This window comes from Pangasianodon hypophthalmus, chromosome 18 (genome assembly GCF_027358585.1).
Source record: "Pangasianodon hypophthalmus isolate fPanHyp1 chromosome 18, fPanHyp1.pri, whole genome shotgun sequence".
In the NCBI taxonomy this organism is placed as follows: domain Eukaryota; kingdom Metazoa; phylum Chordata; class Actinopteri; order Siluriformes; family Pangasiidae; genus Pangasianodon; species Pangasianodon hypophthalmus.
In genome coordinates this window covers 14,776,472-14,980,800 of record NC_069727.1, presented here as the reverse complement: position 1 = coordinate 14,980,800, position 204,329 = coordinate 14,776,472, and the positions used below count along the sequence as shown (strand labels likewise).

The 204,329-nt window shown below is 38.6% G+C and overlaps 3 protein-coding genes across 10 annotated transcripts; 1 reads left to right on the top strand and 2 right to left on the bottom strand.

The window, feature by feature from the left end:
* Positions 1-3,358: 3,358 nt before the first annotated feature.
* nup50 (nucleoporin 50) lies at positions 3,359-17,466 on the bottom strand. Of its 2 annotated transcripts, XM_053241837.1 has the most exons (9): positions 17,300-17,466; positions 16,328-16,403; positions 16,177-16,212; positions 11,822-11,905; positions 10,772-10,970; positions 7,408-8,043; positions 5,725-5,812; positions 5,494-5,612; positions 3,359-4,283 (listed from the first exon to the last, which is right to left on the bottom strand). In XM_053241837.1, exons 2-9 carry the CDS (start codon positions 16,394-16,396, stop codon positions 4,084-4,086), a joined length of 1,431 nt encoding a protein of 476 aa, XP_053097812.1. In that variant the 5' UTR covers positions 16,397-16,403; positions 17,300-17,466; the 3' UTR covers positions 3,359-4,083. The 2 variants fall into 2 exon arrangements, with proteins under 2 accessions (XP_053097812.1, XP_034169153.2); XM_034313262.2 differs by lacking the exon at positions 16,177-16,212 and having other exon boundaries at positions 17,300-17,464.
* A 14,709-nt stretch (positions 17,467-32,175) lies between these two features.
* Positions 32,176-101,419, top strand: phf21b (PHD finger protein 21B). 5 transcript variants are annotated; one of them, XM_053241637.1, is made up of 14 exons: positions 32,176-32,703; positions 33,603-33,668; positions 79,634-79,864; positions 89,530-89,622; positions 91,994-92,320; positions 93,215-93,349; positions 93,717-93,768; positions 93,863-93,936; positions 94,933-94,987; positions 95,818-95,840; positions 97,439-97,597; positions 97,717-97,783; positions 97,873-97,976; positions 98,496-101,419. In XM_053241637.1, exons 1-14 carry the CDS (start codon positions 32,650-32,652, stop codon positions 98,769-98,771), a joined length of 1,716 nt encoding a protein of 571 aa, XP_053097612.1. In that variant the 5' UTR covers positions 32,176-32,649; the 3' UTR covers positions 98,772-101,419. The 5 variants fall into 5 exon arrangements, with proteins under 5 accessions (XP_053097612.1, XP_026778759.1, XP_026778756.1 ...); XM_026922955.3 differs by having other exon boundaries at positions 32,178-32,703; positions 79,631-79,864; XM_053241638.1 differs by lacking the exon at positions 32,176-32,703 and adding an exon at positions 32,766-33,268.
* A 171-nt stretch (positions 101,420-101,590) lies between these two features.
* LOC113531959 (rho GTPase-activating protein 8) lies at positions 101,591-124,344 on the bottom strand. 3 transcript variants are annotated; one of them, XM_053241639.1, is made up of 14 exons: positions 123,972-124,344; positions 119,833-120,232; positions 117,834-117,912; positions 115,531-115,656; positions 112,743-112,830; positions 112,499-112,630; positions 112,126-112,212; positions 111,938-112,036; positions 109,590-109,700; positions 108,008-108,081; positions 107,667-107,744; positions 106,020-106,148; positions 105,422-105,525; positions 101,591-103,033 (listed from the first exon to the last, which is right to left on the bottom strand). In XM_053241639.1, the coding sequence occupies exons 3-14, from the start codon at positions 117,871-117,873 to the stop codon at positions 102,836-102,838; spliced, it is 1,266 nt and encodes a 421-aa protein (XP_053097614.1). In that variant the 5' UTR covers positions 117,874-117,912; positions 119,833-120,232; positions 123,972-124,344; the 3' UTR covers positions 101,591-102,835. The 3 variants fall into 3 exon arrangements, with proteins under 3 accessions (XP_053097614.1, XP_053097615.1, XP_026778760.3); XM_053241640.1 differs by having other exon boundaries at positions 119,839-120,232; XM_026922959.3 differs by lacking the exon at positions 119,833-120,232 and having other exon boundaries at positions 123,972-124,342.
* Positions 124,345-204,329: the final 79,985 nt, after the last annotated feature.

Below are 204,329 nucleotides of genomic sequence, written 5' to 3'. Positions count from 1 at the left end.
ACGTTTGCCTCGCACCTGCAGGGTTGGGGGTTTGATTCCTGCCTCCACCCTGCGTGTGTGGAGTTTGCATGTCGTCCCCGTGCCTCAGGGGTTTCCTCTGGGTTCTCCGGTTTCCTCTCCTAGTCCAAAGACATGTGCTGTAGGCTGACTGGAATCTCTAAATTGTCTGGAGTGAGTGAATGAGTGTGTGATTGTGCCCTGTGATGGGTTGGCACCCTGTCCAGTGTGTCCCTCCCTTGTGCCCTGAGTGCCCTGGGATAGACTCCAGGCTCCCCATGACCCTGTGTAGGATAAGCAGTACGCAGGATGGATGGATATATTTACTAAACCATTCCAAAAAAAAAACAAACAAAAAAAACACATAAATAAATGTTCCTTGCTGTGCTGTTAACATGGGAAAGTATTGGTATAAAAAGCATCTGATTTTAAATGGCTTTTATCACTTAAATAGCAGAAAAACATAGAAATTGCTGTCAGCGGTAATTGAACAAAGACTGATAGAGATGAGAGTATAAAAACTACTGCAACATTCATTTGGGAATATTTGTAGTTTAAAAGGTAAGACCATGTAAATTTAATTTTAACAGTACTAATCATCAAGGCCTTTGATTTGTAGAATGTAATTCCAGGGAAAGTGGTATATTTAAGGACCCACAGACAGTCTGCTAAGTTTGGAATAGGCAAATGATAAAATTTCCCATAGTTCCATAGTTTATTAGCAAGGACTTTTAACTCTTTAAACACTCCAAATAAAGGAAGCTTGTGTTTTAGCCTTATAAAATGACTGATCATTTTGACTGATATGGGTGTTTAGTGTGCTTGTTTTACCATTTCACAATGATCTGAATATTTGCGCATCCCAAAAACAATTTATGCCTAAGACTCCCCCCTTCTTCAGTGGATAATCCCAGCTGGAAACTGTAGATTTGTACCTAAGAACTGCTTCTGTAATCATAAAGACTTTCTTATGTTTATCCCAGGACTCATTCACAATATGCTCAATACAGCACAATATGCTGAACATCCTTTCAACACACTTAATACTGTTTCACTCAAGTATAGTTCACTCCAGTTGTGGAAGAGTAATGATTTATAATCGCATTATCCACCTTCATCCAGAAGATGATGGGTTCCCTTTGGAGTCTGGTTCTTCTCAAGGTTTCTTCCTCATGTCATCTCAGAGAGTTTTGTCCTTGCCATTGTTGCTTCTGTCTTAAATCTACATCAGGAATTCAAAGCGCTATACAGATAAAATGGAATTGATCTTTCTGCTGTGATGCCTTTGGGAAAGACCAATACATACAGCCTCAGCTATCTCACGCTGTACTCTTACTGCGTGACTGAGCCCTCAGTGAGCCAACAGTGCTGTCATAACTCATGAATCATGGGATCCTGCACTTCCCAGAAGGTAAACTGGAGTCCAGCATGGAGAGAACCAGTGTGTGTCAGGCTAGATCTTGACTAGATTTTTAGATAGATCATGTTAAAAAGAAAAATCTGACAATATACAGTATAAATGCAGCACCAAGAGTCACAAGGATAATTGGTTTCAGCTGCATATAGTGCTCCGTCTTTGTACCATGATACATTTGAGTTTTATTTACTCTTTTACCAGTGATTTATCACATTTTTAGGCTTACCAGCTCTGACACACCTAATTTAGCTCATGTACATCCTGATAATAAAGTGATAGTATAGTAAGATGTAGACGAAGTCCATGAATCCTGGCTGTAAGCCGTATGTGAGTGAGGCTTATATCTGTCTCTGCGCACCAGCAATGGGACCGAATATCATCTGTCCTTGTCTCATACCCAGACAGTCATTCATTTACTATACCAATATGATTCATATATTTCCTTTTAAATAACGACTCATTCTGTTATTTAATGACAAGTGCATGAATCGTGCACAATGCTAAACCGGTAGCTGTAAGCATCCCCTTCTTGTTAGCTTCATTAGTCATCATTAAAACAGTCCACTTTGCACTCCAGTGAAACTCTAAAGACGCAACTTTAGACACAAACATTTCCTGACTAATTGACTATATTTGCAGTAAGTGGAAAGTGTGTTAATTTCATTTGGCTGACAAGCAGTGTATCTGCAGTCAGAATTATCTGTTAGAATTAGGACAATTTTTTAATAGGTGTGAAACACCAAGCAACACCAAGCAACACCAAGCAACACCAAGCAATTAATTTTGCTATGGAGTTCCTTATTAGTGATCTGCTTTCATAAGTGGACCTTTTTAATGATGAGTATCTGTATCATAGATGGATCTTCAGTGGCTGAGTTCAGAGGTTCCCTGCATGCAAATTAGCACATATTAAAGTACAGCAGCCTCCTTAGGCTTTTTAAATATTGTATTTTAAGACCTTATGAGAATACATAAGCTACACAATATGAGTTAATAAAAAAAAGAAACAACAAATAAGTTTTTTTTTTAAAAATCCAGTCATTATTAAGTCTTGGCAAAAGTCAGGATCATTCATCATCAGCTCAGGCTTTTTTTTGCCTATGTTAAAAAAACTCTATTGGATTTACCAGTAAATTAATTACAGTAATTTATTTAAATCTTTGTGCATTATAATTCATGTACATACAGTAAACTGAACCACTAATCCAAGTACATCCGAGTAATCCTACTTGAAACTATGATTATTTATTCAAGGTTGCACTTTTTCAGTAAAACTTGGAGAACAATTTATTGCATTTTGCTGCTTAAGGCATTTAGTGGTTATTTCTGGTGTATAAAATAGAGATGCCAACATGGAGCCTGGCTGAAGTACCATACAGCCTCGTCAGTACAGTTTTCCAATCCTTAGGCATAAAGTAAGCAAGCACACATTAGCTCTCTAAAAAGTGTACACAAATGTAACTAATACTAATTGTTGAAACACGTTGCAGTTACTGATACATTACTGGTACACAGTTTCTATTTCAGAGGGTGCTGTGAGTTTTGTGTCATATCACATTTTTTAAAATGACAGCAACAAGCTATTGGTGCACAGCAACACAACTTTATGTGACAAGGAAAGCTTTTTCAGCTTGATTTATTTGCCAATTAACAAAGCTACAAAATGTATTTGGTGCTGTTAAATGCATGCCTTGTGTTCTAAGGCGTTACAAAGGTCACTTAGAAAAATTAAAAAAAAAAACAACCAATTAAAACCATAAAAACAACTTTAACCAAGATCCACTTAAGACAGATGCACTAGGAAGATCATTTACTTGCAGTCTTAATAATGCTGTAGATGTTGTTTTGCTGTTTATGGAGGGAAGTTTACAGGACTCATTTACACAAAGCACTCTACAGGAGCAGAGAACTCGTTCAGAATAAATATCAATTACAGCAAACACCTTGAGCAAAACATAAAAACAAATACTTTATTCAGGCCTCAAACAAGCTAAAACATTAACATCTAGTTGCCTGCATGCCTCCGATCAAATAATTGGCAAAAAATACTTAAAATTTTAAGAAAATAAAGGTTTCTTTGTAGTTTATAAATTTCCCATACACGTTTATTCTCTTTCTGGGAAGAAGAGGCATGAAGCCAGTCAAATACTTTTTAATTCCTCCCTAAATTAACTTCCTTTTTTATCAGGAAGGTCCAAGTACAAAGCTGAACTCGAATTCATATTTTAAATCTAATTAATTTAATCTGCACACATTCATAGATGAGTAAAAAGAGTTCCTCAGCTTCACCCTTATCTGTTTAATAATAGCAGCAAAATGAAAACCTGACGGAATGTTGAGAATGCAGGCTTTCGACAGCCCGTATCTTCACTTTACTTTAGGGTGTAACCAGTATGAACTGTTTAAATTCAAAAACAACCATCAAATTCAACCAGCATTTATACAAAGGATTTCACAGTATCTGAACCGATTTGTTGCCAATGCTCACAAAGGGTGTGTGCTGGCATGCAGGTCAAGACTGCTCAAATGGACAAGAATAAGCATGAGTCAGGTGTGTGTGATGTCATACAGCCGTGCAAACCACATTCAGGCAAAACAGGACATGTACGTTATCGGGAGTGGGTGTGTGTGTGTGTGTGGGGGGAATTCTGTTACAGGGAGGAGGGAGCTCACGCTTTCTTCTCCTGCAGAAGTTTGTGCAGTTCATCAGCATCCTCTGCCGTTTTAACACGGATCAGCATCGGTACAGGAGTGCTGGGGTTCTTGTCGTCCACTGGGGGATTTGGCACACACACCACCATGACGTTGTTTTTCCCTGTCCGTGAGCACGGCATGGAGGAGTGAACCATGATATTCAGCAGGATGTTACCTAGAGAGAAATATATTTTGGTCAGTTAAACATGAGAAAGATGACGTTCGTTAAAGCATCCCAGTTTTAGATAATCACTGCTAGTTTTACATAATCATTGACTGTTTTTTTTTTTTTTGTTTTTTTTTATTATTATTTTTATTTATTCTCAGTGCAACAGGCATACAGTATGTGCAAGGCTTATTTTTGCAATCTATTTTTAGTAACTGTCTTGTTAATTAAAACAATCAAAAACAAATCTGAAACAATGTTTTGTTTTTGATATTTTCTTCACCTATGGGATCTAAATAAAATTCCACCAACTTGTCTTCATACAAAAATCTTTTTTTTTTTAAGCTACACACAGGGAGAGCCCTTTTCCTACATCACATTAAACAAGTATAATTTGGCCAATGAATGTGTTTCAGTAGACTAAAGCTGGATAACTAAACTCTTAAACACTCGTTTTAAATCCAAAGGCACCTGAGGGGGAAACATTAATTTTTTTGCCCCTTAATAAATGAATACATTGAAGTAATACTCATACTGTGAAATTCTGCCAGCCTTAATGCCTGTCATTTTGTACTGAATATTCCACTTAGTCATTAAATTGGTAGGAAATTGGTAGGAAAGGTCATATATCTGGGAATAATTAGTTTTTAATGAAGGCTAGGCTATGCTGTACGATGAGACTCATGTTCTGGCAGTTTCTAACATCCCTAGCAAGCTGTGCATTTTATTGGTTAAAATCTTTGGTTAATAGTTGGCCAGAATTTCTTAATAAGAAAGAAATATTTGGGTAATAAGAATCTCTGAAGTTGTCTGCTAGAAGAGAAAAGGGAGACATGAAATCCAAAAATGACTGTATTTCTTTTAATGTCCACCAGGGGGGAATGATTTTCTCTTACTGTCCCTGAATACTAGGCAAATACTATAATATAATATAAATAATGTTTAGCCTTCTTACTGCGTCACTTCCTTTTTAAGAGCGGTCTCATGTCTCATGTCTCACATCACTTAATCTGTAACTCTCAGTCTGACCTACTCCAAAGACATGAGAGAAACTGCTACAGAAAATACAGCCATTATCTATTAACTTTAGCTTCATGGAGAAAAAAAGTACTGGGACTATTTTTATCTTGGATGTGAGGAAACTGTTTCAACACCATTATTCTAGTGCTTAAAATAAAGAAGAGGATTTCATGTTTCTTTGACCAGTAGTGTGCTTTACCCAGGTTTGTGTCCGCGCGGATCAGGAGCTGCAGCTTGCCCTCGGAAACCAGTTTCAAATGCAGCGTACCGACCCCTTTCTCCTTGAACTCGTTTTCCTTTTTATAGAACAATTTGCACCTGTGACATGTAGACAAAGAGTAAATATTATAGCAATATAACGTGTAAAAAAACAAACAAAATTCATTCTGAATGATGCATTAAAAAGAGAGGGAAGTGAATTTTAGGCTACTTTTTAGAGTAGAAGGCATCTTTCTCCTTGATTTCTCTGACTACAGGTACTGGTGGCTCGTCTGATTCTTCATCTGCTCCATTCTCATCTGCCAGGGAGAAGGACAAGAAAAATATAAAACACTACACAATGAAGAGCAGAGTATTCATTCTACTGGATTTTTCTTGGTATGCCTGCATTAATTTAGCAAAACCTAATATTGTCCTAGGAGATATAATTTGCCTTTGATGAAGTGCCTATTATTATTAAAGCTTAATTCTCTGCCATAGGGGCACTGACAGCCATCTCAGCAAAAACAGAATTAATGATTAATAAGAAACCCCGTTCAATTTAACCCTTAACGATTTACTTCATTGTTGGTTAATATTTCCATGTCGGCAATATTTTCATATTATTAATGGAATAAAATAGCTGAAAATAATCAGTGAAACATACGTAAAGTGATCCGCTGTTAGGGATGCACCAGTCCCTTTTTTGCATCACAGCTCTGGTTCTGAGTTCTCAGCTTGGTATTGTTCACATACTGACTGCAAGATTATTCATCATCTACAGATTAGTGATCAGTGACAAATTAAAGGAAGAAACCAGCAGTTACTGTCTTAGTAAGTTGTTGGACCACCACAATAGCTTCAATAAGCCTTGGCACTGACTCCACCAGCCTCTGGTGCTGCACTGGCGGGATAAACACCATTCTTCCAAAAGATATTCCCTCAGTTAGTGTACCGAGGTCTAATACATCAGCCCAAGATCTCGCATAAGTGTTCAATTAGGTTGAGATCTGGTGACCGTGAAGGCTATAGGATATGATCTACATCATTTTAACTCTCATCAAACCATTCAGTGAGCCCTTGTGCCTTGTGGATGGAGGTGGGGTCACCCTGGACGAGACCACTCCCATCAGGACAAAAATGTTTCATCACAGGATAAAGACGATCTATCAGGATAACTTTGTACTGATTTGTAGTCACTCTTCCCTCTAAGGGGAAGCAACTATACCACTCGTTCCCCACTCGTTCATGTGCAAGATCCTTTACGTCGTCAATTTCACACATGTTCATGGCACAAACAGTATATCAGATATAAATATACAGCAAATCTGATCCAAAACCAATCCAGGATTTCAGGCAAATATCGTCCCGATATCACTACCAAAACTCAGTATCGGATCTCCTTCCGCTGTGCCACTGATATATAAATCTGACACTTTATAAACATTTTGTTCCCTGAAATTAGAACATGTTTTATCAGCAGTTTTAAGTTGGTCTGGTTTTAAAGTTATCACGATAATCTAAAATACTGAGAGAGAAGTAGCAAAGATGTACATAGAAATATTTAAATAATCTAAGTTTGAGAAGAATTTAAAAGGTCAACTGTATTCATAGGATTTCTGGTTAAATAAAATTAAAAGCAATCGTTCTTAATGTTGCCTAACGAAAAACAGAACAGCATGTGCCGATTTACTCCACGCCATGTGATAATGCAAATAAATAAATTTACAAATCTGTTGCAAAACGGATGTGTTTTCCTGAACATCTTCACACAGCTTCAATATAAATCTTTACTATAAAATCAAGAATGTGTCAGGGCTTTGTCCAACAAGCACAATATATTTCATTTCACTGCCAGCTGGCATTGTACAGTTTTGCCCAGCACCTGAAGGACCCCATTTGTCAAAGTGTGTACCTGCTGCCTGGCTGTTGCTGGCTGCCTCAGTCTTGGCTGCAGTGAAAGAGAAGGTGCCTGGAGAAGTGCCGGTGCTCGCCGCACCGAACAGAGACGTGGTGGACGTGGAGGTGGAGGTGGAAGAAAACGAAAACCCAGAAGCCCCTGCGGACTTGAGAGAGCTCAGCACGGAGCTGTCCACCTTCTGGCCAAAATTGAAAGTAACGCCTGCAGGAATGGAGCTTTTCTCAGGAGCGGCACTGTCCTTGTTCTTGGTGAAGGAGAACAAAGCAGGAGCAGCCGGTGTAACGTTACTGCTGGAGGAGGACGATGGTGTGTTTGTGGTGGTGTTTGCCTGTTTCCCCGGCTGCTGCTCCTCCCCTGCTGCTGCGCCGCTGCCGTACTTGCTCTCGATGGTGGCCAGGTGCCGCTCGTAGTCGCGGAAGATGGGGTTGAGGTCGCACAGCGGGTTGTCGTTCACATGCTTGGTGATCCAGTCACGCACGGAGCAGTTGAGAGCTGTGAGCTGCCGGTTGTACTCCTTACTGCTGCTGCCTCCTCCAGAGATCGCGGGCAGGCTGGGGGCGGAGCCGTTGGCCATGATGTCACCACTGTCTAAGGAGGAGGAGGAGGTTGGGCCATTGGATGATGAGGAGCCTGAGGGAAGAGGAGGGACAGTCAGTGTGAGTGCACTCAGTAGTGGTGATGCATTTACAGCCGGCTGGAGAACGAGGAGGGGGGCAGAAGGAGGGCGTAGGAGTAAATGCTGGTCCTATCTTGTCTCTCTCTGGACATGTTAAGCTACTGCCCCAGCAAGAAAAAGGCTTTTTATGAAAATCAGCCCACAGTGCGCCACTCAGCTCAGCGTAACAGCAGCCTGTGCGCACATTCCAACTGCTCCTTCAGCTCCATTAGCCTTAAATGCTCTTCCCTTAATTAGGACAGATTTCCAGATTAGGACAGAGATATTCACTTCTCTAAACAACTTTCTCAGCAACACTTTCGGAATAATTCAGACAAAAAGTGGTTTGTTAAATAACAAACAATACAAGGAGTGATTTTTTTTTTTTTTTTTTTGCCATATGATTCAATGATATTTGAAGACATTCTCACAATGTGTAGGTCTGTCACGATAATTACGTTATCGACTTATTGTACGATATATAGACATGACCTCGATCATTTTTGCTGACCTCAATATTGCCTATTGGATTTACATAAGAATGAATGTCTCCAACATTTTAGCCATTTGCGCTGCTTCTGTCCTCTCACGTGCTCTAGGGCTGTCAATTTAAAATGTATCGAACTTTGGATATTCAACAAATTTAAGATAAAAATGCACATTCGAATGCAAAGACTGTGTGCATTCGAATTTAAGATGTGTGGCAATCACTAGCACCGATTTTAATTAAAACATACTGTTGAAAAAAATGACATGCAAGATATTAACAATGCGCTAACGAAGAAGAAGAAAAATCTAGAAAGAATAGTTCTAGTGTTTCAAATAATCCAGTCATAGTCAGTAATGTCAGGGATTGAGCTGCTTAAGCTGCGTGAGCTGAAGCTGAACAGTGAATGAACATCAGTAAACTGAAGCACTTTACTAGCGGCTTAATTAACTCACCAAAAGCATCCTATAATATAACGCATAAATGTAATATTACAGCTTACTTCTGCACAAAATAACGCAAATGCACAAGTGAACTTGAACGTAAGTAACGCGCTAGGTAGAATGGTAAGCCACATTGTGAATACGCTTTTTCCGTAACAACGCACTACAACATGCACAGTGAAGAACTAAAGCGTATTACAACAGTGTACTCATTGTCGTGTTATTTCAGGAGGTCAGGTTTCCACAACAAGGGCAGTTTTTACATGTTTTTTGATATATGTTTAATATATAAAATGTGTGAATATTTGGTTTAATTTTTGCAACTAAAATGCCGTTGATTAATATTCAATGTAAAATTGACTAAAATTAATAAATATGATGAAATATTGATTAAATTTAAATAATATTTTCGTTAGAAGACAAAACTATGACTAAAAACAGTGTGAAAATTAACACTGGAACTGGTCTGAGAGCCTAAGTTAAATCTTTTGATTTTATAATTTTACAATTTTATGTACTTTAGTTTAAAAATAAATGCAAATAAACAATATAACACAGCGCTGTTCGGGTTGTATTTATTCGTTGCGCCCTCTTGTGGACAGTTCACTGCTCTTTGAACGAGTGTACCTGCATTATTATGCTATTATAATATCACTATATAAGTGGCATAAAATGGTTTTAAAATGACAATAATATCGTTTATCGCAGTTATTTCTGAGACGATATATCGTCCAAAAAAAGTAGCTATCGTGACACAACTAACAATGTGTCACAATATTTAGTTTTGTTGAGGAAGTTCCAAAATGGTTATACACAACAAGGGTTAAAAAATTAATAATTAATTATACTTAATAATTAAATAATTATTTATACTAATTCTATGATTACAACACCAATGAACATTGCTAATTCACCACTTTCCATCATAACTGCATAATCAACTAACAGTCAGTTAACTACTTGTTTCTCTACAGTTTTAATTCATTTAAATCTTCATTTTTCTGGTCAGTCTGTGTTTAGATTCACACAGACTTGATCACAGTCATATTTTAGTAGTTAAGAAATTAAGTAGTTAAGTGACTGGGAAAAAAAATTATATATATATATATATATATATATATATATATATATATATATATATATATATATATATATATATATATATATATACACACATATATATATACACATACGCTGCCTTAAATGTCATCAAAGCTCCTGGTCAGATGTTATGCATTAGAACAAAAGTGTTATTCGTCTTTGTAATATTTTGCTACCTCCGAAAAAAAAAAAGGAAATTTAAAAATCTCCACAGGTTTCTTTCGTGTTCTCATTTATTCAGGTTTTTTCCCCGACCCACAACTCTTTTGGGAAAAACCTGCTGGTAACAGAACATTCCTTCTGTTTAATCCCAGATGTGGTCATATTATTCATGTAATTAATGAAATTCACCAGATTTGCTCTTTAACTCTGTGCCTCGCTAGGAAGAAATGTAGTTAAACAGATTTGCTCCCGAAGGTGCTACGACCTTTCTGCTGCCAAATCACAAATGTTATTCTAATGGAAATACAAGGCACTGTAGAAAGCACATGTAATGAACAGGAAGTGGTTTGGGATTCCTGTGATTAGTTACGGTGTAAATGATATCATATCCTCATATTATACAACTCAAATTAATACTGAGTTTTCTCTAATTAAACTCTCATCATCTCTTTCTTAACAAAGGTGCAAGTTTTTCCACCATTCAAACAAAACACACCCCACATGCCTCACCGGTGTTCGCCTTGGCCGTGGCAGGGGAGGTGAAACTCCCAAAGGTTGGGGTGACAGATGCAGCACTGCCATTGGTCAAAGAAGAGAGGGGTTTAAATCCAGCTCCGTTCCCAAATGCGGAGAACGTTCCTCCAGCCGCCGGAGCCGATGGGGTCAGAGAGAAACCCTTAAAGCTTTTAAAAGCTCCTCCAGTCTCTCCCTGAGGCAAAAGCACAAAAAATCATTCATAATTAATATTCCAGCCCCATGCCCTGAATGAACTAATCCCATACTTCAGCTCTAAACTTATCACATACAATACTGTGTGAAAGTCTTAGGCACCCTTTTTTATTTTTAGTACAAACTTCGTTATAGATTTTTATTTTATGACTTCTACATTATTGATTCAGTACAAAAACATTTTAGATTCCAAACGTTAGTTTTCCAGCACAAAATTAAATGTTACAGAAAAAATAAGAAGCGAGTCGACAGTCAAAGTCTCCAGAAGAACTGTGGCTGCTTCTGCAAGATGCTCAGTAACACTTCCAGCTCATTTCCTTATAAAGCTGCACACACTGCACCTGAGACTTTTTTTTTTTTTTTTTTAAAGCGAAGGATCGTCACACCAAATATTGACTTTGTTTCATTTATTACTGTTTACTGCTCTTTATAGTATTTTTTTTAAAATGTAGAAACATTTAATTTCATTAATTTTGAAGGCATCTTTGCTCTACAGCAATTCTTTGCATGTGCCTAAGACTTTTGCACAGCACTGTACACTAACACGGCCTTCAGAACGCTGATACAATATTCTTTACCTGTTTAAATAAAAAACATTATTCATTACTGAAATTAACTAAACATTACTGAATGCACATAAGAAAAAAAAATCAGTGCCTCCAGTATTCTGGAAGAAGAGAGCTTGAGGTTTGTGCTTGACCCGCCCTTAGTGTACAAAATCACTGCTGCACGTTATCTTTAGATAATAGTTGAATAATAAACCAGGAAATAAAGATATACGACAGCGGCACAGATTCTGAGACAGTCTCAGAAACACAGCAGCTTGATTACCTCCGTGCCAAGATTTCGACGTTTGGCTTTCTTAATGGCCCGGTTTTTCATCACTTCCTCACTCGCAACTGAAAACATTCCTGCCTAATGGAGAGAATTACAGAGTTAAATGTGGACACTGCAAATGTTTTTGTTACACAACAAAATAGTTATCATCTCATAGAGCTGGGTAATATGGGGGGGAAAAAAATAATATGATGATAATTAGAGAAAAAAATGTTTATAAACTTGCTGTAATACTCAAAACTGCTTTTATAGAAGAGGAATTTGTCGTGGTCGGTGCTGACACGTTAAACATATTACATAAAAACACGCAGAGGGATTAAACAGCAGCAGCCTGTTCAGTTAGCAGTGAATCTGTCTGGCTTCACTTCTGTTCTGTACATAGCTCTAGTTAAACCTCCTGAAGGTGCAGTAAGCTCCACCTAATCCCCGTTTTCACTGACGGCTGCTTTAAAGCAACCATGATTGTTTCTACCCCAAAGCTTTGCTCTGATTGGCACTGGGCAAGTGTGAAAACGAGGGACACACTGCAGTGCAGCTGCAATGAAACCAGTGAAAATGTAGAAATTTCAGAAATTCATTTCCATAACTGTCAGTTTGTTTATCTGCCAGCGCTAACATTTTTGATTATCAAAGTCAGACATTGCAGTTGCAGATGTTTATTACGACAGTAATGTGACACCGAGCACTTGTGACACAGCTACAGGTGAACATGTGACTAAAATAATCCAGACTAGTGGTAAAAGCACAATCCATAAAATCGTAGGTGTGGAGCTTGCAGTTGTGCATGCTGGCGATCGGTCAAAGCTTTAAAGCATGACCAACCCTCTAAACAAGGATTTCCTGTATTTTTCTAACAAGTGATTGTAAAGGTTTGTGGGAAGCATGATGATGATGATGATTAATCGAGTACGAAAATGATAAAAAGGTCTTCTGTAAATGCTTGGACTGGCACATGGCAATGGCATGAAAGTCTGTAAACATAAAACAGTGCTTTGTGCTTTGTGTTTAAAAAATACAGTAATGTGATGTTTAAAAACTACAGAAACATCACATTCACGTAGAAAAGCATGAGGATAAACAACACAACCTCAGTCTCCTCTCCTACGTCTTATTTTTGCTCTGTTGCTGTAATTTCGCTGCATGCTGAAATCATAATGGTCACAAAATTTGCATAACTTCTGGTATTTACATAATGATCATGGTCTCTGTAGTGCAGTGGAAATTCAAAAGAGAAACTAGCTCAGGAAGCGTGTGTTTCTCACTCAGAATGTTATTATACAAATAATTATCCACAAGCAACCTTACAGAAGCAAATAGAGAGAAATATTTTTTGGTTATTTTCACAGCATAAATACTCAACAGAGAAAATGAGCAAGTTGTGCTGAACTCGATGAAAATTAACGTCAGAATGTACTCGATTGTTCCGTAACGCCACATGTGCTGTCTCTCTTCTCTGCTCTTTGTTGTTGCTCTGCGTGTGTAAGCTTATTTCATCAGGCTGATAAACTTTATTTGAATGTATACAGTGGTAATGCATGTTTATAACCATCTGAAGGTCCAATACTAACAATTTGCACAATATATTTACTCACTTATAGTAAGAAAGCACCTAAATGAAGCTCCAGACTCCAATAAATAAATGAACGAATGACTGCTGTGAGCTGAATGTAAAGTCTGATCTGCAACAAACGATTCTTTTCAGAATCAAATAATCTGCTGACTTTATTTTTTTAATACAAAGCTAATCTAGAGATTATTTCCTGCTTCCATAACAAAAAAAAAAAAAAAAAACAACTATTACTGCAAGCAAGGAATTAGACAATTTAAAAATGAAGGACATAAGAACATTTAAGATTCAATACGATCTTGTTTTTCTGTTTCTTTATCTAAACTGCACTAGATCAGTAGCCTAGACATGTTAATTCATTACTAATCTAGACTAACCAAACAATCCCATTAAACCATAAAGGCTCTACGCAAGTGTTTCATTTTAAATAGTTCAAGATTGTAGAGTAAAGAGAAAAAGTACACGGTTGACATGACTGCTATTTAACAATAACAATCCTTCATTTATTTTCCAGAAGAGAGCTCAATATTTATTTATTTATTTAAAATTAAAAATGGGTCTCACTTTCATGCGTCGAGTTAAAGTTCACCTCAATTTTCCTTTTTCCGTATTCGGCTCTAATGCTTCTGGCTTGTTATACTTTTCAAATTTGCACATAACATACCTGTACATACAAAATTGTCTATATTTGTATATTATTCTTTTTATTGTCTGTGTCTTGTCACTGTCATTCTGTTGCACTGTGGAGCTTCTGTCACTAAAACAAATTCCTCGTATGTGTAAACATACCTGGCAATAAAGCTCATTTTGATTCTGATTCTGATAATGTGAGCACGCAGCCTGTGTGTTGGAAGTTAAATCAGTCTGTTTCTTGAGACTTTTAAAAGGGAGAAATGTATTTTTACATTATTTATTAATGTATTTCTTTATATTAGTCTTGCGTGCAGCACCGTAAGGTACAAAAGCAAAAACAAGCAGCTCTGCCCAAAGGTTTCCGTCGTGTAGGACTGTCTACACAAAAATAAAGAGCTGTGTGGTTTTATATTATAAGGTGCTTTTGTTGTTAGTTAAGTAGATGATGCATCATGTACATTTCTGGGCAAAATAAAAGGTCCAAGCCCAAAACGGCCAAATATTAAGCTTTTAATGGTCTTAACAACAAACCACTGGTCGTGAAATTAGCAAGAATTAAACAAATACTGTAGATCTTTCCCAGCTCTATCAATCCTGGTTCCATTTATGGGCTTGAAAACCAAAGCGTTCCCAAACTTTTGATTTCATGTTAGCTGGCGTCTTGCAGATTTCCGGCTCTCCGTTAGCCTCCGTGGCAGCACGTCACCTGCGCAACTCTCTCACGCGCCGCTTTAGCTAATAAACTGGTTCGAGTCTGAGAGCAATGATGTAATAAACTGCGCCTGCCATTCGCACCGGTTCACTAAGATAACCTTACGTGAAATATTGTAAACTACATAAAATAATGGCTGTGCATTCGATTTTTAGCATTTTAAATCGATAATCGACCGACACTAACGATTATTGAATCAAAAATCATACCTCAGGATCGATGCATATGGATCGGCAGGATTAGTAATCGATGCATCGAGAGAACAAATGAATCGTAACACCTCTATGATTTTAACTTTGCATACAAGAAGACTATAGAAGTGAATTTCCCTGTTTCTAGCTTTTCCCCCAAACAAACGGTTCACTGCAGCAAAAGGAAACGAGCAAATGGAGGCACAGGAGCTCTCAGGAGTGCATCTGTTTCATTCGTGCTCATTTTCTGACCAATGATTTGTAGTTAAGACCATTAAAAGCTTCATATTTGGCCCGGGACTGTATGAAAATCCACGTTGAGGAATTTCCATAATTGACGCAACCTAGTTGATTTTGTTTTAATTGTAACTAAGTGCACTTTTACTGCACAAAAAGATTACAGCTCCAATTCTGGAAGGATTCAGAGTAAACTTACGGAAAACTATTAGCAAAATAAATTTAACAAACAAACAAACAAACAAACAAATAGTTTTAAGGCGTTCTGCATGTGCAGCAGCTTCACAAAAAGTTTTATATTAAAATAAATAAATTAAATAAAATTTAAAGCCGTCCTCCTGCCTCTACCTGATCTCTAAAACTGTACATTTATGAGGGTCTGATTTTCACTCATCTCTCACAGCGGCTACGTTTACAAACTCCGTTTAAGCTCTATCCTCGGGTTACAGCCATATTCCGAATACGATGTTTATATGTGTACAGGCATCGGAATATTCCCGTATACACGGATATTGTAAGTAAGCCTGAGTCGCCGTTCCTAAACACCTAGCCTACAGCTAAACATCTGTTAGCACTCACAATTCCTTGCAGACTGAGCAAGCACATGTATCTCCTTTCAGTGGATTTTCTGAATAAGGTGTTTACATGCGACAAATTTCCGATTAAAACAGGTATAATCCAGGGATGGGAATCGGAATTTGTAGAATCTGAATATTGTCTTAATCCGAATCAGGCAGTCGGATTGCGGCGTTTACATGCATGACTGAATACTAACTAGAAAATCGCCAAATTCTGATTAATATCGTAATATTAGATCATATTTAGTAATATTGACTACTACTAATTATAAGAGTGATATTTATATGCGAGATGGATGTAAACGTAGCCACTGTGGGATTTACTTTAAGGCTTTATTTAAGTGCGTTTGTGTCACGCAGACCAACACAAAGACGTTCTGACAGCATGGGAATGAAATAAGCTCCGCCCCCCGTCACAGTGCGTCACTCACATCGAAGGTCAACGACCGACGTTCATAGAACTCGTGCTGTCAGAAATGATCAAAAACAAGAGATCATGTTTTTTTTTTTTCCTTCATTTTTCATGAAATTCACTGGAGCACTAAAACTCCTACACACGGCTCATGTTTTAAGTCGTCTTACCTCTTCTCCTTCATCTTCCTGATCCCAGTTCCTGTCTGTGAGCTCTTTCTCAGCAATCCGCTTTGCCATCACAGATCTTCTCAGAGATGAATTAAAAAAAAAAAAAAACAGAAAGAAAGAAAGAAAGAAAGCAATACCGGGTTAGATTTAACCAACACTTAAAAACAAAACACTGTGTTCAAGCAATCTCAGAAACTGCACTGATAGATGATGATGACTTTATGGTGCTTGTAAGTTTGTCACGTGACTTCAGGGTAAAGGAAATGGTGCTGACACTGAGATCAATCTGAGGAGAAATGACTGTAATTCAGAAAATATCAACTCCTGCGGCTTCAGGAACGAAATAAAATAAAACGACGCCTTAAATTGTTAGTCTGCACAGAGATAATGTGAAACTAAACTCAGGACTAAAAGCAGTAAATGCAATTTATTAAAAAGTTTTGGGGTTTTTTTGGTTTGTTTGATTGTTTTTAACAACTGGATGAATTGGTTTCTGCACTCCAAGCCTCAGGCTGGGCAAAATAATCCTCAGTTTGTGCATTAAAGACTACTCTATAATCACACACATGTGTTAATTCCTGATTAGTTAGTTGTGTTGTTACCTACAGCACACCGCCTCTGGAGTGTGACGTCATTTACTTCCGCGAGCAGACTTTACCGCTATCTCACCGACACTTTAGCATGCTAGCTAACTAAGCTAATCTTACAAACCTGGTAATCTGTGAGGCTTATTCTGTATTTATGCCGGAAATAAAATGTCTAGTTTCGTGCTGCGTGGGACGTCTGGACCGACTGTGTGTTTTAATTTAGGAGAAAATATAAAATTAAATGCCACCGGTCCAGCTCTCTGACTAGCATGTTAGCATATTAGCATGTTAGCTGTTAGCCTGCGAAATACTACAACAACAGTAGCCTTAGTAACAAGTCAAAATATTTTATCTGTAAACACGAAACATATAGTCAAATACACACCTTGTTTTTGACAAGCCACGAGAATGTTAACAAATAGTCCTGTAGTTTATAACCGGGCGACTAAGTTGTGGTATTACAGCTCTTAAAACAACCGGCAGTTTCCACGACCACACGCCACCATTTTAGAAAAACGGGATATTCGCGCGTCGTGGAGGAAAAGTACGCATGCGCAAAGAAGACGCACTGACGCTGGGAAATGTAGTTCCAGACACTAATCAGGCGGCTGGCGGCCTACATTCAATATGGCGGCAGATTTTTTTTTCTGTTTTTTTTTTTTAACAAATGAAACTGATTTCAAGCAACTGTCACTAGAAATATTAAATAATTTAACTTCGCACTCAAAAAAATCGACTTTAGTTTCCATTTATGTTTATCCACATCATAATTAATAAGTTTGTTTTTAAAAATATCTGTAAAAATGTTTTTGGGATACATTTTCATCTTCACAGGATACATCAACCATTTCATATCATGCCTGGTTAAAATGCATGTGCTGTAGATCAGCTATTGGGAAATATTTCTAACATGACTTAATGTGATACTTGTACTCTGTTTTTGTTTTGATCACACAAATTTGACAAAATGTCTTCCAAATAACAGGATAAAATAAATAACAATTTAAAAAGTTAGGGAGAGAGACTACAGGTACTTCAATAAATCTTACACTAATAAAAGATGTCAAGGCTCAACAGAAATGTTTATATAAGCATTATTGTCCAATTGTGACTGCTCGCATCGAACTGCAAACCATAACTGCCAGTGTTGAAACACATAAAATCACATTGTATTTTATTTGTTTATTTATTTATTTATTTTTCATTTTTAAAACCAAGAATTATTTGTATTCAGGAAATTTTACATGTCTGTTCTTATTCCTATTTAGGACGATACTACAGATGAATTTCTGAAAGTACTGATCATTGTTGGATTTATTTTCCACTCAGAATTAAAGTACCATACTGAACTTTTCCTTCACTGGAGTGCTACCACCAAGGATGCATGATACTTTTAGTATGTATGTACTTAGTATATATATATTTTACCTGGGAATGTGCATGTGGTGTACTTTTACTTAGCTTCTACACTAGTGGTTCTCAAGGTCCAATTTTGTAACCTTAAATAAATGTAATTTTTAAAAAGTTTTAAATACAAAAATACCTAAGTAAGAACACTTGTAGTGTCTCTTTGAGATGACTTTACTGTACAGTCCTTTAAAAAAAAACTCATCAAAAATTTATCATTTTACAAGCAGAGCCAGTCTAAAAACACTCCAGCCCACTGCACATCCGTTTAAAACACACAGCATGTACAGAATCAAACATATTCAGTGGCAAACCCACGCTGGAGGACTGAGCAATCTGGACATAGGCAGCAGATATAGACTCATTTTTTTTCCAGCCTGTTTGTGGGGCTTCACTTCATCTCTGGGCTGCACTGATTCAGAAGCACTTTTGGGGATCTCATGGAAAAGGCCACAGTGTTGAAGAACAGATGGCTGTGTTCCAAACGTTCAGGATCCCTCATTGCTGTGCCAACTCAGGAACAGGTGCTGTAGAAAGTAGGAAGTGAGCTCCGGGCCGTGGACGACCACAGGAGAGGTCTGACCAGCTGGCTAGGAATGTGCACGGAGGACAGCGAGAGGAGGATCAAGTCTTCCATTAGGTACAAAAGAAAGAGAAAGTAATGAAAAGTCAACATGGACACACAGGAGTAGGAGTATTTTATTTTCTGTCACATATTAAGACTGAAGTAAGGATGTTAGCATTTAAAATGAACACTGATGTACAAATCACAGTATAAATAGTGATTAATAGCACCATGAAACCATGCATATGTGTACATAAAGTTTTTTTTTTCTTGTTTCCTCAGAAGAGATGGAATATACTGGTGCACACTGCATGTATTGTAATCGTAATCTCAATGTTTTAGTTTCCTCCATTAATTAAACCTAATCAAGTACAATAATAGTATAATAATAATAATAATAATAATAGACAAGACTAGCTTCTTGTCTATGTTAGCTAGTGGTTTTTATTCACTTTAGTGTATTACATAACAACCTAATTTATAACCTAGTATATAAAATATATATATATATATGAATTATATATTATATATATATATATATATATGAATTATATATTAGGTTGCTATTTGGTTCTTGTAATGACATTATTACTTAGTTCCCATTCTGAAAAGTCACAGGACCTTCACATGTGAATAATCACATGTTTTTAGACATGTCACATTCACACTTGGTTCACATATTTTCCACATTCAAAGAATATGGTTTTATTTTTTCCACATGTGATTTTCTCACATGATTCACATGCAAATTCTTCACTTGTAGGGCATGTGGTGTTATCATTATTGTTCATTTGATAATTTCAGGGCATGACATGATAACATGATCACATATTACTCATATAATCACATGTGAAAGACATGATCATGTGTGAAATGTAAGGGTATTTCCATAAGGGTTTTTTTTTTTATTACTTTTGAGCCTGTGAGCCTTTGAGCCTGGAGGGAGTATGTGAAAAATGGCTGTAATTTCTAAAAGGTTAATGTAATATTTTTGTTAAACCTCTTGAATTAAAGATGAAAGTCTACACTTGAATCACATCTTGATTGCTTCATTTCAAATCCATTGTGGTGGAGTACAGAGTAAAATTACAAAAAATTGTCCAAATACTCATGGACCTGACTGTATATATATATATATATATATATATATATATATATATATATATATATATATATATATATATATATGTATATATAAAACAAATTAACACTTTTTAGCAAAATGTATCTGTATCTCATATTTTAAAAACACTACTATCAGTTATAAATGTCGCTTTTTGCTGATGTAGGTGATATTCGCCCTAGTGATTTTTCCCATTGTGTATACTGCACTCAATTGCAGCAACGGACGCTGAGGTGTATAAAAGAGAGCAGACGAGCAAAATGGAGACTATTTCAACAAAGTGGTAAAATGGAGGCCTCACTCCATTCACACAGAGGACAACACAGCTGGACTCCTGAATAATTATTAAGAATAGGAGGATGATTAAAAAAAAACATGGGCTTTGAGCAGGTTCTAATGGAGGCTCTCTTTCAGCTTACACACAATTACACATGAGCCAGAGCCGTAATGTTCTTTACATGTAAGGAGATTGATTTCAGATATTTTGCCCAAAACTCCACTATAGATGTCGTCTACAGACTCATCCTGTCTCACTGGTGCTATTGATCACTATTTTTACATGAGTGATTATTTGAACAGGCTCACTTTTCTTATAGTTCAAATCAGTCAACTATGTCAGCTCCTCTTATGACTGAAAATGAAATCATTTTGAACTCCTCTGTACCCATGGCTGCACCACAGCCCTTTTCAGCATCCTTCGCCTTCACTTGAAATTGGAGCAACGTCTTCATCCTTGTTAGTTTTTTTTTTCTTTAATTAAATCATGGAGCCATGATTATAATTTTTCTGCCTGTATTTCTAATTGCGGATCTGCTCACAAGACATGCTTAAATGTCAATCAGGCACCACAGATAAGTGAAACCCTAATTAGGCACAATTAGTTAACTGTCATTTGGAGTAATTACAGGAGTGAATGGACAAATTAAGAGGAAATTTAATTGGCCGCTCTTAATGGAGCAAAATGTATGTTATCTGTCTGCAGGCACTTTGGCACGGCACTGGAAATGTTTCAGTTTGTTCGTCATATTAAGTATCAATATTAAAAACGTTCTATAAATATGGTTATTCCTTTCTATTCATATTCAAAGGAGGAAAATGTGTAGATCAGCCTGTATGACCATTTTCATACTCCTTGAAACTTTTTCATAAGGTGACTAATGAGAAGTACAATAATTTCAGTGAAAATGAAAATCTATTATAATGTATTGTATAGGATGCAGAATGGGAGCCAGAAGTTTGTGTAGTAATTTAGGCTAGGGTCTGTATGCTAATCAGATATACAGTATGTAAATCTATACACTCCACACAGAAAAATAAAAATATCTCTGAGCTTAATAGTGCCATAACAGTGCAAAAGTTTACACACACAAATTGAAAATGCCAAAAAAAGTTTTATTTATAGCAATAAAACATATAATGTGTTAGGTTTCACAAAATAAATGGCCAAATATTCGATATCAAGATATTAAGAGTAAAAACATTGAAATGATATTAATTTTCACCTGCCTTTAGAAGCAATACTGCCTTCTGCAGTATTCTGTACTTCTGAATCTTTTCATCTGTAATATTTTATTTCCCAGTGCTTTTTGATGTAACTGTTATAACCGTGCCAAATATTCAAACTCTGCCTTGTTCCAATCTTGTGTGAGACAGGAAGGGCTACTTTTTTCATATTTTTATTCATTTTGCCTTTTATCTTGGTTTGATAGCTTGTTGCAGGTTATTCACACACATTTCATTATTAGTAGATTTGAATTCTATTCTAAAATAGAGTTTAAAGTTTTTCCATAGGTGGAGGGAAACATTTCCAATCAACTAATTTACTTGTCTAAATTTTCTTCTGCTTTCAAGGTTATCTCTGTTTATTGAAGATAAATCAGGAGCTCTGATTGATTTTGTGCTAATTTTTGTTTCATGGGCTAATATCCCCTATCCATGAGTGTGCTTATGGAGATACTACTCTAATCAGTCAAGACTGGGATGAATCTGGAAACAGGTTGTTCTCATAAATGCACAAATGCAGTCAGTCAAAAATCAGTCAAATGCCTTCTAGTGGCTGCTTTTGGTACTAAAAAGGCTAAAATGGATCAGCCTATTCATCTGAATTTCCTCTAACACACAAAGTAACAGATAATCATGCGCAGTCAGTGCACTGATCTGAAATATCTCAAAAAGTTTTTTGATAACAACTTATTAAAAACCGTGTTTAGATCAAATGCAGTTTGAGTCCACAGGTTTCAGTCTGAAATTATTTTAATTAAATCATTTAATTATGTCAATTAATAATCCATATATATTAAAATCCCCCAAGTCCTGGTGGCAAAGCATTGCATTAAAGCTATTACACAGGCTGGTACAAGTGTTTGAGTTTAATGCATTAAATGAATTAAAGACTTTTTCTGTCTCTAAAACAGATTAAAGATTTTATTCAGCAATGTTAATATTGATATGGTTGATATTGATATTGATATATATTGAATATTGACTAAAATCTCACACCTAATGTTACCTTTACAAGCAGGATGTTGACATCTTTGGTATAACAAGTGGTGCTTTTAAGTCTTAAAGGAACTATTTGTCATTTCTAGAGCCCTCTACTGTCTGCAATTGCAATTAACATAATGACAAGATTTCAACCTTTCCCAAACAACCCCATCACATCTGCTCATTTTGAGGAAAATTCTGGGCAACTGTGTTCTGACTGAGGAGGAAAAAAATTTACGAGTTTAAAAAAAGTAAAAAGTAGCTGAAATGACGAAACTAGCAAGATCTGCTGCTTGGAAATATTACAAATATTGTTTTCTTTTAAATTATAGTATTATTTTAGGTCTAGAAACAAAGTGCACATTCAAAGCATGCCTGACTCAAAAAGGTGTTTTTTTTTCTCCCCCTTTAAAAAAGAAACATTTTTCATAATACAGGAAAACTGATTTGGGGCGTGTTATGTATGAGTCAGTGAGTGATGTCACTAAGTAAGCTTTGAATGGTTCGAGATTAGAGAATGCCAACATTTAGCAATCTAACATGTTTGCTAAGCCAGCTGGCTAGCTAGCTAACATAGCTGATGTTAGTGATGAAGTAAATAGGACAATGCAAATCTAGATTCCAGTATTGAAATCCATTTCTATGCAAGCGAGATAGCAGCCAACATCTGCAGAGCATGAACAAAATGTCTCCACAATGTTTTGAGTCACTATGAATTCAATTGCTCTTAATATCTTAATATGCGTGTGATTTCAGTTCCTGAAATGTTTTATTCCTCTTATACCACAGCAAAGGTTACAATTTTTATGTATTAAAGAACATCATGTCATACTTTTTATCTGTTTACAGTAACATATAATGTTGTGAAACATCTGTGAAAGAAAGTAGTTTGTCACTTACATTATAACACCTATGAACAGTAATTCCTTCAACAGATTCTCATTTTTCTCCCTCTTGAAGCTAATAAGACAGAAAAAAACACTTATCTTGTTACTGAGAAACCGCAAAGTCCAAGTTTCCTATTTTGGAAAGTTATAGCTTTACCTCTGACTGTCCTCTGAAGTCCTGACACACCTGAGACTCCTTCCAAATAAACATATTCCCAGAGAAAACTTCACCAAATCAATGATTACTTACATTTTTGCAATCTGTTTATGTGAAGCGTCCACCATACAAGTCCCTGTATAAGCTGTTACTATAGAAACAATAATGTATTAGAACAAGTGCATTAATATAAACCTTGCAGTAGGAACTACTGTCAGAGCTGCTGTTATAGAGAATTAATCAACACTCATTCAACAGCGCCGTGGTGAAATAGCAATTAGCTAATCTTAGCTAGTGATATTAGGCTATTGGGGATAGCAGGAAGGCATGGTGTGTTTCAGAATTATATATTCATGTATATTTGTGTGTATTCGTGTATATCCTGGCATTACGAATGTGGATAAAGGGTTAGAGAGGTTTCTAGTGCACTGTAGTAGTTTTTTTGGACAATATAAATCTATATTTTTTGTTCAGAGTATTTGTAATAATAAAGTGTTCTAAAATGAAATGGCATGAAGGTTCTGCTGTGTTAACTTTCACTAGTTACATGTCTGCTTCTGCAATTAAAATTGCTTTCATACTTGTAGCAAAATGCATGACCCACTTATTGGACCTGTTTTTACTATTATGACTGTAGACACTGCAGTTAGACCAAGGTTAATATTTCAATAATTAGACATAAATGCGCTATTCTGCACAATCTACAGTTCTAGGGTTTTTTTTTTTATTCCATAAATATTTCATCCTCTGGAATCTACTAAACCTGATCTCAGATCCTGACTTGACAGCAGTCCCTGGAGTGTTGCCTGTTCCCTGAACATCCTCCTCATCTACTGATGACTAATGCCTCACGAGCCTGATGGCCTATAAACGAGTGTTTGTTTGTTCTTCCACTTGAGTAGGCAAAATGGTAATCATGCAACTGTGCCGAGCAGAGAGTTCATCTTCATGATAAGGAATTAATTCACTCCTTTGTGTGTGTGGGATAAAGCAGTGGCACCATTTCCAGCTAAGTAAAAGCCGAAATGAACAGAAGCGTGAGCAGCATCAGCGTTCAGAATCGAATTCACTTTTTTGGAGATAGTCTTTGAATTATTCTAATGATTTGATTGATCTGAAAGAAGATAAATATGCAGGGCTTCTGAATAGTGTAACAGCAAAAGCTTTCACTCTATCTTAAGGGACTATGCAAGTTTAAATAATGACAGTGCTACAGCCAGCGTGGCAAGGAAGCCAAGAGAGCAGAATTGGCTTTCGTGCTCTCTGGGTGGGAAGGATGGTGTTACTCTCTCACTTGTCAGTCATAGTGACACTTGCCAATCACAGGTGTCTGTGAGCTCATGTAGGCGGAAGAGGGCAGGTATCGCTTTCATCAGAGTGTGTTGCACTTCCCTGTCTGGCTTCATGTGTCTCCAAGGAAGCACATGTTAGGTTTCGCCACTCCCTGGTTGGATCTCAGAAATAAACGTACCAAACTGTACCATTCCTTCTCACTGGGTTTTTACCATTTTTTTCTACCTTTAAAAATAATTTAAGGTACTTAATTGGGCATATTATACCTTAAAGGTACAATGAATGCATCTTCTTAGGTAATAGATACACAGTACAGGTCCAAAGCATGTACCCGTGAAGGTACCGCCCCAGTTACAGTTACAGTACTGTTTGGTACCTTTCTTTCTGACAGTGTAGGAGGGAAAACTAGAGGGTGGGAATTGGCAGATGAGCAATTTGGGTGAAAACGGGGTAAAACTAATTTATAATTTATAATGCCATACTATTGACTTTTTTTTTGTTTCTCCTTTCAAAATCGTCTCAGCCTGGGTACCAAGGTGAGCCGAAATAAAAAGTTGCATTCTTACTTCAAAAACTAAATAAACAAAATCTGAGCGGAATGTAATAGAAATCTGAAGTGAATATAATAGCTGAAATAGCTTTCTGACTACTAAGAAGCTCTGATTGCCTTGAATAAAAGTAAAGAAAGCTCAAGCTCATACAGCACATGACCTTTCATTATGGCACACAGTGATACTGACTTTACATGTTCATGTGAGTAATGTTTACAGTCAGTTCTGAGTGCCTATTGATATTGAAAGCAGCGTAATGTATTTTCATTAACGCAGAGTGAGGCTTGCTTGGCTCATGTACCTCGGGCTTTGTGCAATATTCCATGCCAATGCTTTTATTCACTGAGGCAACTAAAATGACATAGCACCACTTTAGTGATTGAGCACCTCTAGTTATAGGATTCAAGGCACTGTATTACCATCTGAAGTGATCTTATATTTGAGCTGCACACAGAGTTAATCCACAGCGTGTATTTACTGCATCTTGTGCACAAAATGACCACATAACAAGAGGCTTTTTTTTTTTAACGACTCGGCCAGTGAAACACTGTCCTTCTTCAAATTAAAGCCAATATTTTTGCTTGAGTTGAGATTACTACTGAGGCTATGTTTCATAATCATTTGGCTCTGAGGCTTAGTACTCCACTTATCTCCATTTATTACAGTAAGTGCATGACTGTAAACGCTCGTAGACATACAGCATGCCAGAAGCTTGGGTTAGGTTTTATAGACAGTGAAAAACTGATACTTTAGATTCGGTATCTGAGCCAGGCATTTTGGACCTGTAACAATTAAACCCACTAGGTCACATGAACTGGGTTTGATGTTTATTAATCTTAGGAACAGACTAAAAGTTGTATTTCACTTTTTTTCCACCTATACAACAGAGGGAGCTCCACAAAATACATCACACCACCTCATTCTGTGTCCAAATGTCCATCACAGTTGAAGAGAAATGACAGAGAAACAAAATAAGTATGATTATGAAACTTGGCTTTGGTGAGTGTAACCTTAATGTATGTGTTTCATAACATTTCCTTCTGTGCTTTAAAAGGTGGGGCAGCAGCTCTGAAGTCAGAACACATTTTACTATATTTAGTGACATTTTCCTCTTCTCAAGTATTAAAAAAAAAGTAAGTCGGGATGGACAAATCCTAAATTTATTAGCTATCTCACTGGGTAAATCAAAACCCCAGTGAGCTTGCCAAGTCTTACGTTTTGCTAGCCCAGAAGCCTACTTAACTAATCTAACTTCCAATTATGACGGTCTACTTATTTGTTCAAATTTGTTAATACTGATTATGTGAAGAGACAGATTCCTGGGGTGGGGATGATTCTGGCTAGGCGTAGTACTTCTATTAATTGTTGTTCAGCATTCCATTAGCTTCTTGTTGGTGGTTCTTAAAAAAAAGTTTGTAATCTGATTTTATCTAGTGAAAAATAACTTCTACCAATGTCCAGAATCCATCCTTAATTGATGTGTGTAGTGTAGTAGTGGTAGTAGTGTATGTTAGTATAACTATATAACCGTATATAGTATAATCCTCCATGGAACATGATCCAACTTGAATGTCCATCCAATCATCCATCCATCCATCCATCCATTCTCTGTACCGCTTATCCTACACAGGGTTGCGGGGAACCTGGAGCCTTTCCCAGGGGACTTGGGGCACAAGGCAGGGGACCAACCCATCGAGGGGCACCAACTTGAATGTATTACGTATAAACATTCATATTCAGAAAAAAAATGCTTTGTGAAAGTTAATAATTTATTTAACTTTCTTTTGTCAGTTGAGTGGAGAAAAGATACTAGTATCCACTTTCTTAAAATTCTGCTATCTAATCATGGATTACACCGACTAAATAGGATACAACATTTTCCCAAATGAACTGGACTGTTTTCATTAAATTTCTTGTGTAAATGCTCCTGCAGATGATTTACGAATCAATTTGTTTGTATCAAGCATGACAAATGAGGCCCAGTGTGCATGTGTCCTGGGTTGTGGATTTGGAATTAACACTTAATGAAGAGCTGTATTGATTTGGATTTTGAGTTTCAAAATAGCTACATCCAGCTAACCTTCACCAAAATCACTGACTATCTTTATACATGGTCCTTACACAATCCTTGGCTTGGTCAAACTCTTGTGGACTGGTATGTCTGAGAATTACTGTGCTCTCTTTTTGTTGATCCAGCATGTCCAGGACATATAAAAGACTGGCGCGAATGGTGTCTGGTAAGAAGGAGGCCTGCTGTTAACACCTCACCAAAGCACGCTAGTTTGTCTATCTATTTATAAAAGCAGGTTTCACTGCAAAATTTTGAGAAGTTAACGAATGGCGGGGTTTATAGTGGGTCCCAATACCTCTCTTCCTCACACCTCCCCTCCTCTCTCTCTCTCTTGTTCTTTTTTTGTCTCTGCTGTTTTCCACTTGGCTAGCTGACATGCTTACTCATCCAGCAGCCTGGAGGAAGCAGAAAGCTTGGCAGATTATAATGTACGCTAAGCACAGCCCAGGGCGCCTTAGCCACGCTCGCCATGGATGATGCGTACAGTAACAGCAGAGCACAAGTGACAGAGACTGCTCTATTCCAGGAAACAGTGTTATTCGCTCAATCAGCCATTAGACTCAGAGGAAAGGCATCTGAAAAGATTCAGCAGCAGAATTTCCTACAAAACTTATGTTATACCAAAGTCTACTACAAAGAAATATATGTACTAATACTTATGTAGAATGGAAATGGCTGCAGCAATAACTTTAACAATGTTGAGATTATTGACTTTGTAATATATTGTGATTGAATAAGATACTGAGAGGAGCTATTGATTAATAGTGTATTAAAGTCTGGTGTTGTTGCTACACAGTGAGTAGAAATAAGATGTAATCCCAAGGATTTGTGTTTAAGAGTGGATGGTAAGAAAGACTTATTTGTCATTCATATATTTAAATTTTTAAATGTCATAAGTAATTGGTATCTTTTAGAGATGTCCTGACTTACAAGGCCAGTCAAAGACCAAGCTTTTCGAAGGTCACTGTGTCCCTGAGGTAATAGACCTACATATTGTTACTCCAGTATGGGGAACATTAGTTGTATGAATAAAGAGTGGAGTCTTGGACCTTACATACTATAGATCTGTGTATTTTGTTAAGCATTTGAGAGAAAAGCCTTGAGCCAAACAGCATTTGTTGCATTGCTCGATATTTTAGACATATTTCTCAGTTGGTTTGTTATCCAAGATAATATGGCTATACATTTGTGGGTTTATGTAAACAGCACTTTCTTTCAGGTTGAATTTGTAGATTTTTAACCTTATGCCTTCAACATTTTTGGTTTCAAGAAAAAAACTCAAAAGGTTCAGCTTACCAACATTAAATCATTATAAAGGTTGATGTAAAAAAAGAGAAAGTGTTATAATTTTTGACTGAACTAGGGAGCAAATTAATTTGATTTATTGCCATATCAGGACTTACCCCACACAGGAAGGCTGATTAAATTCCTGCTTAATTTATCATACCGGGTTTAAAGAATGACCCACAGTGATATAGGTCACCTGATTCAAGTTTTATCCCTTTTGCAACCCAGAAATAAAATTATCCCCCATGAGATAAAGGCCTTACTGTAAATGGTGAGATAATATAGCAGAAGGAAGTCAACTTTTTTTCTGTGATCCCCCATGAGATAATGGCCTTATAGTAGGCATGTTGCAAAAAAAAAAAAAAAAAAGCTGCTCATCTGCTCAGAGGAGCTCGAGAGTTTCGCTGCTGAGCCGTGAAATGAAAGTAGCAGCTGATGTAGCAGCAAAGCAGCAACAGAAAAGCAGGCCTCCCTGTGCAGGTTGGGGGTGGAAGTTTGTCTGACACTGACGAGTCATGGCTTCCTTTCCAAAGCCTCTGCAATATTTTGCCTGCCTGGATTCTGTGTTGATTGCAATATATATATATATATATATATATATATATATATATATATATATATATATATATATATATATATATATATATATATGTATCAGTATATATATAAAATCAATCAGTGTTATTTTACCTGCAAAAGATTACTACAGTAAGATCAGTAACATCAGGAACTGCTTTCAGGAGCTGTCCATGGTGCTGAAACTTGTTCTCTGCTGTATTGCAATGGTTCTCAAAGTTGGGTCCATGAAGCACAGCCAAAGGGTTGTACACACATTATTAAAGTTATTAAGCCTATAAATAATGTCAATTGGAATCTAATGACAATATTAATAAAAATGGGGTTCCATGTCTGGAAAGTTCAGAAATTGAAAAGAAGAAGAAGGAAAAACCCTGGCTCACAGTTAAATAATATGCCTATCTTTTTTTTTTAAGCTTGTTTGGGAGATATATCTGTACTGAGATGACTAAAGGAGTCCCTGACTGTAAAAGGTTTGAGAATCCCTGATTTATTGAATCTCTAACATACAATGCTCTAGTACCATGGTTCTCAAAGTGGTGCTTCCCAGAGGTCCAATATGTATAGTCAGGGGGTGACACACCATCATAACCCCAGTTATTATATTTATGAGTAAAGAGATCTAAGAAATAGCCAACATAATATTATACACATTTAAATAATAAGCCTAGATTTGAATGAGTTTATTTGATATATAGGTTTATAAAATAAATCTGTAATTTTTTTGCACAGTTAAAGACTGTTAAAAAGTTTGAGAAACCCCTGTTCTAGTAAACTCCTGTGTGTTATAGCATTTATATTCTAAGTTTTGTGTAATTATTCTGGAGAAAGCAGTGTTGAAGGAGGACATACAGTGCTGAATAAACTCTTCCGGTGTTTATTTGTGTCCAGTCAAACGTACATAATTACAGCAGGTGTCTCTTCAACTCTGGAGGCTTTTGTTAGAAAACACTGCTTCGTATCAAGTTCCTATTTGGCCAGCCCGGTGCAGAGGAGCTGATTGGTTCTCATCAGAGCCGGTCTGTTGACGTCACGTCCCTACGGCACATTCTGATTGGCTGGAGCACTCGACCACGCCGACTGGAGGCGGGCGGAAGGCGGAAGTGGGAGGAGTGAGACAGGAGTGTGCAGTGTGCCAGAATAGTACACCTTGTAACTTAGAAAGCAAAATATAGACCCATATACAGACCATGCTGCTTTTTTTAACGGAGCTATGCTTTCTTCAGTGCATCATATGTAACTTCTCATGGCACATTTTACTCAGTTTTGGGAATTATTATTATTATTATTATTATTATTATTATTATTATTAGTGTTGTTGTTGTTATATGATGATGATAATGATGTCATTCCACTCTTCTTTGTTATGTGTCATAAAGGTGTTGATACATATTAAGTAATACATATATCATTCAGATGGAATCATTAATATAAACATTATAATTCTAACATCATATTTCAGTGTTATTCACGTAGCCTAGAATGATATTGCAGTAAAAGATCTTATGAATCTCAGAGTCAATCTCATTGTTCCCAAGACAATGAAAAGACACATAATGTTAAAACATGTTCAGATGTAACAACACCACATAGAAGGAAAAAATGAGAAAGTTTTAGTGACGACATACGGTTGTATAAATAGTGCTCATCCCCCAGAACTGTGATGTAACTGAGTGCTAGTAAAGTTAAGGCACAGTGGTGCATATATTTGCATCTTAATAAGTGAAGGAGGGGGTGGTGTTAATTTCGGTTGGAGGTGGGGAACACTGAGGACAAAAGTGATGAACAGCCCCAAGGACAGTGGGCTGTAGGGAGGGAGGGGGGTCTCCCCGCAAACCTAATCCCGCTCAGAAAGGCCATTGTGTGTCACTTAATGCCCATATTGATGTCTGATGCCTAGCTTATTCACTCAGACCACTTTTGCTTGACGTGTATTAGCTGGTGGAATGATAACGCTACTTAAGCAGATGGAAACCCAAATCAAAATGCACAAAAGGATAAGGCGGTGTATCTTTTCCATGTCAGTGCAGAAAGTAAGTTTTGTTAATCAAAACAGAAATAAATAATACCTCAGTACCTGAAAGGCACAGAAAGGCAAACTTTAAGAATATACTGCAATGTAAACACATCATGAACATGACATGAAAAATGAAATAGTTCCTTATGAGTTGTCCTTGCAACATTATTTATTTTCTGTGGTTCGCCTGGAATGTATGCTAGTGTGTGAGTGTGTGTGTGTGTGTGTGTGTGAGAGTGTGTATGGGGGTGGGGGGGGGGAGTAATTTTTTATGTCCCCACAAAGATAGGAATGTTTGACAGGTTTGACCTTGTGGGGACATTTGGGTGGTCCCTAAATGTCGGTAAACTTCTACACACCAAGATTTTATTTTAAAAAACAAAGAAACAAAAACAGAACAAAAACAAACAAACTAAAAGATCCAAAAGGTTCATAGCATTAATGAACTGCATTAATAATTACAACAATGGACGATCCTTACAAGGATTGTAAGACAAACCTGTGTGTGTGTCTGTGTGTATTTGTGTGTATATGTATATATTGGGGGGGGGTCATGTTTTTTTATGTCCCCACAAAGATAGGAATATTTGACAGGTTTGACCTTGTGGGGACATTTGGGTGGTCCCAATGAGGTAAACTTCTACACACCAAGATTTTCTTAAAAAAAAAAAAAACCAAAGAAACAAAAACAAACAAACTAAAAGATCCCAAAGGTTCATCAAGTGCATTAATAATTCTAGCAGTGTAAGATCCAGACAAACCTGTGTGTATATGTGAGTGTGTGTGTGTGTGTGTGTGTGTGTGTGAGTGTGTGTGTGTGAGACAGAGGAGGGGGGAGAGAGTTCCGCTCTTCTTTCACTGCTCCATCCGGGAACTTCGGAATTAGCATTGACAACCGAAGCGCAACTTTTTTTCCCCAGGCAAAGTGAAATCCAGCCGCGGACTCGGACAAAAATATAGTCCCCCGGATTTCAGTTCTAAATTAGCGAAAGAAAAAACATACCGACAAAACCTATCTCAGGCGAGTTGAAGTTATCTCTGCCGGAGTGTTTGTGTCCGAGTGGCGCCGTGTGTGTGAGAGTGTATATGTGTGTGTGTGTGTGTGTGTGTTTGGAGCACTTTGTGTAGTGGCGTGAAGTGAGCGATGAGTCTTGTTGCCCAGTAAAGAAGCGAGAACTTGCTTTTGGCAGCGCGAGGAGTTCTTCTTTCTTTCCTGCTCTTCATGTCGCTTTTTTACCCCTAAAACACCTCCAGCTCGGTGCAAACAAACTTCTCAACGCGTCGAAAGTGGAAGAAAAGTGATTTTGAAGTCGGAAGATGGAGCTACAAGGCCTTCAAGAGGCGTTGAAAGTGGAAATCCAATGTCATCAGGTACTGAAACATCGCAGTGTGTGTGTCAGTGTGTATTAGTGTGTATTAGTGTTAGTGTGTTAGTTATTCATTCCGCCCTCACTAGCTTTCCTGACCGAGTGTTCAGCTGAATTAAGCGAGTGTAGGATAACATTTTAGTGAAATAAATAAGAAAACAAGTGGTGCTAACATCCCACTTCATGGTGTCTGGTGTCGCTATAAGCATGTAGTTCGACTTGAGGTTGTTAATGTACTTTTTTAGGAGACTTATTTGCTTCAAAACAACAGCCGTTTGGAGTAGTTAGCTCTTATGCTAACTGTTAGTCTAATAATGCGGTGTTTGTGTGTGTGTGTGTGTGTGTGTGTGTGTAGCCAGATCAGCACGAGACTTGAATATTTATGAGGAGCGAGAGTCACTGTGTGTGTGTGTGTGTGTGTGTGTGTGTGTGTGTGTGTGACGCGGCTAACGGCTTTGTTCCTCTCTGACACACTGTAACTTCACACACTTTTTATTTTTGCTTCCTCCATCTTTGTTTCCTTTTCTCCGGTTTAGAAACTAGTTGCACAGATGAAGCGAGAGCTGCAGGTAAAGCTATAAACGTCCACAGCTTTGAGTCGTTGTGTGGATAAAAGAGAGCAGGCAGGAGAGTGTGTGTGTGTGTGTGTGTGTGAGTGTGTGAGTTAAACTTTATCGCCGTTAAAATCTCGCCTTGTTTGCGTTAGCCTTTAGCTCATGTACAGTTTTAAAGCTTGTCCAGTTTAACGGTTTTCTCTCTCTCTCTCTCTCTCTCTCTCTCTGTGTCTCTTTTCGTCCTCAGTGGGACTTTCTTTTCTGGAGAAAAAAAAACAACAAAACATCACGCTAATGTAATATCAGTGTAACTTTTTGCTATTTTTTTTGTCACTGTGTTCAATTGTAGGACGGAGAGCTTAAGAAACAGCTAGAGGAAAGGCAGAGCAGAGTTACAGCCCTAAGCGAAAAACAAGTAAGAAACCCATGATTCCTCTTTTCCTCCATAGTTTTCAGTGATTGTCCTTCATGTCGCGACCAAACTCGGGCATGTGCTGGCGGTTTGTTCAGCCCAGAGCCTGGAGAAGTGTGTCAGAAGTGCCTGTGGTGGTGTGTAGAGAGAGGACAGGCTGGCAGAAGAGAGGTGTCTGAGCTCCTTCAGGTGCTTGAGAGCGAAATTTAGCGTCCATTTTGAGCAGCTCGACATGTTTCTTGTTTCCTACTAGTTTGCTTGAAAGGGCGCTTTTTAAGTCTCAAACACAGACTTTTTGACACACACACATTTCCCCTGAAAGTGTTACAAATCAAACAATGTGTCAAAGATGAAGTTTAGACATCCTAAATGCACTTACTGGATACTTTTATTGTTATTATTGTTATTATTATTGCTGTTATTTCTCCTCCTTGGTCACATGACGACGTGGTAGCGTTTGATTCGAGCTCGACTTTCACTTTTCTTTCTTTCTTTCTTTTTTTTTCTTTACAATTTCATTACAATCAAACAGAGCAGTGAGTCATAAGACATTTATAACCGCGGATTTGTTTTGATGTGGAGCTGTTTTTTTGCTGTCTAGTGGAGCTGTTCGGCCCTGAAAGCAGGAGCTCTGTTTCAGCACCACGAACAGATGCTATGCTATGCTATGCTATGCTAGCTCTTTAACACTAAGTCTCCATCCTCCCTCTGCTTTTAGAAAGTTAACCTTGTCCTTCCTTAACAAGCTGATAAAGTTACACACAAACCTCCAGTCGCACGCGTTTAATGGTGTGTGTGTGAGAGTGTGTGTGAGTGTGTGAGAGTGTGTGTGAAGCGTTTTCTTTCCCCACTAACTTTAATCGATCATGTTTCCTCCGGAATGCAGTTTTTCAGCACTTGGAACAGCGCCTCGTCTTTTTTATTTATTTATTTCTTTCTTTCTCTCCTCCTCCTTCATCCTCTGCAACATTTAATCGTGTTTCAGACACCAAACTCAACCCATCATTAATGAAAAACCCTGGAATCCGTGTGTGTGTGTAGGTTGTAGATGTGTGTGAGGTGTTTTTGGTGGCTGTTTGCAGTCCTGCTTTTCTCCAGCGTTTCAGTTTGATAGTGGAAGCTTCCATTTTGTGAGAGAAGAGGGGAGGAGGAGGTGGTGGTGTTGGTTTTCTTCCTAACATGGAGCAAAAAAAAAAAAAAAAAAGAAAGTCTGCAGCAGAGAGTTTGTCAGTGAGGGGGGATGGGGGTCTCATTCATACCCAACATTACCATTTTGATGGCTTTGATGCTGTTTTTGGAGGAGGAGGAGGAGGAGGAGGAGGGGGAAGGGCGCTAAAGGAAAAGAGAAAGAGAGAGAGAGAGATGGAGAGAAAAGGCGAGTCAGCACAGCGCGAGAGCTTTTATCGGCTCTCCCATTTTTACAACACAGGAAGGAAGTTGTTTTCGACCGTGGAGTGTTACTATGGCTACGTTCTGAAAGTGCACACTACTGCCCTAAGTAGTGTGTCCGTGCTATTGTGCTCTACTGTTTTGACGTACTGTTTAGTACGCTAGCGTGAATGCAGTCATTATTCCCTACCATTATTTTCCTATCGTCTCTAAGAATAGTTACAGACTCTGGAGCATGAAGAGTCAATATCAGATCTCGAGAGTACGTGGAATACTCGTATAAGTGTCATTTTTGTCAAGGTCACGAGTCATTTTACAAGACACTGACTAGTTTGTTCTTTTATTTTTATCTGCTCTATAAGTATTAATTAAGCATAATGACTAGCGTCCTCGGGGTTTTGTACGTTTAGTTAGAACAACATTCTACAGGCTGTGTGAAAAGTCAGGAACCGTCGGGAACACGTCGAGCAAATACGTCAATCCGAATACTTTGAACAAAATCCGCAAAATGATTAAATGATTATATATACACCTGAGAAAATGGGTCGAGGGTAAGAGTGAACAGGTAGGGTAGTGTAAATAATCAACACAAAATGAAGGGTAGTATGTAGTTTTAAAACTCTAAATTAATTCAGAAAGAACTCTGATGTTTATATTCATCAGTTGCTCACAAGTTCCTGGTTACACAACTGCACTTTTCTGACCATGTAGTACAGTTATAGAAGGGAAATTATTTACAATCGCACTATCACTAATCAGATGAGCATGGGTTCCCTTTTGAATTTGGTTTCTCTCAGGTTTCTTCCTCATATCGTCTCAGGAAGTGTTTTCTTGCCACCGTCGCCTCTGGCTCGCTCATTAATGATGAATTTATACATTTAAAATTTATGTCCGGTGTAGTGGTGAAAACATGTTTCAAATTTCCACTTTTGTCCCTTGCTTCTTGGCCACTATGGGAGGTGTTGATGCACTAATCCGACGCGTGCAATGTAGCATGAATAGATCCGGAAAGGCTTGTTGAGGTTCCAAACAATAACTGAAGTTTATTAAACCAAAATTAACTTGAATTGCAACTTAAAACAAACAAACTACTTAAAAGCTAATTGCAGACTTTTTGCACCATCCCATCTTAGCTCCATGCGCGCGGTCGAAAGACTGTATGCTCTCGCACCAGCGCCCCTTTCCTGTCAGGGGTGGCATATCCTTTTAAACATTTTTCCCCTCACACCTATAGAGGGCACACACTCAGAGAAATAAACAACATTAACAATATAGCAGCAAACTAATATTTAAATGAACAGATAGAAAAATTAAATAAGATAGTAAGCATGGCTCCTACATGCGGAGTTTGTATATTTCTGTAAAACCGCTTTGTGACAATGTCTATTGTTAAAAGCGCTATACAAATAAAATTAAATTGAATTTTACTCTCATTGGTTTCTGACTTTTCGAACACTCTGTAAAATATTCTATATATATATATATATATATAAATCCAGAAAAGTAGTTTTACCACAAGTGTGAGTATAAGAAAATACCAAAGGTAGACTTATTATTTTTAAAACTTAATAATGTTTGTCCATCTTTCTCTTTTAGTCTTTAATCTGTTATTCTTCCCCCTTCTTAATCTCTTGTACTTTATTATCATTATTATTATTATTATTATTATTATTGTTATTACTACTACTTCAGCATGATTTTATTTTACTTATTGGCCTTTTTTTTTTTTTTTTAACGATACCTCAATACAGCACTTTTGTGAACGTAAACATTTGTATTTAAATGTGCGATATAAATAGATTTGACTTGCCTTGTCTAAATGCACAGCGATATAGTGGCTCTAAGCATCGCGAACAGACCTGGCATCAATAGTGAAGAAACAACCAGTAAAAATGGACATGAAATATAAATATGCATTAAGTAACATGTTGACTAGTAAATTATGTACTTGTGTATGTAGTATAGTATTATAAAAGAACACTAATATTACTACTTAACACCTACCTATTAAATACTTCACCTTGAAACATTTAGATCAGTGGTGCTTACCCAAACAGTTTGAGAGCGTAACTATTTTACATACAGCAGGTTGCCTTTAATTTCAGATTCACTCCCAAAATGAAATGCAGTCAGCAGAAAAAAGGCTGATTCTCTAAACAACTGCTAATACCTGTGTGTGTGTGTGTGTGTGTGTGTGTACATGTGCATGCAAATGTTCCAGTCTGTTAACTGAAGGGAAAGGACTGCTATATCTGGAGTCATGTAGATGTAGCGTCACTTTTTATAATATTAAAGGGTAATTTCAGAGACTGGAAATCATTTGCTGATTAAATAATAATTCATACGGATTAATTGTTAAGACATTGTGACCCTGACCAGGATAAAGTGGTTCCTGAAGATGAATGAGTGAATGAATAATTGTCAGAATTTCCTGCTTACTTACGTGAGAAGCAAAACTTGTGTTCATGCTTTTCTTTCTGTTTCAAGAGTATATTTTGGCAAACTAGCAACAAATGTAGGTGCATTATGACTTGTCTTTCATGGAGACCTAAGTGCCTGGCACAGTTTCTTGAATAAATATAGACAATCTTCATTTTTTTAATAAAATAAAAAATCAGATATTACAATCAGAGTCAAGGTTCTTATTTCACCTTGTTCATCTCAGCTCAAAACAAGTCACTGATTCATAATTCAGAACCAAAAAGATCCCATTGCCTCTATCTCGTATTTATACTTTCACCTGTGCACACCCACACACCTATTAGGATTGTACGTACTGATCATCACTGAGATGAGGATAAGATTAAATAAGTGTTACAGTTGTGTTGCACTAAGACATAAAAAGGTAGCCTGGAGTCACGGGGAAGCAGCACGATTAAATAGTGAACAGAGCACGAAGGTTAAAATGTGGAATTCTTGCAGTTTGTTGCATCAGAGAAATAAAGTTCCCAGCAGTGTTGAACTCAGATGGATTTCATTCACGTCTTCCCTTCACTTTTTTACTCTTTGGACTACAAGAGTTTGGCTGTGAAGCTGCAACTCGAGTCCCCGTTGAGAATTGCGTTGTGTTTTTGAGTACTGTATTTCAGATTTGGAGCAATGTTATTTTAATTAATAAGAGATGTTGCCTTATATAAATAAGTCTTTACTTGGTAATGCGAGGACAGCTGCTCATATGGTGGTCTTGCTTTTCAAGTTTCACTGTTTGCTTGTATTTTGCACAGTATTTGTTGAGTCACTATTGCAGAACTGAACAAAGCAATCAGGGAATGTGTGTGAGAGCATCGATGGGAAGCGTAGCAAGAAAGTAAAAGACAAATAAAAGCAAATTAGGACAGAGTAGAATAGGGAGGGGGGGCAGTTTAAAGTTTAACGTACAAGATAAACAGGAAATAAAACGCAGTAATGCCGAACATCCTTTCAACACAACTTTGAATTGTAGAAGAGGATTGATTTATAATCTGGTGTCACACAGAAGACAGTGGATTCACTTTTGAGGCTGGTTCTTCTTAAGGTTTCTTTCTCATGGAGTTTTTCCCTTGTTTGTCACCTCTGGCTTGCTCATTAGGATGAAACTGAATTCATGAAAATACACTATATACTGTATATAGGCTATTAAATATCATAGAGATGTGCATTCAAGGGAATGCACAAACACAGCAGTTGGTGTATATGTTTTTGCATAAAAGCAATTCAGCATCCTGTCAACAGTCATTTGTGTAGATCACATGATCTAAGTGGAAGGCGGCCTGGTGCACGCAAGCACGTGATTGGCTGCTCTGACAGATTTGGTCAGATTTGGGTCCAGGGGTGAGCAGGGTTGAATCCTAGTATTAGGGACCAATATTAGTGACGTTGGTTCCTCTTGCCAAATCCAGACTACAGCAATCAAACGTGGCTGATTGTGGCCGTTTTGCACAATACTGTGTTAACTCATGAGGCTGTGTCTGAGGGCTTCAGCCTCTAAAGCAATCCAGTGACAATATTAGGGACGTTTAGATACTCATAGTCACCATATTATTGTTAAAATGAGGTGGTAATTATATTATTTGTCAGCATTTTTTTTCATCTTTGCTTTTCATCAGGCTTTGGTCATGGATTTAACACAGACCTCAGAATAAGATAATTTACTAAATTTCCACTTCTAGTTCAACTCTTTCAAATTCAGATAAGAGGCAGGGCGTTTTGGAAGGCTGTTCCTAGGTTAGTAGTTTGGGGAGGGGCGGATTGGAGCGAGCACGGAGAATAATATGGTCCCCAGTCCTGTGGGAGCTGAGAGTCCCTTCCAGATGCTGTATGTGAGTGGCAGCTTGGGCTGGGTGAAAGGTTACAGGAATCAGGCAGCGTCGGCAAACACTAACGCGTCTCTCTCAAGCTACCTTTTCAGAGTAGGGATGGAGGAGGTGTTTGGGGGTCTGAGACAAAGTTTACTGTTTGGTCTAGTGGCCTGTTTAATTGAGTAGAAGCATGTTATTATGACAGCGTTATGCTTACAATGGTGAGAAACAGAAAAATCTGGACATCTTTAGTACATCCTAGATATAACAGCATTTTAAATGTACTGTGAAGAATTGTTATTAGAGCTCAATAGCTTGTTTTGCTGTTCTGATCTGTCAGTGTAAATTTGGCTAGATAATTGGATGCTGTACAAGTTAGAGAGACTCGCAGCAAAAAAGTGCCCTTTTAAACTCCGTCCTTGTCTGTCTTCATCTGCTGTAATGGAATTATGGGTGGAAGTGGTCCACTACATGTAGACACTATGTAATAAAATAATTCTGTGGTTCACAAAATGTCAGGATGCTACACTTTGCAATGAACTTTCTCTTTTTCAACCCTAAAACACCTCATTAGAAGGCATTTGTATTTTTCTTCATGTTAGAGCCGTGTCAGAGGTCTTTCTGGAGTATGGATGTTAAAGCCACAACACCATCCTCTCAGCCTCATGTTTTGAACACAAATGCACAGAATCTGCATCTGAATTATGCTTTCTATACATACTATGAACTGCAGCTTAATTATTGATGGCCTTAGACAGTCTTTCTTCGTGTTTTGGACTCTGGAGCAAAAGAAAGCTGATACAATGCATGATTCATCATAAGAGTGTGTATGCTAGAAAACTCCAAAGCAAGTAAACACGTGTGAATGTGTGTTGCATTGTGAGTCCACATCTGCAGCTTTTCAAAGGTTAGTAAGTTGCCTTGAACAGCACAAGAAGTTTTTACAAGCACATGAATGTTCAAGAGTTTCATTAAAACACAAGCAAGCGAAAGCTCAGGCCTGGTTTAATCTCAGACGAATGTGTGTGTTAGGCTTGGGGATTTAGATATGAGTTTGAATCCGTGCTGAGGGAGGCATGAACCAGTAAAGGGCATCCAAATGTCACCCTGAGAGATGTAGTGTGGTGGATGGTGGAAGGCTCTTCCTGAACTCTCCCAGGTCTATAAATCTGAGTGCTTTTTGTTCCCAAGCACTCCCGGCCATGCCGATCCCATTTTTGTCTGCCGTTTTTTCTTTAATCACTGTGCTGGGAAGGCCATGTGAAACAGTTCCTGAGCTTAATTAAGAGAGCCGTGTGAGAGCTTTGCCATTACTACTTCCAGAGAGGAAGAGAGAGAGAGAGAGAGAGAGAGAGAGAGAAATAGAGAAAGGGAGGGTTGGATGCTAGATGGAAGGGTGGTGTTATGTTTCTGTCCAACATTGTCCTCTGCTTTCTTCACGCGCTGTAGGCTACAAATCTGTCCATATTGGTACATTAGAAAGCAGCAGTCATTAGCAGGGCTATAAAGACACTTTCAGGATGTCTTCAGTGCCACAGAAAGGTCACTGCAGTCACAAAACGAAAGACACATACACAGAGTTTTGGCAGAGATGTTGCCAGAACCTGATGTGTTGAAGAGCTGTGTTTTTCTCGGTTTTAAGGAGCTAATTATGGAACAGTGTCGTAAACACGTTGCGAAGCACCTGTTCTTACCACAGTGTTCTTTTTCTAATGACGACAGATCTGCTCTCTTCTTTTCCTCTCTGAGCTGCCAAGCGCCTGGTTATTATTGTGCAGCAGGCATTTCTAAGGAGTCATATTAAAAGTGCTGATGTGGCTTTGCTGGCAAGCCAATAGAGGGAGAGAAAGGCTACAGTGAATTAACCCACGTCTACTGCCATGCCAGCCTAAATGCTCTTTCTCCCGTTCTCTTTTTCTCTCTGTCTGTGCAAGCCATGCGTACAGGAATTTATATCTGTTAAGATACCGTTTAAAACTCATGGCACTCCGCTGATAAATCATATTCACAGCAGTGTGAGCCTTAGATAACCTGTGCTGCAGATTGCTAATGTTAACAGCTTGTTAGTTTCTCTCATAAACAGGATTGAAGAAGGCATACAGCTGCGAGTCAGGGTGACTGATGACAGACGTAGTCCCAACTCATAATCAGTACTTGTTCTTCCATCAAAGAACATGATTAGGCCAGGGGAAGCACTGCTCTTTATTAGTACCATAGCCTTATGTGTTAAGCGGCGGTCACGCTAGACTTTTCAGTTCCAGTGACTTCCATTCATACGTATGCGAAACGCAGAAATTTCGCATTTCGCTGCGTTCAAGAGTTCAAGTTTGAAATTTGACCTGCAAATTCGTATCGCATGAAGACGTGTGACCAATGGAAGATCGACATGTCACGGCGTGACCTTTTCAGAAAATCCAAGATGGAGGAAGCACTGATTATAGCGGTGTTGCACCATCCCTGTTTATACAACACAGCTTTGAAAGAATATACAATCAACATCAGAAGAGAAGCACGTCGGAATCCATGATGTGTGGATAAAAAAAAACAAAACAAAAACGATGCCTTGGCCCGTGATGTCATATCCGGTTGCCGCCCATATTCACAGCAATGTCCTGAAAGTCTATATGGAGTCTTTATATGGAAGGCCATGTGTGTAGTTGAATGGGCACGGTCTGTCAGTTTGCTTCCACACAGCTCCTGGTTTCTGCAGCTTGAAATCCGACATTAATCATCATCATTACCTGACGACAGGGCTTTAAGAGAAAGACAAGAAACATAGATGACAAGCTCTAGTAGCTTAAAGCTATCAATTCCTGGAAATAAACAGCAACCAAATTAAAATTTAACTCCGAGTGCTTGCCAGCGCTGCTCTTCAGCTCAGTTCCACCCGATAACTTTTCATTACTTCTACTTGATCTCGTGTCTTGGGCGTGTTTCTACCGTTTAAATTCCCAATATCGAGCGTTTTTAGAAAAAAAGATTAAACTGATATTTAGATAGACTAACACATGTTTATGTCTCATAAGACTACTTTTAGAAGTCACTCTAAACTTTCTATAACATACTTTGCATGATTCTGATGCATAATTCTGATTCTGAAACAGGTGGAAGCTGGAAGTAAAAACTGTTATATATAAAATCTGTTGTGAAATATAAAAACCTATAAAAATATGAAATATAAAAGCAGGTTACCAGGAAATGGTGCATGTGTGTGTGTGTGTGTCTGGAGGTGTGTCTAATTTGCATATTTATAGAATCTGGATTTCTTGATAAAGGTAAACATTCAGGCACTTCCTGTGCACTTTCCTGCTGTTTAATGACATTTGTAGAGCCGCTGTGTCGAGCACTTTATTATTTACTGCAAAAAATATGGGCTACTGAACAGTTTCTTTAGGTGCCATCAGTGATACTGTTTCGTTGTCAAAGCTAATGTTTATTGCAAACATCCTGTCTGGCTAATAAGACTGCAAAGCATTAGTCTTTATTGCTCATTTGTAAAGTTTTAATAGTCGCACAAATTCATACATAGAGGATATTAGCGCATGAGAGGACTTTAACTAATGTTTAGCGTCGCACTGTGATCACATTAACATTACAATATGTCATTTAGAAAACATTTTCTCTCCAATGCCTTAATAGCTTGGAGCTGAAATGGCTGTTTGGTGTAGGGCTGTGCTCCAGATCGGAGCTGAGAGGACATTTTGAAACCGAGAGGACATTTCTGCAGTTTAGACTTCTGACTCTCGTTCTCCCAGTGGGGACACACGTAACACACTGAAGCACAGCAAGACGCAGTGATGTGAAGTTCATGTCCCGGGAAACAGCGAGACGGCGAGGCTAACGTTCTTAATATTAAGATGATCTGGGCTTGGACTAGATTGTATCTTCTGTCATCATGGAAATAAAAGAGGAAAATCATAGAGAAGTGTGTTCAGCAGTGTTCAAACAAGTAGAGGAGTATTAAAAACCAACTCAAGCTGAGCATTAGTGCAAAACAAACCATCTAGAAAGAACAGCTGTCGCTCGCAATGACTAGACATCTGCGGTTTGCTTGTTATATACAATGTTACATCCGAATCCAATATGATTTCAAATTCCTCATGTTTATGAGGGAAAAATCATACAGATCAGTTAAATTTCTATGGACCATATTAGTGTGCAGAAAGAGAGCTACGATATGATCTTGATAAAGGTCTGATGTTAAAGCAGTAGACTGTTTCAGACTGCACATAATGAAATGTTTTAGCTGTATAGAGGCTGTGTGATTAGCATAATCTTTTTAAAATATTTCCTTTTTCTGCCTTAAGTTATCAAGCAAGCGAGGTAAGCACACCCTTCAAACAATTCAGATATTTCTGCACTCACTTTAGACTAGAAACTATCCTCTAGAGGGACAAAAAAGGGCTTTGATTTTCATATTCAAAAGGCTTTGGAAATTGCCATAATAATTTCAAATTTGTCCCGGAGTACATTCTACTTTATATTTGTCTTTCATTTGAAGCTGAACATTGAAGCTTGAGTAAACACTCAAAAGTAGGCTACAAATATGATGTGTTCTCAGCAGTCATCTGGGGTAGAATATATCTCGTTTTAACCGACATTTTTAGACTTCATAGCTCTTTTCCTTAAAAAAAAAAACATTACAGATATCCACCTGCATGAATTTCTGAGCCTGTATGATCAATTTATTGGCAAAATTGATATTTGCAAAAGATCCTCCACATTTAATTAAGTAGCAGTATCCTATGGCAACAGCGGCTGATATTAAGCTTAAAGTTCACACGTTCCCTCATGACACATTCACCAGAGAGCTGAACTGGAGCTGCTGTGGAGTGTTACTGAACACTTACAGTCTCAATGCTGCACTTAAATCATAGCCAAATTCTGAAATGCTGATTTGGTGCAGTGTAGAGCAATAAAGATCCCTGGACTGAAGTCAACCAATCCTAAGAGTCTGTTAAGGTGTTATGGTTGAATGGGTTAACATATTATAGTAATTACCAAGGCTGACGGGAACAAAAGATTGGTGACCAGAGACTCCATGGAGAACAGGCTCATTCAGAAGCCTGGTTTTAATGAACTTACTCGAGCCTCTTTTTCTTACCCCGAGTCTCGTAGCAACGAATTCTCTCACAGCGGGTGCCACACACACAAAGCAAGTCAGTCACTCTTTTAGTTATTTTCAACAGCATAAACTCTGTTCTGCCTTTCTCTCCTCCAATTTACCATGCCATCAGCAGAATGACTGAGTTCAGCTGAATCGATGAATACCGTTTTTCTTTTCAAGGCTTTATGTGGTATTAGCACATTTTTTTGCCAGCACAGACCGCTCCTGTATGCAGATATGGTCAGGAGTAAAGGAGATATACAAGCGAGGCGCTTGCATAACGATAGCTTTATCAGTCACTGAGCAGAAACACACAAGCCTTGGTGTAAATCCCAAACTTCACAACACAGCAGCAAGGAAAGCAAGCAAACGCACGCACACACACACACACACACACACACACACACACACACACACACACAAAAGCATTTCAAAGACAAGACTCATCTTCTGTACTGTTACCAAAGCAGTGCCCGAGCACTTAAATCTGTGTTGTTTTTAGATGAGAATCAGGGGCCGCTCTGATCACCTGCCAGTAAAGGCCACAGCGGACGGATTACGGCGACCATATTGACTTCTCCTTGATCGTATTTTGGTGCCTCGCACTGAGCTGATAACCCAGTGCTGCTGCAGCCCACTGACCGGGAGAGACCAACAGGATTCCTGCGGTCAGCAGATTAGCCCCTGACATGAGCACTGAGCACTCTCGCACCGTCAGCACGCCAACACATTTTATCATCAAACACAGAGCTCTCGCTTCCTCATCTCTCTCACTCTGTTCTCTTGCAATTTCTTATTTGTTCCTGAGATTGTGACAGTAATGAAGGCAACATCATTCATAGGAACACTGCCTTCTTAAAAACAACACAAAACTAGACTTTCAGACCTTCACCAGTTTTGACTTAATCCTTAAAACAAATTTATCTAAGGATGACTTTTCTCTCTGATTAGCTATTCATTTCTTCTTCTCTTCCCTGACTACCGTTTGAATTCCTCCTTAATGGGATGGAAGGAGATCTCACATATTTCATATTTCTGTCACAGGGAGAGAATGGGGCCTTGTACGTTGCGGCGTCTGTGTGTGAGACATGTTTAATTAAAGGGTTCTGTTAGAAGCACCACAGATCTGATTGAATTAGACAGGATCTCAAGGCAAAGCTTGCTGTGCTGGTACCCTACTTCACCTGCTGATGTCGGACAGTACTGCACTGAGCTCAGCAGATTGTGGCCTGAAAAGGACATGCTGTACTACTGTAGCACATGTAACACCATGACAAGAGCCATCAGAGCCGACACAGCATTATCATATGTGAAAGAAATGTGCCAGTGACTTTATAATACGTACAACTGTCTGTTCATTCTTTGAGACCCACGAGGATATATTTATGGATGCTAATTTGATTCTGTTCTTCTTACTTTTCACCGAGAGACGGTAGTGTTTATATTCTTTAATTTAGCCGACACAGAGAAACACAAAAGCTTTCATCAGAGTGAAATGGGGTAATTTTGTAGCTCTGTGAACCATCTGAAATCGAAAATTGATTTAAGGCCAACGCCTGAATCAACACTCGATTGTTTGAGCCCTTGTATGACGGTGGCTTTCTTTGCTGGGCGGAGAGTAACAAGGTAACAAGATTAGATCACGTTAGTTGACCTATAGGATTACTTTATTAGAGCAGGCCAACACTTTCAAAGATGACTTCATCTGTCTGTCGGCTATTCCCTCACTCTTTCTCTTTCACTTCACTCCCAAAAGGGAGCCTCTTTTTTCTCCTCTCTATCCCCTCCTCTCTTTCTCTCTGAGGACCAGAAGGGTAGGAATCCATTTCTTGCACAATTGAATTGAAAAATAATCATGAGTGGAATGGCCACGCTTTGCTGGAATATCATGATCTGCAGAGAGTATGGCAACGAGGCAGAAGGACGACGTTCAGAAAAAAAGAAACAATTACGGCAGAAGAGAGAAACCCTGACGCTGTAATTAAAAGAAGCACTGCCTGTCTGCCCTCCGAGTGAGGGCTTAATATCTTCATGCTAAACTAAGTAATGACTGTCAGGATCTGGCCTGACTGGTACGCAGGGAAATTTCAAAATCAGCACTTTTGATGTATCCTGACCCATGAGAACTTGACCTGTGCTGGTGTTAATGGAATATGAAGTAAGCTATTACACTTCCAAAACGTCCATTTGTTATGAGTTATGGCCGTCCGACAGGCACATCTGGTCTTGTCAAATATACATTCTGCATCTCAACAAATGATTTGGTCAGTTGATCACAGTTGTTGCCTCTCTGAAGTAAATTAGGCATACTTTAACCACCAGTGAGAGAGTGGAGTGCTTTAATGCCATTCAAGTGTAGATTTATTTACTGCCAGTCTCTTTTTCTCTCTCTCTCTCTCTCTCTCTCTCTCTCTTTTCTCTTTTTCTCTTTCTCTCTATCTCTGTCTGTACTTCCTCCCTTTTGGAGTGTGTGGGTGAGGAAGTGGTTGTCAAGGATTTTTTTCCTCCGCCACAAACAATAGATTTGCTCTGCTATACAGACATCAGCAGAAGAATGAAATGTGTATTTCATTTCTTTCATTTACCAAAATGAGAGATAAGACAGCAACAGAAAGATATCTTACTCAGGTTAATGGTGTATTACTCGTATTTCGAGCTTTGGTTAATAAGGGTCTAAATTTGGGCCAGGGTTTACGTTCCGATAACAGAAACTCGAACACTTCATTATGTTTTTATCTAACTAGATTTAAGCTTTGTAGTGACTCTCATCTGGATGTTGACTGCTTGGAATGATGTTAGCTAAGAGAGTTGGGGGGTTTGTCATGTTCCAGGCATGCATCTTATTTGCATTAACTTCTAAGACTTTATTTTACTTGTCTTACGAAGGCTGAGAACAGAAAGTAGCATCTTCTATGCGCTTAACCGGAGAGTGACTTCAAAGCTCCTTTAAAAATTGATTGGATTTGCTGGTGCCTTTTTTTTGCAAGATGTTTTTTTCAGACACAAATACAAAGTTTGTGCTCCACATGAACACGGCCTGTAGTGTGTGTGAGGCAGCCTGGCGTCTCTTATTAGGTCACCTGCACCTGCCGTCTCATCTCGGAGTGGATACGATAAGGTGCAGAAGGTACAGCATGAAACACTGCGATTCCTGCAAAAGCAGTATTATAGTACTGTAATTCCACACTTGTGCAGGCATTTAACCACTACATCTATTCCCCTAAAGCTACATAATACTTTTTGCTTTGGTCTCTGAGGTCTTTTTTTCTCCAAAAGAGCTGATTCAACCTCTACCACACTCACTTAGTGTGGAATATCGTGGTTGTTCCGAGGAAACTATTGCTGAGAAGGTTTATTAGGTAGCAATGTGATAAGCTCAGGGGTATCATTCTAGCATCTTTCCTCAGATTCAAGTCCCTCTTACTGTGGTCATTTAGTGCATTGCCACAACCTCCAACTCAATCATTTACCCAATCTTCCTCAGTCTCACTGTGCTAAACTGCACTGCAGTTGAATTGGCTGAATCTTGGCTTTCACTGTCCAGTCTATATAATGAGCTTTTCAAGCCTTAGCTCTTCAGAGTTATCTTACTGTGCTTTTTAAACAGCGCTTTAGTATAGATATTAACCAGAATTGTGATTCCCTGGAAGACAGAAATATCTAAATGGAACTAGAGCTGGGAACTAACTCTGTGCTGCGTCCATGGGCTATTTCAGCCTAAGGCTATCATCATAAAGGAAAGCTTTATCGTGATACAAATCAATCTCCCAGCACTACATATGATATATGAAGGAAATATATCAACATCATCTAACTGTGCAAATAAGCTTAATGTTTATGGATAATTAACACTGTAGAATTTAAAAGCAATATGATTGGAGACTAATAGGTAGGCTGAAGAAGGTCTGTGTAGGCACACTAAGAACTTAGATGGACTTGGACACAATAGTTGTCCGTTAGAAAGTTAAATGAAAGCACTTTTACAGAAACCTAGTTTTTAATCCTTCAAAGAAGAAAACCTGTCCCTAATGAAAAGCAGAGGGTGCTTTTCTTACAGCACCAGCACTACAGTGGCCTTGTTTACCAAGAGGTCCAGAGGGATTCGTCCTGATTTACCAAGAGCTCTGAATGAAACATGCACTGCCATCAAGATGAGACCATGGCAAAGCACACAAAGCGGACACAGGAGGACAAGCTCATCCCATGATGCTCTGATTATTTATATCCTGAGGTATAACATGTTGGAGACAAAGAGTTCCTGGTTGTGGCCAAAACAACGTCCTGTCTTGCCAGGCTGTTACATCACAGCAGCCGGTGCCAAATGAAGCTGCCTCCCATAGAGCCTGGGTTCAGGAAGCATACACAACACATTTGGTCAATGGAAAAAAAATGGCAACAGGTTGTCAGTGGGTGAAGAGCAGCCAGATTTTAACCATGATGAATGCTTTTATGTTATATTACATGAACAGGCATGACGTTGCTACATTAAGTTAACTTGAGGAATGTGGGTGTTTCTTCTTAAACATTTAGCTTTTGTGCATTATTGGTTTCTGCCATTCAGGGGTGTTGGGCAGACTAGTGATTTTGATGTGGGATCTATGATATTTGTGGCCTGAAGGAGGTGTTGGTGGGGATCAGGTCTCCGTTAAGCTCTGATGAGCTGTCAGGACTGCGCCTCTGTTCATCTAATCCTAGCATCCCTCTGCCATCTGATTTTCCTCCCCGATCTCTCCCATCGCTCAAGGCATCGCTGCTTTAATGCAGATAATGCTTTTCTAGTTTTGCGCCAAAATATAATCTTTTAAAATCCTTCTTAATCAGAGCTACAGTGACATAAACAGTGCCTTGGAAAATGGCCTAGGAAAGACTACATAAGAGCTCAGAATAAAGTGGAAAGGAATTAGTTTGCGTAGCAACATATAATTTCACCAGACTTTGTATGCTGTCGTAATGCCGTTTATTTCTGGGCAGGATGTGATAAGGTGTCACACAATTATCGCTGTCAGTGACACGTACAGAACATGTATCAGGATAGGACGTCTGCACAGCTGTTAGAGGGCACATAGCAAACCATGCCGTGAAATATTTTCAATCTTTCAGATAATGTTCTGTTACCTGATCACTTAGTGGCTTTGACTTTAGATTTAACTGGAATATCGTGTATTAATCTCAGGTCTGTGGACAAGCCTTGTTTAGCTTTATCATCATGTTTAACTTTCATTATAATACTCATTTAATGTGTACTGTATCAATACTGTATCAAATAGGGCTGCAACAGGTATTTGATAAAATCACAATGATAAATCTAAATGAAATTCAATAATCAAATGCTTTGCCAGCTATTTTTTTATTATCGATTATTTGGTCTGTGTTATGAGGCATGCTGTGGCACACACTATGCCACTTTATTTGAGGCCACAATTAATGAAACTATTTGAATCAGGTAGCTTACTTATGTAGTAAGTACTATATTACTTATAAAGTTAGTTACTTACTTATATGAGTACTTATAAAAACTCCACACCCAGTAGCACACAATTTGTATTTCTAACATATGTTGTGTTTTGGTTCACATCAAATGTGCTGGGAGTTGATCCAGAAAAGAGTTGATTCACCGACACCAGACATTGAAACTAAGCTTTGGAGTCAATTCCACACACCAAGAATGATTCACCTCGGCAAGCAAAATGAATTTTGGATCCAAGTGCTTCTCTTAGGGAGACAGCCAGTGGCTATTTATCTTTATTTTGAGTTTGACTCGTCGCAACTGAACAAAATGCAGGTCCCAGTGATTGAGACCATCCGTTGGTCACACTGATATATCTTTGCAAAAATAGTGTGTGGAATCAGTAAACTTAGAGTGACCTGTTATTTAATTAAGCCTAGTTATGAGTTCTGTAGTAATAGTTCATTGAAATGCTGGATAGAAATATTTATAAATAAATATTCCTTGGTATTTGGTATATTTTTCAAAAAATCCAGCTATTCAGTTAATTACTATACAGTTACAATCTGAAAAATAATCAATGGAATCGTTCTAATTCACGACAAAGATTTGCGAACAAGACACAAAGACATTTGTTGCTACCGTTCCTGAAACAATCTGTGGTAAGCAGAAATCTCATGGCCAACATGAAGCCAGTATTCCTTTGATGTAGATTTCATAGTAAGATGGAGAAGCCTCCAGAAAGATTGGACCACACCCACCATCAGCCAGCACTACACTTGACTTCATAGGGAACATCAAAGGCACAAACATCTATGTCCTAGTGCAGAAATCAGAACTTTGATGTTTAGGTTGGAGACGCAGCTCTAACGGTTCTTCACTATAGTACACGCAGGGAAACGTAAACTTCTTTGAAGGCTTCATGATTTTTTTTTTTGTAGATTTATGCTTAGACACCTGGTGTGCATTCGCTGGGATGAAGTAATGAGGCGCAAGAAGAACCAATAATAACAGAGTGCCTCAGACTGAACGTCTCGCCCTTTTCCACAAAGCTATGCACGGATACACGAATGAGGACGAGCCCGAAAAGCACAAAATGAAAAATTCTTTCTTTGTCCTTCACACAGATGAGATTAAGTCAGAGAAGCCAGTAAGATGGCAGAAAAGGCCAGGAAGATTTTTAGGCAGCAGAAAAACACACAAGGTTGATTATTACTTTGAGGAACAGTTTGATATGCACATACCATTTGCCATTTTAAAATGTCACTAGGTAAAAGTTTAATGGCCAGGAGGGCTGCAGCTTATTAGCATGCTCTTTCTCTAATTCTACACGGATAATCAAATCTGAGGCTAATTCTATAGCAGTGCTCAAACACAATTAATCTTATAATAATGTTCTTGAGCACTGAGGTACTTCTGTCGTAAACACACTGATTGCTCAACGTACAAGCGTGAATTCAGAACTTTAGCTTATTATTTCTCTATATGACTCATTAACAGCATGCTAGATGTGAGTATAATCACTGACTCACTATTCTCAGAATATGTGTTTCTTTCTTTTTATTCATCATTGTTCACATCAGAGTTAATGTGACTTCACTGGGTTACTGTGAGTCACATGGTGGTGGCAGAAAAGAAAGTGTGGAAAGAGCATTTTTGATTTCTAAGATTAGAGGTAATGCATTGGGTGTAAATAGCTTGGCTATCAAACAGTGTACGTAAGCAAGGAAGATAATTAGCCAAGCCCGTGTTTGGAGGAGAGGCGGTAAAAATGAGGGGGAAGAGCTGGGATGCAGGTGGGGCAATAGATGCAATTTCATTTGGAACTTTCCAAGGAATCTCCCTACACTGCTGGAACGGAAATAACTTACAATCCGACAAAACCCCCTGATACTCCCATGGCTTTCCGTGCACCCACACCATCTCATAATATTACAGTATAAATACTTTAGCTTTTAGTGAATACAGTGATTTAGCCCTCTAGCAGCACACAGTCTTGAGATCACGGTACTTTTTTGTTGTAAGAGAAATGCAGATGTTTTTTTTTTAGTGCAAAAAAATGAACAGCTATATGACATATGTTAAAGTGAAACCATGTGAGCAAACACAGATTTAGTTGGAGCCATGTTTGGAGCGTGGACCTGAGCATGCTCCTCTCCTATTTCTCAGGGTTTCCCAACTAAATTTGAGGTTCTGGTTAGTTCTGAAAAGCATCATAATTAGACTTTTTTTTTTGTTGTTGTTGTAACAGAAATGCACATGTTTTTATTAGTGCAGAAAATGAACAGCTGTATGACATGTTACAGTGAAACCAGCTGAGTGCACACAGATTTAGTTGGAGCCATGTTTGGAGCGTGTGGACCGTGACCTGGCGCTATAGGGCGCACTTATGCTGCTTGGCTACCAGACCTGCTTTCTCTTTCCACGCTGCAGCTTAGCAGCCAGAAGATGGCATGGTTCGTATGCAGTCTCCTAGAACAGGAGAGGAGGCAGCCGTGCTATTAATAGGCATGCTATGGTTCAGCTTTAACCTCAGCGAGAGAGAGAGAGTGTCACTGTAAATAAACTGCCACTCCAATGTGCGCTTTAACATCTCTGCTGCTTTTTTCAGATCAGAGAGAATAAAATGTATTATTATTTTATTTTTACGCCTAACGAGCCTGTCCATGTTACACAGAGGATTATGGCGCACAGGAAGGTGACCTTTGTGCTTAAAATCAGCCTTCATTTTGACACACCCATCAAACCCAATTAGATGGACTTTAATTGAAGAAACACTTAAATAAATCGGAACAGCACAATGTATCATACATTATCAACATACAGCACCATTCCAGCAAACAGATAAACCAGGAAGCAATCTTTGTTTAGTGTTACAGTGTTGGTAGCATTAGCAAGTTTGGCAAGCTTATATTTTTTTTAAACAGATCCAGACTGCCCAGGGCTCTTGTCAGGGATGTTTTACGTAAAGAGTTTTTGTGTGAGTGCGCTCAGGTGGTTAGCTTAGGATTGCTCCTCGATGGGAATGTGGCCTGACGTGGAGGGGCTGGATGGAGAGCATCAGAGGAGACAAGCTCAAGAAAAACAAGAACCGGAATAGTTATTTAAAACCCATCGAATTCTTTCTGCTGCACAGTCAGTCTGGAATCTCACTAGCTTTTGAGAACTTGACAAGTACATTTCAAAACCTGACAGCTATTCATAAAACACTGCACACTCACTGAGCACGATTTTGCTGTATTTTGAAATATTATGAATATAAAATAAAACACGAGTAAATCATACATTTACATGGACATTCATCGAGTGTTGCTAGTGAAACACCAGACAGAATCTGGGAAAAACTTCAGAGGAAAAAACCCTCAGAACTAAATGCACTCTTAAATCAACCATCAGCAGTGAATAATTTTTGATTAATAATGCATGAGAGATGACCGTCTTGAGATATTCATCTCTATATTGCAATAACGCTTCATCCAGATTTACAGGAAGGGAGCAAGGGGGTGTCAGAAACTGAAAGGGGAAGTGATAGTTTTCATTAGTGCCGGCTGCATTGCTCTCTGTGGACTTGAGCATGCTCCTCTCCTATTTCTCTTACGCATCCAGCTGCACCGGTGCTCAGGGTTTCCCAGCTAAGGTTAAGGTTCTGGTTCGTTCTGAAAAGCATCATAATTAGACACATTTAACTCACCGGACGCTGCTGTTGATGTGAACAACTCTTTGTTTTTACAAACAAGCAAAGTCGTGTCTGCTGACACTTTCCCACAAACACAAGTTTCATATTTTAACATTACAAAAAAGTGATATGAGTCATGACATGTAGATAAACTAATACTACTTTTACATCAATGAAAAAGGATAGTTGGTGAGTTGTATGTGTTTTGGTTATTCCCCGTGTGACAGTATATGTTTTTATACAGAAGGCAAGGTTGGGTCTCGTTATACATTACTATGAACAAAGTATTCAAATTATGAGACGACATAGACCAGGATAATAAAATACTTAATTCACAGCCAAGTTTAGTCTTCCTTCACTCAAGTCTGGCAGCTGTTCTCTTTCATATGCGACCAAAATGTTTTCTCCTCTCTGTTACTTTGTGCCATATTTCAACATAATATTTTGTGATGAGTGGCACAATACGAATGACTTTTTAACAAAATACACAGTATTTCCACAGATTCTTTTCCCACATTTTCTCCCCAATTTGGTCAACTGCCCATTCCCACCCACCTGCCAGCTCTCCCCATCATACGACAGCTAGCAAACGGGGAGGATGGAGGCTAAAGCATGCTTCCTCCAAGACGCATGAGGCCAGCCAACTGCCTCTTTTGAACTGCTGCTATAGACTCAGAGAAAAGCACTATCTGCCCTCTTCTGCATACCTTAGCTCAGACACCCAACACTGCCTAGTGTCTCTGTGATTGACAGGAGAGAGAGTAGGTGTACAGAGGCCTAAATATTTTTGGCTGCTACCATTTCTTACTGGCAAGGAGGCAAGGAGACGAGGAGCGTACCTGTTTCGATAAATATGAATTCACATCACCTTTTGAGCCCAAAAATCTCAGGGGAAAAGGGCAGTGTGTAATGTTACTGTCCTTTTCATGAAAGTCCGCTGGTCAACTCTGTGTTGCCTGGGAATGGAAAATGGTTTCAGGAAATCGATTTGTTCATGATATAGATGTGACATTACGATGTACTATGCGTAATACTGATATGTTTGGTCTTAAAAAGATCCACTGAAAGTACACATATGTGTTTTGTTTAACCTTCCACTGAAGATACCTGAAGGATGATGGAAGGGGTGGAGTTAAGGCAGAGAAAGATGGAGAGAGAGAGGCCGTCCTTGCACCGTCACTCAGGCACACGGGCACTAACAAAGCATCCCACTTCATAATGAATGGCCCTCTAATTTGTTTTCCTGACAAGGTCACTGTGAGTGATGGGTGAAAGGTATTTACTTTGCCCACACTGACACAGAGAGAGAGTGAAGAGAAAGATGAAAGAATGAAAAAATAAGCAGAACAAAATGTAAAAGCGCATATTCATGCCCTTGTCCTCTTTAGAAACTCACTATTGGTGTGGCACTGTGCCGACGTCCTTGTCCTGGTCAGCTGCAATGTTTAAAACATCGGCTTTATGCAGCAAGGCCACTTTTGTGGTCTTGCATTTTGAGCCGGGTTTAAACAGCCAGGCAGGCAGGCAGGCAGGCGTGGCCTCTCTGGCTGTAGCGGTTTACTCAGATCTGTTAAGTGGATGGCTAGTCAAATCACGATGGCTGAGAGAAATTATTTGCTTATTCAAAGTAGCATATAAACTCAGGGCAGCATTCTGTAGTACTTATTTAGCAATTCATTCCTGGTATGTCGTATTGTACTAAGGTCACGTCCAGGTCATCTGCGATGGTTAAAATAGGTCCCTCAGGATTCCTTTGGCTTTTGATTTAGAGTGCAGCAATTATTTTTATATCCTACATTAAGATTTAGGATGGCAGGGTGATGCAGTGGGTAGCGCTGCTGCCTTACAGCTCCAAGGTCCCCTGAGCTCTACCATCCCATCCACAGTGTATTCCCACCTCGCTTCCGGTATTCCCGGCATAGACTCCAGATCCTGACCAGGATAAAGCAGGTACTGAAGAATAATGAATGAATACATGAAGTTTTTTCCCCCAGTATGATCGCTTGATGCTTCGAAAGCATATTATTTTCAGATGTTTTCATTCATCCTGCAAAACATGTAATGTATTTCCATTAGAGCCGATTATGTTCATAATATTTACATGTTCATAATATTAATATAAATGTTCATAATATTTACATATTTCAAGGCAAAACCCCACAATTTAATGTTTCATAATACATGGTCTATATCAAGTCATGTTTCTAAACACGCTTTATAAAAAAGAGTTTGGAATAGACATCTGGCTGTGGAAATCTAAAATGGGCTAATCAACATCTGAGTGCAATTTTGAAAGCATTTTGACATCCCTAGAGACATAAAGATTTAATGTTTATATTTTTCAGTCACAAGAAATGAACAAGACAAAAAATTAATGAGAATTGTCCAAGTATGAAAGTATTAATTGTTTTTACCATCGCTACTGGATGTATGAGAGCAGCTCAGCTTTTGAACATGTTCTCTTCTTCTTTTCCAATCCTAAAGTAATGCTAGTACTGTACACAAGTCCATAAGGTCAGAACAACACAAACACCTGAATAATATAAGATTCAGTACCTGCTTGAGGACAGGAAGCTCAGTGCTTTTTCAGGGTTATACATAGAGATGTTGTTTTCCCTGGCAGAGGTGACTAGCTGATTATGACTACAAGTAGCACCTCAGCGTCAAGATGGAGGTCAAATTCAAAACAGTTTCCAAAATTATGCACACACTCCCTCTCTTTCATTCAAAGAACAGGATAGCAGGCCTAAAAACTGGAGTGCATGCGGTGGAATGAAGAGATTTGCTGCTGCTGATGGCCGACTTAGCTCAGCAGTGGCAGCCCGCAGATGTCTAGGGCCTGGCATTAGCATTCATTTGAATTACATGTGTGTAAAAACAGCTAACTGGCAAGGTGCAGTGTGAGTTAGTCCAAAAGCTCCTGCTTACTGAGTAGCCTTCTGACACGTGCCGCAATGTTACACATGGGCTCCACGCATACGCAGTGTAATGACGCATGTGAGAACGCAAGTGCAATGTGAGAAGCAGTGTTGTTAGCCTGTAAATTCTGTTCATGACTCCTTTTTAAAATTTTACTTAAATGTGTAACTGGAAGTGTTAAACTTGATTTCAGCTTCTCTAATGAACAGTCTTTTCTAAAAAATCTGATTTATGTTATAGAGATTATGTACAGATCATTTTCACTTGAGAGTAACTCAATTAAAATTGTTGGTCTTTGAAAAATCTTTTATTTGAAATTTTTTATCATCTTGTCTTTTTTGAATATTCACTCTATACCTGCTATGACCCAGTAATCTGACGAATCCAGACCTGTTGCCAATGACACAGGCTTCTAGATTCATTGATTAAAAAAAAAATTTAAATCATTTAATTGCTGAAATTATTTATCGCAGCTGTGAAGAGAAGAGAAAGACTGTGAATCTGGCACAAATATACCCTCGTCTCTTGTTTTTTATATTCACCTCTGGAGTTGTGACGTCTCGCTGATCTTCTCAACAAGAAACAATGGAAATTTGTTAAATTTAATGTGAACCAAAGAACCATTTGGAAATTTAATGTGACTGAATGAATAGATCAGTATTTGTAGGATAACCACTGTTTCACGTAGGCTTTTAATATATAAACATCATTCATTCATTCATTTATTTATTCATCGTCAGTAACTGCTTTATTCTAGTCAGGGTCATGGTGGATCCAGAGTCTGCTGTATAAACATCAGATACACTAAAATGTACAAGCATTAGAAGTAAATATATCTGAAGATGAGTATGTTCTGACATTAAAAAACATTATTCAAAATGCTTATGCTGCATTTATCATTTTTTTATTTCTTTATTTATTTATTCAGGGCGGTTTCATTAGTTTCTGCAATGATAACTTTTCAGACATTGACATTTTACCATAAATGTACTCAAATTAAATTTCCATTATTGCTTCACTTATTAAAGGCACAAGGAATGTAAACAAAGATGGAAGGAGATGAAAAAAAAAGCAATTAAAAAAATAAATGGGCTTTCAGTATCACCTCAGAGAAAGAGATAAAGTGCTGCTTCACACTTGCTTAGCTGCGTGGTGGTTTCCTGTGTGTGTGTGTGTGTACTGTAGGTGTCTGGAGATACATTTTGATTTTATATTTTTTAACGGTTTTAAAACTTTTAACCTCTTTGTCATTGACTTTAACCATGTCTTGTTTCCCTGTGGGATAAATATGATGTTGCAAACATGTAAAATTCCTTCATAATCCATTATCGTAGGAAAAATCAAAGGACATTGAAATGAGGCGATGGCAGTTAAAAAAAATAGCATTAAGCAAAGTTTGGGCCATAACCGAAGGTTTCACAACACACACACACACAGACACACACACACATATATACAGTGAGGATATTGGTGGATCACTGATGCTTTGGTTCTGTTTCATTGCTGGTGGTTCAGAGGGTCTCAGAGGAACACTGATGGCATCATGAAGTACCAGAATATTTCAGTCCAAAACCTGGTTGCTTCTGCCAGGAGCTTCACTTGGCCATAGATAAATAGCTTTCAACAAGATGGTAAACAAAATCATTATTAAGAACAGTTACAGAAACACAGATTCAGTGATTTGTGATCAGTTTGAAAATCAGTGTTTGAGTGGGATTGAGCCCTACTGAAAACCTGTGGTCTGAACTAAAGTCCATGTGCACAAACCTAAGAATATAAAAGAACTTAAAATGTTCTGTATGGAGGACCAAGATTCTCTGCGAGGATTTCTAAGCTTGTTAGACATTACAGAAAGAGACTCGGTGCTGTTATTCTCTCCAGGGCAGTCAATAAATATTAAATGTAAGGGTGCCAATAATTTGTAGCCAGTGTGTGTGTTTTCTTTTTTTTAAAAGAAAATTGCACTACTTAAAAAGCCTTTTGCGTTCAGAAAAAAAATTCTAAATAAAACCATGCAATGCCTACGTACCTTTGAGCTCAAAATATCTCTTATTGTACGCATTATTCTTTTTGTATATTAATTTTTGCTCATTTTCATGACGGGTGCCAATAATTCTGGAGGATAATGTATTCAGTGCATCTACAAACAGGAAAGCTGATTTAAAGTAGCCTTGTCCGTTTTAGTACAAACAGACTTTAATTGGTTCATTAAAAAAATGAACACAGTGTGTGTAAATATAGTGCTTATGGAAAAATCTTTGCTTGTGGCTAATGTTCTAATTTAGTTAATATATCCTTAAGAGCACGCACTAGTAGAGCATACTAAAACCATTAGGCACTGATGGTACTGCACATATTTTATATAATAATTTTCAGTTTAATTGGGTCTTATTAAACAGTGCTACACTGTATTTTATTCAGACTCTTGTTTTAAACCGCATTAGCTATATTAGTATCTCTAATCTTGATGATCCATTTGTCTGGCTTTGCTCTCCGGGCATTGTTTCCACCTTGCTTAGCTCCCATCTAATGAAAAGTGCCGTATCATTTTAATTGGCTATTGTTTTCATTGTCTGACCTGGCTGAGCAGGCGAGGAGTCTCAAAACACACAAAAACAAGCAGGCGAGGGAAAATGGGAGGCAGCCTCTTTTTTGTCCAAACACGTCTAAATAAAGTTGAAAGCATTCATCATGTGAATGAACTCGCCGCATCGTAGCCCAGAGATGGAGACCCTCCGTATTTGTCACTTTGACAGAGCCGAGGCTAACGGCGCCTGCATGGTAATGATAGGTACTTCACGGTTACCATATGGATTTGTTTTTAATGTATGTTTTCACAAGCCATGAGCAGTGAACACTTCATAATCTGGTAACAAGTAGAGACGTATCGATGAAATTTCATATCACAATTTTAATAAAGGAATTTATCTGTAACTGTTCTTATTGATCAGCATTTCAGCTGCAACATTAACCTGTTCAGGGTCTCCTTTCATCATTTTATTGCATTGGGCACCTGACATTTGTATACTCACTATTGATTGTTAAGTTCTCAGCTTAGATAAAAAAAAGATCACTATACTGTTTAAATGGGTTTAGCTAAATAAAATTCATTAGCTAGTCCACTGGGCAAATAAAAGCTCATATGTATTTGCCTCTTCCCACGTTTTTCATGGTTGCCCAGAAATCTGATTATCTAGGCTAAAAGTGTTAGCTACTGGAATTTAACTCACAAATTTGGCAAGCTAGTCAAGTGCTTAAATAAAGAAAAACAAATGTGTACTTGGAAGGAACAACTCTCCTGATAATGCTTTTGATGTACAATATCATATTTGTGTCCTCGCCAAATAAGCAGCAAGTGTGTGGCTATTTGGCTATGAGCTGTAGTGTTATTTTCTCGCATCAAATAAAATGCTCAGTTGTGTCAGTGTTTCTACGTTCTTTTGTGCTCCTGATTCTGAGTAAATATTCAGTTATCTGTGTAAGCTGATTAATCCGTTACGTAAAAATCGTTTGTACCATGCTGTATCATAGCTGATGTGTGTAGTGCAGCAGGTTGGTAGCTGCAGTATTAAACGGCATCATGCCACTATAAAGTGTGTTATGTTTAAACATATAACAAATGAAGACGTATTTTGTGAAAGACAGTATAAAGTATACTGATACAAAAAGAGAAAATGCTGGTGACTGTTAGATCTGCAGCCTACAGAACCTACTTGTCTACTGGGCAACTACGAATAAAAAACCGAGAGCCAGACACCTAATTGGCTTGTCTCATGTGCCCCGGCTTGTGATTTGTCCACAGCTGCTTAAGTGTAGTGAAAAACTATAAAAAACGATATAGTTTATATACGTGTTATATACAGTAGGTCTATAGCTATAATGTTCACTCCGTTACTCAGGGATTGCTATGGCTGTTCTAACATGGGCTTAGTGCGCTGTGGAGAATAATTCGCTTCCACTCTTATTATCAGGATCTCTGTCTTCAAGGACGGCATGACCCCAAGTTCCTTTAAATGTTAACTAGATTAAAAGCGATACACTATTATCGCGAGACTCTTTCGAACTGTTTTTTTTTTTTTTTTTTTTTTAAAGAAACTGCAGCAGTGTTCCAGCCTGCAGTTTTGCTCAGAAGGAAAACAATTTTTGGAGATAAATGAAAGTGATTAATCCTCTGTATTCTGGAACAATTACTCCAGGCAGCAGGCATTATCAAACACAACTCAGTACACCCAAATTATAAATACGCCACCTTTCCAGTACATTCCTTTCAGACCTACAGCAGCACAGAACAATCCAGGCAGGGCTAGGTGTGAGCAGAGATGGAGGTTAGTCCCAATGCTGTGAGTGGAGTGGAATATCAGGGTTCTCCTTTACCCAGGAGGAGCCAGGCAGCCCTCTGTGACCCAGATGAAATGAGAATGAAAGAGGGGGTGAAGCCAATGACATGCGCCATGAAGGCTGTCTGTAATATACAATCACAAAGCGAGTATTCCCAAAAGAAGGAGCGCTTGAGCTTAAACTTGTTATAATGGAAAGTATTGAAAAGAGAAATTGGAGTCAGTAGATAATGTTTTGATCTCTCATTTACACTGATTATGTTCAAAAGAGAGATTTAAAAAGAATGAAAAAAAAAGAACAATTCATATTTCTTATCATCGTGACAGACTCACTGTGTTTGAGGTGTTAGAAATCCACTCATGTGCTGTGAATTTATTTCTCATTTACAATGACACATGGCATTGAGAGGACACCTTCAGAAACCCTGGTATGACGCTTTCAAAAAGTCTTTCTCCGGAGATAAATCAAATACAGGGTGAGATTGATTTTTTTTAAATTGTCATTCCGCTGGAAATGGATGTTAGCAAATGCACTAGGAAAATTGGAGGAGTATGGTACATTTTGTCCTCGGAAATTGTGCAGAAAATGATGAAAGACTACAAGGAGCCACTCACATATGAATTTTAAAAACAGTGTGAGAAAGCTTGCTTTTAATACAGGCCTCTCTGACAGTGTGCCACATTGAACTGACAGGCGCAGGGTCTACAGTGCGGGTCGGCACGCTATTTTAATAGATGTCACTCCTCAGAGAAAGGTTTCTTCATCTCTCCACATTGATTACACAGACAGTATTTGAGGGGACAGCAGACGACGAGCAGATATTGCTTTTGTGATTTGTTATCCAGGCTGTCATAACAAGCAAAACCTTACGCACACACACACACACAAAAAAAAGAAAAAAAGAGAAAAGATTTCATTTGCTCTCCCCTAATGAAATGGCAATTTAGGCTTGGCGCAAATGGCTAGAGATGAAGTGGGATGCATGAACCTGGAGACAGGCGTCTCGTCTCGTCTGCTCCCACGGGAAGATGAAAATAGAGGTGCTCAGAATATGCACAGTCACCCAGAGGCCTAACATCGGAAGAGTGACAGGACTGCAATAGTTCATCAGAACAACTTGCAGTGGAAGCAAAATGTCTGAAAATTGATTTTCTTGAGAAAGAATTAGGAAGTATCCACTTTTTTAATGAAAATTATAGGATGTGTATGCAGATTTAAAAAAAAAAAAAACTCAGCGTATAAATAGACCGACACAAGCGTCCTATGCTAAGAGAACATTAGAACAGTAATAAGGCACCTATGGTTGGGTTTTCACAGTTTCCTGCACTCACTAATTGGCAAGGAGCATGTCGGGGCATGCTAGAGGCTGTGGCTGCGTTAGGTAGCATGCAGAACGGCTGTCACAGGGGGACAACACTGTGCTTCCTGGTGCCTTTTCATATTTCACCCATGTCGCATCAAGCCTACAGTTTTTCTAATAACGCCTCACCTAAGGCAGCTCTGCTCGCCTCGCTGACACGATTTACGATGAACCGGGGAGATGTACTGTGTTTTTTTCCTCCTTATGAGACTCTGGAAAAGTTTCCCAAGCAGGAAGACGGGGGATCCCCCGAGACATGTGTTGAGTTTCATCAGGAAAAAGCCCTGGCACATTTTACCAAACGTTACAAATGTGTTCCCCGCAGACAGCGGCCTGTGCAATCGTTTTAAGAGCGCAGACAAACAGCTGAGCTTTATAGTGCAGACAAGTTGGAGGTTTCGAGACAAGATGAAAAAGAAAAACTGAGGAAACAGTCTGTCTGTTTGTTTCCTGGGCCTTGAGGGAGCAGAAGTCTATCTGCTGAGGTGCGAGGAGAAATTAATATTTGTTTAACCCATTAGTTGTTTAGTTTTAAAGCATATTATTCAGGTACTACTATGAGTTATTTGAAATGACAGGGGTAGCACAAGTAGCACATCATGTTTGTGTCCTTGACAAAATGTCAACAAGTTTTTGGCCAACATTTCGGCTATGGGACTGTGTTATATTGAATCTCACATAAAAGATATAATTTAAGTACCTGTGTATTCCCCATTCAATCAGTGCACACAAGTTAATCCGCCTAGTGAAAGTCGCTCCACCGTCAGTGAGATTGTGGCTCAGTTGATGTATATGGGAATTCAGAAGCACAAGCTATATATATCACACTAACATGAATGTCATTAAGTTTATTCATACACACCAAATGAAAACTTGTTTTGCGAGAGTCAGTAAGGAGTATTTTTTTTTTCTGGTCGCTAAGCCTACTTGTTCTCCCACCGACTAAGAATAAACTAGTAATAGCCCATATAAATAAACTAGTAGTAGTGATTGAGCTCTGCTGCTAGCTCCTGGCACAGGGTGTAAGGAGTTAAACCTGACCTTAGTTTTAGTAATATTGAATTTCGATGCTGCCCTTTTTACAAGCAGCAACCGAGTACATCCTCGAGTTTTTACACAGAAAGTCCACAGGAGGTTCGTGTTTGTTTGGTGTTAGACTTTATCTGAGTCAGAGCGCAATGTGATGAGACAACAGAATGAATAAATGCAGTGAGTCCGACGGAGCTTTCGTCCTCGGTGACCGCTCCAGCACTGTAATTGCGTAAACTAGTCCACTGATAAGTCGAAGCAATTGCACCAATCATATGCGCTAATGCAGGTAGAAATAAACGCAGGTGGAACTGAACTCTGAGGTGCTGTATGTTTAAAATGATGTAGACAGCATCATTGCTGAAAGACGCTGCAGCTTTAGAGGAGAGTGATCTCTCTGATGCTGCAGGTCTCTGTTTCCAATCTAACTGATTTGGAAACTATCAGCATTTCAGCTTATAAATTTCCCTAGTGAGGAAAGCAATGCATACAAAATGAAGCCTGTCGTATTTATCCATCTTTTTTTCCTCCTCTGCTTTCTTTCCTCTCTCTCTCACTCTCTCTCTCTCACACACACACACACAATGAATATACACACATTCCATTAGGCCCAAGTCAAGTGACAATATATTCGTTTTCCAGTTTTTCTCACATGACTCCCAGGATACTGCCATGTGTATATAGGCATGAGATTACAATGGCAACAGGTATAAATATTGCTGTAAAGACAAGCGTGTGAGAGAAGGCACGGTTCGTGAGCAGATATATTTTAAATATGACAAATGTCAGTATGTAATGACAGGCAGTAAACAGGAAGAGAGTGAGAGAGAAAGAAAAAGAGGAACAGCTTAAACAAGTAGTGAAGGTAAATACCGCCATTTTACGAAGCCGAGATTAAAATAGAATTTTCTAGCAGTAAAACTGATGTTTGACGATTACGCTGCAAGGTTATAAAACCAGTTACCAGTCTGTCCTGTCAAATGTGACATGATGGGAAGCATTTATGTAGAGGGAAATGTTACACATTTAAATGGCTTCTGTGCTGCTTTCAAAAGGTGTGACAAAGGAATGGTGGAAAAAGGCAATTCATTAGGTCTTCAATTCATTACGTGTCAGTGTAATTTCAGAAGGAGCTTCAATCCATTACGTGGTGCGAGTCAATTTCCACTCTTGTTTGGTGCCAGGTTTATATATCCAGCCTTGACAATTTCCCCTACTGAACCCAAGGATGTTTGAGAGATATAGTGAAAAAAGCCTAATTAAAACAAAGTGTGTTCTTCATGATAGGTGCATAATTGTTGCAGTGAATCAGTGTGTGTAATTGAGGTTGATTTTTTCTTGTTTCCTGTTACAAGTTGTCCCGTAAATGGATAGATTTGCATTTTGTGTTGTTGTCTATGGACTACCATACTGACAGCACAGTGTCAGCCAGAATCCTTTTTCAGATTCATTTCAGCATGCCGGTGTGACAGCCTTTTAACAACATGATGGCATAATGAGGTTTTTTGGAGCTCAATAGTGGTGGCTGCTCTGTGAATTGTAAGTGTAGTAATGTTTTTTTTTATCTGTGTATGTAAGACCATAACCAGTTATAGACTTCAGGTTGTGCATATGTGGCATTCCAGGGAAGCTATAGCTTTAAATACAGTTTTTAACTTCAGGATGCTTGGCATGTCCTTCTCTGAAATCTAAGCATGCTTGTAAGCCGAGATCTCGCTGCTTTAGCGACTAGGCTCATTATTGGTCACATCGGTGAGCTACATCTTCAGGTCTAATGTCCTTATATAGGCTTTGAATTTGTCACTGACTAGAACACTCTAGGCAGCATGAATCGCTGAATTTTTTACGCTATGAATCACGTCATTGTGCCTGCTAGTTAACAGTGACTGCAAAATGACTAAACAGGCATTGCCTTGCTTTTAGAAGCATACATTCATATAGTTCTGCTGCACGCACTATCCTTTAGCAGGTTTGTAGTTTTGTCACTTTAAACTCAGTTGTGCTAGAAAGCTTTGCTGTTGCATAATTGAGATCCTTTGTGAGCAGCGTAATGACCGTCTGAAGTGTGAAACACCTTTCTTTGTTTCCTCCCAAAGGCATCATTAGGCACAGCTAAGGAGGACGATAAATAGAGAGAGTCATCTGAAGGCACAAAGTGAAGTTGTTAAACGATTCTCTGGAGCGTGCTAGTGCATGCAGGGAAGTGCAATGGCTCTAGTTCACTGAAGCTCAGGGCCTGTCTCATTGTAACATCTATGAGTTCCCTCTCTCTTTCTCGCCCCTCCCGTCCTTCCCAATGTCGATTTCCTCTGTTCCTGTTGTCTGACAACAATTAATGGCCTTTGTGGGAGCCTCTCTGGCCCCCTTGGTTTGTATTGAGTGTCCGTTCACCTTGTCCCGGGCAGGCTGCAACACGAAGGCTCTTGTTCTTCAATGTGCCTATTTGTCACTGGGAAAGAGGTGGCCATGCCTGGCACTAAATCGCCACCTGCTATGAGCAAATTAAATATTGAATCATGCTATTGACTCGGAGATCTAATTTGAAGCGATTGCGGATGAGCAGTAATGACTCACAGAAAGAGACTAGGTGTTTTCATCTGCACTACAAGCTTCCTGTTAGGGGAGAGATGATCACCTGGATGAGGGATTGTGAAGTGGGTCAGTGTTACCTGGATGGTATACTGGGAAAGACAGAGCTTAAACATAACTTGCTTCTGTGTGTTTTTGCTGATGGTTGCATGTTTGCTGTGAGATTGGTGTCAGTTTGTTCACAGCCACTCAGAATGTTGAGGATGTGACCAACTCAGCCATGGAGCAACAAATCAATACTGTCCACAGACATATAAGAGCCTTAAATATGGAGAGCAATAGTTATACGTAAGACTTTAACCCAGTGTCAAGGTAATGGTTATATGAAATGGATTGAGAAAAAATTTGGCGAGAAAAGAGAGAGAATGTGTATGTGAAATGAAAAATATCTATGAATAATCCTGCCCATAGGAAAGTGGCGTGTAGGCATTGTTGCTTTGCTTTTCCACTAGCTGAACTGGATCTGACAGAAGCACTGGTGAAGGACAGGTTTCAACAGGAGGGACTGAGAGAACAGAATAATGATTTTCCAGGAGTGTGTGCATGCGGGGGGTGTATTACTCCTGCAGCTACACATTTCGATACCAATAACCTCTCCATGCTCCTGGCAAGTCCCTGCAAGACAGCGAGAATCAGACACTGTCCCTCATCTAGCGTGCCGCCTCTCCAACAGATCCAAGCACATCACACCCGTTCTGCCAGGAATGAAATGAACATTCAAATCCTCCGTGTCAATATTTGCCGATGGGCTCTGTTCAGTGCTCTGATATTGAAAGCTGCCGTCATGCTCTAGAGGGCGAGCGACTACACGGCAACTCACCATCACACATTAATAACAGGAAGACTACAGATGAGAAAAGCAAGACTATTTCACTTTCTCCTCTGCTAGCAGTGTTGCAATGAGCTGTTGCCAGCATCCAAACAAAACTGCAGATGTTGTTGAAGAGTCCAGCACAAACATGGGAAAAGCTGGGCAGCAATCAGCTAGCTCAGGTGTGCTTCATGTACTGAGTGAAGTGAAGGCTATAATAAAAAAAAAAGAACCCTATTATGGGCCATTAGAATTCTGTATTGATAGACCAGCGAGAGGAGAAGAAAAGAAAGTAAGGCCGTAATGTAGGGCTGCTGAGTGGACTTGTGGTTAATTAAAACTGAGAATCCAATTGGAGCACCCTGTTGTATGGTCTTATCTCAGATCTCCCAGGTTCAGTGAGTCAAGGCCCACTTTTTCCATCTGCCAGATTTCTTCTCCAGCTCCTCATCAGACACAAACTCAGACTAATTAAATGCTGAATGCACAAATGGGGCTGCACACTGTTTTTGTGCCTGTTGTATATATTCACTTGTTCTAAGAGTGTCGTCACATATGCAGTGTTGACTGGAGCCCTGGTGCATTTTTCTCTGTGGTTTGTTTTAAAAGTAAGAACACGGTAAGCGTACTTGGGTGCAGAACAAATTAACCCTCATGGGCAAATTGGTTTCAGTCTGGTTCCAAGCAAACTCTAGCACAGTGAGAAAGTGATTTGATTCTGAATCGACCTAACTGCAGGAAGTGAATCAAACATGCTGTATTTTGGGTTTGGCAGCATTCTTCCGTAGATGTGAGCTGCTAAACTGAGCTGCGAGGCACAAACTGAGATGTACCGCTGCAGAAATGCCATATGTTCTGTATATTTCGACTGACAAACCAAAAATAAATATAAAAGAAATATATGTAATTATCTTGTAATTTTTTGAGCACACTGTGTTGTCCATGCTCGGTTGATTTTATGATTTTTGTGTGCATTTGGTTAAGGTTTATTTTATCTTTCTCCCTCGCTGCATTTCTGACCAATGAATTAAGGAGTATTATGAAAATATTTTCAGTCCCACACACCGCAGTTTCTTTCTTTTTTTTTGTTTTTTTGCATTTTGGTTTGTTTCAGTATGTGCAATGTGAAACCAAATCAAACCAAAACTATCAATTTTGCTCTGATTCGGACTCAGCGAACAGACTGATGTGGATAAAAGTGTGGTAAGTCTCAGTCTTGTTTCAGAGTAGCCAGTCTGGAAGTTTTAGTCCCCTGTGGCAGCCTGTGGCAGGAAGACTTTCCATTTTGCCCTGCTGTTGATTGTGAAGACCTTTGCTTCTGAATAGTGAAATATGTATTATTGTTAAAGCACATTTTATTTATCTTTAAATGGTTGACCAAGAAGCAATATTATCAAGTAAAACTTAAGCATGACCAGACTACAATTTCTCAACAGCCGGTTCAACTTCAGCAGATTCCTTTCTCTGAATAGTCAACTTCAGTCACATTCAATCAGCAGTGTAGCTGTCACCTCATTCATTTAATGGTTGCTGCTGGTTTCGGTATCCCCCCTCTTCTGGCCTGTGCTATTACAGTGAAATGAGGCACCAACTCACTGCCTCAGGCACAGGGAACAGAGGCAGGGGGATCCTTTTGTCTCCACAAACCTCGGTGTTTACACAAAGTTTTAAAATGTATATGAAAAATGCCGTTTATGACTCTGATATGGGACATTTTTTTATTGCTATAGCAAAACTGGACTGCTTGTAGAGAGTACCTATTTTATCATCCTCACTCTCTCTACTGAGACATGTTTAAAAGGAAAAAAAAAAAAAGAGAGAGATTCACACCTCCAGAGATCTTAAGTAGATTGACCACCGCTGTAGTAATGCCGAAACTGCCTAATGCTTAGAGGTAATTCAAACTGCCTGCTGATCTGGTTGTTTATTCATGACAGATGATGGCTGGAGCTCAGGATTAAGAGCTAGTTGGGGATTTACCGGCTGTCCGTGGGGCTTTGTTAATAAATGAGGACTCTAGGGGTGGCATAAGAAAGTTACAACCCATGCTCTTTTGTTTGTTTCTTTGTGGTGCCCTGTTGCATGGTAGCTCCTCCTTCTTGCCTCTCTTAAAGGAATAATGCCTCTTTTAGAGAAAAAATGGCTGTCTGTATGGAGTTGCAGCACCTCCATCATGTCCTGCTGGGTGCTGGTACACTCGAGTACAAGGGCAGCACTTGCCTCTGTGTGGCTGCATCTTTGTAGCTGCATCTGTCCCTGCTCTATTGTTTGGAAGAGTCCATCTGCTGGCCTCTCTCCACCACAAAAAAGCGATCTCTCACTCCCTCCCTCCCTCTCTCGCGCGTCCCAAAGCCTGCTGCTTGCACAGGCAACCCCCTCAACTCCCCTCCCCCTCCTATCAGAGTGTGCCAGCTGTCCCATTTCCCTCTCATCCCCTCCCTCTCTCTCTCTCCCTCTCTCTCCCTCTTTCTTTCTCCACCAACTCTCCTGTCCTTCCAGTCCCCCCCCAATGCCTTCGAGGCCCTGCTCCCACAGGAGCCATAACACAGCGATATAGAGTGGATAGAGGCAGACAATCCGTGCAATACAACACAGCAATAAAAGACTCTGGCAGAACTCCTTAACTGCTATCGAGAAAGTCACGCTCTGACATGTTCTTTTAGAACATTGGATAAGTTACACGGTTCAGCAGCAGCCAAAAGTCTTACCCTTGTACATCTAAAAGATGGATTTTTGCTTTGCTTCTGCTAATCACTTGTACTGCAAAACCCTCATCTTGTTCCATCTCAATGTGTGGAAATGCCAGTTGTGAGTATTGATCACTGTATCCTGAGGGTGCTGTAAAATTAGATGTATAATCAGCTACCACGTGCCTGATGAATTCAAACCATAATAAAAGCTTTCGGAATGATAAAAAGTCCTCATTTCAGTGGTGATGGCAAGATAGAGTTAGGCATTGAGCTGCAATAATTCTCAGCAGATGCCCTTCGTCTTTGCTGAACAAACAAGTTAATAGTGGCATTTGCCTGGACCACGCTGGGAATTATTACAGTGCTTCAGGCCTGCAGATCTGTCCCAAAAGCCTCAGGCCTCACAGCTCATAGTAAAAACACTGCTGCACTGCTACCACACATAAAACATGGATCAGGCATTCTGCTGGAAAAGAAAAAGAGGACTAGAGGAACAAGAAGAGAAGAGAAGACAGAGAGTGATGGAACTTTTGTAAAGCAGTAATGATAGACATTAACCAGACGATAATTAATACCACATATAATGACCTGTGCACAGAGCCTCTGCCATTTCTCTTCTTCTTGGTAACTCCCTTTAGGGGGCAATACTAAGAATGATCAGTGTCTCCATCGCTCTATAGCTCTGCTCATGCCTTTCACTTCATATACAGAATTTGACCTTTCTGTGGTTGCTGATTGTTGCCATGGTGAGTCAATAGGCTCCAGCAGGCTGCAGTCTCCCCGGGCCGGGCCGGCCGAGGACGGAGGTGAGCAAATAAATGTCCTCATTATGTCAGAGGCTGCAGATTCCATATCGCTCCTTTCAGAGTCACTCCTATTGCAGCATAATAGTAAAGACCCCTGTGCACAGTCCGAGCAACAGAACCAGTCCTGCTTATTTTACAGGCTGTGCTGATAACAGGGGCGGCAATTTATTTCTGCTGCGATGATGATACACTTTTGAGGCTTGGACAAGGAAAAAAAAACATTTTTTGACAAGGGCCTTAGTTGTTTAATGTAATGTCACATTGAAAATTAATTTCATGACACACTGCAGTCATATTAGCCTAGGTTTTACATCGAATAACATGGTGCTAAAAGAGAACTTTCCAGAAATCCAGTAAGACTCCATCCACACTCTCACTTCATATTTGCCTGAAGGCTACATTTAATGTATCAGCAAAGAGAGATGGAAGAGAGTAGAGAGATGGAAGAAGAGAGAGTGAGGGGTGGATAAGAGTGAAGGAGTAGGAGCTGTGTGCTCAGGGAAATATGACTTGAATGTGCCATGCCTGCTAGAACTTTAAGTTGATACTGGCATTCACATGCAGTGCTCAGAGTACAGCAGCAGAACAATCCTGCTGTCAATCATTAACGTGACAAAGCTTCCAAATACCTCTCCTCAATTTTTTCTTCATCTTTGTTTTCGGGCCCCCGATGAGCAGTTGGAGGATGAAGCGAAAGTGTAGCGCCATGCGAGAAAGGAAGGAATGTAAAATGCATCAGGTTGAGCTGCTGAATGTTTGATGGCACTGAGGGCCCTTCAGACCTTGTTTGCATGCATTAGCGGACGTCTGTGGACCCTGGCTTGGCCAGATGCAATTTCCAGTGCCACGGAGGGCGCTGACCTCCAACAGGCTGCTCTGAAGCTAAGAGCGGCCCTGATTATGTTTTCATAGGCACGAGCCTGTCGTTTCTAAGCTCCTCACATCTACAGGCCCACAGGGACCAGTTCAGTTCATTTGGAACCTGCCACTCTTCAGTGCAGATACAGTATGAATTTGTAGCAGGATTGCTGATGTCTTTATTGAGCTCATTCAAGTTTCAACATATCCCGAGCTTTATGATACTGGCATCATGCCTGTTTTTGCATTGCAGGGTTTTTCTGTTGTACGGACATAAGAGTCCTGCCCAGCCCAACATGTGCACAAGGACCGATTTGTCTTTTTTATTAATTTTATAGCGCTTTTCAGCCGAACAGTGTGATGCATCCCAGTATAGTAACACATCTGTGATCCCACATTTTATTGTTGTTTCTGTTGGTACCACAAGTACAAATCAGGGGCATATGGATGGAGCAGGGCAAACAGTGTATTCATTAATTAATAGCCGATTATCACTTGGCTGTCATTTTAAAAGAAAATACTAGCTAGGTAGGGAACACCTTCTGAGTTTTTGCTTCGTGTATTTTTATTATATTTGAGCGTTGTCTTGAAAGTTTGCACTCAGCATTTATTTCGTATTTCACTATAATGTATTATTGCTACACTTCATTTTGATCACTTGCCATTAATTCTGCAGGCCAACAAACTGTTTCTCATTCTTATTAGTTAGACAAGTGACACCACCACACACAGTTTGATGTTAAATAAGCTAATTCCATGTTGTTTTTATTTTATGTCACAAAACCTTGTTAGTGAAATATGAGATTTATTTTGCTGCTCATGCCAGTCACTAGTCCCCATCCCACAGCCTCCAGAGACCACATTCTACATTCACAGGTACTGTTATATGATGAAAAACGGACACAGGGAGTCAACCAGAGTATGAATATTTCTGGATTTTTGGATTTGAAAAGCATTAATACACCTCTGTGCCATTTTCCCTTGAATGACTTCTAAATATTTCTCTATACTGTGATTGTTTTAAATGCACAACACCGTAGAGGATTAAAAGTAGTTAATATATTCTTAGAGCAGTGAGCCCTCTCTGAGTGTGTCATGGGATTTGCAGCACCTGGTGCACTGTGGTACTTCCTGGTTTTGTGGTCTCTCCTCTGCTTGAGGATGATGGGAGATGACAGGAAGCAGGCGGGATCTCTTGTAATGAAGCTCTGACTAAGCAGGAGGGAAGGCTTCACAGCGACTACACTGGCTTGTCATACACTGAAGATGCATTAAATGCTTGAGAAATATAAGCAGCAGTTAAGCACAGCAGTATTGTAACATTCTGTTCTCATACGCAAGGCCACTGGTTTAAAAATAAGGCCCAGTTTTATTGCTTATTAGTTGTTTGCTAAAATACATGAAGGCTTAATGGACTGTTGAAATTTTAATTTAAGCCCATTGACATTTGTTATTTATATTTCAAATGCTTTAGTAATGGTTTGCATTCTCTGCACACCCACGCACACACGCTTGATGGAAGCTCCTGCGCTTGACAGATATGAGATGTGACGATTTGACTGTAATAAGCAGAGGGGAGTATCTCACTCTGCGAAGTGAAGGGGAATTAGAGGCATGAGATTGAATCATTCTAGTCTGAGAAACTAGAGTCTGTGATGAGACTAATGTGCCACAACAGGGTACATTTCTATTCTCTTCTCCCCATGCCTGAATCGGCTACATACACACATTGGTCTGCTGGCTTATAGAGAGTTACGAATAACATATCTGAATGCTAATTATTGCTAATGATGCTGGAAAACCAGTAGAAGTCTGTTAACATGCTGTATTGATAGTCTTGCTTTTCCTCATGCTTAGAGTGACATTGCATTGCCAAAAAAAAACAACCCCCCCCCCCCCAAAAAAAAAAATTCCTTAAACAACACCCAACAACAAATTTAATTATCTGCTGAATGTTAAATAACGCCCAAAATAATGAATGTTTCCATTTCCAACATGATTTTTTTTCATGATTCGCTTTGCTTTGGAACATAATGAACTTTTGCATGGAAATTAATGGGACAAGAAGCAAGTAATCTCATTTAATAACTCCCTGCAGATTTCCTGAAAATAACTAGAAACTATTCATCCTTAAATGTGAGGATTAGTCCATTAGCCTATTAGAATATTCTTGCTTTACTCTGGGCTATGGTTCATGTTTTGTTATATATATATATATATATATATATATATATATATATATATATATATATATATATATATATAATATGAACCTCACTACTGAGCAAGAGACAGCCATTTTCAGCAAACTGTTCTAGCTTTGTGCCAGACAGTGAAAAGCATTTCTTTGTACTTTTGAGAATCATCCCACCAAAATGCAATAAATAACTCCCAATGAAACAAAAGCACATGTTAATTTTGACTGTGCAGAAAGTTCTGCTAGTGCACCACTTTCGCCAAACATCAAAACACCTTTTTCTCGTACGTTAATGTTGTGCATTCCAATGAGTTCATAGTCAGAGGAAGGAAAATTAGACCTCAGGCATGTATAATTTGCATTTAAATGGATTTATTGTCTACAGATGGCGTGACGGGCAGCGGCCACACTATCAAATTGTTTTCTGTAGAAAGAAGTCAGCAGTTGGGATTTAATTTAGCTTTTACCATAGACGGACGCATCAGAAGCTTCAGTGGACAGCGGTGGCATTTGCTATTTCTAAAGTGCTGTAATGAAGGATCTGTGTGATGTGTATCTAAACAATGCCAAAGAAAATATATTAATTATAATCACTCTTTTATTGACTCATAATGCTCAAGATAAGCTGCTGTTGTGTCTTATTTTCAGGGCCAGTGCAGCTTTTCATGTGTCTGGAAGGATTCAGGATACTGATTGTTACCATAGCAGCAGTGGTAATAACAATAATATGAAAACACTGTACACCAGTGTTAACACTTCTGATGACATGAAGTAAACATTAAAGCAATGTTCTCTCAAATGCAGTCAGTTTTTGAATATTTTTAATATAAGTTTGATTAAATATGCACTATTACTCGTGTGGAATAAGATGTCAGCTCAGCAAACAGCTTTTGTGATACAAGGTTGCTTGTCAGGTTTATTCCTGCACCAGATGGGCGCGCTTGTTGTTACGCATGCAGTTTCAGCTGCACCCTACTCGGGACAAGGTTTCCTGGAAATATGGCGTCTGTCAAATGCCAGATCTAAATACAGCACCCTTCTTTTGTTTTGGCTCCATTCACCAACATGGTCTTTGAGTTGTGAAAGGCTACGCAAAAACACTCTCTTAATGGCAGACTCTTTCCTTTTTTTTTTTTTTTTTTTTTTTGCTTATGGCCACATTATATCATGTGTTGATTGATTGCCACCATAAGATACCCTGGCATCCAGACACCAGGGTGCATGGGAGGCTGGCCAAGAGCCCAGAGTTTGGCGTAAGGATCTTGGTACCCGTTCAGAAGGCTCTGCCAAAACACTCACACACACACACTCACACACACACACACACACACACTCCTGGATTATCTCTTTCCCTTATGGAAGTATCTTGAGTCAAGGCTTTTTTTTCTTTAGAGTGCCATCAGTAGAGATGGCTTCCACTAGAGACAAACTGGGTGTGTATTGCTCTTTGCGTACTGTCCTAGCAGCCTGTGGTATTTGATTGACATGTCGAGGCCTTGCTAATAACGTGTCTTTTCTATGGCGGTCTTTCATGGGTGCCATGATTCATACACACATGGCTATGAGGCAGGGAGAGGTGCTTCATCAACTGCAGCGGGTTTTCCCCCCAAGTTTAATTTCAGTCACCCCAGCCACGATCCCAATAATCATTTGTATCATTCACCATTTCTGTCCAATACTGAGAACGTGATGTAATGGAGTTTCACTCTAGATTTACTCCTTTACATTTATCTAAACAACTGAATAACTGAACTCGTAAGAGTAGTACATTAGATTTAACTGGGGTACTGAGATGATGGATGCCTCTAGACAGGGGTTAGTTTTTAACTACCCACAAACAACACAGCACATCCCAACTGCTCTATAACACATTTCATTTTATATGTGAAGTAAAAATAGTCATTTCACCTTGCTGTTTTAGTTATTCTACACACACCTCTGCTCAAGACCCCGTGAACTGCCTTATCAAGCTGTCACTCATCTCATATGCTGCCAGTGTCACCACTAACTTTTGAGTGGCCAAAGGATCAGGGATGTTACCCACTTTAAAGGAACATTTCAGTCCAGACCTCAGAGTTCAATGGCAAGTTAATGCTGATATTCAGGCTTTTTGATGCCTTCTGATGGGAGTCAGGGATTACTTGAATGAATCATCAAGCGCTCAAAGAGAAGTTAGTGCAAGCACTTTCTGAAGATTGGGCCGACATTGGAGAGATTTTCCTCTTCCGTTAAATGAACACAGTCTGTTAATCATTAGCACCCGAAATGAAAAGGCAGCAGCATCATGACCATTGACGAAAGGGAATAGGGAAGATGGTTGATTCATGTTTTGAATCGAGAGAAATGGGGGCTGGAACAAAATGATTCCTTTAGGCGCCACTCTTAACTGCTGTTACTGAATTTAGCCTAAGCACGCTCCTAATAAGAGCTATCTATCATCACCCATCTCAGTTCTTTGGTATCCTGCAACTACACACAGCAATGACAGGGTTATGAGAGAAACTGACAATCACCCTTTCTTCCCCTTTCCACACACACACACTCCGACTGCCTGTTCTTCACAGTGATCACCATAACAACACCTGCCTGCGGTGTGCATTTTGATTGGGTCCAACTGCCACATTCATGCTGGGAAGTAGTCCTTTTATGTAGTGGGTTTGTCAAGAAGTGTTACACCGGCACACACACACACTACAGAAAAAAGGGATTTTTTGCATGTTATTGTTCTCTTTGTGGACATGTATTAATCCAGCTTAGTCTCTAATGGACTCCAACTATATTGTGCAATTATTTCAAGCATAAATGATTGATTTATTTGTCGGATCACGTCAGTATAATAATGGCATGTCATGATGACATGTTTGACTTAGAATCTACCCTTGCCATTTGTTTTCCCGAAAGATAGCAATTTACTTGTTATTTTGCATCAACTTTAAAGCTGGCAACTCCGTGGGGCAATTATAGCCTCAGAAACAGTGTTGTTATCGCCTGGTGTTACACTTCACACTTTGTATACATTAACTGAGGCCTCTTTCAGCTTTAGAATCCACAGTGCAGGGTTTCTAATGGCATAATATGACCAATTAAGTTTTCCCTTCATAAACACGCCTCTGATCCCAGATGAAGTGTGGCTTGGCAGCTCGCCTGTAGCCATAGTGCAGCAGGATGGTGAAGTGCACATAGTGTGAAAGGTAAACAGTCAAAAGATGGCCTCCTTCATAAAGCTCTTGTTTGCCTTGACACCACAAGTCACCTCACTACAAGACAGAAAAGCTGCTGTGAAGGATGGAGCTTTTTCAACAGTTTTCTCCCATTTTAGTCATTTCCCCTCTTATTTTGTTAAATTTTGTGTTTATAATATGTGTTCATAAGAGTGTATACAAGTGTATTTGTGTGTATTAGTGAGGGGTAATGAAATGGGTGACCTTTGAAAGAGTCACAAATGCGCTGGGATGAACAAATGGGGACGTTGGACCAGATGCAAGCTGGTGCTGAGGTTGCCTGTGGATTACATTGATTCCCTGAAACAATGGCGACTACCACACACATTGTGAAGACATTAACAAATAACACCAAGCAAATGAGCCTTTCATTGACATTCTTTTCATTCATTTCATCAACAGCAGGCTTTTGGGTGCTTATAGGACATGCTGGGACATTTAGCATTTTTAAAAGACCCTGGTCAAAACTTTTTTGCCCTTCTATCTTCATTAATCTGAGCCCTGAATCTGGGTTAATTTACTTCTAGCGGTTAGCCATTTTCAGTCCATTTACAAACAGGCACAGAGTGTAGGGATGTAAAGCAAGGTCTCTTCTTTGAGCTGGCCTTCATAGAAATCATAGATTCTAGTGCATCAGTGTCCATTAAGGTGTAGCATAAGGCAAAAAAGAAAACAGGAATAGAAAAAAATGATCCTGAAGCGAAGAGTTGTAGCAGAATGAGAGGAGTCGATTCTGTTATTCAAAGTGATAGGATTATAGGGCAAAGATCTACTTCAGTGAACAGACTTAGAGAAGGCTCTAAGAGGTGGAGAGTGTGTATAAATCAAACTCACAGCTGGGTACTGTATTACAGAGAAGCATGAAAATGACTGTTTATGTCTGTCAAGAGTTCACCATCTCCGTATGAATAGTTTCTAGAATCAGAAATGTGTTAGATAGAGCAGAGATATTCTTGCAGTGAATGAATATCTAAAATATAAATAATAATTTTTATATATAATTTTTCAGTCTCTCAGTCATCTAACCATGATCTTTTTATCTAAACCACAATCCTTTTGTCATCTATTACTACATGAAAAACCAAAGAATCTTCAACACAAAAGAGACAAGTGGTTGTTGAGCTGCACAAATCAGGTAATGGATGCAAAAAAAATACATAAGCAGTTAAAAATAGCATTATGCACAATTAGGATCATAACAAACAGGTTTTACATGTCTGAAACAGTAAGAACTTTGCCATGAACACACTGCTTTCATTACATTTATTTTTCCATCCTCTTTTAACTGCACGTGAAATTGAATGCCAGAACGAGAGGTAGAATGAGCTAAGAAAGGGGAGAGGGAAGGAAAGCACCCTGGTGTGTTACTTCTAAATTTTTTTCTTCTTGTAGGTCATGCTGATTAGTGCGGATTCTGGCACAAAGCAAGAATTTAGTTTCCTCTGAGATCTGAAGCTCTGTTCAGCTCCATATAATACCCCCAGCACCATCACTACCACCATCACTTTCCCTCGTCGCCTCCAGGATCTCATCACCCCCCACCCACATCCCTTCTCTACAGCCCGAGTTCCCTGATCCCATAAATTCAGAGTGCACTGGGCCGCCCTGACTGCCTGATCCCCCTCTATAAGACACAACAGAAGCTGCTTTCCTGATTAGGCATGCAGGGGGGAAAGCAGAGGCTTCTAAATGAATCTCAAGCATTCTGCTATTTTCTTTCACTGAATGGGGCTGTCAGTGTGTGTGTGTGTGTGTGTGTGTGTGTATATACAAGACCCTCTGCACTCAGCCTAGGTAATTGTGAGTCCACCAAGCTGTGAAGGCATTGAGCATTGCCTCCCTACTGCACAGACACTCTGCAGAAAAAAAACTAGAAAATGCAAGCTGAATCTAATCAATTTGGTCTATTTGTTTATTTATTTTTGCTCTGCTTCAATGCAAACAGATTATTTTCCCAGCCTAGCCTCAGAGCCTGATGTAATATGGTGCAGAGTAGTGCATGAGAAACATGATATATCTTTAAAGGAGCGACACATTTAAAATAACATGAAGAGTATTGGATTGTGCATGTACCGTGGAATATCATTACACCTAACGTGACTTCCTCATCATTACTGAAGCTCTTTTATATTTGTAACTCAGCCAGTGAGTATTATTAGCAACAGAAGGAGAGGCAGCACTTGAAGGACATACAGAATATATTCATTTACTTTAAGGGTATTTTTTTCAAGGCTGGCCAAGTGAAAGGGGAGCAGGAGAGTGAGTGAAATGGCCTCCCATGCTGGAATGGCTTAATATGAAAGGCCCTGCTCCCCCTCCCCGCGTCCACGCAGTTCATAGAAAACGATAAAAGGCAAAGAGAGAAAGACATGGGCAGTGGAATGGAATATAAAATATTTAGTGTGCCTCCTCTTTCAGTGGTGGGAGTGTGAACTGTACTTATCTCTGCTTTGGATTGTTTTTTTGCTCCTTTAGAGTAGTGGGTGGAGTGAAAGACAGAGCGAGCAAGAAAGAGATACGGAGGAGAGAAGGACACGATTAGGACAGATCTGTAGCTTGTGAGACAAGTAAGCTTTCAGGGAAGCAATAGACTACACATGTAGTTTGTGCAGGTTTTGTTTTCAAGGACAAAACAAAGGGCAGAATGTGCTATTTCATTTTCTGTTTTGCAGAACAGGCAGAGAAGAGTAGCTGAACGAATGAGTAAACAAATAAAAAATAGGCCAGAATTTAAATTTCAAATGTTTGAAGTCCTAAATTTCCATAATAATCTCAGCTGTTAAATGCATGAACTATTAGATTTCACTTGAGTATTTCATGCAATACTTCAGTCTTTACTTTTCAAAATTCACACCTCATATGTGTTCAAATTAAAAATGTGTTGTGGTATTGCTGAATGTGCTGAATGGTTTTTATCCTATTTATAAAACTTAACTGGTCCAGCTTTGCAAATGCAATTTTGTAAACTCAGGAAAAAAAAAATTGCAGTGTAAAGGCTGCAGTGGATGTAAGCTTTCTAAACAATGTAAGCTGATGCACTACAAAGTAGAAGAGTAGATTAACTCTAAAGTGTTTTGGTTGCTTTGTGCTCGTCTGCTGATTGGGAACAAACAGTTGTTTTGTTTTTCATCTCTAACCTTTGCCTCCTATATGTATGTTTGGTTGTGCTGCAGATATGGGGACTCGGGGGTGTTACTTTTTCCTTTCTTCCACAACCTTTCTCAATCTCCCCCCTCTTTTTGTGTGTGACAGAAGCTAGCTGTAAGAAGTTGTCCTGTGGGGACGCCGGCCAAGCCGCTCTCCCTCATCAAGCCTCCCAGCCAGAGCATCGCCATCTCCGTGGTGCCAGCCAAGGCATCTGTTTCCATGGTGACCGCACACATTAACGGACAAAAGGCGGCGAACTCTGACGCGCTGCAGACATCCCCCATCAACCTGCAAACGGCCAACCGAGCGCACAGACCGGGGGATCTGTGCCACTCACAGGTACCCCCACACACAAATACCACACTACACACGAGTGCTTAAAAAAAGTTAGAGAAGAGGTCAGAGTTGGGGCTGCATGATGAGGAAGTACAGCTTGAGTGATGTAACGGAGGTGATAGAAAGGTCTTTAAACTCAGGCACATTGACTCCCAACTGCAAATCCAAATGTTTTTAACAGATAACAACTTAATCCAGGACATGAAATCTTCATCAAACTGTAGAGGTATGTGAAAGAGGATGAGGCAGGAGTATTAATAAAACTACCTATACACCAGAATTCTCTGTTACCTTCTAAACTAACTTTTGAAAATCGTTTTTGTATGCTGTTGATATCTGAGCTCTGTGTATTGGTCAATACCCGATGCTGATTCACAGCCATCATCCTCATAGTAATCTAGCCAACTCTCTGCAAGCTTTTGTTGCCAAGTTATGAGAAATATCACAGGCATTATGGTGTCCTATATTCATGTGTACTGTTAAACATCAGGCATGTTGATGGCATAAAATATGTCATTAGACTGAATCGGAGAATGTAAAATCCAGTCATTTAATGATTCTGTGTTTCAGGCCAAAACTTACGTTCACTGTTAGCTTGTTGCATCTCTTACTTTTTTTACACAACGCCACTGTAAAGTGGTATGAGACAGCACAGCTTCTCAAAAGCTTAAGGTAGTCACACTCTCTGCAATGTACGATGATCTTAACTTACAGTACTTTTGGGAAACTGGGCCTAGAACAGAATACAATAGAATAAGCAAGCCAAGGAGCGAGAAAAACTCTTTTAAAATGGTGCTATGAAGGAAGAAACCTTGGGATGATCCAAGACTCAGCAGGGGGAGCCCATTCTCTCCACTGTGAATCACAAGCTCGTAGCAATTATTCTAATGATATATTACAGTTTTTTATTTTATTTTATTTTTTTTTACATAAAATAACCTGGGATCTAAATTAACAATAGAAAAGACAACTTCCATTTAGCCTCGCCTCCACAACCACAACAAAACACCATTGATTATATTCATAGATTGTAACTTCATCAATTATATAGCTGGCTTTTACTTCCATAGCACTGCCCTTAGACTGTAGGAACTTGCAGGGACGGTCTGTCAATTGATTTTGGAAATACTAGGAGCTGTCTCGTCTCTAGTCTTTTAAAGAGTAAGTGTTTTATAAGCACAATTTAAAACTGTATAGAACCAGGGCAAGACAGAAACCACACCTTAGAAGAATTGCACCTCACTCTGTGAAGCTATTTCAAGACATATGTAGAAGCCTCGTGTTCACGTCGCATGGGTATGTGTAAATAAAAAAAAAAAAATTACAAGTTCATAAATTCAAATTCTAATTCTTGGCTCTTAAAGAAAACTCATACTATTGCAGTAATTGAAAATCCTAACGAAGAGAGCAGTAGCAAATAGCAGATCTATGACGGGTTAGAAATATATAATTATTATTATTTAATTTTGGTTTGTAGCCTATAGACCTGCTCAAAATGACTGCAGATGTATACTTTTTTTTTTCTTTTTTCTTTCAAGTATCCAGCAGAGATACCTTACAATCTCACATTTAGAGCAGTGTTTCCTCAGTGTGTCACTCCCTTCCTGGGGGGTATCCGTCTGAATAATTACCCCTCCGCTACCCTGTCCCTCCACTTCTCCCTGTCCAAGTCTCTTGGCCTTCCCTTCCCCCTCAGATCTGTCAGATTGAGTGAAAGGGAACAGGGAGAGGAGTCAGGCAGCAGGATGGTTTTACAGCTCTTTGTGGTTGTGGTGTTTAGTGTGCAAGCACATTGCAGTTTTTAACTTTTCCCAGTTGCCAGGACTCAGAGCTAGTTAGTAAAGCTCAAAAGCACAACAACACATATTTTAAGAATCAGAGCCAATTCCATGCCATTTGTGTTAGAGGAACAGTGATGGGTGATGGTTGGGGTCCAGGCCACCTGGCTTTTAATTTGGAGATCAATAATGAGTTGCAAGTGGATGGAGTGTGACACTGCATGAATGCACACATTAGGAGCATTGTTTCTGTGCACAAGTGTTTTGGGGAATTCGTAAGGGACTCAAGAGCTGCTTTGTGGTGACAGCAGGCTGATTCAGGTCAGCACTGAAACAAGAACATGCACAGCGACATCTGCCAGAATAGCACACGGTAAACAAACTGAACAGTTCAGTGAAAATATCGCCAGTAATATCTCAGTGTTTTAATCTGTATTTCTCCTTTAACTTCTGATGGATATGAGTGATGATAAAGAAGGAATTAAATTTAATTTCAAACAAAGAAATGAGAAGCAACTGCATTGCAACAAATTATGACATATATGATCTGATGATTCTGCACACCAGTGACAACAGCCTAAATATGTTCTTTCATCCAAATTATGGATAGTTCTTTCTTTAGATGATAATGCTACTACACAAATGGTCAAAATTTGCATTAATAGCACAGTACTAAATACTGGCTTTGATGCCAGTACCAGATAGTACAATACTGGTGGATTTCCTACAATATCGTGGAAGATCATTGGAAAATTAATCATTGGAAATAGTTAATAACAACAGACAGACATCTGTTTAAGACTTTGAGACTTGAAACTGTCAATGAATAAGCATGCAGAGGAATCCTGAGACATTTTGGGACAAAGTGATAAAAATAATAAGAATAATAATAATAAGAAACATTATTTTGTATTTGTTAAAGGTTAGCAGTTCAAAACTTGGAGTAATGTGACTTAGATGTTGCTTAGCAACCTGTGGTCAATGCAGTAATACAGATCTGGTGAAAAATATGCTTTTATTACAAATAACACATAGCTACAATGCTTTTCAACCATCAGACTGAATGGTCTGAACTAACTGTTGTATAAATAGAAGTTTTACACTGTAAGTGAAAGGAAAAGCAGAATAAATGTGGTTATAGTGATTTGTTTACATTTTTTTTTGGAATGGCTGTGTTGCAACACATGCAACATTAAATATTACTGTATTACACCACAAAACATAGTTACAAATAGTTTTGTGTCCAGTGGTGCTGTTATTAGTTCAAAGCTCTTGACCTAGATTTGGGATTAAAATAGCCACAGTGACAGAGTAATAATGGTAGCAAGTCACAAACAAATAAATATAACCAGACACCATTCCCACATTTCACAGTTTCAGTATGCTAATGAATAAGTGAAAATATAAATATATATTTTTGAGTTTTGAAAAGATGCATATTGTATGTCTGGTAGCTTGATCCATTGTCTTGGGGCAGCAACTGTAAAAGTCTGGCCACCTTTTTGCTTTAACTGAGACAGAGAAACAGTCAAAGTAAGCCTATCAGATGACCTTAAGTGTCTAGGGCCTGTATGTAGATTTAGAAAATTGGTAATATAAGAGGGATGCTGTCCATTAAGAGCTTTAAAAACAGACAATGAGACTTAAAATGAAGCTAAAACTGGGTGCTGTGATCTGTCCTCTGTGCATCATATTTCTTAACTAGATGCTTCAGAAAGGACTGATTGAGACCCATGTTTAGTGAATTACAGTAATCTCTTCTAAATCAAGAAGCAAGAGGAAAGTTTACTGTTCTGCTTTTGATAGCTGCTTGCATGTGTTTCTCACATTTAAGAAAGAATCAGAAAAGAATCAAGTCAAGTTAGAATCAGAAATGATCTCAAGATTTTTTGCTTGAGGATTAAGAAATAGCAGGCTACATACCAACAATTTTACTTATCAAACATGCACCCATAAAGTTTCAGAGATCAATGAGACACTCATTGTCGGGTGTCAAGGTAAGCTAAATCGGTGTACTGTCAGCACAGCTTCTGAACAGACTGACCTACTGGTAATACTTAGATTGAGAGAACAACTTGTAGTACAGTGGATCCCTGTGGAGCCAAGCAGGTAACAGTAGTTGATGGTAAAAATTCTCAATGTTAACTGAAAAGATTTAACCTCTGAAGTAGAGCTTTGGAATGCTAATGCAAGCCTAGCGTTGGCCAGCCTTGTCAGAGCGACACACACGAGCACAACACATGGCATTTAAATTGGATGCCATTGGCACTGCCTTTCCTGCACTTCGCTGAATAGTTTTAATTACACTGACAGTAAAAGTACCACACTGCTGCTTGATTAGTCCCCTTTCACATCCACATACATACGTTTGTGCATATATGTACACATGCATATTCAGCAGGCTTTCGTGTGATTTCTCTGTGGATGTGGGTAAACACAGCTGGGAGGCAGTGGTATCTGAGATTTCCTGCAGGAGTTACCAAGCAGGCAGTGACGGCTGAAGGCTCCTTGGGGTGCCACTTGAAACTGCTGGCCTTGCAGTAACTGAACGAGATGGGCACCATGCCCGCGTCTGTGCCTGTTTGCCCCACTAGCAGGCACTCGCTCCAACAGTCACTACTTAATGGTCTCCCATATATAAGTGGCACATCTAATGCTAAATGAATTGTCCAGTGACTACATGGGCACAGATGATTTATATGCCCTGTGATGGCTGCTATGCTTAGTTTTAGAAGATGACTATGCTGTATTGTGATCATGCTCAGCCTTCAGTCATGAGCTATAATAGATATTCATTCTTTTCACTTCATTTTGTAAATTTAGTGTGATCGAAGTCACTTCACACAACTCTCTTTAAGGGTACATGGCATGAATCATTTACTCGGAAAAACAGGCTGTACACTGTGTCCCGACTCCAGTTAAGGCAACTTCCATCCTTCGATGTGATTACCATTCAAACCCACCTTCTAAAGATAGGGAGGGTGTAAGCATGCAGGCTTCAGTGGAGAATTGTGTTTTGGTCGTTCACATCTCCCCCAAGTGGCCATCAGTGCCATTGTACACAACAGATCTAGTAGCAGCATCACTAAACTGCTGCTGAGAGAAGATTGTTGTAAATATTTATTTGCCTTCCTAATGCTGGAGAAGTTAGTTCATGTAGGTGGCTCTGTAGGAATGAGATATGATTCAGCTGACTGAGATTCTGAGATGTATTTTACACTTTAGCTCACTGTGTACTTTGGGTGTTTTTCACAGCACATGCAAAATAAAGAACTGACCCAAACAGGATCTAGCAGAACTTGGGATGCTAGTGCTGTTTCATTTCACGATAAAAGCCTAAGGATGGTTGTATACACTATGCTCAGAACATTACTACCTTCATGTGGCTTACTGTCTGAAGTGTTTTGTTTGATTTTGCCGTGCTTTTTTGCAGCAATTTCAGTTTGCATTCCACACATTAAGAACTTGATTTTTTTTTAAATGTCAGGCTACCACTTCATTACTCTAAAATGATCCCAGTGAATCAGAACAATAGGTTTGTAGCAGGGTAGTGATAGTAGTGGATCTGTTTCGAGGGAGCCTTTCATCCTGAAAGTGAAATGAGAGAATGCCTGGTTACAAGTGAAATGTGTCTGTTAAAGTGCGCACTCTGAGCCCTCTCACTCACTCTCCAATTTCTTCTCCTTTCTGATTCCCTGCTGCGTCCATATTTCTCTGAGCTTGTGATGAAAACATGAGAAAACATGGCAGAGATACAGGAGACAAACAGGTGTCCTTGAGCTTCCTTTCCTCATTTTCAATCGAAACAAACCACTGTCCTCAGCTTCAATCTCAATATTTTCACAGCTCATAACTCTCAGCATCACTGGCTGACCTAGTTGTGTAATATACAATGTAGGATTGAGCTGCTGCTTGACATGGTGTGTATAAACAGCAGACTACACTAAGCGAATGCTTTAAAACTGTACCTAACCAAAAAAATAATGACTGTGCGCATCTCTGATTCGCTGGGTTAGAACATTTGAAGAGCATCCTACACCAGGAAAGGGTAAAGCTACACTGTGTATTTTGGGCTAAGTAAGGAAACACCGAAGGCCAGACTAAAATGTCAGCGTCTGAAAGCCTAATGCATGCCTACTGAAAAGGTTTCTCAATTCAGCATGGAAGAGGAAAAAACAAGGCTAAACGTTTCTCTTTTTCCCCTCTTGACAGCCAAGAAGGAGGAGACAAGGGACAGGGAGAGCTGAAAGAAACACTTAAACTCTCCTTCTTATCCTATTTTTTCCCTTTCTTTATCTCTCTTCTTCAAAATAGCCAGTGAAATTGGGTCCAGTGGATGAAGCGTCAGGGCTCAGAGCTGGATAGGTTTCACAGAAATACCACATACCAGCATGGAACTGATCCAGACATATATTTTATGCCCCGCCTGGCTATCACACACAAACATCTTCACTCAGATTGAAGACAGTTTAGAGAGGGGCATGGGGAGCGGGGCACACACACACACACACACACACAGCTCCCAGGACTGCCTCAGCAGCCCCACTGCTTTTTACTCATTACTATTCAGAGAAATACAGGAATAAAGCAACTTGAAGGTTATGATATTCTTACTCAAGAGGAGGCCTAAGAAAAGGATGCTTAGGTTTTGGGGAGCAGGGGGCAACAATTACGGAAATGAACGCCCTCACCAAGGGAGAATTTCCATCCCAGCCGTTACCATGGGAACGGGCCTTTAACCCCCCTCCCCCCACTTTCTCTAGGCTTTCTGTGGCACAATGGAAGGAAGGGATTTTTTACAGCGGGAGAGTGAATGATTATGTTTTTAAAAGGAGGGGAGCTCCAACTTTTCTGATTTGTTCTCTTTGTTGAGGACACAAACAGAAAGTGCACAGCTCCCTGTGCTTCAAGCAGAACAGGAGCCTTGCCAACCATTTTAAGCAAAGCTGCAATCTTGAGAAAAAAACAAGCTGAATATTCATCATCCATTTCCAAATATAAGTTGTTCAAAAGAACCTAGGAATCAGTAATCACAGACTGCACTGCAAGAAAATTCAGAAAGCAGCTGGGCCCTGATTCATATTTTGTATTTTAACACAATAGATTAGGTTTGAAAGTAAATTATCAGTGTGAGTGAGAGTGTATTAGTGTGCTGAGCTGTGAAAGCAGTGTTTCTACCCTGCTCATGAAAGGCTGACCTTGAAGGGCAGATTTACTGGTCAAACATAATTCTGTTCCTAATATCTCATTGTGATGCTCCTGTCAAAAAGCCATCCATACATGCCAACAACAGAGCTGTACATGTAGTTTCAGATGCTCTCAAGGTCCTGGTGCTTTAATTTTTTGTATACAAAAGAAACTAGCTAGCCTAACAACTCTGTAACCAAATGTTACCACTGAATGTGTAGTTGTGCAGTATTGCAAATTGTGCTTATAAGCTAATGTGCTTGCAATACTATCCATCAGATACATTAGTAGTGGTAAAACTAAAGGAATACATTTCTGAAAGAGAGGCTTCTGCACCGCACATCTGCTGTTCCTCTTACATCTCTGTTTGTGCATGTGTGTTTGCACTGTGTCTACTGGCTCGCCTCAGCATCTTAAGACCCACTGCAGTGTCATGTTTCACAGCTCGCACTGGCAGTTTGTTGTCTCCACTAATCTGCTAATCAGCTCCTGTCCACCAGAATTGTTTAAACTGGCAGCGGAGGAAATAACACAAACATGGAGAAAGCTCTACTGCTGAAATGTGATGCTGTTTCTGAACAAAACATGCTGTGCCACCATGTTCTTAAGTGCATTCTCTGTAAGCAAAGCTCATAAATAATGTTTGTAGCTTTTTTATATAACACATTTTTGGTGTCATTCTGAATGCATATAGATATAACACACACATGTTAGTGTATGTAAAGCATATTTGGAACATTTACTTCAAATCGGGAAAAAAAAAAAATCTTTAAATTGTGCGCCTGTAAAGGAGCACAGACTGTGCAGTAATTTTAGGCTCAGTCCTAAAAATATGCAAGGTGATAACTTTGAAATATAGAGAAAGGCCAGGCAGTTTGCATAATTCATTAATACATCATGGTGTTTTAAAAAAAAGTAATTATTAGCTTAAGATTTGTGCGACCCCCCCCATCCCCCAGCCCTCTCTCTCTCTCTCTCTCTCTCTCTCTCTCTCTCTAATATACACGTGTATATATTATATATATATATATATATGTGTGTGTGTGTGTGTGTGTGTGTGTGTGTGTCATATATATATATATATATATATATATATATATATATATGACACACACACACACACACACACACACACACACACACATATATATATATTTATGTATAATCTGCCATGCTGCAGTGTACAATCTCATTTCTCTCACTGGAGATCATTAGTCACCAGTCTCCTGTGAGAGAATGCCGTGTCAGCACTAATGAAATCTTTCACATGCTGAAATGTATTAGGCTTCAATGTTAAAAATGCGTGAAACATTGTCTGAGAATTTAATACAGGTAATCCTTAGTGAAACATTTTTTCCATGTCATGACAGTCCAGTGAGTGATTCACAAAACTATCATTTACTAAAAGAACTCCCAGAAACCCAACATCCAGTGTTGGCTGTATTTGTACTTTCCTCTTGTGCTGGATCATCCATCTATGCGTTTTTATGCCTGTTTGGTGTTCTAATGTGATGAAAAATATGAAAGATTTTTGTGAAAGATTGTTTTCCCACTTGGAGCTGGCACATTGAAGTGTCAGTCAGATTGCCACCTTCATACTCTTGTGGTCAAAAAAAGCATACAAATGATATAAGATGCTTTATATTCCATGGATGAAATGTCTGAGGCAGAGACTAGCTGAAGCTAGTTGTTTTAAACCTAAAAATATATACAGTCCATTACTTGAGTGCTGCCTAGCCTGGAACACAAACTTTCTAAATTGACAAGCAGCATGCTTGACAGGCAGGTAGAGATTATTCCTTGTCCTGACTCTGTGGATGGTGGTTCATGTCATCTTTTTCTTTCTCCTCTAGTTTACTGAGCCTGAGTTGCAACATAGACCAGAGTTTTACCTCTGAGCAGTTTATTTTATTGACAGTTTTGAGAAAGTGAGAACAACATCACCAAATATTACAGAAAGTCTAAAATATCTCGTCATCTTAGCTACAGAATGGTTAAATCTGTGCGAATAATTTAACCAGTGTACTTTTCTTTCAGCACCAACTTCTGGATGGGTGGCAAAGCTATTATGGATTTTTACTACATATTGGAGTATAGGAGAAATATAATAATTATATTTCTCCTATACCCAGTTACATACTTCAATATGTAATAAAAAGCCATAATCAGCAAAAGAAAAAAACATCCAGCTTTTCTATGAATAGCAAAGTTCTTGAGTGCTGGGCCACTGTGTACAGTCTTTTAGATACAGCAGAATAATGAACTCAACTCTGTTTCCTGTGTTGATGTGCCACATTCATTTCAGTAGAGTTTCTCTGGGGAGAACACTTCCTGAAGCGAGGAACACAAGTGGGCGTTTAGTTTTGAGCATCCTTCATGGCAGAGAGTTTAAAGATGGCATTCATGTTTCCTGCTCTTACTCGCTTGCTTATTAGCATTGACCCGGTCCCTCAACCTCTCTAGAGGTGCATGACGAGCAAAATGAGCACAAATGAAGGAGATGTTATTCTGAGGCTGTACTTGGACGGTGAAGTGAATTTTGATAGACCAGTCATGGCAATTTCTTCAGGATGAAATAGAAAAATGTTTACAATAGCCAGTCACTTCCTGTCAACCTTTAATGCAAGTACTCAAAGCATCGTGCAGTTTGTTTTTAAGAGACTACAGAAAGTCTTAACACAGCATATCTCTCCTCCATCACAGATGCTGGGAACACTCACAGCAGTGCCCATCAAGGTGCCTCAGGTCAGCTCTCTGCATCGGCTGGCAGGGCAGTCGCCCACTGTGCTACCTCAGGTAACACACGCACACGCACACACACACACAATCCTGTTCTTCCTCAGGTCTCAGGTGTCACATAAAACCAGACTGCATCCAGTGTCTGACATACTACTCCAGAAATCATAACGCAAGGTCAGCCTCAGCCAAATCTCCCGAGGGGTTGCTGTAATTACACTTAGTTTTAAAATGACCACTTTATGAACTACGCGCGCAGATTTGGCAAACTATTTCTGAAAGAGCAGAAAAAAAAACCAAACTGACATTCTCCACCACAAGCACCTGAGTGTTCCTGTAACATTCATTTTCAGATCCACCCACAGCCTTAGTGTCTGTATTATAAGCCGTATCGCTCAAGGCAGATTTCTTTTTTTTGTTGCTTTGATTAGAACTTTGATCTAATGATTTGATCTGTCTGCTTTAATGGTTGGCTTGGGTAAAATACAAATATTGGTTCTTAAATGCACTGTGATTCTACATTGATGACCACAATGTCATTTTTAATTGAAAATGTTAATTGAAAATCACCTGAGTGTATCAGAATCTTTCCACAGACTTTAATTTTTTTAAATGTTTTTTTATTTATTTGCCCACAGTAATGTTGCTGATATTTAACTAGATTTTACATTTACTTTACAATAGAATACTATTGGAGATTTATTCACAGAAGAAGTGACTGATATTCCTTGTTGGATATCACGTAATTACAAGTAGTCTAATTTCACTTTTAGGACCCATAATTCATTTTTTTATTACGAAGTTGGTACATAATGGAAAAAAGAGTGGAAAAAAATACTGCACAGGACAAGCCTTTTTCTACATCAAATGTTGAGGGGTGTTTAGCTAGAAAGTTCAGGACACATGATTAGATGTGCCTTGATTTTTTGCCGTCAAATGAATAAATATTTGGAAAATTCTGTTCAAACAGTATTTGAACAAATTTATTTTTACAATTCTAATTGAAATACATTAAGCCTAGTTTATAATGGATGAAAATAATGTTTTTCTAAAAGCAGTAAGTAGTGATACTAGAAAAAGTCAATGTTGGCTGTAGAAATAAAAAAAGATACACAAAGAACTGATTTGTAATTGCTCTACAGCACTCTAATCAAATCATATTTGTGTTTGTAAGTGACCCATATCTGTGTGTGAACACACCTCAGTCCTGAAATGACCCTCATATACATGTTACATTATCTGTAACATAATATGAATGATCTAAATGCATGAACAACATGAGGGGCATAAAAGTCTATCAAAAAGTAAAAGTCTAGAAAATGTGGAAAAAAGGCTTTTATGGTAAATATGATTCGTTCTTGAAGTCGGCTGACAGCTTGTCAGCTGTTGATGATTAGGGCAAGATGGCGAAAAAAGGCCAGATGCAGAGCTTTGGCAGTTTTTTGCAGCTATTACTGGCACTTCTGTGCTGAGAAACGTGGGTGTGGGAGGGAAGCCAGCGGTGATCTGTGTATGCACAGTGAAACATGAGCTCAGATCTGACCCTTCCTTATTACAGTCACATGGTTAACTACCAAGTTGAGGGTACTTATGTATTCAGTTATGTATTCAGTTGAGGGCCACATGCTGAAATCTGATTTGAAAAGATCAAATGATACATTTCAGCAGAAGGTTTGTGCCACTTCAGCCCTGTAAAGTGAACACTGCCAAAATGAACTGTTGTATGTAGAGGAGAACATGTAAAGCAATATCTAACACAGATAAACGGTCACACCAGCTCAGCAGAGGGGAATAACACACAAGCGCACTCCTCAAATACAGATTAGTGTCCATTAAAGTACAGGACAAAATGTTGCAGATTATCCGATAAATCACGTGGCTAATAAATCTTTAAGACTAAGCCTTCCAGCCATGCTCAACCTTCCATTCAGACTTTGGACACAATTAATCCCTGCTCAAGTTGAGCTCATTTGTTCCATTGGTCTTCTTAATGGATCAGTGTAGATAATGATGTTTGATAAGGACACAAATAAAGCTCGTTTGTGCAGGTAGCAGGAAGACCACAGGGGGGCAGCACAGGCCCAAGATAAGGCCATACTGCTGAGCCAGAAACTCTCACACAGTCAAAACAACACAGGACAATAAGGAGAATCTGATCACTCAAACTATTTAGGGATTTGTTTGTATTCTGTTTACACACATTAAACAAATTATGCTTATTCCTCGACTGAACTACTGTTTGGAAATGGCTTAAAATTTCTGTTTGAATTTTATTTTTTGTATTTGATTGTGTTTCTGATCTATGTCAATACATCATATGGGTAATAAATCTTTGTTGTCCAAATAATGTAAATTTGTCAGGTCTGATTTATAAGCACATGAAAATTTCAAACTGGACAGTGAATAACCCTTTAATCCCTACCGAACACAGGTTAGGCCAAAGACTCTGATCCCGGACAGCCTTCCCCACAGCCCGTGCCAGGAACAGCAGTCCAGCCAGCCACTGAGCCTGGCACGCGGAACTGCTGTGGTCAGCCCCAAAAGCCAGGGACTTGGTACCTTCAGCCCAGAGAGGATGTCCAGCGGCCAGGGCGAGATCACGCCACCTCCCCTGCCCGTGCCCAGTGTCTCCACAGCCACAGCCAGCCCTGGCGTTGCGTACGCCATCATTTCCGCCACCTCACCTGCAGCCAACGGAGTGGCAGCCATGAGCGAGACAGTGAAAGTGCAACCGCTGATCTTCAGCCCAGACAGCAAGGTCAGACCGTCGCCTGATCAGCTATCAGCACAGTTTACAGCTCCTGTGAAAGCTATCAGACATTTAATCCAAAAGCTGAATTGTTCTTCCTTTCAAATGACTAGGAAACAGACAGTGAAGAGTAGGTTCAAATCTTATGTTTATGCATCAGTATATTTGATGCAGCATTTAAACATCCTCTTAAAATAGCTTATGTTGTATGTTTATTTATTTACACTTATTTATTTCTTTAATATTTCTTTAACAATATACAGTATATATCTACGGTTAAGAAATGCAGCATTGTACAAACACTGTTAAAAGGTAGAATGCTGCAGTGTGGATTGAAACTATTTCTAACACTTATGATCTTTACACTGTAATGCATTTGGGAAATCGTTCCCTCATTGTGCAACTTAACCTTCCTGGGCACTTGTGCGTGACAAGTAATATTTTAGAATCCTGAAGTGTCTCAGAGTAGGGTCTCATCCCTGCGTATGAGTTTTGCAGCAGTAATTAATCTCAGGCTGGGATGAAAAATGGCTTGTGGTTGACAGGGAAGATTTGTGAGGCTCATTACGTTGTTGTTAAGAGAGAGTGGTGGTCCTCATGACCACTGGTCACATTCAACTCTCATAGGCTACATTTTTCTCCTACCTCCTATAGACAAGGCAGTAACATTATTCACTGATCTTATAGTAAAGATTAGCAAGGCTTAATAACAGATTTTCTACTTGTATTCAGCTGCAAAGCTTTAAGTCTATGAAAGAAATTTTAGGTAATTTTAATTATATTGCAGCAGTAAAATGATTTCTGACACTAAATTTCTTATTGTTACTCTTATTTTATTGTCAGTGAAACATCCTTGACGCTAAATGCGTTTACACACCAATTTGGATTTCTATGTTTTTCTAGGTGATTATAATCCAGCCACAGATCCCTAGCAGCTCTCAGGGTTCTCCAGGCCCCCAGGCTGAGATCCCCTCTCAGGAGCCCAGTCCTGCCCCCTCCCCGCCACACAAGCCCCATAAAAAGGAGGAAGACCCAGAGGTATGCTCACTCTGTACAGTCCACTACATCTGTAACAAGCACTGACAGACAAATAGAAATATTCGGTGTCAAGAAATAACGATAGATACCTCGAGGAAATACTTGTCTGAAATCATATTTACAGAATCTGATTCTCAGTGTGTCCTGGGGAACCTTGCAGAAGTGTGCCTTCTGTGTTGTAACACACCTAAGCTGAAAATCTGTATATTTTTGGACACAAATCATAACACACAGAAAAAATTCAGGCTTACACACTCTATTAGCTATGAGGCATTGTTGTCATGATGTTTAGGTTCCTCACTGTCCCTCTCTCTCTCTCTCTCTCTCTCTCTCTCTCTCTCTCTCTCTCTCTCTCTCCACTCTGCAGAAAATTGCATTCATGGTAGCGCTTGGCCTCGTCACTACAGAACACTTGGAAGGTGAGTTGCTGCACACAGGATCCTGTTTCCTGGGTGTAACCGATTCCTCATAGAAGCTTCCACAATAACTGGTCTGTTTTCATTGTTATGGCAGAAATCCAGACCAAACGACAGGAGAGGAAGAGAAGAAGTACGGCTAACCCTGCATACAGCCTGTTTGATCCAGAGGTAGCTCTCTACATTTAAAAACAAGTAAATCATTAAGAGAACAAAAAGGATAATTGACAAATGGTTAGAGTTAGCTAAGATCTATCTATCTATCTATATTATCTTCTATACAATGATAAAACTATCTGCAAAAAACCTGTGGGTGTCTCTGTGGTCTGTTTTGGAATCCAGCGAGCTTTCCTGCCTATACCTTACTTTAGCACATTAACTTTAACTATAAACATATTTCACTTAAATGATGTGGAGGTGTGTTTATTTAGGTTTTAATCGTGCCTAGGCTATTTTCTTGCAGAGATCATGTTGTATAAGGTATCTTGTGTGTAAATGAAAAGATATTTCAGTTCAGGAACACCTGTAGTGTTCAGTACTACCTATATGTGTGAAATGTAAAGATTTCTACATATGAATCGTTTTCCGATGTTCTTGTTTGTTAAAACTGGGTTTGTGCCAGTATTGGTTTTAGCTGTAAAAACAGCCCCTACAAACCAGATTATCCTGTGTTTTATTCTACAATCCTGTGTATATGTATATGTATTCTACATTGTTTGTGTATATGGTGCTGCACTTTTCTATAACTTTAATTCCTGTTGGTACCAATGTCGAGCAGGTAACATAAACCAAAAATGTTTGGTGGCAAAAGTTTGCGTACTTTGTGTAGTGGAAAAATGCTTTTAGTACTTAGAGTCACTTCAAACATGGGCAACAAGGAAAAATAAGATAAGCACACATGCTAACAAGTAATGGAAACTACTAGGGTACAGAAAACGGCAGTTAACATAAACATCAGCCCGGGATTAATGACCACCCTCTTCTCTTTACTGCTAGCTATATTACTTTTTTTTAATGTCATTCTGCGTGTCCTCTACTCAAGAAAGTTTAACTAATAACATAAACAAGCTGGTCTTATTTTCTCTAAATGTATTAGACATTTTACATACATACGTACATTTTTTTTTATGATCTCAGTGAAAATGTTTCTCTATCATTGCTTTCCAGCGCAAAAGGCTTGCATCAAATTACCTGAACAACCCCCTCTTCCTATCAGCCAGAGGTAAAACTCATTTCTCTTCCCATCAACACAACAGCTGGGGTAGAGCGCATAAAATTACATTTGAAGAAGCACGCTCATGCACTGTGTTACTGCACGCACGCACACACACACACACACACACACACACACACACAGGATAACATGTTTCCAAGCTAGACAAATAGGATCTGAGCTCATGTAATGCAGAAGGAATATCAATGTACATGCAGGTCTGCAGTGCCATTTTGGTCACGTGCTTGTTCATGCTTTTAATGAAGCACTTAATGTAGTACAGATCTCAACTGTGTGTGTGTGTTTTGTGTTTCCTAAGGCACACACACACACACACCACTGTCCCCTGTTGTACTGCTCTGCTCATTTTTCAGTTTTACACCCAAGTCATGATTACCTAATTATCAAGGCCTTCATCAAACACAAGCTCTTCTTGAATCATGGAGAGCATGAAGGTGTTTGCATTGCCACGCACAATATGAATAGAATACACTCTAATGCTACATCTCTATACTACATATTAGATCAGTTACTATAGGTCTAACTTTAAAACTACACCTAATTACAGTGTCACTGGTAGTTCTCCACTGAAAGCTCTTTTGAGCAAGAGAATAGGCTTCTGTACCCAGGAAACTCTCCTACAAAATCTCTCTAAAACATGCTCTTTTGTTAAAAAAAAAAAACAGCAGAGACAGTGCTATAAAAAGAAGCACCTCAAGCTTTATTTCTGTGTGCTCAGCTTTGTTGCATGGCTATAATTGTAATCTAACCCATGAATAACCCTGTCTCTTCACTCTGCAAGCTACTAACTTATTCTCTGCTTCCTATTCACACGCCAGACTCTGAGGATCTGTGTTGGAAGGTATGTAGCTACTCTCGAGATTCTGTATGTGGAGGAGGAGGGGCCATAGGCTTTTTGTTATGATCTGTAACCTGTTGTTCATTGTTCTTGAAAAAGTTTCAAATAAGTAATGCTGTACTGTATACATTCGGGCTACAGTATATATATTCAGATGTCCAGAAATGCATTTAAATTTAATCACTTACAAATGTTAAGTATTTAAAGGCATTCAAATATTAATAAGCATGTAATTTTATACTGACATAGACAGAAATAGCAATAACACAACACTATGTGTTTGTCACAAACTACACTCAATGTCCACTTTATTAGGAACACTTGTCCACCTGCTCATTCATGCACTTATCCAGCCTATCAAGTGGCAGTAGTGCAATGCATAAAATCATGTAGATAAAGGTCAAGAGCTTCAGTTAATGTTTATCAAACATCAGAATAGGGAGGAAATGTGATCTCACTGACTGTGACTATGGCAGAGTTGTTGGTACCAGACCAGGCGATGTTTTTCCAATCTTGAACTGTCAGTGAGCCTGTGTCCACTGTGACCTCAGATTCCTGTTCTTGGCTGACAGGAGTGGAAACTGATGAGGTCTTCTGCTGCTGTAGCCCGTCCACCTCAAGGTTCGACATGTTGTGCTTTCTGAGATGCTTTTCTCTTCGTCACAGTTGTAAAGCGTAGTTATTTGAGTTACTCTAGAGTCTATTGAGCGTGAAAATCCCAGGAATACTCAAACCAGCCTGTCTGATCGTAGAAACCATACCATTCTGATGTCTGATGTGAACATTAACTGAAGCTCTTTACCTGTATCTGCATGATTTTATGCATTTTACTGCTGGCACATGATTGGTTGACTGGACAGTTATATGAATGAGTGGGTGAACAGGTTTTCCTAATAAAGTATCAGTGAGTGTATGCAATGTGAACATTTTGTTACTTTCTTAAAATATTTGTCATTAAATATTTTAAATTAGTATTTATTTGCTTACTCACAATTTTTGATGTTACTGATATTTGTTTTGTTTACTTACACTACCATGATCCATATAAAATCCGCCATCTTCAACTTCTTTGCCGTTTGTCTTTGTAGTGCTGATGTAGTGTGGTTTATGCCCAGGGGAGACGGATATTGATGAAAATGTTGTCATCTACACACATCACTTTTAAGCCACACAGGATCTTAAACATTTACATTTAAATACATAATGAATATGAATATTACCGGAATGGTGAAATTCATTCATATACCATCCTCAAATGTGTAGCATGGGCTGATTGTAAAATAACAGAACTTACACCACTTAATTTAATATGCAATTTGATTGTCTTCTCAAAAAACTTACTGAAGCTTTTAAATGAGGAAGAGTGTGTGTCTGCCAGAACTGTTAGATCTGATGTGCAGAAACATTCCCTATCTAAAGCCCAGATTAAAAGAATCAATCAAAGTAATATGTCAGGATAATAAGGTACTTCGCTTATCTTTAAAATCAGTCATCACTGCTGTTACTTTTCTGCCAGTACACTGAAGTAATACAGATGTACAGAGCAGGCTGTTGATAACAGGGCTGTAAAGTGTGACTTATTTTGTGCATGATTGCTGCAGGAGGAGCTGGAGCATGATGACCACTGTGCTGTGTGCAAAGAGGAAGGGAACCTTCAGCAGTGCCACAGCTGCACCCGCGCTTACCACCTAGACTGCTTACACCCTCCGCTCAAATCCCCACCCAAGGGCATGTGGATGTGCCCTAAGTGCCAGAAGAAGGTCAGTCACTCAGAACATTCAACATATGAATATGGGTTGTTATAGCATGTGGGTTGTTGATGATGTTTAAAAGCAATGTACATGAATTTGAAGGGTTTCTTTCTCTTTCTTTTATGAAGGTTCTGAATAAAGAAAACTTGTCTTGGCCACACAATTTTGTTCAGTCTTACGTTACACACAAAACAGGTATGATCCTCTACATGTGCATTAATGCTCTACATACATACCATCAGTTTGTAGCTAAGGATGTGTAATGCGTGTTTATATGTGTATAGTGAGAGAGGAGGAGAAGAGAAGACTGATGAGGAGAAACAGTGAACTGAACAAAGAGTGTGCACACCTGAAAGAAGAAGACCAGAGACTCAGCAAATCACTCTTGGTACAGTTCATTTTTGATACCCTTAGACAAGGGACTATGCACTTAGACAGGGACTATGAAGCCATTTCTGTGTTTAGTGTTCATAAAGCCTACGTTAACCTATAACATGCTATATTACCATGCTGGTGCCAGCTAGCCAAGTCAAGTTTGCAGTTTTACATGTTGACAGCAGATTTATTCTTTTAAAAAAAAAAGTCTCAAGTTCAGTAATAAATAATAGTTTGTTTGTGCAGGTAATACGCATGAAGTGTTAAAATGTGAACAGTCTATGATTATAACTGGTAAATGGATAGGATTTGTTATAATTTGTACAGTTGTTCTTACCAAGTAAGCTTAATGATCTGTAATCTGTGAAAATGCATGGATGCGTTTACAAACAAATCTTAACTTTTCAAACATGACGGACACACCGAGGGGGCTGTGGACACATCATAGCAACCAGAGGTGTGGACCGATGTGTCTTGAGATTGCAGCCAGACGATCAAGTGCTGGAAGACTAACCTGCGTGTGTCCCTACAGAAATGCAGAGACGTGAAGGAACGTCTGCTGAGTCAGCAGAGGGAAACTCAGGCGTCTCTGGAACGTCTCCGAGCCCTAATCCGCCTCATCCAGCGTGATCACATGATCCAGGTCACCATGACGGCCACCACCACCACTTCAGGGGGAGCAGCACTGCTCTCTCTGCCCTGGATCAAACCAAGCTCCACCAGCAGCACGAGCAGCTCCACAGCACCCCCTGCAGGGCCCTCCACACTGCTGCACAAGAGTGTGCTGCACTCCCAGGGCAACAACTGAACCCATCACAGGCAAAAACACTTTATTCATAACAACATACGTGCATTTCTTTTCCCACACAAGCTCTTCCCGAGCTTAATGAGAGATACTCACAATGGAAGCTGGAGAGTGAAATCTGGCCAATGTGGGTTTTTTCCCCCAAGAGCTGTATTGTCTTAAGGAAAAAAATATCAAAAAATGTAAAGAAAAAAAATCAATACTAACTACAGTATATTCTTAAGTCAATTCATAAGTATTTTTTAAACCCAACACCTACAGTGCTTAAGAGATTTTTTTTTTTAACTTATTGTTTTTAATTTACTAAATGTTCTTGGCCTTAATGTATTTATGACAAATGAGCAGATAACCATGCCGTCATGAATACAGAAATTAAGTATTTTATGCGGCTAAAGCCTTTTTTTAAATTACAGTTTTCTTTTTTAAAGGGGGGATACTTGTTCTACATATAGCGAGAGAGAACATTAGAGTAGCGGTAGTTAAACGAGACATATGAGACAGAGAGGACTGTACAGTGATCTATCCGAGTAGGAAAAGAAATTGTTCTCATTCTCCTAAGAACAACAATCGCCATAATAATTCAGGTGAAAAGGAGATGGGAAAGTGGTTTTCATTGTGTATGTACTTACGAGCATACGAGCCTTCAAACGAACACAAAAAAGGAAAAAAAAAAAAAAAAAAAAGAGAATAACTTTTTTTTCAGTATTAATAGAGTTGAGATAAAGGAACAAAGTATTTAAGATGACTACAAAATTTAGCATTTCTAGTGGAGAATTTAGTATTTTCATGCGGATGCCTGTTCATAATTGTGAATTGAAGTATTGGAGAGAGGGGATTGTTGTACATATGTTGTATTGTTATAACAGGTCCTTCTGATTTTTCTTCTGTATTGTTACTCCAATCAGAGCCTCATCAATGATGTTTCTTTCTGTTTCCTTTGCACTGACAGCAAAAGTGGACATTAGGAAGGGCCATTCAAGTTCCAATGAGTGTGTGCACCTATTGTCAAACCCGTTCTTTTCTTTCTCCAGTATATAAGATATGCCAAAAAAAAACCCTTACATTTTTAAGCTGGGAGCTTTCCCATCTTTCACCATCGTCTTTATTATCTGTCTTGTCTGTATTTGTAGTTTTTGCTTTAATGATGCCTTATTTCCTAATCGCCACATTGACATTATGTACAATTTCACATATTATTGCAAGGACACATCTGACTGTTGTGTCTGTTTGGTTATTTCATTTTCTTAATCTGTGAGATGATCTAAATGAACACTGCCTCAAGAACAAGATTAGATAACGCCAGGGTTTATTAAATATATCACATTAAAATGAGAAAACTTACCTGGAATTAATTTTTATGAAAGGACAATTTTGTGAGTCACCTTTGCTAGTTTGTCTTCCTGTTCTTCTAAAGGATTTCTCAAGGTGCGCAGTTCTGACGTGGCCTGTGAGGCAGAGCTGCTTCTCAACCCGTGCAGAGGAAAAGCTGATCTGCCTTTGCTTTATGTCTATAGCTACTGATCAGCGTTCAACCCAAGTCAGCAGGGTCTGGGCCTGATCATGTTCCAGTGGAGCAGAGGACTTTGTTTCCAGAAATAAAACAGTGCAGGTCACTTGGTCTCGAACTGCGTTCAGTTCTGCTGGAATCACCCTGATCAAAGATTCCTAAATAACCATGGCAGATTTTAAAAAGACAAACAACTCAACACATGAGATATCCAGTATCATTATCTATTATCATTACACAAGGGCTTCACAGGTATGGGATATATGGATGTGGAAACATTAAGTGCATATCACAGATTCCTGACATGGTCTGTAGATTATTGTAAATTTAACAAATTGAGTCAGACCGGTGTGCACCAACCACGTAAGGAGTCGAACGTAAGGAATTACATGCATATCACCCACTGGCCCATAATACCCCCCACGTCATACATGCCTGACCTAAGGGATTAGCTCACAGGAAACTGCAGAGGCTACAATATATAGATTAGAATCAAACCATGTTACAAACAGGAAGGTTGAAGATAAAAAAAAAAAGCAAAATTTCCCATATCAGAGCTCTGTTCATAGCGAGAGTGTTCTTCTGCCCTTCATGCATCATACGAGACATGTCCCCGCCTCCTCCGCAGTCCACCCTCCCCCATATTCCAGAATCTTCTCCGGGACAAACTGTGCCGTGCTTATACAGATCTATTTTAATACACTCGACACTACGTTGAACAAGATGAAACTTTTTTATATTCTTTTATCAATGAACGTGAGAAAGAAAAGAGACAAAAAGAACATGACAATTTTTTATTGTTTGCCAATTATGCATTTAGCTTGCAATGTGTGATGTGTCCGTATGCTATGAGGAAAAGGTAGCAAAAATAAAACTGAAATGGAAAAGGCAACAAGGCTACTGTTAGATGGATGTCTTCGGACTGTCAGAGTAGTGTTTTTTCTTTGTCATTATGGAAGGGGACTGTCCAGTGGATAGTATGTATAGGAAAGTGTTTGTCTTACATATGCCAATGTAGTTTTTTCTTCTTTATGATGCATTCAAAGTTGATTGATGGAAGTTGGTAAATGGTAAAGAGTAGTCACACTTTTTTGTACCAAGTTCTTATTGAAAACTGAATCAATAATAAACATGGAAAATTGGAGTCTTGTTAAGTGTGTTGTATGTTGTGTGAGCGTGTGTAAAACACATTCATTACAGTGCATTTACATTTTTTTTTTTAAAAGCATGTCTGATAAGCGCCTGTCCTTTTCATTGAGTTCACACACAAAGCAGGAAAAAAATCTTTGGCTGTGGACAACATTCACAAATGATGTGAGGATTGTTGTGAGAAACTTTATTAACTTTTCCTCATTTTGTTGACTTTTTTTGTTAAAATAGCTTAACACATTAGTATCAGGAATGAATCCACAATGTCAGAGTATAGTACAGGTATATTAATTTGAGATAAAACCAGACACAAATATATACAAATAAGCTACATTTTAATTACATTAGCAATTCCATTGCTAATTGCACTAAGCCTTGTAACAAATCCTACAAGAAAATAATCTTTTATAACCTATAACCTTCATTTTTTCTTATCAAGCATCAAATTCTGGCTGATAACCGATAATAACAGTCTGTGTGGCTCCAGGAGGGGTTTAAAGAGTCTTTGACCTCAGTACAGACACACGATTGCACTTTTACCCTGAATGTGTGTGCTAGATGAGCAGAGGGTGTTAGTCAAATGAACTAAATATTGAAGGATGAGAAAAATATAGATCAGTACTGAGCAGCCAGCTATCCTACACTGATTATCCAGCATCAGGTCACACACATGGTCTACATATCTCATTAGTGGAATGTAAAATTTAATAAAAAAAGACCAGTGAAGCATAAAAATGGAATATTGTTATTTCATAACAGCTCAATGCTGTTACAATTCACGCCTTCAAGATGATCTCTGCTGCCTCCAGCGAACGGTTGCCATGGCAATCTTGAGTGCAGTTGTAATTTAGGGAAATTTGCTTTGATTTGTGTGTTTACACAGTCAACGTGGGTGCGTCTGTGTTCATGGCTAAAGATGTGTGTGTGTGTGTGTGTGTGTGTGTGTGTGTGTGTGTGCGCGTTAAAAGAAACATTTTAAGCCACATATCAGTACTTGAGTGAGGAACTGTATGATTAATGCTATTTAGAAGCAATATGCATAGAGATATTAATGTATATGGCATTAATGTAATGTTTGCTAGCCCTGTATCTTATCGTTCGTTTATAATAAATCCAAAGAGATTGGTGGTAACGGTGCTCAGTGTGTTTGACTTGACTTATGAGACACTCATAAGTAAATATATTCAGCATAACAAAAGACATTCTCTGTGTTGTAGTGTTAAAGTAGTACACACTATGTGCAGTCTTAGTGTTTTGGTCTGCAGTACAATAAGCTTATAGAGTAAATTTTTTCCCCCGTGACTCCACAGGTCACTGAGAGTCGATACATCATATCAGTGGCACAGGCAATAATAACAAGGCCAGGTGTTAGGCTTCCTGCTGTGAGCTGTAGTGGGAGTGTGTGGAGCAGTCAGGGCAGTACCTGCTGTGGAGGGCAGTGGGAGCTAAAGATGGCATTGTAGTGCTCGATGAGTAGCTCTGTGAATATGTTGAGCGGTGTGATGGCGCTCAGAGACACACCGCCATGACGAGGCCACACCAGGTTCACCCCAAACACGCACGCCAGGTTAGAGGAGCTCATCTTATTAAAGATGCTCTCCTGAGACACCTGCAGAGAGAGAAAAGCAGTGACAATGTAGTTATTCGAGTTCACCTACCATACAAGTGCACTTTGTAGATGTACCATTACAGTAAACAAAATATTCACACTTCACTACTTTAAATGTGTTTATAGTAGTAATAATTCAGTGTGAAGATCAATCAGTACAGACACTCCAATATAGAAAGTAAATGCATCCTAAACTAATAACTAATGTTAGCTGGCTAGCTTGTTGCTAACAAAACAAAGACATGCACAAAGCTCGTAATGACGTAAATGCTGTAATTCTGGGTTCACACTTTCTTTTTACAAGTTGAGATCTGGTGACAGTGAAGGCCAGAGCATATGATTTTCCTCATTTTCACACTCATTAAACCATCACGTCACATTCCTTATATAATTCGCTATATTCACTATATAATTTAATTCACCATTCCCTTGATTTATTTTTACACCTCTCTGAAATGTGTACTTGAATTTGGTGAAGCAAACTGTCACAAAACTCCTCCCTTGTGCAAGGAGTTGTGGGTAATATTAGCTGAAAAAGTGTCCATGGATCCACACTTCGAAAATCTACTGGATATAGAGCATCCTGGTGTTTTTTGGGATACTTATTTCAACATACTATGATTTGGGACACACTAATTCTAATCTCGGATACTATTTAGGACGAGTAGTAGGCGAATTGAGACACAGCAAATGTATTGGTTGTTTGACTATATGTAGCTTTCATGCTTATCTCCAATGCAGGTTGATTAGATTAGAATTATCCATGGGCAATTATCTCCACGTATAGGTTGGGTAGATAGTGCATGATCATGAAATTTCATATAGCATACAGCTTATTAGAAAATTATATACAGACTTTGTTCTTTTTACAAAGACTTTGGTCTATACAATGTGTAACATGTACATTTTTCCATCTGTTAGTACCAGCTCAGAGAACTGTAGCACCTGCTCGGTTTGGGTGGTTTGTATGTTAAAGGCCCTGAGATGTGCAGGGGTTCATTGTAAGTAATTATACTCCGTTCTCTCTGATTAAACATTTGCATGTCGTGGTGAGTAACGATGCCCCTGGGAATGTCTGCAAGAAGATTACTCTGTTTCGCTGCACAGGGGGGTCATGCAGCTTCACATTAACATGAAGACACTGAAATTGTGAATGTCAGCCTCAGTGAACTACAAATCTGCCTGAGTGATTTAAGGATGATGATGACTTGTGCATGAGTGCTGGGAAATAACATGTATCTTTTACCACAGGTTGCTTAATCTAAAGAATAGATTCCCCACCCTGGTCCTGGAGTACACCCCAGTCCTACACATTTTAGTGTTTATACTGCTCTAACACACCCACTTCTGCATTTTAAGAAGGGATAATTAACAGTCCTTTCTGAACTGGTGTACTCCAGGACCAGTGTCGGAAACCTATATCTTAGAGGAAGCAATTTATACTGTCTCCCCTGGTATGAACTGTTTTCACAGCCCAAGAACACGAGATATGCATTTTTCCACACTTACTATACAAACTGTTACATTTACCTCATTCAAAGTTTGTACTGCATTTTCAGTTAACCTAAAACACACGCTATGTTTACATTTAGCTTGATGAATATCTGTACATGTATTTATTCTGATTGCAGATTCTGAATGAACTGTTTAGATTCATTTATATGCTCATGACTTGTAATCCGATCTTAAGTTATGAGCATGCGTGGTACAAGATTTAGTGCCAACTTTACCATAACATGCAGCGTGCAAGTCTGGTCAGTACATTCATCTTTTTAATCACACTGATGTGTTTTAAATTATTTCTGTCTCAGCAAAATGCCATGGCAGTGTGATTTTTAAACGGACAGCAAAAAGAACAGTTTGTGACTGCAGTAGGGTCAGGAATGTTACCCAGCATGTGTGACAAATATTAAATGCTTAAAACGTAATACTGAGGTCAGTCCATAACCTGTATCTGCCCATCCAACCTCACAATTAATTTAAACAGATTGACTCTGTAATGTAACCTGTGTTTTCCTTACACAGCAGTTTCACTGCATAAGGAGAACATCATGCAGAATGCATTTGCTGATTCTGATAGTGAAAATCAGGCATAAAGGTTTACATGGCTGTTATTCTTCTATTAATTTAGTATTATAAAGTTGACCTATCCTGGGTGATGAACTTTTTTTTAATGATTGAGCTATCAGTTAGTGTATTAACAGAATCAGACTGGATTCAAAAGCCTAGTATAGAGGAAAGTTCTCTATTCTACAGAAACATGTGTATGGAAGTATAGTTTATTGTGGAAAAAAGTTACTATTGCTGGATGTGCATGGAAGTGCAGAAGCAAAAATAATTTGTTCAGGAGTCAGTAGGTGCAGCCAGACCTGCAGTGTATCCCCTTACCATATGCAGGAAACAGATGAGGTACTTGACCACGATGAAGTTGTACTCTGGAAGCGACTCCACAATGCTCTTGCACCTTGAAACCCGCAAGCTGCTCTCCACCTCTGTGAAAAACATTGCCTTTTTACAAAAGCCAGATATTCCCACTGAAACATTAATAAATAATTTCACCATTCACAATACACCAAAGACCTGTGTTATTTCTAGCAGTGTAAAATGAGCCGAGATTATTGCTGTTACCTCCAGAGGATACAAAGACGCTTATCTCACTGAACTCCATTTACTTGCCTTTGTCACATCCCATAGACCTGGTATTTAGTTGGCTGAGTGACAAATTAATTATTAATACAGGATAAATGGGCCAGCCTTTGGGAGAACTGGAGCAGATTGAGCTTTACTGAATGTTGGACACAGAACCTTCATCTAGGAAAAAGTTAAACGGTTTCTGAATCCAACAGGTTTAATCATGTGGCATGGAGGTGATCTATAGTAGCACATATCTCTGCTGTTAGCTATATTTGTTACTCAGTATCTCTCTCTCTTAACTGTGAGTTAAAATGTAGTGCAGCGAGTTAGATTAAAGCCTTTAAAAACTCACTGGTAAGATCTTGTATCTGGTTATATAATGTGAAAGTGAGCAGAGGCTCTGGCAGCTCCCGGAGAAACGTCTTCAAGATCACAGCAGGAACATGAACATCAGAGTACTGCTCAAAGCTAACCGGCTTGCCTGAGGCAAAACAGAGGGAGAAAGTGGGAGGAGGAAGGGAGAGAAATCAAAATTTATTGCACAGTGGACTCATTCTGTTAAAAGAATAGTGCAGTAGATTTCAACCTCATTTCTATCCACAGCATCTGTAATTACCACTCAGAAGACTTTTGATACCTTTTAATGTACTGAAGAAAACCAGATGTTTAACTTGGTCAATAAACATTTGAAACACATAACTTTATAATGTTATACCACATGTTTCCCCAACTTTCAAACCATGGAGCAATACAGTAAAAAGTAATTCCACTTAAATACAGTGATGCAGCAGTCCTTTAGTCTGTCCAGCACTTCCTCTTCTGTACACTCTGCTCAAACAGATTAGCTTCCAAAGTCTCAACTTTCATGCTAATACCTCTGTCAGTGCCATCGTGTTGTCATCTCATTGATAGCCGAGTCTCTGCCATAACTTTGAGTAACTGTTTTGTATAGCTGCATTGCAATTTGGAACTTCCAGTCCAATGTCTGCTCTCTCCATTATTTTTACGTTGATTTTCTCATTAATGACATTACACAGGCCTGGAAAATGGTGAGTGAGAAAAAAAGCTCTTGCTCTTTTGTTTTTAGGAGCTAACAGTAAAATCTGACCGTTATTACTTATGTTTGAGTTCATTTAATTTTTTCCTCCTAAACACCACTAACAATGTCCCCCTGTGATATCAGTGCAGCACAGCAACAAATTAGCACCACAACCCCTGAGCACATCACAATATTTCCATATAAATATATTTAATATGCTTTAATAAAATATCCACGAAACTAAAATGACTGCACAGCTGCTCCAAATAGAGCCAACGATATCCAGTGCTTCCCTTTTGTTCTTTATTAAACAGAACACCATCTTTGCTTGGCTTAATAAAGAATGGCTTCCTTTCCTCTTTTCTTTTCCTAAAAGAACTACAGGTTATAAACACTTCATTTAAGCAGCAATATATTGTGCGAAGCAAGTTTTTTGTAAAGAGATATGCTTCAACGGAGCTATTGTTTAAAAGGACAAAGGCAGCAGACTGAAAGCACAAATGAGATTGAGTAAAAGTGCAAACATGAGAAATGATACTGCTGACTGATAGAGCTCTCCTCTGGGACTGGACTCTTACACATTATTGGAAGGAAACAGAACATGATTAGTTATTTATAACAACTGGACATTTAAGTTAAAAAAGGGACTCACTATTGTCTTCTTTCTGTATTAAACACAATTAAAGTGTCTCAATAAAAATAATACATATAATCATAACCTCGAAGCTGAGAAGCATATTAAGAATTTTGTGTTAGATCTCCACAGGTAATTGGAGGAGTTAATGAAGTGGAAAGTCGAAACGGACACTATCTTAATGGGGAGTTCTGCAGGCGACGTGCTGCCTGTGATGCTATCAAGAATCGTCGGAGGAGACTGAGCCTTATTGATCTCCTTTTGGTGGCTGTGGGAGAGGAAAGGAGAGAGAGAGAGAGAGAGAGAGAGAGGGAGGAAGAGCTCACCCTGGTTATAGAGTTTCTGGATGTCCTTGATGAGCTGCACTCTGACAGACCTTCGGAAGATCCCTTCTGTTTTCAGCCCTGGGGGGAGGGGGGAGGGAGAGAGAGAGGGAGGGAGAGAGAGAGGGAGAGAGAGAGGGAGAGAGAGAGAGAGGAGACAGACAGAGTGAGCTTGTGTTTTGAAATGTGCCCTTGTAGGGGCTCATTCTGAGTAGCGTTTTATGTGATAAATGGAAACGCTGTTTGAATACAGATGTGAGCAGATGGTAAATGAAGATGTCAAAACAGTAATAGATCCAATATCTAGTATCCAATCAGCCTACTCCTATTATTTCTGATCTTACCTTTCTGTTTGAGGTAGGACACAGTTTGAAACATCACAGGAGGAATCAATACACCATTGTTTTTCTCTCGAATGCTGAAAAATATATATTTAAAAACAAATGTGTGCCTTTAACCCACAGACACACTAAATAATAAAATATAACAATACACAGATTTCTGGTGAAATCAATAAGTGGCTTCAAAAAAAATGTAACCTTTTTAATCACAATCACCCAGTCAATATACAGTCAGGCCCATAAGTATTTGGACAGTGATACAATTTTTGTAATTTTGCCTCTATACATCACCACAATGGATTTGAAATGACGCAATCAAGATGTGACTGAAGTGTAGACTTTCAGCTTTAATTCAAGGTGTTTAACAAAAATATTGCATTAACTGTTTAGGAATTACAGCCATTTTTTTTACAGAGTCCCTCCATTTTCACTGGCTCAAAAGACCTATTAGAGAGATAGCAGAAACTTTAGGAGTGGCCAAATCAACAATTTGGTACATTCTTAAAAAAGAAGGAATGCACTGGAGAGCTCAGCAACACCAAAAGTCCTGGAAGAACACAGAAGACAACAAAAGTGGATGAATGCTGTGGTGAAGAAAAACCACAACACCTAGCCAAGTAAAAACACTCTGGAGGAGGTAGGTGTATCGTTGTCAAAGTCTACATTCAAGAGACGCATTCATGAACGTAAATACAGACGGTTTACCTCAAGATGCAAACCACTGGTAATACTAAAGAACAGATAGGCCAGATTAGACCTCGCTAAAAAAAAAGCCTGACCAGTTCTGATGCATGCCACATCATCTGTCAAACATGGTGGAGGCAGTGTTATGGTATGGGCATGTATAGCTGCCAATGGAACTTTGTCACTGGTGTTTATTGATGATGTGACTGCTAACAGAAGTAGCAGGATGAATTGTGATGCATATAGTGCTATACTTTCTGCTCAGATTCAGTCAAATGCTGCTAAACAGATAGGACTGCGCTTTACAGTACAGATGGATAATGACCCAAAACATACTGCGAAAGCAACCCAAGAGCTTCTTAAGGCAAAGAAATGAAATGTTCTTAAATGTCCGATGACCTCGACCCAACTGAGCATGCTTTTCACTTACTGAATACAAAACTGAAGGCAGAAAGACCCACAAACAAGCAGCAACTGAAGGCTAAAGGCCTGGCAAAGCATCACAAGGGAGGAAACTCAGCATTTGATGATGTCCATGGATTCCAGACTTCAGGCAGTCACTGACTGCAAAGGATTTGCATCCAAGTTTTAAAAATAATCCTAATATTTATGAGTGTTAGTTTGTCCAATTACTTTTGAGCCTGTGAAAATGGGGGGACTTTGTAAAAAATGGCTGTAATTCCTAAATGGTTAATGCAATATTTTTGTTAAACCCCTTGCATTAAAGCTGAAATTCTACACTTCAATCACATCTTGACTGCTTCACTTCAAATCCATGGTGATGGTGTACAGAGGCAAAATGATGAAAATTGTGTTATTGTCCAAATACTTATGGACTTGACTGTACCTTAACAGCAAAGAGATTTTCATGTTCACCACAAATTATGATGAATCTACTCACTAATGTAAGCTCACGCCAAACTGCTGTGTGGGCAGAGGAGGTCTAGGGGGCGGAGTCTTCGCTGGAAGAGCTGGTCCTCCTTTCAGAGCAGCACAGAGCTCTTCATCATGCCTGATCACAATAGTTAAATATTAGCTAAATATTAGCTTAAACCTATAGCATGTCTTTGAAGTCAATAATTTCTTAAATTCTAATAAACCAAATACAATAAGTGTCTCTCTGTAGTATTGAAAATCCTGACACTGACTACACATCTGTGCAAGTGTACAGATGCACTGCTCCTTTTTTTGTCACATTTCTGATATACTGATATAGTATTTGAGCTGATACAGACATCCTTCTGAAAATCTGTCAAGTCTGTGCAAGCTTCTGCTGTCAAAATATGCAACATTGGCAGGATTTAACACAAATTGCTTCCTATGTTCATGTGCATGATCTGTGTTCTGTCAAGGAACATATAAACTATATAAACTATAAACTAATTACTAATGGTTAACCATTAAAAATCATTAAAAGCATCTCCCCAATTTGGTCACCTGCCAATTCCCAGCCTCCAGCCAGATCACCTCTAGCATACAACAGCTACCAACTGGGGAGGGTGAAGGATAACGCATGCTTCCTATGAGATACACTATATTACCAAAAGTATTCGGTCACCCATCCAAATGATCAGAATCAGGTGTCCTAATCACTTGGCCTGGCCACAGGTGTATAAAATGTTTTTTACAAACATTTGTGAAAGAATGGGCCGCTCTCAGGAGCTCAGTGAATTCCAGCGTTGAACTGTCATAGGATGCCACCTGTGCAACAAATCCAGTCGTGAAATTTCCTCGCTCCTAAATATTCCACAGTCAACTGTCAGCTTTATCGTAACAAAATGGAAGAGTTTGGGAACAACAGCAACTCAGCCACAAAGAGGTAGGCCACGTAAACTGACGGAGAGGGGTCAGCGGATGCTGAAGCGCATAGTGCAAAGAGGTCGTCGACTTTCTTCACAGTCAATTGCTACAGAGCTCCAAACTTCATGTGACCTTCAGATTAGCCCAAGTACAGTACGCAGAGAGCTTCATGGAATGGGTTTCCATGGCCGAGCAGCTGCATCCAAGCCACACATCACCAAGCGCAATGCAAAGCGTCGGATGCAGTGGTGTAAAGCACGCCGCCACTGGACTCTAGAGCAGTGGAGACGCGTTCTCTGGAGTGATGAATCACGCTTTTCTATCTGGCAATCTGATGGACGAGTCTGGGTTTGGAGGTTGCCAGGAGAACGGTACATTTCGGACTGCATTGTGCCGAGTGTGAAATTTGGTGGAGGAGGAATTATGGTGTGGGGTTGTTTTTCAGGAGTTGGGCTTGGCCCCTTAGTTCCAGTGAAAGGAACTTTGAATGCTTCAGGATACCAAAACATTTTGGACAATTCCATGCTCCCAACCTTGTGGGAACAGTTTGGAGCGGGCCCCTTCCTCTTCCAACATGACTGTGCACCAGTGCACAAAGCAAGGTCCATAAAGACATGGATGACAGAGTCTGGTGTGGATGAACTTGACTGGCCTGCACAGAGTCCTGACCTGAACCCGATAGAACACCTTTGGGATGAATTAGAGCGGAGACTGAGAGCCAGGCCTTCTCATCCAACATCAGTGTGTGACCTCACCAATGCGCTTTTGGAAGAATGGTCAAAAATTCCTATAAACACACTCCTCAACCTTGTGGACAGCCTTCCCAGAAGAGTTGAAGCTGTAATAGCTGCAAAAGGTGGACCGACATCATATTGAACCCTATGGGTTAGGAATGGGATGGCACTTAAGTTCATATGTGAGTCAAGGCAGGTGACCGAATACTTTTGGTAAAATAGTGTATGTGAAGCCAATCAACCACATCTTTTTGACCATCTACCCTGTTCCACATGCATGAGCTCACAGACACCCATGATTGACTAGTTTCATTTTAACTGGGTCAGGGTCTTCAACCATATTCATCATAAAAACATGCAAACAGGAGTTTAAAAAATATCTGATTCAACTTAGGTTTTTGTTCCAGAGGTTCAGCAGGAACCCTCCACTGTGAGTCTGATCATATAAATATTCATAATATACACAGTCAGGTCTGGGCTCTGCTTGTTCTTTTCCCAGTTAGGCTGAGTAAATGTAAATGTTAGTCTAAAATAATGTTCAACCTGCTGTGTGTACTCTAAGTTTGCACAGTACATTCCATATTTTTTGTCAGTAAATGGAGTGTCAACAATGATGGTGTTTAAAAAGACAAAGGCATTGCATTGTGCACTTTCATATAATGAAGAACAATGTTTTTAAATCTACTTCTGATTAACATCACACCGTGCATCAGACCTTAATACAGCATGTGGGATGATGAGCTGCTCATAGTTGACATGTTCTCTTAGCTCTGCCAGATAGTTCACATAGGTTAGCTTCTTACCAAACTTGTGGCTAGGTGAAAGAAGATAAAGATCACGTAAATATGTAAATACCACGGATACAATTAGAACAGCTTAATGGATAATATGATCTGTGTCTACCTTATAAGAGGTTTGAATACGTTCCAAAGAATCCGGATAAAATTTGTGGGGTGGACAACATAGAGGGCTTTAAGATTCTTCTTATACCTGGAATAGTTGCAAATGAAAATAAAGAAAAACATTTTAGCAATACAAAGAAATAAAACCAAAAGGGGAATACCAAATCCAAACTCGTCTAGCCAAATCTCTTAAGACAGACACATCACAGTTTATTCCACACTCGGAAATTTTCTCTAATTTGCCTCATTATGGAAACTAAATTATTAACTCCGGGCTCAGACATGCTCTGTGCTGCTGGTCGACTGTTTCATCTGAGACGAAAGACCTCTAGGGACTAGTTAGTCAGATCGGTGAAGGCATTTAAGTTATTCACTTTCTGTCGAATTCCCGGTAGGCGTTTCGGAGCCAGCTCAGGGAGGGTTTGTTGATGCTGCGTAAGCCGTAGTGAAAGTAAACTACTGTGTAGTCACTCTCAACATACTGGTCCAGTGTATACTTCATATACCTGTGAAACAGCCAAAACAAAACATTACAAAAAACTACATATTTTTCAACAGAGAAATAAGGATTAGAATGAGAACCTAAATTGTGTTAAATAGAACTCTAACCGTACTCACTCCAGTAGACGATGGTGATTGAGCTGATGTGATGGGGGCATACAGCAACTGCTAAAAATAATCAGCTTTCTGCCATAATTATCATCACCTAAAACACATGCGCACGCACACACAAACACACACACACACATATTATTATATATATATATATATATATATATATATATATATATATATATATATATATATATATATATATAGTATTATTCCAGAGGTTCCTGTTAATGCTGACACTGTGCTGTTAAAACTAGTCAGCTAAAACAGAAGAGTCCAAGAATCATCAACAGACAGGAGTTAATTCTGCTTTTGAATTAAAATACAATGCAATTTGAATGAATTATTTTAATCAGCTTTAAGAAAAAAACATACTGACCTCATTTACACTTTATTGCTTCATGTATTTCTATGGATCTTGGAAGCTAACAAAAGTATTTAAATATGAATTTTGCATACTTTACTTATATAAAAAATTAAATGTCTTTTTTCTGTGGTGTATTTAATAAATTCCCATTTCTGCTAAGATTTTCCCTCAAAAACATCATTTGAATATTTGGCGTTATGGGTTTGAGATATCAATAAATCAGAATGCTAAATACAAATCTCAAAAATACAGACTTAATGGAAATTGGGCCAAAAGTGAAGCATCCTGGATTCCCAGGAAAAGGCAGACACTTTCAGAGTGGTCAAAATCAGCATTTAGCCAATCACAGTCTTTTGCTACACTCGTGTCCATGAAGTGAAGTGAAGACAAGAGAACCATCAACCAGACATCAAACAGGTCTGGCAAGCAAAACAACAGCAGTTGATGATAAACATTGTGAGAGCTTTCAAGAAAAACCCAAAAACAACAGTCAGTGGCATCACCAACAACCTCCACAGGGCAGGATTGAAGGTGTCCTAATACACCATTTGAAGAAGACTTTGAGAGCAGAAAGATAGAGGCCACACCACAAGATGCAAACCACTCATCAGCAGTAAGAATCAGAAGGTCTGGTATGAATTCACAAAGAAATACAGAGAAGATCCAGAAAAGTTCGAGGACCAAGATTAACCTCTACCAAAGTGAAGGAAAGACCAAAGTGTGGATAAAGAAAGGATCTACTCGTGATCCAAAAGATACAAGCTCATTGGTCAAGCATGGTGGAGGTAGTGTCATGGCTTGGGCTTGCATGGCTGCTTCTGGAACAGGTTCACTAATCTGTATTGATGATGTAACTCCTGATGGTAGCAGAATGAATTCAGAAGTCTGCAGAAACATTCTGTCTGCCAATTTACAGAGAAATGCATCCAATATAATTGGGAGGAACTTCATCATGCAGCAAGAACATGACCCAAAACACACTGCCAACACAACACAGGACTTCATCAGCGGAAAAAGTGGAAGGTTTTAGGCTGGCCAAGTCAATCACCAGACCTTAACCCAAACAACTAAGCAGAATTTCACCTCCTGAAGAGGAGACTGAAGGGAGAAACCCCCCAAAACAAACAATAACTGAAAGAAGCCGTGGTACAAGCCTGGAAAAGCATCACAAAAGAAAAATGCAACAGTTTGGTGATGTCAGTGGGTCGCTGGCTCGATGCAGTCATTGCAAGCAAGGGATATGCAACCAAATATTAAGTGTTATTTACTTTAAGACTATTTGTTCCAATACTTTTGCTCATCTAAAAATTGGGTGGTCTGGCACAAAAGGTGCCATGTTCTATGTTCTGCAACACATCTAGATGTAAATATCAGGAAATAAAAGCTGAAATTCTGATCTGTCATTTCATATTTATCTTTTGAGCTCAAACCCAAATGTCTTCAGTGTATAACAAAAACAAAAGAATTGGCCTTGCTGTTCCAATACTTTCGGAGGGGGCGGTATATTTGTCAGCTTTCAAGCTTCATACATTCTGAGCAGCAGGATTATATCTGGATAAAGGAATATCGATGAAAAAAAATGAAAGTGTAAATGCACCCAAGATTTAAAAAGGATTTAGATCTGATTGCTCTGAGCCTCTTTTTTCAAGCAACTGGTATATTAGTGTAAGTGTACGTTGATAACCAAAACCCTTCATAGTACAATACACCATGCACATGGTCCATCAACAGCAAGGTTTTGGTGACCTATAGAAAGTTAACAACAAACAAAAACAAACAATATATATATTTTATCTACAATCCATCGTCATCCATCCAAATCAATTGAAAATGCAGAAGTAGGAAGTTGGTTGTCAAGTTTTGTTCGTTGATTTGCCAATCACACGCAACTGAATTTCAAACTGAATAACTGGAGATGCATCTGACTGAAGTATAAAATCATGTTGTTAAAATCTTATCAAAACACAATCTAGTAATGAAAGGCATGAAAATAACAGGTGTAAACTGTGTTCAATTCATACAGGCCACAACCTTACATCAGAGATATGTAATTTTTCTGGCATGGTGCTCTTCAAAAAAGAATCATGAAGAATCAACACGACCATGTGGTTACAGAAATACACTGTTAACGGCATTTTGTTAGAAATAACGTGGAAATGCATGTATAATGGAACATGGAAAATGTTGCCTCTGATGCATTCAAATGCTAAATAAAACCTGTTTATTAGTCAAACTCCTTTAAAAATCCATCACAGACACATTTTATCCACCAAGGAGTCATAGTGATACATACTGACTAAACCAGGAAAGCCTTGACCTTTATCATTAAAGGAAATAACTTGAGCAGAAATGGCCATGACGTCTGTAATGTAATGCAAATGCTGAGGGAATGCAATGGAAATAAGCATAAGCATATCAAGTTGTTACCTGTAACTTGGAGGATGCCGTGCCTCGCTACATCATAATAGGGATGTGATATGTCTTGACAAGCATTGCCACTGGGCGGCGCTAAAGGGCACAATTGCCCCTGATTCTCCTCTTCCTTCTGTAGCTCTAAAAAAAGAATGAAGCCCTTCAGGGTTAGCTTGTGATATCAGACATCATCTGAAGATATTCTTAGATCTTACTTTGTCTGGTCAAATATTACTGTATCATGTTTAGTAATATCCTTGCGAAAAGGACAAATGCACATAACACACTACCATGATATTGCAGGCATAAACTAATTTATCACATCTTTTGTCCTTTAAAAGATTTTGAGGAGAAATTACAGCTAACTGTAGTACTGGTCTCACTGGTGTCAAATTATCTGACTGTATTTCAAGGTCTTACAACAATATGAAGCTATACAAAGTTATACAACATGTTTATGATTATGTCCTTTTGATGGAATTAACTGAACACAGGAAGGGTAGGTGCTATTGCATCATAAAATATAGGAGTCAAACATGTGCAATTATGCCAACACAAGACATAAACAGTGGTTTAGTAACAAAGCAGATGAGAACATGCAGGGTTGAGGGCATTTTCAATATGAATATTAATCAGATATGGATTTCTTAATGAGAGTAAAAAATGTAGGGGGGTCTTTCTCCTTTTCTGGAACCTACATTTCAAAGAATTCATTTGGATGACTTTCATGAATTTTATTCCAGACAAAAAAAAAAAATGCCATTCTGGAATGACTATTACGAACATGAAGTGAAAAAAATTTCTACTCTGTTTACATTTCTTTCATTCACAGGAAGTCCTATTATTTAAGCCTCAGAAACTTTCCACTATCTGTGTGGTGAATCAGTATTTACTTACTGATGAACATGAAAGAGGGCTATAAATATAATCTGCTTTAAAAAAAAAAAAAAATAAATTAAAAAAAATAAGGAAATGACCAGTGGTGGTCAGTGGCCTGTGAGATAAGCTGGAGTCACATCTCTGACATTTCTGTCTATCTGACTGTCCTGGTGGAGAGCGAAACACTAGGTAACTCCTTCCACTACCTGTTACACTTATAGACACTCCAAAATTAACACTTTGGTTAAACAGAACAAAAAATGAGTTTAGGAAGAGCCACAACATTACATTTTACTACAGCACCCTCTTTTGGAGAAAAAAAAACAATACATTGCCATCCACCTTAAAGAGGCTTTTTATATATTTCAGTGTTTTCCACTCATTTAGACTGCCATCAGTGTGAACTAATTTTTCACTGAAAAGGTCAATGTGCGTTAATGTTTAGGGAAGCTGATGGCTTGCTGAGCGTACCTAGTGACTCGAGGCTAAAAGAATGCACTGGCCTCTGTGTGTTTAATTATCAGTGTACCATTGTCCCCTCCACACACACACACACACACACACACACAATTTTGAAGGTCATTATCCGAAGAGTGACCTGTTCCTCTCACAAGATGGTAAATATGACTCAGCGTGAAGGTGCATGCCGAATTCAGCATGTGGTTTCGGAGAAATAGGCCTGCTTACTGTTTGATCCTTCACGTGGCCTACTTCCTTCCTTAGCACTAAGTCAACAACTGACTCAGGCAGGAGTGAGAGTCACTGCTGCCATCTTGGATTACTAATTCCTTTCCAGACATCTGAGTAAGGTCATAGCTGAGTCATGAGAGAGTTTACTGATACCAAACATCAGGGATGCTTTGTAGGCTTTGAAGTGGATACCTCCGAGCCTGAAGGTTACCCTGAATACACACTGGATACACCATGGCCGAATCAGGTCACGACTGCGCACTCAATCCACACTGCATGTGTGACGTTTGTGCTACAAGCATGACCGCAGAGTTATGAAACATGGAACATGTTGACAGATCAAGTTGGACCTGCTGACTTGAGATGCTGTTGGACCTGCTGACTTGAGATAGTGCAGTGCATAAAAAGTCTATTTGCATTTTTGTGGTTATGAGCATCGCCACGACATTAACCCTTTTCTAACTACACATTTCAGAATTACGGTATCTTTGTAGATTATAATTCTAAAGACTGTTAACAGTCTATAGAAATTGTTTACACTTGTGTGAGTGAAAAAGCTAATAGAGAAGTGTAAAACAAAAGGAGCATTTCTTACATGCCTCTGATGTTGTTATTTGTATGTTACACTGATTACACAATGCATCATATCATTTTTAACTGCTGCATGTGTCGAAAAAACACAACCTTTATTGTAACTTTATTATAATTATGGCGTAACTGCTGAAAACTAAAAAGACACTGGGACTCACCTATCTCGGCCAGCTGTTCCAGGTCATTTGCTGAGATCATTGTAAAGACCGAGTGATTTCAGCTAAGCTCAGTTACATTCTGCAAAGAGAATAATAATTTATATGATTTGCTGGCAGTGAACCAAAGTCTGCTTTTGATCTGACAAAATAACACAAACACAGTTTCTCAAATTAATCATTAAAAACCTGCTGGTAGACACGGAAGAATAATAATTCATTTTCTTTCCTCAACTTCATGCATGTAATGAAATAGTGGGACAGTAAAATGGGTAATTTATGCCTGAAAACTTAATGACATTTAACAGACAAAATATATAAGTGCCCTTATATTTTAATAGCTAATGGAATGTATTTTATTGCCATTAATTTGAGCCAATCCTAATCAGATAGAGAAATTTAAGAGTTTTTGTGATATTGTATTTCAGTGGCCTACTTCAGTTGCCTGACTGGCATTTCAAGTAGTTTTCTAGTCAAGTACACACAAGCAAACATCAAGCCAATTAATGTTTACAGTAAGGGGAAATAAGTACATGGACACTTCGGGTTGTGACACGTCGGTTGTGCTTTTGTCAGTGGATGCTCGTGGACGTCCACTTCTTGGTTGGTCCGCAACACTTCCAGTCTTTTTAAATTTGTTAATAAGTTTGGCAACAGTGCCAGGATTTCAAAACGTTCTTCATTTGTCAAATGCATTCTTAAAGGCTATCAGAAAAAAATATATAATATAAACTAAGTATGAAAAATTTTGGAAGACATTTTGCTAAAAAAGTGTTAATTTCCCCTATGCATGGAGACTTTTGGCCATAACATGAAAACCACCTGCCTAATATTGTGTAGGTCCCCCTTGTGCCACCAAAACAGCTCTGACCCATCACGACTCTACAAGACCTCTGAAAGTGTGCTGTGGTATCTGGCACCAAGACGTTAGCAGCAGATCCTTTAAGTCCTGTAAGTTCTGAGGTGGATCCTCCATGGATCGGACTCGTTTGTCCAGCACATACCACAGATGGTTGATCAGATTGAGATCTGGGGAATTTGGAGGCCAACACCTTGAACTTTTTGTCAAGTTCCTCAAACACTTCCTGAACAATTGTTTTGCAGTGTGGCAGGGTGCATTAACTTGCTGAAAGAGGCCACTGCCATTAGGGAATACTGTTGCCATGAAGGGGTGTACTTGGTCTGCAACAATGTTTAGGTAGGTGGTACGTGTCAAAGTAACATCCACATGAATGCCAGGACCCAAGTTTTCCCAGCCCAGAGCAACATACTGCCTCTGCCAGCTTGCCTTGTTCCCATAGTGCATCCTGGTGCCATCTCTTCCCCAGGTAAGCGATGCACATGACGCACCCATGTTCACGTGCCCACTGTAGGTGCTACATGGACACTCTGACCGGTCTGCAGCTACGCAGCAAGCTGTGATGCACTGTCTGTACTGACATCTTTCTATCATTGCCAGCATTAACATTTTCAGCAATTTGTGCTACAGTAGCTCTTCTGTGGGATGGGACCAGACAAGCTAGCCATCACTCCCCACGTGCATCAATGACCTCCAGTCCCCTCCGAAAGTATTGGAACAGCAACTTTTGGGTTTGAGATCAAAAGATTAATATGTGACGATATACTAGAATTTCAGCTTTCATATCTTGATGTTGTTGTTGCTCCTCTTTCAGCTGCTCCTGTTAGGGATCGCCACAGTGGATCATTGGTATGAGTATTTGACTTGGCATAGTTTTTTATGCCGGATGCCCTTCCTGACGCAACTCTCCCCAATTTTATCCAGGCTTGGGACCAGCACTGAGAGCACACTGGTGCACGCAACCCCAGTGGCTGGGGTAGGTTCCCTGGCCAGGAATCGAACCCGGGCTGCAGCAGTGAGAGCACTGTGGCCTAACCACTAGTCCTCCAGGGACACAGCTTTTATATTTTAACATTTACATAATATTCATATTATTATATGCATAATAATATTCATATGTCTTTGAAGAGTGAATTATGATACCTTCACCTCTGCCCTGTGGAGGTTGTTGGTGACATCACTGACTGTTGTTTTTGGGTTTTTCATCACAGCTCTCACAATGTGTCTGTCATCAACCTCTGTTGTTTTCCTTGGCTGATCTGTTCGATGTCTGGTTGTTATTACACCTGTGGTTTCTTTCTTTTTCAGGACTTTCCAAATTGTTGTACTGGCTGTGCCCAATGCTTGTGCAATGGCTCTGATCAATTTCCCCTCTTTTCTCAGCTTCAAAATGGCTTGCTTTTCTTTCATAGATAGCTCTCTGGTATAGATAGCTCTCTCTTTAACAACATATGCAGTCTTCACAGGTGAAACCCAGGGATCAGACCATGAGTAGACATTCAGAGCTATTTAGTTTTTAAACAGTCAATCTAACGGGGCACACCTGGGCAACAAGAAACACCTGTCAGTCACATTTTCCAATATTCTTGATCACTTGAAAAATAGGTGGGTTCAAACAAAAGGTGCTTCTATGTTGTACAACACATCTAGATATAAATATCAGGAAATGAAAGCTGAAATTCTGATCTATCATCTCATTTTCATCTTTTGATCTTGAACCCAAATGTCTTCAGTGTATAGTGAAAACAATAGAATTGGCCAATCGGAGGGGACTGCATATGCTGGAAGTATATAAAATAACAAAAACAAAAGTCACTGAATAATAATTTCCCCTCACTCTACAAATTATAACTAAACATCTGATGCTAATTGGCTACATTTTAGGCAAGGTGGAAAACGTGTAAAATCTTTATCAAGGATAGTTTTTTCTGACTTTTATTAAAGCACCTACCACACAGTTTGAGAAAATCCCAGAAGGCTTGTTCCCAACATCTGTTCATTACACACAGTATAACACAGTCACACTGTCCATCTGTTAAATTTCCATATGCTCCCCACCCCCACAATACATGTATTATGCATAAATCACATAGAACCAGGTACACTGGAGGAGGGGGATGAGTAGAGTTGTAATTGTGTAATACTGGTAGGGTGGGGTGGTTGTGAGACCTACAGTGTTTTTATATACAAATTTAAATGCAAATTATCTAGAAACTCAGAGTAATTAACATTACACAATTAACACAGAAGGAGAAGCTTTACCAAGTGTTAGCTTCTGTTGGTTTCTTCCCTCTCTCTTTCCCCCCCTCCTCCTGTTGCTTTAACTTTGGTTAATGCAGTGCTTTCTTTAAGCTAAGCACCTATATAGAGCACTCGTAGGGATAGTAACAGTTCTTTGTAAACTCCATGCCAGATTTTGGACTGATCAAGGCCCAAGTGTATATTATTCATTTTTGTAACCATTGCTTATTTCCTTTTTGTCCTGAGACTTTGTGAAATCTCTTTTGATTGGCCCTTCTGCTTCAGAGAGACACAACAGATTAGACACAAGATAACTACACAGAGTCTAGACCAACTGATTGGTTTTGCAAAAACCCAGCAGGGAATCAAATTAGTCTGTTACCACAAAGTAATGCCTACAAAATAACAAAAAGGCTGATGTCATGAGTCGTGGACATTTGCTAGACTTAGGCATGATCTAATGCCCGGAACTTTGCTCACAGTTTGTCTGCTGTGAAAGCACATGACACGGTTATGTGAGTCACTGCTAATGAAAATAAGACGGGTGTGCAAAATGGTCTATTTTCACTTTGGTTAACAGTTTCCTACATTACCCACAATGCCTTTCAACAACCTGCTGATAGCGGCACCAGAGCAATTTAGCCCTTATTTCATCTCTACCTAAATAGAGAGCAGCACAGTAGCTTAAAGAATGGCTTAAACACCATCATAACTGTGCTAGCAATGCCCTCAGACATCAACTGCTGTTCTCACGGGAATAATAAAAATACAGCGCCAACCACCGAATTAGCACCAGAATCGCTGAGCACTAATATAAACATATTTAATGTGCATTCAGGCTTCGGCCAGGTAAACATTTTTGACATTATGTTTGACATTTGCAAGGAGCTGATCATCATTACAATTTTTTTTTTAGTAATTTTTCTTTTGTATCATATTTACAGCACATCTCTAGAGGTTGTTCAAGATTACACTTTGTGAGCGCCTTGTTTTCCCAAAGATATTAAACCCCATTCCACATTCAGAGGCTGGGGTTTCATTGTGCTGCTTAAATACAAAAACAAATCAAATCCCAAATGCCATTATAGAAAATCTGAGCTAAAAACTTGTAGTTGAATCGGAGGACAACATTCACTCTCCTTTCCTTCGTCCTTTTAGAAGACTTTCAGAAAGCACAAGCTGCTGCTCTTACAAATTCCCAGACAGATCCATTAAAGCTGACAGCGAGGTGAAGTTCCTGTAGGATGGGGAAGTTAGATAGGGCAGGGTGTGACAAAATAACAGTATGGCTCTATGTTGTGATAAGGAAATCTGAAATAGTTACACTGGGACACGTCCCCTGCTATCCGACTCTACAGTGAGTCAACAACAAAGTTGGGGAGCTATGCGGACATTGGAGACGATGGACATGCCTACTACTACACTGCATATTGCATTATAAACAAATTTTACATAGGGTCACTGCACATTCTTACACATGCACTGCCACTTTACTTATGACTACAATACATTTTTATACACACTACCACAACTGCTCATCGCACATGTCTAATGTACAGTTTTAAGCCTGGCAACCTGTAATATATTTCATACAGTTAATCTGTGCAGCAAACTTAGTCTGTAAATAACTTGATGAGCTATTTATATGTATATTTTATTCCCTCTTATTTGTGGCATATTGTGGGGCCCTTGGAGGATTAGTGGTTAGGCCACGGCGCTCTCACTGCCGTGGCTACCTGGGTTCGATTCCCGGCCAGGGAAGCCAACGCCAGTTACTGGGGTTGCACATGACAGTGTGCTCTCAGTGCCAGTCCCAAGCCCGGATTAAACTGGGGAAGGTTGCATCAGGAAGGGCATCCAGCGAAAAAACTGTGAAAAATCGAATATGTGGACCAATGATCCGCTGTGGTGACTGGAGCAGCCGAAAGAAGAACATTTGTGGTATATAGTGAGTTTATTGTGCATTTTTAAAGTCTTGTGAACTGCCTGTTGCTCTTGTTTTGTGGCTGTTGTGACACCAAATTTCCTCTTCAATCTCTCTATCTAAATAGTTTACAAAATTAGTGGCGGGCTGGCCAGCTTTTAGCCCCTTAATTTCCTGACCCAAAGCATATTATTCATCCATACATACATCCGCTTTCTGTACCACTTATCCTACACAGGGTCGTAGGGAGTCTGGAGCCTATCCCAGGGACACGGGGCATAGGGCAGGGGACACCCTGGACAGGGTGCCAACCCATCACAGGGCACAATCACACACACCCCGGACGATTTAGAGATGACAGTCAACCTAAAATGTGTGTCTTGGACTAGGGGAAGAAGCTGGAGTATATAGAGGAAACCCCTGAAACACAGGGAGAGCATGTATTGCACACAGAGTGGAAGCAGGAATCAAACTCCCAACCCTACAGGTGCGAGTCAAGCGTGCTAGCCGCTAAGCCACCATCTCACCCTAGCACACCATTTCTGATACTGTTAAAACCGCAGCAGTAAAGTTCACCTAGGTGGGACTATAACTCAAACCTTCTGAAACATGTAGCTTTCAGTATACTTTCTATTCTGTAAAATTAAACATCTATTCTATTTAACTGATATGAACTGTACACTGACTGTAAGACATGTTCAAGCTGAGTGCGACATTGTTTCAGAAAAGTAGAACAGGTAACATTAGCATTCAACTGGCTGCTTTTCATCTCATTTATTCGAAAAACTTTCGGTCGTAGGCATAGCACAACAACAAAATTTGGCCAAATTTATTCTATTTATTCAATATTCTACACAGGTGTGAAAGTAAACCCTGAGTAACTTTAATTAAGAAACCTGGAGTGCTGTGGAGTGAAGCGGTCCAGCTGAACACCTGAGGAAAACTGCTTTTTAAAGCTTTATACTGTCCTGTGGGGAATTAAAGCACCTCTGAACCTTCTAACTCCTTTTTATACATTTGTCACCTGTAAATAAAGCCTGTGACAAGCTATTCGGCTGAAAAGACGTAAAATAATGATAATAATAAAAATAATAATGATAATAATAAAGTTTCTTACCGTCAGTGTGGAATCAGGTGCTCAGAAACACGACTTCCTATGAGAGCCGCTTAGCACTGCGCATGCGCTGTTGCTCTCGCGAGTTCTTTCACAGATTTCCTCCAAACATTCCTCAAAAGTGGTGAAGAGAAGTTAGGGCGCAAATCCAAACCGCCTTCTAATCCACTACAAAGGGTGTGAAAATAGTGCGCCAGCAGAGGGAGTATGTGGTTTCAGTAGTAGCACTGGAGTTGCCAGGTGTACACTGTTGCACAGTGAGAGTAGAAACGCTAGCTACTGTAATAAACAGCTCTACACAACACAAACATGGATTGTTTTACAACCGGAAGTGAAGTGGGTGTGTTGTGGAAATCACCCTCTCCTGTTTACACATAAAAGTTTATCACACTCAGGTCTTTGAGGTGTGTTTTTCTCTCTCTCTCTCTCTCTCTCTCTCTCTCTCTCTCTCTAACACACCAAATTCATCCCATGAAAACCAGTCAGTTGATTTGACTGGTCACTTCCCTGAGGAAAAAAAAATCCAGCTTAGCCAGACCAGCTATTAGCCAAAACAGGCCAAGCTAGTCAAGCTGGTAAATGACCCAGTCCCATTCATAGATTTGTCAAACTCAGGTCCTGGAGGTGTTTTTTTTCTTTCTAAACACACCAACTTCATCCCATGAGAACCTTGACACTGGGTTCCGTGAAGCAATGGAATTACAGTAAGTAAGACAATTAAGACAATTAGAAACAGAAACAGTAAGACAATTAGAAAATCACAGCATTTTTAGATTAGTTTATTGGACTAATAAGGAAGTTTGAAACTAACTTACAAGCTGGCAATGACGCTCTACCCTCTTGAGCAGCTCAGTCTGTTTTGGCAGCTGGTAGCTGGCCAGAGCGAGCTGGATTTTTCAGCAGGGTTTAACTGAATTTGTTTAATCCAAACCTTAATAACTCAAAACACGTAGGCCTATAAATAGCTAACGTGGATTTGGGCTCAATGTTCTGTTGTTGGACAATTAAGGAAATAAAAAGCTCCAGGGCTCTAATAAATAGCCAGAATATTACTGTGCCTAATATTAATAAGCCTAATATTTTGAAGGGAAACTGTATGTTGTAAGGTGTTATGTAAGGTCCACCCAGCGAGACAAACCAAAGAACTTAACTGGTAGATGTAATCTTTTTCAGTTACACTACCAACTAGGACCAGTAAAAAGTCCATTGTTTGAGATCTCATGGATGTTAACAATGGTAGAAATGTTCATATTTGTATCAGATTCAAATTCCTAGCAAACAAATGAAGACCGGTTATTTTTAAACACTACTGGTGGAATTTACTATGAATTATATGCTCCTTGTTTCCATAGGCAAAAGCTCAAAGCAAATGACTAAACACACTAAGAGCTGAGCCAGAGGAAAAAGAATGAACCGTCACATTTTTATGCTCTGGCATCACGGAGTTGACCTCACAGAAATGCTGCTTTGATTTGCCAGACAGTCTTGCCTTGGCTGCGGCTGCTAATTGGCCGCAAGTGTCAATCAAATCTTTGGATCTCTGCTCTCATGTTTGGTCTTTAACCTTTTCCCAGCCTAAATACCAGCCCTAGGTCCAGTTAAACCTGCTAATGATGGATGACAGAGAATGAATGCAGGATAGAGAGAAATCTAATAGATAGAGAGAGCTTATGATGAAGGGACAGCAAACACTTTAATATCAAAATAGACTCAACAGCAGAATACCCCCTACTGTTACAAAAACACATTTCAATCCAGTATGCAATTTTCCTCAATTGAAATGAACAAATAGATTTTGCATTTCTAATGGAGGAGGATGTAAATTTCTTTTTAGGTTGTGTATCTCTCGGTACTTGAGCCCATGGAATCTTTTCAAAGAGCTTTGTAAAACTAAGTTGAGTGATCAGATAACCTTTTAAGCATCTTAATAACAGAACAAGAATAAGATACATTTAATAAACTGTCACTGGAGATTCTCAAAGTGGGGAAAGTCTGACATCTTGTGGTGAAATGGCAAGCTGCCTTTTGTGTTGAGGTTGTACACTGAGTTGCTGGTCCATTAGGTACTAGTTAAGTATACTACTGATCTAGTAATTAAATTTTCCATAAATTATGTATGTTGATTTAGCAGAGGTGGTAAAAGTGCTAAAATTCTAAGTGTAATTGCTCATCTAAATGCAGTAAATACTTTGGTAAAACTTGAATTACAGCTTCAAATAATTCACTATAAAGTTAAAGTAGAAAAGAGTAAACTCTTACATTTACTAAAAATATGAAAGTAAAAGTACAAAAAGATTCACAAAAGCAAATGGCTCAAATCACATACTCATTTCAGTTACTGATGGTATATTATTGCCTCTTTCACCATGGAAACAAGGAATGTGGGAAAGCATTAGCTAAGGTTAACTAAAACAAAGTTAGTATGATAATAACTCTGAACATACAAACTAGTTGAATACTATTAGTCTAGTTGTTACAATATAAACTGGCTTGATCGTGCACGTAGCAGCAGGTAGATTACAGTGGTAGGTATTAGGTCTCATTCTCACTGTCACATGTTATAATATAAATTTATTAAGAATTTAGATCAGCTACTTGAAGCTGTCTGATATGTGTTATGACATAAAACTTTATTTTATAGATATAAGATTACAGAGAAATGTAGTGAGTAGAATGTAGTAAAGTCAAAATCATTAGGTGAAAGAAAAACTCAAGTAAAATACAGGTTAAAAAAAAAACCTGTATTTCAGTACTGTACCTAAGTATACCAAAAGTCAGTGACTGTGTAAAAAGGGCATTAGTGAGAGATGCAAACAAGAATCCAGGGGGCAACTCTGAAAAAGCTGAAAAACTGAAATGGGAGAAGCTGTTCACAGGTCAGCCACTACACAGAACTGGGAGAGAATTAAGCTATTATTGAAAAAAGCCACATGAAATCCCATTTGGAGTTTGACAAAAGGCATGTAGGAGACTCAGCTAACGTGGAAAAAGGTTCTCTGGTCTGATGAGACCAAAACAGAACTTGACCTTGGCACCAAGTGCTGTTTGGCAGAAACCCAACAGTGCTCATCCCCTTGACAACACCATCACCACAGTGAAAAAATGGTAGTGGTTGTGGTATGCTGTAGGGATGCTTTTCAGCATGGACTTGGAAACTGGTCAGGATTGAGGGCAAGATGCACAGAGCCAAATACAGGGCACAACTAGAAGACAAACCTTTTCAGCCTGCAAGCAACTTGACACTCCAGTGGAGGTTCACCTTCCAACAACCCTAAGCATTCTGCCAAAGCTACACAGGAGTGGTTCAAAACCAAGAACCTGAATGCATTAAAATGGCCCAGTTAAAGCCAAGACATCAATCCCTGTAATTTGTGGTAAAACCTGAAGATTGCTGTTCACCAGTGGTCTATATTCAATCTGACAGAGCTTGAGCAATGTTGCAAATAAGAATGGGTGAAAATAACAGAATCCAGATGTGCATAGCTAATAGAGACATATCCCAGAAGATCTGCAGCTGCAATCACAGCCAAAGATACCAAGTATTGATGCAGACAGGGTGAACACTTGTGCAAGCATCAAATGTTTTTTCATTCATTAATCTTTGTGCCACAATAAAAATGTTTCACCTTGAAATATTAGACATATTGTGCAAATCAAATGGTTAAAAAATCCCACGTAAGTCTATTTCAATTCCAAGTTGTAATACTGCAAAAATATGGAAAAGTTTAAAGAGGTTAATACTTCTGCAAGGCACTGTAAGATAGATCAATGTATAAAGTTACAGTTCTAGTAAAATGAAGACCGAGGTAACATACCCAATACACAGCAACTAGCAAAGAGCAACAGGAGAAGTAAAGACAAACTAAATGGTCTAATTCTGCAAGGGCAACATTAATAAAACAAACAGAGCAATGTTCCAGCCTACCACAAATAAAGAAGAGCTAACAGAACACCCACACTAAAACTTGGCAGTGTTGGTGTTGCTAATCCTCTCCTGGCTCTTAACCAGTTGTTAGCTGCCTTGCAAAGGGTTGGGGAAGGAATGGAATGATTGGAGAGGGTAACAAGGGAAACACACCTTCTAGAAAATGCCACTGGAGTCACGCAGTGATCCCTGTTCCAAATGCAATAATCCAGAGATGAATTATTGTGTGAGGCAACACTATCATGGTGGGAGTTCAGCAGCTTCTGCTCTAATGGCCCTTGCTGCTTTTGCTCTAGGGTTAGGATGAGACTTCAAGCCTGGATTTTCTCTCAGGTCATGATATAAACGGAAACATAACCATGTAGTAACGCAATACAGATGCACAAAGAAACATTATCTGGGAGTCACTGGTTTTGAAAAATGTTTTGTTGACTAGAAAAACAGGACAACTGCATTTAAGGGGTCAGTGATGTTTAAGACAGAATACTGCTTGAAATATTTGGTAAAGTTGTTATTTCTGGAAGTTAATAAAATATATGCTCCGAGGCAAAACTCCAGTTTCTGAAAAGTTTTCCCCGGCTCTGTAAACTGGAGAAAAAGAAATAAACGAAGGACCACCAACATCTAACCAATCAGTACAAGGAGCCTACTTCCTGGCAGCCATGTACAGAAAGCTCAGCCTCTTGCACTAGCATTCTGCCCTTCTAGCCTAGGCAGCACATCTGCTTGTGTTTTGTGGTCAGGGCTTTAGAGAACATTAAAAAGAGGAGCTGAATTTGTTTGAATTCTGAGTTTCAAAAGCTAGCCTTAGATCATTCTTAACAAATTTGAACATCACACTTTTAAATGAAATATAATATATATAAATGCTTCTCAATCAAGGGGAGTAGGGGTTAAGAAAGAGCTGATATATGGAAAATGGAATTGTGGCCAAAGGTATTATTGCTGGTATTACTGAAATGTATTATTGTAAACATGAACAACAACTTCATGCACATCTCAGTAAAACATCCAAGTGCTCTTTGCTAATTTTCATAACAAAGGAAAGCTCATTAATCAGGTGTGAGGAAGTCACTGAGACACCACCATGGGTTCCCATGAACTTTTAACAGTGTGTGTATTTTAAAAAGCAGAGGTGAAGATTCATACACTGTAGCCAACCAAATATCTGGAGGTCGGGACACCTGAAAATAGCACTCATCCGGTGAAGCGTTTCAAATAGTAGGGATAGCAGACTTGCGGCACTATCAAAATCCAAGCATGAAAGTTGTTTCCTTTCAGGGGTAAAAATAGGGTTGTGTACATTGCATTGATTCATAGGTAACAGTATCATCTGTTGAAACAGTAAGCTGGACAGGAAACAGTAAGCTGTTCCAAATGCATGTCAGTGATTCTTATTTTGTGTATCAAATAACTGGAAAGGCATAACAAGGGTTTGGGATTTACTGCTGTGAACACCCAATCACTCTCACTCCACTCCACTGCACTGTGAAATTGCTTGTTTGGAACAAATGCAAGAGAAATGAAATGGCTTGGCAACTTGAAGAACATTGAACAATGAGTAGTGAGGTATCAATGGGAACAAAGTAAGCAGGCTAGACTGACTTTCTCCTGCAAGACAGGGAACAAAAATAAGGAGATTCATTAGTTGATTATGTACATACATACATACGTACATACATACATATATTCTGACACCTTTCTACCATAGCCAGGATTAACTTTTTCGCAATTTGTGCTACAGTAGCTCTTCTGTGGGATCGGACCAGACAGGCTAGCCTTCACTCGCTACACGCACCAGTGAGCCTTGGGCACCCATGACCCTGTCATCGGTTCACCAGTTGTCCTTCCTTGGACCAATTTTGGTAGGTAGTAACCACTGCATACTGGGGACAACCCACAAGACCTGCTGTTTTGGAAATGCTCTGACCCAGTGATCTAGCCATCACAATTTGGTCCTTGTCAAAGTCATTCAGATCTTTACGCTTGCCCATTTTTCCTGCTTCCAGCACATTAACTTTGAGAACTGACATTTATATATATATATATATATATGCCACAGTGGAAGGATTTAATTACAAAGGACAACAAAAATAACTTGGGTTAAAAATAGTCTTGGGCTCACCTCTCCACTTCGAGCAAAGTGATATTAAAGTGTTAATGGTCCATTAAAGCTAAAGAAGAAATTGTAGAATTGGCTTCATCTAGTCTGAAATAGTTTCAAACTAATAAAATATGTTTAGTCTGCCTTCTTTACCATCTGCCTGCATCTTCTAACCGTCTGCCTCAAAATTTTTTCTACCTCACTGACTAGTAACTATTGAATATATTAGTCTACTAGTCTATGCCATGTTTTTTAAACAAGTGCTTCCTTCATTTTGTAAAGGACCATAATCTACACAGACTTTACCAGCTAAAAAAAGACATTCAAAGGTCCATGAGTCATAAATTTTCCCACTCTGTTCCAGTAGTTTTTCCCACTCTTGTCAAAGGAAATCTCTTTCCTACTATCATGAATTCTCTTCAGCTGGATTTTCTCAGCACTCTCTGTGAAGTGATATGGTTGAGGCCTTAATCTGAGTTATTATTCAAATAGTCACATGACATATCTCAGTGGTGAATAATTTGGAGCTAATCATAGACACTAAGCAGGGCATATATGTGCGTTTGCGTCTAGACACCATGAGAACTGCCATGTGAACAAGGCACCGATCTTGCAAGGACAGCGACATGGCTGACTATAAATACCTAAATACCATGCCTAATAAAAAAAAAGGGCAAAATAGAAAAGCAAAACAGAAACTCAAGGAAATAAAACTGAGATGTTCATGCTCTGAGAATTGGGAAAAGAGGTAGATTCAACGAATTCACATAGTCATAATTCATCATAAGGTCTTGGCAGGTTCCTCAGGTGTTGATATTAGGCCAGTGTTAATTTACAGGGATTGTATCACAAAATCTTGATAGCGTCCTTGGTTCTTGACTGTGTCTGAGAGATCATGCACCTTATTCTGTTCTGCACCACAGTAAAGGTGATTCATATGTATAATCAAGATCTTCCCATTTTCAATGACAAAAATGGCTATAGCATTCATTCATTCATTCATTCATTCATCTTCAATAACCGGTTTATCTTGGTTGGGGTGACGGTGGATGTGGAGCCTATTCCAGGAGCACTGGGTGCGAGGTGGGGACACAACCTGAAAGCTATGCCAGTCCATCACAACATGAACACACATTCACGCACACATTCACACCTTGGGTAATTTAGCAGGCAATCCACCTACTGGCATGCTTTTTGGGGTGTGAAGAAACTGGAGAACCCAGAGGAAACCCACATGGACACGGAGAGAACATTATACCAGGTCTAAAAATCTAAAATGTAAATAACCAATAAGTATCAAGGGAAAAACATAGTTGTTTGGCAGGAAATATGCTCGGAAACAACTTGGTCCTCATTCCTCATTATCACGCTTCCACACCACCATTGGGTATCACTTCATTCTATAAATAGAATCCAGCTATAAATAGATCTGGAGTATTACCAGTGATAGGAGAGGGTTAGTGGTGGGAGTTGGGGAGATTGGGACAAAGCCAATATGTGCTTTTGCACGTTTCATTATTACATGACATCCTGCATTGCCTGGGGCTATTTGACTGGTATGGCAGGTGTGTGTTTTGTCCTTTGTGAACGGAAAGGATGCAGTCATCACCAAAGCATTCTGCCTAGTGACACAATCGAGCCCCCTCCACACATTTGGGAGAGAGGTAGAGAGTGAGGTTGTGTGTTTTAGTGTGTATGTGTTGGAAAGTGGACTGCAATATATCATAGCAGCCAGTAGATGTCAACATTGCAGCAGACCGCCTCTTTGCTGGAATAGTGAGCTGGCTGCACATGTTGATGTCTTTCTTCCTAAAAAAAAAAAAAAACTGTGCTCTTGCTATTAGTGCATGAGTGTCCATATCATGCTGGCTTTTTACCTTACTATGTAGGGGTGGGTGATATGGCAAAACTATATTATTATACTCAAATACATTTCAACATACACAATGTCAGGTTTTGCTAACCAAAAAATAAATAATAATGAAGAAATATGGTTTTGGTTATATAGTTAAAATATTTATTTAATGTCTGTTTACCTTCAAATCAGTTACTTGTTACTGAGTAACTCTGAGTGACATGAAATTACTTTTCTGGCAATATCTCAGAAAAGCGACATCACGTTATCAATATTGCATTGTCATACTGCACGAGCCTACAGCCATGATTCTGTTACATGTGCAGCAATTTTATTTCTGCATATGGTGAAAGTACTTGGTCACCTTAGTCATGTTTGTTCCCTGCAAGGATGTGGGTCAGTTTACGCTGACGTGCTTTGCTCAGCGTATGACCTTGTGACCGGTAGTAGCATGGATGATAATCACTGTAAGTCTATCATGTGCTTCAAGTCATTTCTGATGACTGTGCTTATAATCCTGATGTTCACATCTGTGTTACTGGACAGTGGCATATCCTACATACCAGATTGGGATTGTGAGTTGGATGTGGTGTTGCCAGGCAAATCTTGCACATGCCGTGTCTTTGTTAATTATGGTGCAACTGCAGTGTTTATCTTTGCGTTCCTCTGCACATAGAGGTGTAGATGGGAGAGGGGAATTGGGGGGATTTCGGGTTCGGACCCCCCTGAAATATTTAATGACACTTCTAAACGCTTGTTCGTGGCTGGATGATATAACATACATACAGCACAGCTGATTATATACATAACACTGCAAATAACATAATGATTTTGATAAAAGTTCATCAGAATCTTAACTAAGATTTCTCCATATTTAACTATATATTAGATGTCAAATTTGTTAATTTGTTTAACCTCATAGTTTGTTTAGTCACACTTTATTGGATATGATGTAGGAAATAGGATTAACCAATCAGGATCATGCATTTCTCCCTTTTTTGTTTGTAAGCTATTTGCCAGTTAGGAGCAGAAAATGGAGGTCTGTTACAGGAGGAGAAAAAGAAAAGAAGAGCTGCTTTATAATTTAATAATTTAATAGTTGTACAGAGCACACAGTGATTTTATTTAGCATATTTCTTAATTCCTCATTGAAATGCTTTCCTGGCTATGCCACTGTCTGCACACAATGAGTTGTGCCTGTTTGGAATTGCCTGGAAAATCTTGGCAAGTACTATGTGAACTGCGACTTGGATCACAAAATGGTGGTCAGAATGTTCTACAACATTCTATTATTGTTTCCACACACTTTAGGTTGGCATGCTGCATGTCATGTGTTGTTTCTGTCTCTGGCTGTTGATCCAGACTAAACCCTCCTGAGCCACGCCTGATCCTGATTGGTGATTTGTGAAAATGTGGCGGATGGCAGATCCTGGACTAAATGCAACTTTAGTCACATGAACACGAGCCCATGCTGAATCACACCAATAATAAACAGCTCACCTGCATTTGTATTCTGAAAACAGTTGGACGCTAGCACTGACCTCTACTGGAAGCAATTATTGTTGCTAAAAGTCAAACAAGTGCCCTTTTTGGCCTCAGCCAACCAATCTGAAGCACTCTGTACAGGCACGTCCTGCACCTCGTCTCCAGCCTTCATGCATTAAGCCAGTAATCGATTTTTCCTGCATTTCTGAAGGTCTTAATGACATTCAACAGCTTGCAGTGGAAGCTTGTTGCCCTGGTACTAGTTGTATTTTATCTCCTACTGCCACAAATATACATGAATACAGTGCTATTGTTCTAAGTCTGCATGAATTTGACATAGAATAAATATGTTTTGTTTTCTGAAATAGGAATAGATTGTAAACACATAAATAGGGGCAATCCATCATCGCAATGGCATAACAAACCTGACCTTGGCACAGTGATAAAATTAAGCCCATGGAAATAATTGTGCAGAGCTCATTGATGCTCACAGCAGCAGCTAGGTGGTGAAAACCTCAAGGAGAACCTTTATGAGGCATGTGATAACATGATACTGATGCTTTTAGTTACCTTCCACCCATACCTACTATGATTAATGTCACACCACCCTGCGTCACACTTTATTAGTCTATTTGAGGTTCTATGCTAGCACTGCCTCTGTGTACATGCAACATTATTCAGCATGAACAGATAATGCGTTCTAAAAAAATACAAATACAGCTATGAATAGGAGATGCACTATTTGCTTTTTAACTGTATTTTAAGGCATCTGGTCGAGACCGGAAGTGTGCATCAGGACTGGGATCCTGTAGGACACAATGAAAAAGTAACAAATGTGAAGCTTGAGGGAAAAAGAAAGACCACATTCATTGAAATGCATTGCATTTACAGCTTTCATTTGTTTACCTTCAGTAATGGTCTGTTCAGGGTCACAGTGGTTTACATTAGGCTGCTAATCTGTTTATATTTTGGGAAATACAACCAACTAAATCCATTGGAAATGTCACATGCAGGTACAAACAAAAATAATAAATGTGTGACTGGGATTAAAAAAAAAAAAACAGTCCTGCATACATCTCTAATTGAGATCAATTATGAGCTCGAGTGATATAGCTGAGGTTAAGGAACTGTCAGAGGCAGAATTCACAGACCTCATATTTAATTAAAAAAACAAAATTTACGCCATGGTCACTTTGGGTTGTCTGAATACAGATACAGATACAAATATTTTGAGCACTAGACAGATGGATGCAGATACATATACAAATAGTAGCATTACACCCCCGATCCACACATTTGCATTGTTCTATTCAGTATGTACCTTCAAAAACAGTAACAGTTGAGCTTATAGGACTTACTGTTACAATCTGTCCAGTTGTTATCAACACTTGATGAGTGTTGTGGTCCACTTGAGTGGGGGTCACCACTTTATTGAGACCATCAGGTGGGTACCATCCTTCCTCAATGTTTTGGTGATAGACCCACAAAACCACCAGAAGGCTCAAATCTGACACCTGGCATCCCAGGTCTCTTACCTGCCCTCCACTCTTACACCTCTTGCTGCTTGAGGGTCACCTTGCAGCCCTGTTGATGTCATTTTTTGAGCCAGAGCCAGTTGCTCTGTCTCAGTGCGTGACCTGATTATCAGAGGGCCTGTCTCTGGACTCCCATCCCCTTCAACAGCCTTGTGGTTAATGAGGCTATCTCTGCAGCCAACATCCATAGGTAACATGTGTGTTCCAACCTCATTGTTCTGCTTCAGCTGCAAGATCTGTAGGCTTGATTCCTTTCTTAATGATGGGTAGCCTGGGAATTGTCCTGCTGGTATAAAAGCCATGGTGTATAATTAGCCAGAGGTTGGTGGGGAGGGCATTGATGGTATTTCTTCCTTCCTGGATGATTGCTAGTTGTCAGAAGACCTGGTTATGCCTCCATGTAAAATTCCCTGGAGATGGGCAAATTTTGCATCCAGTAAGGATATGCCTTAATGGTGCTGTTGCTAGGCAGATGGAACATAATGGATCTTCAACAACCCACTGGTTTAGGTTCAAAAGAAGTGAAAGAACATTGTAGGTGGCTTTGATGATGAAACAAATCTTACCACCTTCCATCTCCAAAACATCCTTCTAACTGAGTTTCAGATCCTCCAGGCTTTATTACCCTGTCCGCTGACATGGCTTTGCCAATGAGACAACCTTTTCATATCATTTTACCTCTTCATGACACCACAACTCTGTGCCATGAAGTTTTTTCCTCTGTGCAGATGATGGTTTGTGCCATGTAGATTTGCTGGTTTCAAGACCAAACTTGCCAAACCCTTCTCCATGCTCCATCTGACCTACTGTGTCTCCAGGTCTGAGAACAAATGCTACTTACAATACAGCTTCAGATGATGTCCCCTTATACATGTACATATATAATGTACATATATACACGTACATGTGGCTTGCATTTTGGAAGCTCATCAATAATGCCACATTGAAGGCTGAAAACTTGTCAGAAGTAATTATGGGCATAGTAACATGAGAACTTGAAAACAGGACCAACATTTTCTTTTCCTGTTTTACATCAGGCTGTTGTTTGAGTTGCCTTCAGGTGAAATCAAGGGCACTGCATTGTTCAGAATCTCTGTGTGAATTCATTTGTACATTTTGGTGTTTCTGTCTCTGCTGAGCTCCAGCTGTGTAAACACCCGCAGTACAAAAATATGGCAATGAAAAAAGGAGTAAAGTGCTAATTTACAATGAGCTGTGGAGTGATCTGGAGTTGTTTCCTCTAGGTCTGTTACAATGCGTAAGAACAAAACTATTCTGAACCCTAGCCATGTGCTGCTCTTTTGGCTATAATTGGATTCAAGATCTCATTCAGTGCCTTTATACTGAATGTGTTAAGGAGCCCAGCAGTTTTTCAACATCTTTGTCCACCACATCAATAGCATATGGGTGATTATTAAAACAGACAATAATTTTGACGTTTGCCTGTACTGAGAAACAAACAGAAAACTGGTTTATATATTAAACATGTTAGTCAGTACATATTTAAAATACATGACAACATTTAATAATGAATATCTTAGGATAAGATAGGATAAGAGCCTCAGATTCCTGTTTTTGGCTGACAGAAGTAGAACAGAAGTGGAACCCAATGTGGTCTCCTGCTGTTGTAGCCCATCCACCTCAAGGTTTGATGTTTTGTGTGTTCTGAGATACTTTTTTGCTCACCACAGTTTTAAAGCGTGATTGTTTAAGTTACTATATCTTTCCTGTTAGCTTGAACCAATCTGGCCATTTCATTCACAGAACTGGTGCTCACTGGATGTTTTTTCTTTATTGCACCCTTCTGAGTAAACTCTAGAGACTGTTGGGTGTGAAAATCCTAGGAGGTCAGCAGTTATAGAAATTCTCAAACCAGCCCGCCTGGCACTAACGATGATGCCATGGTCCAAATCACTGAGATCACATTTTTACCCCATTCTGATGGTTGATGTGAGCATTACCCCAAGCTAGCAACAGTCCTATGTTTAAAACTTATCAAGCATTTGTTCCCCAAATGTCTGCTAATATGAACACATGAAATCGTGAAATGGATTAGCCTTACTAAAATGAACGGTAGGTGTAGATATTTATTTCTATTGTTACCAAATGTAGCAGGTAGATCAACCGCCTTTGATAATAATGCCATGAATATGCCATGGTAATTGCTAATATTAGCTGATGTGAACAGAGGGATGTCTCTTTAACAACAGTAAAATTGCTCCGATGCTAATGTAAACTAAACAGCCTTTTTCTGTAACTTTCACACACACTGTGTCAGGGTCATCACAGAAAGACTTCTTGTTCACAAGTTACTACTGATGAGCCCAAGTCAAGTTGGGAGTCATAAAGGACGAGTTGCAGGTCAAGTCTGATGTCTATTTTCATGTGACTTAAGCATGACTCTGACTTGAATCGCAAACTCGAGTGTCCATCTCTGGATACTGTAGCACAAATTACTGAAAAAGTTAATGCTGGCTATGATAGAAAGGTGTCAGAACAGTGATCGCAGCTTGCTTTGTATGGTCCGCCATAGCCGCAGACCAGTCAGAGTGCCCACACTGACCCCTGTCCACCACCAAAAGCTCCTACAATGGGCACAGAGCAATGGAAGAAGGTGGCCTGGTCTGATGAATCACATTTTCTTTTACATCATGTGGACGGCCAAGTGCATGTGCGTTGCTTACCTGGGGAAGAGATGGCTACAGGATGCACTATGGGAAGAAGGCAAGCTGGTGGAGGCAATGTAATGGTCTGGGCAATGTTCTGCTGGGAAACCTTGGGCCCTGGCATTCATGTGGATGTTACTTTGACACATACCACCTACCTAAACATTGTTGCAGACCAAGTACAGTCCTTCATGGCAACAGTATTCCCTAATGGCAGTGGCGTCTTTCGGTAGGATAATGCTCCCTCCCACACTGCCAAAATTACTACACAATATTAGGAGACTTACACAATATTATGCAGATCATTTTAATGTTATGGCTCATCAGTGTATAGCTTTTGTTATTTTTATCTGACTTTCCAACTTCGGGATAAAAAGCTACTTGCCTGCTTTGGCTGCTTTCCATACATTTTTGTGGTATTTATGAGTGATTAGGTTTAAATGAAATTACTTATGTGCTACTCTGACTATGTTTTTTTTTGTTCTTTTCACATTACAGAAAAGTGTCAAAAATCTTGTCCATGGTAAACACACATACACTACACATATTGTGGATATAGATTAGGTTGTAAAATTCTGTTTAAGGAGCTCACAGAAATTCTTTCACAGATAAAGTCAAACTGCAATAAAAAAGTCTGTCATTAATTTTATAGCCTGCAGAATTCTTTCAATAAGGTCAAAGGAGACAAAATATTCACTAATTAAACTGATACATTTATGAACATTTAAACATACAGTACTGTATGCTATGCCAATTGTGTAACCTTCTGAAGGTGATCTTCAGAGTTAAGCTTATTGGCATGCTGTTCTCATCTGATGCTGTCACTGTGCAGAGGCAGTGAATGGTTCTTCATTGTTATATACTTGTATTTAAAAGAATGTGCAGTGTTTCAATAGTGGCTGAGAGAAGCTGCCATGACTGTTACCTCGCTTCCTCACATCCATGAATAAAAGGTACCTATTTAAAATGTAATTCATTTTCCTTATCACAAAAAGGGCACCTCTCCTCATTTTTTTGGGTGAATACATACCTGCGGTAAAATCCATCAGCATGAATGAAAAGAGGTGAACAGATGAATTGTCTGAGTTCAAAACCTGTAGATTGGGACAGAGTAAGTTGAACCAGAAAGGTCAGTTTTGCCACTCTGCAAGGTTAAGCTCTGCCACTCAATCCTTTTCTCAAAGTCAAGACAAATAGCATTAATTGTGTAAATATTTAATGGATGTCCTTAGGAAGAGTCAAGTACACATTTCAGTGTGAAGAATTGATTGAAACCCTAAACTCCTATGTGCCAAAGTCACAACCGCACAGAAATCTGTTGAACTTTGTGGTCCTTCATTCATGCCTCTGTATCTACTCAGCAAATGATCTCTGACTTTGTTTGCCTCTGATAGTAAATCCCCCAGCTGGACTGTTTCTTCACATCAAGGATGCATCTCGTTTGGAGTTGTAATGGAGAGAAATTCAACCCCATTTGGCTCTGAAAGCTTTCTGAAAACTCCCTTCAATAACGATGTATCCCTTAGGCTTTCGCCGGATGGCAGAGGAGTGTATTCCAAATGCAAAGATGAAGCATAAATGAGTGAGAGGAAGAAATTGCTCTGCAACTTGAGCACAAACTAATTTGAGTAAGAGGACACTGAAAAAAAAAAGTGTGTGATGTAAGCTGAACTGAATATTTGAACATGAATATTTGTAAATCATAACACTAGATAAGGACTTATCTGTTTTCATAAATAGAGGGATGGCAATTCTATTTATTCCTATTACAATCCCACAACAGGTTCTTGGTTTTAAAGAATCATCCTTGGGCTAATGAAAGCGGCTCAATTTACTGAACTTCTCCTCCACACACACACACACACACACACACACACACAGGCCAATTTAATTCCTAGCACACAAGTGGAAAATGAACAGCTTGACATTTGTTCTATGTGATGGCTGGATGCCATGGCTATGGGACCTCATTACCGGCATTGGACATTACTGACGGAATAAAACACAGGTCATATTGTTTTAGCACCTCTAGTGTCAAACAAAGACATGTTGATTCAGTTTGAGGACGACCTGCATTAACACTGGGAAATGGAGGGAAATAGTACTCAGTAGTGACCATTACTTGTCTAAAATAACCTAAAGAGTACTTATAAAAATGAGTGGAAACAGTGAAGGTAAACAGAAGGCTTGACACTGAAGCGACTGTAGTCTCCCTGCTGGGTTGGGCAGTATGTTTACTGGGCTCGTGAACAAACAGCTTTCTCATCCCTTCCAGTCAGGTTTGTTTTTGGAACTACTCATCAAAACCCTGTCTGTGTCAAAAGGGTCGTGGTCACAGGTGCTGCCTTTCACTTTAAATAAGCACACGCTGAGAATACGTGGAAGCAACAATTAGGTTTCATTATTTCTAATTATCGCCAATTTCACTCTCCATGTGAGTGTAGCTGGAAAGGATGGGTCTCTGTTTGGTTCCTGTTTGCTATTTACTGGGCGTTGGCTTTTCTGAAAGACGTAACATGTTCACTCTCACTCTGTGTGTCTGCAAACTATTCCCTAATAAATACTGAATCAGTATGGGTGAGCACACACTGTGGGTGTGGAACATGCTTTGAACTGAGTCCAACTGGTTAGAGAGTATGGCTTAACGCATGAGTGGCTGTACTGCATCAACTCCAGAGGTGAGGAGTAAAAGGAACAAAGAAAAATCTCTAGATTTAAGTACTATTAGCATGTAAGCTAGTTTGTATCATCAGAGCAATTAGCGTGTTAGCTAAAGTATGAGATTCTAGACTTTACCTTGATTTGTGGAACAAGAGTTGCACCATCAGTTTATTAAAAATACCCTATTAGAGGGATATTTTTACTACTAGCATGCAAGCTAACACCTGAGTAATTAGCTGTGGTTAACTAGCTATAGTTAAAGTTTGTCCATCTTCAGTTTTGTCAGGCCGAAATCACCACCAGTTTTATTAAGTAGGTGCTAATTTTCATAATTTTCGTGCTTTCATACTTTTGGCAAATTTAAGAATTTGCACTTTTTTTTTGCTTTAATTTGAGTAAAGAATTTGAAAGTATAATTTTCTTAAGTTAGATTTTTAGTTCAATAAATAATGCAAAGACTTTTACTTGAATAAGTAATTTGTATTTCTCTGATCAACAGTTTGATTTTCAAAATCTTCCATAAAATTGTGTATAGTTATTCATTCATTCATCTTCAGTAACCACTTTATCTTGATAAGGATCACAGTGGATCTGGAGCTTGAGGTGGGAATACACCGTAGCTGGGACTCCAGTTCATTGCAGGGCACCATACACACAGTAGAGCCAATTTGGCATAGCCAGTCCATTTACTGGCATGTTTTTAGAAGTGGGAGGAAACCTGAGAACCTCGAAGAACACAGACAGTTCCCCGAGCTCAGGAGCAAACTGGGGAGCCTGAAGCTGTGAGACGGCAATGCTACCCGCTGCGCCACTGTATGATCCAGGTGTATGCATTACACCTAATTAAGTCTTGGCAAGTGTGATGGCAAACATGTTTTGGCTTAGTGAGATTTACATATTGACAAATTGTGAATCTTGAAGGCAAACAGGTTATTTTCCTGTTCTGAGCCATTTGCAATTCTGAATCTTTGCGGTATGCCATCAAGGGAGCTGCCTTCCATGACAGCTCCATGTGTGTGAGCTGAAGCCTTAGCCTTCCTGGAAAAAGTGGTTTGACTCAGTGTGTGGGTGTGCATGCTGGTGTGTATCTCCACGCACAAGAGAGAACATCTGCTTATCTGACTGCCACAGCCTTTCTCTCACTGCCACAATCACAAGGCTGAATTCATAAAGCTGCAAGGAGAAAAGTGAAAATCTGCTGTTTGACTTTGTCCAGCACGGCTATATCTGAACACCATGAGCTCTTCAGGACACACCACAAATCTGGGCACTGTGCTATGTGATAAAAATGTTTCCTTTTGCATTGAAACATTCTGCCTCTCCATGCTGCTCAGCATTACAGGCTTTGGCGTAATCCTGACATTGGATGCTTTTGTGTTTTTCAGTAAGTGCAGAATGGTAATGTGCTCAGTGGGGGAGACGGGAAGCCAGACTGAAACCTCTGAGGTGGAAGATTGAGACAGTGCTGTGATTTGTGTGCTTGCCTCTAAGAGTTGCAATAAATGTGCAATAAATTGTTTGGTTTGACAGCACTCTGGCCATCGACTTTCATTAAACATTAAGTTGCCGAGGAATAAGAGATGCTTTTTAAGCTGAAGACAATCACTTTGTACAATGACGCCCCATACTTCAAAAAAGATGGACTACCGAATTGTAATCCCTGGGCGCTTAGCATAAATATATAAAATGCAGAATAAAAGATGATTAAAGACATGATTTGGGGCAAAAGTGCTTATTCATAACAGATGTCCAATCCAAACCTGGTCAGTATCCACTCGCTTCCATCACTAGATTGTAGACACAATGCAAACATGTCACTCTGCTCCTCAGTATGTTCATTTATTATTACAAAGGAGAAGCTGCACTCTGCTACTGGCTTATTGTAGCAGGAAAAAGACAGTGAGCTGCAGGTCAGCATGGGCTCTGATTAAAGCCAGGTCAAATATGTAATATTCATATTGCTCTCTCTCTCTCTCTCTCTCTCTCTCACTTGTTTTATCATCTTGCTTCACTGGTACCCTTCTTGTCTTGACAGGAGATTTATCTGAGTATACAAAAACAGCTGAAAATAATCTACTTTACCTCATGTAATAGCTAATCAATACAGGTGTTTTTTAAAATTTATTTTTATTTCTATCATAGCCAATAGCCATCATGGGTATTCACTTAGTTTAAAGAAAACACTATGCAGTTTTACATAAAAGAATTTATCTTCACATATCAATGATATCCACAGGCTACACTCACATTACCAGGTTGAAGTGACACTGATTTTTTTTCTCAACATGGCAGAGATATGATTTTTTTTTTCAGGACTGCAAAAAATCTGATCATTTCAAAGCAGATCTGAACTACTTTCATATGTGGTCCTAGATTGGATACATATCCGATACATGGCCATGTGACATGAATGAGAAGGGTCAGAAGTCATGAAGATTTTCGCAACGTGCATGTCCATATCACATGTCATCGTCATCATCCGGTGTCAGCAGTGCGGCCAAACACCATAGAAGGACAGCGAAGATTATATTCAGTGGAAGGATGGGGAAAATGGGGATTTACTTCATATTTGAGGAATTGATTAAAAAACTGGAAGGAACCTAGTGAAACAATCGCCCAAGAAATCAATATGTGTGTGCAGGCGTTTCAGGGGACAGGTGCATTCAAATTAAAGACAAATATGGGTCACATATGGTTACAAAGATAGACAGAACTGAGCAAAGAAGCTTCTAATATGAATGTAGCCAGCCAAAATGTAAATTCAGACAAACATTATGGTTATAATTTCCCAGAAGAAAAAGTGTGCAAATATCACTGGCATGATTCAAAGTAAACCCAGAGCCTTCCTCAAGTATACAGTGAATGTCTCATTCCTTAAATCTTACCCTTCTGTTTTATCTCATAACTATCAAGCATGGACAATGCTCAGTGTGACCTATCTAGTAAAAAATCTCACACCCTGGCGGTCAGAAATAATAAGCCAGTAGCATCATGTGGGAGGGTAAGAGTGAGTTCAGGATTCTTCCTGTGTGCCATGCACAAAGCAGGAGAATACTAAACACTCACCACTTTACCCATGGGCATCATGGACAGCCTCACACAATGCTGGAACTGAAGCCTGAATTACAGCTTTTAAAAATTCCTCAATAGCGCTGTAGTCCTCAATGTGATCCTCATATTTATTCACATTTATTCATGGAGGCAGTGAGACCACCCGAAAGCTTTCATACCGTGTGAATGCTTGTGAGTGATGCATGAGTCAGTCTCCACAGAGAACTTCAGATTTATTTGTGGTATTACAGTGTAGTAAAAAGGGTTTACAAGGCATTGTGTTTAGACATGAACAGCAGTCAAAGCCGTTCATAGGATGAAGCGATAGGGATGAGGACCAATGAATCTTTATAAATCTTCTTCACAATTATGCATTGCAACATACAGAATGAGTAATTGCAAACATTTAGCCAGAGGTGGTAAAAGTACTGAAATTCTTTACTCCAGTAAACGTGCAGCTAATCACCGAAATAAATACTCTGGTGAAGGTAAAATAACAAATTCAAATACTTCACTCAAGTTAAAGTAGAAAACTCTTAAATTTGCTAAAACTCTGACCATACAAACTAGCTGAATGCTGTCACAATACAAACTGTCTTGATGAATACAATTCAGCAACAGTATATAGTATCAGGTAGATTAAAATGTAGCAGCAAGTTGAGTAAAATGAATGATATTAGACTTATAGAAGCTTTTGTATAGAAGATTTCATTTTTGTTGTCAAGATTTGCTGTTTAGATTTTTTTTTTTTTTTGGAATTTAGATACTTGAAGCTGTCTGATGCTAAGACGTCACAAGTATTATGACTATTCAAGTATTAGGGTTGTAATACACTGCCACTATATGTATCTACTGTATATCTGTTAAGTGCTCTAAATATTTGTATCTTAATACTGAAGTGGGTATGGCTTAAACCCGGAAGTTTCTTTCTTTCTTTCTTTCTTTCTTTCTTTTTGAAAAAGAAATGTGTGTGGGATTATTTTTTAAAATCCTGCTTGTGCAGTTATTAATTTTTGCACACAATAAAGATCTTAGTTGTTTTCTAAATTCAACTTGTAGCCTAACCACCATTGCCCTGACCAGGCAGTTATGAAGAATGAATGAATAACCACTGTAAATACATTGTTCATATTCATGTTAATGAATGAGTGAGCTTCATATCTGACCATTCACTTGTGCCCATCAGCTTCATATCTGATTGCTGGCATGAAGGAAAAACCTCCTGCAATGGTTCTGGCAATAGTGAGTCTCCTATTCGGATCTGTATTTGTATTTGTTTAGAATACATTATCTGTTCATTCAAAATACTGTAGTTACAAGTGATACAATTATTAATACGAGAGTGAGTCAAATGAAACCTTACAAGTGCAACATAAATTAGAACTCAATGTTCATAGAATTAGTTTTTTTTTCTAGAGGAATCCAAACACTTTTGCTGGAACACTTGTACTGAACAAAATGGAGAGTATGTAGAAAAGTGATTCACTTTGTGACACCTATTTAAAATAACCAATGCAAAAACAACAACAACAACGACAACAACAAAACCCTCGTACATTACAGATGCCCATCTCACAACCAGATCTACTGTTTTAGCTGTTGCATGAATTCATGGATATAAGAAGTGCTCTTGTTTTTCTGTGTCCCCTCTCTCCTTCTTTCTCTATCTCTTCATTTCTGTACTGTCAGGCTCCAGTTCTCATGTTGTAATAGAGGTCCAGTTATTTAATCTATACCCTTAACTCTGAGTTCTTTTTAAAGCCTATTGTCAGTGGAAGGCATTTTCCACTAGTTTCACTGCCAGCTCTTTATCTGCTGCACCAAATGTTCATTGTATTCTATTTACATGAATAATAGTATTTATTTTTATTACACAGAAATGCATAACTCCTGGGCCTGGCACAAAACCTACATTTTGGACCAGCATTTTGAAGAAATAGGTCTATTGGATCTCCACCCAGCCAGGGCCCGAGAGAAACTCCCACGGTAAATCTTGTTTTATGTCAGACCATCTTTTGAAAGGGCTATTTTGGCTTGTGGGGGTTTTATACTATATGGAGTTGCATTGACAATGAAAAAAGTCAAATAGTGTAGTTTCTTCAGGTCAGAAGTGACAAAAACTGTTCCTGTTTTTACACGTGATTGAAAATCACTGACTTTATCTACATTTGAATTGATTGGCCCATGGCAGTCAATCAACATAAAGCAAATCCAACACAATGCATACGTCTCAGTCCATATACTACATTGTAAGTAGTAAGCTTCTCCACTTTATGAAGTACCACCTGGACACTATTAGTACTATTTTGTACACTAGTATGTGATTTTGAGTGCAACCAAAACCCTTATAGCGAATGGGATAAAGAGCTCAGCTAAGGGGTGGCCAGTGCCACTCTAGCAAAGCATGGACACCCCTGTGGAGTTAATAAAATCAATATTATTATTATTATTATTATTAGTCAGTGCAGTTACCAATGTTATATGATGTGAAACTGAATGACTTGGTAAACATCGCTATTATAGTTTAGTTTATCTTGTAATATCTTAATGTTGTATAAAATGACACAAAATCCAGCACACTTGCTCATTTGGCTGATGCAGGATACAGCTGAGTTGAAGGTTATGGGTCTTGCTCAACCATGACAGCTTGGCAGTACTAGGATTTGAACACACAAGCTTCTGAGCTGTGACTCAAAGCCTTAACCACCGAGCCACCACAACTACACCATGCCAGTAACTGAAGGTGAGATCAGAGAGTTGTCCAGGGAGATCGCAAGATCCTGACATGGGGATGAATCACCTGGGATGAACAACAGTTCAGTTTTGCTGCTATTAAGTTCCGGCTGATGAGCTGTCATCCATGATGAGATGTCTGCCAGACATGCTGATATCCCAGCAGAAACATGAATGTCTGAGGAAGGGAAGGAGAGGATGAGTTGAGTGTCATCCGAATAGCAGTGGTATGAAAGGATATGACTGCACCCAGAGATGTACCTGAGTCAGCTCAATACTTATTCAACATGATGAGTGAAAAGAGCTAGGAAACATACAATTCCTGCTTATACTCACACATATCTCATTTATCTCAGGACAACTTTGACAGAACACACATTTGTAGGATTGCAAGCACCTGATTTAGTGATTTCCTGATATTAAATAACAAATCAGTGTATTTCTGCTTAGATATGAAACAGCAGACAGCTATTTCAAGAAAGAATGCTTATTTCAAGGAAGAATGCTTATACTGACATACAAAATATTTCTTCCTTAATTGAGCATGCCATTAGATACCGGAGTAAGCATTTCCTCACTGCCTGCTGCTGATAAATTGTAGACTAACCTCGAAACTCACTGCTTGACTTATGTTTCATAGACACATGAAAATATTAAGATATAGAACTGTTATGGGAATCAGAACTTTAATCCTTGTTGAAAAAGTACCATTTTAGTAACATTTAAAATATAACTGATGTATATAAACACACATTTCTATTTCTGTTAATGCACAACAACAGAGTAAAATGCTATATTTTTAGATTTGCACTATTTGAGGAGAAGAACTATAACTAGATTGCTTTTGGGCTGTTCCTCTCAGATAACCTCATGATGCTTTTTACATTTAACTAGTTGTTATTGTTGTCCATCAATTAGATCCCATCAGAATATTGGTGGTTAAACCACAGGGATGTCACACACATACACGCACAACATGATTTCTTGAGAATAGTGTAAGCTCAAAACAAATTGTTGTCATATTTCCTAGTCATGTAATTATCACTTGGCACATTTGTTTGCTACTAAGCCTTTATGCTCCTCAGTTCAGCCTTGCTGAAGGACATCAAAGGAAAATATTCCTGCCGAGCTGGGCGAGGAGAGACAGGGAGTTTAATCTGCGTCTCTACAGTGCTAATTTATCACTGTAAGTTAGCAGCGGGAGGAGAGCCGGAGCAGGCTTACCATTGTGTCACTGCTGTCAACAGACACAAAGGCACTCATATAAATCTGTCTGCCTGCATCCGCGAGCATTCTGGGTGCTCGTCAGAATCACGACTCGTTTTGAAGCCTCATTTACTTGATAATAATGCCACGTGGGACATATGAACATATTACAACAAGTGAATTTCAAGGATGTGCTGCTTTCATAAGACAAAGTGTTGTTCTTTATGTGTTTTTCTCCCAGAGTCACACAAGGAAACAACTGGCATTTGGCCATGACATCCTCCACCATATTAAATGTCATCTTTTTGCTAAACAGCTCAAATAGGTTATACCATCCTTTTCTCTATGAAAGGTCAACTCTTACCCTGACATGGAAAAAGCACCAGCAGTTCCCCCACATGACCTTTATCCTGCTAGAATTAAATGGTAATTCATACGTTTCATTATTGGGTCAATAAAAACCAATACAAAACATCAATGAATATGAAACAGTAGGTGAAACATTGGATCTTATGGACCTGTTTAATCGAAAACACAGTGAAATGTACTTGTTTGTAGGATGTACAAGTTTGTAACATATTTACTGTCATTCAAGAATTTGGACATTGAAAGCTCTTACAGGAACAGCAGATAGGTGACCGTGGAAAAATCCATGTAAAGTTAACAGAACATGTTCGCTAGCTATTACAGCAAAAGTCATGTTGTTATACTTCAAATAATTGATATGAGTCATTTCTTCAGTTATTATGTCCGTTACCTTGTTACACCTGCTGTGTACACTTTGGCTCTACTGAAATGTTTTCAAGGTTGCCTATGACTAATGAAAACATACTGTAGCTCTACCTGAAATAATTATTATTATCTATCTATTTGCAAATAGCTTAAAGAGTATTTGTTTTAAAAACATCCATTACATGCCACTGCAGATATTAAAACAAGGGCTAGGGTTAGGGTTGGGTTATCATGAATATGAAACTAAAATTAATAAGTGGTGGTTATTTAGTGGTCAAGACTTGGGGTAATGATCAGAAGGATGTGACTTCAAATCCCAAGACTGAGAAACTGCCGCTGTTAGACCCTTGAGCAAGACCTCTAACCTTGGCTCAATTGTAAGTTGCGTTGCATAATAATGTCTGGACAATGAGTAAATGTAAAACACTAAGCATGAACAGTTCATAACAAAGCTTTTATCATAGCAGTAATTAAATTTGTGTGCACAAATTTGTGAAAAAGGTGCTTTTAAGTCAACAACATTTAACTCCATTACTTCATCACATAAATGACTACCTGACTTTTATCTCCATATAAACCAGGTTGTTTCTTTCTTTTCTAACTTTCAATTTTTTTTTTTTTGATAAAGCTCATAAATCTGTAGCTGAAAACATCCATTATCTGTCAAGGCTGAATTCGTAGGGAAAAAAAGTCTTTTCAAACATTCTCAGCCTTTACTTGGAGCCTTTTCTGATTGGGAAACACTCTGTTGTAAGATTGAACCTTTAAAGTTTCACCCAGAGGGACAGGAAAATGACCCTTTAGGGTTCTAAATCTGTTAGATATCTACATTTACATATGTAATGAGATATCTACTCTAACATAGCACTTGACTGAACAAACAATACTTTTACTAAGGCAGACAAAAATGAACCATTGAGTGAGATATTACACAGGGTGATGTTGTGACGTCGACTTTCAAGTTGATCTGTTAGCATGAAAGCTTACACTTAAGGGCAGTATTCATACAGCTACATAACATCAACATAAAACACTTCATGACAACTGACATAAAGCTACATAACATTAATAAAGACTTATTTCAAGATGCAGCATATAGAGTCAGGTGACAGTTATTTGTTTGACACAAGTTTGTGTTATAACACTTTCTGGGACATCTTGATAGAATCATATCATGATAGAACCAAATGCAACCAGTGACAACCAATTATGTCCTGTATTTTAGTAATTCATGTGATGGTAGTGATATGACAAAGCTTGACATGGGAGTTTAATTGGCAAACTTAGCAAAGTTTAGAATTTCCAAAAGAAGCTCTGCATTGCCTTTTTATTCTGCACTTGATCGAAACATCAACATGAAAAGCTGTTACTCTGTGACACTTTTAACAGTGACAATTATAACACTGTAAAAACAGAGATTTTTTTCTTCTTATTTACTGTATGCTCGTAAGATTTTTTTTTAATATGTATAACAATAGTAAGACACTATAATCAAAGAATTATGTATATATTTTCTGATCCTAAATTAGTATTTTGTTTTGATGTTTTATGCATCTCATCATCACTGTCATACCACTCTAATATACCAGAAGTGCATCAAGCTACAAAGTCAGCTGTATTGATGTTCTAATGTGAATCAGCTCAGATAGGTTCATAACACAGCCTTAGATCAAGAAAAGTCTATATCACTTATCAAAATTGAGATCAAAATTGAAAGCATTCTTTATGACGACTGACTCCTGTTGAAGTTAGCTTAGGTTTCATCTAGCCCTATAAAGAGTACCCTTATACCATATAAGTTATTTGTTTATATATATTTATGTTACTGCCTGAAACTTATGGAAGTATTTGCAGTGTGTTACCCATTATGATGTTTCTACAATGAAAGATTCAGCTAGCTAGCATGGTGTGTAATCAGTCTGGTCAAACTAGTGACATTGTGATCTGTAGTCAGTCACTATCTTTGCTTTGGAAGCTTGCAATAAATATGAGTAAAATATTTAGGAGTCTGTTATTACTGGCCAAATTACTTTTGTGATTTCCATCCATTCTCTGTACCACTTATCCTATACAGGGAGCCTGGAGCCTATCCCAGGGGACTTGGGGCACAAGGTGGAGGACACACTGGATGGGGGGCCAACCCATGGCAGGGCACAATCACACACACACACCCATTCACACACTAAGGACAATTTAGAGATGCCAATCAGTCTTTGGACTGGGGGAGGAAACTAGAGTACCCAGAGGATACCCCTTAAGCACGGGGAGAACATGCAAACTCCACGCACACAGACAGGGGGCAGGAATTGAACCCCCAACCCCAGAGGTGCAAGGTAACAGTGCTAACCATGCCCCCTTACATGATTTATTTTATATAATAGTATTTTCACACTGAAAAGTTGGCAAAACCAGGAAATGACTTGGCTTTTCCTCAGGTTGTGAATTATTTTTCAGTTGGTACCATATCATATGGACCATATGGACCATATCTTGGATTGAAATGAACACCAACATTAAACAGGAGAATTTCGTATGGTCTGCCCGCTGCTGAACCAGATGCCTGGCTACTAGCTCAGCTGTGTGTGATATATTGATTGCATGTGAGTGACCCACATTAGGAGAATGATGTCCATCACGACAAAGGCTTTATAAATCATGCTGGATCCATTTCATATATCCATGTCTCAGTGATTCACTGTGATTAAATGTATAGAGATAAACATTAACGATAAAATATGTGTTCCCTGACAAATCCACTGGCTAGTCATGAAGGTTACACACAACAGCCCTGGAAGGCATTTAATAACAAGGTATGATCATGCGTGTGTGTGCACGCTGGCGGGCTTTCCCTTATCTTGTAAGGAGTAAATACACCATTGTCAAGGACAACCAGTGAATAAAACACCGTCCCCTGTACTCAGAATGATTTACTTGTCCATAAAGGACCTTTGGCAACATTTGGAGATTTCATCAGTTGCGAGCATAATTCTTCCCCTATTCATATGCTAGCCCTTGCCCTTTAGTTAACAGCCAGTAATCTTTTTACACATTCATACTTAAAATGAAGCACTATGATACACAGTCTGATCCACTGGGATAAGATTAGGAAAGGTGCCAACAATGTGCATTGCATAACAGTGAATGCACTGCTATAAATAGCCATACAGTTCCACCAGTGAAGTACTGAAATCAGGCTAAATATAAATGAAAAGGTGTCATCAATAGACCAGCCCAAAGAAGTCAGTCTGAAAGGCTTGAGTTCTGTGGAGAATTACGTATGAACTGCCATAATGGGAAACTGGAATAATGCACATTTTCAAAATTTTTCAAAGTATGTACTCCATGAGCCAGAGGTGAATAATAATAGAAAAAAAACTCCATGAAGCTTGAAGTGTTAAAAATGCAAAGAGGTGCTGTATTAAGTAATTTTGCAGTCAAGTACAAATAAAATGTAGTATTATCAGCAGTAACATCAACAGAAGCAAAAGTTTATAATGACTTTATAAACCATGGAAGGTGAAAACTGTGTTGCTTTCATTAGCAAATAAAATCACAAGGAAGCAATCATAATAAGTAATAAGTAGTGTTTTCTGAGTCCTTTCAGTGAGTCATGTCATTTGAATCTATTAAGTTAAATGATTCATTCAGATTCCTTCACGAATTTGTTCTGTTGCAATGGTTTGCCCAAATCCTGATCATGCCGCTGTTTAAGGCAAACAACAAGCAGCTTGAGTAGTGAAAAATAACTAGTAATCATTTCTATTTTGTATTACTTTCTTATATACTTATTTGTATGTGTTTAGAAGAATTACTTTTCACACCCACAACAGAGTACTACTGCATGCACTGGAATGCTGGAAATCTTCAGCTTGGCTCAAATAAGCCTGCAGAGGACTCGCTGAGCTCAGGAACTTAACAGATTCGCTGAATTAGAACAGAGTCTCAGCCATGACCGAAAGGTTTGATTGAGTTAAGTGGATCTGTTTTGGCATAAATGCGGTTGCAAAAATGACACAATTCGCACATGCAGAAAAAAAAACACCACAGAAACCTACATAAAATCTTTGCTTGATCATCATGAAGTATGTATTGCATGATAAAGATGAAGAATATATTGCAGTTGAGAAGCTTGTTGGCAACACCTGAGGAATTTTTGTATAAATGTCTTGACCAATACCTATTTGTTCAGCTTGATGACTCATTCACAAGTGAATCATGTATTTCTTAACTAATGCAAGATTCATGTAAAAAATCTTCAACTTGTCTTTGTGCAGGAAGGAAGGAAAAAATTAAGCAGCTCCATTACACAGTTAGCTGAATTCCCTAAAAATGGCACCCTATTACATGTGCTCAATGCATAGGGTATAAAATTACATTGTCGATTCTATGTGCTCTATTTGCTGAATAGACAGCTGTTAATCATTCATGTGGCAAGTTCTCATATACTGTGTATCGCCTCACTAAGTGATATTGTAGTGTCAGTGTATACTTTTGCTGTATACATGCTTTTAAAGGCATCTGGCAAAAATTCTCTATTTTCACTAAGATCACCATATTGTGACTCTTCCCTTCATTTAACTGTGCCATTACTGCAGACCGACAAACTTACTGCGTGTCATGCTCAGTAAAAGGCCTATGAGGTATATGACACAGAAAACGTTGAAATTTTAATGCAACATAATCTATAGGACTTTGTAATTATTGCCTCAATGCAAAAGAAATCCAGTAGGAAATTACAATTAGTATTTTAGTAGTTGATTAAGTGGTTACATAATGAGTGCATCATAATTAGTCTATTACTCATGCTCATCACTAATATCAATATGTGCACTCCAAAACACCATATTTGAGACATCTACTATTCTCATGCTGAATGTTATGCTGATGAAATGTGATAGATATGATGGCTTATTAAGAGGGTTGCATCATGTCGATTATGAGTGCCATATGTAGCACCAGAGCATAATTATCTGATGTGCCCTCACAGATGCTACTGAGGCATGATGGAGGAATACTGAGTCTCTCTCTCTCTCTCTCTCTCTCTCTCTCTCTCTCTCGCTGTCTCTCTTTCTGTCTCTCTATAAGCTCTGTAATATGTGTTGTGAATTGAAGAAAAAGAGAAAGCACAGATATCAAGTTGGAAATGTTCTCATGACACACACACACACACACACACAGAACAGTGTGAAAGTGTTCTGTGCTCTGGAAAAGAACATGGTAGTTGTGTCTGCAGAGGTTAGACTGAAATTGAAAGGAATTTCTGGCATTATAGTTGACAGAAAGGAGAGCACCCTGATGGCTGCCAGACTTCCAATGACCCCACTGCCCTACCCACACACATACACACACACACACACACACACACACACCCCAAACTGATGTCAAGCCAGTTATTGATGTTGTCAAGAAAACTCTGCCTTTTGTATGTGATTGCTAAAGACAGGGTTCTGCCTTTGTTTCATTGTGAAATTTAGTTAGTAAGATTTATTGTACATGTATATACATTCAAAAGCATGGAACACTGTTAACTGTTTGGGTTTGTGAACATTGAGAACAATGAGAAACACAAAGAGATAATATTAGGTGAAAATATACTGCATAGTGCATACAACAGTATATAATTAGAGTGTAGAGGAGTAAAAACAAACAGTACTAGGTGTGTTGAAAGGAGGTTCTGTATGAACATATTGGACAGTATTCAGAGTTTGCGACTTGAGTTCAAAAGCTATGTCAACTCTTACATCTGGATAATTATTGGGTAACTTAGCTCTGAATATGGCCCACTGGGAATAGGAGTCATGGGATGAGCACGTCTTTATTGGATTTGGATGTGCAGCAATTCTTAGGTACATACCTACAATACCCAGGTGAAATTATCCTCTTAAGTAAGGGTGAACCTTAGGCATAAACATATTGGGAAGTGCAGATCATTGGGGTCCATATGGGACCATCTACAACAGCAGAGGTTGAGCCACAGATGTGCAGATGCTCGAAACAAAAGTAGCACCAGATGTGAATCAGGCAGATCCAGAGGGCGAGAGAATCCACAGGAGAAGAAGTGTGTCAGGATCAGGAACCAGCATCACAACAGGCAACAGGAGTATATGTACAACTCGAATGAGAGAGAGAGTACAGATCATTAGGTATGCTATTATCCTACAGTGGTTTAAAAGTGTTTATATTATGATCAGAGTGGAAGCAGGGACTCCGGCAGGCCTGGCTGGAACAGCAAAACTGAAATAGAGAGCCAGAAAGTGATACAGACATTAAGGCACCCTGGGATATAAAACATCAACATACCCGAGTGATCACAAGCGGGAGTGGGGGGATGAAGGGGGAGACAGGGGGGGTCAGTGAAAGCATCAAAACATTACATTTTGCCAAAATTCTCTATGAACCCCCAGGTCTGCACCTTTCCCTAAGAGAAAAGCTATTTAAAAATGCCTCACTAAACCAATAGGTTTTCAGCCTAAAGACTGCAACTGTGTCTGAGTCCCAAACACTAATTGGAAGGCTGTTCCATGGCTGGGGAGCTTTGCAAGAAAGAGCTCTGCCCCATGCTGTAGTCCTCATTATTCTAGGTACTGATAAAGAACCTGATCAAAGCAAACAGCGTAATGTCATCATAGGTTTGAAGGTTCACTAGGGTACCGAGGACTGAGACCAGTCATTACTTTACACATTGTTATTTATTTATTTATTTATTTATTTAATATTTTCGTATTTATTTTATTTGATTTATTTTTTTATTTAGAATTTTTACTGGGAGCCAGTGCAGTGTGGATAAGAGAGGAGTCAAATGGCTTAGGCATTGCAATAGTCCAAACTTAACACTAACAAAAGCATGAACTGTTTTTTTCCTGCATCATCTAATGAGATTATATTTCTTATCTTAGGAATGTTTCTGAGATGAAAAAAGGCTGTCCTAATTTGAGCTTCAAATAAGAGACTGGAGTTGACAATCACACCAAGTCTTTCACTGCTGCACATGATGTAACTGAAAGTCCATCACTGCAGAATATTTCTAGCTGCCTGTGGCACTAGTAGAAGTACTTCTGTTTTGGTGGAATTAAGTAGGATTATTAAAATTGTGTGTCATCTGGTTCGGCTGAAATATGCAACTGTGTGTCATCGGTACAGCATCACTGCACAATTCCATGTATGTTATTTTATAGTTTTAGTGTCTTCATTATTATTTTAACATAGTAGAACATAGATGTTCTAAAAATACATAAAACTCCTCAATGAGCAGTGGGTCACTTACTTTCTCTCATTGTGGGCAGCTCTCCTGTTAAATAGAGGAATAATTCAGCAACATATTCTGATCTAATCTGGAAATTTTTTTGCATTCAGTCAGAAATTGCATTGTTTTGTTTTTCCATGGTAGTTTATTTGGACACCTGCTGCTTGCTCAGCCTGTACTTCGACAAGGTGTTTCTTACTTTTGGATCAGTCACCATGCTCAGATAATCTTCCACAATGTACTGTGACGTTCTCGCTCATTTGCTCTCTGCCTTCCAGCAGCAAATCAGAACAAGCCTGTGGGCAGAATTGTCTGTTAGAGCACAACAACCAATAAAAACAGACAACAAGTGGGGCAAGAAGTGCACCTTCAGTTAAAATAAATAGTGAGAGCCTGCTCAAGCACCGCTTTTAGTAATTAACTGCTAAGTGAACCACCTGCTGCTGTTTACTCTATCTGCATATTTTATGTGTTTAGCATTCACCAGAACAAATTCCTTTTTTTTTTTTTCCAGAAAACCAATTTGTATTAAAAACCTGAATCTGAAAATGATTTGCCTTCCTTTTCTTACTTTATTTATTATTATTTTTTTAATTGTCATAACTGTTATGGGTATTTTTACTTCTCATTCTCAATACTAATCTGATCAGTCACCTGAATTCCTCAATCTCTGTATACCTTTATCTGAGGGGATTATCCTGATCTTGGTATGTTCCAGGAAAAGTGCAGAGAAGCTACAGTGGACTAGACCAATCAATCCAATGGATATATACAACAGCTTATTAAGTACAGATCAGTGAAGGCTGGTAAGGATATTAAATGGGAGGGCTAATTCGCTGATGCTATTAATCATGCTGTGTCTCTTCTGAATAGCAAACATGGTAAACAGGAAAGCTGTGGTTTTTTATTTTTTGTTCAAACCAAAGAATGCAAAATGTATGAGTCTGATGTTTGTCCCTTTGTGTAATTTGTACTTTGATTGGATGATATTTGTCTTTAGTCAATTTAATTCTAGTATCTCCCCAAAGGCATTTTAGGACAAACTTACTTCTTATAAATAAGAAATTTATTATCGATAAAGTAATCTGCTTGTTCATGTTTATTACACTCACTATTGTATTTCACTTTACTTTCTCAATCATTGCTCATGAAATATTATAGATATAACAGTGACACAGGCTTGAGTAAATTACCTAAATCTAGGGTTGTTTCACTTCGTGTAATCACTTGACACAACAGTCAAGCATAAGCTGTGTTAATATATGGTATATGGTTGTTATTTGTTAACAGCATATAAGTGTTGATGTGGATGGCAAAAATTGAATGTCATTTTTTTATTTGTTTTTATATTATTGATTTTTCTTGAAAGAGAGGACATGCTTAGCCCCTTTAGCCCAGAGTGCGAGAGAGAGAGAGAGAGAGAGAGAGAGAAAGAGAGAGAGAAGGGGAGGAACTTTGAAATTTTATTTGTTCTTTAATATTTGACATGGATTAACTACAGGATTCACATTTACAGTATGTTTGGGAGTGTTTAAAACAAGAGCACAGTTCTTCACTTTGTGTGTTTGTGTTTGTGTGTGCCAGAGAGAGAGAGTGTGCGTGTGTTTGTGAGTGTGTGTGCGTGTGTGTGTGCAAGAGTGTGTGTGTGTGTGTGTGTGTGTGTGTGTGTGTATCCTGTATGTGAGATGAGAGAGCACATGGCATGATTCCTGCCCTTCCTCAGCATCACAGAACAGATTGAGATCTGCTCACTAGGCAGACTGAAGATCAGATCTGAACTGAACTGGCATTGGTACACATTGATTCTAATCCAGTATACACACTGTCAGGGTGATGTGCAAGGCCACACAAACATTTCATGTGTTGGTACGCGCTGCTGTAACATGTCATTGTTGTTATAACAGCAGTAATGACACCAGGATTCTTTAATCTGGTGAATGTAATGGCGCCGAGTGGTAACCTTGTGAGTCAGATCCAAATCCTTTGATTAACTCCAGTATTAGCTGTCAAATTTCAAAGACGTCTGTTGCAATATTGATTTTTAGATTTGGGTCAGCAGGACAGAGGCCATACAAGGAGTCCCAGTTGGCAATGACAAAGTAAGTGACGCCACGTGGCTAACATTTATAGCCTTGCAAGGGGGTTTACTTTGTAATACCAGCAGGGGAGAAGAGGCATATATCTTGGCTGGGCTTTAAGCAGAAGTGACATGGTTGTAAATCTAAGTGTGGAATGTAACTGTGTTAACTGCACTCCCAGGAACCTGTTTAAGATGCACAGGGGTGTAATCTGATGGTGGAATATGTTAGCTGGTCAGTTTTAACATGTTGAGTTAACAAGTGAAGTCATATACCCAGCAATACATGGAAACATTAAAACCATGCAAACACTGGTGTTAGAAAGATTAGACGTAAGGAATTGATTCCTGAAACTGTAAACAAATAATAAGAATAATTATTTATTTCTGTGATGGATTGGTGTCCAGGGCACAGCCAGATAGCATACACTCTTGGGTCACATGTAGCTGTAATTTGGTACATTGAAGCTATGTCTTGGCTAAACAGACTGAACCATATATGTTTTGCTATAGCTTAAAGATTTGGTGGGAATTTTACTTTTAGCTCACCCCTGGCAGTGACATACAGTGTATGGCCTAGATATAACACATTGGGGTGGGCCACATGTTGCATGAAAATTGTATGTCATAGAAAACTTTTCATGTGGGTAATGTTTGGTTGAGACTTGAGATGCTTGGAAAACCACATGTAGCCTGTAGCTGGCTGTGGAAATTATGATTCAATGTGATTTTGATTCACGGGTCCACAAAATGATTCTAAAATATTTTGGATGCTATACATACTCTCTTGTTTCTTCCTTTTTTTTAACCATGTGACCAATTTTTACTTTTAAAGCATAAAATAAAATGCACAAGCAGTGATTGTTTTTTTCTTCCCACTCCAGATGGAAACCCTGTGTCAGGGTTTCGGATGTTTGTTGTATGTTCCTGAAGTATTTCGGTATGACAGAGATTGCACGCTCTATACATCTAGCCAGCTATTTTTATTCAAAATATGCCCACAGAGTGGCTTTCAAAGCAGATGTATACATATATAATTCTGCCCTGTTTCACATTGTGTTTTGTGGTGTTTCCAAATATAGAGATATGTGGATCGATGCAGAATCGTTTAAAGAGAGATTTGAGGAGCATACTGTACACAGAATATAATTTTTCATCTCCTCTATAAATTAGCTCACTACTTTAAAGGGAAAAAACTGACTGTTATTTGATGACTGTTACTCTCATGCATCCAAACAGTGATTTCAATTCTGAAAATTGTTTTGCATTGTTCAAGAGGTTTATGGTGGGATTTTTGTCTGTTACTTCAAAAACAAAAGAAAAAAAAAAACTCTCCACATGGCTCACTACACTTGGAGGAGACACATGAGTACTGCCTAATGTTTAGATGATTGAGGTAAGAATGCTGTTAAATTGGTTATAATGATCTTAAATGTTTGCACTGTACTAAATTAATTGTTGTGTGTTAATTTAATTATTTTGTCTCTCAGGTTTTTTCCTTATTATCCCAAAATAGACACAAAATCACTTGATCCAATCATATTTTACTCCATGTTGTCCATTGAATTGTGATCTTTGTATTAGGTAAATAATTTATACTGGCCATAATTCAGTCTTACATAATTTAAATGTATAGACCTATAGGTTTATAAATGTTACACATAACCTGTGCTTTATCTGAAAGCCATCTCTATGAATTATACATTGTTGTATATATAATTTGATCAAATATAATACAATAATATACTCATTAAAGGTACATTATGCATATTTTATATGAGTATTTGGTTGTTTAATAATATGAAACTGAATTTACAGCATGATTATTTCATGGGTCATTAGACTTACAATAAATTATCCAACAATAAATTTATCAAAATAACTCACAAAATTTTCCACTACCTGCTACAAAAATGATCCACTTATCTTAGCAGTCCAGAAAATAATTGACCTGATTATCGAGCTATATGTTGCTCCTGAATGTCTTCAAAATGCAAGTATCTCATATTGTAACTGGTATTAATAGGACATTTTGATTTCTTATTCAAAGTTAGATTAAACTGTAGATTAATGCAGGCTTGGTGCAGTTTCAGTTAAAATCTCATGTTACACAGGATTTTCAGCCACGTATGGGCCACAGAAGGGCCTGAACTCAGCAATATGTTTATATAAAACTGAGATGTGGACCATATCAACTTTTCTACTATTGATCACTTGTGATAGAAATGTGGACATGTGAGCAGATCGGAGCTGTATGAAGTTTTCTTTGACATTTCTAGTCCTATTAATTTTTCTAGTCCTGCTAGAGGTGTGTCTGTGTTTCAAACACACACACATGCAAACACACGCACAAGCCCTTTCCCTCTCTGCAAACCCCATGACACATTGCAGGAAGTTGATTCCAGCCTCTCTGCCCAACACAACAAACAAATCAGCACAGACCTGCAGTGAACATAACTCTGTTAAAAGTACAATAGTTAATACTTCATTACTACAACATTTATAGTATTTATTGAATAAAATGAATAAATCAAGAGTTTAAGGGGTTACCAAATGCAATTATCACTTGCACTTAAGCAAGCAGATTTCCTAACCTAGATTAATGATTTCAGCTATGAAGCAGAAGCTGCTTGTCTAGCTATGAGCCAACCTGTCTGTCATTTTCTTCTAAACATATTGATCACACATGGTCCTTTTCTAATCATGTATACTGATAACCTCTGGGTATAAATCACTGAGGCCATTAATTAACATTCAACACAGCTTGACTTGAATTTAAATATATCTTTTAAAATAAGTAAAATCAATAGTATTTATATTGCTCAATTTTAAAAGCATTCTGTACGGTGGCCCAGAAACCCAAAACACAGAAGCAAATCAGAAAACGCAGCAACAACATCAGAAACACAAAATCAACTCAAAACAGAACGTCATTGAACGTCACATGCTCATTGCTGATTGGACATAGTGTATGATGAGACAGGCCTGTGACAGGTGTAGGTTGAGCTGCCAGCTGCAACTGGGGAAGCACCCAAAACACACACTGGAATTGGGTGAATGGAAGAGATGGTTGGTGGGCTCAGACCTGGTTGGAAAATCTGATGATGATAAATGAGCTTCGGAACACAGCAGAGCTCACCAAAGACCCTAAAAATACCCAGCAGGAGTGGGAGGGGCAGCTGTTAGCAAATACAGTGGGCAAATTGTGCTGTAGCTGTTACTTCCCCTTATAGATGCCTCCAGACTGTTTTTTTTATGTAGCTATGTTCAATAAGGTCTGAAAAAGCTTGCAGTTTATTATTTCTTGCTTGAATTATAGTTCACACAGGACACACAGGACACAGGTACACACAAAAACCTCACTTTAAAGGGCATTCAAAAAACTGTCACTGTAGTGATATGGTACAATTTCTCATCTGAGCTAATTAAAACATGATACATTACATGATGGGAGAGGTACAAAGGTCAAGGGACATTCCATTTATCTGTAGGCTATGCATTCATGTTTGCAAAATGACTGCATTTTCCATATCTCAGAAATAAAAGTTAGGGCTCTGAGTTGCTAGTTTATTAGGTACATACTCATCTAGCACATAAAATGATACTTTATTTACCCAGTTAACATAATTAGAGGTTACTGGAGAGGTTACAGCTCTGTACTGAGAACAGAACAAATGTCCTTGGAAGAATCAGCAAGGCCCGATAGATGATTGTAAGACTATCATCTTCTGACGAGCTGAGACTTCCAGGACTTTGTGGACTTGAGTTACACTGCCATGATCACCGGCTCTTCAGTGAGAGGCACATCTCCCCATTGCAGGATCCTCTTACCAAGGGAGAAGAATATGTACCATAACGCTCCAGAAATAAAGCTTGCACTTCAAAAGTATTATTCTCACTGCATTAGGATCTACATAAGAATAAGCTTGGATAAATTAAAAACATGCTAAGGGTGTATTACTACTGCAAAACTTTACCTTGTATTGAAAAGGTACTGATGATGACATTTATGCTATGACATTTATGGATGCTACTGAATTTGCCATCACAGGCCTTTCAGCTAGTCCCAGAATGCAACACAATGGCAAGCACAGTGCAATAAAATCTAATTATCATATCAAACAATATAGAATTAACTATATTGTCTGAAATGATCATATCAAATGCACATATAAGACCAAACTAACTTTCATTATTAATTAGATGAAAGCTGCAGTGTCCTTATATCATGTATTAAAAATATCTTATTTTGTAACAGAGAAACATTAATAGCATGTTTATTTTTGCTGCCAATAGAAATTCACTAGAAGATGATCAGAGAGAAAAGGAATGAAGAAGTAAAATGTTGCCATTCTTTAACAAATGAAACAGTGTTAATTACTGGAAACATGTTTGATTTGGCTGCTTCCAGCACGGCTAGTCATACTGTTTATTTGTTTGTGCAGTATTCTGTTCTTTATACTTTTTTAATTAAATGGAGATCATCATCTGCGTCAGTGCTTCTAAAAGTGGGATCAAGAGCATAGCTAAGAATGTCTGTGGATTTTTTAAATTTAGTTACAGAAGTGGAAATCAGGAGTTATTCATTCATACATTCATGATCAATAACCGCTTTATCCTGGTCAGGGTCACGGTGGCAATTTAGAGGCAATCCACCTACTAGCATGTTTCTGGGAGGTGGGTGGAAAGTGGGGATGAACACTGGGGTACACGGAGAGAACACATGACTGAACTGGGGACCCAGGAGCTGTGAGGTGGCAACACTACACACTGCACCCCTGGTCTATCAATAATAAAATTCTCCAAATATGATGGTAGCCACTTATACAAATTAATGCACTTAAATCACAGATTCTATATTCTAGAGGGCAAAAATATTACACAATGTGAAGCAGTTTACATTTGATCACTTTTACAAAGTCAAGTAGTCATTTGCTAAGTCCATTTGCTTCAGCTTTCTTCACTAACATCATATTTAGAACTTCAGAAAGCAAACTGGAAACTACATTGGAGGAGTTGCTTGCAGTTTGCACTACTGCAGTTTAAATGTAAAGACGTCCCCGGGCCAAGTACTGTATTAACAACAGCCACAGTTGTCCACATGATGTATTTTTCTGCACACAGCAGGTTGGTTCATGAGAGGCTCTGTGGCATAAATAGATTCCATCATACAAAAGCAGCTCGTGGCTCATGCCAGCCATGACATGCCTTCCTCCCGCCAGAGGTTCATGGGCACCTGCTCCTCATTATAAGCTTGTTATATGCTGCTTGGCAACCAAGATTCCCTCCCCATCACCCCTGCCTGTAGCACAGAGCTCAGTACACTGGTACTGTTGAGGCACCAGTGGAACGGCTAACATTGTAAGGTCATTCTCTTTTGCCTATCTTGGTCACTAAAATCAATGAGCCACTTAGCTGTACAGCATGTTGTGGCTGGCGTTTAAGTTGTTGTCTGTTACATGTTACTGAAAGCATTTACAATGTGGAAGAAGAGACAGTCAGACAGAAGAGGAGTCAATGACCCTAAAACCTTTGAGAACTTCCTGACCAAAGGCCAGCTGCAAGGTAGTAAAGAAATATGAAGGTGAAGTTTAGACATGCAGGAAAAGACAAATGTAATGAAATGATGGAAGTCAGTGTAATTTTTTAAAAAGAGTGTTCAGTTTAAAGACTTTCAATTTTAATGTACAGTACTGTGCAAAGAAATGCTGTAGATCAAATATGCCTTCAAAAATAATAAAATTAAATGTTTCTACATTAAAAAAAACAGTAGAAAGAGCAGTAAACAGTAATAAATGAAACAAAGTCAATATTTGGTGTGATGACTCTTTGCTTAAAAAAAAAAAAAGTAGTCTCAGGTACAATTTGTGCAGTTTTATAAGGAAATGAGCTGTAAGTGTTACTGAGCAACTTGCAGAAGCAGCCACAGTTCTTCTGGAGACTTTGACTGTCACATTTTCTTCTTATTTTTGCAGCAAAACCCAGCAGCCTTCATTATTATTATTATTATTTTCTAAAAAGTGGTCTCTTACATAATATGCTGCTTTATTTACTGATAAACAAACATTTTTCTGTAACATTTCATTTTGTGCTGGAAAACTAATGTTTGGAAATCTAAAATGCATTTGTACTGACTCGATAATGTAGAAGTCATAAAATAAAAACAAAGTTATTACAAAGATTGTACTAAAAAAAAATAGGGTGCCTAAGACTTTTGCACAGTACTGTATTTCTATAGAGATTTTAACAAAAGCAGCTTTACAGAAATTTAAGTCCATAATAATAATAATAATAATAATAATAATAATAATAATAAGTATTTGAAAATCACATCTATTTATAGTAAGGCACATTAATTTTCAAATCTACAGTCATTACATAGTTAACTATAAATAAATGATAATTAATGGTATGATAAATCAATAGGATATTTAACAAAATATGCTAAAGATATTTAATAAGACAGAGAGCCACTCCTGGGATCTTGAGGAAAAACCCTTAACCCTGATTTACTCAACTCGGTGCATGGATTGAATGCTGCCTCATTTACCACTTTGATAAAAGTTTATGCCACAGCATGAATGTGCTGCCTTGCAAGGAAACAATAATTTATTTTACCAGACATGTTTGTAATGTGAAATTGCACTAAGCTGATGAAAACATGATAACCTTAAATGAGGCAAAACTTTTCCTAATTAAAACAGCCTACATATCAATCAGTAGATTTAAAAATTGATCCATCTGCAAGAGACTGCAGAACTGCCTAAGCTAGAGACAACAAAACCCCACATTAGAAAAAGCAAAGCTTAATTTTTGAATGAGAGCCAAAAAGTGTGCTGCGTCTCTCTCTCTCTCTCTCTCTCTCTCTCTCTCTCTCTCACACACACACACACACACTCACAAATACAAACACACAAATACACACACACCAAAGTAGGAATGTCTGCATTCACAAACTGCTTTTATAAGGAACCAGAAGAGAACCAGAAGAATACTTCTGGCTTTTAAAGTACTTACTTGTTTCTGATTTCCTTTTCTTTCTGTTTGTGAGTTTGAACATTTCACCCTTCACAATTTATGCTCTTAAATCTACAGTATATGTAAGTCAGTGTTATGTAAATGTCTAAGAGGTTATATAAAGGTTATATAAAAGTCTGCAGGGTTCAAATATTTTATTTGTATGTGTAAGAACTCATTGTTGTTTCCATCCAGTTTGACAATTTGCTTTTTGTAGGTGTATTTTAATAAAAAAATGACTTCTCTTGAGTTTCTGCTCAAGATCATCTATACTATTTATCTAGATTGTATACAAAGCTTACATACAAGTCTAGTCTGTGACAGTATGAGTGCCTTGCTTGTTAGTCAGGATCCCAGCAACAAGCACAACGCACTTACTCAAATGACAAGTAGGCAGCATCGGTAGGTGGCTCCTTCTTTCAAACAAACCATGCAACAACTTTGCAGTTATGCTGCCATAGCATTTTATCTGTTTTCCTTGGGAATTAATTGACCAATATACACATATTAAATGATTATGGTCTTGAGGTTTATGTGAAATTATATCTCAGAATAGTTATTTAGTTCAAGTGTGTTAATGCTCCTAATGGTGCATTCTACAAGGAAATACTACAAGGATTCATAATTCTTTCTAGGGCTGTATATAAAACAACAGATTTTGTGGAGAAATCCTTCTGGAAATGACTTTTAGACCTGGAGTTAAAAGATTTTTGCTATTTTTCCCCAAATAAGCCATTGACCACACACTATTTAGTTCTCCCCAATCGTACAACATCTAGCAGCTAGGATGAGTGACAGCTAACACAGGAAGCTACTGCTTCTTTTCAGCATTGTCTAATGTTTCTTGCAAAGTCATAACATGAAAACTATTTTCCACATTTATCACCACTATTGGAAGATTGTTGTACGATTTTGTTCTACTGTTGCTTTTTATCATGCTATATATTTCGGTTCAATAATGAAATGAGAAGTCGTTTAAGTCACTGCCTAAAAAAAAAACAGAAAAAGGATCTTCTTACATAGTGAATGGCACGGCAAGATTTGTTATATTGACTTATCTAAAAATATTATTATTGCGGTCTATGTTTTTTTTGTTTGTTTAATTCATCATTCATAATTCATAGATCAGATTTCCTAATCATATTGCATCAGTATACAATATGAGAAACAATAAACTGCGAAACAATAAACTGATTTTAAAGAATGCCAGAATGTACAGAAAAATAAATAAGTACAATAAGATCTTCATGGCTGATGTGAGTACACTGTGAAATATCAGAGAAATATCAACTTTGTGCACATAACACATCTCCGTCTTCTGCTGTTTAAAATAAATACATTACATTCGCACAATGATGTTGACAATTCAACTGAATTGAATTCAATTTTATTTATATAGCGCTTTTAACAATAGACGCTACAAATGTTAACAAAGCAGCTTTACAGAAACCTTGATGTTGGTTTAGATCAAGCCAGAGGCAACAGTGATCATCCTAAACAAGAAATAATATTAGACAAGAAGCAGTCCATCATAGTGTTTTTACATCGAGTTTGTTGATGGATGTTTCTTGAATTGCCTTCAGCAAGGAGTTTCACACTGAGAGAAATTTCAAATTCATACCAAAAACATATACACTATTATCTTTCTCAATATGTTATTGGTGTTTTTTATTGTTATTAATAATTGAGTCTTTGTTTTTTAAAATGCATCTATATATGTAGGTTCTAAAAACATCATCCCTCATTTTTATGACTAGAAAAATAGCTCAAAAGCATTTGGTTGAGTGTCTTTGGCCTTGTCTGGCTGTTCACCTCCTTCCCCTTTGGGACTAAAGGAGGGAGCAGACACATATTTCACAGTGACAGCAGTGGGAGAGAGGAGGGGACGAGGGCAAATGGAAAACTGCTGGGGCATGACCGAGGGACACTGATATCAAGGCAAAATCAAAGGACCACTAAGCTTTATGGAACATGAACAGAATATGACCAGACCACAACATAACGGCTTTGCTCTGTGATTCTCTGATGATCTGTTAGGAAAAACAAAACCAATCAATCAATAATTGTGTTAAAACACTATATATATACATGTAGGCCCTTGCTGCACTATACACATCACCTGAGGCACAAACTCAAACTGCTAGACGGAAGAATGATTTTTATTAGACGATTTAATTAACCTGTATGAATGACAGAAGCTTTTTCCAGAATCAGGAACATGCAAGTATGTGGAAACACTGACAAATCCAATTAAAATAAAGTTCAATGTAAATCCATGGTATAACTCTACTTACTTTGTAAAACACATCAATAGAAATTGAAACCAGATTCAAATAATATCTTTTACATGCAATGCAAGTACAGAACACCCCATCTTATAGCTGAAATGTTCACCATTTCAGGATGTTCTGGATTTTTGCTAATGATGAAAACACTATATGTAGAATATGTTTCCCTTAGTTAGTTTTCTTAGGTAGATGTCTTACCTAGCAGACTAGCTTTCCTTCTAGTGTAGTCAGTTTTTTGGCAACCGAAACATGGGACTGGGCAGGACATTTTTTTTATTTGCCCATATAACACCACTGTAATATCATTATCAAACTATTGATATACACTATTGGCATACATAAAGAAAGTAACATATGAATTTAAATAATGAACTGATTGATTTGACTCTTTAACCATTTTCAGCTCTAACCAATGAAGACAAAAGCATGCATAAAACCCCCAGCACGTATGGCTGATACTCCCAACTCCAAGATCAATACCTGACAGAATCAATATATTGAATAAAACCAAATTATTATGAAAGCTATAAGTGGTTAAGGTCAGTTTAGCACCATTGAGTTTTCCACAGTAGACCTGCTAACTGGAAGCTTTTGAAGCTACCTAATTTCAGCAACACCCCAACCACGAATAAACAAGACGAAACACTGCTAATCCCACATCCGTGTTGTGTTGCTGTCCAAACATGTGTGAGATGTTTGAATGACTTATCAGATTCTGTCACGGTTATCTTAAAACATGAGCTAAGACCGTTGGCATCCTCTGAGCAAAACACTTTACCAATGGCTTTATGGCTACTTGGTTATCTAGACTGATATTGATAGAAGGTGGCCCAGATGGTACCAGTCTCAGAGCTGTTGTCTTAAGGAGAGGTCTATCAGGGACAATTAGGTGGTGTGCAATAAAGTAATCTTTAGAAATGCAGATCAGTGATAAGAAAAGGAACCCTTATCATAGCAGTGATATAAAATTGTGAATGGTGCAATCCCAACCCTGTCGCCGCCACTAAGATCAGACGAGAGTCTGGGGAATAAGGAAATGCCTGTGTGCTGGAGACATACAGGACCTTATAATAACAGCACTGATGTATGAAGGGGAAAATGCACAAAAGAGCTGCAAAAGAGGTCATCTGTGGCTGTCAGAAAAAATGGATGGACACTGCCTGGCAATTGAAGGTTGCCTGCCTCAAAATAACAGGCGTATTATTACCACCATTTTCAGTCGTCTCAGAGAGCAGCCCAGGTGCCAGTGGATTAATAATGATGCGCATGATACCCACAGCTGTGCAAAACAACAGCTTGAAATCTCGATTTGATTACATACAAGCCACGGCTTAAAGAAATCCATGGTCTTTAGGGATGCTGCTGTAACATGTTCAAGCTTTGTAAAAGAGGAAGCTTGTTGTGGAAGAGACCCTAAAATCTTTGTCAAATTTGAGAGGTTAAGGGTCCCTTAAAAAAAAAGATGAATACTATTTCCATCTCTATCAGGTCTCTTGAGATGTTTTTGGCAGCCTTTATTATTTGCCACTGTTGTGTCTCTAAAGTGAAGAGAAAACGATTTTAGGCAAGAGGTCTTGTCTTTCCCTACTACACTTCTCTACCCCCACCTCTGTGCTTGCCTTTCCCTATGCTGCAAATGAGCTTCTCTCTGACATTTAGCATTTTGAAATGTTGCCAGTTCAGCTGTCTAGTAATATTTGCGTGGCTGTCTGAATCTGTCCCTCAGTGCCGACTGCCCAGATTCAAGCACAGACGTTGCTCATTGTGACCTAGAGATGAGGGAAGAAAGCTCAGGGTTTAGCTCAATTCTGTAGAGTCAAGTCTCTTGGCAGTGGAGGAGAATGTGGAAAAAATCCAAAACAAATGTGAAAACATGATTCAAGTAAGAAAGGAAACCACTACGCTTTCTGTAAACTTTCTATACTATATGTGTGTATAGAATAGACATTATACTGAAGCTTGGCAAGTATGCACATGTTGGAATGAAGCTCAATTTTTTCAGTAATTTTAGCGATGTTTGTGTAGATCGCAGTGATGGCACGATGCGCAATATTTTGGTCTCATGGAAATTTCCATTGGTCAGGCTCTCAAAGGTCCCCTGAAAAAAACAAGTGATATTTTGACAACTTGTAACTTCTTATGGTAACAGGATTTTGACTCGTGGTGAATGTGCACAAAAATACAATCCAATTCCCTGTTGGAGAGCTACAATTTAATTGCAATAATAACTTTCAATGTAGGAGAAAAGTCAAATGTTATGTACTGCTCAACTCAAGAAAAACACTTTACTTTGAAAGCCAGATTTATTAAATAACCTTTAGCAATACAACAAAGAAAAGAAATGACACCACACATAACAAATAGCAAACCGCAAAAATTTCTTTACTCCCCATAAGTATTTCATTGTAACTATTATGAAACCATTAGGGTTAGTCTTATAACATGGAGTCTCATCATATAGGCATAAAACTATTACGCATACACACCGGAGCACACACACACACATAAACACACACATACTCAATCAAAGACAGGCAGCACCATTCATGGTCCTATATTTTTAAAATCTGGAATCATTCCACATCTCTTCCGAACAGCAATCATGGTAAACAGAAAAGCTGCGCCTGATATTAGCCAGCGATTTCCTTCAAACCAAGGAACAAAATTATACTGTTCTGTTGTTTGTCCTTTTGTGTAATTTGTTCTGAAAATTGGTCAATGTACCACAACCCACACCAGGCCAGAAAGTAGAACAAAAATGAATGAATAAAATGGGAATCAATGTGTGCTTGGTTTGTTTACTTCTAGTATCCCTTCCAAAGGTATTTTGGGGAAACATTTTGTTCTACTGAGAAAAGAATCCACTTCATTCATGTTTATTATACTCACTATTGTATTTCACAGTCCCCTTCTCAATCACTTAATTTAAAATGAAATAAATGAAATAAATTAGTCCTAAAGGTCACTAAATCTAGGGGGTGTTTCCTGCTGTATAATAACACGATGGCACGGTGGCACGATGTTCAGCAATAAGCTGCATGAATCTGCAGTCTGGGCTAGAAAGAAATCATCTCATGTTTCTTCTTATGACCTTTTTCTTATGACCACTGGTGGTACTGCTGGTTTTGGTTCCACCAAAGTAAAAAAAGCAAAAGAAAATCCATTAAAAGAAAGCCATTTGTTAAGAGTGTATTTACTTATTTATTTGTTTCTTGAAAGAGAATAGTTATATGAAATTATTCATTAGAATTTCATCAAATTATGTTGCAGATTTGTTTGTCATAGCTATGCAGCTATACAGGTGTGAGATGAAGCTCACTTTAGTTATGGGCCAGACTTTTACATTCCTGTTTTTTACTGTTTATTGTTAGTGAGCTAGCTAGCTTGATAGCAATCATCTTAGGTTATTAAGAAAAGTGGATAGCCAACAAAATGAAGCTTTTGAAACTAGCCGCAGCTAATATGTTACGAACTCATCCTGATACTTCTTCTGCTTCGAGTTCCTGCACTGTGACTCACCTTCTGCTGCTGTGGATTGATCCCACATAAATACCTTAAAGATTACGCTTTCCAGTTCACACCCAAGTCTCACTTCAGTGGATTATTTCACCTGAATACCATAGATTTGTACATAAACCTGCTCCTGTAATCATAAAGACATTCCTGGCTTCCTGCTCACCCCAGGATTCTTCACAATATGCTCATTAACACAATTAGTACTATTTGACTTTAGAGTATACAGTTTAGGAGAGTAAGGATTTATAATCTCACTATCCAGGTTCCTCAGGTTCTAAAGCGAAATCCAGATTCTGTAAATCTGCTTTGTGGCAAGTCTATTGTTAAAAGTGCTATACAAATAAAATTGAATTGGACTCTGGTCCTGTCTTAGTCATGCTTATGTTGCAAGTTGCTGCAAATACATTTCTATTGTGACTGCAGCTGTAGGCCTGTGGTGAGTGACCTGACCAGCAAATCACTGGCAAATTCACATTCACTGGCATGTGTTAAAAGATCTGTAATTGATGGGCTCTGACCCCCATAGAGATTAATAACTAGTAAGAGAGAGAACTGCAGACACCCGGTATAAAAATGTCTAGCACATTTTTATTAATTAGATCTGGGCGACCTTGTTGTGGACTGTGGACATGTCTGTATTGGTTGGCTATAAATCTTATACTAAACACATTTGCAGACTGCCTGTGCCAGTATTTGCTACAATAGTGCAAAAAACAAACATAAGTATGCAAGGAATAGTAGTCACCATTGCCAGAGTAGCTCATTAAATCTCTGCCAGCATGACGCAGAGGGCTGATTTCAGAAGGAAATGAATGAAGGGCAAAGCAACAATGCAGAGCAATGGGGAACCAATGAGAGTTATTTATCATATGAGAGAAAAAAACTTCCTTGGCTGTCACTGGATCACCCTTCGATTCAAACCCTCTTGAGGCACAATGACCCAAATGTTCTACATTTATCACTTTGTGTGTGAATTAGCAAACAAAGCTAAATCCTCATTTGCACTTTTGCTTGCCAGAAACACACAGCTATATTAACAGGTGTATACTTAGCAGGTAGCCACAGACACAGAGGGTGATTTTTTCTTGGCACAACATCAAGTACTATGCCAGACTGTCCCTCTCTGTCTAGACAATCTCCAATCTCCAGGTCTAACACACTGAAATAATTTCTGTTCCCACATTTAGGTAGCATTAACATTATCTGCTATAAATATTTTATAAATCGGTGGTGGGTTTATTGAACATCATGAGATGATATAAGATGTTTTATGTATTAGAATTGTTACTGCAAATGTTAGACCTGTATAGAAAAAAATCCACCTGGAACCACTAATGTATGTTTTCTGTATTATAGTAGTCCTAGATATTGGTTCAATCTCAGAGGGTATGTGCTGAAACTGTGATTGGACCAGTGCTTTCCCCACTTATAATAAAACAAATTTTGGCTAAAAATATAACAATTTTGTGTACAATCAATGCAAAAAAAAAAAAAAAATCAAAGTGTACAAAATATCCATTACAAAATTGTTCACAAATATTTTAAGAAATGAAGAAATATTTCAGTGACCTGTATGTCTGTGAAATGATAAAAGAATAACCAAACAAAAAGATGGTGAATTTCTTTTGTTCAATAATGTGAGCTGTAATTATTTGCCAATAGTAAATCTGCCACTTTGTTGTCAAAATAGGCTAACACAAATGGCTCAATTCAGTAATTATGGGCATAAAGTGCTATGAGGTAAACAAATTTGTCAAAACACAATGTCATTTTGAAAGATCTTTATAAATATTTCATACACTCTACACTCTGAAACCAAACCTTGCGACAGCTTATTGTCAGTCATCTGCTCTGAAGTGCTATTTGCATTTTTCTACAGCCAGAGTAAGATGAAGGAGGCTGAGAGTCTGAGGCGAGTGTGCTACCTTTATGGTTAAATGGAGATGCTGAAGGGTTTAAGTGTTTAAAGAAATCCCCCTGAAAGAGTAAATCATGCAGAACCTCCTCCACCATAAGATATTAGCGAGTCTCAGGAGTGAATCAAGCAGATCCTCTCTGTAGACTGCAAAGCAGACACTGTGAACCAACTCCCTTTACCATGCTTCGTTCAGTGATTTTTAACTGGGTGGATTTTTTTCTCTGTCCGTAAGTGAAGAAGATTATTGGTAAGCAGTAATCTAATGGATATTAGTTGATTCTGGATTTTAAAACAGGAAAGCCAGGGAAGCCAGTGCAAGGTCACAGTCTTATACCATTTTAAAATCTTGAATTGGAATGCTGGCATCTAAGGCGACAGTGGGCACAGATTCATCAAAACTGGACAGTTGAATATTGGAAAAACATCATCTGGTCTTTTTCCAAAAATCGACTGCTCAATTTTGGTGAGCCCATGTCTACTGTAGCCACAGATTCCTGTTCTTGGCTGAGAGAGGTGTAACCTGATGTGGTTCAGCATGTGCATTCTGAGATGCTTTTCTGCTCACCATGTTTGTAAGGAGTGGTTATTTGAGTTGCCATAGCTTTCCTGTCAGTTTGAACCAGTCTGGCCATTCTCCTCTCATCAACAAGATGTTTCTGCATCCACTGCTCACAGGATGTTTTCTGTTTTTTGCACCATTCTGTGTAAACTCTAGAGACTGTTGTGTGTGAAAATCCCAGGAGATCAGCAGTTCCTGAAATACTCAAGCCTGCCTGTCTGTCCCCAACAAACAGGCCACAGTCAAAGTCACTGAGATCACACGTTTCCCCCATTCTGATGTCTGATGTGAACATTAACTGAAGCTCTTGACCTGTATCTGCATGATTTTATACATTGTGCTGCTGCCACATGATTGAATAATTGCATGAATATGCAGGTGCACAGGTGTTCCTAATAAAGAGGACAACAAGTATATATATGATCATATAAGTGAATATTTTTGTATTTTGTTCTGGGAGGGAGAATTACCAGGAATACTTTTCACTAATGGATGGGGAAAAATCCACAAGTAGTTGCTAAAGATTGAAGAAAAAACAATGCTGTTCCTCGGTAAAATATTTTCACTCTTCATTGCTACAAATACTGTATACAGTAATTACAACAGTTTTTGAATTTACTTTCCATTTAAAAAATACAGACTGCCAGTTTGCATGTTCACATACATAAATACATACATACATAAGATGCATTAGAAGAATTTTACTTGAGGCACTTTGGGTAAAAAGCTACAGCAGCATTAAGTTTTATACACAAGCATTAAGATTAATATATGGACCATATAATCAGACCTACAGTTTAATAGCTTACGTACACATCATCACTGCATTATTATGATAAGTGTAAGTCTGTCTTGATGTCTGGATAATGGAGTAAAACTTTAAAGCCCAAAACACTTCTAACATTATATATATATTGCTTCTTGGTTTCAGTCAGGAAAAGTGATAAAAACGCACGTTCCTTATCCAGGCTGCCAGTGAATGAATCAGCATGAATCTACTAAAGTTCTACTATGACAGCAATGGGACTAAATTGTTTGAACATGTGAGACATAATTTTTTCCTTTTTTTCTTTTTCTCATTGTAAATAATGACTCTATATCAGTAAAGACATCGTGAAATTAATCGCAAATTCTTTTTTGCACATATAGTGGAAAATTACGTTTAGATGTAGTGGTGTGTTAATGACTTGAATTTGCTCTATTCTATGGGCGTAGCAAAAGGATTTTAAAGTAGTAGTTAAGCATTTTTTAAAATAATCTCTGTAGAGTAGTTGTAACATTTTAAAAGGGTGATTCTACTATTGGGGTCCCATTTGTGTCTCAGTGATATATATTTTTTGTACAAATATGTATCTACAATAAAGAAAAAAACGCAATTTAATTATAGATAAAGTTACCTTCACAAAAAAAAAAACAAAAAAACAATTTAATTATAGATAAAGTTACCTTCACAACAACCTATGTGCATATTTCAGAAACTATTTTAAAATTTAAAGCTTTAATAATATCCTTGCAGCACTTAGAAAACAGCCCACTACAACTACACTTTACCATGAAATATATTCATTAAAATACTTTGGTAAGTTGTATTATTTTTGCATTAATGTGAGAATCCATTTAACAACTCTTGCTTGAAACATCATTTTCCATGTTTCATCCATTATAGATGATTAAAAATGTTTCAAACCATTAATTTAACCCTTTTACCTGAACACATATTTGGAATATTTGATGTCACATTTAACAGGAAGTCGCATCATCCAAATTTCCTGAAGATCATGGGAACAAGAATACTGGGTGCTCTCAGTCTTTTTTCTTTATTTGTAATGACATTTTTTGAATGGTTAAATGCATGGTTTCTAAAATTCAGTTATTAAAAATAATAAAAAATGAAGTTTAATTTTTAAATGTGACAAGGGCTCAGTGGCACCACAATCATGTAATCAGCCTTAAAATCTGTTTAACTGCTTAACGTATGCAGATAAATAATATGAAATGGATTAGACAAAAATGAGAAAATGATTCACCAAAGCAGTTCCTTTTCCTTAAAGTTTTGTAGTATTACAAACAGACGGAGACACTATGTCGGTAACGCATAACCACAAAATCTTCCCATATTTAAAATAACAAAATATGCAGATTTGCTGCTCAAATTACAAATATATTCAACAGAACAATTTGAAAAAAGTGTTCTTAAAAATATATTGTGCATAAGCCTTTTAGTAAATTCCCTTATATATCATTTAATAGTAATTTTCATGTAAACAGTTTTCTGTTCTTTCCTCCGAATAGTGAAATAGGGAAATTGTGCTAATCACTTACTGTATATACTACAGATATAGAGGTAAATGCTGAACCTTTCCTTTATTTATTGTTATAGCTAATGGACATGTTAAACCCGATGGACGGTATAACATGGTATAATGGCCTCATAACACTATTCACAAGAGAGTACTGGAGAGCTCAAACCTCTCGGCCATAAAGTTTGTGTATGTTGTTCTATAATTTATGATCTAAAATGTAGGAGGGATGTTAAAGAAACACTTGTACTATGCTAGACACAATCCAACAACAAACCAATAAAGCCAGAACACAGCAAAAATAACCACGAGAGGGAATGCTGGTCAGCTTGCATGGGGAGCGCGGTGCCTCTGTCAGTTGGTGTCAGCATTCAGTGCAGGCTCCTAAAAAGAGCTGACAAGCCCACCTCCTCAACGAAAGGCATTCTCTAAAGAAGAAGCAAACAAGAGGCACGATAATGATCATCCCTGATAATGAGAAAAGAAGGCATGAAAAATGCCTTGACACCTATACCTGTAGCTCATCTCTTACTAGCAATCAAGCTAACACACACTTAATGGAATGTGGTGGATATAGATTTGTGATTGATTGGATATTCGTGTAGAGTAGCTTATTTCTAATGAACACTCTGTTGTGTTTTGCCTATCTATTTATGCAGCTGGTTAGGAGGAAATTCAAGGTAATAAACTCATATGCTGCTTTGCTCTGAGCAACCAGTGTGCAAAAGTGGGCTATTAAATGTGAGCTACTAAATGAGCAAGTCAATTCGTTATCAAATGGGCATTATGTACACACTGCAGATGTCATGTTATATAGCCACAGACTCGGAACAGATGAGAGGTCTGTTTTGAATTTGACGAGAGGAGAATAAACACATACTCCTCTGTGCATTTGACTTCAAACTTTCTGTTTTCGTCATTGACTTGTTTTTGCCATGTTGTCAGTTCTCTAATCAGACCAGAAGGGGTAAATAAAATGGAAAAAAAAATCATTAAATAATACATACTGATTTTTAATTGCTTGCACACCTTTCCAAAAAAAATCATAAAACATAAACTTGACACAGATAACCCTTAGGGTAGTCTATGTGAGAACTGAAGATATCATGTCAGTGTTAGATAATATCACGTCAGATATTATACCTTCATACAATCCTGAAGTAATCAGTTTAAAGGGTGGTCCAGCTAAGCTGCCATTAACAGCTAATGCACATTAGTCATCATATAAGTCATAGGTTTATGAATGACAAGTCACAGTTACAAGTCATGAGTCAGAACTCACTACTCTTAACTCATATCTCAAAAGTTAAATATTTCCTTGGTGCTTGCCAGTATCTTGAATGGTAAATTCAACATTGCTAATTAGGAAACCTTTCCTAGACACCCACTGCATTTTTATGCACAGTCTCTATCACATGTAATGTTACGCTGACTATCAGAGTCATGTCCAAGGTGGCAGATCCAAATCATCTCATACCACTTGCCCTGTTTACTTCTTAAAGACTGGAGAGTGTAAAGCAAACTGGAAAGTCAACATCCAGAAGGTCAACATTTCTCCTTGGAAGTATGAACATGCAATTTTACTAGCAAAAAGGACAAAAGGTGGGTGTTTAATGAAAGCAGGCTTGTTTGAGGCTGGTGAAGGAGGAACCGTATGGCCTGGCACTACACAGAAATGCTCACAGGCGTCAGCAATTCAGATGCTTTGTATTGTTATTCTGACAGAGGGAGATGCATGGAGAATGCTAGCACTGTAGCTATACTTAGAAAAGTGACTCCATGTGCACCTGTTGCTGAGCTCTCCATGCATGCACTGTGACTCTAATCCTCACAAGGCAGCAGGCAGCTTTAGATTCAGCCACAGGGGATCAGATTATGTTTAGGAAATAATACATGATAGGTGTATACAAAATACTTTGACAATAATGAAATGCAACACTTTTTAGACTTGTAATTCATACAGAATGAAAATGCATGGAATATCGTTGCTGACAAGAGGAAAAAAAATGCCCCAAATGTAGTATGTATTGCCCTGAATGTAAACATTTGGCAGATGCCCTTATCCAGAGTGATTTACATTTATCTTAATTATACAACAGAGCAGTTGAGGGTTAAGGGCCTTGCTCAAACCCAATAGCAGCGATGGGATCTGAACTAACAACCTTCCAATCAGTAGTCCAGTGTCTTAACTACTGAGCTGCCACTGCCCTCTAACAATTTTTGTTTTAAAGTTTACAGTCTACATTACAGTCTGCAAATGTCCACATTTTTAAAGGATAAACATATAAAGATAAAAATAACATCAGGGTCATTTAATAAATATGTTTTCATGTATTCGTTTTATAGCTGAGAGTACCAAAAACTCACAGATGTTCTTGTAATGAATTTCAAAACATGGAATTCAGACACTTTGTTGGATTTAGCAGTGTCTGATTATGTGAATGATCTCTCAGGATCAAACTACCTAACAAAACTGAGAAATAGAGAACAAACTATTGTCTATTACTAATAGTGCCACTGTTCAGTTTCCAGCAGTGTGATTTTCTATGATGAGCTAAGAATAATTTATTTAATACGGCCAGAAATTATTGTGATTGGTCAAATAATGATTAGTTGTTCCAAAGCAGCAATGTGAAAGGCGCAATTAAGTAATGGCCTTGTGAAATAGTTTCTTCTTTTTATTTCTTAAATAGTTTCACCTGAAGGATTTCTCTTTGTTGGAGTGAGATGTAAAATAAGAAGCTGTGTCTGCATTTAACCTTCCTCTATGCTTTGGCTGGAAAAGCAACTGTATGATCTGCAGCAGTAACTATAAAGAGTACTTTCTACTTTCTAATCTCCAAGTCTGAACATGTGTTATGGATTAACCTTGAAAGGATGAAGAATAAAGTTTCTTTCTTTCTTTCTTTTTAAAAATGTTTTTTTTACAGGCTGAAACAGTGCAAATAATCTTAATAGCTCATATTTATTCACAGACATACTGCATGTGAAAAAGATGAATGATTTTCTTAGGGTCCACCTATACATAGAAATTTAGGAAACCCCTCGATTATCCCGAAGTACCTGTCAATGCTCCTTTAAATGCAAACATACCATATAAGTATTGCATTTCCTCCTCTTGCAAAGTGAAGACAGCCCAATTAAGCAGTCCTGACAAGCCCATTTTACTGTTCTGAGCGTGAGCGACGGCAAGAGACATCACACTACCCAAACAGATTTAATTTCTACCCACTAATGAAAAAGAAACTCATGGCTAATTTGTCTTATCCTGGACACCATTTTAGACAACACTTCGTTTTCTCTTCTCTACCAAGACAAGCTGTAGCTGATTTCAGCAGTCACTTGTGGATAATCTAATATCTGCAAAAGCTAGCAGGCAGCACGAGAGAGTTCATAAGAGAAGCCCATAGATTGTAGTTGTTGACTGGTTGATGAGAGCACATGTTGGAAAATCACCCGAACCCCGGCCCCCTCCCCAGGTATTGCTTGGAAGGAAGCGTACAGTATCCGTAGCAAGATTCCAGTGGTGTTGGAGTTGTGGAGCTATGTGAGAAAGGGTGATTCCCATCTATCTTTAGATGGGGGACGGAGGGAAATCTTATGAACCCGTGTGACTGGTGACAAAATTCAGAGGGAAGCACAGAGAGGCTTGGGAAGAGACAAAAACACAATAATTCATTAACAAATTAATTCAGTACAATCCAGACATTCTTGCTATTCTGTACTTTAAGCCTTCAACTGTACCACTCCTGTCTTACACTTATTTTACTAGCTCTTTTTCTAACTCTCTTTTCCTCCTGCGTCCTTTTTCTATGTTCTTAACACAAGCTCACTACCCTCAATTTCTTGTTTTCGTTATTGTGTTCCCTTTCATTTGTCTCTGTCTCTCTGTCACTTTCCTCTGTGATAGCCGAAACCCTGAAGTGACAAGGGCAGACATCTGTTCATTTGCTAAGTGATTGTCACCCAGAATTGATTTAAGTAAAAAAAAAAAATCAAGAGTATGAGCACAGAATCTGTTCAGTTATTCCATACCGGCTTGATTTTTTTTCTAACATATACCAATATACTAATGCAAAATGTTACAACATTTGCATTTGAAACAGGCACAATACACAAACAAACATGCTAACATGCAAACATGTTCTAGATACCGGTAATCATGTTCCTTGTTGTTAGTATTATGATAGTGATGTGCAGACTGGACTCAGTCTTGACTATGTCAATGACTTTGACTTATATTGTATTTATTTATTTATTTTTTTCTGAAAGTGCGTGGTCTAACGTTTCTTTAAGCTAAAATAACAACACTCAAGCTATGATACTATAGCCTACTGCAGTTCGTTATGGTATATTGGTAGAGTGCCTCTAATAATTCAAAGAATCGGCTGTGGCAACATCTAATCAACTCTGAGCCAGTGGTGGCTGGTGATTTCTGACCTGTCAGTTTAGGCAATTTATTCAATACTCAGATCTATTCTTATGCCTCCTTTTTTGCATAAAATGGAATATCATAGATGTTATTGATTTGAGAAGCACTACCAGTCAGCTAAGTAAGGTATAACATGAGGGGGCATGCTGTTATAGGAAAATAACCACAGACAAAGTGTTTTATTCCTCTTATACCACAGCAATTTACTAATGCTAACATTTTATTTTTTTTTCCATTTACAGTTATGTTTAATGTTGTGGAATGTCTGAGAAACATCTGTCTTTGCTTAAGTTATAGCAACTGTAAACAGCTGTTCCCTCACCAGCCTGTCTTTTTTTCTTTTTTCAAAACAAACCCCAAAAAAACTAAAGACTAAAGCCCTAAAGACTTTCCTATTGTCTGAACGCTCAGTTACTGCTTTACCCTCTGACTGTTGCAAAGACAGTGGAGATTCCTTCCAAAACTGCAAAATAAACAGCTCCAACTATTCCAATATCAATAATGATATCAATATCAAATGATCAATAATTATATTTTTAAATCTGTTCATGTAGAGTGTCAATCGAGAATTCCACAGGCCTATGATATAATCGGCTTTATCATATTATCTCCGGAATTGAACTGTAAACCAACATAACCAGATTAACCAGAACAACACAACCAGCAAGTCTACGCTACTCACACCAGTAAGACCTGCTTTTTACAGAAAGTTGTTCTAGGCAACCAGACCAGTTAAACCAGCACCAGACGAGCACTAAACAGCATAAACCTGCTTCTACTTCATGTTTTAACCTGGTTTTTTTCAGCAGGGAAAAGAGCTGAAAGGATCTAACTGCTCTCTGTCATATGTTGGGCATTAGTCTTGTAAGCAAGAGACTAAAAGGTTTCTCTAAAACCAGGTTGACTACACTTGTTGTGCCTATCTGGTTTGAAAAGAGAAACCGAGCTGATGATTTTGACTAAATAACAATTTATTTTATGCAAGTACACAAAAACTGGCAAAGGTTTAGACAATAATTGTTGAATTTGTGAAAGTCTTCATCTGCATTTGTTTTTAACTGATAAATGCAGTAGTACCATGGGTAGCAGTGCTGTTTCACAGCTCCAGGGTCTCCAGGTTTAGTCCAGAGCTTGAGTTAGTGTCTTTGCGGAGTGTTGCATGTTCTCCCCATGAGTGCGGGGTTCCTCTGGGTTTAGCGGTTTCCTCTCACCTCTCAAAAATATGCCAGGAGGTAAATTGGCTATGCTGAATTGCTCCAAGGTGCAAATTAGTGTGTGAATATGTGTGTTCATGGTCCCTTGAGATGGACTGGCTTCCCATCCAGGGTGTATTCCTGCCTCATGCCTATTTCTCCGGGAATAGGCTCCTGACCGGGATGAAGTGGTTATATAAGATGAATAACTACATGAGCACATTTAGAAGAAGCTGTGCTTTCTTGAGTAACAGCTGGGAGGAAGTTTCTCCTTGAACAAGCTGCTCACATGAAACTTGACGAACTTTAGGATGACTTGAAATATATCTATCATGCAAATTCACCAAATTTTCAATATCTTTATGCTTAACAAAGATTACTCCACACTACTGTAACATTGAGCCCACACACAAAGAACAAGGTCAAACCATCTATAACAGAAATTTACGCTCACACATCTGAATTTGATCCAGGTCATCCTCTAGGAGTTAATTCAGTGCTAGTGGTTTTACAGTGAAGAAAAAAATTGCCCTTCACAAGAGCAAAGCCAGTGCATCCGGCCATTAGTGTAGTGCAACACCTATGTACCCTGATCCTTTAGCTTCACACACAGTCAGCACTTTTTTCATCGCCAGCACTCCGTGGCCTTCACGCATGCCCAGCGGTCACACACTGAGACCCATTCACACGCAGATCCCTCCTCACTGCTTCATCTTCCGCCTGAATGGATAAATCATATGCTCCCGCACAGTGGGTTATAATGTGCATAGCACCATTAAACCTGGCCTCTCATATCACTGCAACTCTTCCAGGGCTGATTAAACTCTTAGAGTTCATATAAAACACTTCAAAACACATTGAGGATTGACATCTTGATATAGTCTGAGGTAGACCAGGCAAGCAACCTGGATCCATCACTCTCTCTCTCTCTCTCCAAACTATTAGGATGTGCATTATGATGTGGACTGGTATGATTTGGTTGTGCACCTGTTTTCACCATCGTGTGCCTTTCCACAAAAAAGTCTTCCAGTGTAATAAAATTAATCTAATCTGCGTAATGGAAGAGAATCTAATTTAGCTGTTAACTCTAAAATCCCACATGTGTGCTATCCAGTACTTAATTCTCTTACTGAGTCTGAGGTAACAGCTTTGATTTGCAGATGGTAGCTTTCTGGAGATTGCAAAAGGACAACGTGAAGGTGAAAAGAAAGAGCTGAAATGAAAGGAGAGGAGAATAAAGGAGAGAGAAAATAGCCTCTCCATAACATCCACAGCAGAACACCTGTATGAGACTCTTGGTACAGCAGGGACTATTCATTACGTTATCTAGGGGCCCTTAGCGGGACGGTCGATATCCTGTAATCAAGATGGATATTTATAGATTCGTCAGCAAAAATATCTGCCCAAAGGGACTCGTTCCTGAAGTCCTTGGCTTCCATGTCTTATCTTTTTATGGACATGAACACGCGGTATGTATTCAAACTACACTTCCTCTTTTATCATAATACTGTAACAGTTCATTTATAACCAGTGAATGTCTTTTTGTGCACTTGTCCAAGCCTAAGGAAGTACCACTGAAAAGCAATGCAAAGCATCCTGACTATTTCAAGCTAATTAATGTTAATGATCAACAATTTATGGCCTTCAGGAACAGAAAACCTTTGTGAGGTGTGCAACAGAAAGGCAAATGAGGACTGCATTGCTCCAAGTCCCTTATTGATCATTCTTATCAGTCTCCATTGTGAAGGCTGCTGAAACTGAAGCCTCTGTCCAAATCAAATAGAGCACTTAGAGAGACAAAAACAGCTTCCCTTCTAACCATTGGCAATCATTCAACAACTCAAGCTGATGGGGTGAGGAACCAAGTTGTATGTGCAACAAAATGGACGTGATTGCATCCATCCTGGCATGGAAAATATCACACACAGAACTGCTTATTCAAGAAAATATAGCACACTTTGGTGGTGGCGTAATAGATGGATTGAGAAGAAAATAACAGAGTATTCTCTATTGGGAGGGAAACTGGATTTCCTCCTCATCAATCATGTGATTCAGGATGTTCTGACAGTAGATTGCACTTCTGGCGAACTGAATAGAGGCTGGGCTGACTAATTTGTCATCTCTGCTGAAAAATCTTGCTTTGTCTGATGAGCTACCAGTTGTTTTAACACAGGCCAAGCTGGCCAAGCTGGTAAATCTGCTTGTGCTTGTTTATTAAATTATGTGTGATTACATTCACTCAAATACATATATATATATATATATATATATATATATATATATATATATATATATATATATATATATATATATATGTTCAAATTGGGCATACACACCAGATTAAGGGATCCTGTCTGTATTTTCTAGCTTAATGAGTTACTGTCACATGTTCTCCCCATGTCCATGTGGGTTTCCTCTGTGGTCTCTGGTTTTCTCCCACTTCCCAAAAACCAGTAGGTGGACAGACTGTGTTAAACTGCCCCTAGGTATGAATGAGTGTGTGAAGATGTGTGTATGGTACCTTGCAATGGATATCCCATCCAGGGTGTGCTCCTATCTCATACCAAGTGTGACCAGGATAAAGCGGTTATTGAATATGAACAAATGAATGAATTATTGAATGAATGAATGAATTTTTACTTGATTACATCGATTAATTTTTTTTTTTAGATTTTCCAGTTGCCGTACTTTGTCTATAATATTGCATTTGTAGTGGTAATTCCTAAACTGCTTCCATCTACCAACTCGACCAGTTCTGCCTGTGTTTTGGCACCTTGTAGCTGATAAGCATTCAAATAATCCACATTTGCTAGCCTACACAAGAAAGAGGTTTCAAACAACCCAAGGTTTTGAGTGGTGTACAAAATGTGCACTGGAACAACTTACAACCAAAGCATTACATTAAATATCACATTATCTCCCACAGCTTTGATGTATCATGATTGATTCTGTTGATTAAAAGTGTCCATGAATCTTGACAGAAGCATCAGCTGCTGTTTATGAGGTCAGTAGAAATTAGCACTTTGTCAGCACACAACATTGTTTCATGATAGTGATATCTGACACCAAGTGCATGTAGCAGCTGGGAGTTCCTTCTCTCTGAGCTATATGTCAGCATGGAGCTGCTAAAAGAGTCCGTAATAAAGGCTGAAGACTTGTGCAATCATATGTATCTTCCTGACTATATCACAATGTCAGAGAGCCACATTCAAGGCTTTCATTCACTAAATCAAGAGCAACAGTTTAGAGCTTCACTTGTACAGCAAAAGTAGTGACTTCTGGCACTACAGTTGTGCAAATGACTTTTGGCTCTTTCAATGACTCCTAGTGGTGCCATTTTCACAGGGCTGCAACAGGATAGTATGAAAAAATGTTAAATCAATGACAGCAATAACAACAACAACAACAACAACAACAACAACAACAGTGAATGGGCTATCCAGTGCACAGCAAGACTTCAAGCCAGTGCTCATATTTCTTATTGCTTCCAATTATCGGATCAGCCTTGACTGTGGCTCTCTGGCATTGTGCTAAAGACCAGTTCAAAATCCAAATTAAATATTCTATTGGCCATAATTTGCTGGAAGGAGTCAAAATTGGGCTACCCAGCCTGCAACATAATTTGAGGGAAAGAGGAAATCACAAGGAATCCTGGACAATGGTGTCCAAAGATGGCATAAATACAATTATTTATGTAGAATCAAATTTGGTTTATCTTCCATATCTTCCAAGTGGATATGACCGTACTGCCATTAACGTGCAGAATTTATAATCAAAGTCAAACAACCACATAGATTAGATTTTCATGTGTCTACAAGTCAATGTGAGAATTAAATATGTTGCAATATATTATTAACTAAAAAGCTATATCCCTTGCATACTTGAAATAGGGCATGTATAATGGAATGGGAAGAAAATTCAAACCTGACATTACCTAACATTATTAACATAGGAGACAAGGACATTGGGACATTGCCATATAAAGGACTCCAAAATTGTTTGCCCTTACATGCCTCCATACCAGGCACCTAAAGGCAGGCTCATATTTCCAACGAGTCCCTGCCGGTAGCAAGAGAACATTTCAACAAGGTATAAACTTGGTTTGCAAGGAAAGCTGTGTCTTATTTTGGCCTTGGCTTCTTGGGCGAGGCAGCTCCTGCTCTCCCAGAGTTTTAGTGTATCCAGTGTTTATTTTCTCAATGAGGGTTCTTTGGTGTGACTAAGTACATTCTGTTTGCCAATTATGTGTCACAAACAGAGAACCTGGAAGATGTCTTATGGCAAGACCGAGCTTCTAGTTTGCACTTCTGTTTGCCTTAGTAGTGGATCCAGTACAAAGTACTGAGCTGTAATAACTGAGACATACAGTACAAGTACATACAGGATTAAAGTATGTGATTGTGAAGATGATACTTAACAGGAAATTCACCCTGATTGATGTGCATATTAATCTTCATAATCAACATGTATCTTCAGTTGGGCAATTCTGAGTTGTTGTTTTTTGCTGAAACTTATCTAGACATGTTGGTCTACTGTCACTGTGGTTAATGCTTTCCTACATTTTATTCACAATGTGGCTTGACTACCTTCTACTTTGTTTCATTTCTACTTAAAGAGAAAGATGTCTAGCTGTCTCTCGCCGCAAATAGATAAGGCTCCAACTTTTATCCTAATCCGCCATCAACACCATCATGCTCATCACCTCCTAGATCTCTAAATAGCTGAGCCGAAGCGCTGCCATAACTCAGCACAACTGCATCATAAACTGCATTGCATTCTGAAATTTTGAAATTTTGCTGTCTCCACAACTTCTACATTGGATTTTGAATTAATATGACAGCAAATGTCACTGGAAAAAGGGGAAAAGCTCTCACTCTTTAGATTTAGGAGCTAACCGTGAAACCTGACCGTTATCACATATGTTATAGATTGTTGAATTTTTTTCACCTCTTAAACACCATCGTAACTGCCCTAACTGCCCTGTAATGGCACAGTGGCAATCAGCCAATAACTTCTTACAGGAATAATACAAAAATACAGAACCAATCACCAAATTAGCACTGGAAATTCTAAGCACATCAGAAATATTTCAGTATAAACTGTTAATGTGTTCAGGGCGGCATTTTCTTTTAAATTCACATTGAAAGCAGACTCAATGGAGGATTCAATGGAGGAAATTGAAAAAACATTCATTGGCTGGTGATTTGCAGTCACTGAAAAGCTTTTTAAAATTCACTGGCCTAATGTTAATTAGGGTAGCTGCTGATATTTTCCAGAAGTGTGCTGAGTTACAAGGCTAATTAATTCTAGGTCAATAATGTCTCAGGTTGGTATTTTTTGAACATAAAGGATAATTTATCTTGTACCAAAAATGATAATTGTCACATCACAGTGCTCCACGGACCCCATATCCCAACAATCTCCATGGCCTACTAATATGGCCACCTTAAACCCGCTCTCAATCACCAAGCTTCTGATTGAGCACACCTGCATTCAATCAGCCACACACACACACACACACACACACACACACACACACACACACACAGACTCTCATCCATTCATATTTTTTTGCGAAGTATGCGCTCAGCTTTGTCTTGTACACCTGACTATACCAAGCCTTTTGTTCCTGTTTTGCCTCTCTGTTCTGTCTCACGTTTTTTGCATTAGTCCTGTCTAGTTTACCCTGTTCACTGATCGCCTGACCTTTTGCCTGTTTTTGAATTTGACTCTGCCTAACGATTTGGAATAGTTCACCTGTATTTTGTGCATTAAATATTCTGCCCAAGCTGCAGTTGGATCCGTCTGCACCCTCATTATATGACAATAATAAGCAGAGTATTGCATAATGACTGGCACTGTGTGTTTCTTCTTAAATTTAGCTAAATTATGGAAATTATTGAAAAGTGTACTGTTAAACATTGCCTGTTGAGAACAATAATAAATACCTGCAAGCAACTTTTATTCAACAGTTTCTGTTTACCAGAGTGAAGTACAAAGCTTCTTTGATAAGATGTTTGCTTATAAGATTAGATAAGTGTTTTTTTTTTTTTATTTTATTCAAATTACCATATCAACAGTCAGCTTATCATGATGAGTCAGTATGAAACAGTACCAGGTTTGTATACCAGGAAATAAAATGTAGAAACAAAATTGAAACGCTAAAACCACTGCCACTGGTGGTATCTGAGATTCAGATTTTCATGTATTTAGTTAGCAGATGCTCAGGGGTGGAAAATACGCAAGTAACTGTACTCTGTTTCTAAAGTACTACTTTGGAATGTTTGCACTTTACTCAAGTATTACTGAAATTGAATACTTGTACTCTTACTTAAACGTACCTGTTGCTCTGTACATTTTCATTTTCACCTTTAAAGTACTCATTAAAAATCTTAAAACTGAGTTTTTTTTCTGTGTATTTTCTTAATAATGTATTGTCTTTTGCTGGAGTTATTGATTCATACAGAATGAGATATCTCATTGGTCACTTTGATACTGCTGTGTGTTTGTGTTTATGTGCATTCTTGGTGTGTCTCGTTTATATTTTTATACTTTTATACTCAGATTGTATATAATTACTATTATAAGTATTATGTCTCCTATCCTTTGCTGCTGTAACAATGCAAATTTCCCCATTGGGGAAGAATAAAGGATTATCTTATCTTATCTTGTCTCATTTGCCTCCCATGTGAGATATGCTTCCCTCATTTGCCTCTCATTGCCTCCAATGAAATATCAGAGTTTAAATTTTGCCATTCAAAGCTAATGAAGGATGTTGAGTTAACTAAGTTTGGTAAATTAGCTAGTTAGGTTTTGTAATTTAGCTAGTTAAATTAGCTAGCTAGTCAAGTTTTATAAATTAGCTTGTTAAATATTCCAGTTAGTTAAAATTTTTTTGTTGCTAACGCACCTTAGTGTTAATTCCAAAAGGATTATTTAACATTAGCTAACCAGCAAGCCAAATTCTAGCTTCGTCTTGGCAGAGTTAGTAGAATATTTTCCTTATGACTGATTGCTTAGCAAGCTAGGTGGCATGCAGGCTCAGACATGATGAACTTGTCAGCTCTTTTCATCCGTAAAAAATATTTACTTTTACTCTTGAATTCTTCAGTATGTTTCAGTGTAGATACTTTTTGATACTTGTAGATATGCTTACTCAAGTAGATTTTCCACTCCATATTTCCATTACTCTTCCTCCCCTGAGGATGCTGTTATGCAAAGTGACACAGGACACAATGAAAGAGCACAAGAGTAGCTGAGGGTTGAGGGTCTTCCTCAAGGGCCCAGCTATGGCTCCTTAGCAGTGCTGACATGTAAACTCACTATCTGTTCATTTCTCAGAATCTTATCCTCTGACCTGCTACAGCCACACTACCTATGACCAAGTTTGCTTAAAAATTAACATTTTTATTAGTAGGAAATGACTGTTGGTAATGATACAATAACCCACAGGTTCCCAACCCTGGTCCTTAAGTATCTGCTGTCCTGCACATTTAGGCCATTTTCACACTTGTCATATTTTTTCCTGCTTCAAGTTTCATGATGATAGAGAAAGGGATTTATGGTCAGCAGTGGAGACAGTACACTTTATTGATATATTAAAAGCACATCTTGTCCTGGCTTACATGCCTAAAAATAATCTTATGTGAGAAGGGCTCCTTGTTTGCAGGTATTCTTGCATGATTAGATGCCTTGCATCCAAAAAGTGTTGCTCTTATATGTGTCTTTTCACATACTAGAACAGTTTGTATTTGCCTCGAAGTGTGCTAACATGTTTGACGGTGCTACATGACTAAACCTTTGAGATACAATGACTAGCTTCATATCAATAAAATGAAACAAAAAATTTATTTGCTTTGCTGGTGGTTCAGTGGAATAGGAGAGTGGCTTTCTCAGGGAATTGGCTCTGGATAGACTTAGAGATTTAACTATACCGATCACCTAGACCAGGTGTCTATTTTTCAAATTATTTGACTAATATTCCAAATTATATCTAGCATTCAGTCATCCTTCAGTCATCATATCTAGCATTCAGTCATCATTTTGAACTCACTGTTTTGCCTTGGAGACTGTTGTAAAACTGGTACATTTGCATGTCTCAAAGTACAACGAGAAACAGAGAATAACATGGATGCAGTTTTATAGACCCCTGAGTTGAAAATTTATCTATAGCAAATTAGATATTGATTGAATCATTTTATATAGCTTGAACTGAGACTACTGGATGCCTACACACAAACATCTGATAGTCAGAATCTTTTCTGTCTAGTGCCAATCTACCTAAAATTCCATCATGAAGGAATTCAGGCAGTAAGTGAAAAAGGAAGCACTTGTCCTTTTTGGCTTTATATCCTGAGCCCTGCTTTACACCATGGTGGAACCTCAAACTAATGTTTTCTATTTGAGTGTTTCTGTCCTAATTAGCCATCACGATTTGAGTAGGCTGCATAAAGGTATTAGTACGGTGCAGATAAAGGCTGTAAGGTTGGTCTTTTCTGAATTCTGAAGGAGGAAACAGAAGCAGCAGCAGAGTTACCAAGGTTACAGGCAGCAGCCGATACGGTAGGTAAGCAAAGCTCAGGGGAAAAGCTGAATTAATTTCACTTTGGACTTCCATTTTAGCAAAGACAGAGGTGATGTGATAGGGCCAGCCCTGTCATGCCTCATTGAATGCCATTTGGCTGATGGGCATGACAGAAGAGTGCACAGGGAAAATTGTACCCGTCTGATGGGCTGATCTTCAGAATGATCGTATGCAATGGCACGACGTCGACCCCCGAAACATCACGGTTTATTACATGCAATAGATTCTCATTTAGATATTTATTATTGCTAGTAGAAGGTGCATCTGAGCTGAATGTCGTGAAAGCCAATTTACTGGAATAACAATCGGCTCTCTGTGATGGGCCTGTCCTGTGCTTTTGCTTTGACACTTCAATCTGTGTCCTCACATAATGATTTTGGGAAGGCAAAGTGAATAAACACTATTTTCTAGATTTGTTTTGAATAGTAAAGAAGGAGGCTCAGTGATTGAAAATCTGTGTAGTTAAACTGCATTTTAATGGTGGGTACTGACATCCAGGCAGATGGAGTATGAAGAAGAAGCATAAAGAAGAAATGGTTAACAGAACTCTCCCACACAAGGTTATGCAAATTGCTAACTTACAGAGCCAATTATGTTCTTTTGCAAAATGGTTAGAGAGGCTAATTTGTACACGAGCCTAAGCCTAGATTATGTAATACAGTTTCTTGACTGTTACAAGATTCTACTGTATCACTTTATCTGGTAAGTGATATTTTTGTCTCAGACTATCCAGCAGAACAAATCAGTGGCATTCTGACTCACACACACATACACACACATACACACACACACACATACACACACACACACACACACACACACACATACACACACATACACACACATACACACACACAAAATTTCCTTTGGTATGAGCACATGGACCATCTTTGGCATGCTGTCTTACACACACACACACACACACACACACACACACAACATGTGCTTTGTGATCCGAGCGCTAATGACTGCTTGCTGTGGCCAGCCATTGGATCTGTCTACACAGCACCTCCAGAAAACGTGGTTGAAATTGTTATCAAACATCATATGTGTCCATATTGTTGTGTAATTATCAACTCAATGTTTTCTCTCTCACTCATATCCTACTCGTCATTATAGCCACATCAATAATGATTACTCTCATTACTATTATTACTAATGGATCCATATAAATAGGAAAATGTTTCACTGCTATTGATTTAGTATTTATAGAGAAACTAAATTAAAATTGCTCTCATTGAGACCATTTTAACCATCGTCATGAACGTAATCATTTAATAGCATGTCATCTTTAGTGTTTAAACACAATTACACACATAATTACCATTTATCATGGTGCTGAAGGCAGTATTGCCTCCTCACAGCTCCAGGGTCCCTAGTTTGATTGTTTCATGTTATTCCCCTGCCCACATGGCTTTTCTCCAGATTCTCTGGTTTCCTCCCACCACCCCACCCAATTTCTTTAGGTGGACTGACTGGCTACACTAAATTGCTGCTTTGTGTGAATGAGTGCACAAATGTGTGTGCCTACATCCCATCCAGAGTATATTCCTGCCTTGGATCCACTGTGACCCTGACCCAAAGAGGTTACTGAAGATGAATGAATGAATTGCCAGTACCTTTGAAACAGGATCTCAGTGCTGTACTTCCTCTTCTCTCTTCTTTATTTCAACCAAGGCTATGTATTTTAAAAGGTTTAGAGCAACACTGGATATTAATAGTCTACATCTAAGAACGCACAACATTACAATGTTATTGTATATAGCCATCCTCTTTTTTCCCAGCTCTCCCAGGATGGTTGGTCATGGTCGAGCTGTGATCAATGGGCTATAATTAGACTTATGTAAAAGCAGTCACATGCTAAAAATATGAGCATCCCTTTCAGGACACTGTTTGCTTTAGCACTGACCAGCTCTGCCCAGAGGTCATTGCTCCCCATCGCTCACTCCTGCTGTTAGGCCGAGTTCACACAAAAATGTTCACACAGCGCTGTTCTGAAAAGGACAGAAACCCTCCAGAGGCTGTGTGGGCCACAGTGACTGTTTAGAAGAAAGCAGAACGTCGACAGTACAATAAGAATGTGTGTCGTTGTTCAAAAATCCCTTTATTTCAACACATTTTTGTAACTGCATGTTATAATGTTAAATATTGTACATTCCACATACACTGCTGGGATCACTGGACTTATAGTATTTCACTCATTCATTCAACTTCAGTAACTGCTTTATCCTGGTCTGTGTCTCAGTGGAACTGGAGTCTATCCTAGGAACACTGGGTATAAGGTGGAAATACACACTTGATGGGACGCCAGTTTGTTTCACTCATAAAAAAATGATTGAAACCCTTAAGGTTTCATTGATTTGTTCCTCTGGGGGAAGATTTAATGCTTCTATGTAGAACACAACCTATTGGATTGTGAAACCCTTTATGAAGTTGAGAACCAGTGGTGGCTCAGTAGTTACGGCATTGGGCTGCTGACTGAAAGACTGAAAGTTCAAATCCTAGGACTGACGCTTAATCCTCAACTGCTCACTTGTGTCCTGTCACATCAGATAAAAGTATCAACAAACTGAATAAATGTGAATATAATCTATTCGAAGTATCCTTGAGGAAATTAGACTTTTATCTAAGAGCCTAACAACATTCATCATTCATTTTCAGTAACCGCTTTATCCTGGCCAGGGTTGTTGAGGATCCGGAGGCAATCCCTGCAACACTGGGTGCAAGGCAGAAGAATTCAGCCTGGATGGTACCATGCACGAATGCTCATTCACACCTGGGGCAATTTAGCATAGCCAAGCCTTCTACCTGCATGTTTTACAAAGTGGCAGGAGGAAACCCACACAAAAACCACACAGACAGTAACCCACTAAAGATCAAACCCAGGACCCTACAGCTGTGAGGTAGCTATGCTGTCAATTGTGCCACTGTGCAGCCCAGTGTAAGAACGATAAATACACTATATGGTCAAAGGTTTGTGAACACCTGACCATCACATCCATAGGAGCTTTTTTGAACATCCTGTTCCAGATGCCAGATTCCTGAACATCTGCTGTTATAACACTGTTATAACCTATACTCTTCTGGGAAGGCTTTCCACTAGATTTTGAAGCGTGGCTGTGGGGATCATTCATCCACAAGAGCATTAGTGAGGTCAGGTACTGATGTCAGGAGAAGATTCCTTGGGTGCAGTCGGCATTCCAGTCGGCATTCCAGTTCATCCCAAAGGTGTTCATTGGGGTTGAGGTCAGGGCTCTTTGCAGTCCACTCAAGTTCTTCCACTCCAACCTTGGCAAACCACTTCTTCATGACCCTCACTTTGTACACAGGGGCACTGTCATGCTGGAACATGCTTGGGCCCCTTCGTTATAGTAAAGGGAAATTGTAATTCTACAGCATATAATGGCATGTGTGCTTCCAAATTTGTGGCAAAAGTTGGGGGAAGGCCTACATATGGATGTGATGATGTCCACAATGTCCACAACCCTTTGGCCATACAGTGTATTAAAATTAAATTTGGATGACATCCAATGTTACTGAGTTATCTTCTTCTCTCTGATTAATACAATAATAATTACATAACAATATTTGTGTCATTGAGTTAACTTGCTATAAAGTGGGTGGAGAATAATAATGAAAAACAACATGATTTGTTACTATTGTTTGGCAAATTTATGTATTTCAATTAATGCCGGTCTCTAAATTCTACCTGACACCAAGTACATTTAAAGCCTTTAAAGCTGATCTCATGTCTGTGGTTGTGAGCTGGCACATTGGATACATAAATAATTTCCTGGCAATTACGGCTGCAAACTTGTTGCAATCTTGATCTTAAAGCTGAAAGAAGACCCGTCAAGATTACACATGGTCTGGGCGCTTCATCACTGACTGAACTTATCCCATCTACACAGATATGAGGTCATTTCTCAGAAAGGCTGTTTCGGTCATGATAGTAAGGAAGACTTTGAACTCATCTTGGCAGTAACACTAGCCCCAAGGTCTGATAATTTAAGACATGTCTTGGGATCAAAACTGTTTCCAGTGATGATGAAGGCAATGGCTCCTAGTGGACAGTGCATGCTGTTCTCTAACTGTCATGACAGCTCTACATTGTTATTTGTGGGTGGTTAACACAACACACATACAGTGCAGCTGATTATGTATGTGTCAGATAACACTGTTTTTGCAGTAATTGAGATATATCCATGTTCATAAAACGTCAACAAAGTCATCAGTATGATTCCTCCATACTTAACCACCCCAAACATCAAATGAACGAGTCCTTTAGTTTGTTTAATTACATTTTATTGGCTATCAGATGCTATTGTGAGAAACAGTACTAACCAATCACAATCATGCATTTTCCTGTATTTGTTTGGAAGCTATGAGCCAGCTAGTTACACTAGAGATGGAAAATCTGTCACATACTGTAAATGTAAAAAAAAAAAAAAAAAAATCAGTGACTTTTTCTGTTCATTTCAGACAAAGAAGTCAAATGGTGAACTAAATTATATTGTTTCTAAATCAGCAGTGTGCTTTAAAGAACCAAAAACTCAGCAGGATGAAGAGAGGTGGTGTGCATGGGAACTGATCAAGAGGAGACAAGGACAGAAATGCCAATGACATCTTGGTCTTCATTTTTCACACAAAAACAAATGAAAGGACTTATAGATAAAGACTGCCAACACTTTTACGGACATGACCGGATGCATTTACCTGCATACACTTTCCCTGTGAGTGAAAGTAAACTAAGTGTCAGTGGCACTGGTTAAGCCCATAGAGTTGGTTAATTTGTTCTGTAATAATAATTAGCCAACAAATTCTGAACACAAACACCGCTTCTACTATTGTCTGATATACATCAAAAATGCATGTGTGTGTACTTTCAATTTAATGTGACACATCACAGTGATTGTATTTAGCACATTTCCTCACCTCCCCTGATATTAGTTCCTGGACCATTGTTGAGATGGATGTAAGGTGGATGAAAGGATGAATATCTAGATTAGGCTGTCATGAATTTAACATTAACTCATGAGCAAAATGCTAGTGTTTATGTTTTTTACGAAGTAATTGAAAAATCTGTAAAACACATTTACAGTTAATGTGCTGTGACAGTTTTTACTTTAATGTGTGATATAATGAATTCTGTATATAGCAACATAATGGCAAGCTTTCTTCCATTATCTTATGCCATCAGAAATTACTCACCATCTATGTTGTATTGAAACTCGTAATTGTTTTAAAATGAAGCAGCCGACAAAGAGTGGAACAAATCAGCATTCATCCAGCATTCAAAGAGCACATTAGATGTGACGATAACAAACACATTAGAAAAAAAGGTTTTCTAATTTGCATAAAAATATGATTTAAACATTTTCAGAGGATCGATCTTCCAAGTATGATTTTCCCCTCGGCAGCATGCTTTTGCTTTCTATACTACTGCAACCTCAATCTCCCATTAAAAGTTGTAACAGTAAAGTAAATTTTCTAACATCCCATTCCTTCAATTGCATTCCACGGCACCTATAAATGTGTACAGCTTTAAACAGAGGCAAACCTGCCGGTTGTGTACATAAAACATCCTTCAACTGACAAGTAATGACTCCTCACAGCAAACAGACAATTCTTCAAAAGCAGACAGTCTGTACCTGTGACCTACTTCTGTGTGCTTTGTAAGCATTACACCCACTCTTCACACACAGACATATAGCATGTGCATTCAGTGGAATAATATTTACATGATTACTTTAATGCATGGAGAAAAGAGAGTGGCTTTTCCCAACAGCACAGACGTTTCTTGAATTAACTCCATGAATATGGCATCCCATAACAGGCTGTATTATATGAGCGCTGCTTCATAACGAATTGAGCATACACTGTGTAATTATGCCTGTTTCTGCATGAGAGCTAGAGTGCATGTGATTGATTAGCTGGAAGCTGTTCGTGTGTGTGTGTGTGTGTGTGTGTGTGTGTGTGTGTGTGTGTGTGTGCGTGTGAGGAAAAAATACAATTTCTTCTCATTTTGACATGGTACTTGTATTGTTGCAGTAACAGCAGTGTGTAGTGTGTGTGTCTGAGGTTAGTCTCTTGTTAATTTAGCAGCCCCTCCTTAATAAGAGTTCTGGAAAAAGAGAAAGCTTTCTTCAAAGTGTTCATACCACTGTAATATACATCTGTTATTTTCTCTGGGAAAAACCATTCCAAGGCACTTCAAAAGCAATTTACTTCACCCAAAGCTTGCTTTGAATAATAACTGCTTGATGAGGCATTTCCATAAAAATGATAAAAGACAACAGAAAAAGGCATATTTTTTTTTTTTTATCATCAAAACATCTAGATACTATGAATATACAAATTGTAACTGTCCCCAACTCTACATTTGCTTACTGTAAAATATAATGCTTTGCATTAAAATTATGTGGCAAACATGCTAGTGATCATTTTTGCACTTTAAACGTCTGTGTATTCCCATCAATTACCCTAAAAGGATTTACTTATAAAAACACATTTCATAGTTTTGAGGCCCACTGTAGCCTCAGAGTCCTGAAGCCAATTAGCTGAACTAAAGGCTTGGTCTCAAAAAAGGATTTTAATTGGTTTTCAGTCTTCATCTTGACTCAGTCTCTCTTTCATTTGGATTTGATCTTGACTTGGCCTCAACCCATGAAGACTTGGTCTTGACTCGATCTCGGCTAGTCCTGGTCTTGGGCTTGTCTTGCACTTGACAGTGTGAAAACCAACATACTAAATGATTTTTCTGCTATAAGTTAACATTGTTTGTCTTTTTTATTTTGTCCTAAGGGTATGCAGATTTTTGCACTCAAAGCTATGCGATAGAACATTATGTACACCATCATATGCAAAACAGAAAACATGAAATGGTTATCTCCATTATCAACTTTGGGTTGTTTACAAAGGAAGTGAAACCTACATGAACTTTAAGCTACTCTCTAAAACAAATAAAGACAATTGCTAGATCTGAATGTTACTTATTATTGTTCTTTGCTTACTTATTTACTAGGGCTACACTTATTTATTATTATTATTATTATTATTATTATTATTATTATTTTTCAAATAGGAAAAATGGAATCAAGCAACACTTTGCTGTCATTCTGATAACCTGAATTGCTGCTCCCTTGTTGTTGTTTCTCTATAATAATGCAAATATTCATAGCTGAGAGCACAATGGTCTTTAACAAATTCCAACACCCTGATAAGGTTAATTAAGTAATAAGCCTCACTGGGGCTACCTCAGTGGGGCCGCCTCTGTGATAACACAAAGTTTTTATTGCAGGTGAAGATAAGAGAGGCTCCTACTCCAGCTTGCAATTAGGAATTACATTATGTTGTCAAAAAGAGAGGCAGACACAGGGCAGAGTTTAGATTACGTTTTAGATGGTAGAAAACAAAACGGTAGGAAAAGAGAAGTGTACAGTGTGTACAAAGTTCAAAAATGTACCTGCATACTGCTATTATATGTTGTTATCTATTGACTTACTGATAGCCTACTGTGTATCATTACTGTTACTCATCTACTATAGGAATCTGTGATAAAGGCAGGCTGACCACATTTTTATGATTCCTGACGTGTTCTTCTGACATAAGTAATGCAGAAATTGTAGTGAGGTGGTTGGAGGGAGAGGTCTGTAAATTTTACCCAGCTACTGTATGCAAATGGAGTGTATAAATGCAGTTATATACATATATTAACATACAGTCACTAATCACTTTATTAGGAACACCTGTACACGCTTAATCATGTAATTATCCAATCAGCCAAGTGGTATGATTGGCAAGAGCGCAATGCATAAAATCAGGCAGATATAGGTCAAGAGCTTCAGTTAAATTTCACATCAAAATTTGATCTCAGTGACTTTGACCGTGTCATGGTCGTTCGTGCCAGATGGGCTGGTTTGAGTATTTCAGAAACTGCTGATCTCCTGGAATTTTCACACACCCCATGTCTAGAGTGCAAAAAACGAAAAACATCTATTAAGCGGCAGTGAAAATGTCTTGTTGATGAGAGAGGTCAGAGAAGAAAGGTCAGATTGGATCAAGCTGACAGAAAGACTATTGTAACTCAAATAATCACTCTTTAAACCCATGGTGAAAGAAAAGCATCTCAGAATGCACAACGCACTGTGCCTTGAGGCAGATGGGCTACAACAGCAGAAGACCAGAAGTTCAGGTTCCTCTCCTGTCAGCCAAGAACAAGAATCCGAGGCTCCAGTAGGTACAGGTTTATTGGAAGTGGGCAGATGATGATCGGAAAATTGTGTTTTGCTTCTGGTTGGAGTTTGAATATAAATACACTATACCTACTAAAATGAAAATATAGCATCATGTATGCCTGAAAATGGTGATCAATACAGTAGTTTTGACTGTTTTAGTGTTAGAAAGGCAAAGGAAGAGAAAACAATGTTACTGGACCAGTCAATTTTGGAACACAGGAAAAAAAGTATGGTGAATTGCCACTGCCACATTCAAGAGCTTAAACTAGACTGGTTATAGAAATTATTTCTGTATCTTAATACAGCAATGTAATTTTCTGCTGGAAATACCAGCACCCCATAATAGAAAACTGTACAATATTTAACACATTAAAAAAAATACTTTTTTTTTTTAGATGTTATTATAACTATATTTTTGTGCCCCGATGTCTGGATCAACATTAACATGATATGATTTTGCTGTTATCCAATGTTCAGGTGTTTCAAATGCACAAACTATGTTATATAATAAATATAAATGATATATTTATGTCAACATTAGAATATTAAGAACATTCAAACATTCAATTCAATCAGACCATTAAGCAAAAGTCCATTTTGTTAGCTTATATTAATGGCCATGTGACAGAACTACATGGCAAAAAGCTACGGTCAGTCACTGCATACGTAACATGCAAACGTGACACTCCTGTCAGCATAGCATGATTTAGCCTGATATGTGGAGGGAACGACCTTGAAGTGCTGGTCTAGACATAGTATATTAAAATGCGCAATAATTTTAACAGTGCTTTTTTTTATGGCAAAGGCTCTCCAGTAGTATTGCGCTATACAATACATGTACTAGAAGAAAATCCCATACAGTACTTATAACACATATTGCTAACTTACATAAAGCACAATTGTAGGTGTGGTTCTATAACACATTAGTCTGACCAATAATGTTGATTAGAAATGAATCAGTGAGGGTTAATGAGAGCAAGCAGTCTACTATGATGTTTATGAAGAGCTGTAGCCATAAGTCTGATTATTATAAAGTGAGTGGGCGAACAACCTACAGCTAGTTACACGCTTGAGCGAGAGAGACAATATCTTTAGTTTGTCTGTCCAAGACTGTGTCACTAAAGATGGTGATAAGGCCGTAAACTAACTGCCACACACAATGGAGCTGGAAGACATTTTCAGGTTGTTGATGAGGTTGATTGTGAGTATTTCAGCTTTATATTATCTTCCTTTCATGGGTCTTTTATTCTTATGAAGTATAAGTTCATTTGCACAGGTGAGTGATGATGTGCATGAATTTTCTCTCTCTTACAAAAAAGACAGTATTCCATCTGCGTTAGAAATATAAGGAGGTATTTTTATTCCATTTCTCCATTTTTTTTTTTTTTTTGCAGCTGCTGCCTGAGGTATTCCATGGGAAAAAGAAAGCTCTCTTGGCGAGCATGAGAAAAAAAGCTATTTTCGGTGTTAACGTCACTCTTTTATACTTGGCATACAACTCTCTGGAAGAATCTCAAATTACTCCCTATTTTAGTGCACTACATAAGGTATGAAATAACAATTTCTATACTGTATGTAAAGGACTACTATATGACATTTGGGATTTGGGACATGAACAGAGTAACATAGGCAACACTATTTTTACATTATTTTCATTTTTATTTGTTTGTAGAAGCATTTTTGTTCCGGTTGGCTCTCCAGTGGTCCAAACTGTTAACTACCCTGGTCGTATGACCTAGGTTATACATCAGCTTGCACACTATTCACTATTTATCTATCCTGAAGTTGTTTGACCAACTTGTATGTCACTCTTGCTACTCTTATGGCTCACTTTATGTTAATTCATAACTTTATTAATTTAAAAAAAAAATCAGTCCTTGAGATAAATAATGTAATAAATTAAGATGTTCAAAAAACCTTTTTGTGGACTTTAAAGGGACAATTCTATCAATTAATTAGTTAAATTAATTATTAATACATATGTATTTTATGTATTTAATAATGGCCTCAAATGTCATTCCACTATTTTTAAGTGTATTTACACCCCAAAATATACATTTTAGCATAACATATTATGGTTATATCTAACAGTTGTTACATGAGACAGTGGTACTGGACTCAATACTGCTCCTTGTTCAAGCCAATATTGCTCAAGAAAAATGGGTTTAAGTCTTAAAACTGAGACACACCTATGTTTTACTCAAACTCCAACCTGAATGTGCCACTCCTGCAAAACTTCTGAATAGTGTTTAAGTCTGTAGTTATGTTTGAGGTCTGAATACTGACGTGCGAAACTTTAGTATTAAATCCTCATTGCATGAGTGTAACTCAATTCTGAACATGCCCCTAAATGCTCAAGTAAACAATTGAATCGTTTACACTGATGAGTGTTTGTTTAATAATGTCATCATAATTTCCTGATAATAGGTAAATACTTTAGACAGTTGAGACACTTGGGAGTCCTCATTTTAAGCAACACTTAACTATAGAACAGGGTTGTTCGATATTATACACAAAGGTTTTCTTTCCAACCAAGCAGGGATCACATTAGTTCCATCTGTTGGTGAGTTGACATTTGCCTCCATTTAACTATCAGGTGTGGCTGCTGTTCTGTTGGAATGAAAATCTGCAGCCTCACCTCGTTTATGTCACTCTGGCCATGTGTTTCCCCCTCACGCCAAATGCTGCTATGCCAAGCGCCTCTACATGCAGCGCTTGGAGTGAAGGGGAAACATGTGACAACTGTGTTGTCGTGTTTGTTTACGTTTCCATATGTGTTTTTGTTTTGATTCATGTCTCGTCTTCACCCATGCCCCTTCATTGGTTGTATCCCTCATATGTCTTGATTACTCGCACCTGTTTTCAGTTTGCTCCTTAATTAATTTATGCATTTAAACGCTTGTGTTTCTACGTTCAAGTGTGAAATATATCTGTATCTCTTGATTCATGTTTGTTGTCTTTGCCCAGTTAACCCTGTTTGCTGATCGCCTGACCTCTACTTGTTATGTGACCTTGATTCTGCTTAATATTTTGGATTTTTTAACTGTTTCTCATTAAAGCCAAATTACCTGCAATTGGATCCATCTCAGCCTCTGTACATAAATGAATACTTTGCCTATAACGTAGATGCACACTATTCACTATTTATCTATCCTGAAGTTGTTTGACCAACTTGTATGTCACTCTTGCTACTCTTATGGCTCACTTTAAGTTAATTCATAACTTTATTAATTTTAAAAAAATCAGTCCTTGAGATAAATAATGTAATAGATTAAGATACTGTCTCCTCCAAGAAAAAAAACCTTTTTGTGGACTTTAAAGGGACAATTCTATCAATTAATTAGTTAAATTAATTATTAATACATATTTTATGTATTTAATAATGGCCTCAAATGTCATTCCACTATTTTTAAGTGTATTTACACCCCAAAATATACATTTTAGCATAACATATTATGGTTATATCTAACAGTTGTTACATGAGACAGTGGTACTGGACTCAATACTGCTCCTTGTTCAAGCCATTGGTTGTATCCCTCATATGTCTTGATTACTCGCACCTGTTTTCAGTTTGCTCCTTAATTAATTTGTGCATTTAAACCTTTGTGTTTCTACGTTCAAGTGCGAAATATATGCTCAGTTTTGTCTCTGTGCACCTGATTATACCAGGCCTGTTTCCCATGTTCACGGTTCTGGTTTGTCCTAGCTGTATCTCAGCCCATCAGATCCATCTCAGCCTCTGTAAATAAATGAATACTTTTCCTATAACATAGATGCAGCAGAGAAGCGTGAGGAGAGTAACGCCAGGGTTACCATGCTGGCGCTTGACTCGGTTCACGTCCCACAGTGGTGTCACATAGATACCCCAGCCCACTTCGACCGCATGGATGCCCCTCTGGAAGGATCCTTGCTACAGTGCCAGGTTTATTTTGAGAGCCTGTTGAACCCCAAGCCCGATGAGAAGCAGTGGCTGAGGTTCTTGTTGTCCTGGCTCACCGGCCAAGCCCGCCAGTGGGTGGAGCTCCTGGTCACCACAGGAAACCTAGGCCTAGGAAGCGTAACCGAATCTGTATGCCTCCTGAGAGTGGTGTTCAGGTCGACTGAGTTTAAACCAGATCTAGATCTTTTTGGGGATGGCCCGTCTGTCAGCCAAACCCAGTCGGACATTCACTGGTTACTACATGGAGACCAAGGGATAAAGAGAAAGCAAAGTCCCCTGCCAAGCTCCCTCCAGAGCCCGACGAGGTGGCCTATCCTGCCAAGCTCCAGCCTGAGGCTGACGAGGCTGCCTCCCCTGCTAAGCTTCCTCCAGAGGCAGACGAGGAGGCCTCCCTGCCAAGCTCCAGCCTAAGGCTGACAAGGCTGCCTCCTCTGCCAAGCTCCAGGTTGAGGCCGACAAGGCGGCCTTCCCTGCCGATCTCCCTCCAGAGGCTGACGAGGCAGCCTCCCCTGCTGAGCTTTCTCCAGGGGCAGACGAGCTGGCCTCCCCTGGCAAGCTCCAGCCTGAGGCTGACAAGGCGGCATCCCATGCCCTGCTCCTGCCTGAGGCCGAAGGCGCGGCATCCCACGCCCTGCTCCTGCCTGAGGCCGAAGGCACGGTTTCCCACACCCTGCTCCTGCCTGAGGACGATGGCACAGCCTTCCATGCCCTGCTCCTGCCCGAGGCTGACGGCGTGGCCTTCCACGCCCTGCTCCTGCCCAAGGCCGAAGGAACGGCATCCCACGCCCTGCTCCTGCCCTAGGTCGAAGGCACAGCTTCCCACTCCCTGCTCCTGCCTGAGGACGATGGCGCGACCTCCCACGCCCTGCTCTTGCCTGAGACCGACGGTGCGGCTTCCCATGCCCTGCTCCTACCCAAGGACGATGGTGCGGCCTCCCACATCCTGCTCCTTTTACTTCCTGTCATGATAAAACCAAATTCCTGCCACTACTTCCTGGAAGTACGACTGTGTCAATTCCTCTGAATCAAAGACACAATTTATATATTTCCTGTGCTTTTTTTTGTTGACATGTTGATATTTATTAAATTGCTTCTTTCATTTTTTGAATACTTACAGAGAAAAATGTCTATGAATAATAATGCTACATGTTTTGTGGTTACATGGTTTCTAATGTTCCATTTTTTTAAGTTTAAGAATTTGTTTATTTTCTGGGAAGGAGGCTTGTGAGGGAATAATCATCTGATGTTTATCACAGCTATAACATAAGTGAGAACAGGAACTAACTTGTATTTTTGATGTTCGTCAATCTAAGTTTAAACTGTTAAATTGTGTGACATGTTGTTCATTAATAAATTAAACATTGTAATCATTGGCAAATCTCAGTGGTATAAGCGGAATAACATTACTTACATGAAAATAAAGCACTTCGGGTTGGTCACAGAACTCCGCTTTCACACCCCCTCTGCATGCATTATTTTTGTATAATCGCATGGTCTGGAGAGTGCTGTCCTTTCATGTCTTCAAAAAAATTCAAGCAGAAAGATTTTCCAAGTAAACATGTTAACTACTCATAAGTGATACTTTGTTTTGATCTGACTATTGTGAATAACATGGTTATGCAATTACATGCTATTTGCCATAAGCAAATAAAGATGCTAGGTATTCAAATACAGTTTTGTTTAAGACACACAAATTTTTAGAGAAATGTTGAACTTGCTTGAATGAATCAGTGGTTGTACCACAATGTGCATAAAATCACAGATAAACAATTTAGGCACACAAACTGAAACAAAGTAGACTAAAATATAGCTGCTTGCTAAACAAATTCAAAACGTATTTAACAAATTCATGACAAAAGATCCCCATGAAATTTATTTATTTATTTATTTATTTATTAGAGTGTAGGGAACAACTGCAAGAGTGGACAACGTAGCTGGCACTTACTATTTTGGCGTATTTTCTAAAACATTGAATTATGCGCCACTTTACAAGAAAGTGTCAGGCTCAAATATGTGTCTGAACAGAGACTGGGTGAGCAGTCTCTGATAGGATTAAACAGATGCAGTCATTAAATGCTTGCTACTTTGCTAAAAAAACCAAACCACTTTCCACGAGTAAGTGTTCAAACCATCTGTGGTTCTGTAGACTTTCATTTAATTCTGCAGGCTGGGCCAAGTGTGGAGGAATAGAGCTTGAGGGAGTAGAGAGGCAGGCAGTAGATTATGAACGTGAAATGCTTATATGTTCAAAAGTAATGACCATTCCAAAAGATAATCTGGAAATGCAAATGGATGCTGCTCCTTGAATCAGTAACAGCTAGCAGCAGCCATGAAGACTAAATCTCATGAAAGTCATGAAAAACTCATGAAAGTCACTCTGAACAAGACATCCCAGGTTAGATGGAAGTGAAATTTGGGGAAGCTGAATTTTTCAAACAATGAACAATTGGAAGTGATTCAATGCTAAACAATTTCTAAATTCTGTTAACATTAAAATTGGTAGGAAGTGTGTTAGTGAGATACGATACTTATCTTTCATAAAAAGTATGCTGTAAAAACATAATTATTTACATTATATGCAGTAAAAGAAATGATTGTGAGTTCTCATAATGTCGTCCAACAATAGCTACATTAACTAGTTAAGTAACATTGACTGATGGCTAATTTTGTAACCATTAGCTACCTAGATAACTGAAACACCATCTTGTATGTAGCTAACACTAGCTAAGATTTCTAGCATGGTGAAGTGTTATACAGGTATATAAAATTAATATTAGATTAAAGCTTGTTATTGAAAATAAATTGTATGACATTTCATAGCAGGCATCCTGTTATTACACATGACAGAATAGAATAGAATAGAAAAGAAATTCCTATATTGTTACTGTAAACAGTACAATGAAATTCTGATGCAACAAGTTGTGGTGCTTGTCATGGAAAGATAAAGATAAATACAATAGAATAAGTACCATAAAATTATTGTAAACAATAAAGAAAATATAAGAGGGACACACACACGCACACACACACACCCATGCATGCATACATTCACATACACACTTACATTCACATTGTTGCACAGTTATTGCACTGGTTCAGTGTAT

What these genes read in the sequence shown, in the direction of transcription:
- nup50 (XM_053241837.1), bottom strand. Translation starts at nt 16,396, where the DNA reads ATGGCAAAGCGGATTGCTGAGAAAGAGCTCACAGACAGGAACTGGGAT. An exon ending in GTCGAAATCTTGGCACGGAG is followed by an intron (nt 10,971 to 11,821) that starts GTAATCAAGCTG and finishes CTTTTGCCTCAG; the next exon opens with GGAGAGACTGGAGGAGCTTT. An exon ending in CCGCGCGGACACAAACCTGG is followed by an intron (nt 4,284 to 5,493) that starts GTAAAGCACACT and finishes ATTTCTCTCTAG; the next exon opens with GTAACATCCTGCTGAATATC.
- phf21b (XM_026922955.3), top strand. Translation starts at nt 32,650, where the DNA reads ATGGAGCTACAAGGCCTTCAAGAGGCGTTGAAAGTGGAAATCCAATGT. An exon ending in TGGAAATCCAATGTCATCAG is followed by an intron (nt 32,704 to 33,602) that starts GTACTGAAACAT and finishes GTTCAATTGTAG; the next exon opens with GACGGAGAGCTTAAGAAACA. An exon ending in TTACGTTACACACAAAACAG is followed by an intron (nt 97,784 to 97,872) that starts GTATGATCCTCT and finishes ATATGTGTATAG; the next exon opens with TGAGAGAGGAGGAGAAGAGA.
- LOC113531959 (XM_053241639.1), bottom strand. Translation starts at nt 117,873, where the DNA reads ATGATCTCAGCAAATGACCTGGAACAGCTGGCCGAGATAG. An exon ending in GGAACAGCTGGCCGAGATAG is followed by an intron (nt 115,657 to 117,833) that starts GTGAGTCCCAGT and finishes TTCTTTTTTTAG; the next exon opens with AGCTACAGAAGGAAGAGGAG. An exon ending in GTCCTACCTCAAACAGAAAG is followed by an intron (nt 107,745 to 108,007) that starts GTAAGATCAGAA and finishes CCCTCCCCCCAG; the next exon opens with GGCTGAAAACAGAAGGGATC.